Here is a 288,358-nt window from a genome sequence, read left to right on the forward strand (position 1 = left end):
GTGTGTCCATATATGTAGTGAGTGCATATATCAGTGTGTCCATGTATGTGGTGAGCACGTTTATGAGTGTGTCCATGTATGTGGCGAGCGCATGTATGAGTGCGTCCATGTATGTGGTGAGCACGTTTATGAGTGTGTCCATGTATGTGGTGAGTGCATGTATGAGTGCATCCATGTATGTGGTGAGCACGTTTGAGTGTGTCCATGTATGTGGTGAGCGCATGTATGAGTGCATCCATGTATGTAGTGAGCACGTTTATGAGTGTGTCCATGTATTTGGTGAGCGCATGTATGGTGTGAGCATATGTATGTGGTGAGCGCATGTATTAGTTTGTCCATGTATGTGGTGAGCGCATGTATTAGTTTGTCCATGTATGTAACTTTGCTGTGGAGAGCTGTCAGTTCTAGCTACGCTCCTGTTTACAACCTAGGTTCTATCCAATCTGTGGTAGTGTCTATACTCCAGGACTGTGCTCGGTAGACATACTGCATGCAGCTGTGTACATAAAAGCAGTTAATTCATGATGCTTGTGCCTCCTCTATATCTTTTGGATAATATTGTTGCAAACATAATTGTCTTTATTTTTTAGAAAAAGGGGACAATTGATGATATAATTTTTTTATTGTATACGATTGGCTATCACTGTTATGTTTTTTTTAGCCTGCCTTATAGAACAAATACAAGACTGGTCTGGTGCAGAACCCCAGGACACTGCTATAAATCATCACATACTCTGTTACATTGTCTAGTCTCTGGTTATTTTTTTCAATAGTCAAAAAAAAAAAAGTTGTGTTTAAAAAATAAAACACCAGCTCTCCATCTCAAATACTTGTATTCCACAGTTGATCCTCAATGTAGGAGAATGTGCTCTGAAATAGGGTCCCTATGCTACATATTGTAGAAACCTTTTCTGTGAACTACAGTATGAAGGGGCATTATATTGTGTGAGGCAAATAAAAAGGCGTCATACTGTGTGAGGGGCATATCAGAGGGCATCAAACTGTTTAAAGGGCACATAACAAGATTGGAAAGGACAGTACAAGTTGTGTAAAAATTGTTAATGTCTTTGATTAGGGCTCCCAGACCTCACTTACGTGGGGCCCCCGAAACTCCAAATCTGACCCTGCTGCTACCAATTATTGGTGAAGAAGAAAGAACAAAACTGTTCAGGAAAACAGTAAGAACAGAACAGAGAGACCAGAACCAGCCAAGGAAAACACTTTATTTCCCCAAAAATTTTTATATTTTGGGGGGGGAAGGGGCGTTGAGGGGCAGGGTGAGGACAGAGGGTAGGTCTCATGTAAGATGTTTTTCACACTGTGTTTATCTCCCGGGACATCGATATTGGTAATAGAGAGATTTCACAAACATTTTCATCGCTATGTTCCTCAGTCTTTTCCTCTTTTTCTTTTTATCCCTGTTTTTCTTCATGTTTCTGTGTAAATGTTTGAGGCCCATTTTTCTCATATAGCGCGATGGTAACTTTTCTATGGCTCCAGAATAAATTTCATGCTGCACGCGTTGGAACGTTTTTATAACCGCAGCTACAGCTGTTGGATCAAATAGAATGTAAAAAGTATCACAGAACAAAATTATAGACCCCTATTAAAACATAACCTTTAATACAAAACTCCCACAATAATGTCACCTAATATTTAGTGTACTAAAGGCACTACCGTATTGAGTATGGGTTATTTAGGTAGATAACAATTATGCTGTAGCCAGGACACTATATGTGTCCGGCCCTTCTGTACTCACGGTTCTACCAATTGGATTTTTTTTATCAGATGATTTCTTGATGAATGTGGTTCCACTGCATTAGGGCTTCTTTTGTAGAGAAGTGTGGTCCACAGTGAAGTTAGGTCTGCTGTCCCGATACATCCCTTCACTACTTCTGCCTACAAGCGGAGAACCCGACCCGAAAAGGGGGACCCCACTTCTCAGTGGCTAAACCCTTAATGCCCCTACAATAACCCTCATGTAATGCCCAACTTCCACAGGTTGGATCCCAGGATTTAAACGTCCCGATGCTTTTCTCCAGTGCCTAGGATATACTGGTTCTTCAATGGACCTTTGGTTAACTAGGCTATACAAACTCTATGTGAGAGCCAGTGGCCACCTCACATATATGTTAGTGTTTTTTGCACGCTAACATCTATGTGAGGTGGCCACTGGATCTCTAATACAGTATTGTCTGTATAGCCTAGTTAACCTAAGGTCCCTTGAAGAACCAATATATCCTAGCCCCCCCCCCCCCCCTTCCCGCCCCCAATATTTAGGACCAACAGTTATGAGAGGTAACCTTAAGTTCTGCCTGTACCCTGTGTATATGATCTTATAAAGCCATTCTTACCTGGTCGGTGCACCACCACCTCCATCAGCTGGTCACAGATGGCACACGGACACTTTTTTATACACCTATAGCTGTGGCACAGAGAAATGTCCTTACATAAACTGGTGCAGATGACAATATTTAATTACCCCCAGAATAATAAACCCCTGATCCCCTCCCCCACTACAGATAGTGATAGAAAGGTGCAGCATATACCAGGCAGGAAGGATATGGTATCCTATTGTAGATTATATCATAATACCAGGAGAGGAAGAGCAGCGGCTATCTGATTACAGCACCGCCTGATCCAGCCCCTGGGTTATAGCCTGGCTGCTCTAGTTATTGCGCCCCCTGTAGTTCAGGCAGCAAAGTGCAGCTCCATGTTATATAGCAGTTCCCTATGGAGAAAAATGTGATCTGTAGAGTAGAAGAAGATGGATACTCACCAGCATGCAATCATGCCTAGGACGACGGCAATCGATGAAATGGCAGATCCTGCCTTTACAGCGGAACTTGTGGCTGATAATAAATAAACAAGATGCCAGGTATTAATTCTTATTACAGATAGAATATTCTATAAGACATTGTCTAACATCTCTAGATCCTCCTGAGGCCAGCACTGTCCATTATGAAGACATCAGTGGGGAGGGACTGGCAGCATGGCTGGACTGTGGGTAATGGGCACATCATTATATCTTCTAGCAGCACATCATTAGATAGGAGAAATCCCCTAAAGAAGTGGTTGTTCTCCTCTACTACAGTCATAGCTTGGTAGAGGATAATGGGGGTAGTATTAGGGGAGGAAGGAACTAACTACTCACTGTTCTTGGCTCCTCCGCTGTTCGGTCGGGCAGTAGTCGTTGTCCCGAATCCTGGGAAAGTCACTGTCCATATAAAAATGAAGGGAAATAAATACATGCAATCCGTGATAGCAGCAAATGACCCTCAAGACTGTAACATGAGGAGGAGTTGGAAGACTCTACTATTAAGTGACCCCCAGAAAACCTGCATAGACCCTCCCCAGTGATAACGTGCATTACCTGATGGTCTTACTTGGACTTTCTCAGAATTGCATATGCTAATCGCAAATAAAATCAGAACAATTCTCAGTAGCTCCATCTCCTTCAGCTACAAACCCTCAAAATACTCCAGAGCCTCCAAAACATAGAACACTGGACACTGCATTGTGATGTCACCCAGCTTCAGAGCTGGGGGCGGGGCTTAAGATGTTGATGTCATCAGAGCTATGGCCTGAATCATAGGCAGTACAGAGGAGGATGATATTTGAAGTGAAACTCCACCTGTTTAGTTTTTGATAAAGTCATATAGACAATAAATATATTGTACCATCAGAATAAGGAGAATGTCCACCTAAAAGCATTTTTTGATGGTTCATCTAAACGGGTAAAAAAATTCAGCACTGATTCATGTTATTAAAGGGCTTTTGTCAGCCCACTAAACCGTTAATTTTTTTGGGTTTACTTATAATCCCTATAGTGCGATTTCTGCATACATAAGCTAAATAATCATTTCGGTTCAGTAGAATTTGTTAAAAACGTTTAAAAATATGCAAATTACCTTGCTACCAGCAAGTAGGGCGGCTACTTGCTGGTAGCAGCCGCATCCTCCGATCCTAAAAACGCCCCCTCCGCATGTTGATTGACAGGGCCAGGGAACGGGATCGTTCTCTGCTGGCCCTGTTTGAATTCAAAATCTCGCGCCTGCGCCGTACCTGTCTTCAATAGGCACAGGCGCACTGAGAGGCGGCTGCTCGCTCGGCTTCTCCATCCTCAATGCGCCTGCGCCGGGTGTAGATGTGACAAGGTAATTTGCATATTTTAAAATTACGTTTTTAACTAATTCTACTGAACCAAAATGATTATTTAGCTTATGTATGCAGAAATCGCACTATAGGGATTATAAGTAAACAAAAAAAAAAACGGTTTAGTGGGGTGACAGAAGCCCTTTAACCCCTTACCCATGTATGTATTTTTCTGTCGAGGTAGCTGTATGAGGACTTGTTTTTGCGTGACAAGTTGCAGTTTTTAATGCCACCATTTTGGGGTGCACAGATCTCATTGATTAATTTTTATTAACTCTTTCTGGGGGGAAGGGATGAGAAAAAAAACAGCAATACAGTCATGGAATCTTCACCTTGCAATTTTAGCGACATTTACATTGCGGCATAAATACCATGATAACTTTATGAACGCTTTTTATTCAAATTTTTTTGTGGCGACTACCAAAAACACAGCAATTCTGACATTGTTCTTTTTTTTTACTGCATGCAGGATAAATTAGGTGATAATTGTGTAGTGCTGGTTGTTATTAAATTGTGATAGCAATTATGAGAAGGGGTTTTTATTTTTGAAGCTTTTTCTCCATTAAAAAGCATATTTTTCAATGGAAAAATGTGTATTTTTAACTTTCTTATACTTTATTTCAGACTTTATTTAACTTTTACCACTTATTAGTCCCAGAAGGGGACTTTGACTAGCGATCCTTTGATTGCTCACATAGTACACTTTACTACTTATGTAGTACAGTATAATATATATTATCAGTACTATGCTGACGGGCACTATCACACTGCAACTACTCCCTCTATACCAGTTAAATGCCACGGTCAATAGTGACAGCGTCATCTAAGGGTTAAACGGCATCCAGGCCATTAGAGCCTGGCTCTCATGCAAGAGGTGAGCTCCTGCTTTGTGCTGCACGGAACATCTGTGCAGCACTTATTCTAGACCTCTGTAAATAGGTGGTGGCCTACAATAATGCCCATTAATGACTTCTGTATAAACACATATCGGTGGTCATTAAGGGATTAATATTATTATAGGTTTTGGAGCGGCATTTACTGTATTCTGATACAGAGTTGCTCTTCTGCCTGCCACCACTTGGGTGCTCTCCTGACTGACACATCTTTCCCACATGCTGATCTTGATTAGTACGGTAGAAAGCTGAAGCCTGCTCTCCCTGTATTCATTGGATGCCAGCTGGCACCAGGAAAAATCACACAGAGTGGGTTCAGTATATACGTGAAGCCTGCCTTCCCTAAATTAATTCGAAGTCGGTTGGCACCAAAAGTGGTAACATTTAGTGTAGGTTCCTGTTAAAAAGAGGTCACCTCCCCGTGGTGGACAGGCACAAATGATTTTGATGACGTGAGATATATATATTTATATATATATAACCCATTCACATTCCTTCTTGACGGACACCTGCTCATCAATAATGGAGACCTCTACATGTACATGTAGAAATCTCCTCCACAGTATAGGAACTAATGATTGCAGAATCATTGTTTGCCAGCAGCATAGTGCTGTTTAGACTTACGGAGACCGTACCAAAGATCCTATAAACTAATGGACGAGCATTTCGCTTGTTCATTGGGTAATCAGCGGCAACTTTACTTCGGCAGATTATCGCTAAACAGCGTTCGTACAAAAGTTTGTTAGTGGTAATCTGCCTGACCATCGTACAGTGTAAATCACACTTTAGACTATTCACACTTTAGACTATTCACTATTAACTGTAAGTCATAAATACAGCTCTAGAACCAAGATCAGTACATGTATACAGCACCTGAACAAATTTCACAATATAAATACATCAGAACCAGGGTCATAACAAAGCTACAATTCCTGAACAAAGTTGATAACATAAATACAACTCCAGAACCAACTCATTACAAAAAATACAGCCAAGCACAGAACATATATACAGCACCAGAACCTAGCTCAGGACATAAATTTGATTTTATGCTACTGGGGCAGTATACTGTGCTGCACTATGGTATTTGGTTCTGGTTGGACAGTTTTTGTCCTGCACTGTGGTATTTGGTTCTGCAGCAAAATCAAATACCACAGTACAGCGCAATATATTTCCCCAGCAGAACCAAATACTACAATGCAGAAGAAAATACTGGGGCAGCGTACAGTGCTGCGCTGTGGTATTTGGTTATGCTGGGGCAGTTTTTTGTGCTGCACTGTGGTATTCGGTTCTGCTGCAGAACTGAATACCAATGTGTAGCACAATATACTGCTATACTGCACCTCTATGGTGTTGCTTGTCCTATCTATGTGTTAGCCTGAATTACTTGAGTTAACCACACCTATTTGTGGTGGCCCCACCTTCTGTCAATTTGGGACCTGATAAGAAGTATGCAAAATTTTTGCCTGGGGCGGCACAAGCTATAAATACAGCCCTGCACATATTGTGTCAGAGGCCCATAAAGGGGCATCATACTGTGGGTGGGACTGTATACATAAAATCAAATTAGGATCCAGCCTTACTAAACATTTATATAACTTCTATCCAATTAACTCATAAATGGCCAGGGTACCATAGACTGCTGGTAATACAGGGAAGGGAGGGTTGACACCTTTTAAATCAGCTTGGCCCCTATGCTGACCTTAAACCCATAACAAAACACACTGCCACTTGTGTTAACTTTTATTGCTGGGTGGTGATCGGCCACAGCTTCTTTATTAAGACGGCAAACCTCAAGAACATTGTAATCATCCGAGTGGTATGCCAACTCCCGGCAGGCAAGTCCGCCAACAGCTACCACTATAGCTGTACCAAATGCTGCCATGGAGATGACCCATTTCCCTAAATGGGGCTCCAACCACCACCTATCAAGAACATGGCCTGCTTAATCCCATCCTGCAGGCCGGAATGAAATATGTCCAGACCGATATCCGAGAGATGGACACCATCCTGTCTCATTAAAGACCTGTTATCATCCTCCAGCTGATGGTGACGGACTACAATACCCCCTCGAGATCGTACGAAACGGAATATAGGGGAATTGACCGTCCTCCTACATTTTCCAACCGCCTCCGCGTCCCTAGCCCCATGCCAAACCACCCGAGGAATAACCTCTGACCACACTTACACCATCTCCCTGTAAAAAGATGGGAATCTTTCTATGTCTGAACGCATGAGGGTCATAAGCTCCGCTAAACATAGAAGGTAAAGGTCATTGCCACCCGCATGGATCACTAGTATAACAGGGTCCCTGGAGTGCAACCCTATATCGACTACCTCTGGGACAATTTGAGAACACCTGAGTCCTCGGATCCCTCTCCAAAAGACGTCCACCTCTCGAAAACCCAAGGTTCGCCCACCGGGCCTGCATTCTGCTCTCTGCGCTGCCCAGAAAATATATACGAATGGCTGACTATCCAAACCGCTGGACGCCCCGGACCTGAAAGAAAAAACGATTAGCCCAAGCCTAAAAACACAGAAAGGGTAGGCCAGAAAATCACGCCATTCGCATAACAAGACGTTAAATAATTTTTTTAAACCTGCCTGAAGACAAACTGGTGAGGATTAAAGAATTCTTCCACAAGTTCACAGTAGTGAGGGTGGCGACGAAGTTGTTATTGGGGATGTTAAACTTTGCTATGCTATGTATTATTCCACAGGGTAGGTCATTCATTTTACGTCTGTTGGCTCTTCTTCCCGCGGTACCACATCAGGATAGCGCAGTAAAGCTAGATGGCCAGGCAGTGGCAGATGTGGGACCAGTTCCTGAGTCAGTGGAACAGGATTTCTATTTTTATCCCCGCTGCTTCTAGGTGGTCTCCCATGGTCTTTTCTGATGCTTCCGCTGGCACTGGTTTTGCAGCCATTTTTGGCACCCACTGGATGGCCGGGACATGGCCCGCAGAAGTTAGACAGATCCCGGGTTTTCTACAGACTTCAGCCTTGTTTGAACTATACCCCATAGTGGCTGCCGCATACGTTTCGGGTAGCTCATGGGCCAATTCCACGGTTGTGTTCATTTCAGATAATTCGACTACAATGGACATTTTAACAAAAGGTAAATCTAAATCTCTACACGTTATGTCTTTCATGAGACGTTTAGTGCAGCTCTTGTTACAATACAACTTTCGCTACTGTTGTTCCCATGTCCGAGGTACACAGAATGTGTCGGCTGACGCGTTGTCACGGGCTAACTTCTCCCTCTTTTCACAGGTCATGCCAGAAGCGGACGTCATGGGGGCCTCGATTCCTTCTTACTCAGCGTTAGTTCTGGACTAGCAAACCATCTGGTAACTGCACACAGCCTGGTAGCCAGGTCACTGTCATCTAACATGGCTAGGAGTTACAACACAGGTTGGGATCTGTTCGCCAGGTTTCAGGAGAGAAACCCCCAGGGAAATACTAGCTTTATAGATTATATTTTGGCGCTCATAGGATACTGCCACTCGGAATTAAAGTTGTCCCACAACAGGTCCTACCTGGCTGGGGTACAACATTTCTCCGCCATTAGTCACCCGGAGCGGGGGTCCCTGCTCATGTTATCAAGGCCGCTTTGAGAGGTTTGGGTAAATGTAGTATGGAAGGCCAGCCTCGAAAACAGGCCATCACTGGTAAGATCTTTCGGGACCTGTCTGACATGTTGGATAGAGCCCCTTTTGGTGTACTCCCCAGTTTAGTGCTTAAAGCCGCCATCTACTTAGCATTCTACGGGTTCATGAGGCCGGGCGAGTTCACGTGCACTTCCACCAATAGCAGGTTTGTCAGCCTTAACCAGTTGAGCCTGAGCCCCGACGGTTACACGCTGTCCTTATCCATCACCAAGACATCTCAGACAGGACCCCCCACTCAGGTCATTTTCTTTCCGACGTCTCATTCATGGTGCCCAGTTTAGGTCTTTCAGTAGTTACTGTCAGCCTTAGCAGACCGAGACCCAGACAGTCCTCTTTTGCTGTTTCCCACAGCACCACTCACCACCTCTCAGTTTGTATGTCATGTCCGTATGTTGGTGTCCAATTTTTAGGGTTGAACCCGGCATCTGTGACGGGTCACTCTTTCAGGATAGGTGCAGCATCTGCTGCCTCCAGGAACAGAGTGCCGGCCCATATTATCTGCAAACTATGTCATTGGCGCTTTTCGTGTTTTAATAGGTATGTACCTCAGCCCAATCAAGAGATGTTGCTTGCATTTAAAGATTTGGTCATGTAGTGTTGGTTTGTAATAAAGTATTGCTAATCATTGAGTTGTGGTGTTTTGCCCTCTTTTAGACGTCCCTCCTACACAGCGGTTATGGTACAATTCAAGCCGCTTAGATCTAGTTAGTTAGGCTACTTTCACACTAGCGTTTTTCTTTTCCGCCGCTGAGTTCCGTCCTAGGGCTCAAATCCGGAAAAGAACTGATCAGTTTTATCCCCATGCATTCTAAATGGAGAGTAATCCGTTCAGGATGCATCAGGATGTCTTCAGTTCAGTCTTTTTGACTGATCAGGCTTTTCAGAAAACCGTAGCATGTCGTATTTTTACCTCCGGCCAAAAATCCGGAACACTTTGACTGAACGCCGGATCCGGCCTTTTTCCCATTGACTTGCATTAACGCCGGATCCCGTTGCATTACCGACGGCGCCGTGTGTTCTGTCAAACCGGATCCGGCTTTTGCATGTTAAACCGGAAAAATGTGAAAAAAAGTCCATAAATGACGGATCCATTTTGTTCCAATGCAATTTTTTATTGTGATCAAAATCTTGATCAGGATTCAAATGTAATCAGTTTTCACACGTTTGTCCGGATCCGGCAGGCAGTTCCGGTGACGGAATTGAACGCTGGATTCAAACAACGCTAGAGTGAAAGTAGCCTTAGGCAGATTGATGGTCGCGTCTCTAGTAGAGATGTCACGAACATAAAATTTTCCGGTGGCGGAGAATTCACGAAAGTCATCCGGTATGCAGACATTAAATACAGCAGCGTGGGGACCATTTTGAGGCCAAGGCATGTCATCAGGCCTTTTGTTAGTTAAACGTATCCCCTACTGTCAGTCCCTTCGGGATCCATGCCTCATTTATCTTAATGAAGGTGAGGTAATCAACACTTTTTTGACCGAGGCGACTTCTTTTGTCAGTGACAATGCCTCCTGCTGCACTGAAGGTCCTTTCTGACAGGACACTTGAAGCGGGCCAGGCCAGAAGTTCTATCGCAAACTGGGATAGCTCAGGCCACAGGTCAAGCCTGCACACCCAGTAGTCAAGGGGTTCATCGCTCCTTAGAGTGTCGATATCTGCAGTTAAGGCGAGGTAGTCTGCCACCTGTCGGTCGAGTCATTCTCTAAGGTTGGATCCCGAAGGGCTGTGGCGATGTGTAGGACTGAAAAAGCTCTGCATGTCCTCCATCAACAACACATCTGTAAAGCGTCCTGTCCTTGCCGCCGTGGTCGTGGTAGGAGGAGGATTACTTTGACCTCTTCCCCAGTTAGATTCCCGTTGTGCTGTGACATCCCCCTTATAAGCTGTGTAAAGCATATTTTTTAGTTTGGTTTTGAACTGCTGCATCCTTTCTGACTTCCGGTAATTTGTTAACATTTCCGCCACTTTCTGCTTATACCGGGGGTCTAGTAATGTGGCCACCCAGTACAGGTCGTTCTCCTTTATCTTTTTTATACGAGGGTCCCTCAACAGACATGACAGCATGAAAGACCCCATTTGCACAAGGTTGGATGCCGAGCTACTTTCCCGTTCCTCCTCCTCACTGATGTCATTGACGGTCTGTTCTTCCCCCCAGCCACGTACAAGACCACGGGTCCCAGATAGGTGACAACAACGAGCACCCTGGGATGCCTGCTGTGGTTGGTCTTCCTCCTCCTCAAACCACATTCCTCCTCTGACTCCTCTTCCTCATACTCCTCTTGCAGCGTTGCCGCAGGTCCGGCAAGCGATGATGACAAGGCTGTTTCTGGTGGTGATGGTGACCACAACTCTTCCTCTTCACGCTCATCTACAGCCTGATCCAGTCTTCGCAGGGCACGCTCCAGGAAGAAAACAAATGGGATGAGGTCGCTGATGGTGCCTTCGGTGCGACTGACTAGGTTTGTCACCTCCTCAAAAGGACGCATGAGCCTACAGGCATTGCGCATGAGCATCCAGTAACGTGGCAAAAAAAATCCCAGCTCCACAGAGGCTGTCCTAGCACCCCGGTCATACAAATACTCGATGACGGCTTTTTCTTGTTGGAGCAGGCGGTCGAACATTAGGAGTGTTGAATTCCAACGTGTCGGGCTGTCGCAAATCAAGCGCCTCACTGGCATGTTGTTTCGGCGCTGAATGTCTGCAAAGTGCGCCATGGCCATGTAGGAACGCCTGAAATGGCCACACACCTTCCTGGCCTGCTTGAGGACGTCCTGTAAGCCTGGGTACTTAGACACAAAGCGTTGTACGATAAGATTCAACACATGTGCCACGCACGGCACATGTGACAACTTGCCCAAATTCAATGGCGCCAACAAATTGCTTCCATTGTCACACACCACTTTGCCGATCTCCATTTGGTGCGGGGTCAGCCACTGATCCAACTGTGCGTTCAGGGCGGACAGGAGTGCTGGTCCAGTGTGGCTCTCTGCTTTCAGGCAAGTCAACCCCAAGACAGCGTGACACTGTCGTATCCGGGATGTGGAATAGCCCCTGGGGAGCTGGGGGGGTTCAGTTGATGTGCAGCCAGACGCAGCAGCAGAAGAGGACTCAGCCGAGGAGGTTATGGAAGAGGATGGAGTAGTAGGAGTAGAGGAGGTGGCAGTAGGCCTGCCTGCAAGTCGTGGCGGTGTCACCAACTCCGCTGCAGAGCCACTCATTCCATGCTTGGCAGCCGTCAGCAGGTTGACCCAATGCGCAGTGTAGGTGATATACCTGCCCTGACCGTGCTTTGCAGACCAGGTATCAGTGGTCAGATGGACTCTTGCCCCAACACTGTATGCCAGAGATGCCATGACTTCCTTTTCAATTACAGAGTAGAGGTTTGGGATTGCCTTAGTAGAAAAAAAAATTTGTCAGGGTACCTTCCACTGTGGTGTCCCAATAGCGACAAATTTTTTGAAGGCCTCAGACTCCACCAGCTGGTATGGTAAAAGCTGGCGGGCTAAGAGTTCCGTCAAGCCAGCTGTCAGACGCCGGGCAAGGGGGTGACTGTGACATTGGCTTCTTACGCTCAAACATTTCCTTTACAGACACCTGACTGTGGGCAGATGAGATGGAACTGCTCAAGGTGAGAGGCGGAGTGGCGGGTGGTTGAGAGGGGGCAAGGAGGACAGCAGTGGTTGGTGTGGCTGAAGATGCTGGACCAGGAGGAGGATGGTGGCTTTGAGCTTGTGTGCTGCTTCTACTCGTCATCATGTGTTGATCCCATTGGCATTTGTGATGTGAGATCATGTGCCTTTGCAAAGCAGTTGTACCGAGGTGGGTGTTGGACTTCCCACGACTCAGTTTCTTTTGGCACAGGTTGCAAATGGCATTGCTGTTATCAGAGGCAGACACACAAAAAAAATGCCACACTGCTGAGCTTTGCAATGACGGCATTCTGGTGGTGGCAACAGCATGCGTTGATTGGCGTGCTGTCTGGCTGACCCCGGGTGCCGAGACATGCTGTCTGACTGTGCCACTAGCTCCTTGCGACGACCTCCCCCTGCTTCCAACTCGTCTCCTCCTTCTCTCTGTCTCCCCTTCTGAACTTTCCCCCTCTTCTTCTTCTCTTAGATCAGGCACCCACATGGCATCCACGGACACATCGTCATCATCAACCACTTCACTTGTATCTGACACCTCAGCAAAGGAAGCAGCAGTGGGTACAACATCATCATCATCATCATCACACTGTACGTCCTTGTGTGTAATGCTGCCTGACTGAGACATATCCCTGTTATCTACATCCCCTGGCAATAATGGTTGTGCATCACTAATTTCATCCAACTGATGTGTAAATAACTCCTCTGAGGGATCAAGTGAAGCGGCTGTGGTGGTGGTAGTAGTGGTGGTGGTGGCGGCAGGCGGGAGAGTGGTGACCAAAGCTGAGCTGGAGGAGGATGGTGCGTCAAGGTTCTTAGCGGAAGCTGTTGTTGAAGATTGGGTGTCCTGTGTAAGCCAGTCAACTATTTTCTCTGAATTTTTTTGGGTTCAGGGTACGTGGCCTCTGAACACTGGGCATTATTCCAGGGCCAGTGGAAATCAGCACCACGAACACGACGGCCCCTGCGGCGTGGCCTGCCTCTGCCTGTCATTTTTTATTAGATAAGTGTTATATAGAGTGGCACAGTACCTTGCACGCATAGTAAGTGGTGGGCAGTGGGCACAGTACAGTCTGTGTGGGCCTGACACACACGGGCTTGCAAATGTGATTAGATCACAGTTAAATTTAAAATAGTTTTTTTTTTTTCTGAAAGGTATTTGGGTGAATGACACCCTGTAACGGTATGAGTGCAGGCCTAGCCACTAGCCAGTGGCCACAATACAGTATGTGTGGGCGCCTGACACACACGGGCTTGCAAATGTGATTAGATCACAGAAAAATATTAAATAGAATTTTTTTTTATCAGTCTATGACTGAGCCTGCAGCCTCTCACACACGGGCAGCCAGGCAACTGCAATATATATATATGAAAAAACAAACAAAAAACAGACTGATGTACCAGCCCTGAAAAGGGCTTTTTGGGGTGCTGTCTGGATGCTGTCCTTACAGCAGATGAGTCTGTGGACACAGAACAATGCCCTTAGCTAACGCTTTCCCTATTGAATCAGCAGCAGCTACACTCTCCGTCCTCTCTCTGTGAATGCAGATTCCGAATGAATCTAAAATGGATGCTGTCCTGGAGGTGGGAGGGTCTGGGAGGGAGGGTCTGCTGCTGATTGGCTGGAATGTGTCTGCTGACTGTGAGTGGAATGTGCCCGCACCCTGCGCCACCCCTTTAACGCCGCACCACCAAAAATTACTTTGTCACATCCGGCCACTGCCTACACTTAAACCCAAACGCCAGCCCGGCCATGCAACTATTCATTTTTGCCACCGACCAACCTTCCTCTGTACAGTGACCCACGAACAACAGCATTGGAACCTCCAACTCACCGTCACCAACCCCCAACTTACAGCACCAATCCTCCCAGTACTGCCACGCTTTCAAGTATGTCGCCCACGTCACGGGCGCCAGCGATGCCTGAATGAGACTTGCTACAGTTCTTCCAGTACCTCCCATAGACAACTCGGGCACTCCCTCCCCAACTCTTCCGCGTCTGGGGCCAACTGCCGGAAACGGTCCCACTGCGAACGAGAAAGAGCGTCAGCTATGCCGTTATCAACCCCAGGCACATGTACCGCCACCACCCACGCATTGATCAGCAGACACTCCAACACCAACCATTGCAGCAACCGCACCACTAAAACCGACGAAGCCGTCAACCCATTTATTGCCTGCACCACCCCCAAGTTATCACAATGGAACCACACCTTTCTGTCCCGGAAAACCTCCCCCCACAATAACACCGCCAATACTATGGGAAAAAGTTCCAACAAAGCCACATTCTTCACCCAACCTCTTTCAACCCAGCTATCCGGCCACTACCCCGCACACTATTGCCCCCCGCAATAAACCCCAAAACCCTTGCTCCCCGCCGCGTCTGAAAACAACTCAAAATCAAACGAATTCACAACCTCACCCATGAATAGAGAGCGACCGTTATAATTTTCCAGAAAAGAACGCCACACTTTCAAGTCTGCTCTCAATTCCCTCCCTAAACAAATGTAATGATGTGGTGAAACCGCTCCCGCCGTCACCGTTGCCAACCTTCTACAAAATACCCTCCCCATGGGCATAATCTGGCACGCGAAGTTGAGTTTACCAAGAAGTGACTGAAGCTCTCGCAACTGCAATTTTTTTAAACGACATCCCCTTGCTACCTCCCCCTTCAAATCCACAAACTTATCTAGGGGCAGTCTACATTCCATCCTGACCGTATCAATCACTATCCCTAAGAAACTCAACACTGTAACCGGCCCAACCGTCTTATCTTTAGCCAACGGGACTCCAAAACCCCCAAACAAAGACTAAGAAATCATCCAGGTAATGAATGATAGATTCACAACCCGACGAATCCGCCACCGCCCACTCCAAAAACGAGCTAAACGCCTCAAAGTAAGCGCACGACAGGGAACAGCCCATAGGCAAACACCTATCCACAAAAAATCTCCCCCCCCCCCCAAAAAAAACATCCCATCAAGTGTAAACAATCCGGATGTACCGACAGCAACCTAAACATTGCCTCAATGTCAGTCTTTGCTAACAGTGCCCCTCTCCCAAATTTCTTAACCCACTGCACTGCCGCGTCAAATGAGGTATAAACCACTGAACACAAGGCCGGGTCTATACCGTCATTGACCGACAAGCCCTTTGGAAAAGACAGATGATGAATAAGCAGAAAACGTATTTATCTCCTTCTTCGGAACCCCCGCTAACGGTGACACCCGCAAATTCGGCAATGGTGGGTCCAAAAATGGGCCCGCCATCCTGCCTAGACTGACCTCCTTCCTAAGCTTCTCTGCCACTACCTCCGGATGTTCCAACGCCGACCTCAAATTTTTTCTAACCAACACCGCCTCACTCTGAACAAACGGTATCCTAAACCCCACCGAAAACCCGTCCCTCAATAACGTTGCCACTTCCCTATCCGGATACCTGTCTAGAAATGGGCCCATCCTTCCCAGACGTACAGACATCTCCCCCTTTGCTATTGAAATCCCCCCCCCCTTTGCCTGTTGCCCCTAAAGCACCGCTCCGCACCATGTGACCCCCCACAGACCGAGCATTCGTGCTTAAATTTACACTTAGCTCCGAATTTACAGGTTCCGCCATTAAATGCAAAACAAAGGCCCTTCGCTGAGGCTGATGCAATGTTTGACTGCCCTCCGCCTACTGAATCCCCCCGAAAGGACTGGCCCTGTCTAACCAGCGCAGTAACCTTCAACCACAAGGCTATATCCTTATGATCCCACTTCATTTCAGGATGCACCGCCTTCTGCTGCCTGAACTGTTCGTCGTACCGCAACCATGCTATCCCCCCATACACCCTGTACGTCTTACCAACTGCATCCAAATAGCAAAACAACGCCGAACAGCACTCCGGCGCTTTCTCCCCTATCACGCTTGCCAATATCGCGAACGCCTGCAACCAGTAGGCAAATGTCCGCGGTATCAGGCGATACCTACGCTTCTCCTCTTCCTCCTTCTTACCCTCCTCCCTTCTTACCCTATCCAGGTTTCAACATACTCCCCCCTCCAAATCTTTTCCCTCACCTCCTGTTTTAAATGTGCCCCCAACGGGCATTCAAAACAAACGTAGACTTCCCCTCTTGCCCTATCGTCCAACCGAACCGTCTCCTCCTCAGCCGCGCCCCCCGCCTGCGTGTGCACCGACAATACTGCAGACCCGAGGGCCCCCCCATACCCCATCCTGCCAGCAAACCCGCCAGCCCCCCCAACAACTGCCCTAAACCCCTGCTAAGATCTAATGGGGGCCCCTGTTAAAGTAGCCCTAAATTAGAGCATTTGAGATACACTCTGGTGCTCCAAATCAATGTACCCCCAGGGGGTTAATATCCACGCGTGGTTGAGAGACTGGACACTGACACAGAAGCTGGTCAAAGCAATCTCTAACTTTTATTACACAGTGTAAGTGGTATATGTATCTTCAGAAAAGGGCAGTACTTTCTGAGGCCCAGGCATTATTTCATTGGCTCAAAAGGAGGAAGAGATAAGAGAGAGGAGATAACACCCTGGCATCTGCGCACTAGGCACTACTTTGGAATGTGAACTAATGTAAACATCTGGTTATCATTTTGTAATGGCGTTTATCCTAACAATAATACTGCATACGTCATATGTGACACTTCAAGGAGGTGCTTCTCTATAGGCAGTGTATACATATCATCAAGCCATATGATTGGCTTATGCATTCCTCCACAATCTATACACCTGTACAAAGATGAGAAAAGAGACCCTCCCACAGCACAGCTCTTCGCCCCCCCCCCCCCTCTCTTCTCCAGTCTTGAAACAAAGAGGGGGGTGGGAGGCACTTGAAGAAGAAAAAGTTAACTCATTACAGTCCTAGAGATAAAAAATATAGAATAAAATTCACACATCTTTAACACCCCCCCCCCCCCACCACTACCTGAGCTAACGTCCCCCATGATGCCTCACCTGGCTGCCTCGGTGCTGTGTCCCCACCAGCCGTAGATCCTGACTCTAGCAGACCGATCCTCTGCGACATCACCTCCTCATCCAGTCCCCTAGCCAGGCCTAGGCTAGAGACGTCGGTCCTGCCATCTTCCCAGGCTTGTACAGAGGGGGCGGAGCTTCTTCTTCCCTGCAGCACGGCTACTGAAGACAGGGGCCTGCTGCCGGATGCCATCAGAACTGCAGCAGCCCAGTTCCTCCTGATGTCCTGCACACACTGGGGGGCTGCAGCCTCCGATCCTGGGCTGGAGACCCCCGCGCCTGGTCCCGCTCCCACGCCGTCCATCTCTGAAGACCGAGGTGACCGGGCCCGGCCACCTCGCAGGCTCCGCCTACTAGTCGGATTCCTCCCTGGTGAGTGCATGTATGTGTCCATGTATGTGGTGAGCGCATGTATGAGTGTGTTCATGTATGTGGTGAGCGCATGTATGAGTGCGTCCATGTATGTGGTGAGTGCATGTATAAATGTGTCCATGTATTTGGTGAGCGCATGTATGGTGTGAGCGCATGTATAAGTGTGTCCATGTATGTGGTGAGCGCATGTATGAGTGTTTCCATGTATGTGGTGAGCGCATATAGGAGTGTGTCCATGTATGTGGTGTGCGCATGTATGAGTGTGTCCATGTATATGGTGAGCGCATGTATGAGTGTGTCCATGTATGTGGTGATTGCATTTATTAGTGTGTCCATTATGTTGGGGGGGGGCATACAAAACTTTGCTGTGGGGCCCAGTCAGTTCTAGCTACGCTCCTGTTTACAACCTAGGTTCTATCCAATCTGTGGTAGTGTCTATACTCCAGGACTGTGCTCGGTAGACATACTGCATGCAGCTGTGTACATAAAAGCAGTTATTTCATGATGCTTGTGCCTCCTCTATATCTTTTGGATAATATTGTTGCAAACATAATTGTCTTTATTTTTTAGAAAAGGGGCAATTGATGATATCATTTTTTTATTGTATACGATTGGCTATCACTGTTATGTTTTTTTAGCCTGCCTTATAGAACAAATACAAGACTGGTCTGGTGCAGAACCCCAGGACACTGCTATAAATTTTGGGGGGGGGGAAGGTGGGTTGAAGGGCAGGGTGAGGACAGGGGGTAGGTCTCATGTAAGATGTTTTTCACACTGTGCTTATCTCCTGGGTCATCGATATTGGTAATAGAGAGATTTCACAAACATTTTCATCGCTATGTTCCTCAGTCTTTTCCTCTTTTTCTTTTTATCCCTGTTTTTCTTCATGTTTCTGTGTAAATGTTTGAGGCCCATTTTTCTCATATAGCGCGATGGTAACTTTTCTATGGCTCCAGAATAAATTTCATGCTGCACGCGTTGGAACGTTTTTATAACCGCAGCTACAGCTGTTGGATCAAATAGAATGTAAAAAGTATCACAGAACAAAATTATAAACCCCTATTAAAACATAACCTTTAATACAAAACTCCCACAATAATGTCACTTAGTATTTAGTATACTAAAGGCACTACCGCATTGAGTATGGGTTATTTAGGTAGATAACAATTATGCTGTAGCCAGGACACTATATATGTCCGGCCCTTCTGTACTCACGGTTCTACCAATTGGATTTTTTTTGTCAGATGATGTAGAGAAGTGTGGTCCACAGTGAAGTTAGTTCTGCTGTCCCTATATATCCCTTCACTACTTCTGCCTACAAGCGGAGAACCCGACCCGAAAAGGGGGACCCCACTTCTCAGTGGCTAAACCCTTAATGCCCCTACAATAACCTTCATGTAATGCCCAACTTCCACAGGTTGGATCCCAGGATTTAAACGTCCCGATGCTTTTCTCCAGTGCCTAGGATATACTGGTTCTTCAAGGGACCTTGGGTTAACTAGGCTATACAGACTATGTGAGATCCAGTGGCCACCTCACATAGATATTAGTGTTTTTTGCACGCTAACATCTATGTGAGGTGGCCACTGGATCTCTAATACAGTATTGTCTGTATAGCCTAGTTAACCCAAGGTCCCTTGAAGAACCAATATATCCTAGGCCCCCCCGCCCCCAATGTTTAGGACCAACAGTTATGAGAGGTAACCTTAAGTTCTGCCTGTACCCTGTGTATATGATCTTATAAAGCCATTCTTACCTGGTCGGTGCACCACCACCTCCATCAGCTGGTCACAGATGGCACACGGACACTTTTTTATACACCTGTAGCTGTGGCACAGAGAAATGTCCTTACATAAACTGGTGCAGATGACAATATTTAATTACCCCCAGAATAATAAACCCCTGATCCCCTCCCCCACTACAGATAGTGATAGAAAGGTGCAGCATATACCAGGCAGGAAGGATATGGTATCCTATTGTAGATTATATCATAATACCAGGAGAGGAAGAGCAGCGGCTATCTGATTACAGCTCCGCCTGATCCAGCCCCTGGGTTATAGCCTGGCTGCTCTAGTTATTGCGCCCCCTGTAGTTCAGGCAGCAAAGTGCAGCTCCATGTTATATAGCAGTTCCCTATGGAGAATAATGTGATCTGTAGAGTAGAAGAAGATGGATACTCACCAGCATGCAATCATGCCTAGGACGACGGCAATCGATGAAATGGCAGATCCTGCCTTTACAGCGGGACTTGTGGCTGGTAATAAAGAAACAAGATGCCAGGTATTAATTCTTATTACAGATAGAATATTCTATAAGACATTGTCTAACATCTCTAGATCCTCCTGAGGCCAGCACTGTCCATTATGAAGACATCAGTGGGGAGGGACTGGCAGCATGGCTGGACTGTGGGTAATGGGCACATCATTATATCTTCTAGCAGCTCATCATTAGATAGGAGAAATCCCCTAAATAAGTGGTTGTTCTCCTCCACTACAGTCATAGCTTGGTAGAGGATAATGGGGGTAGTATTAGGGGAGGAAGGAACTAACTACTCACTGTTCTTGGCTCCTCCGCTGTCCGGTCGGGCAGTAGTCGTTGTCCCGAATCCTGGGAAAGTCACTGTCCATATAAAAATGAAAGGAAATAAATACATGCAATCCGTGATAGCAGCAAATGACCCTCAAGACTGTAACATGAGGAGGAGTTGGAAGACTCTACTATTAAGTGACCCCCAGAAAACCTGCACAGACCCTCCCCAGTGATAACGTGCATTACCTGATGGTCTTACTTGGACTTTCTCAGAATTGCATATGCTAATCGCAAATAAAATCAGAACAATTCTCAGTAGCTCCATCTCCTTCAGCTACAAACCCTCAAAATACTCCAGAGCCTCCAAAACATAGAACACTGGACACTGCATTGTGATGTCACCCAGCTTCAGAGCTGGGGGCGGGGCTTCAGATGTTGATGTCATCAGAGCTATGGCCTGAATTATAGGCAGTACAGAGGAGGATGATATTTGAAGTGAAACTCCACCTGTTTAATTTTTGAAAAAGTCATAGACATTAAATATATTGTACCATCAGAATAAGGAGAATGTCCACCTAAAAGCATTTTTTGATGGTTCATCTAAACGGGTAAAAAAAGTCTGCACTGATTATGGTTATGATTATGGTTATTAACCCCTTACCCATGTTTGTATTTTTCTGTCGAGGTAGCTGTATGAAGTCTTGTTTTGCAGTTTTTAATGCCACCATTTTGGGGTGCACAGATCTCATTGATTAACTTTTATTAACTGTTTCTGATGGAAAGGGATGAGAAAAAAAAAACAGCAATACAGTCATGGAATCTTCACCTTGCAAATTTAGCGACATTTACATTGCGGCATAAATAACATGATAACTTTATGAACGCTTTTTATTCAATTTTTTTGGGGCGGTTACCAAAAACACAGCAATTCTGGCATTGTTCTTTTTATTTTTTATTTTTTTTATTTTACTGCATGCAGGATAAATTAGGTGATAATTGTGTAGTGCTGGTTGTTATGGAATTGTGATAGCAATTATGTGAAGGGTTTTTAGTTTTTAAGTTTTTTTCTCCATTAAAAAGCATCTTTTTCAATGGAAAAATGTGTATTTTAAACTTTTTTATACTTTATTTCAGACTCTATTTAACTCTTACCACTTATTAGTCCCAGAAGGGGACTTTGACTAGCGATCCTTTGATTGCTCACATAGTACACTTTACTACTTATGTAGTACAGTATAATATATATTATCAGTACTATGCTGACAGGCACTATCACACTGCAACTGCTCCCTCTATACCAGTTAAATGCCACGGTCAATAGTGACAGCGTCATCTAAGGGTTAAACGGCATCCAGGCCATTAGAGCCTGGCCCTCATGCAAGAGGTGAGCTCCTGCTTTGTGCTGCACGGAACATCTGTGCAGCACTTATTCTAGACCTCTGTAAATAGGTGGCGGCCTACAATAATGCCCATTAATGACCTCTGTAGAAACACATATCGGTGGTCATTAAGGGATTAATATCATTATAGGTTTTGGAGCTGCATGTACTGTATTCTGATACAGAGTTGCTCTTCTGCCTGCCACCACTTGGGTGCTCTCCTGACTGACACATCTTTCCCACATGCTGATCTTGATTAGTACGGTAGAATGCTGAGGCATGCTCTCCCTGTATTTATTGGATGCCAGCTGGCACCAGGAAAAATCATACAGATTGGGTTCAGTATATACGTGAAGCCTGCCTTCCCTAAATTAATTCGAAGCCGGTTGGCACCAAAAGTGGTAACATTTAGTGTAGTTTCCTGTCCAAAAGAGGTCACCTCCCCGTGGTGGACAGGTGGTGACGTGAGATATATATATTTGTATATTTTTATATATAACCCATTCACTTAGGCTCCTTTACACTGCTCAATTGAGCAGACGATTGTCAGGAAGGAAACATTCCTTCTTGACAGACGCCTGCTCATCAATGAAGGAGACCTCTACATGTACATGTAGAAATCTCCTCCACAGTATAGGAACTAATGATTGCAGAATAATTGTTTGCCAGCAACACAGTGCTGATTACACAGCACAATCTGCTGCCAGCAAACGACTACTTACGGAGACCGTACCAAAGATCCTATAAACTCATGGACGAGCATTTTGCTTGTTCATTGGGTAATCTGCGGCAACTTTACATCAGCAGATTATCGCTAAACAGCGTTCATACAAAAGTTTGTTAGTGGTAATCTGCCTGACCATCGGACAGTGTAAAGCACCCTTTAGCCCATTGTTTCCCAACCAGTGTGCCTCCAGCTGTTGCAAAACTACAACTCCCAGCATGAAAAACTACAACTCCCATCATGCCCGCACAGATAAAGGCTGTCTGGGCATGCTGGGAGTTGTAGTTTTTCAACAGCTGGAGGAACATTGGTTGGGAAACACTGCTTTAGACTATTCACTGTGAGAAGGGGGAGAAATATACGATGTGCGTAGTATGATGTGCCTTTTTCATGCTCTTGCACAGCTCTACTGTTATATGTACAGATATAGTATCAGATCTATCTGTAAGTCATAAATACAGCTCTAGAACCAAGATCAGTACATGTATACAGCACCTGAACAAATTTCACAATATAAATACATCAGAACCAGGGTCATAACAAAGCTACAATTCCAGAACAAAGTTGATAACATAAATACAACTCCAGAACCAACTCATTACAAAAAATACAGCCAAGCACATAACATATATACACCACCAGAACCTAGCTCAGGACATAAATTTGATATTGTGCTGCATTATGGTATTTGGTTCTGGTTGGACAGTTTTTGTCCTGCACTGTGGTATTTGGTTCTGCAGCAAAATCAATACTACAATGCAGAAGAAAATACTACAGTTCTGCTGGGGCAGTGTACAGTGCTGAGCTATGGTATTTGGTTATGCTGGGGCAGTATTTTGTGCTGCACTGTGGTATTTGGTTCTGCTGCAGAACTGAATACCAATGTGTAGCACAATATACTGCACCTCTATGGTGTTGCTTGCCCTATCTATGTGTTAGCCTGAATTACTTAAAGAGGACCTTTCACCGATCCTGACATTGTGAACTAAGTATACAGACATGGAGAGCGGCGCCCCGGGATCTCACTGCACTTACTATTATCCCTGGGCGCCGCTCCGTTCTCCCGCTTTGCCCTTCAGTATCTTCGGTCACTAAGTTATGGTAGGCAGAGATTTTGGTCACTAAGTTATGGTAGGCGGAGTCTGCCCTTGTTCTGCTGTAGCGCTGGCCAATCGCATCGCAGAGCTCACAGCCTGGGAGAGGCCCATAAAGGGGCATCATACTGTGGGTGGGACTGTATACATAAAATCAAATTAGGATCCAGCCTTACTAAACATTCATATAACTTCAATCCATTTAACTCATAAATGGCCAGTGTACCATAGACTGCTGGTAATACAGGGAAGGGAGGGTTGACACCTTTTAAATCAGCTTGGCCCCTATGCTGACCTTAAACCCATAACAAAACACACTGACACCTGTGTTAACTTTTATTGCTGGGTGGTGATCGGCCACAGCTTCTTTATTAAGATGGCAAACCTCAAGAACATTGTAATCATCTGAGCGGTATGCCAACTCCCGACGGGCAAGTCCACCAACAGCTACCACTATAGCTGTACCAAATGCCACCAAGGAGGAGACCCGTTTCCCTAAATGGGGCTCCGACCACCACCTAGCAAGAACATGGCCTGCTTAATCCCATCCTGCAGGCCAGAATGAAATATGTCTAGACCAATATCCGAGAGATGGACACCATCCTGTCTCATTAACCACTTCAACCCCGCTAGCTAAAACCCCCTTCATGACCAGGCCACTTTTTACACTTCTGCACTACACTACTTTCACCGTTTATCGCTCGGTCATGCAACTTACCACCCAAATAAATTTTACCTCCTTTTCTTCTCACTACTAAAGCTTTCATTTGGTGGTATTTTATTGCTGCTGACATTTTTACTTTTTTTTGTTATTAATCGAAATTTAACTATTTTTTTGCAAAGAAATGTCATTTTTCACTTTCAGCTGTAAAATTTTGCAAAAAAAACATCCATATATAAATTTTTCGCTAAATTTATTGTTCTACATGTCTTTGATTAAAAAAAAATGTTTGGGCAAAAAAAAAAAATGGTTTGGGTAAAAGTTATAGCGTTTACAAACTATGGTACAAAAATGTGAATTTCCGCTTTTTGAAGCAGCTCTGACTTTCTGAGCACCTGTCATGTTTCCTGAGGTTCTACAATGCCCAGACAGTAGAAAACCCCCACAAATGACCCCATTTCGGAAAGTAGACACCCTAAGGTATTCGCTGATGGGCATAGTGAGTTCATAGAACTTTTTATTTTTTGTCACAAGTTAGCGGAAAATGATGATTTTTATTTTTATTTATTTTTTTCTTACAAAGTCTCATATTCCAATAACTTGCGACAAAAAATTCTAGGAACTCGCCATGCCCCTCACAGAATACCTTGGGGTGTCTTCTTTCCAAAATGGGGTCACTTGTGGGGTAGTTATACTGCCCTGGCAATTAAGGGGCCTAAATGTGTGAGAAGTACTTTGCAATCAAAATGTGTAAAAAATGGCCTGCGAAATCCGAAAGGTGCACTTTGGAATATGTACCCCTTCGCCCACCTTGTCTGCAAAAAAGTGTCACACATCTGGTATCGCCGTACTCAGGAGAAGTTGGGGAATGTGTTTTGGGGTGTCATTTTACATATACCCATGCTGGGTGAGAGAAATATCTTGGCAAAAGACAACTTTTCCAATTTTTTTATACAAAGTTGTCATTTGACCAAGATATTTTTCTCAGCCAGCATGGGAATATGTAAAATGACACCCCAAAACACATTCCCCAACTTCTCCTGAGTACAGCGATACCAGATGTGTGACACTTTTTTGCAGCCAAGTTGGGCAAACGGGCACATATTCCAAAGTGCACCTTTCGGATTTCGCAGGCCATTTTTTACACATTTTGATTGCAAAGTTCTTCTCACACATTTGGGCCCCTAAATTGCCAGGGCAGTATAACTACGCCACAAGTGACCCCATTTTGGAAAGAAGACACCCCAAGGTATTCCGTGAGGGGCATGGCGAGTTCCTAGAATTTTTTATTTTTTGTCGCAAGTTAGTGGAATATGAGACTTTGTAAGGAAAAAAGAAAAAAAAAGAAAAATCATCATTTTCCGCTAACTTGTGACAAAAAATAAAAAATTCTAGGAACTCGCCGTGCCCCTCACGGAATACCTTGGGGTGTCTTCTTTCCAAAATGGGGTCACTTGTGGCGTAGTTATACTGCCCTGGCAATTTAGGGGCCCAAATGTGTGAGAAGTACCTTGCAATCAAAATGTGTAAAAAATGGCCTGCGAAATCCGAAAGGTGCACTTTGGAATATGTGCCCCTTTGCCCTCCTTGGCTGCAAAAAAGTGTCACACATCTGGTATCGCCGTACTCAGGAGAAGTTGGGGAATGTGTTTTGGGGTGTCATTTTACATATACCCATGCTGAGTGAGAGAAATATCTTGGCAAAAGACAACTTTTCCCATTTTTTTATACAAAGTTTGCATTTGACCAAGATATTTTTCTCACCCAGCATGGGTATATGTAAAATGACACCCCAAAACACATTCCCCAACTTCTCCTGAGTACGGCGATACCAGATGTGTGACACTTTTTTGCAGCCTAGATGCGCAAAGGGGCCCAAATTCCTTTTAGGAGGGCATTTTTAGACATTTGGATCCCAGACTTCTTCTCACACTTTCGGGCCCCTAAAAAGCCAGGGCAGTATAAATACCCCACATGTGACCCCACTTTGGAAAGAAGACACCCCAAGGTATTCAATTAGGGGCCTGGCGAGTTCATAGAATTTTATTTTTTTTGCATAAGTTAGCGGAAATTGATTATTTTATTTTTTTTCTCACAAAGTCTCACTTTCCGCTAACTTAGGACAAAAATTTCAATCTTTCATGGACTCAATATGCCCCTCACGGAATACCTTGGGGTGTCTTCTTTCCGAAATGGGGTCACATGTGGGGTATTTATACTGCCCTGGCTTTTTAGGGGCCCTAAAGCGTGAGAAGAAGTCTGGAATATAAATGTCTAAAAATGTTTACGCATTTGGATTCCGTGAGGGGTATGGTGAGTTCATGTGAGATTTTATTTTTTGACACAAGTTAGTGAAATATGAGACTTAGTAAGAAAAAACTAACAAAAAAATATATATATTTCCGCTAACTTGGGCCAAAAAAATGTCTGAATGGAGCCTTACAGGGGGGGTGATCAATGACAGGGGGGTGATCAATGACAGGGGGGTGATCACCCATATAGACTCCCTGATCACCCCCCTGTCATTGATCACCCCCCTGGTAAGGCTCCATTCAGACGTCCGTATGATTTTTATGGATACATGGATCGGATCCGCAAAACACATGCGGACGTCTGAATGGAGCCTTACAGGGGGGTGATCAATGACAGGGGGTGATCAGGGAGTGTATATGGGTGATCACCCCCCTGTCATTGATCACCCCCCTGTAAGGCTCCATTCAGAAGTCCGTATGATTTTTACGGATCCATGGATACATGGATCGGATCCGCAAAACACATGCGGACGTCTGAATGGAGCCTTACAGGGGGGTGATCAATGACAGGGGGTGATCAGGGAGTGTATATGGGTGATCACCCCCCTGTAAGGCTCCATTCAGACGTCCGCATGTGTTTTGCGGATCCGTAAAAATCATACGGACGTCTGAATGGAGCCTTACAGGGGGGTGATCAATGACAGGGGGTGATCAGGGAGTGTATATGGGTGATCACCCCCCTGTCATTGATCACCCCCCTGTAAGGCTCCATTCAGACGTCCGAATGATTTTTACGGATCCATGGATCGGATCCGCAAAACACATGCGGACGTCTGAATGGAGCCTTACAGGGGGGTGATCAATGACAGGGGGTGATCAGGGAGTGTATATGGGTGATCACCCCTCTGTCATTGATCACCCCCCTGTAAGGCTCCATTCAGACGTCCGCATGTGTTTTGCGGATCCGATCCATGTATCCATGCATCCGTAAAAATCATACGGACGTCTAAATGGAGCCTTACAGGGGGGTGATAAATGACAGGGGGTGATCAGGGAGTGTATATGGGTGATCACGTCCCTGTCATTGATCACCCCCCTGTAAGGCTCCATTCAGACGTCCGAATGATTTTTACGGATCCATGGATCCATGGATCGGATCCGCAAAACACATGCGGACGTCTGAATGGAGCCTTACAGGGGGGTGATCAATGACAGGGGGTGATCAGGGAGTGTATATGGGTGATCACCCCTCTGTCATTGATCACCCCCCTGTAAGGCTCCATTCAGACGTCCGCATGTGTTTTGCGGATCCGATCCATGTATCCATGGATCCGTAAAAATCATACGGACGTCTGAATGGAGCCTTACAGGGGGGTGATCAATGACAGGGGGGTGATCAATGACAGGGGGTGATCAGGGAATCTATATGGGTGATCACCCGCCTGTCATTGATCACCCCCCTGTAAGGCTCCATTCAGACGTCCGTATGTGTTTTGCGGATCCGATCCATGTATCCGTGGATCCGTAAAAATCATACGGATGTCTGAATGGAGCCTGACAGGGGGGTGATCAATGACAGGGGGGTGATCAATGACAGGGGGGTGATCAGGGAGTTTATATGGGGTGATCATGGGTGATCAGGGGTTCATAAGGGGTTAATAAGTGACGGGGGGGGTGTAGTGTAGTGGTGTTTGGTGCGACTTTACTGAGCTACCTGTGTCCTCTGGTGGTCGATCCAAACAAAAGGGACCACCAGAGGACCAGGTAGCAGGTATGTTAGACGCTGTTATCAAAACAGCGTCTAATATACCTGTTAGGGGTTAAAAAAAATCACATCTCCAGCCTGCCAGCGAGCGATCGCCGCTGGCAGGCTGGATATCCACTCGCTTACCTTCTGTTCCTGTGAGCGCGCGCGCCTGTGTGCGCGCGTTCACAGGAAATCTCGGCCCTCGCGAGATGACGCGTATATGCGTCACTCTGCGCAGGGCTGCCGCCTCCGGACCGCACATCTGCGTTAGGCGGTCCGGAGGCGGTTAAAGACCTGTCATCACCCTCCAGCTGATGGTGACGGACTACAATACCCCCTCAAGATCGTACGAAACGGAATATAGGGGAATTGACCGTCCTCCTACATTTTCCAACCGCCTCCGCGTCCCTAGCCCCATGCCAAACCACCAAGGGAATAACCTCTGACCACACTAACACCATCTCCCTGTAAAAAGATGGGAATCTTTCTATGTCTGAACCCATGAGGGTCATAAGCTCTGTTAAACATAGAAGGTAAAGTTTATTTCCACCCGCATGGATCACCAGTATAACAGGGCCCCTGGAGTGCAACCCTATATCGACCACCTCTGGGAAAATTTGAGAACACCTGAGTCCTCGGATCCCTCTCCAAAAGACGTCCACCTCTCGAAAAACCCAAGGTTCGCCCACCAGGCCTGCATTCTGCTCTCTGCTCTGCCCAGAAAATATATACGAATGGCTGACTATCCAAACCGCTGGACGCCCCCGACCTAAAAGAAAAAACTATTAGCCCGAGCCTAAAAACACAGGAAGGGTTGGCCAGAAAATCACACCATTCGCATAACAAGACGTTAAACACCACCTTTATACAGACGTGGACAAAATTGTTGGTACCCTTTGGTCAATGAAAGAAAAAGTCACAATGGTCACAGAAATAACTTTAATCTGACAAAAGTAATAATAAATTAAAATTCTATAAATGTTAACCAATGAAAGTCAGACATTGTTTTTCAACCATGCTTCAACAGAATTATGTAAAAAAATAAACTCATGAAACAGGCATGGACAAAAATGATGGTACCCCTAACTTAATATTTTGTTGCGCAACCTTTTGAGGCAATCACTGCAATCAAACGCTTCCTGTAACTGTCAATGAGACATCTGCACCTCTCAGCAGGTATTTTGGCCCACTCCTCATGAGCAAACTGCTCCAGTTGTGTCCGGTTTGAAGGGTGCCTTTTCCAGACTGCATGTTTCAGCTCCTTCCAAAGATGCTCAATAGGATTGAGGTCAGGGCTCATAGAAGGCCACTTTAGAATAGTCCAATTTTTTCCTCTTAGCCATTCTTGGGTGTTTTTAGCGGTGTGTTTTGGGTCATTGTCCTGTTGCAAGACCCATGACCTGCGACTGAGACCAAGCTTTCTGACACTGGCTAGTACATTTCTCTCTAGAATTCCTTGATAGTCTTGAGATTTCATTGTACCCTGCACAGATTCAAGACACCCTGTGCCAGACGCAGCAAAGCAGCCCCAGAACATAACAGAGCCTCCTCCATGTTTCACAGTAGGGACAGTGTTCTTTTCTTGATATGCTTCATTTTTTCGTCTGTGAACATACAGCTGATGTGCCTTGGCAAAAACTTCGATTTTTGTCTCATCTGTCCACAGGACATTCTCCCAGAAGCTTTGTGGCTTGTCAACATGTAGTTTGGCATATTCCAGTCTTGCTTTTTTATGATTCGTTTTCAACAATGGTGTCCTCCTTGGTCGTCTCCCATGTAGTCCACTTTGGCTCAAACAACGACGGATGGTGCGATCTGACACTGATGTTCCTTGAGCATGAAGTTCACCTTGAATCTCTTTAGAAGTCTTTCTAGGCTCTTTTGTTACCATTCGGATTATCCGTCTCTTAGATTTGTCATCAATTTTCCTCCTGCGGCCACGTCCAGGGAGGTTGGCTACAGTCCCATGGATCTTAAACTTATGAATAATATGTGCAACTGTACTCACAGGAACATCTAGTTGCTTGGAGATGGTCTTATAGCCTTTACCTTTAACATGCTTGTCTATAATTTTCTTTCTGATCTCTTGAGACAGCTCTTTCCTTTGCTTCCTCTGGTCCATGTCGAGTGTGGTACACACCATATCACCAAACAACACAGTGATTACCTGGAGCCATATATATAGGCCCAATGGCTGATTACAAGGTTGTAGACACCTGTGATGCTAATTAGTGGACACACCTTGAATTAACATGTCCCTTTGGTCACATTATGTTCTGTGTTTTCTAGGGGTACCATCATTTTTGTCCATGCCTGTTTCATGAGTTTATTTTTTTACATAATTCTGTTGAAGCATGGTTGAAAAACAATGTCTGACTTTCATTGGTTAACATTTATAGAATTTTAATTTATTATTACTTTTGTCAGATTAAAGTTATTTCTGTGACCATTGTGACTTTTTCTTTCATTGACCAAAGGGTACCAACAATTTTGTCCACGTCTGTATATATGTATATTATTATTTTTTTACCTTGCAAAGCAAGCAGACTGCCATCTACCGATCCGCTTGTTCTCAGCCTCTGGCAGACCTGCCTTGGCCGCCTCCGTAGCGGCACCAATACAAATGAGTGGGTGCCGAAATCTTTTGCCTCAACCCCCTCTCTTGAATGGCAGGCATTAAAGACTGAGGTGAATTAAAACTTTGTCAAAGGGGAACCATTCTGATGAGAAAAGAAATTGGAGACCCTGAACGAATTGCGTTATATTCCGATACCAAACTATCTGGGCAGGTCGGTCCCGGAACTGGGTGAAGGGGGATCCATGTTCCCCTACCAAACTGGTCTGTCTTGGATCTACGCACCTGAATCCTGATGGAATTATTGCCAAATACCACATCCTGGCATAATAAACCACCCGGCTTGTGACTGGACAAGGCAAACAACTCACCCACCCGGAGGTCAGCAAAAAAGGCTAAACTAAAGCTGGAGGCAAAGAGTGCGGCCTGAAATGTGAGGCGTACACCAGGGGGCAAATATCGACTAGCCTGCGCAAAAGGCTGAAGGAGATGGGATGCTGGCTATCCCTGGCGACATACTCTTTGCGCCATCCCCGCACCACCTGCCGCACTATAAAGTGTTTTGTAACATCAGGCCAGCCGCATAACTGGAAATAAAAGGCTACCCCGGACAACCGGTGCTGAGCCACTGGCGCAGAAATGCCCAGGGAGCACAACTTAAGCATCCACTCGGCTGTTGCCTCCAACAGAAGATCGTCCTGAGTCACCACATCTCTCGAACCCACACCCGACCACCAGTCGACCCAGGCCTTGCCATGAGCTTGCCAAGTAGCTGGAGATACCGAAGAACTGATAAGTGACATCAGCTGCTGTCCACCAGCCGCCACAGGTGCTGCGTGCATTCCTTGTCATCCTGTTGTGGAATCAGAAATATGAATTGTATACTTGCTTGTATTATAATTAACAGTTTGCTTAATAAAATGGCCCCTGAAGCAGCAGCCAACACCCTTATTAATCCCTTACTAATCACTTTATGATATTGCTGACTTTTGCTAAGTATGATGTGATATGTGACCATTGTGACAATGAGATCAATTAGCTGAGTCTTAAAGTTCCCCTTTTCTGCTATAAAACCCATGTAACGCAAGTAATAAACGGAACATCTAGCATTGACTTCTCTGTGACAGTCTGTGTGTGATTTCTCTTGGCGTACGTATGCCTACCATTTGATACCATTCGGAGCAGTATATCAACCTAGCCTGACTATTGGGTCAGAACCAGAACCTTATCAGCTGGCGCCCAACGTGGGGCCCGAAGGATTGGACCTCCTGCTGGCGTACCCCCAGAGACTGGACCAGGAGAGACAAGCCAACGGACACCGGGACCGCGCGGCCCATAATAAGAGGTGAGAAAATATATTCATCTTACCTATTCTGTGTCCCTTGGCCTAGTCTATCCATATTTGTTCTAGGGAGGAGTGCACCGACAGTGAGGCATCCTCAGGGGCATGAGAGTAAGAACCCCATTGTATTGATAAAGCTTGATGTACTGTGTTTTATTATTTTATGTGTATGGTTGGTTTCTCTGAAAGGAGAGGCATAGACTGACAGAACAACAGAAGGAAGTCTCCCAAGGTAACAAAAACGATGGTCAAACAGGAGCAGGCAAAAATGGCTCCCTGAGTACTGCTCAAAAAGACAATCAGGAAAAAACTAGGAGGGGCAGTATACTAAATAAAATATCACTTTTATTAATTAGGGAGATAAAAACGGCCCCTACAGACAAACAACAAATACAGCATGCACACGAGAGTACACTATTAGAACGACGGGTACAAATACTGTACCAGTCAGGTCTGGGTGTACTGTAAGTAGTGGGCTGGACCACTAGCGGTAGGCCAGGCACGGCTGTGTCAGTGAAGGTCAACTAGCTCTGTTGCCTCCCTACTTGGCCTGGTCCGCCCTACTCAATAATCCACGGGACGGGGTCCAAAAACCCTGCAAGGGGTGGCCCCGACTGGAACTCTCTTCCTGTGTATGTGACCCTATCAAGGCCCTAGACACAGGAAAAACACAAGCTGCCCGAATGGACAGACAACATACACTATACAATCCCAACATACAGTATACACAATGTGAGAGAATAACCCCACCAACAAAAAAAACCCTGGTTGGGGGATAGAATGATGGTGATACTTATATGTCCCGACGCGTTTCCTCCCAGGAAGCCCCAGGATTCATCAGGGGACACTGCAGGCAGAATATGACTGAGTCTACGGATCACATAAAACATACAGAATGTACAGTAAATAACGTGACATGGCAAGGATGAGCCCCCATGATATCAATCCCCACAGGGTATGGGAGGCCAATCACTTACGTATACAGATGGCAACGGTCGGCGTATGGCTTCAAAGACCACCAACAGACTAAGACCCAGGGTGGTGGTATCCGCTGTGGTGGGGTGACCGGCAACTGTTGGGGCGAATATCGCCCCCTTATAAAGGCTGTAGGACCGACTGTGGTGCTCCAGACGCCATCCGGCGCCCCCGGATGACATCACGGGTAGAGTGAGTCATCCGGTCATGTGACCGGAGAGATCGCGCATGCGCAGAAGCGCATCGATGCGCTTCATGGGCCCAGGTGGAACGCACAAACGTGCTTCCGCATCGCAAGTGGAATGAGTCATCCGGTCATGTGATCGCGCATGCGCAGACGCGCTTCATTGCGCTACAAGGGCCCAGGTGGAATGCATAGACGTGCCTCCACCTCAAGTAACCACCGCGATGCGCCCAAGACAAGGCAATGTACCATCGCGGGGGCCACGTGACCGGAGCACTAAGCAAGCGGGCCATCCCCAGTAACGAAGTAGGCCAGATCAGGCCATTCGTCCAAAAGGCACGACATCGCACAGGGATAGGAGAGCATGAACAGCCACTCCCACGGGCTGCATGCTCCCTCCTCCCACCCGCCCCCTCACCAAGATCGGGGGGGGGGGGGGGGAAATAAGCTCCAGGTGATAAGGAGCATCAAGGTGCCTACATTGAGGGGTAACCCTGGTGTGTGACCCCAAGAAATAGTAGAAGGGAAGGAGACAGCTTGCTGATAACCCAGTGTGTGTTAATCTCAAGCTCAAGGTGTTTGTTTGTCAGTGTCTGTGCTAATCCAACTATCAGAGACAGTAAGTGAAGGCTCCAGAATGTGTTTTTGAAAAATGGGTAATCAAAATAGTGTCCCGAAGGGCTATTGTTCACCTGAACAGTACGTGGCGGACCGGAGAGGGAAAAGTTATGTTAAAGGATTGAGCAAGTTAGAAAAGAGTTATGATATTGCAAAAGGAGGTATATTGTGTTCCGCTACATGGCAGACATTGTTGACTGAGAAGAGAGGCAAATTGAAAGATGATAAGTTGATAGATACAGTTAGGGTATGGCTGGACTGTAGCAAAGAATTTGAACAAACAAAAGGAGATGCAATGTTTGATGAAAAGTCAGGACGCCATTACTATCGGCCTGGCCCAGTCTTCTCTGATATTTCCCTAAGTAGCCAGGGTGCAAGAGCAGCGAATGAGTCTTTTCAAAACCAAATTACACAGCTGCAAAGAGAAATCCATAACTTAGGACAAGGAAATCTTGAGGTCCTAAAGGAGGTATTTTTAAACACCCGCCCAGTCGGGCCACCTAAGTATGTGTCCTTCACCCCCCAGCAGTTGTTCACCATAGTGAACCTCATGCCTGACCCTGATACTCACCCTATGCCCTTTTACAGAAAATTGTCACAAGTATATCAAACATACGGGTGTACTTGGTCAGACTTGCAAAGTATTGTACAAAATAAGACTGGTGAATTTTCTTCACTTATAATGGATCACATACGCCAACCAGAGCCTCCTGGAGCGAACTTTGACGCTCGAAGCCCAGAATCTGGCGGCGAATTTATTCAACAATTGTACAAGTGGGCAAAAGACAGACTAGCAGAGCAGTCCACCACCCTGCAGGATATGGTGCAGGATAAAGCAGAGTCGGTAGAAAAGTTTGTTCAAAGAGTTAAACAAAGTTATAAAGATATGGGATTCAGTCCAAATGAACCTGTGCACCTGAGACTTCTGGCGCGGTCATTTGTAGATGGCCTTAGGCCAGACCTGAACAAAGCTCTTGTCACCTGCCGCCCAGAATGGAAATCATTAACTTTAGAAGTCTTAGAACAAGTTGCGAAAGGGCTGGAGAGCAGTACCAAGAAAACCCGCACAGCAGTTATGACAGTCATGACGGGAGAAGAAAGAGAGGAAAGACCCCCGCCCCGTGTCTGTTATGGGTGCGGCAAACCAGGGCACATAAAGAGAAACTGCCGCTCCAGACATCTGTGGCCAGCAAACCGGAGCCAAAGAGGAACTCCTCCTCCTCCATGGCCAGCTCCATCCCAATAGGACGTTGGCAAACCAGTGTTGCTGGGAGGGGACACCCCGTGTATGGCAGTCTCTGCCCCTCCTGCAGGCCCCGCCCCTCGAATCCCCCTCGATGTGGCAGGGAAGGAACTCTCATTCCTTGTAGACACTGGTGCAGCCCGCAGTGTGTTATGTGAGACCGCCATACTCCCTTCCTGGCTTACAGATATACATTTACCCTGCTCTGGTTTAGAAGGGGTCACCCAGCACAACCCTGTTACAAAGCCTCTCTTGATTACTCCCTCCACTAAGTCCCAAGGCCAATCTCCACAGTTGCATCTGCCCACTGGAGTAATGTCACAATTTGTTGTAAGCCAGACATGTCCTTTTAACTTATTAGGCTCAGATTTTCTTCAGAAAATACGGGCCAACATCCAATTCAAAGAAAATGGTACAGTTGTCCTAGGTACAGCACTGTGTCCTGAAGAAGTCTGCCTCCTGATGGCATTGACAGCCCAGCCCTCTGAATCACCCGAACAAGGAGGGGATACGTTGCAAAGTATTTTGCACCTCATCCCTGATACCCATTGGGCGTCTCAAGGTCCCACCAGTCACTGTAAACTTGAAGAATCCCAACTTATTACCATACAAAGCACAATACCCTCTCTCCATTTCCCAGAGAGATGCTATCACCCTCCAGATACAGGCTCTTCTAGCAAATGGGGCTATCAAAATTACCACCTCACCGTGTAACACTCCCCTATATCCGGTCAAAAAGAAAAGGGAAAAAGGACAGCCTCCTGTATATCGCATGGTTCAAGACCTCAGAGCAATCAATGAGGCTACGGTCTTTGAAACCCCCATTGTTCCAAATCCCCACACCTTGCTTGCTAGCATTCCTCCTACGGCCACTATCTTTACAGTCATTGATCTAGCAAATGCCTTTTTCTCTGTCCCATTACATGATGACTCCCAATTTCTCTTTGCTTTTACACATGATGGAAAACAATACACCTGGACGGTTTTGCCTCAAGGAGCTCAGAATAGTCCTTCCTGCTTTAGCAAAGCAATGGCATCCATCTTACAACCATGGCAAGCAGATCACCCAGAGGTGGAACTCTTACAATATGTGGATGATTTACTCCTCTGTGCTGACTCACACCCCGTCTGCCTGGACTCATCTACCTCACTTCTTACCTTCCTGGCAGATGCTGGGTGCAAAGTCTCACGTTCTAAATTACAGTTGTGTCTTCCAAAAGTTGTTTTCCTAGGTCACTGCATCTCACAAGGCAGTAAGCATCTTACGGATGCCAGAAAGAAAGCAGTCTCAGACATCCCACTGCCAGATACCCCTCACCAACTGCAAACCTTTCTGGGACTAATTTCATACTGTAGACCATGGATCCCTGATGCATCCGTTCTGATGCAGCCACTGTTTGATTGCATACCCCGTGTTGCTACTGTCCTTTTTCAAATGACTGCAGAAGCCGTAGCAGCATTCGAATCTCTAAAAAAGGCCATTGTCACTGCCCCAGCTCTTGGCATCCCTAACTATAAACTTCCCTTTCGCCTTTATGTCATGGAACGTCAGGGTCATGCTACAGGAATTCTCACCCAGAGCCATGGGGGTCGTAATAGACCTCTAGGCTACTTCTCAAAACGTCTAGACCCTGTAGCCAGAGCCACCCCTTCCTGTGTCAGGGCCGTTTATGCTGCTAGTTCCCTTCTGAACGCTACTGCTGACATCATCCTAGGACACCCCCTCACCATCATGGCTCCCCATGACATCTCGGCTATCCTTCAACAGACACAACCTAAACACCTCACTGCACAACGCCACCTCAGGCTCCAGTGTAGTCTGCTTCTGCCAGATAATGTCACCATCCAGAGATGCAACATCCTTAACCCGGCTGCACTCCTTCCTCTCCCAAGGGGGGAGTATACTGCAGATAGAGATTCTGTAGATTTTATTGATTTACAAGCAGAAGAAGAACTATGGACAGCTATTGACTCACCCACTGAGGAACCAGATCATGATTGCATTACAATGATGGAAGCTGAAGTAGGAACACCACCATCAATACAAGATACTCCTTTGCAAAACCCACACTGGACACTCTTTGTAGACGGTTCAAGGTATGCCGATGATAAAGGAAAATTCCATACAGGCATGGCAGTCACTAGTGAGTATGAAGTGCTGTGTGCAAGGCAATTGCGCCCAGACCAGTCAGCACAAGAGGCTGAACTCATAGCCCTTACTGAGGCCTGCCTCATAGCAAAAGACTCCACTGCCAACATCTACACAGACTCCAGATATGCCTTTGGAGTAGTTCATGATTTTGGAATAATATGGAAGGCCAGAGATTACATTACAGCAGCAGGAACCCCAATTAAACATGCTTTAGCAGTAGAGGCTTTAATGGCTGCAGTACTCCTGCCCACCAAAGTGGCAGTAATTAAAGTAAAGGCGCATACCCGTGCTGACATACCAGAAGCCAAAGGAAATGCTTTGGCTGGCCAAGCAGCCAAACAGGCAGCAATGGAAGAGGAAAGAGCACAGCCAGATAAAATCATGCTGGCACAAGAGGATCTCAAACAACAAGAAGTATCATGGGATCTACTGAAACAGATGCAGAAGCAAGCCACCCGCTCAGAAAAGTAAACCTGGCTAAAGGAGTCAGCCCTGGAAGAAGAATCCGGACTTTGGACACAAGGGAAGAAAGTGTGCTTGCCTAGAGCGCTCTATCCTATAATAGCCTCTGTGGCCCATGGACCCACTCATCAATCTAAGACAATAATGAAAGAGCTCATCGATAAAATATGGGTAGCCCCAGGAATCACTCCCGTTCTAGTGAAATATGTCCAATCATGTTTAATCTGTGCCCAATGCAATCCAGGTAGGACTGAGCCCACGCCCAAAAGATGTCTCCCAAAAGCCTTATACCCCTTCCAGAGGATCCAGATCGATCATATCCAGATGCCAATGTGCCAAGGGTTTCAATACGTATTAGTAGTGGTAGACATGTTCTCTGGGTGGCCAGAAGCCTACCCCATCAGGAATCAGACAGCAACAACTACTGCTAAGAAATTGATACAGGAAACTGTCTGTAGGTACGGGGTACCTGAGGTCATTGAGAGTGATCAGGGCCCAGCATTCACTGCTAACCTAACCCAAGAGGTCTGGAAGATGGTAGGGTCACACCTGGCATTCCACACCCCTTACAGACCCCAAAGTAGCGGCAAGGTCGAGAGACTGAATGGGGTATTAAAGTCAAAAATACTGAAAATAACTAGGGAGACAGGGCTCAACTGGGTTCAGTGTTTACCAATAGCACTCTTTGCAGTCAGGCACACTCCCAAACCTCCCCACAGCGGACCGCTGCCCAAACCCCTGAAGACGCCTGGTTGGCGAAACATGTCGGGGGGCAGTTAGTGAATTGAGTATTTTAGCCAGCGGTAGCCCAGCCTTATCTGTATATGAGAGAGATATAAGGATAGGCGAACAGTCCAAGAAGGTGGCAAGGTAGTTAGACGCTGTGGAAATAACAGCATACAGCACATAAGCAGAGAGACGTCTGCCTAATAAAGGTTGCTTGAAATAAGCCATGCTGTTGTATAGGGCCACCTAGTGGACAAATTCGCAAATCACTGAATATACTGTGAGAACATTACTAGGCAGGGAGGCTACACTGAGAATTTTAACTATAGGAAATATAGAGTTCTAAGTATATATTTTAAGAGTAAATATTAAAAGTTACTTTTTAGAATTAGTGACACATGTAAACCAAGGGACATTGATGGTCCGAGTGGCCAATTGAAAATAATATATTGAATCTAGTCCCAACATGTGTTAGGGAGAATTGTGTAAAATAACACATTGTTTGGGTCAGGACCCCGGATGGGGCTGTACTTCCCTCAACAATTGCAAATGCATTATGAATCTATTGCAAAGTATGTGATAGCTTTGAGCAAACAGTTGTCTAACATCCATGTACAAGTCTCTTCTTCCATTCCAGATCCTGACTCCCTAGAAGGCAGCCACACTCTGAAACCAGGAGAGTGGGTAGTGGTCAAGAAACACATCAGAAGTACCCTAGAACCACGCTTCGAAGGTCCTTACCAAGTACTACTGACCACTCCGACTTCTGTAAAGCTCGAAGGGAGATCCACCTGGATCCACGCCTCTCACTGCAAAAGGATAAGAAACCCGCCAGATCCAGAGATAATAAAATGATTTTCTTTTTTCTGATAGCACTATTGACACTCACCAGTGCATACACTCCTCCCCCAGGAATGGATGACGGGTGGGACAATAAGTTTGTCAAACATCATCAGGTGTTGTATAAGAGCCTGAAGGAAGGTGACTCTGACACCACCTCCTCACTAAAAGATTGTTGGATATGTACACATGGCCCAATAAATGCTAGAGCTATGCCTTATTTAGCTGTACCCCTAACCTTCCAAGAGTTAAAAGATTTGGCAGGATCAGCTGTTTTCCTTTCTAGTATAAATTAGGTTAATCCCAAAGATGGCAACAGGAAAGCTTCCCTAATGGTGGTAGCATGGGATGGGTCCCCATGGCTAATGATAAACAGAACCGGACCCTCAGCTGAGTATAGCAATATGCCCTGGAATGACTACATGTGGAGCAATGTATCCTGCTTTCCAAATTGGACCCACTGTCACTGCCTGCAGGTACAGACCCAAGGTATGGTTTTTAGTTCCCACAACAAATCAGGCTGTAATGATTCCAACCCGGACAGTCCAGTACAGTGCATTTGTATATATGCTGGAGCAAGTGGTGATCTAGCCTGCGCTCGCCGCAGCATAAGTGACCTGGTAACAGGAATAACTAGTAACACCACAGAGGGTCAAAAAGAGGGTCAAGAACTAGCAGAAGGTGTAGTATTAGCCCACTTAATCACTCGTTTGTTCAATAGTACAGTGGTCTCCGTCCCAGAAAATACATACCTGGTATGTGGACACAGGGCATATAAGTGGCTCCCTCCGGATTTCAATGGTTTATGTACAATTGCTAGGCTCACACCAGCCACTTTTACACTGCCCCATGGAAATTTAAATGTCAAACACACCTTATATAAAAGAGCTGCAGATAACACTCCTAGACCAAATGGAAAATCCCATATTGTGGAAATGAGTGGTGCCAACAAATTATTTAGTACTCTGTTTATCTATCCTATGCTTATGCAAACATATGACAAACTAGTAATGGCTACTGACTACTTAGATGATCATATTTGGGAGATTATGAAACTAATGAACACATCTAATATTGTCCAGAATCAGCTTATCATAGTCACTAATCAACACGCTTTAGTATTAGACTATTTGACTGCGAAGGATGGAGGTATGTGACAGATAGTAGGTACTGCATGCTGCCATTATATCGATCCACAAGGTAATCTACAAGTGAAAGCAGGTTTGGAAAAGATGAGTGAGATATGCGATAAATGGCTAGAGGCTCATAGTGCAGATAAATCAACATGGTGGTCTGACATTGGTCTCATTCCTTAATCCCAGTAACTGGTTCAAGGGAATTAGTGGATGGCTGATGGGAATAATTCAGGGGATATTACAAATAGCCCTAATATTGTTGATAAGCTACATATTGATCAAAGTTGTTGTTTCTTGCATTAACCGCATCACCAAGAGAAAGAAGACTGCTGAAGAACCCATACTACTTCTCTATGAACAAATGGCCAGTACCGCAATAAATGTGGATGTGATCCCTTCATACCCGACACCCCCGCCTTCTCCATCTCCAGCTGATGAAGCTCCTCCACCCAAGACTGAAGATCCAAGACATGAGAATTAGGGACAGATGAATCCCAGGGTATTACCAGAAGTCCGCTTAACCGGGAACTTATCCACAAGGGATAGGTTGTCGCCAATGTCGGTGAAGAGGATACGAATGGTATTCACTGTGGATTCGCTAGGTTTAGGGAAAGTCTACAATCAAGTCTACAAGGGGGGACTGTTGTGGAATCATATATATGAAATGTATACTTGCTTGTATTATAATTAACAGTTTGCTTAACAAAATGGCCCCTGAAGCAGCAGCCAACACCCTTATTAATCCCTTACTAATCACTTTATGATATTGCTGACTTTTGCTAAGTATGATGTGATACGTGACCATTGGACTTTAGTAATGTGACAATGAGATCAATTAGCTGAGTCATAAAGTTCCCCTTTTCTGCTATAAAACCCATGTAACGCAAGTAATAAACGGAACATCTAGCATTGACTTCTCTGTGACAGTCTGTGTGTGATTTCTCTCGGCGTACGTATGCCTACCATTTGATACCATTCGGAGCAGTACATCAACCTAGCCTGACTATTGGGTCAGAACCAGAACCAGAACCTTATCAATCCTGCTCTGCCTCCGGAAGCAGAGCCCAAAAATCCTGCCAATGGAAATGGGAAAGAGCATCAGCAATTCTGTTGTGAACTCGGGACATGGCGAGCCCTGAAATAAATATTACGCTCCAAGCAGCGCAAGACTACGGCAGCAACGCAATTACAGGAAGAGGACAAGCAATTTATACAGTGAATCACCCTAAGATTGTCCAACCAGAAGCATACGTACCGATTCCCCAACCTGTCTTTTCATATTTCCACCACGACCACAATCGGGAACAGCTCTAGTTAAGTTCTTACACAAACCCGATGAACTCCATGAGTCAGGCCAAGGGGAGGAACACCATTCACTCCCCAGGATAGTCCCTAACCCACAGGAGCCGGAGGGATCAGAAAATAGGGCCACTGTAGAGTTCGAACCTCCCTGGAGAAATAACATGTATGGCCGTTATATGAGTGAAGGAATGTCCTCCAGACCCCCAAATCAGCTTTAAATGACCTGATAAGCCGGATGTGGTCACGGGGGGATTTAGCACCGTGGGTAGCCAGCGATAGGCGCCTTGAGAAAACTCGCCCCATGGGCATAACTCGGCATGCGGAACATAGCAGGCCCAGCAAAGACTGTAAATGGTGGAGAGTAACCTTCCTAACTCCCAAAAAATCTTCAATGAAATTAAGGAGTTTTCAGAGTGTCTCAAGCAGCAGCCGAAAAAACCATGGCGACAGAGTTGATTTCGATACCCAAAAATGGCAGCCGCGTTACTGGGCCCTCTGTTTTCTCAGCTGAGATGGGAATCCCAAACTGGGCCATACACTCCAGAAATATGTTCAAAAGAGTTAGGCAACCGTCACATGAACCTGGGGCAACAAACAAAAAATCATCCAAGTAATATATGACGTACAAGGAAACAGCCTCTTATGGGAGGGCACTCCTGCCTGCCTCCCTAACTAAGGCCACTGTGCGGTCAAAGGAGACGTACGATACGAAGCGTCCTCGGGGAGAATGGCATCATTCACCGATGAACCCTTTGCGTGTGACAGGTGATGGATCAAACAAAACTTCCCCGGCTCCTTCTTGGGGACCACACCCAAAGGGGAGACCCTGACATTGGGTAAAGGGATGGACAGAAACGGGCCCTTAATTCTGCCTAAGGAAACTTCTTTACTTAACTTCTCTCTGAGAACATCAGGGTGCTCCCTAGCCGACCTAAGGTTATCGGAAAAACTGGGGAACCTGCATAGAACAAATGGTATAAAAATCCAAAAGTGAAGCCAAAACAGAACTGAGAGGCCGTCGGCTTTATGGGGGTACTTATCGAGCCAGGGGCCCATCTCGACTATGCTCAACAGGGTCCTTGGGTTCACCTGTGTTGGGCTGCTTAGAGGGTTTGAGGGGGGACGAGGGCATAGCTTTGCAGCGTGAGGGCCCCCGCAAGCCGAGCCTGCATACTTGCAGTGTCCCTCATTGAACAACCAGCATGCCCCTGGGCGGTGAATGGCCACTGGTCCCTGGGCTGGAGATGCCCCAGAACCAGTGGCCGCTCCATGAAAGGGGGGTTGCCTTTGTGACTTCATTATCCGGACCCACACATCAGTATCCTTCACCCCCCAACCAATTTCCGGGTGCAACGCTAAGCGTCGTTGGAACTCCTCGTCATACCGCCACCATGCGCTGCAGCCATGGGCCTTATTAGCGCTGTAGATAGTGTCCTGGTAGACAAACAATTACGAGCAACAGTCAAGGTGACGCTGACCCATAATACAACCTAAAACCGAGAAGGCTTGTAATCAATTATTCATAGTCTTGGCTACGTTGGGTCTACACTCATAAGGTTTGTCCAAAAAACACCTCTCCTTATCTACGGTGTGCTGAGCCAAAGATATCAAAGATCATTTGTCGACGTATTAATTGGACCAAATTTTTTCCCTAACTGCCTCTTCCAAATGGGCACCTAGAGGGCTAACGCCACAGGAAATGGAGTCCTTATGGATCACGCTAACACGGGCGCTGGTTTTTGAGGGGGGAGGGGAACCGAGAGGTGGGCAGGTTTCTGCAACTTTTCTAGTCATGCCCTTAACATCGACTCCATGCCTGTACTAGCACCGCCCGCCCCCTATGCCCCAGTATATTGGTACTCACCAGTTGCAGGAAATGTTGGCGTCGACAAAGGACCGGGTATAGGAACCTCGTCCAGGTGGGCCACTGCGGTGACCAGGCTGGGGACCCTTGGCGGATGCCTAGGCACCTACCTCTTGCATTTTGACGGCGATGTCAGACCAGACTCCTCAGATGCGCCCGACGACCCATCTAAAGATGACAGTGAGCGCCACCTGGAGGATCTGGAGCGCCTACTTCTCCCGGAAACCCTAGAACAGTGACGGGAACCACGTCGGTCACACCTCCTGCCCTCCTGGGAGGAGGTGGAAGAAACCGAGAGCTCCCTGCACCTGCATGACCTGGGAGGGGGCAGCAGGGGGGGGAAGGTAGAAGGGAGGTGGCAATAATGGGCTCCAACTGAGAACCAGATAGCCTTAAAGGTGGTGGAGGGGCACTAACCTCCAATGTGGGGGCAGTAGTAACTTCCCCTGGAGGCATCCCTAAATCAGTTGTGTGCACTGGAGGCTGGGATGGAGGGGAGGGTCTGGGGGTGCTCAGGGGTTGAAGACCTCTCCTGTGCTCCCATGATGTTGATGCACGCCGGGAAGTGCTGCTGGAGGAATGGACGGGGCAATGCGCAGCGCTGTGAGCCCTGGCTGCATGGATCGCAAGCCGCAGGCAGCCGGGGGACTATGACCGAGTCGGGCGGGGGGCGGGAACGCTGTGTGGACCGCCGGCCCCCCGCTGAAGCGCTGGAGCTGCCGTCAGACCGCAGCAGCTCCGCATTAGGCATATAAGCAGGCGCAGGGGAAGAGGAGGGCAGCGGGAGCTGAGACTGCTCAGGAATGAGTGCAGCCAGCCCTCACCCTCCTCATTAAACCTCGCCAGGAGGGCCTCCTTAAGAGAAGCGTCTCCCGCGGCCATTCTTGTAGTGGACAGAGCAAGTGGGGGTGGGGGGTACGTACCACTGCCCACTTTGCTTCCACAGGCAAGAGGAAGTGCCTGGGACAGAGATGAGGTATATATAACCTGCAGGGGTTTACTGCCCCCCCCCCCCCCATGTTGAAAGGAGGTTCCCCATGATTTTAACCCATGCTGGCCCTAAAACCGCCCCAAACCTCCAACACCACTACAATTATAGGGCCAGAGTCCCAAAACAACCTGAGTGGAAAAAAAGGGGGAGGGGGAGACCACCAGTCCAGTAAGCACCCTCCCTAACTAGTTGGGCGCTTGCCATATCGACAATACAAACTAGGTTCAATACAAACTTCCTCTAGCTACTTCCAAGTGATACAGATCTAAATACCTTTTAAATTGTAAATGTTGGCTGCATGGACATATTTCCTTTGATCATCTTTAATTGGAGTCCATGCAATCAAAAGCCAATCAATTACACAACTAATAAGTGCAAAATATGTTTTGCTGTTTGCTTGCTATTGTGATCGTTACTCATTTTTCCCTAAACATTTACAGTGCTAAAGACTGGCAGATTTCTGATTACACAAGGTGATGTGGTGGTGACTAAATCATTCAGTCAGGCAGATTTGTCCAACCCACAGAAAAAAAAAGATTTATCACTCATCATTTGACTGCTTCATGGACATATTTATTTTGATCATCTTTGAAATGTTTATATACCTTTATTGGAGTCCACCTGTGTTAAATTCAGTTGATTGGACATGATTTGGAAAGACATACCACTGCTTATATAAGGTATCACAGCTGACAATGCATATCAGAGTGAAAACCAAGCCATGAGGAGGAAAGAACTTCCTAAGAGCTAAGAGACAGGATTGCGTGGAGGCACAGATCTGGAGAAGGGTACAAAACATTCTGCTGCAAAATACTGCTGCTGAAAGTTCCCAAGAGCACAATGACCTCCATAATTCTTAAATAAAAAAAAATCTTGTAACAACCAGGACTCTTCCTATAGATGGTCACTTCAACAAATTAAGTAATCTGGGGAGAAGGCCCTTTGTAGGAGAGGTGATGAAAACTCAATGGTCACTCTGACTAAGCTCCAAACATCCTGTGTGCAGATGGAAGAAACTTCCAGAAGATCAACCATCACTGCAGCACTCCAACAATCTGTGCTTTCTGGCAGAGTGGCCAAAAAGAAGCCTCTCCTCAGTAAAAGACACACAAAAGCACCTCAAAGACTCTCAAACTGTGAGAAATAAGATTCTCTGGTCGGATAAAACCAAATTAAACTTTTTGATCTCATTTATGAAGGAAACCAGGAACTGCTCTTCACCTGCCCAATACCATCCCTACATTAATGCATGTTGGTAGCTGCATCATGCTGTGGGGGTGTTTTTCAGCAGCTGGGACAGGGAGACTGGTTTGGGTTGAGGGAAAGCCTAATGGAGCAATGTACTCAGATATTCTTATTAAAAACTTGATCCAGAGTGCTCTGGACCTCAGAATGGGTCAAAGGTTTACCTTCAAACAAAGACAGGGGCAAGCCACTTTGGAAAATTGGCAAAAAGCCTAAAAAAAAATCACAAATTATGGTGCACATATGAAGTATGCCATAATGTGCAATTATTTTACGCCACGATAGTGGCGTCATTAGCTTAATAATTGTCCCTCGATGACTCTCACACAGCAAAGACAACACAGGAGTGGCTTAGAAACAACTCTGTGAATGTCCTTGAGTGGCTCAGCCAAAACCCTGACTTGAACCCAGTCGTATAGAAATATAGAAAAAGAAAAGAAAAAAGGAGGATGAAGGGTTGCATTCAAATATTCTAGCACAGAGTTTTACCAAAATAAAAGTAAAACACAGGCGCCAATGGGAAGGATGTATCAAGATGGTAATCACTGATCAATAATGACAAACGGGTGAGTAAGTGTTCAAATGATATGTTCTCAAATTCTCAGGGGTATAGAGAGAGGCTGCTGAATATCATGGAGACTATGCCAGAAGCCTGACTAATAAAACTGGTGAACTGGAATTAGTGATGTGTGAGGAGGACTATGACATAGTGGGAATAACTGAGACATGGCTGGATGATAGCTATGACTGGGCAGTTAATGTACAGGGTTACAGCCTCTTTGAATCCAGAGGGGAGACAAACCAGGCTGGTGTAGTGAGCTGCATCTATATTTATTTATATAAGGAGATATACAGACGTGGACAAAATTGTTGGTACCCTTTGGTCAATGAAAGAAAAAGTCACAATGGTCACAGAAATAACTTTAATCTGACAAAAGTAATAATAAATTAAAATTCTATAAATGTTAACCAATGAAAGTCAGACATTGTTTTTCAACCATGCTTCAACAGAATTATGTAAAAAAATAAACTCATGAAACAGGCATGGACAAAAATGATGGTACCCCTAGAAAACACAGAACATAATGTGACCAAAGGGACATGTTAATTCAAGGTGTGTCCACTAATTAGCATCACAGGTGTCTACAACCTTGTAATCAGCCATTGGGCCTATATATATGGCTCCAGGTAATCACTGTGTTGTTTGGTGATATGGTGTGTACCACACTCGACATGGACCAGAGGAAGCAAAGGAAAGAGCTGTCTCAAGAGATCAGAAAGAAAATTATAGACAAGCATGTTAAAGGTAAAGGCTATAAGACCATCTCCAAGCAACTAGATGTTCCTGTGAGTACAGTTGCACATATTATTCATAAGTTTAAGATCCATGGGACTGTAGCCAACCTCCCTGGACGTGGCCGCAGGAGGAAAATTGATGACAAATCTAAGAGACGGATAATCCGAATGGTAACAAAAGAGCCTAGAAAGACTTCTAAAGAGATTCAAGGTGAACTTCATGCTCAAGGAACATCAGTGTCAGATCGCACCATCCGTCGTTGTTTGAGCCAAAGTGGACTACATGGGAGACGACCAAGGAGGACACCATTGTTGAAAACGAATCATAAAAAAGCAAGACTGGAATATGCCAAACTACATGTTGACAAGCCACAAAGCTTCTGGGAGAATGTCCTGTGGACAGATGAGACAAAAATCGAAGTTTTTGCCAAGGCACATCAGCTGTATGTTCACAGACGAAAAAATGAAGCATATCAAGAAAAGAACACTGTCCCTACTGTGAAACATGGAGGAGGCTCTGTTATGTTCTGGGGCTGCTTTGCTGCGTCTGGCACAGGGTGTCTTGAATCTGTGCAGGGTACAATGAAATCTCAAGACTATCAAGGAATTCTAGAGAGAAATGTACTAGCCAGTGTCAGAAAGCTTGGTCTCAGTCGCAGGTCATGGGTCTTGCAACAGGACAATGACCCAAAACACACCGCTAAAAACACCCAAGAATGGCTAAGAGGAAAAAATTGGACTATTCTAAAGTGGCCTTCTATGAGCCCTGACCTCAATCCTATTGAGCATCTTTGGAAGGAGCTGAAACATGCAGTCTGGAAAAGGCACCCTTCAAACCGGACACAACTGGAGCAGTTTGCTCATGAGGAGTGGGCCAAAATACCTGCTGAGAGGTGCAGATGTCTCATTGACAGTTACAGGAAGCGTTTGATTGCAGTGATTGCCTCAAAAGGTTGCGCAACAAAATATTAAGTTAGGGGTACCATCATTTTTGTCCATGCCTGTTTCATGAGTTTATTTTTTTACATAATTCTGTTGAAGCATGGTTGAAAAACAATGTCTGACTTTCATTGGTTAACATTTATAGAATTTTAATTTATTATTACTTTTGTCAGATTAAAGTTATTTCTGTGACCATTGTGACTTTTTCTTTCATTGACCAAAGGGTACCAACAATTTTGTCCACGTCTGTATAACGCGAGTTTGACCGCGACGCGTGGTTGATTAAGTGTGTGGTTGCATAAGTGTGTGACTTAAGAGTAAGTGACTTTAGATTCAGGGACTTCAGTGGGGGACTGTAATTAGCCAGTTTCTTAGTACTACATTATATTGTATTTTTTACTTTGCTGGTGTAATCCCCATTTAGTATGTGTTGCACAATTGACAACGCAGTCCAGTGCACATCTTGCATGATGTATGCAGTCCTGGAACAGGAGTTCAAGGGTGCATATCTTTGTTCAAGATGTGAGAAAATTACCCGTTTGGAATCGCTAATCGAGTCTCTAAATGGGCAAGTTGCAACACTGAGAGGCATTGACAATTTGCAAAAGAGTTTGCTTCTCACCGAGCAAGCACTCTTTGGGGTAGATGAGGAGGAGGCTGAGGAAAGTGAGGTAGCTAGCTGGGTAACAGTTAGAAAGCGGGGTAGAGGGAAGAGTGCCAGGGAGGCTAGCCCTGATCTGACACACCCCAACAAGTTTGCACGTTTGGCAGATGAGGGGGATGTCAGTCCAGGGATGGCACTGCCGCAGCCGGACACTTCCTCTGCCAGTCAGGGGAATGCCAGCACCGGTAAGCAGGGGACCAGGAGAGCAGGGCAGGCCAGACAGGTGCTGGTAGTGGGAGACTCAATTATTAGGGGAACAGATAGGGAAATCTGTCACAAAGACCGTGATCGCCGAACAGTGTGCTGTCTTCCTGGCGCTAGAGTTCGACACATCGCGGATCGGGTTGACAGATTACTGGGAGGGGCTGGAGAAGATCCAGCGGTCATGGTCCATATCGGAACCAATGACAAAGTTAGGGGTAGGTGGAGAGTCCTTAAAAATGATTTCAGGGATTTAGGTCAAAAGCTGAGGGCAAGGACCTCAAAGGTAGTATTTTCCGAAATACTACCTGTACCACGGGCCACACAAGAGAGGCAGCGGGAGATTAGGGAAATTAACAAGTGGCTCAAGAACTGGTGTAGGAAGGAGGGGTTTGGGTTCCTGGAGAACTGGGCCGATTTCTCTATCGGCTACAGGTTCTATCGTAGGGACGGGCTGCACCTCAATGGGGAAGGGGCAGCTGTGTTGGGGAAGAAGATGGCTAGAAGGTTGGAGGAGTGTTTAAACTAGGGACTGGGGGGGAGGGTAATTATGTTATAGAATGGGAAGATAGTGCAGATAGAGACCGGGGGCAAGGTAGTGAGACTGGGGGAGGAACGGAAGAAGGGACTAGAACAGTTCAGAAGGAAAGGTGTAGAGTAAAAAATATACATAAACCTCTCAAATGTATGTATACTAATGCCAGAAGCCTGACTAATAAAACTGGTGAACTGGAATTAGTGATGTGTGAGGAGGACTATGACATAGTGGGAATAACTGAGACATGGCTGGATGATAGCTATGAATGGGCAGTTAATGTACAGGGTTACAGCCTGTTTAGAAAGGATCGTCAAAACCGGAGAGGGGGAGGGGTCTGCCTTTATGTAAAGTCCTGTCTAAAGCCCACACTCCGGGAAGATATAAGTGAGGGACATGAACATGTGGAGTCACTGTGGGTAGAGATACATGGCGCTAAAAACAATAATAAATTACTAATAGGAGTTTACTATAAACCACCTAATATACCAGAGTCCACAGAAAATCTACTACTAAACGAGATAGACGAGGCGGCAAATCATAATGAGGTGGTTATTATGGGGGACTTCAACTACCCAGATATAGACTGGGAAACTGAAACTTGTATATCTCATAAAGGAAACGGGTTCTTGGCAATAACCAAAGACAATTACCTCTCCCAACTGGTTCAGGACCCGACTAGAGAGACGGCCATTCTGGACTTAGTATTAACCAATAGGCCTGACAGAACAACAGACGTGCAGGTTGGGGGACACCTGGGAAATAGTGACCACAAAGTAATAACCTTCCAATTATCATTCAAAAGAGCGTTTCTACAGGGAGGAACAAAAATACCAAACTTCAAAAAAGCTAAATTTAGCCAACTAAGAGAGGCCATAGGCCTAACTAAATGGGATAAAGTCCTCACAAATAAAAATACAGCCACAAAATGGGATATCTTTAAAAGCATCCTAAAATCTCATTGTGAGAGGTACATATCGTATGGGAATAAAAGGTTAAGGAACAAAAAGAAACCAATGTGGATAAACAGAACTGTAAAGAAAGCAATAAATGACAAAAAGAAAGCATATAAAACACTAAAACAGGAAGGTAGCACGGAAGCACTGAAAAACTATAAGGAAAAAAATAGAACATGTAAAAAACAAATAAAAGCGGCCAAACTAGAGACCGAGAGATTAGTTGCCAAAGAGAGTAAAACTAATCCTAAAATGTTCTTCAATTATATAAATGTTAAAAAGTATAAATCTGAAGGTGTCGGCCCGTTAAAGAGTAATGAGGGGGGAGTCGCAGAGAGCGACGAGGAGAAAGCAAAGCTGTTAAATATTTTTTTCTCCAATGTATTCACTGAGGAAAATAAACTGTCAGATGACATGATGAATGTTGAAATAAATTCCCCATTAAAAGTGTCCTGCCTGACCCAGGAAGAAGTGCAACAGCGACTTAAAAAGATTAAAATAGACAAATCGCCAGGACCGGATGGCATACACCCCCGTATCCTAAGGGAATTAAGTAATGTCATAGCCAGACCCTTATTTCTAATATTTGCAGATTCTATATTGACAGGGAATGTCCCACAGGATTGGCGCATGGCAAATGTGGTGCCAATATTCAAAAAGGGTCCAAAAACAGAGCCTGGAAACTATAGGCCGGTAAGTTTAACATCTGTTGTGGGTAAACTGTTTGAAGGTTTTCTGAGAGATGCTATGTTAGAGCATCTTAACGGAAATAAGCAAATAACGCCATATCAGCATGGCTTCGTGAGGGATCGGTCATGTCAAACAAATTTAATCAGTTTCTATGAGGAGGTAAGTTCTAGACTTGACAGCGGCGAATCAATGGATGTCGTGTATCTGGACTTCTCCAAAGCATTTGACACAGTACCACATAAAAGGTTAGTATATAAAATGAGAATGCTCGGACTGGGAGAAAATGTCTGTAAGTGGGTAAGCAACTGGCTCAATGATAGAAAACAGAGGGTGGTTATTAATGGTACATACTCAGATTGGGTCACTGTCACTATTGGAGTACCTCAGGGGTCAGTATTGGGCCCTATTCTCTTCAATATATTTATTAATGATCTTGTAGAAGGCTTGCATAGCAAAATATCAATTTTCGCAGATGACACTAAACTGTGTAAAGTAATTAACACTGATGAGGACAGTATACTACTACAGAGCGATCTGGATAGATTGGAGGCTTGGGCAGATAAGTGGCAGATGAGGTTTAACACTGACAAATGTAAAGTTATGCACATGGGAAGGAATAATGCAAGTCACCCGTACTTATTAAATGGTAAAACACTCGGTAACACTGACATGGAAAAAGATCTAGGAATTTTAATAAACAGCAAACTAAGCTGCAAAAAACAGTGTCAGGCAGCTGCTGCCAAGGCCAATAAGATAATGGGTTGCATCAAAAGGGGCATAGATGCCCGTGATGAGAACATAGTCCTACCACTTTACAAATCATTAGTCAGACCACACATGGAGTACTGTGTACAGTTCTGGGCTCCAGTGAACAAAGCAGACATAGCAGAGCTGGAGAGGGTCCAGAGGAGGGCAACTAAAGTAATAACTGGAATGGGGCAACTACAGTACCCTGAAAGATTATCAAAATTAGGGTTATTCACTTTAGAAAAAAGACGACTGAGAGGAGATCTAATTAATATGTATAAATATATCAGGGGTCAGTACAGAGATCTATCCCATCATCTATTCATTCCCAGGACGGTGACTGTGACGAGGGGACATCCTCTGCGTCTGGAGGAAAGAAGGTTTGTACACAAACATAGAAGAGGATTCTTTACGGTAAGAGCAGTGAGACTATGGAACTCTCTACCTGAGGAGGTGGTGATGGTGAGTACAATAAAGGAATTCAAGAGGGGCCTGGATGTATTTCTGGAGCGTAATAATATTACAGGCTATAGCTACTAGAGAGAGATCGTTGATCCAGGGATTTATTCTGATTGCCTGATTGGAGTCGGGAAGGAATTTTTATTCCCCTAAAGTGAGGAAAATTGGCTTCTACCTCACAGGGGTTTTTTGCCTTCCTCTGGATCAACTTGCAGGATGACAGGCCGAACTGGATGGACAAATGTCTTTTTTCGGCCTTATGTACTATGTTACTATGTTACTATGTCCATGCTGAATGAGCAACACAAACCATAAATATCTAAAAAATGTAGACCGATATTTCCAGGTATTTATGGGGTAAATATATATATACACTCACCTAAAGAATTATTAGGAACACCATACTAATACGGTGTTGGACCCCCTTTTGCCTTCAGAACTGCCTTAATTCTACGTGGCATTGATTCAACAAGGTGCTGATAGCATTCTTTAGAAATGTTGGCCCATATTGATAGGATAGCATCTTGCAATTGATGGAGATTTGAGGGATGCACATCCAGGGCACGAAGCTCCCGTTCCACCACATCCCAAAGATGCTCTATTGGGTTGAGATCTGGTGACTGGGGGCCATTTTAGTACAGTGAACTCATTGTCATGTTCAAGAAACCAATTTGAAATGATTCGAGCTTTGTGACATGGTGCATTATCCTGCTGGAAGTAGCCATCAGAGGATGGGTACATGGTGGTTATGAAGGGATGGACATGGTCAGAAACAATGCTCAGGTAGCCCGTGGCATTTAAACGATGGCCGATTGGCACTAAGGGGCCTAAAGTGTGCCCAGAAAACATCCCCCACACCATTATACCACCACCACCAGCCTGCACAGTGGTAACAAGGCATGATGGATACATGTTCTCATTTTGTTTACGCCAAATTCGGACTCTACCATTTGAATGTCTCAACAGAAATCGAGACTCATCAGACCGGGCAACATTTTTCCAGTCTTCAACAGTCCAATTTTGGTGAGCTCGTGCAAATGGTAGCCCCTTTTTCCTATTTGTAGTGGAGATGAGTGGTACCCGGTGGGGTTTTCTGCTGTTGTAGCCCACCTTTCTTTCCCATTCTGACATTCAGTTTGGAGTTCAGGAGATTGTCTTGACCAGGACCACAACCCTACATGCATTGAAGCAACTGCCATGTGATTGGTTGACTAGATAAACGCATTAATGAGAAATAGAACAGGTGTTCCTAATAATTCTTTAGGTGAGTGTATAGACCAAAAGTTTGGACACACCTTCTCATTCAAAGAGTTTTCTTTATTTTCATGACTATGAAATTTGTAGAGTCACACTGAAGGCATTAAAACTATGAATTAACACATGTGGAATTATATACATAACAAAAAAGTGTGAAACAACAGAAAATATGTCATATTCTAGGTTCTTCAAAGTAGCCACCTTTTGCTTTGATTACTGCTTTGCACACTCTTGGCATTCTCTTGATGAGCTTCAAGAGGTAGTCACCTGAAATGGTCTTCCAACAGTCTTGAAGGAGTTCCCAGAGATGCTTAGCACTTGTTGGCCCTTTTGCCTTCACTCTGCGGTCCAGCTCACCCCAAACCATCTCGATTGGGTTCAGGTCCGGTGACTGTGGAGGCCAGGTCATCTGGCGCAGCACCCCATCACTCTCCTTCATGGTCAAATAGCCCTTACACAGCCTGGAGGTGTGTGTTGGGGTCATTGTCCTGTTGAAAAATAAATGATGGTCCAACTAAACGCAAACCGGATGGAATAGCATGCTGCTGCAAGATGCTGTGGTAGCCATGCTGGTTCAGTATGCCTTTCATTTTGAATAGATCCCCAACAGTGTCACCAGCAAAGCACCCCCACACCATCACACCTCCTCCTCCATGCTACACGGTGGAAACCAGGCATGTAGAGTCCATCCGTTCACCTTTTCTGCGTCGCACAAAGACACGGTGGTTGGAACCAAAGATCTCAAATTTGGACTCATCAGACCAAAGCACAGATTTCCACTGGTCTAATGTCCATTCCTTGTGTTCTTTAGCCCAAACAAGTCTATTCTGCATGTTGCCTGTCCTTAGCAGTGGTTTCCTAGCAGATATTCTACCATGAAGGCCTGATTCACACAGTCTCCTCTTAACAGTTGTTCTAGAGATGTGTCTGCTGCTAGAACTCTGTGTGGCATTGACCTGGTCTCTAATCTGAGCTGCTGTTAACCTGCGATTTCTGAGGCTGGTGACTCAGATGAACTTATCCTCCGCAGCAGAGGTGACTCTTGGTCTTCCTTTCCTGGGGCGGTCCGCATGTGAGCCAGTTTCTTTGTAGCGCTTGATGGTTTTTGTGACTGCACTTGGGGACACTTTCAAAGTTTTCCCAATTTTTCGGACTGACTGACCTTCATTTCTTAAGTACTGATGGCCACTAGTTTTTCTTTACTTAGCTGCTTTTTTCTTGCCATAATACAAATTCTAACAGTCTATTCAGTAGGACTATCAGCTGTGTATCCACCTGACTTCTCCACAACGCAACTGATGGTCCCAAACCCATTTATAAGGCAAGAAATCCCACTTATTAAACCTGACAGGGCACACCTGTGAAGTGCAAACCATTTCAGGTGACTACCTCTTCAAGCTCATCAAGAGAATGCCAAGAGTGTGCAAAGCCGTAATCAAAGCAAAAGGTGGCTACTTTGAAGAACCTAGAATATGACATATTTTCAGTTGTTTCACACTTTTTTGTTATGTATATAATTCCACATGTACAAACGCAAAAGCACAAATGCAATCGCACTCTGCAAACCAGCACTCTGCCCTGCCTTTATGCTGGATGTTAAATAAGGCATTGGTGTACATTTTGGCCAAAGCAAAATAAGCCACTCACCACGTCAAGGTCGCCTTCATGAGTGGTCCCTAACACTAGTTCCTACCTGTTAAGGGCCACGACAGCCACACAAAGTCGAGGGAGCGCAGCTACAGCATGCACGCCAAGCACACTCTGCTTTTAACCCCGTCCGGTGCCATTACAGCTTTCATCGGATCCAGGGATGCAAGTACCAACATGCATGCTGAGCCCACTATATACTTCTCCTGGAGCCAAATGGCTACTGGTAGGTGCTATATAAGCAGACTCAGTTTTATACTGACTTTAAAACCAGCCTCCAGGACAGTTTAACTGGTCAGGTGTGCATGGCTGCATGGAGATCGCCACGCCTCCAATATATGCTACAAAGAAAAAAATGTGGGGGGGTCAGCCCGCACAACCTTGTTTGCAGGTGCTCATTGCTATGGCGAAATACAGATACAAACGCAAAAACACAAAATGCAATTGCACTCTGCAACCAGCACTCTGCCCTGCCTTTATGCTGGATGTTGAATAAAGCATTGGTGTACATTTTGGCCAAAGCGTAATAAATCACTCACCACGTGTGTTAATTCATAGTTTTGATGCCTTCAGTGTGAATCTACAATTTTCATAGTCATGAAAATAAAGAAAACTCTTTGAATGAGAAGGTGTGTCCAAACTTTTGGTCTGTACTGTATATGTACAGATAGAATATATTTTTATATATATATATATATATATATATATATATATAAGCGCCAATTCTCTATACTGGGTAAAGTAAGGACTCTATAATATTATCTATGCCAAGTGAATTAATTATCAGGATTATTGAACATACAATCCAAAGGTACAATGATATATTAGATAAGTAATACTAGATGTAAATTATAAAATAGAAATAAAAACAAAGATAGCAATAGTGACTCACTTCACTGGGCAGGCGGCCAGTAGGATAAACCCAAGACACCTACAAGTCCAAGCCTCCCCCACTGAGATCGCTTAAAGGGGTATTCCCATTTTGGACAATCGGGGCATATAGCTAGGATATGCCCCCACTGTCTGATAGGTGCGGGTCCTACCGCTGGGACCCGCACCTACAATGAGAACAGAGCCGGGAAATGAACGGAGGGCGCACTGCGCATGCACATCTGCCCTCCATTCATCTCTATGGGGCCGCCGAAAATAGCTGAGCGCTGGCTCGGTTATTGCCGTCTGCCCCATGCATGCGCGGTGCGCTCCCATTCCCTTTTATGGAAGCAGCGCTTGGTGGTGGATGGACTCCGGAAAATCCGGGGTCCTTCAGCCACAGCGCTCGCCACTTCGTTCTCGTTGTAGGGAGCATATCCTAGCGATATGCCCCCATTGTCTGAGATGGGAAAACCCCTTTAAGAGAGTGTCAGACGTTTGCTTCGGATCAATCACCTTTATTGTAGATACAGCTCAACGCGTTTCAGGGGTTCAAATATCTCCCCCTTCTTCAAGAGCAATATAGCTAAAAACTTGTACAGATATCAATAAACCTATGTGACCTTACCATCATATATAGTGCTTCAGGGATCAAAAGTAGAGGCTCATTCGCTCCACTGCATCCTTCTGGTCTGTGTGTGCCGTGGGTGGAACGCAACATGTGTTTCATATCTGAAGACTTCTTCCGGTCTATGCGCTCCCTGAGTGGAACGCAATGTGCGCCTTACATAGGAGCATCAGAGGAACATGGAGAGGGCTTTTCTTCTGTGTGTGAGTGCTCCTTGGTGGAACACATATGCGTTCCTTCTCGGAACTTCCAATTCAAGCGCCTCTATTAGATGAATGATCAGTTCCAACAAATGCATGTATTGGGGTGCTCAAATAGGTCACAAATATATATAGAAAATCACTGAAATTCATGAATGCTTGGTGGGATTACATGATATCATAATTAAAAAAAGGACATTATCAAATACACATGATCAAATGAATAATTTAGTGGATCTACTTAAAGATGTAAATTAATTGAATGAATATATATTATGGATACTGTAAAAATACACCTAATCAGTGAATAATTAAGTAGAAAATGTAGATTAATTAAATAAATTAATTAATACATATTAAGATCATTGTAATTATTTGCATGGATTCAATATAAATAATAATAACAAATAATAAAAATTATAATATTATACCCCACCAAGATTCAAAATCCCGTGTATTACAATAAATTATGATAAATTACCAATAAAAACAGTTAATTACCAATAATTTTACCATAAAAACTGTAAAAAGTGCCAAATCATATAGGAACTGTCGTAATATATGAGAATAAAACACAATAGGTATCTAATAAGAGTAAATCGAACAACAGATAAATAATAAAAAAAATATATTTATAAGAATTAAATTAAGTAACCAGGGCCATATGGTTGATCTTTGGGGTGTTTCATACAAATTAATTTATAATCTGACTGCATTCGGGCCCCAATATTGGAATTGTTTCCCTTCACTAATTCAAGGGACTCATTCAGTCCAAATGGTGAAAGAGTATTAAGCCAAAAGATCCAAAGCATCTCCTTATGACTAAGTTGTTGGACCGATTGGGGGCCCATGAGAGAGGTGTCATCTCCGTCATCTCAGGCTGTGTGCGATCTCCGTTGTGGGCTAGCGCAAAATGTCTGACACACTACGTGTCCCTACTTTAAGCGGTGTTCATTTATTTTCTCCCGTAATGCTTGTGTGGTTCAACCAATATAACTTAGATTTTAATCCAAGACACGGAGGCTCCTATTGCTATACTTTTCTTTACTGACCACCACATAGCAGCAAAGAAACAAAAGAACAAGGGCATTAGAATAACACCATGACAACAAGCCCCTCCCATATCTAACCTGCGTATATATAGTCCATATCTCCCTAAATCCTCCTCTTTCTTTGCTGCTGCCACAAAGATAAGTACCATACCAATACTTAAGATTTTTATTCGGATACTCTTATATATTGTCATTGGGATTATTAATTTCATTTTATAAGGGGTTTCCTTGTGGGTTTTTTTTCCTTGTGTTCCCCTTTTTCCATTGTATTTTCTCTTCCTATCCCTATCTCCAAGGGATTATTTACTATGTCTGCCTTAACTGCCCCCCCCCCCTCCCCACGCCAGTCCCCCTGTGAGCTGGCGTGGGTTTTTCCTATAGTTTTTCTTCTCTCTCCCCTATTACTGGTAGGCGTCCGCTCTCTCATCCTCTTCCTTCCGATCCCGCTTGCTGCACTTCGGCCGCCATGTTTCCTTTTCTCTGCCTTGTCGCCGTTAGCGTTTTCGCGCTGCCTCTCTCTTCAGGGCCAGCCTTCGAGTCCTCCCCTCCTGCCTAATAACGCCCCCCTTCTAGGTCTTTCATGTCTTTTTCTTCGGCGCTCGCACTTGGCCACGCCTCCTTGTCTCAGATATCAGTTTGGCTGCCATCTTCGCCACTGCAGTTTATCGTTCTCATAAGGTGCCTCATTAGCAATAGGTTTTTACCTTTTCTGCCCCATTCGTCCCTTTAGCTAGTCAGAAGTGACTTACTCTCACTAGCTGATAATAGCTGATAGGTCTATTTATATTTATATAGATTTATAGATTCCTTTGGTCCATTACTAATCGCCCCAGCATGTCTGAACAGGGTTCTCCCCTCAGTCCTCAAGTCCCTGAGGATTTGGATATGGGGATCCAATCCCACAGCCTGACTCCTGATCCTCCCACAGGGGATGACATCCTTTTGTTGGATGATGCCCAGGCAACGGCCATTCAGCGTTCGGTCTCGAACACGATCATAGTGCAATGAGCAGGACCGTGGTATGCACTCTGACGCCAAAATATGCAATGGCTGGGTCAGGTGTAAGTGATAGTCTGTATTTAGTTTGTGACGCCAATTGCAGCGTGTGCAGGGTACAGTCACAGGGCCCTTTAGGGTGTTGTAACTCAAGTACCAGGTAAGGAATGCCAGAGTGGTGTAATGTCTCTGTATGGTAGTAGTTATGGTGTCAACGGTGTCTCCTACCTGGGTACGGCTGGACTCCTGGATCATGGCTCACTTGCAATAAATTGAGGGTAGTGATAGTGGGAGTAATAGAGAAATTTGCAGCAGAAATTGAGATCCAGACCTTTGGTAAAGTTCAAACTTGTCTTACTGGTTGCAACTTTCATCCAAGCAAGATACAGCTTTGTCTTAAGTCCCAGCAGGTATTGGCAATGGTTGGCAGGAATTTATGCCTCTGCTCACTCATGTACCTGGAGCTTGCAGGAAAGGACGTCTGCTTTGTTAGCTCTAAACTGTGGCAGGAATTTTGCTTCTGCACTTTATATCTTCTGCTGTATGGGGACTGACTAGCTGGGGAGGAATGGCTTCTCCTAGGGTCTCTGGATTTTACTCACAGTTATCTTCACAGGGTATGTTTTCTTCCTGGAACTGGAGTTGTCTGCTTGCTTTCTGCTTTGTTTCATCCAGCTGAGTTGCAAAGCTCAGACTGGGAATTTGATCAAATCTCAGCATGAGACTTGGTCCTTGCTGTCTTCCCTATGCAGGGAGAGCTAGAACTCGATCTAACAGTTTTTTTTCCTCCCTTGCTGCAGGATGTGGGAAACTCCATTTCCCTTAACCACTTAAGGACCACAGGTTTATACCCCCTTAGTGACCAGGCCCTTTTTTACAAATCGGCACTCCACAACTTTAGCGGTTTATTGCTCGGTCATGCAACTTACCACCCAAATTAATTTTACCTCCTTTTCTTCTCACTAATAGAGCTTTCATTTGGTGGTATTTCATTGCTGCTGACATTTTTACTTTTTTTGTTATTAATCGAAATTTTACGATTTTTTTGCAAAAAAATGACATTTTTCACTTTCAGTTGTAAAATTTAGCAAAAAAAACGACATCCATATATAAATTTTTAGCTAAATTTATTGTTCTACATGTCTTTGATAAAAAAAAAATGTTTGGGTAAAAAAAAAATGGTTTGGGTAAAAGTTATAGCGTTTACAAACTATGGTACAAAAATGTGAATTTCCGCTTTTTTAAGCAGCTCTGACTTTCTGAGCACCTGTCATGTTTCCTGAGGTTCTACAATGCCCAGACAGTAGAAAACCCCCACAAATGACCCCATTTTGGAAAGTAGACACCCTAAGGTATTCGCTGATGGGCATAGTGAGTTCATAGAACTTTTTATTTTTTGTCACAAGTTAGCGGAAAATGATGATTTTTTATTTTATTATTTTTTTTCTTACAAAGTCTCATATTCCACTAACTGTGACAAAAAATAAAAACTTCCATGAACTCACTATGCCCATCACGAAATACCTTGGGGTGTCTCCTTTCCAAAATGGGGTCACTTGTGGGGTAGTTATACTGTCCTGGCATTCTAGGGGCCCTAATGTGTGGTAAGTAGTTTGAAATCAAAATGTGTAAAAAATGGCCTGTGAAATCCGAAAGGTGCTCTTTGGAATGTGTGCCCCTTTGCCCACCTAGGCGGCAAAAAAGTGACACACATCTGGTATCGCCGTACTCAGGAGAAGTTGGAGAATGTGTTTTGGGGTGTCATTTTACATATACCCATGCTGGGTGAGAGAAATATCTTGGCAAAAGACAACTTTTCCCATTTTTTTATACAAAGTTGGCATTTGACCAAGATATTTATCTCACCCAGCATGGGTATATGTAAAATGACACCCCAAAACACATTGCCCAACTTCTCCTGAGTACGGCGATACCAGATGTGTGACACTTTTTTGCAGCCAAGGTGGGCAAAGGGGCCCACATTCCAAAGAGCACCTTTATGATTTCACCGGCCATTTTTTACAGATTTTGATTTCAAACTACTTCGCACACATTAGGGCCCCTAAATTGCCAGGGCAGTATAACTACCCCACAAGTGACCCCATTTTGGAAAGAAGACACCCCAAGGTATTCCGTGAGGGGCATGGCGAGTTCCTGGAATTTTTTATTTTTTGTCACAAATTAGTGGAATATGAGACTTTGTAAGAAAAAAAAAATCATCATTTTCCGCTAACTTTGCCCCTTTGCCCACCTAGGCGGCAAAAAAGTGACACACATCTGGTATCGCCGTACTCAGGAGAAGTTGGGGAATGTGTTTTGGGGTGTCATTTTACATATACCCATGCTGGGTGAGAGAAATATCTTGGCAAAAGACAACTTTTCCCATTTTTTTATACAAAGTTGGCATTTGACCAAGATATTTATCTCACCCAGCATGGGTATATGTAAAATGACACCCCAAAACACATTGCCCAACTTCTCCTGAGTACGGCGATACCAGATGTGTGACACTTTTTTGCAGCCTAGATGCGCAGAGGGGCCCAAATTCCTTTTAGGGGGGCATTTTTAGACATTTGGATCCCAGACTTCTTCTCACGGTTTCGGGCCCCTAAAATGCCAGGGCAGTATAAATACCCCACATGTGACCCCATTTTGGAAAGAAGACACCCCAAGGTATTCAATGAGGGGCATGGCGAGTTCATAGAAATGTTTTTTTTTGGCACAAGTTAGCGGAAATTTTTATTTTTTTGTTTTTTCTCACAAAGTCTCCCTTTCCACTAACTTGGGACAAAAATGTCAATCTTTCATGGACTCAATATGCCCCTCACGGAATACCTTGGGGTGTCTTCTTTCCGAAATGGGGTCACATGTGGGGTATTTATACTGCCCTGGCATTTTAGAGGCCCTAAAGAGTGAGAAGAAGTCTGGAATATAAATGTCTAAAAAATGTTACGCATTTGGATTCCGTGAGGGGTATGGTGAGTTCATGTGAGATTTTATTTTTTGACACAAGTTAGTGGAATATGAGACTTTGTAAGAAAAAAAATAAAATAAAATATTTCCGCTAACTTCTGAATGGAGCCTTACAGGGGGGCGATCAATGACAGGGGGGTGATCAGGGAGTGTATATGGGGTGATCACCCCCCTGTCACTGATCACCCCTCTGTCATTGATCACCCCCCGTGTAAAGGCTCCATTCTGACGTCCATATGTTTTGTACGGATCCACGGATACATGGATCGGAACCGCAAAACACATACGGACGTCTGAATGGAGCCTTACATGGAGGTGATCAATGACAGGGGGGTGATCAATGACAGGGGGGTGATCAGGGAGTGTATATGGGGTGATCACCCCCCTGTCATTGATCACCCCCCTGTAAGGCTCCATTCAGACGTCCGTATGCGTTTTGCGGATCGGATCCATGGATGCGTGGATCCGTAAAACACATATGGGCGTCTGAATGGAGCCTTACAGGGGGGTGATCAATGACAGGGGGGTGATCAATGACAGGGGGTGATCAGGGAGTGTATATGAGGTGATCACCCCCCTGTCACTGATCACCCCCCTGTAAGGCTCCATTCAGACGTCCGTATGCGTTTTGCGGATCTGATCCATGGATGCGTGGATCCGTAAAACACATGCAGACGTCTGAATGGAGCCTTACAGGGGGGTGATCATCCCATATAGACTCCCTGATCACCCCCCTGTAAGGCTCCATTCAGACGTCCATATGTTTTGTACGGATCCACGGTTACATGGATCGGAACCGCAAAACACATACGGACGTCTGAATGGAGCCTTACATGGGGGTGATCAATGACAGGGGGGTGATCAATGACAGGGGGGTGATCAGGGAGTGTATATGGGGTGATCACCCCCCTGTCATTGATCACCCCCCTGTAAGGCTCCATTCAGACGTCCGTATGCGTTTTGCGGATCGGATCCATGGATGCGTGGATCCGTAAAACACATATGGGCGTCTGAATGGAGCCTTACAGGGGGGTGATCAATGACAGGGGGGTGATCAATGACAGGGGGTGATCAGGGAGTGTATATGAGGTGATCACCCCCCTGTCACTGATCACCCCCCTGTAAGGCTCCATTCAGACGTCCGTATGCGTTTTGCGGATCCGATCCATGGATGCGTGGATCCGTAAAACACATGCAGACGTCGGAATGGAGACTTACAGGGGGGTGATCATCCCATATAGACTCCCTGATCACCCCCCTGTAAGGATCCATTCAGACGTCCGTATGCGTTTTGCGGATCCGATCCATGGATGCGTGGATCCGTAAAACACATGCAGACGTCTGAATGGAGCCTTACAGGGGGGTGATCATCCCATATAGACTCCCTGATCACCCCCCTGTAAGGCTCCATTCAGACGTCCGTATGCGTTTTGCGGATCCGATCCATGGATGCGTGGATCCGTAAAACACATGCAGACGTCTGAATGGAGCCTTACAGGGGGGTGATCATCCCATATAGACTCCCTGATCACCCCCCTGTATGGCTCCATTCAGACGTCCGTATGCGTTTTGCGGATCCGATCCATAGATGCGTGGATCCGTAAAACACATGCAGACGTCTGAATGGAGCCTTACAGGGGGGTGATCATCCCATATAGACTCCCTAATAGAAAGTTTGGAACCGCGCTGCTTTAGACTAGATTCCCCGGTCACTGATGAATGGCATTGGGCTCCAAACCCTTTCCTTATCACCCCAACAAGGTCCGGTCTTCCACAGACAGTAGCCTCTATGAGGTTCAAAAGAATAGGCAAGATAGTGAAGCACCCTTTGTCAATTGGTTTTAAAACGTTTTAATCTACTCACAAGAGTTGTTCAACAAAAAGCATGTAACAGTATCGTTTTAAGATCGTCTTAAAACGATACTGTTACATGCTTTTTGTTGAACAACTCTTGTGAGTAGATTAAAACGTTTTAAAACCAATTGACAAAGGGTGCTTCACTATCTTGCCTATTCTTTTGAACCTCATAGAGGCTACTGTCTGTGGAAGACCGGACCTTGTTGGGGTGATAAGGAAAGGGTTTGGAGCCCAATGCCATTCATCAGTGACCGGGGAATCTAGTCTAAAGCAGCGAGGTTCCAAACTTTCTATTACTTGTACCAAGTGTGAACACCTACCACACTATCCCGGAGCCTGCAGCAGCACAAGTATTTGCCTTTATTGGGACACAGGACTGACTTGCATTGTGTGTTTTTTCCATATAGACTCCCTGATCACCCCCCTGTAAGGCTCCATTCAGACGTCCGTATGCGTTTTGCGGATCCGATCCATGGATGCGTGGATCCGTAAAACACATGCAGACGTCTGAATGGAGCCTTACAGGGGGGTGATCATCCCATATAGACTCCCTGATCACTCCCCTGTAAGGCTCCATTCAGACGTCCGTATGCGTTTTGCGGATCCGATCCATGGATGCGTGGATCCGTAAAACACATGCAGACGTCTGAATGGAGCCTTACAGGGGGGTGATCATCCCATATAGACTCCCTGATCACCCCCCTGTAAGGCTCCATTCAGACGTCCGTATGTGTTTTGCGGATCCGATCCATGTATCCGTGGATCCGTAAAAATCATACGGACGTCTGAATGGAGCCTTACAGGGGGGTGATTAATGACAGGGGGGTGATCAATGACAGGGGGTGATCAGGAAGTCTATATGGGTGATCACCCCCCAGTCATTGATCACCCCCTGTAAGGCTCCATTCAGACGTCCGCATGTGTTTTGCGGATCCGATCCATGTATCAGTGGATCCGTAAAAATCATACGGAAGTCTGAATGGAGCCTTACAGGGGGGTGATCAATGACAGGGGGGTGATCAATGACAGGGAAGTGATCAGGAAGTCTATATGAGTGATCACCCCCTTGTCATTGATCACCCCCCTGTAAGGCTACATTCAGACGTCCGTATGCGTTTTGCGGATCCGATCCATGTATCAGTGGATCCGTAAAAATCATACGGACCTCTGAATGGAGCCTTACAGGGGGGTGATCAATGACAGGGGGGTGATCAGGGAGTCATATGGGGTGATCAGTGGTTCATAAAGGGTTAATAAGTGACAGGGGGGGGGTGTAGTGTAGTGTAGTGGTGTTTGGTGCTACTTTACTGAGCTGCCTGTGTCCTCTGGTGGTCGATCCTAACAAAAGGGACTACCAGAGGACCAGGTAGCAGGTATATTAGACGCTGTTATCAAAACAGCGTCTAATATACCTGTTAGGGGTTAAAAAAATCACATCTCCAGCCTGCCAGCGAGCGATCGCCGCTGGCAGGCTGGAATCCATTCGCTTACCTTCCGTTCCTGTGAGCGCGCGCGCCTGTGTGCGCGCGTTCACAGGAAATTTCGGCTCACGCGAGATGACGCCTATTGGCGTTAGCGTAGCCTGGGAGAGCCGCCGCAATGACGCCTTTCGGCGTTAGCGTGGCGGCAAGCGGTTAAGCAGGGGGGCAGAACAGAACAGGATCGTTCCACTCTGAACGGCCAAAACATTAAAACTATCCCTACTATCCCATTTTTGATGATGCCACCTGCTGGTAGACCTGAAACATTACAAGGACATCACATTCATCGGTCATGATTGGGGCTGAGTTGCAATACCAAGCGCAGTGCTATCAAATGGAAAGTGCTGTGCTTGGTAAGGAGAAAAGAGGCTGCAGCGCTCACTGGAACATCTCTGTCTCCTCAAAACAGCTGATTGGTGGGGGTGCCAGGAGTCTAACCCCCACCATCTCATAACTTTCTGAGTACAGATGTCATAGATGTTACTGCAGTCCTATGTAACACCCCACATAACACAGTGAACTATTGTGTTATGTGGGGTGTTACATAGGACTGTATGGAACATGTACTACATTATCTGCACACAGAACGTTATCACTGTTATCTGGGCTGTTACATAGGACTGCAGGTGATAAATGAAAATTTTAGTTGCCAAATTTAAAATACATATGATTATAAAAAAAAAGACTTGGAGGAGAAGATGAGACGCAGGTCACAGTAGTGAGTTAGCTCTAGTGTACATATAGGGGAATACAGCACCACATACCTCTTACATCCAGTGACTTCTCCTGTCATGTAGATCTTCTCTTTCCTCTTCTCCATTTGACCCAGACTGCCATGACAAATTCTTTCAGCCGCATCTCGTCTCTACAGAGTTTGTTACACAGACACGTTATAGAGTTCTCATAATTGGGGTCATTTATCAAACTGGTGTAAAAAAGAACTGGCTTAGTTGCCCATAGCAACCAATCAGTTTCCACCTTTCATTTTCATTTTCCAGAGGAGCTGTCAAAAATAAAAGGTAGAATCTGGTTGCTATGGGCTACTAAGCCAGTTCTACTTTACACCAGTTTGATAAATTGTTCCAAAGGGCCTTATAATGTCTACAGTTATAATATAGAGCACTCCCAGTAATAATAGCACCCTATATTTTGCTCCAGGTAATAATGCCTGTATAGTGTCCCCAAAAATAATGTCCCCTAATAGCAACGCCCCTACACTACCCCCATATAATAATTTCCCCCACACTACCCCATATAATAATTTCCCCCACACTGCCCCCTATAGTAATTTCCCCCACACTGCCCCCTATAGTAATTTCCCCCACACTGCCCCCTATAGTAATTTCCCCCACACTGCCCCCTATAGTAATTTCCCCCACACTGCCCCCTATAGTAAGTTCCCCCACACTGCCCCCTATAGTAATTTCCCCCCACACTGCCCCCTACAGTAATTTCCCCCACACTGCCCCCTATAGTAATTTCCCCCACACTGCCCCTATAGTAATTTCCCCCACACTGCCCCTTTAGTAATTTCCCCCACACTGCCCCTTTAGTAATTTCCCCCACACTGCCCCTATAGTATTTCCCCCCACACTGCCCCCTATAGTAATGTACCCCACACTGCCCCTATAGTAATTTCCCCCACACTGCCCCATATAGTAATTTCCTCCACACTGCCCCATATAGGAATTTCCCCCACACTGACCCCATATAATAATTTCCCCCACACTGCCCCATATAGTAATTTCCCCCAAACTGCCCCATATAGTAATTTCCCCCAAACTGCCCCATATAGTAATTTCCCCCAAACTGCCCCATATAGTAATTTCCCCCAAACTGCCCCATATAGTAATTTCCCCCAAACTGCCCCATATAGGATTTTCCCCAAACTGCCCCATATAGTAATTTCCCTCACACTACCCCATATTAGTAATTTCCCCCACACCCCCCCCCATATAGTAATTTCCCCCACACTACCCCCATATAGTAATTTCCCCCACACTACCCCATATAGTAATTTCCCCCACACTGACCCCATATAATAATTTCCCCCACACTGCCCCATATAGTAATTTCCCCCACACTGCCCCATATAGTAATTTGCCACACACTACCTCATATAGTAATTTCCCCCACACTACCCCCTTATGGTAATTTCCCCCACACTACCTCATATAGTAATTTCCCCCACACTGCCCCATATAGTAATTTCCCCCACACTGCCCCATATAGTAATTTCCCCCACACTGCCCCATATAGTAATTTGCCACACACTACCTCATATAGTAATTTCCCCCACACTACCCCCTTATAGTAATTTCCCCCACACTACCTCATATAGTAATTTCCCCCACACTGCCCCATATAGTAATTTCCCCCACACTGTCCACATGTAGTAATTTCCCTTACATTCCCCCATATAGTAATTTCCCCCCACACTATTCCCCATGTAGTAGTTTGCCCCACAAAGTAATTTCCCCCCCCCCACACTGCCCCCATCAAGTAATAACCCACAAACTGCCCCATTAAGTAATTTCCCCCCCACACTGCCCCCATTAAGTAATTTGCCCCTACACTGCCATCCATTAAGTAATTTGCCCCCATACTGCCCCCAATTAAGTAATTATCCTCCATGGAAACATTTGCCCCCACTGTCCCTGCAGTAATATGTCCTCCTCTGCCCCCCAAAGTTGGCACACACACAAATAAAAGGCTAATATTATACTTGCCTGTGTCCAGAATGGTGAGGCAGGCGCGCATACTTCAAAGCCCTGCGCGCAAAACTATACAGGCAAGCACTATACACACTACCCCCATATAGTAATTTCCCCCACACTGACCCCATATAGTAATTTTCCCTACACTGCCCCATATAGTAATTTCCCCCAAACTGCCCCATATAGTAATTTCCCTCACACTACCCCCATATTGTAATTTCCCCCACACTACCCCATATAGTAATTTCCCCCACACTGACCCCATATAATAATTTCCCCCACACTACCCCATATAGTAATTTCCCCCACACTGTCCCATATAGTAATTTGCCACACACTACCTCATATAGTAATTTCCCCCACACTACCCCATATAGTAATTTCCCCCACACTACCTCATATAGTAATTTCCCCCACACTACCTCATATAGTAATTTCCCCCACACTGCCCCATATAGTAATTTCCCCCACACTGTCCACATGTAGTAATTTCCCTTACACTCCCCCATATAGTAATTTCCCCCCACACTATTCCCCATGTAGTAATTTGCCCCCCCCCCACACTGCCCCCATCAAGTAATAACCCAAAAACTGCCCCATTAAGTAATTTCCCCCCCACACTGCCCCCATTAAGTAATTTGCCCCTACACTGCCATCCATTAAGTAATTTGCCCCAACACTGCCCCCAATTAAGTAATTATCCTCCATGGAAACATTTGCCCCCACTGTTCCTGCAGTAATATGTCCTCCTCTGCCCCCCAAAGTTGGCACACACACAAATAAAAGGCTACTACTTGCCTGTGTCCAGAATGGTGAGGCAGGCGCGCATACTTCAAAGCCCTGCGCGCAAAACTATACAGGCAAGCACTATACACACTACCCCCATATAGCAATTTCCCCCACACTGACCCCATATAGTAATTTTGCCCACACTGCCCCATATAGTAATTTCCCCCACACTACCCCCATATAGTAATTTCCCCCACACTACCCCATATAGTAATTTCCCACACACTACCCCCATATAGTAATTTCCCACACACTACCCCCATATAGTAATTTCCCCCACACTGCCCCCTATAGTAATTTCCCCCACACTGCCCCCTATAGTAATTTCCCCCACACTGCCCCTATAGTAATTTCCCCCACACTGCCCCTATAGTAATTTCCCCCACACTGCCCCTATAGTAATTTTCCCCACACTGCCCCCTATAGTAATTTCCCCCACACTGCCCCATATAGTAATTTCCCCCAAACTGCCCCATATAGTAATTTCCCTCACACTACCCCCATATTAGTAATTTCCCCCACACTACCCCCATATTAGAAATTTCCCCCACACAACCCCATATAGTAATTTCCCCCACACTATCCCATATAGTAATTTCCCCCACACTCCCCCCATATAGTAATTTCCCCCACACTACCCCATATAGTAATTTCTCCCACACTGACCCCATATAGTAATTTCCCCCACACTGACCCCATATAGTAATTTTCCCCACACTGACCCCATATAGTAATTTTCCCCACACTGACCCCATATAGTAATTTCCCCCACACTGACCCCATATAGTAATTTCCCCCACACTGACCCCATATAGTAATTTCCCCCACACTGACCCCATATAGTAATTTCCCCCACACTGCCCCATATAGTAATTTCCCCCACACTGCCCCATATAGTAATTTCCACCACACTACCCCATGTAGTAATTTCCCCCACACAACCTCATATAGTAATTTCCCCCACACTGTCCACATGTAGTAATTTTCCCTCACACTCCCCCATATAGTAATTTCCCCCCCCATGTAGTAGTTTGCCCCACAAAGTAATTTGCCCCCACACTGCCCCCATCAAGTAATAACCCCCAAACTGCCCCATTAAGTAATTTGCCCCCCCCCCACACTGCCCCCATTAAGTAATTTGCTCCTACACTGCCATCCATTAAGTAATTTGCCCCCACACTGCCCCCAATTAAGTAATTATCCTCCATGGAAACATTTGCCCCCACTGTCCCTGCAGTAATATGTCCTCCTCTGCCCCCCAAAGTTGGCACACACACAAAAAAAAGGCTAATACTATACTTGCCTGTGTCCAGAATGGTGAGGCAGGTGCGCATACATCAAAGCCCTGCGCGCAAAACTATATAGGCAGGCACTATACACACTACCCCCATATAGTAATTTCCCCCACACTGACTCCATATAGTAATTTTCCCCACACTGCCCCATATAGTAATTTCCCACACACTGCCCCATATAGTAATTTCCCCCACACTACCCCATATAGTAATTTCCCCCACACTACCCCATATAGTAATTTCCCACACACTACCCCCATATAGTAATTTCCCACACACTACCCCCATATAGTAATTTCCCACACACTACCCCCATATAGTAATTTCCCACACACTGCCCCATTTAGTAATTTCCCACACACTACCCCATATAGTAATTTCTAACACACTACCCCCATATAGTAATTTCCCACACACTGCCCCATATAGTAATTTCCCACACACTGTCCGCATGTAGTAATTTCCCTCACACTCCCCCATATAGCAATTTCCCCCACACTGTTCCACATGTAGTAGTTCGCCCCACAAAGTAATTTGCCCCCCACACTGCCCCCATCAAGTCATAACCCCCCAAACTGCCATCCATTAAGTAATTTGCCCCCACACTGCCCCCAATTAAGTAATTATCCTCCATGGAAACATTTGCCCCCACTGTCCCTGCAGTAATATGTCCTCCTCTGCCCCCCAAAGTTGGCACACACGCACACACACACAAAAAAAAAGGCTAATACTATACTTGCCTGTGTCCGGAATGGTGAGGCAAGCGCGCATACATCAAAGCCCTGCGCTCGACACTATACAGGCAGGAGATGGCGTCATCATGCTCCCCACGCAATGACTTCACCACGCATGCCGCGCTTTTACCACCACATAGGCCTTAGGCATACTAGGCCTGAAGCCTATGGCGGTGATAGGCGGCAGGGCAGGGAACTATGTGCTCCTGTGCCCCGCCCCAAATATAATCCGCCACTGGTTTCACCCAGGATTGGATCTTTTTGTAGTATGGTCCAGTTGTCTTTTAGAATCTGTCTAATGAGCATGTGTTTAGAAATGTACCCTGTTGTAACATAGTAGTAGTAGTACATAAGGCCGAAAAAAGACATTTGTCCATCCAGTTCGGCCTGTCATCCTGCAAGTTGATCCAGAGGAAGGCAAAAAAACCCTGTGAGGTAGAAGCCAATTTTCCTCACTTTAGGGGAATAAAAATTCCTTCCCGACTCCAATCAGGCAATCAGAATAAATCCCTGGATCAACGACCCCTCTCTAGTAGCTATAGCCTGTAATATTATTACGCTCCAGAAATACATCCAGGCCCCTCTTGAATTCCTTTATTGTACTCACCATCACCACCTCCTCAGGCAGAGAGTTCCATAGTCTCACTGCTCTTACCGTAAAGAATCCTCTTCTATGTTTGTGTACAAACCTTCTTTCCTCCAGACGCATAGGATGTCCCCTCGTCACAGTCACCGTCCTGGGAATAAATAGATGACGGGATAGATCTCTGTACTGACCCCTGATATATTTATACATATTAATTAGATCTCCTCTCAGTCGTCTTTTTTCTAAAGTGAATAACCCTAATTTTGATAATCTTTCAGGGTACTGTAGTTGCCCCATTCCAGTTATTACTTTAGTTGCCCTCCTCTGGACCCTCTCCAGCTCTGCTATGTCTGCTTTGTTCACTGGAGCCCAGAACTGTACACAGTACTCCATGTGTGGTCTGACTAATGATTTGTAAAGTGGTAGGACTATGTTCTCATCCCGGGCATCTATGCCCCTTTTGATGCAACCCATTATCTTATTTGCCTTGGCAGCAGCTGCCTGACACTGTTTTTTGCAGCTTAGTTTGCTGTTTATTAAAATTCCTAGATCTTTTTCCATGTCAGTGTTACCGAGTGTTTTACCATTTAATAAGTACGGGTGACTTGCATTATTCCTTCCCATGTGCATAACTTTACATTTTTCAGTGTTAAACCTCATCTGCCACTTATCTGCCCAAGCCTCCAATCTATCCAGATCCCTCTGTAGTAGTATACTGTCCTCTTCAGTGTTAATTACTTTACACAGTTTAGTGTCATCTGCAAAATTTTTTATTTTACTATGCAAGCCTTCTACAAGATCATTAATAAATATATTGAAGCGAATAGGGCCCAATACTGACCCCTGGGGTACTCCACTAGTGACAGTGACCCAATCTGAGTATTTACCATTAATAACCACCCTCTGTTTTCTATCATTGAGCCAGTTACTTACCCACTTACAGACGTTTTCTCCCAGTCCGAGCATTCTCATTTTATATACTAACCTTTTATGTGGTACAGTGTCAAATGCTTTGGAGAAGTCCAGATACACGACATCCATTGATTCGCCGCTGTCAAGTCTAGAACTTACCTCCTCATAGAAACTGATTAAATTTGTTTGACATGATCGATCCCTCACGAAGCCATGCTGATATGGCGTTATTTGCTTATTTCCGTTAAGATGCTCTAACATAGCATCTCTCAGAAAACCTTCAAACAGTTTACCCACAACAGATGTTAAACTTACCGGCCTATAGTTTCTAGGCTCTGTTTTTGGACCCTTTTTGAATATTGGCACCACATTTGCCATGCGCCAATCCTGTGGGACATTCCCTGTCAATATAGAATCTGCAAATATCAGAAATAAGGGTCTGGCTATGACATTACTTAATTCCCTTAGGATACGAGGGTGTATGCCATCCGGTCCTGGCGATTTGTCTATTTTAATCTTTTTAAGTCGCTGTTGCACTTCTTCCTGGGTCAGACAGGACACTTTTAATGGGGAATTTATTTCAACATTCGGCATGTCATCTGACAGTTTATTTTCCTCAGTGAATACATTGGAGAAAAAAATATTTAACAGCTTTGCTTTCTCCTCGTCGCTCTCTGCGACTCCCCCCTCATTACTCTTTAACGGGCCGACACCTTCAGATTTATACTTTTTAACATTTATATAATTGAAGAACATTTTAGGGTTAGTTTTACTCTCTTTGGCAATTAATCTCTCAGTCTCTAGTTTGGCCGCTTTTATTTGTTTTTTACATGTTCTATTTTTTTCCTTATAGTTTTTCAGTGCTTCCGTGCTACCTTCCTGTTTTAGTGTTTTATATGCTTTCTTTTTGTCATTTATTGCTTTCTTCACAGTTCTGTTTATCCACATTGGTTTATTTTTGTTCCTTAACCTTTTATTCCCATACGGTATGTACCTCTCACAATGAGATTTTAGGATGCTTTTAAAGATATCCCATTTTGTGGCTGTATTTTTATTTGTGAGGACTTTATCCCATTTAGTTAGGCCTATGGCCTCTCTTAGTTGGCTAAATTTAGCTTTTTTGAAGTTTGGTATTTTTGTTCCTCCCTGTAGAAACGCTCTCTTGAATGATAATTGGAAGGTTATTACTTTGTGGTCACTATTTCCCAGGTGTCCCCCAACCTGCACATCTGTTGTTCTGTCAGGCCTATTGGTTAATACTAAGTCCAGTATGGCCATCCCTCTAGTCGGGTCCTGAACCAGTTGGGAGAGGTAATTGTCTTTGGTTATTGCCAAGAACCTGTTTCCTTTGTCATACTGAAATTGTATTATTTTCTTTAAATTCTTAGGTTTTTCCCGATGATTTCTTACAAAGAAGTTTTAGACTGTCTTTCTGGCTTTCGGTAAGGATTTTTTTTAGTAGAGTCCTCTACCAGTTTCCTGAGATATCCCTTTTCTAAAAACCGTGTGCTAATGGTCGAGCATCTCTAGAGACCTGAAAATGGCTGTCCACTGATAGTCCCCATCCAACCTTACAGAGCTTGAGAAGCCCTGCAGAGAAGAATGTTAGAAAATCCCCAAATCCAGGTGTGAAAACCTTGTGGCATCATAGCCAAGAAGACTGGAAGCTGAAATAGCTGTTAAAGGTGCTTCATTTTTCCTTTTCAGTAAAGTAGCAAATATTTCAAACTTTTGATTTCACTTTATCATTATGAGTGCAGATTGATGGGGGAAAATCTTGATTTATTTTTTTATTTTAACACAAGGCCGCAACATACCAAAATGTGAGAAAAGTGAAAGGATCTAAAGACTTCGCAAATGCAAAAAAAAAGAGAATTTTTTTATATATATATATATATATATATATACATACACTCACCTAAAGAATTATTAGGAACACCTGTTCTATTTCTCATTAATGCGATTATCTAGTCAACCAATCACATGGCAGTTGCTTCAATGCATGTAGGGTTGTGGTCCTGGTCAAGACAATCTCCTGAACTCCAAACTGAATGTCAGAATGGGAAAGAAAGGTAGGCTACAACAGCAGAAGACCCCACCGGGTACCACTCATCTGCACTACAAATAGGAAAAAGAGGCTACAATTTGCACTAGCTCACCAAAATTGGACTGTTGAAGACTGGAAAAATGTTGCCTGGTCTGATGAGTCTCGATTTCTGTTGAGACATTCAAATGGTAGAGTCCGAATTTGGCGTAAACAGAATGAGAATATGTATCCATCATGCCTTGTTAGCACTGTGCAGGCTGGTGGTGGTGGTGTAATGTCGTGGGGGATGTTTTCTGGGCACACTTTAGGCCCCTTAGTGCCAATTGGCCATCGTTTAAATGCCACGGGCTACCTGAGCATTGTTTCTGACCATGTCCATCCCTTCATGACCACCATGTACCCATCCTCTGATGGCTACTTCCAGCAGGATAATGCACCATGTCACATAGCTCGAATCATTTCAAATTGGTTTCTTGAACATGACAATGAGTTCACTGTACTAAAATGGCCCCCACAGTCACCACCAGATCTCAACCCAATAGAGCATCTTTGAGAAGTGGTGGAACGAGAGCTTTGTGCCCTGGATGTGCATCCCTCAAATCTCCATCAACTGCAAGATGCTATCCTATCAATATGGGCCAACATTTCTAAAGAATGTTATCAGCACCTTGTTGAATCAATGCCACGTAGAATTAAGGCAGTTCTGAAGGCAAAAAGGGGTCCAACACTGTATTAGTATGGTGTTCCTAATAATTCTTTAGGTGAGTGTATATATATATATATATATTGTGAGAAGGCACAAGGTGCCATAATAGATGATAGATACGTGTCACCGAGGTGCCTGGCCTCAGTGAAATGAACCGGTAATGTTTCGTCAGTAACCCTAGGTTACTGACAGTTGCTAGAGGTAGTTTAGCTGCTAGCTGCAGCTGATCCGGGCCGGGTTTTATTGGAGTAGTCAAAGAGCAGGGTGGGATGACTACTCCCACGTATCCAGGCCAGGTGTTGGCTGGCCTATTTAAGCCAGGAGAGCTGGGGGGTGTGGTTCCTAGTCTGGAAGTGTAACAGACTGGGAGTAAGGCCCCATGCACACGGCCGTGTTTCACAGCCGTGTGCGGGCCGTGGAACCGCAGCCTGGATCTCTCCTGAGAGCAGGAGCGCACGGCGTCACTGGTTGCTATGACGCCGTGCGCTCCCTGCTGCCGCCGCAATACAGTAATACACTGGTATGATCTATACCAGTGTATTACTGTACTGTGCCGGCAGCAGGGAGCGCACGGCGTCATAGCAACCAGTGACGCCGTGCGCTCCTGCTCTCAGGAGGGATCCAGGCCGCGGTTCCACGGCCCGCACACGGCTATGAAACACGGCCGTGTGCATGGGGCCTAAAGCTGTGTGGTGTGTTGCTGTGGATAAGCCTGCCGTGGCCTAATCTTTTTCCCCCCTCTCCAGCGAGTGGTGGAACTCTGGAGCTACAGAGGACTGTGAGTTAGACCATTTTCCTATGAACTGTGTTTCTTTGTGTTTACCCGCTGAAGTAAGCGAGCATTTGTTTAAAGCTGTGTTTGAACAAAATAAAAGACTATTGTTTAAATGACACCTGAAGTCACTGTTTGAGCTGATCCCCACAAGTGGTGTCGGATGCGGGCATAAACCCGCGGTCGAATTACATGTCCTGGGTCAAAGCTGCAACACAGAGCCAACCCACACCAGCTGCCATGGAGGAAGTGATTAAGCACCTGGTGCAGGCAAACTTGCAGCAACAGAAAGCACATACGGACGCCATGCAAGCCCAGCAAGAGACCAACAAGCTGCTCATCCAGCAGATGGCCGTTCTGACCGACGCCGTTCGCACCCGGGAGAGTTCAACTCCTCCCACTCCGAATGATGGTCACCGTGTCAGGAGGACTGTGTGGGAAGCTTTACAAAAGATGACCCTGGAGGATGACGTTGAGGCTTTCCTCACGGTGTTCGAGCGGGTGGCTGACCGGGAAAAGCTACCACCGGATCAGTGGGCTGAAGTCCTGGCCCCGTATTTAACTGGGGAGCCCCAAAAGGCCTATTATGATCTTGCCCTGCAGGACGCAAAAGAGTACCCCAAATTAAAAGCCGAGATCCTGGCACGGCTAGGTGTTACTTTGGCGGTGCGAGCCCAAAGGGTACAGTACTGGACCTATTGCCTGGACAAACCTCTGAGGTCCCAGCTATTTGACTTGCTACATCTGGTTCAAAAGTGGTTGCAGCCAGAGGTTTGCTCCCCTGCTGAAATGGTGGAGCGTGTAGTCATGGACCGGGCACATGCACTCCCTTCCTCACCCTATTCAGTGCTGGGTTACACAGGGTGACCCCCAGACAGCAGATGACCTGGTGGGACTAGTGGAGAGATTCCATGCCATGGAGAAGTCCCTGGGCGGTCCAGGGAACCTGAAATCAACATATTGGGGGGCCCGGAAGGACTCAGATAGTCAGAGACTAGGGGCGAAGCCTACTCGAGAGGGTCGTGTCAAGGCCAGGGGGATGCCTGAACCCATACCCAGAGGAATCTCTCGGGAAATCATTTGCTGGAGATGTCGGGCCCCAGGTCACATGGTAGCCCAGTGTCCCCTCACCACGGAGCCCATGGACTGTTCTATGGGCCGGCGCAGTTCCCTCTTTGCACAGCCAGCTTGCAGCGCCGTACCCACAGGGGGGAGGGACCCCAGATGTGTACACTAACCGTCAATGGAACTCTGGTCTCAGGACTATTGGACTCAGGAAGCTTGGTCACCCTGATCTCGGCCTCTCTTCCTCATGTGTTGGTCCCTGGGAAAAATCTGGGAGTCACATGTATTCATGGGGACACCAGAGTTTACCCGGTGGCCCAGGTTACTCTGGAGACAGAGTGGACTGCCCTGACCCACCATGTGGGAGTAGTGATATGCTTACTGCATGAGGTTATTATTGGCCGTGACTGCCCCCTGTTCTGGGACCTGTGGGCAAAGGTTGCTATGCCGAATCACCGTGCCGGCCCATGCAACCCTGTGGGTGGGAGTCCAGAGGCGACCCAGGAGTTTCCTCTGACTGTCCTGCTAGGAGACAATGAGGAAGAGGATACCCCAGAGGAAAATGTCCCCGACTTGGAGGTATCCCGGGGAAAGTTTGGTACGGCCCAACTTCGAGATTTGACCTTAAAAGGGGCACTAGAGAATGTGGAGGTCCTTAATGGGGTTCCGCAAGAGCCCGGGGTCGACCAACGGTTTCCACACTTTGCCCTGAATCAGGATCTATTATACCGGGTGACCAAGATACGGGACGAAGTGATAGAGCAGCTACTAGTCCCGGGACCGTATCGACGTATGGTTATGGACATGGCCCATTCCCATGTGTAAGGTGGTCACCTGGGTGCAGACAAAACACTTGAGAGGGCCCTACAACGATTTTATTGGCCGGGGTGTTACCGAGAGATTAGGGAATTCTGTCAATCATGTCCAGTTTGTCAGGTCACTTCCCCAGTAGCACACTTCCGTAGCCCTCTCGTTCCCTTACCAATCATTGAGGTCCCCTTTGAAAGGATAGCAATGGACTTGGTAGGCCCATTGGTGAAGTCCGCTAGGGGGCATCAGTACATCCTCGTAATCGCTGATTACGCTACCCCGAGGCTGTTCCCCTACGGAACCCCACGTCCAAAAATATTGCCCGTGAGTTGTTCCATGTCTTCTCCCGAACGGGTATTCCCAAAGAGATTCTTACAGATCAGGGGACCCCGTTTATGTCAAAAGTGATGAGGGAACTGTGCAAAGTTTTAAGAGTCACTCAGCTGCGAACCTCTATATACCATCCTCAGACGGATGGCCTTGTGGAGCGTTTTAATAAGACCCTAAAGGCCATGCTGAGGAAGGTGGTAGAGAAGGATGGGCGGGACTGGGATTGTCTGTTACCATACCTACTGTTCTCTATTAGAGAAGTGCCCCAGTCCTCCACAGGTTTTTCACCTTTTGAATTACTATATGGCAGACACCCCAGAGGTCTCTTGGATGTGGCAAAGGAAACGTGGGAAAGTGAGGCCACTCCCTACAAAAGTGTAGTAGAGCATGTAGCACAGATGCAAGAGAGGATGGCAAGGGTGATGCCCATTGTAAAGGAACATATGCTTCAGGCTCAGGAGGCACAGGCCCGGGTATATAATAGGTCCCCTTGTCTAAGACCGTTTAATCCGGGAGATAGGGTGTTAGTGTTAGTCCCTACTGTCGAAAGCAAATTCCTAGCCAAATGGCAGGGTCCCTACGAGATAGTGGAAAAAGTGGGAGAGGTCAATTATAGGGTACACTAGCCAGGGAAGAGAAAGCCCTACCAGATATACCATGTCAATCTGATCAAACTCTGGAGGGAGAGAGACCCACCTGAAGCTTCTTGCCTGGTGGCTCAACAGGGGTCCATTGAAGCTGTTAAAAGTTCAGAGACCCTATCCCCCTCCCAAAAACAACAGTTTAGGGAACTGCTGCAGAGGAATACGGATCTCTTCACAGAAACCCCTGGCCGTACCAATGTGATAGTACATGAGATCCTCACAGATCCCCAAGTGAGAGTGAACCTAAAACCCTATAGGATCCCTGAAGCCCGCCGGGACGTGATTTCCAAAGAGGTTAGGAGGATGATGGAGCTAGGGGTGATTGAAAGGTCTAAAAGTGGCTGGTCCAGCCCCATAGTGTTAGTGCCAAAACCAAACGGGGAGTGGAGATTCTGCAATGACTACCGCAAGCTTAATGAAGTGTCCACAGTTGATACTTACCCTATGCCCAGGGTAGATGAGCTGGTCGAACGGCTAGGCCCCGCAAGGTATATTAGCACCTTAGATCTCACTAAAGGATACTGGCAGATCCCACTGTCGCAAGAGGCTAAGGAGAAGACTGCGTTCTCTACACCTGAGGGGTCTTTTCAGTATGTAAGAATGCCGTTTGGCTTGCAGGGGGCCCCTGCCACCTTCCAAAGGGCTATGGACCAAGTACTACGGCCCCATAAGGAGTATGCCGCGGCGTACTTAGATGACATTGTCATTTTTAGTCGCGATTGGGAAAGCCATCTCAGAAAAGTTCAGGCCGTCCTTGATGCTCTAAGGAAGGCGGGGTTTACGATAAACCCAGCCAAATGTGCCCTAGGCATGGAGGAAACCAGATACCTGGGCTACGTAGTGGGGAGAGGGGAGATTAAACCCCAGCTTAACAAGGTAGAAGCCATTCAGAATTGGCCCCGTCCACTAACTAAGAAGCAGATCAAGGCATTTCTGGGTATTGTGGGCTACTATAGGCGGTTTGTCCCCAGGTTCGCAGAAATAGCGGTTCCCCTGACTGACCTGACAAAGGGCACAAAGTCTGCTATGGTGAAGTGGTCCCCAGAAGCGGAAAGGGCCTTTCAAGAGCTTAAACAGGCCCTGTGTAAGCAACCAGTGTTGATAGCCCCGGATTTCTCCCGTGAGTTTGTGGTCCAGACCGATGCCTCCGATGTGGGTCTGGGTGCAGTCATGTCTCAGGTAGTGAATGGAGAAGAGCACCCAGTGATGTACCTGAGTAGAAAACTGTCCCCAGCAGAAAGGAATTATGCCATCATTGAGAAGGAGTGTCTGGCCATAAAATGGGCACTAGACTCCCTGAGGTACTATTTACTAGGAAGGAGGTTTAGGTTAGTATCAGACCATGCTCCCCTAAGGAGGATGCGAGAGAAGAGGGGGAATAATGCCCGAGTTACCCGCTGGTTCTTTGCACTTCAAGATTTCTCCTTCTCAGTACAACACAGGCCAGGCAAGATGCAAGGGAATGCGGACGCCCTGTCAAGGGTACACAGTCTGGGGGCTAAAGATGTCCAAGCCCCCGGCTTTGGACAGAGGGGGGGGGATATGTGAGAAGGCACAAGGTGCCATAATAGATGATAGATACGTGTCACCGAGGTGCCTGGCCTCAGTGAAATGAACCGGTAATGTTTCGTCAGTAACCCTAGGTTACTGACAGTTGCTAGAGGTAGTTTAGCTGCTAGCTGCAGCTGATCCGGGCCGGGTTTCATTGGAGTAGTCAAAGAGCAGGGTGGGATGACTACTCCCACGTATCCAGGCCAGGTGTTGGCTGGCCTATTTAAGCCAGGAATCCCAGGAGAGCTGGGGGGTGTGGTTCCTAGTCTGGAAGTGTAACAGACTGGGAGTAAAGCTGTGTGGTGTGTTGCTGTGGATAAGCCTGCCGTGGCCTAATCTTTTTCCCCCCTCTCCAGCGGGTGGTGGAACTCTGGAGCTACAGAGGACTGTGAGTTAGACCATTTTCCTATGAATTGTGTTTCTTTGTGTTTACCCGCTGAAGTAAGCGAGCATTTGTTTAAAACTTTGTTTGAACAAAATAAAAGACTAATGTTTAAATGACACCTGAAGTCACTGTTTGAGCTGATCCCCACAATATATATATATATATATATATATATATATATATACTTATCACACTGTACAGTATTGAAATGTGCACTTTGTCCAATTTAGAATAAGTTGCTCACAGTTTATTATAAAATAAATACAATTACAAGTAATAACAATATAGCAGTACAAATAAATATATTAGAATTAAATTAGAATGTAATAAATAACTAAGCAACTTGTAGTGTACATGCTATTAGAAAGGACATTATTGGTCTGCCTGATACATTTGCTGTAGAAGTCTTATGAAATCTTCTAGGGCTTGGTTGGTGTTTCTCTGCTTCATTGAGTATTTGCATCCTTCATAGCATAGCCTCTGCAGATTAAAAACATGCACATCACTCACACTGTACACATTATTTCAAGCAAGCTTTTTCACAAGGCAGTTATGCATTTTTTTATGCTTTAAAATAAATTCTTTGTTCACCTGAAATCGTGGCAACACTATGAATATTTCATTGAATAAGTTCACTTCAGCAATTCTTATGCAGACACAGTAGATTTTCACCATAGTGACCTTAATAACCTCATGAAAGATCAAGAAGAGCTTAGCCTTGGAATGGATGTCTAAACTTGGAACATTTTTAAACTGCATATAATTTCCATGTGTTATTTCTGAATGGTCTGTATTCTTTAGATTGCACTAATTTGATTAAAAAAACAAAAAAAACAACCCTTATAGGGAATTGTTAGGTAGAAGCTCTGCTTCCATTCATAGTGCTAGGTCCAGCTTCAGAGGCTGGAACAGCTGATCAGTGCAGTACAGGGTGTCAGACCCTCAATAATCTGATAATGACCTATTCTAAGGATGAGTTATCAATATCTGGAACCTGGAAAAGCCCTTTAAGGCCTGTATCTTCAAGCAGGAACTTTATAAACTCATTTCTGGAGAAAGGCATATTACTAGTTTTATACAGATTATTTTAGGAAGACTTGACAATATATCCCACTGTTCATTCTCTTCTCTATGTATGGGGGTGATGCTCTGTAGCATGCACTTATACTAATGCCAGCACTCTGGGATAGAATTATTACTACTGGTGTGACTTTGGGGAGTGCTATTATTATCGGTGTGACTATCTGTATGGCACTATTATATCTGCAGTATAGTGTTTGTGGGCATTGTGGGCACAGTATTGTGGGATGTAGCAGGATAACAATGTTGGGGCACCAGAGCATGGAGGATGATGGAAAACTGAGGAACCTACGATGTCTGTGTGGAAAACTCTGCAGAGATGAAACATGGCTAAAATAAGTCATCACAGCGGTCTGGTCTGAATGGAGAACATGAGGAAAGAGAGTCTACATCAGAGGAGACATCACTGGATATAATAGGCATTTAATTTTGTATTCCTCTGTATGTTTCATAGCACTGTATGTAATGTCCATCCTAACATGTCTATAGCAGTTGGGCTGGGGGGAGTGGTTAGATTGAGAATTCGGGGTGGGGGCTGCTATTTAGTTGTCATCCAAGTCACACTGTGTACAAGTGAATGGCAACACAATGAAGTCTAAAGTAGCTGTACTATCTACTTGTGGGTTCAATGACTTATAATTATCACATTACTGGCATGCAAATACAAGAAAAATACGCCTCCATTAACCAGTGAAATGTTCTTGGAAAATACATATACTGGTAAATGATGGCCCTGTTTTTTTTTTTTGTTTGTTTTTTTAACAATAGTCGCTTAAAGAGGACCTGTTACCTCTCCTGGCATGTCTGTTTTAATAGCTACTAGCATTCCCCATGTAATACAGATTCTGGAGCATCTATTCCTACAACTACAAATTCCAACAGAGTGCTACTGTTCTTCTCGTAAAAGGGGTGTGTCCCTGCACAGTCTGCCACTGCCAGCACTAATTGAAGTGCTAGACTTTGTAGGGGCACGCCCCTCCCCCAACTGGTAACACCCGATTGTCAATTTGTTCATAAACATCTAGCAGGAATAATAGAGGGAGAGCACAACATAGAGTCATAAGAATAGATGCTCCAGAATTTTTACATGTGGGATATAATTATTTGAGTTTGGAAAAGTATAAATTTAAGACTTATTTGTCACCTCCCTTTTGGATCCCCTTCTGGTTTAGGCACAAACATGTGCATCAGAAAGAGCTTGTGAGATTCCAGGCTAAAGCTGGTTACTAGCAGCTGTAATTTGACCTTCATTTAATGTCCATATAATCCCCACAAGACCTGGACCCTATGGTTCTGCTGAACTGAACTTTACTGGTCATTTGATTAGAACCACTGGTGGATGGGTCTTGCATCCACAATATGGATACTAAAATGCATTTGGTCTTGTGAGCTCTCTGCACAAGGCATTATGGTTCAGTGTGGATCCTAAAGTAGCGGTATATCCATTTGTGAATGCAGTTGTGTAAAGACCCCAGAGCTATAAACATGTGGGGTCATTTATCAAACTGGTGTAAAGTAGAACTGGCTTAGATGCCCATAGCAACCAATTAGATTCCAACTTTCATTTTTGGCTGCGCCGTTGGAAAATGAAAAGCGGAATCTGATTGGTTGCAATGAGCAACTAAGTGTCACGACCCTTGGCTAGGTCGTGACTCTGTGTGAGGCACCCTTATTTATTATTTTGTTTACCGTGCGCTGTCTGTGTGTCCCCTCCGGTGTGTTTCTGTCACTCCTCCCCCCCCACCTGTTGTATGTAGTTATGGTGTGGGTCTTGCCTGGAGGTTTGATTGTGATGTGTGGCTCCGGAAGGGGCTTGATTTCCCGGACGGGTTTAAGCGAAGACAAGACTGTGGGTTTCCCAGCCTGGAGCCTCCTTCCATAATGGCTGTGGCAGGTAAGTGTGGATAACATTGTTATGTTGCTGTGTAACTTACCTGCTGTACTGTTTATCCCATGGTCTTGCATCCTGTCTGCTACTGGGCCTCTGGAGACACCATTCATCCGTGGTGAATGATGAATGGGTGGTCTCTGCTCTGTCATCAGGCCTAGGGCATAGCAGGGATAGCAGGGTCCTAGGTTGGTGAGCATGAGCCACCTTACCTTCTGAGGCGGTTCATGCGCTAGGAGTCTAGGGAGAGCTCAGGGTTACATTAGGAGGTGACCTGCTCCCTGTTCCCTGCTATCTGGCATTGCAGCTACTGACATTGCACGGTGGGGGGTTATCCCCATTCCCCGCCGTGACACTAAGCTACAGTAGTTCTACTTTATACCAGTTTGATAAATGACCCCATTGGTGTTTATATAAATCTTTGAGCCTTTAATGTATCTCCATGTGAGGCATACTGAGGTTTTTATATTTCATATATGTATGAAGGCAAGTGTGATGTGCACCACTGAATGTTGTACATGGATATGTTCTGAGGGCCTATTCACAGTATTGTGGTTTTTTGGTCAATATTTGACTGCATCATTTTACTCCAATGTGTGACTAGACCCTGAAGGAAATGCCACTGCTCCAGTAATCCCTGTTTATGTACCTAAAATGCATACATAGACTTTGTGATCAACCCGTCTTCTGTGACTGTAGCTCTAGCTAGTAATAAATATGCTTTTGTCATATTTACGGTAGGCATATATCATAAATACATTCAGTTTCATGTTTGCACCTAAATTGTAATTACCTTTTCCTTTCTCTCTTTTGAATCCATCCCCTTGAAAAAAAATGAAATAAATATGTCAGATGCAGGGTGTCATTATGTCACTGATAAAACCAAACATGTCATATAGGCTGTCCGTACATCTGCTGTGATGCTTAGCTTGCACATTTACCTCCCTCAGCAAATAAACGCGTTTACTTTTTCCTAAATTTTTTATGCATGTAAATGATTTTATACGGATATGTTCCAGTATCTATTTATGAAGACGGAGCACCAGCTTTTTGTATTATACTTAGACTATTACTGGTGTAGCCTTGAGGACAATTTAGAGACATTTCAGACATTTTAGCAGAAGAGTTTGTTTGGCCTGATTCATAATCATTCCTTCTTTTAAATATATTTAGGAGAACTTTATTCTTTTGATGATCAATACTTTTTCTGAGCAGATAGATTTTGAAACAATATGTGGAACAGAAAATTACTGTAAATAACTATCTATAAACAGAAAGATTAATTTTAAAGGGATTATCCAGTGGGACCCCAGTGATCCCCGATTCCGATTTCTGGGGTGGTAGTATGAATTTTTCTCCACTGCTTCCTTCAGTTCTACTGATGGAGCACTGTCTGTGTCAGTTCCATAGAAATGAATGGAGTGGCGGACATGCATTCGCACTAACACTCTTTTCACAGAAGGGGCCCCTCTTTCTTATGATCGCTAGCGGTCCTAACAGTGAGACCCCCCCATGATCCAATATTTATCACCAGCGGATACTTTTCATGAAAAAAATTAACCCCTTCAAACAATTCTGTCCCCTTAGTCACTCAATAATCATTGCAGCAATCAATGAGCACTGTGTATGATATTCAGGTGCACTAACAGTCAATGGCTGCCCTGTACGGTATGCCATAGAGCTGCACTTACAGTCAATGTCTGCTGTGTATGTTATACTGGTGAACTAACAATTTTTATGATGGATAGGTTTTTTCCATTTATCTGGAAATAATTCAAATATAGAAATAAAAGTGGAGGTTGGATTATCAGACCTGTGATTGTTTGAATTTTTCACCTTTTTTGGACATGTGGGGTTTCAGTGGCAATTTTTAAAAACATAACTCTTTAACTGATCTTCCTATTACTTTATATTGATTTTTGCTGGATTGCGAAAGAAACCAACACATCCCCCTTTTTTTGTTTTGCTGGATGAAATAGTGCAGAGATCTCTGCTTTTACCATCCAGTTAAAAAAAAAACGGGCAGAAATGAAAACTAGACAAAACATTGGGAAGTTAGTTCTTCTATAGAAACTGTTAAAGACATCTGTTTTTCTGATACTAATAAAAGCAGACGTTTAACAGAAGTGAAAAAAGAGGTCTAAGTGACCTCATAACAGATACAGTAGATTTTATCTCCTCCAGCCATATTTATGGACTAATATGTTTTTCTATTTATGGTGGAGGAGATTTGTCACAGTGGGTGTTACGGTACAGTAGAGCAACCAATGAGATTGACTTTTCAGACACATGCGCCAGATTGGTTGCTATGGGCAACTTCTCACTGATCTCTACTCCAAATTATTCTTTTTTTGTTTCAGTATGTAGGTGTTTCCAAAAATGAATATTCCACGTTTTTATTAAATTGTTTGGCAAAAATCACATTGAGGAATACAGGGAAAAGGGGGACAATATATTTCTACACTCGCCAGTGTGAATGATATTGTGTACTGCTAAATTTAAATTACATTTTCTTACCATGAATGCATCCAGATTCTTCATGGCGTTGCTGATAGTGTTTGCTACTGTGCCATTTTTACATTTTCTTTGTAATCCATCCAGAATGTAAGAAAAACAGTCAAGAGCGTTCACAGTACAACTATCCTAAAAGAGTCAAAAAGGATGGTCAATGTGTATTGTACAGAACAGACGGTGTACTTATTGCAATAATGTATATATTTTTATACTTATTGACTCGGCATTGCTAAACTCACCATGCAGTTATGTCTTAGACAGATATGGACATGATATAAATGATTACAGGTGTGGTCTGATTAGACACTGGGTTTTTCCACGAGAAGCCATAAAAGTACTTCCCTTCTGCACTATAGAAAAGGCTCTCAGAGACCACTTTAGCATAGTGTACCTCTTGGTGAGAGATTGTTGACTGCTAGACCTGCTTTCACGATGCACCACACCAGAAAACAAGGCTCTGGGCGGCCTAGACAGACAGAGATTTGTTTGATCCATTGACAAGCATGAGCAGCTCTCTTCCCGTACCATTTTCAGGCGCTTAGCAGAAGGAATTTTGGTGTTATGGCGCTGATTACATGACCTGCCATTTACAGCCAGACAAGGTCGCCACTATTTGTAGTGCTGTTGTTAATGAGAAACTTAGACTGTTAAGGACTGGAACCCTATTGTCTTTAGAGACAAATCCAGGTTGTGTTTGGGATCTAATGACATTCAGGTTTAGATATGGCAGCCTGGTGGTAAGCCCAAAAACTGCCCAAACTGTTGGTGTGATAATCTGAGAGCCATCATATGTAACAGTCGGTCATCCCTAGTGATACGAGGTCACTAACAGCTCAATGATATGTGCAGGATATTCTGCAGCCATCATGGCAGGGCTTCCCATTGACATTTTTCAGTAGGATAATGCTTGCTTACACACAGCAAGGGTTTCCCAGGAATGTCTTCGCCAGATTGCAACACTTCCTTGGCTGGCCTGGTTGCCAGATTATCACTAATTAAGTGTTTATTGGAACCACTAGGACACCCGTTATGGCAAACTATGAGTGTAATCATAGTAATACTGTAATCACCTAAATTTTTCATCATTACATTATTCACACAGCAACTCTTTTTTGGTGCTTATTTTATACATACATCCTGTTTTTATCACATTGTTTACTAAGAAAATTTGGTCTGATTATCTTCTTAAAGGGGTTTTGCCAATTTTAAAGTTATTTCCAATGCACAGGATAGGGGATAACTGACTGATCACTGAGGGACCCACATGATCCTGAGAATGGGGGATCACAGTTCCTGATGGAGTGTCAGGCCAAGCATGGGTTCTGGCGCTCCATTCATTCTCCACGGGACTGCCAGAGATAGCAGAGTACAGTGCTTGAACAATTATAGACAAAAACAATCTAAACTAGACACAAAAGATTATACTGTTCATGTCACTCACTGACCACATTGAATAAACATCCACAGTGCTGAGGAGAAAAGTAAATGTAATTATGACATCTGCAACAGCTTGATTGGCAAAATGGGTTTCAGTTAAGGAGATGAGGTTAGCAATGTGGGTTTCACTAGTGTTTTGCCCACCAGAAAAGGCAAAGCCTGGGTATGGACAAATCTGTGCTTCTCAAAAAAACAAAAACGTGTAAACCATGACGAAATGCAAATAAATCTCAGAAGACCTGAGTATATCTCAATCCAAGTTTGTTGCTAGTCTCCCTAGCTAGGAATAAATGTCCTGTTAAGATCACTCCAAGACCAAATCAGGCAATCCTGAAAGAGGTGAGAAAGAACCAAACAGTAACAGCAAAATGTCTACCGGAGACTCTACAAACTGAAAAAAATCTCTGTTCATATGTCTGTTATTAGAAAGGTCCTGAACAAAAATGATGTTCATGTAAGGGCAACACAAAGGAAGTCATTGCTGTAAAAAAAAGTCAGAGTCCCCCTAAATGTTCCACAATGCATCTTGGAATGTTCTATTGACAGATGAGATTAAAGTAGAACTTTTACATTACATGTTCCTCTACAAATCTTAAGGAAATTCCTTTACCAATATAACTGGGCAGGGTCAATCCCTCAAAAATAGTATGATCACAAAGTGTTTCTTGGCTGGGATATTAGTGATCAGCTGTAATCTGTGTAAGAACCTAGCAAGTGTTCAATTCCGCTGCAGTGCCACCTCATGAAGAATGAAAAATTGCAATTTGTGTCCTTCAGAGCAAGGAGAGATGCTGTTTGTAGCCTCTTTTCACCCTGAACTGAATGAGGCACTCCTCTAGTAATTCAGGATACCCTAATAGGACAACCCCATGAATATACCTTCCAGATAGTTTATAATATTCCTGGTCCAATTAGCAATATAAAACTTCAAAGCTGTAGATGAAACATTATTTCATAACTTCAAAGACAAAAAAAAAAACCCATTTCATAACTACTAATAGACATGTCAGGTATCAGAGAAAGTCACAAACTATGGGGGGGGATCTATCTTCCATAGCAAAATATGAAATATGAACAATACATCACATCCACATAGGCAGAGATAAGACACATAACAATAGTACAACAATAGTCAAAGCCAAGATAAAGTACCCAGGGGCGTAACTACCATAGCGGCAGACCATGCGACTGCTATGGGGCCCAGGGCAAGAGGGGGTCCGGTCTTAGTTGGGATTATCGCCTCTTCTACTAGAGGTGGAAACTTGGTCAGGACTCTACCCTCTAAAGGAACGACTTTTAGCAAATGAAGCAGTGACAAGTTGGCCCAAGGGTCATTGAAAAGGGTTTCGGCAGAAACCCTTCTGTCCTGTGTGGGGGCCTGGTTTGATCCTTGCTATCTCTTACTTCTCTATGTACTCCACTGAAAGAACCCCTGATCCTCATGGCCCCAAAGCATGTTTCAAATAAGTAATGTGTACCGTGTGACTCGGTTCTCTCAATAGACATTACATGTCCAGGCAGATATTTGTGTGGTAAATCCAGTACTAGAAAAGTAAATTCATAAACTGGGTAAAAAGAGCAGCATAAATTGATCTCCACTGCAAATATCATGCTTTGCAATGGAGAGGATGAAATCCACAGTCATTTCAGTGGCAAAAAAATGCATGTAAGGATGCGTTCACATTAACGGATACATTTAAAAAAAAATGCAAAAGCGTAGCAAAAACCATATACGTTAACGTATTCTTTTTTTTTTTTTTTTACAATGGAACTCTAGGGTATCGGATACTACTGTATGGCATCTGTCGGAGGCATCCGTTAACGTATACATTTTTTATATATGTTAAATGGATGGCAAGGACGTGATGTGAACCCAGCCTAATACATGCGATTTTGCCTTTTTTCTGTCATGTGTGGACAGAATGTGCACATCTGACTTCCTGATGTATTTTCCTTTGGTAAACCTTAAGATATAGAAAAGGAAGTGAAGAGTGTCAAGATAAGCATCTGAGTACAGATAGTAATTCCATGAAACCGAGCCTGTTGTACATTGTAATCTTAAATACTCTATGCACAAGATACAGTATATAATACCATCGTAAACATGTAAGAAATCATAAATGTTATATCAGCCGTGAATTACCTGAACATCTGTGGGTACGAGGAAGGTGATCCCTACCTTCAGTACCTGCAGAGCAGAAAGTGATAATGTGTTACTTTGTCGGATACCAGGACCATATTACAGTGCTCGCATTTTTTCATATAATTATCTCTGCAACTTACTTCATTCATATTTTTTAGTGACTCCACATCTTTTTTCACTGCTTGGAGAAAAGTCTTCTTTGAAGGAACTGGAGATGCTTGTGAAAAAGCCAAGAGTGTTAGGACCAGCACGCCGAATGCTTGAAGCTTATACATAGTAATTAACTCGCAAATCACCCCTCAGCTAATAAACGAATAATGCTAATGAGATATGCACAGATCCCTAACAAGCATTTATATTCTTATTTGTGGAAATAAAACATGAGGGTGGTATGTGAAAGTTTAGATATTACAAATAGCTGTACACTACAGTACCTGTGAGGCAAGAAATATTACTTTCTTTTCCTTCTTTGATGACTCTTTGGAATTTCTTTAGCAGTATATGGATGTAGGTAAAATCCGTCTTGGTTAATAATAACCCACACGCTGTATCTCAAACTTTTCTTTTCTAATGATGACGTTTTCTCAGTGAGCCTTTTTTTCCCCCTTGTTCCATGTGCCACCTCCAGGCATCGAAGTGTCGTGATTTAACAAATCATGAAGCATATTAGTTGCATTGCTAGTGTGGGCAATTTTTTTAATATATTTTTTTAATTAAAGAAGACTTGTTCCTATTACTGCTACGTGCACACAGAACATCTTTGAAGCAACTTTTTAAGAACAGCTTCTACAGGAAATGCTTATTTCCTGTTGAAAACTTATCTTTCCACTTCACCATGTAGTGTGGAGCAGCCGTTATTAGAGTGGGTCCTTCATAATAAATGTCTTGTTAATTAGTGAAAAGTCAGTTACCTTTCATCATAGATGTGACTTGTAATGTGGCTAGTAAAAAAATAAAAATAAATTGTCTTCCATTCAGTTATACATCGTTATACATGTACTTAATTGAAACTAATTCATATAACTGATATGAATGTGTGCAAAAATTCATGCATAAAATAATAGTTCATATTCAGAAGTAAAAAAACAAAAACACCCTCTCATTTAGCTAATTTTATTTTATTGGGCTTTTAACCCTTCTTTGCACCTTAACGTAATTGTATGACAGAGCTGGCAGTATTCAAAAATGGGCTGTCTTTCCCTTGTCTTTCCCTTTTGTAACACAGGTCTAGTGACAATAAGCCGATCTTCGGTTGGACCCTTGCTGGAGTCCACAACAACTGTCTGTAAGTGTTTAGTTTCCCTGCACCCCCACAACAGGACAATGAAATAGTACACCATGCCCATAGAAATGAATGGATTATTTGTAAAATGCATGGGGGTACCAGGTCCACCAAAAAGTAACATGCCTTTTGTAGGCTCTTTTTGCTGCAGTTAAGTGATTGGGCTTTGAATAAGGGACTGTTCTGTATTTAAAGTGGTCATTAGTGCGTGATCGGTGGGGGTCCGACCTCCATAAATATTTTTAATGGGATCACCCCTTTAAGTGAGCTCTGGGAATTTGAATTCAATCAAAACTTTCTTAACATACTATTTTTTTTTTCTTATTATCCTCAAAGTCAAATATTTATCTTTGATTAATAAGTAAAATGTGTGATTTTATGCAGCACTATTATTAATTACAGTTCCTTTTTCTATTGGTCTATTCAGGGTACACACAGTAGTTTTTTACAGTCAGTTTTCTTCACTTTTGTGTTTTTTGGTAATTGTTTCTGCACCTGAATTTTTGGCAGAAAAAACACCAGCATGTTAGCTGAAGGTCTATGGCAGGGATTTCCAACCTGCGGCCCTCCAGCTGTTGCAAAACTACAACCCCCAGCATGCCCGGACAGCCTACAGCAGGGCATGGTGGGAGTTGTAGTTTTACAACAGCCGGAGGGCCGTAGGTTGAGCATCCCTAGTCTACTGGTGTTATTGTTAGAGTTATGTTTCCATTTTTATTTTATTTTTTTGCTATCTTGCTTTTTCCAGAAATATAGCATGCTCTTAGCATTTTACAGGTGTTTTGAAATCACCTTCTCTATAGGACAAAAATGTCATGAAGAAAAAGCTAGAGGTAAGCCACACTGTAAAAACTGCCATAAAAACGCCACTAAAAGTGGCACAAATCGCAGGTGGCCAGAAAATGTAAGCGGTTACTCTGGCCTGTTGTAGTGGTAACAAAACACCAGAGTCAAATTCATGCATGTAGGGACCTTCAAGATCTAAATCAGAAGTTGAACATTTTGAGGTTGCCACATTGTTTCCTATAAAACAAAGGAAATAAGTATGATGCAATAATATGAAATATGCATGAGGAGAACTTAGGAGCGGAGTTCAACCTAATCAGTAATATCATGATGAACCCTTGCACTGGCTTGGTCTTCCTGTCTATTTTTAAACAAAAGATTGATCTGAACCTCAGACTGACTTTCCCTTATCTGATTTGCTAACACTGAGCTGCATCATGGATGGTGGAAATCTGCACAAGATCAGATTATCCAATAGTTGGGAGGTAACTATGGGAATGTACAGTAACTACGGGTTAAGCATAAGTTGAAGTCACACCTATTCTTTAGAGCCTAAAGGGGCTTCTTTAAACTACTGGGACCCTGTCATAGATTTTTTATCAATGCACTGCCTGTCTGTACACAGCAGCACTAAACAGAGCTGTGGCTCCTTTAGGGCCGTTTCACACGAGCGGATGCCGTGCGTGGCATCCGCTCCGTGAAAGAGTGCCAAGACCCGCTGCAGACTGCAGAGGCACGGAGTATTAACATGACTGTTAATGCTCCGTGCCTCTCTGTGATCTCTTTCCTACGAAATCACAGTGACTGCATCCGCTCGTGTGAAACGGCCCTTACTCTTGGGATCCAAGGGTGTCAGACCCCCACTGATAATAAAGTGATGAAATATCATAGCGATTTGATGGCAATAAACCATGTATAAACTATGTCAATACCTCACACTGTAGATGTATGCTCAATGACATATCTATATGTCCTTTGTTCTGCTAGTAGAAAAAACTGTAGGAGAATGGGGACGTGACAGCAGTGCTACCTCAATCCACAAAGCGGTACAGTGGATAATTTTATTGCCAATCAATGCGTTTCAGGTGAGCAGCCATTTGACTCTTTCCTCTCACTGCATGTATGGTCCTATCTATGATGTTCTCCTGCTGTATTACATGTGAATCTCTCTTCTGCTAGTGCCACAACAGTCACACCACCGAAAATAATCTGTTACTAAGATACCTTTGTCCTATTAATATCACTGGGACCTTATTCAATTCACTTACACGTATATATGTTCACTTTTTTCTTGTAGAAGTGGCTTATCCATTGCATAGTGCCCAGATAAATACACAGTCGTGTCGCATTATCATAACCCCTCTTTCTTTCAACGTCAGCAGCTCGTAGCTCTTGAAGGAAATCACGTGTTGTGAGCTGGCTTGGTGAGTATATAAGGTGTGCGATAGGCTGCACATATATCCCTTATTGCTGTTATGGGTAAAAAGGGCAATCTAGTTTGTGAACTGTTCACGTGCTGCTGTGGAGAAAATGTATCATGAGTGGACAGATGGCTCCAATGTGAATAAGCAACATGGAAACTGTGGAGCACCATGTGCCATTGATGAGTGAGCGTCGGCTATGAAGGTGCGCAAGGGTGGACCAGCACTCTACAGTGGAGAAGCTCACCTCCAAAATGAACCAGAAGGCTACGAGAGGTGTGTCCAAAACAACAGATCCACAAACCCCACTGCATACTTCGCTCTGAAGCAGATGGAAGGTCACTGCACCTCTGCAAACAAAGTTGCATTGGCAGAAGTTTTTTTGGCAGTAATGAAATTGGACCTCCTCCAATGGCAAAGGATCACGTTTTCTGCTCCTTCAAATAGATGGACATTGGTGTGCCAGGTGAGAAATAACAGAGAACAACCATTGCTGAAAGAACATGAGTTGGTGATGGCAGCATTAGGGGCTGTGGAATGTTTTCGTGGCATTCTCTGAATCCACTCATCCATTTGAAAAGTACTCTAAACTGATTTGGGTATGAATCCATTCTTGCAGATAATGTAAACCCATACATGCTTATTGTCTTCCCTGGGGCAGATGGGATTTTCCAGCAAGACAATGCGGCATGTCACACAGCTGGAAATTTTCATCATGCTTTGGTTTACATCTTAGACATAACGATCTCTATCTGTTATCTTCCATTCATCTAACATCTTTTCTCTGTGGTGGTTTTCTTATGAGGTGCTTATTTGACCTAGACCAACTATTCCTGAATGCAACAATTTTATTTTGTGTGTACCCAATTTTTTTTTTCCTTTCCCCTGTTGATTAGCATTTTATACTTTGTCTCATATGATCATACCTATGTGCATGTCTTTTTCCATACTTTAGAACATCCCTCATAAACTGTGACTGCTCAGTAGAGAAAGTACACAATGGAAAAGCTTAAAACATCATAATCTTCAGCAACTGACTCTCAGTCAGTATTAATCATAGGTGCAATTGCCATGATATCATCTCAGAAAATAAAATTGCATTTTTTAAATCCAATCCAAGTATCAATCAAATATGTCTGATCGATGTCTGATCAATGTATACTTGTGAAATAATAAAACAGAAAATACATCTACAATATGTATCTGGAGACGATGTCTATTCTTTTAACCAGGTTTTAATGGACCTCTCCAGATACCTCTACAGACCTCTATTCTATAGACACAAAGCAAACAACCTCTCTGATAAATAAAAATGAGTTTGATAAGGTTTACCATTAGATTCATTTATTAAGATACTGGCTTGTTTCACTTTCACTGTTTCCACAATGCATTTCATTTTAGCAAACATTTCTGTTGAGGAAATTTTAAGGTAACCCTACATCATCAGTTACAGAAATGACCATAAGTTGTCATTTGACAACAGTCCACTGTTGTCTACCTTTTCCCACATGTGCACTCTATGACTCGCTGCACACCATATTTGCCTTGTGTTTAACTATGGACAGTCCTAATCTGCAGGTTTGGTATGATATAGTGACCACTGACTCTGTATTACCGGAATATTTTCCCTGCGTTAACCAGCACAAAACAAGTATTACTAATAAGAAGACCAATGTCACGTTTTTACTGACCCTTAAAAAGCCTGAATTTTAGTGGTGAGACTAGGTAAGGTTTTAAGGACCAGATCATTTTAAATTTCAGGCATGTATTTTATTGCATTGATTTTAACAAATTGCATGATTTCTTTTGCGTTATAAAAAAGTATTCATAGTTATGTTTTTTAATTCTTAGTTTCTTAAAAAAAAAAAATGATTTTTCACTGTAATGAGGCACGTTTGTATTGGAGTATTTCACACAGATATTTTTAAATATGGCCAAAAGTTGCTAATCCACATAAAACCTCACCTAATCACTGAAGTTGAAGGCTGCACTACTGACCTACAGGACCAGTAGTCTGTGAGTAGTAGTGCAGAGTTGAACTGGCACACCAGAGAACCAGGGTATCCTCTGGTTTACCCAGGCTGTGACACAATAATAGTTCGCAAAAGTCCAGAGGAACATAACCTTGGAGGGGACTTTGGAGATCATCACTTGCCACTAAAGGTCTATTTCTTTCAAATGAAATAACCAACTACAGTATATCAAATGTATTTAACTTTTCACAAATAAACTCTTAGACCGTATTGATGACATGTCTTGTGTGTAATGACAATGGTTTACAATGTCATTAAAAGTAGATATTCACATGTTCTAGATATACTGTATAATGAGGCCTCAGAGTCAGAATAAGTTCCTCTCGTTTTCCAAGGTCCATCACTGAAGTAGGGTCATGATCTGCACTCTGTTAAACTGGTGTTCCCATCATGTACATGCACAGTAGTCCTGGAGCTGTTCAGTACTACGATGCTGAGGACTTCTGGTACAGGTCCATCTCAGCTGATACAGATGATTCTAAAACTTCTATTGGCTGCATAGGGAGCATGCTCATCCAGGCAACATTGTCTGTCTGTACTGTCAGTTAAAGTGGATGGCACTGTCCATAGAACAGACAAGAATGGTGGTGCAAAGAACGTGAGAAAGTACAACCTTTGATGCCTATTACACAATTCATCAAAACAATAATGCTTCTATACATTGTTTATATTATAATTTTAGATTTGTTAGTTGGTGAGTTACAGCTTAATGATTAACACAGGGTTTCAATTGCTGTCTTTGCAAGCAGTGTGAATGTGCTTATAAAGCATGGAAGCTGTAGGGAATGTCCTGGAAGCCCATCAAACCCAGACTCCCAGCTAGAGCAATGCTTTACACCTTTGCATTTCTTAATTTCTTTTACATGCCGAATGATATATTTTTTTAATATTCCCTTTTTTATATAGTCTCTAAATAAGGGTATTTCAGTATTACTGTAATCAATGAGACTGACTGCACTGCATGCAGCTATTGCTCATGGAGCCATCTCTGTTCTGGACGTGCAGCAAGTGCATAAAGCTGTCTAATAATGGGCTGGTTTTGAAAAACTCAAATTGATGTACGGAACTATTTTTGCTAATTAATGAGTGGTTATGTTTATGCAGGTCCCTTAATATAGACGTATATTCACCAAAGTTCCCAATGCGTCATCCCCCATATGTTTATACTCTTAGGTGTACCAGATATACAGTATAATGGCATTGAGGTCTAAATTAAATTGTCCCCTTCTTAGGCCTCATGCACCTCAAGATAGGTCATCAATATCAGATGAGCTGGGGTCTGACTCCTGGCACCCCGCCGATCAACTGTTTGAAGATAATGCAGGGCTCTTATGAGTGCTGCCTTCTCTTCACTGTTTACCTGATTGTTGTAGACAGGACACCGATGAGCAAGTTTAACTGCAGCTCCTTCATCCCCATTTTCTTCAACGGTCCGCGGCGTGTGCCGGCTCTCACGGGGGTGCAAGGCCCAAAAGCAATGAGTGCTTCCATCAATACAGATGGAAGCGCTCATTGCTGGAGCGCTGACGCCCACATACTGCGGCGGGGCATGGAAGTGCATTGTTCCCTGCCTGCCCCGCCGCCGATCACTGCCATAGGCTTCAGGCCTATGCGGTAGTGAAATCCCGACACGCGCCTGTGCAGGGACACAGCAGCACAGTGAAGTGTGCGAGCAAGTGCCCTGACATAGGTGAATATTTAGCTTTTATTTATTTTTTATTTTAATTTTATGTGCCAACTTTGGGGGGACACAGGAGGACATGTGGGGGGGAAATATTATCGTGGAATACTGTGTGGGGGCAAATTATTATGGGAGGGATTAGTATGTGTGGGCAATAATTATGGGAGGGATTACTATGTGGGCGAAAATTACTATATGGGGCAATGTGGGGGAAACTACTGTGTGGGGAAAATTACTATATGGGGCAGTGTGGGGGAAATTACTGTGTGGGGGACACTATTGTGTGGGGGCAGTGTGGGGGACACTACTGTATGGGGCAGTGTTGGGGACACTATTATATGGGGCAGTGTGAGGGAATTTACTGTGTGGGGGCAGTGTGGGGAAAATTACTATATAGGGCAGTGTGGGGAAAATTACTGTAGGGGGGCAGTGTGGGAGAAATTACTTTGTGGGGGCAGTGTGGAGGAAATTACTTTGTGGGGGCAGTGTGGGGGAAATTACTTTGTGGGGGAAATTACTTTGTGGGGAAATTACTGTGTGGGGGCAGTGTGGTAGAAATTATTGTGGGGGGGCAGGGTGGGGGAAATTACTGTGTGGATGCAGTGTGGGGGAAATTACTATATAGGGAAGTGTGGGGGAAATTACTGTGTGTGGGAAATTACTGTAAGGGGCAGCGTGGGGGGTGTTGCTATTGGGGAATTTGGGGCAATTTATCAAACCGGTGTAAAGTACAACTGGCTTAGTTGCCCATTACAGCCAGTCAGATTCCACCTTTCATTTTTGACAGCTCTTTTGGAAATACAGTTCTACTTTACGCCAGTTTGATAAATGACTCCAATTATGTCTACTGGGGTCACTTTTTTTTAGCAGTATAGTACCTAGGACATTGGGTGCCAAACACCCTAGGATCGCCACTGGCCATTATATAGCTCTGGCATTCCAGCAATTTGTTCTTGTTATTGGGGTGCAAGTGCTATGTTGAAAAGCCTTCAGTGGCTTATATCTGTGGAAAAAGAAAATATATACGCATTTCACTTCTGCATATATTTGTGTTGAAAGAGTTTAGTGGCCTATTTCAGTACAAAAAGAAAAAATATATACGCATTTCAGTTCTGCAGTTATGTTTCAAAGAACATTTATTGGATTTTTTGTATAAGTAAGCGAAAACTTACAGTAATGATTAACAGAATATGTTACATAGAACAATTACATCTCTTAGCATGGTTTACTTCCGAACTTGAGGAACAAGCACATTAATCCATCAGAGCCGTATTAGGTTATAACATTGATACAGGGCTTATAGAGAAATACTATAACGTAGATATGAGGAATGGGAGGAAGACAGCCAAGGTTCCCACACCCTTTCGAAAGTGGAGAATGTCAGTGCGAATAGCTGACATTTTTTCACATAGTAGAATTTTATTAATCCCATCTAATACTGCTTGGCGACAGAGCGAGTTTGAGCGCCATTTAAAAGCAATGTGGATTTTAGCTGCTAGTAGTATGAATTAGGAAAGTTTGAATCTGACATAGGTTAACCATTAAGGTTTATCACCCAAAAGGCATAAAGGTAATGTCAGTGGGTAGTTACAGTCTAGCACTGACGATAACAGGTTTGTTATTTGAACCCAAAAACGTTTAAACAACAGGGCAAGACCACCAAATGTATATCATTGACCCCTCTTCATTACAACCCCTAAAGCACATAGGGGATATCTCGGGATATAAACGGTGGAGTCGGGCAGGGACCATATATTTTCTGTGGAGAATTTTTATTGAGGTTTCCGCTAGTGTAACTTGCCACAAACCTTTCGTAAGGGTTTGGGAACGTTGATACCATCTGGAGGATGAGTATTCCTGTTGCAGATCCTCCTCCCAGGCTCTCATATAGGGCAACTTCTTTCCTTCAGGGATAGTGTTGAGTGCCCCATACATCCTTGACAACAAACCTTGCCTATAAAGTGAGTAAGTGATAGAACGTTCAAACAGTGTAAATTCTACCGTTTGGTTAGGTGTTTGTACAGCTCTTAAGTAAGAAAATATTTAGTTCATGTTAAAGTATTCCCTTATAGGAGGTGAGTACTTTTCTTTAAAATCCGCAAGGGAGATCAATTTGCCTCTAATTAAGAACCTGTGTAGCATACAAAGATGGTTAGTTAACCACCAATGAAGGTTGGGGTGCTGGAGACCCGGGGGGAATGCAGGATTTCCTATAAGATACACTAAAGGCAAGGGTTTGGATTGTAGTGCAAATTTGAATCTGACCGATCTCCAAAGTATCAGCGAATAGTATGACAGGAGAGAATTAGTGCGTATGGTAAACATTGCTTGTTCGCGTTTGCCGCGGCGGGCGAACATATTCGATGTTCGGTCCGCCCCCTGTACGTAATCATTGAGCAAACTTTGACCCTGTACCTCACAGTCAGCAGACACATTCCAGCCAATCAGCATACCCTCCCTCCCACCTCCTATCAAAAAGGAAGGACAGCATCCATCTTAGATTCATTCTAAAGCTGCAGTGTTAGATAGAGCAGGGAGAGTGCTGCTGCTGCTGAATTAATAGGGAAATCGTTAGTTAGGCCAGTGTTTCCCAAGCAGTGTGCCTCCAGCTGTTGCAAAACTACAACTCCCAGCATGCCTGCACAGCCAAAGGCTGTCTAGGCATGCTGGGAGTTGTAGTTTTGCAACAGCTGGAGGCACACTGGTTGGGAAACACTGATTAGGCCAGTGTTCTGTGTCCACTGCAGTCCTCAGACTCATCTGCTGTTAGGACAGCGTCCTGACAGCACCCCAAAAAGGAAGGAAGGAAGGAAAGAGAGAAAGAGAAAGAGAGAGAGATAAAAACGGAGGGCAGCAGATAAAAAAAAAAATAGAAAAATACTTTATTTACCCACAAAGGTCATGCGACGTTTCGGCTCTACACAGGAGCCTTTCTCAAGCAGTGTGTACAAGCCAAATGCTGAACATATATAGTGTAGTGCCAAATTACAATGTTCTGCACATCAGGTGAACTCATTTAATAGCAATTTAGTAAATTATCAAAAATAAACAATGCAATACAAATATAAAAAAAAACAGTGAAAAGGAAAAACATACATACGCATAGGAGGGAGCCCGGCCATCATCCACATGGGAGCGTGCGATCCGGCGTGCCTCTAGCTCAACTGCGCATGACCACATGACGTTTCTTTCGTATTTCCGGGTATCCCTGTCTTCGTCATGCGGCGCAAAGTTGGGGTTGGCTAGGCGTGTGGTTTGCCCTCTGCATGCACGACTTAATGTTGATCTGTCCTGTGTCTATTATGTGATTTGTGTGTACAAAACACAGATCCTTATTTATGTTATAAGTTCTTATGTTTTTTATTTTTCTAATTCCCCCCCCCCCCCTTCTTTTTTCTTTTTCTTTAGATGATGCGTTGCGGAAGTGGAGGAGAGGAGAACTGGTACTGCGTTCATATGGGGTTGTGCGGCCACGATGCGCATAAATTGTTTGTATTTGAAAAAATTGGTACATTGTTCTTTTCAGTTATGGTCTGTTAGATGCATGGCAGGTGGTCATGAGGAGAACCCTCACTCAAGGGTGGTGACAGGTGGGTCTTGTCCACTGATGCGGTACGACCCTGAATCTTTATGCAGTGACGTAGTCACTCTTTGGTCTGGAGACTCCGCTTCGTTCATGTTGCGGCAGCCTTCATCCGATCCCACTTAGCCACCGTTATAGATATAGGACATATATATATGTCATTCCCACCCTGATCCTGCAATATATCGGACCTCCCTGATACATTATGTACCTGCGCCTGGTAATGGGTTAACATCACCCTCATCCAAGATGGCCGAATCGACACTGTTGCTTGAAAACGCATGCGCCGCATGACGAAGACAGGGATACCTGGAAATACAAAAGAAACGTCATGTGGTCATGCGCAGTTGAGCTAGAGGCACGCCGGATCGCACTTTCCCATGTGGATGATGGCCGGGCTCCCTCCTTCATTATCCGTGCGCATCTCGTACATAGTAAGCACCTGACACTTTATTGAATTAACACTTCATTAAATGATCACAGTTGGTACAGCTGCTAATATCAATCATGTGTTATTGTATGTGATAGCTATATTTTGTAATCACAAATGTATTTTATGTGAAATTATGGGTATTTTGATTACACTATATTGCGTATGTATGTTTTTCCTTTTCACCGTTTTTTTATATTTGTATTGCATTGTTTATTTTTGATGATTTACTAAATTGCTATTGAATGAGTTCACCGGATATGCAAAACATTGTAATTTGGCACTACACTATATATGTTCAGCATTTGGCTTGTACACACTGCTTGAGAAAGGCTCCTGTGTAGAGCCGAAACGTCGCATGACCTTTAATAAAGTATTTTTCTATTTTTTATCTGCTGGAGTGCTGCCCGTTTTTACATTTCTGTATCCATTTGGATTTGCTTATATCCACAATAGGCTGGTGCACCCTTTATCTATTTTTAATCTAAGACTGTGCTGCCAATCTTTTTTCATATTCATAATATATATATATATATATATATATATATATATAGCAGTTGCCTGCCAGTGTGTGTCAGGCCCACAGACTGTACTGTGCCCACTGCCCACCACTCATATCTGGTGGCACAGTACCTTGCAGATAAAGTGATAGAATTTTTTTTCTCTCTAATATAATTAGTTGCCTGCCAGTGTGTGTCAGGCCCACAGACTGTACTATGCCCACTGGCAGTGCCCACCACTCATATCTGGTGCCCGTGGTGTTGTACATGGCTGGGGGGGAAGAACAGACCTTCAATGAGATCAGTGAGGAACGGGACATAAGTAGCTCGGCATCCAACCTTGTGCAAATGGGGTCCTTCATGCTGTCATGCCTGTTGAGGGACCCTCGTATAAAAAGGCTGAAGGAGAACAACCTGTACTGGGTGGCCACGCTACTAGACCCCCGGTATAATCAGAAAGTGGCTGAAATGTTACCAAATTACCGGAAGATGGAAAGGATGCAGAAGTTCCAAAACAAGTTCAAAAGTACGCTTTACACAGCGTATAAGGGTGATGTCACAGCACAACGGGAATCTAACAGGGAAAGAGGTGAAAGTAATCCTCCTCCTTCCATGACCATGCCGGCAAGGACAGGACGCTTTACAGACATGTTGTTGATGGAGGACATGCAGAGCTTTTTAAGTCCTACGCATCGCCACAGCCCTTCGGGGTCCACCCTCAGAGAACGACTCGACCGACAGGTAGCAGACTACCTTGCCTTAACTGCAGATATCGACACTGAGGAGCGATGAACCCCTTGACTACTGGGTGTGCAGGCTTGACCTGTGGCCTGAGCTATCCCAATTTGCAATAGAACTTCTGGCCTGCCCCGCTTCAAGTGTCCTGTCAAAAAGGACCTTCAGTGCAGCAGGAGGTATTGTCACTGAGAAGAGAATTCGCCTAGTAAAAAAAAGTCTAGATTACCTCACCTTTATTAAGATGAATGAGGCATGGATCCCAAAAGGGACTTACAGTGGGGGATGCATTTGACTAAAAAAGGCCTGATGAGATGCCTTGGGCTAAAAATGGTCCACACGCTGCTGAATTTAATCTCTGCATACCGGATGACTTGCGTGACTTCTCCGCCAACAACTAGGTTTCAAGCCGCAATGTTTTAGTGCACTTTCTGCCTGGAAAACATCACTGTTTCTGGCCTCTGGTGCTGCACTGTGGCTGCAAAAACAAAACAAAAAAAGGCACATACATGTGTCAATTCCCCTTCGTGATTGTTACCTTGTTGTGGTGAAGGGGCCCACACTGCAGAATCATTGTTTTCTGGGTCACTTAACTGTCACTGAACTACCTCAGCACGACCATAGGCTTTGAAAAACCGCCATCGCCTGCAATCTTCCAAACGTGCGCACGAGCACTGTCATCACTACACCAAGATTGATATAGAGAAGTAAAGTTGAGGCACACAATTTTCACGATTTGCAAAATAGAGCATTTATTCATTTGCATGTAATGCTGTCATCCATAGGCCCAATCTGTTTCAGATTATGCACATATTGGCAGAAACCGTACGTTTCGGTCGCGCAGGACCTTCATCTGCGGTATTATCTACAATACAATAGTTGACATGAGCTGGACTGTAGCATATATGGCAATAGAATTAGGTGCATATAATGATATAAATTAGAAAAAGTCATAGAAATAACAAGAAAGTTTTATACTTAATGAAAATCATACATTGCATTGGGGGTATGTGGAGCACATCAGGTATATCGATAGGACCGCTAGGTGAATGAAAGGCATATAATAGGCATATAATAACTAGATGGACCATGTCCATAGTGAAGTCAGTATCTCATCAAATTGATATCCATGTATCTCCATGTGTTCCCCTCACCCAGGCCTTGTGATGATGTAACATAAACAGAACTACCACCTGAAAAAAAAGAGACGAGAGGGTATCTACAATATCATTTAACCATATCCCCTCATGATATTAATCTAGCACATCTGATATAGTATGAGGGGATATGGTTAAATGATATTGTAGATACCCTCTCTTCTCTTTTTTTCAGGTGGTAGTTCTGTTATTTCTATGACCTTTTCTAATATATATCATTATATGCACCTAATTCTATTGCCATATATGCTACAGTCCAGCTCATGTCAACTATTGTATTGTAGATAATACCGCAGATGAAGGTCCTGCGCAACCGAAACGTACGGTTTCTGCCAATATGTGCATAATCTGAAACAGATTGGTCCTATGGATGACAGCATTACATGCAAATGAATAAATGCCCTATTTTGCAAATCGTGAAAATTGTGTGCCTCAACTTTACTTCTATATATATTGGCTATTTATAGCCCTTGGCTGGCACCAGAACGCTGAGCAACAGAGTGCGGTTCTCATATTTCTCCTAAATACACCAAGATTGACGCATAGAGGAATAAAATTTATGTCATGAGGACAGCCTCTGCGGAGCTGGGTATTTTTTGGCCGCGTTACTGAACGCACATGCACAATGGCTGTAGGCTCATGCGTCCTTTTGCGGAGGTGACAAACCTGGTCAGTCAAACCCAAGGCAACATCATAAACCTCATCCCATATGCGTTTTTTCTGGAGCGTGCCCTGCGAAGAGTGCTGGATCAGGCCGTAGATGAGCATGAAGAGGAAGAGTTGTGGTCACCATCACCACCAGAAGCAGCCTTGTAGTCGTCGATTGCTGGACCTGCGGCAACGCAGAGAGAGGAGTCTGAAGAGGAGTCAGAGGAGGAAGGTGACTTTGAGGAGGTGGAAGACCAACCACAGCAGGCGTCCCAGGGGGCTTGTTATCACCTTTCGGGGACCCTTGATGTTGTATGTGGCTGGGTGGAGGAAGAGACCTTCAATGACGTCAGTGAGGACAAGGAACGGGACATGGCTAGCTTGGTATCCAATCTGGTGCAAATGGGGAGTTTGCGGTTGTGCAAATGGACTGTTTGCGGTGCGTTAAACGGGGAGTTTGGTCTGTCAGAGTTTGGTCTGTCACTGTGAAGAATGCGTAACCCTTACACTACCTGATCGATACAACATCATACCTAATGTTTTAAATGCACGTCATTCCAAACAATTTAGCAATCTTAGGTGATTTATACCCTTTATGGATTAAAACCTGACTCTGCGCCAACTACGTAATTTTCCATGGGAGTTTTGCCATGGATCCCCCTCCGGCATGCCACAGTCCAGGTGTTAGTCCCCTTGGAACAACTTTTCCATCACTATTGTGGCCCTATTGAAGTCTATGGCGGTTCGCCCGTTCGCAAACTTTTGCGGAAATTCACGTTCGCGAACGGAAAATGTTATGTTCGCAACATCTCTAATGAGGAATAGGGCCAGTATTCCAAATCAGGGCATTCCAGGTATAGAGGTTAAAATTGGAGTGCTCTAATGCAATCCATAGAGGATGCTCTTGTGGGTCCAGATGAGTTAGGAACATTTGGGCCAATCTAGCTGCTTTATAGTATTTCACAAAATCCGCACATGGTTGTTTTGGAAATACGATGGCGCTTGTTTTCCCAAATGAACCTTAGTACATCTCTCTGGATAGATCTCAGATCCTTTATGGGAATTGGTATTGGTAGAGCACTAAATAAATAAAGGAGTCTTGGGAGGACTACCATTCTGATAATATTTATCCTTACCCACCCATGAGGTCTGCAATGCTTGCCAGGATACCAAATCTTGACGTATCTTTCGGTACATAGGTAAGTACAAACCGGATTCCCAAAAAGTTGGGACACTATACAAATCGTGAATAAAAACTGAATGCAATGATGTGGAGGTGCCAAATTCTAATATTTTATTCAGAATAGAACATAAATCACGGAACAAAAGTTTAAACTGAGAAAATGTACCATTTTAAAGGGAAAAATATGTTGAATCAGAATTTCATGGTGTCAACAAATCCCCAAAAAGTTGGGACAAGGCCATTTTCACCACTGTGTGGCATCTCCCCTTCTTCTTACAACACTCAGACGTCTGGGGATCGAGGAGACCAGTTTCTCAAGTTTAGAAATAGGAATGCTCTCCCATTCTTGTCTAATACAGGCCTCTAACTGTTCAATCGTCTTGGGCCTTCTTTGTTGCACCTTCCTCTTTACGATGCGCCAAATGTTCTCTATAGGTGAAAGATCTGGACTGCAGACAGGCCATTTCAGTACCCGGATCCTTCTCCTACGCAGCCATGATGTTGTGATTGATGCAGAATGTGGTCTGGCATTATCTTGTTGAAAAATGCAGGGTCTTCCCTGAAAGAGATGACGTCTGGATGGGAGCATATGTTGTTCTAGAACTTGAATATATTTTTCTGCATTGATGGTGCCTTTCCAGACATGCAAGCTGCCCATGCCACACGCACTCATGCAACCCCATACCATCAGAGATGCAGGCTTCTGAACTGAGCGTTGATAACAACTTGGGTTGTCCTTGTCCTCTTTGGTCCGGATGACATGGCGTCCCAGATTTCCAAAAATAACTTCGAATCGTGACTCGTCTGACCACAGAACAGTCTTCCATTTTGCCACACTCCATTTTAAATGATCCCTGGCCCAGTGAAAACGCCTGAGCTTGTGGATCTTGCTTAGAAATGGCTTCTTCTTTGCACTGTAGAGTTTCAGCTGGCAACGGCGGATGGCACGGTGGATTGTGTTCACTGACAATGGTTTCTGGAAGTATTCCTGAGCCCATTCTGCGATTTCCTTTACAGTAGCATTCCTGTTTGTGGTGCAGTGTCGTTTAGGGCCCGGAGATCACAGGCATCCAGTATGGTTTTACGGCCTTGACCCTTACGCACAGAGATTGTTCCAGATTCTCTGAATCTTCGGATGATGTTATGCACAGTTGATGATGATAGATGCAAAGTCTTTGAAATTTTTCGCTGGGTAACACCTTTCTGATATTGCTCCACTATCTTTCTGCGCAACATTGTGGGAATTGGTGATCCTCTACCCATCTTGGCTTCTGAGAGACACTGCCACTCTGAGAAGCTCTTTTTATACCCAATCATGTTGCCAATTGACCTAATTAGTGTTAATTGGTCTTCCAGCTCTTCGTTATGCTCAAATTTACTTTTTCCAGCCCCTTATTGGTACTTGTACCGGGCCCCATCCACCAGTGTAATTAGCCGTCTACACGAGCGACATTTCCCCAATGTCGTTGCTGGTACCTCAACCCAACCGTCACCCCGAAAAAGATGTTGTCACAAAAATGGCTTTTTTTTTTACACCGTTTTCATTTTTTTATGGTGTTTATCGGACAGGGTGGATAATGTGATATATTTATAGAGCCGGTCATTATGCACACGGCGATACCTAGTATATATATATTTTTTTATATAAAATAAGGGGAAAGGGGCGTTTTTTTATTTTTTACTTTATACATTTTTTTACTTTATTAAAAACACTTTTTTTTACTTTTTTTCTTTACTTTATTTCTGATGTTCACTTTTGGGGGTCTGATTCCCTCTGCAATGCATTACAATACATCTGTATTGTATTGCATTGCCTATTAGTTCATGACACTGAGTCATACACTAACAGGTTGCCTAGGAGACCCAGCCTGAGGCTGGATCTCCTTGGCTCCCTTAGAAGGCAGTTCCTGAAGCCGTGCAAGGCATTGAGGAGCCTCTGCATGGCATCGGGCTGCCTTGTGTCGCATCGGTTCCCCGCCACTACAGCGCTGGGACTCGATGCAATCGCTCACCCGACACACCTCTTCTATGTCGCGGTCAGCGCGGACCGTGGCATAGAAGGGGTTAATCCGCCGACATCGGCTTTTACAGTGATGCCGGCGGATACAGCAGGGGCCCAGCTACCACGGACTGCCGGGCCCCTACAGTGATCGCACGCACACCGCTCCGATGTACGCGTGATCACTATGACGTATTATTACGTCAAATTGCGGGAACGCAGTGGTTCCCATGACGTAGTAGTAAGTCATAGGTCAGGAAGGGGTTAAAGACACATGTAGCGTCCTCCAAAGTTTTCACCAATTTAGATGGCAAAGAGAATATATGTGGGTTACTGCCGATATTACTTCACTATATACCAACATTCCACACCATTTGGCAGTTTCAGCTTTAAAATGGTTTCTGGATATGTATAGCAATTACACCTTGGAACTCCGTAATTTTCTTTGCATTTGTATAGATTTTTTACTTAAACTTTTTTTTTTTTATGTTTAATGATTCATATTATTTACAATTATCCAGAGTTTCCATGGGTGCTAAATTCTCTCCTGTGGCCAATGTGTTTATGGCGTGGTGGGAGAGTTATTGTTTGCTTTCGGACAGTATCCCATATTCCCCATCTGTGAAATGGTATGGGCGTTTCATTATGACATGCTGTGGGTATGGCAGGGTGATGCAGAGGATTTGCTGTCATTTGTGGAGTATTTAACCCTTTCACGACCAAAGGTCATTGATGCCCCAGTGTCCAGGTCAAAATTTACAAATCTGACATGCGTCACTTTAAGTGGTAATAGCTTTGGAACACTTTTACTTATCCAAGCCATTCTGAGATTGTTTTCTCGTGACACATTGTACTTCATGACAGTCATAAATTTGAGTCAATATATATCACCTTTATTTATGAAAAAATCTCAAATTTACCCCAAAATTTAAAAAATTTGCAATTTTCTAAATTTCAATTTCTCTGCTTCTAAAACAGAGAGTGATACCTCATAAAATATTTATTACATAACATTCCCCATATGTCTACTTTATGTTGGCATCCTTTTGGAAATGTTATTTAATTTTTTTTAGGACGTTACAAGGCTTAGAAGTTTAGAAGCAATTCTTAAAATTTTTAAGAAAATTTCCAAAACCCACTTTTTAAAGGACTAGTTCAGGTCTGAAGTCACTTTGTGGGGCTTACATAGTGGAAACCCCCCATAAATGACCCCATTGTAGAAACTACACCCCTCAAGTTACTTAAAACCAATTTTACAAACGTTATTAACCCTTTATGTGTTCCACAAGAATTAAAGGAAAATGGAGATGAAATTTCTAAATTTCACTTTTTTAGCAGATTTTCTATTTTATAACATTTTTTTCTTTAACACATTAAGGGTTAACAGCCAAACAAAATTTTATATTTATTACTCTGATTCTGCGGTTTACAGAAACTCCCCACATGTGGTCGTAAACTGATGTAAGGGCGCTCGGCAGGGCGCAGAAGGAAAGGAACACCGTATGGTTTTTGGAAGGCAGATTTTGCTGGATTGGTTTTCTGAACGGCTTAGGTTATTTTTCTACCGATCGTCTTGTGCAGGGGCTCGTTTTTTGCAGAAAGAGTTGAGGTTTTTATTGGTACTATTTTTGGGTACATAGGATTTTTTGATCATTCATTATTACACTTTATGAGGCAAGGTGGCCAAAAAATTGGCTGTTTTGGAACATTTTATTTATTTATTTTTTTATTTTTTTCACAGCGCTCATCTGAGGGGTTAGGTCATGTGACAGTTTTATAGAGCAGATCGTTATGGACGTGGCAATACCCAATATGTATACTTTCTTATTTATTTAAGTTTTACACAATAATAGCATTTCTGAAACCAAAAAAATTATGTTTTAGTGTCTCCATAGTCTGAGAGCCATAGCTTTTTTATTTTTTGGGCGATTGTCTTAAATATGGGCTCATTTTTTGCGGGATGAGGTAACGGTTTGATTGGTCCTATTTTTGGGTAAATACGCCTTTTTTGATCGCTTGGTGTTGCACTTTTTGTGATGTAAGGTGACAAAAATGGCTTATTTTTTAATTTTTATTTTTTATGGTGTTTATTGGACGGGGTTGATGATGTGATATATTTATAGAGATGGTTGTTACGGACGTGGTGACACCTAATATGTGTGGTTTTTGTTTGTTTTTTTAATAGAAAAAGGAAATTTATATTTTACATTTTTATTTATTTATTTTTACTTTTATTATTTTCACTTTTTTTTATCAGTTCCCTCTTGGATCTTGAAGATCCAGTGGGGCTGATGGTTGTACTATACTTTGCAATGCTCTTGCATTGCAAAGTATAATACAATCAGATGCCCTGTAGGTGGCAGCACCGGACGCCTATGCCATGGCAACCGGGCGCCTTTGCAAAGCGTCTGGTTGCCATGGCAACCATCGGGCGCTGCGATCGCAGCAGCCCTGATGGTTGAGAGAGGGAGCCCCCTCCCTCTATTAACCTCATGGATGCCGCTACTGCGGCATCTATGGGGTTACAGCAGTGTCAGCATAGAGCTGACACACTCTGCTGATGGCGGCGGCTCAGAAATGGAGCCGCCGCCATCACACACAGAAGGGGGACCGCATCGGGGGCAGGGGGCAGCGCTGGAAACGGGGGAGGGGGGGCAGCATTATACAAAATTGCAGGAGGGGGCGGACCGCATCGGGGGGCAGGATAAGAAGGACAAGAAGGGGGCACAGATCGGGGCAGGAGGGGGCGGACCGCATCAGGGGCAGGATCGTAGACAGAAACTTTTTAGCAGGGAAACTTATTGGATGTTTAATCTTGGAACATGCATACCAAAGGGATTGAATAAAAAGCATGATTTAACCTTACAATACAAATAATATTTCTTATCTGTACTGAGTCTCCGGTCCACTTGGCTGGATTCTCCTCCCTCCTGTGTGGCTCTCCGGTGGTGTGGATTATTCAATCAAGTGGGTGTTTCATGCCAGCGTATAAAACCTGGGTTTTAAAGTCTGTTTGTTTGTCTTGATGAAGGGCTAAGATGTAACAGCCTGAAACGCGTCACAGCATTTTGTCCTATTTGAAGTCTGGATTTTATGGAAGTCGATTAAAAGCTTAGGCTTCATGCCAGGCAAGTCCGCTACTGATAACATTAGAGGGTCCAAGACAGGCAAGACATGTCCTTTCAAGGGATCACTGTAGATTCCAAAGTGGAAAAGATAGGCATGTATGCAGATCACATGATTCTCTTCCTGTCCAATCTCAGTGATTATAGGAGAGATTGCAAATGCTAGATAGATACTTTTGGGAGGTATTCAGGTCTACTAGTAAATTGGCAGAAGGTTCAACACGCCATTGTTTCTCATTTTAAGTAAACATATAGCTAGAGACCCACTTCTCCTTTATTGACATGTCTTAGAGACAAGTCTCGGATTTGTGGCTCTTTACCCCTGTCTGTGGGGGGAACCCTTAATTTTGTTAAAATTATAGCCTTACCTAAGTTCCTGTACTAGCTGGAGCATGGCAATGTGGCAATTCCAAATAGATTTTATCTTGCTGCGGACTCTCCTATGATGTCCTTTAGTTGGGACACGAATAGACCTAATTTGCGCTTTACCACACTTCAACGACTTTATTACATAGCGGGAAAGTTGAGATACATTAGATCTTGGTTACTGGGAGATCCCTTGCCATCCTTTGCATTACTTGTCAGATGCTTCCTTATGGGAGATCTTAGAGTATCCTTCATTTTATTTGGGTCCCCTGCTATGGGGTAATAGAAGTCTAAAACACAACCGCTAGCTTTCTGATTCAGGATTTTGGTCACGGTATGTTGTTACCTTCTTATCTTACCTCTATCAGCACAATATTCTCTAGTCATTCTTGCAATTTCAAACCATGTATTACATCCTATGATCAGGCGCCATGCTTTGACTGCACAATTTCCACCATTTGACTTATCTATTTCCTCATACCCCATAATAGGTATACTTCAGAAACTGGGACCTAGAGGACTAATTTTGGGCATCTATTCCTATTTGATCCAGACTCAGATGCTGGCTACACCCTTTCTGGTTGAAACCCGTTGGAAGCTGGTGATCCCAGACCTCACCCCTGGTGAGTAGTCATCTGTATTGTCAGACCCTCTCCAGTTATCTCCGGCAGTCAATAATAATACAGCTGTGTATACTGCATCAATGTTATCTCACTCTGATCCGCCTATCAGCTAATACTCATAGATATTTGACTCCAGATTCTGATTTTATCTATCTTTCTTGGGCCTGCTCTGAATAATAAGTGTTCTGGAGGTGAGTGACTGGACTTTGCTATCTGCTGTACTTGGATGCAAAGTTCCTAATAATTTAAAGACTCTCCTTTTGGGTCTCCTGGAGGAAGACTACTGGGAATACCACAGTCAAATGCTATTACATGAAATGTTTTAGACAGGGCCGGACTGGGACAAAAAATAGGCCCGGGCATTTTTGACTGAGCAGCCCAATCACATGACCCCCAACAGGCCCCACCCCCTTGCAGTCTAGGGGCGGAGCCAAAACCAGAAGCACAATTGAGAGGCAGGGCCAGCCACCAGTAAGATGGGAAGGCTTCAGCCAACACACAAGCTTCTTTGGGGGTCGCCAGGTGACATTAGGGGTCTTAGTACGATCCGGCCACCTAATCCGGCAGAAAATGCAAGGAATCGACTGGACACAAAGCACAGCATGCAGCGGTTTATGTCCCGCTGATTCTCTGCATTTTTCTCAGATTGTGGCCGGATCTCTGCCGTACCCCATTATAGTTAATGGGGATGGTGGGCATTCTGTCAGCATCCAGCAGTGCCAGATCCAGTAAATTCTCTGCTGGAACAGCCTGCCAGGATCACTATCGCAGATGTGAAAGTAGCCTCATACAGCGCCCCATACCTCTTATATCCAGTGACGTCTCCTTTGTGGTAGATGTTCTCTTTCTTCATCTTCTCCATTCAGACCAGACCGCCATGATCATTTCTTTCAGCCATCTCGTGTCTCTGCAGAGTTTGACACACATCTTAGTTTCCTACTTTTCCATCATCCTCCAATTAACATCCCATCATGCACCCCCAATACTGAGAAGCTGTGCTCCCCAAAACTATACTGCAAAAAGAACTGTGCTAAGCTGATGCTGTGCCAGGGTGCCCCCAAAGTAATGGTGCTCCCAAAGTCCCAACAATAGTAATTATTTCTTTGCCAGAGTGCATTTAGTAGTAATAGTGCTCCTACAGTGCCCCCAACAGTAATTGTGTCCCACAAGTAATAATGCTCCCATAGTCCCCCAGTTGTAATAAAGCCCACCATAATGCCCCAATAGTAATAATCTTTATAATGTGTGACAGTAGAACCCCCACCCCCTTATAATGTGCACCAGTACAAAAAATGCTCCGTCGTGTGGCAGTAAAAAAAGAAACACCTCCTCTTAGTGCCCCCAGTAGAGCCAATGTCCCCAGAGTGCCCATTATGTGTTCCAATGACCTGTACTGTGTGCCACTACAAAAAACACTTAGTGCCCAGTTGAGCTTAGGTGCCCATAGTGACCTTATAATTTGTGCCTGTATAAAATACTCCTATATAGTCCCCCCAGAAGATGCCCCCATAGTGCTCCTTCCCCGTCTCCATAGTGCCCTCCATAATGTGGCACTATAAAATGCCCCACCTAGATACCCCCATAATGCTCTTTTCCTCCCTTCCCCATAGTGGCCTCAAAATGGGTGCCAGTATTAAATGCCCCTATATAATGCCCTCATAGTGCTCTTGTCCCCCACTTCTCCATAGTGCCCACCTATAATGCGTGCCAGTATATAGGGCCCCCAGTAGATGCCCCCATAGTGCAGTCATACACGCACTCTCCACATACATGGACGCACTCTCCACATACATGGACGCACTCTCCACATACATGGACGCACTCTCCACATACATGGACGCACTCTCCACATACATGGACGCACTCTCCACATACATGGACGCACTCATACACGCGCTCACCATATACATAGATGCACTCATACACGCACTCTCCACATACATAGATGCACTCATACACGCACTCTCCACATACATAGACGCACTCATACACACACTCTCTCCACATACATGGACGCACTCATGCACACACTCTCCACATACATGGACGCACTCATGCACACACTCTCCACATACATGGACGCACTCATGCACACACTCTCCACATACATGGATGCACACATATACCATACACATATATAGACACCCAGCTTTCCTGCTGTGCCTCTCCCCCATACTCTAATGCCTCTGCACTTGTGCAGAGTCTGGGAAAGAACATGTGCACAGTCTGGGAAAGCTGAATATAACCGCAGTAGTTCCCCTGCTACTCACATCACTGGTGCAGTTGTGACAATCCAACTGATGTTCAGCTTGCTGCTGGGCAGGAAAGGTTCAGGCTGCAGGAATCGCTTCGCGGGTAGAAAAGCAGCTGCTTCCCTGATAGTTACGCCACTGGGAAACGTTCATCTCCACTCCTGCCCGGCTGCTGACTGCCACATTAATAAAAAAAATAAAAAAAACTCAGCCGGCAGCCCGGCTGATTGTGTTCGGCCCGGCCCACAGGTCAAATGCCTGGTCTGCCCGGTCCGGCCCTGGTTTTAGATGCCGGTCTTAATAACGCCATGCATTGGCGGTGGATCTGCCGAAGTTATGTAGAGTCACCAGCCACTACATAACTTCGGCGTATCCACAGCTGGTCTAAATCTATGCCAGCTTTCTTGCTGGCTAGATGTTGAACATTTTCTATGTCTAAAGAAGGCATAGAAAATGATAAATGAGATGGGCCTGGCAGCCTGCCCTCGTCCATGACACGCACCCATTTTTAGACATTGCGCTGCGCGGGAAAAGTTGCAGATTGCGGCAGGAATAACCTTTGTGCTGCAATCTGTGACAGATATACGCCAGTTGATGAATGAACCCCTCAGTTTCAAGCCCGGATAGCGATTGCGCTGAGATGAATAGCAAGATGCCCTCCTCTTGTCCCTCAGTGGAGCAATATTGTGAACACTATTGTATCATATGAGAGTATAGCTTATAAAAACAGGAAATGGCTGGAGATCTTCCACATAGTATGGGACGGTTAGTGTAACTCTTACTTAACAGTCTATACCCAACATGGCTCTCAACAATAATTATATTCCATTTGCCTCTCTCTATCCATAGGGTCTTATTGTCTGGAGCCATTTGTGAGAATGTATTGTATATTGATGTCTCTGATTGAATGTCTTGGGGAGATACATCCTTAGGCTTAGCCATTACTATATTGTTCAGTGGTGGTACCCTCAACTTTCTCTGATGGCTTCGGTATATACTCTCTCTTGCATTGCACTGTATTTGATTAGGATTGCATTTTTTTCTCCTTTGTGTTTGTTCTGCTGTGTTCTTGACAGGGCCATCTTTACCAAGGGGCAAAATGGGCAGCTGCCCTGGGCCCAGTTGCTCCTGGGGGGCCCAAGGCAGCTGCCTCTTGAGCCCTGTTAGCTACTGCCCCGGGTGTCAGGCTGTCGGCTACACAGGCATCATGATCGTACTGTGTTAATGATCTTAATTCTAGGACCTTAATGAGTTGTGATCTAGGACCTTAATGACATCATTATCATGTGACCAGTAACCTAGCAATTACTGGTCACATGGCTATGAGGTCATCACAGGTCCTACTGAGTGTTGCAGAAGTTAACTGTGGAGCTTTTTTGTGTAAAGATTACATCAGAAAAAGGTGACAGGGGCTGTTATGTTAATATACTGTAAACTACTGTATAGTGGGGTGCTGTATACTGTGTGGTGGGCTGTATACTGTGTGGTGGGCTGTATATTGTGTGGTGGGCTATATATTGTGTAATGGGCTGTATATTGTGTGGTGGGCTGTATACTGTGGGGGGGGGGGTGGCCTGTATACTGTGTGGGGGCCTGTATACTGTGTGGTGGGCTGTATACTGTGTGGTGGGCCTGTATAGTGTGGGGGAGTGCTATACTGCTGTACTGTATAGTGTGGGGGGCTGTATTGTGTATAGTTTGGGGTGCTGTATACAGTGAGGTGTTGTATACCGTGAGGTGCTGTATACTGTGGGCTGCTATACTGCTCTACTATATACTGTGGGGTACTGTATAGTGTGGGGTGCTAAACTGCATACTGTGTGGTGCTGTATACTATAGGGTGCTATACTGCATACTGTGGGGTGCTGGGGTGCACTGTAACACTAGGGTGAGCCGAGCCCTGGTCTCCTTCCTGCAGAGCGGTGCCCACTTCTAGAGCACTGATCCTGAGCCGCTGGAGTCTTCAGAACTGGAAGTATTTACAGTCATTCACTGGACTCTACCAGATGTGTGGATTTTTTGTGTGTGTGTTGTGGCGGAGGCGTGATTGCCTGCTAAGGTGTGGGAAGGTGGGATCCAGGGGGCCCCAAGTAAATTTTTGCCCAGGGTCCAATCAATATTAAAGACGGCCCTGGTTCTTGAATGGACATACATCTGATACCAGTACCTGTTTTTACTGCATTTCTAATGTTTACTTGTAAATGTAGAACATGACTGTTTTGTTGTTCAAGAAATCAAGTTTAAAAATAAATTGAAACAGGAAACAGAAAGTAGAGCATTTTCTAAACACTAGGTATCATCAAAAGCTTGAAAATTATTTTCTGAAAAAGAAACTAAGCTAGTGGCAAATGTTAATCTTTGGGAATTTATCATAAAATAGGGCCTTTGCAACTTTTCGACCTTACCTGTGCAAACTTTTTGCATTTTTATATCACTCACTCCAGTTTCTAAAAGTGGGTGGGAAAGTATGCGTGGTTAGCTATGTTAATTATTTTCACTCTTGATTTTTCTTTGGCAATTTTTAAAAAGTTGCTAAAAAGTTGCAACTTCACCCCAGTAGGGGATTACAAAACTGGCGTAGCATTTCTAGATAAATGTGTTAAAGATACTCCAAATTTAGGAAGCAATGTGATAAATTTGGCACAAAGGAGGCCAATGCAGACTCAGGCAAAACTGACTTAAAATATTATCCCCCTATCATGTTACACATGCATGGTTTCCCCTTTCATTATGTGTGTCCCTTCTCTCTTCCCCTAGCTTCTGCTCTCTCTCTTGTCTCCTCCCCTCTTCTTCATTCTGGCTTCACCCCTCATCTCAGCTACTTGCTCTGTTTGCTGCTCACAGCATGATTTTTTGACCTATCCTTTTGTTTATCGGTGTATGATCTGCACAGTTTGAAATAAACTTCTTCACGATCTACAAGGTGTCGTTTGGATCGAGTCACTGTCAGCCAATTCACCTAAGATTGATGGTTACCGCTATCTCAGCAGAACTTCTAAGCGCTCCACACGATCTTCCAAATCCTTAAGATCAGCATCTTCTACTCTCAGCCAACGACGAAGCCCGAGCTGATGCAGAAGCTTCGAAAATCCAGGCAGTTTTCGCCCAGAAGAAAGCGGAAATGGAAGCTGAGGCTGCACAGAGGGAAGCGGAAATGGAAGCCGAGGCTGCACAGAAGGAAGCGGAAATGGAAACTGAGGCTGCAAAGAAGAAAGCGGAAATGGAAACTGAGGCTGCAAAGAAGAAAGCGGAAATGGAAACTGAGGCTGCAAAGAAGAAAGCGGAAATGGAAACTGAGGCTGCAAAGAAGAAAGCGGAGAATTAAGCTGAGCCTGCAAAGAAAAGAGCAGAAATAGAAGTCTTAGAAAAACAATGTGAGCACGCCAAAGACATGGCAAGACTAAGAGTCTTAGAGCAGACTGTAAGTGACAATGAAAGAAGTATCAGTAGCCATCACTCTGTTATATCTTATGCATCAGTGTCATCACAGACCTCATCAAAACTCCATCACTCTGTCATAGCAGCCAAAGAACTCAACCAAGGTGTTGTCTCTACATCTATTACACCTTCTCCAGTGGCATAAATGGGTACGAATAGAAATGACCTACCACACTATCGCACTAACCTGCCACCCTCTAACCAATCCACTATTATGCTTCTACAAACCAAAACACCTTTGGACCGTACACCAGCTCCAGTGTTAAACGCCTCAGCACCATCTTATGTTCCCAAGTCACTTAACATCAATGTACCAGCTACTGCAACTAACCTTGTTCCACCTACAATTGTATACCCAAAGTCTGAAAACACAGACATGTCGCAGTTTACCAAGTACATCCTTCTCAGAGAACTCACTATGACGGGCCTCACCATGTTTGATGACAAACCTGAAAATTACCGAGGCTGGAAATTCACCTTTAAAGCAACAATCAGCTAATTAGATATCACTGTTGCAGAAGAATTGGATCTACTCATCAGGTGGCTAGGTCCTCAGTCAGCTGAACGTATTAAAGAGACTTAAAACCATTTACATTTCCAATCCTGCTGCAGGTCTCGACGCTGCTTGGGACAGACTTGATCATAGCTTTGGCAGCTCTGAGGCCATCGAAGATGCCTTACTCAAAAGGTTGCAAGGCTTCCCAAGGATCACAGCTAAAGACAATCTAAAGCTTTAAGAACTTAGTGATCTTCTACTAGAGCTTCAACTAGCTAAGGCTGATACCTACCTACTCGGTATTAGTTACCTTGACACCCCTCGTGGCATCAACCCTATTGTCCTTAAGCTACCATATGGCATCCAAGAAAAATGGGTTAGTCAAGGATCTACCCTTTTTCTACTTCTGTACCTTCATAAAGGAAATTGCGAAACTCTAAGAATGACCCAAGTTTCTTCTACGGTGACTGTAACCCTCTTAGTCCAGCTTCTCAAGGACTTGCAAACACACGCATAACGCACAGAGACAGTCCAGTGTCAGTGAAAAGGACTGATGTTCAACCTGCTACGGTTCTTCCGAAGACTGGACAAAACAAGAAACTTGAGGATCCGAATTGCCAATGTCCCATACATAACAAGCCACACCCACTTAAGAAGTGCATCGGCTTCAGAAAGAAACCTCCTCAGGATTGCAAGGAACTTTTAAAAGGAATTTGGAGTTTGTTTCAGATGCTGTGCTTCCACTGAACACCTGGAAAAAGACTGTAAGGCCATCATTAAGTGCATAGAATGCGGTAGTGACAACCACGTTCAAGCCCTTCATCTGTACCAACACAGCACTACTCCATCCACTGACATCCCCCCCAGGGCAAAGCTTGACGGGGAGCTGAACAAACAGCAACCTCCACCCCAGTGTTCTCAACATGCACTGAAGTCTGTGGGAAAGGACTTTGTGGGAAATCCTGCGCTAAGATATGCTTGGTTCGCGTATACGCAAAGGGCAAACCTGAAAGGGCCGTAAGACTGTATACCATTCTCGACGACCGGAGTAACCGATCTCTTGCAAGTACAAGGTTCTTTGATCTCTTAGGCATAACAGGAGGTGCTCTACCTTATACCCTAGGTACTTGTGCAGGGATTACAGAAGTCTGGGGTAGAGGAGTCAGTGACCTTGTAGTTACTCCTCTCAACGGCAACTTGAGAATACCCTTGCCTGCTATCATTGAGTGCAATCAGATCCCAACTAACAAGGGTGAGATTCCCACTCCTGAAGCTGCCTTGCACCATACTCACTTGAAAGACATAGCTGATCAAATACCAGCCTGTGATGAGAATGCTAATATCCTGTTGCTACTCGAGAGAGACATCCTAAGGGTGCACAAGGTGCGCCATCAAATCAACGGTCCACATGATGCACCTTACGCCCAGGGCCGGTTCTAGGCGAAATGGGGCCCTGGGGCGGAAAACAATAAGGGCCCCCCCCATGATGCCCGCCCCCGCCACGCCCCCGCCATGACGCTTGCTTACTTTGTGGGGCACAGTGTAGCGCTATACTGTACATTGTGGGGCACAGTGTAGCGCTATACTGTACATTGGAATGAATGGATGGATGGATGATGGATTCATTAACAACAACCAAACAAGGTACTTTCACACTTGCGGCAGGACGGATCCGGCAGGCTGGTCTCCCTGTCGGATCCGTCCTTCCGCTGTTTCGCCCCTATTGACTATAATGGGGACGGGGGCTGAGCCCCAGCGCAGCACGGCGAAAGCCGCCGGCCAAAAAATTTGGACATGCAGGACTTTTAGTCCGGCGGCTTTCGCTGTGCACCACCGTGCTGCGCCGGAGCTCAGCCCCCGTCCCCATTATAGTCAATGGGGACAGAGCAGTGATATGGCGATATAGCGGAAGGACGGATCCGCCAGGGAGAGCAGCCTGCCGGATCCGTCCTGCCGCAAGTGTGAAAGTACCCTAACCAATGAATTATGAACCTATCAGACTGGAACTTGGCTGGGGGCGGCGGGCCTTCCCTGGCGCTGCTTGATTGATTTTCTTTCTTTCCTTTTCTTTCCTTTCTTTCCTTTCTTTCTTTTCTTTCCTTTCCTTTCTTTTCTTTCTTTTCCTTGCCCTGCTCAGTGCACCTGTCCTTAAAGTGAACCTGTCACCGGGATTTTGTGTATAGAGCTGGGGACATGGGCTGCTAGATGGCCGCTAGCACATCCGCAATATCCAGTCCCCATAGCTCTGTGTGCTTTTTTTGTGTAAAAAAAACGATTTGATACATATGCAAATTAACCAGAGATGAGTCCTGTGCCTGACTCATCTCATGTACAGGACTCTTCTTAGGTTAATTTGCATATGTATCAAATCATTTTTTTGACACAATAAAAGCACACAGAGCTATGGGGACTGGGTATTGTAATTGTGCTAGCGGCCATCTAGCAACCCATGTCCTCAGCTCTATACGAAAAATCCAGGTGACAGGTTCCCTTTAAGTACTGCTCTGGGCGAGGGGGCGGAGCCTTGTGCCTGCCTGTGCCGTGCATGCCGCTGCTGCTCCAGCCTCCAGACAGTCTTCACTCTCTGAAAGAGACCGAATCAGCGGCAGCGGCGCAGGCACAGCAGCCACAGCAGCCACCTGCGCCCGGCGGGGGGCCCCCTCCAACACTTGACTCACCCAGAGTGAGTAACTTAGTTTAATGTATTGATTACATTACTGCTGGCTGCCGCGCGGCGCCGGCGGCAGCCCGCAGACTCCAGCAGCACTGTTGTGACAATAAGAATAGTAAGGCCGGGCCGGCGCTAGGGGCCCCCTAATGAGCAGGGGCCCGGGGGCAATTGCCCTCCCTGCCTCTATGGTAGCGCCGGCCCTGCTTACGCCCAGCATCTGGATCTAGACTAATTATTTGCTTCTATTCAGTGTAAAAATCTACGAATCATTTCTGTGGATATCAATGTGGAAAAAAGTGGTTTAATGCTTCATCATTTTTAAGAAATACATTTTTATATTTCACAGCTTTCTGAAGTTATTGTAATCTGCCCATCACTTTCTGAAATAGCCTTATATTGTTAAGTGTGTAGGCGGTTTTGACCAGGGTCTTGGTAAAGAAACACTGTAATGCATGCTGGAGTTAGCACACAATCTAGAAATGAATCATGTGAGTGACTATGGATTACTAGAAATAGAATCAGAATGGCTAATTTCACACTGCATTGGGGGGAGGGGAATATAATCAAGGCTTGAACTCCAGAATTCTGGCTTCAAAGATATCTCAACTCGGGGATTTTATGAATTTTTGGGCTTGCATTTTGCACTTTTACACCACTCACACCAGTTTTGAAAAGTGGGTGGGAAAGTGGGTGCAGTTAGCTGTGTTAATTAATTTTGATCCAGATTTATCAATGACTGTTTTATATTTCCAGAAAAGTTGCTAAGCAGTGTAAAAGAACTGAGGTAGTATTTGTAGGCAAAAGAGTTTGGTTTAAAGATGCAATAAATTTGTAAAACAACATGTAACCTTTGATACATTTGTTGCAGGCTCAAGCAAAAATATAAAAAATTACCCTCAATAGATTACCCCCATACTGTTCTGTATGCTATTTTGTACATAACTATATAAAAAAAGGCAGTCAGTCAACTAAAAATGTTTAACACCGTTTGTATTTTGGGTTCAACAATACTGACCAAATGTATTCCAAGCCACCTTGTTGCTAGTAGATGGGCCAACAAAATCCTGATAAAAAATGTGCACAAAGATTCTGATTTTCAAAAAGCAGGTATAGCAGTAGTAATTAAGACTTATTCATATTTCAGTGTTTGCATGTATTTTTGCGCATAGAACAGTTTGCCGCTGCATATATTGTTTGCTGGATATGTCAGGTGACTGCTGAGGCCAATCGCTGAGCCAATCAGGCCCTTAGCAGTCTACAGCTGTGGACAATGATTGGCTGCAGCAGTGAGGTGCCGAATCCAGGAACATCACTGTACATGTCACTGACTACTGTGACGTGCCTGGATTTGACAGCTCACAACTGCAGTGTCACGGAAGGTGTACAGGAAACAAGACAATGCAAAATGAACATATGACTCACTGGATCCAAAACTAAGGAACAAAAGGGAGACCCCTGCATAAGACCTGGCACTCTCCCTGACTGCTCAGCCTATGCGAACACCCCAATGGTGGATGATCGCATATCCTCGACTATATAACACCTGAACACCCTAAAATAGTGAGGGGACACGACCACCGGCTCCCTACACTAGACACGGAGGGAGTCAGGGTCACCTGGGATCCAGCAAACAGAAAATCACAAATGAATATACAACACTTATCTTGTAGAAGACTGGGAAATAGGCTCAGCATGCACACACACTCCAGGAAGTTGTATAAACCGCACACTAATGCATTATGGGGAGGAATTTAAAGGGATGCAATCAGTCCAACTACATGACAGCTGAGAGAGGCTAACGAGATGAGGAACTGAAAACCAAAACAATGAAAGCTCAAGGAGGAGGTTCTGAAAGGCATCTGTCAGTGCTTCTCAGATGTCTGGTTGTGACAGTACCCCTCCCTCTACGAGTGGACTCCGGACACTCAGAGCCCACCTTCTCAGGATGGGACCTCTGGAAAGCCCTGATGAGACGAGTGGCCTTAATGTCCGTCACTGGGACCCACATCCCCTCCTCAGGACCATAACCCTCCCAATGAACGAGGTACTGGAGAGAACCGCGGACAACACGTGAATCCACAATCCTAGAGACCTGAAATTCAAGATTCCCATCAACCATAATCGGAGGAAGAGGCAAAGGCGAGGGTACAATGGGTTGAACATAAGGTTTTAATAAGGAGTTATGAAAAACATTATGGATCTTCCAAGTCTGAGAAAGATCAAGATGGTAGGCAACAGGATTGATGACAGACAGGATCTTGTAAGGCCCAATAAACTTAGGACCCAACTTCCAGGAGGGAACCTTCAATTTGATATTCTTGGTAGACAACCACACCAGATCACCAACATTCAGGTCCGGACCAGGCACACGTCTCTTATCTGCCACACGCTTATATCTCTCACCCATGCTCTTTAGATTATCCTGAATCTTTTGCCAAATAGATGACAAAGACGAGGAGAATCTGTCCTCATCAGGTAAACCAGAAGACCCCTCTCCCGAGAAAGTCCCAAACTGCGGATGAAACCCATATGCACCAAAAAATGGTGACTTATCAGAGGACTCCTGACGACGGTTATTTAAAGCAAACTCAGCAAGGGACAAAAAAGAACACCAATCCTCCTGATTTTCTGCCACAAAACAGCGCAGATATGTCTCCAGATTCTGATTGACGCGCTCCGTCTGGCCATTCGACTGCGGGTGGAAAGCAGAAGAGAATGACAACCGAACCCCCAAGCGAGAACAGAAAGCCTTCCAGAATCTGGAAACAAACTGCATGCCCCTATCAGAGACTATGTCTGAAGGAATACCATGCAATTTGACAATGTGATCAATAAATGCCCGCTGCCGGTGCCTGCCCCCACCGGCAGCGAAAAGGCCCATGACTGAGCGTTACCCCTGAGCAGCGATATAATGATCCCCACCCTCCATTCCTCATATCCAGAGGAATGGGGAAGAAGGCGAAAATGGAGTTTGCAAGCCTCTCTGAAACGCACAAAATTCTCACTACCCCCGGAGAACGTATCCGGGAGCGAGATCTTTGGCTCAGAACAAACTCCATGAACGCAAGCTGAACCGGTCACTAGAAACTGAGAAAGAGTCTTACGGAGATCAGCTACCTCCAATGAAAGACCCTGGAAGCGTTCAGTCAAAAGTGAAACCGGATCCATGCTTGAGACGGTTTTGGCGGTTTATAATGTCACGGAAGGTGTACAGGAAACAAGACAATGCAAAATGAACATATGACTCACTGGATCCAAAACTAAGGAACAAAAGGGAGACCCCTGCATAAGACCTGGCACTCTCCCTGACTGCTCAGCCTATGCGAACACCCCAATGGTGGATGATCGCATATCCTCGACTATATAACACCTGAACACCTTACAATAGTGAGGGGACACGACCACCGGCTCCCTACACTAGACACGGAGGGAGTCAGGGTCACCTGGGATCCAGCAAACAGAAAATCACAAATGAATGTACAACACTTATCTTGTAGAAGACTGGGAAATAGGATCAGCATGCACACACACTCCAGGAAGTTGTATAAACCGCACATTAATGCATTATGGGGAGGAATTTAAAGGGATGCAATCAGTCCAACTACATGACAGCTGAGAGTGGCTAACGAGATGAGGAACTGAAAACCAAAACAAAGAAAGCTCAAGGAGGAGGTTCTGAAAGGCATCTGTCAGAGCTTCTCAGATGTCTGGTTGTGACATGCAGCCAATCACTATATTCAGCTATAGTATCCAGGCATGCCACTGCTGTTTTAGAATAAACAGCAGCAGGAGTGCCGGAGGAGTGCCACAGAGTACAGAGCTGGTATGAATATATGGTCTTTTTAATTTAAGACTTGTAGTGGTTGTCCAAGATTTTTAATTATCTCATACACCTTTAATCTGCAGTGGGAACACATGGCTGGTAGAGGATAAATGTGAAAAATTGCAGGCAAGGTGATTGAGTGTTAGCTGGAAAAAGCTGCAGATTCCTGTGTGCAGCTAGCTAGCAGTGGAGGCGAGTGGCATTACACATAAATCTGCACCATCCTAGTGCTTAGGGTAAAGATGCAGATGAGCTTCACAGAGGTGTGGATGCTAGAGCTGAGGGGATAACAAGAAGCTGTCTAGCCTGTGTATTCAGATAGCAGCTAAGGCCTAAATAATAGTCAGTCTGTAACCAAGACCAGCCAGTCTGCCACCAGTCAGAAAAATGGTGTGGAGGTAATATGCAATACTGTGTGTCACAAGGAAAGACATACTATTACTGAGAGTGTGTGCAGTGGGTTGCAAGGACAGAGATAATGTAACCAGGATACACCTGTTGAAGACTGGCCACATGGAGAGTAGAGATCGCCTTGCGGTACTCCTGGCGATTGTTTCACGGCGAACTTTACGTGTTTGCAATTCGCCAAACATGCGAACATATGCCGATGTCTGCCGGCGCCATATTCTTTTGCACTGCGACAAATTTTGACCCATGACACATCCATCAGGTGGGACAGGACAGCCAATTAAAAAGTTTCAGCACATGGACACACCCCGACCTTATAAAAGGACCCGATCTGGCAGCCATTTTACATTCTGTGTTTTGCCAGTGTAGGGAGAGGTTGCTTACCGATTAAGGGGTTTGATATACCTGCTTCCACAAAATATTGATTGAGGCCTGCGATATACCTGCTTCCTCAAGATACTGATTAAGGGGTTCGATATAACTGTTTCCACCAAATATCGATTAAGGGGTGCGATATACTTGCTTCCACAAAAATGTAATTAAGGGATTTATTATACGTGCTTCCACAAAATATTGATTGAGGCCTACGATATACCTGCTTCCACAAAATACTGAATAAGCGGTTCGATATACCCGTTTCCACCAAATATTGATTGATTGGGTGTGATATACATGTTTTAATGTTTCCATAGTCTGAGAGCCATAATTTTTACAGTTTTTGGGCGATTACCTTGGGTAGGGTATGATTTTTGCGGGATGAGATGACGGTTTTATTGGAATCTATTTTGGGGTTCATATGACTTTGATCGCTCGCTATTAAAATTTTGTGATGTAAGGTACCAAAAAAATTGTTTATTTAGCACAGTTTTTATTTTTTATTTTTTACGGTGTTTATCTAAGGAGTTAGGTCATGTGATATTGTTATAGAGCCGGTCGATACGGATGCGGTGATACCTAATATGTATACAATTTTTTTCCCCCTATTTTTTACCAATTTTTTTTAACTTTATTTGGGGAACATGAAGTTTTTGTTTATTTTTACTTAAAACGAAAAATTTTTGGGGGAAAACTTTATTTTTTCAACTTTTTTTACTTAATTTTTTGTCCCACTTTGGGATTTCAACTTTTGGGGGTGTAATCCCTTTTACAATGCATTCCAATACTTCTATATTGGAATGCATTGGCTGTATGAGCAATACACAGTGTATTACTCATACAGCTTCCTGCTTCCTCAGATATTGCGCTTCTTTCCATGCCATCGGGTCCCCCCTACAGCCGCATGGGGACCCGAAATCTTCCACAAAATACTGATTAAGGGGTTCGATATACCTTTTTCCACCAAATATTGATTGAGGTCTATGATATACCTGCTTCCACAAAATACTGATTAAGGGGATCAATATACCTTTTTCCACCAAATATTGATTGAGGTCTACGATATACCTGCTTCCACAAAATAATGATTAAGGAGTTCGATATACCTGCTTCCACAAAATACAGATTAAGGGGTTCGATATACCTGTTTCCACCAAATATTGATTAAGGGGTGCGATATACTTGCTTCCACAAAATAGTAATTAAGGGGTTTAATATACCCGCTTCCACAAAATATTGATTGAGGCCTATGATATACCTGCTTCCACAAAATACAGATTAAAAGGGTTCGATATACCTGTTTCTACCAAATATCGATTGAGGCCTACGATATTACTGCTTCTACAAAATACAGATTAAAGGGTTCGATATAACGGTTTCCACCAAATATTAATTGAGGGGTGCGATTGTCATGGAACCATGAACCAGACGTACACAAGAGATGAGTGGAAATAAGAAGGCTTTATTGAACATAAAGCTGTAAGGCAAAAGTCCAAACGGATGGCTAAACCGAAGCAGGGTCTTGCGAAACCAGAGATCAGGAACCAGAAGGGTAGTCAGACGAAGCCAGGATCAGTAACCAGCAGGGTAGTCAGACGAAGCCAGGATCAGGAACCAGCAGGGTAGTCAGACGAAGCCAGGATCAGGAACCAGCAGGGTAGTCAGACGAGGCCAGGATCAGGAACCAGAAGCAGCAGTCTTAGAAGCATGTGAGCACAGGAGGACCAAGCAAGGAACTGAAGCCACAGACCTCCTATATATATGAGCCAGGCATCCAGCTCCTCCCAGTGGGAAGGAGAAGCCGCAGGGTGGGAGGCTACAAGAAACCCAGAAACCAAGATGGCCGCCAGCACATGTCAAACGAAGGAGAACAGCAGGAAGGTGAGACCATGACAGTACCTCCCCCTCAAGGGCCCCTCCTCCGCGGAGTAAGGAACGGTTTCTGAGGGAAGCGTGCGTGGAAGGCTCGGAGCAAGGCAGGAGCATGGACATCTGCGGAGGGAACCCAGGAACGCTCCTCTGGACCATAACCACGCCAATGGACCAAAAACTGCACCCGGCCGCGGACCAGGCGTGAGTCCAGGATATTGCTCACCTCATACTCCTCACGATTGCCCACTTGGACCGGACGAGGCCGAGGAACCGAGGAAGTGAAACGATTACACACCAGTGGCTTCAACAGGGAGACATGAAACACGTTGGAGATCCGCATGCCAGGAGGAAGCGCAAGGGCATAGGCTACCGGGTTTACCCTGCGAAGCACTCGGAAGGGACCAACAAAGCGAGGCGCCAGCTTGGGAGTGGGCACTCGAAGGTTGAGGTTGCGGGTGGACAACCATACGCGGTCTCCGACCTGGTAGGAAGGAGCGGGCGCTCGTCTGCGATCAGCCTGGAGTCTCTGGCGCTGCGCAGAGACCTCAAGGGACCTCTGGATCTGTACCCAAGAAGCACGTAGGACGGAAAGGTGATCCTCCACAGCCGGAATATCCTGGGGAGAGAATACCTCCGGTAACACGGCAGGTTGGAACCCATAATTGGCCATGAAGGGAGACGTCCCAGAGGAAGAGTTCACCGCCGTGTTCCTGGCAAACTCAGCCCAAGGCAGGAGGTCAACCCAATTGTCTTGGTGATCGGAGACATAGCAACGAAGGAATTGCTCCAAGGCCTGATTGGATCGTTCTGCGGCCCCATTGGACTGAGGGTGGTAGGCCGAGGAGAAAGAGAGATGAATCCCCAACTGGGAGCAAAAGGCGCGCCAGAACCTGGACACAAACTGACTCCCCCGATCCGACACAATCTCCTTGGGCAAACCGTGCAACCGGAAGACCTCCTTGGCAAAAATCGAGGCCAACTCTTGTGCAGAGGGTAACTTCTTGAGAGGAACACCGTGGCACATTTTGGAAAACCGATCCACAATCATGAGAATGACCGTATGGCCTCGGGATGCAGGGAGGTCCACAATGAAATCCATCCCCAGGTGTGACCATGGACGCTCCCCGGTGGCTATGGGTTGCAAAAGGCCCAACGGAAGGTGCCGAGGGGACTTACTCTGGGCACAAACGGAGCATGCCGCTACATATGCGGCGATGTCGGAACGTAGAGAAGGCCACCAGAACAGACGTGAAACAGCCCAGGACAGCTGATTCTTTCCAGGATGCCCCGCGGCCTTGGAGTTATGGTAGGTTCGCAACAACCGGCACAAAACATCTGCCGTTGGGTCTCCCAGAAGGAGCACCAGATTGAGCCGCCAAAATCTGCTCACCCAGGGGAGAGGTCAGGCTGGTGCGAATGGCGGCCAGGATCTGATTCGGAGGTATGACCGAAGTCGGAATCGACTCCTCCCCGGACAGCTCGGAGTACTGCCGTGATAAGGCATCCGCTCTGATGTTCTTGGAACCGGGTAGGTAGGAGACCACGTAATTAAAACGTGACAAGAACAGAGCCCATCTGGCCTGACGTGGTGTCAATCTCTTGGCCTCAGAGAGGTAGGTCAGATTCTTGTGGTCGGTCAGGATGAGAACCGGAACCACCGAGCCCTCGAGCAAGTGCCTCCATTCTTTAAGGGCCTGCACGATGGCCAATAACTCCCTGTCACCAATCTGATAGTTGCACTCCGCGGAAGACAGTTTCCGGGAGTAAAACCCACAAGGAAGCAGAAGACCCTCTGGTGTTCTACGCTGAGACAGGAGGGCGCCTACTCCCGTCTCAGACGCGTCCACCTCGAGGACAAAAGGCAACCCAGGGTTGGGATGCGACAGAATCGGAGCCGACACAAAGGCGGACTTTAGAGCCTCAAAAGCTCGGATGGCCTCGAGCGACCAGACCTGTGGATTACTGCCCTTCCTGGTCAGATCCGTGAGAGGCTTAGCTAGCATGGAAAAGTCCCTGATGAACTTCCGATAATAATTGGCGAAGCCCAAAAAGCGCTGCAGGGCACGAAGACCACTGGGCTGGGGCCACTGTACGACAGCCGAAACCTTCTCAGGGTCCATGGAGAACCCCTCAGCGGAAATGATGTAACCTAAGAAGGTTACCTGGGATCGGTGAAATTCGCATTTCTCAAGCTTACCGAACAGCTTGTTCTCTCGTAACCGTTGCAACACTCGTCTGACATCCAGAATGTGGGCCTCCATGGATTCAGAATATACCAAGATGTCATCCAAATAGACCACCACACACTGCTGCAACAGGTCACGGAAAACATCGTTGATGAATTCCTGGAAGACTGCGGGCGCATTGCACAACCCAAAGGGCATAACCAAGGATTCATAATGACCGGTCCTGGTGTTAAACGCGGTCTTCCACTCATCGCCCGCCTTGATCCTTACCAGGTTATATGCCGCCCTCAGGTCGAGTTTGGTAAAGACCGTGGCCCCTTTGAGGCGATCGAACAGCTCGGAAATCAAGGGTATCGGGTAAGCGTTCTTGATCGTGATGCGATTGAGACCCCTGTAATCGATGCAAGGCCTCAACTCACCGCCCTTCTTTTTCACAAAGAAAAATCCAGCCCCTGCCGGGGACGAGGATTTGCGAATGTGTCCGCGTGAGAGCGCCTCCCTCACGTACTCCTCCATGGCCTCATTCTCCGCTACCGACAGTGGATAGACTTTGCCACGAGGAGGAACGGCACCAGATTGTGCCATAGAGTTACAATCGTATGGGCGGTGCGGAGGTAGGGCAACCGCACGCACCTTATCGAATACATCCCGGTACTCTTCGTATTCAGGAGGCAACAGAGAGTCCGAGGAAGTACACAGCAACTTGACAGGCCCATGGATGCAACTAGCCCCACACTGGGGTGACCACGAGAGGATCTCGGCCGATCTCCAATCGAAAGTCGGATTATGCTTCTGGAGCCAGGGGTACCCCAAGACCACCGAGTAGTGTGGAGACGAAATAACTTGGAGACAGACCGACTCTCTGTGAACGGCACCAATGGCCATCCCCACTGGAAGGGTCTCCTGAGTCACGTGTGGCGGCAAAAGGGGTCTGCCGTCTATTGCCTCAAGAGCCAGTGGGGAACCTCGAGGCTGCAGAGGAATGGAATTGGCGGCAGCGAACACACTATCAATGAACAAACCACCAGCACCAGAGTCCACCAACGCCTGGGTCGTCACCGAGCCCCCGACCCAGGAGAGGACAACAGTAATCAGTGGTTTGTCAACACGGGAAACCGGGGACGCGGAGACTCCACCCAAGATCTGCCCCCGACAGGATCTCAGGTGCGAGCGTTTCCCGGACGGTTCGGGCATGCCAACCGAAAATGCCCACCGAGACCACAGTACATGCATCGGCCCTCGCGTCTCCGGAGTACCCTCTCCCCCTCGGACAGGCGAGCAAACCCCAGCTGCATGGGTTCACCCCCAGACAAGTCATCCCCAGGAGGCGTGGGAGGAGAGGGAGGCACGGGTGGGACAGCAAACGTAGACGCCAATCTGTTAGAAGACCTCCGCAGGCTCTCCTTAAAGGAAGGTCTCTCCCTGAGTCTGGTGTCAATCAAAATCAGGAAAGAAATAAGGGACTCGAGCTCCACTGGTAGGTCCTTAGCTGCAACCTCATCCTTCAAGGCATCCGAGAGACCATGAGAGAAAGCAGCGACCAGAGCCTCATTATTCCAGCCCACCTCTGCTGCCAGGGTACGAAACTCAATGGCGTATTCAGCTACGGATCGTGAACCCTGTCTGATGGACATAAGGAGCTTCGCAGCAGAGGCAGCACGAGCCGGCACATCGAATACTTTCCGAAGAGAAGCAACAAAACCGGAAAACTCGGCAACCACCGGATTGTTGTTCTCCCATAAAGGGCTGGCCCAGGCCAAGGCCTTGTCCGAGAGCAGCGAGATCAAGAAGCCCACCTTTGATCTCTCAGTAGGAAAGGCATGTGGCAGCAACTCAAAATAAATGCCCACCTGGTTAAGGAAACCTCGGCACTGAGTTGGCTCTCCCCCAAAGCGCTGTGGAAGGGGGGCAGAACCGGTCATACCCCGAAACACCGCAGGCGCAGCAACAGGTGTCGGGGTAGACTCTGGCGCAACAACCGGAGCGGCAGTAGGAGCGGGCCCAGGAGCGACAACCGACCCATCGGCAACGGAAGCTAAATGAGCCGTGCGTTCAAGCAGGGTTTGCAACGCCACAGCGAACCGACTCAACAGGTGATCCAGCGTAGGTAGCGAGGATGGCCCTGTACCGTCAGAATTCATGGCTTGGTCCTAATGTCATGGAACCATGAACCAGACGTACACAAGAGATGAGTGGAAATAAGAAGGCTTTATTGAACATAAAGCTGTAAGGCAAAAGTCCAAACGGATGGCTAAACCGAAGCAGGGTCTTGCGAAACCAGAGATCAGGAACCAGAAGGGTAGTCAGACGAAGCCAGGATCAGGAACCAGCAGGGTAGTCAGACGAAGCCAGGATCAGGAACCAGCAGGGTAGTCAGACGAAGCCAGGATCAGGAACCAGCAGGGTAGTCAGACGAGGCCAGGATCAGGAACCAGAAGCAGCAGCAGTCTTAGAAGCATGTGAGCACAGGAGGACCAAGCAAGGAACTGAAGCCACAGACCTCCTATATATATGAGCCAGGCATCCAGCTCCTCCCAGTGGGAAGGAGAAGCCGCAGGGTGGGAGGCTACAAGAAACCCAGAAACCAAGATGGCCGCCAGCACATGTCAAACGAAGGAGAAAAGCAGGAAGGTGAGACCATGACAGCGATATACTTTGTTCCACAAAATAGTAATTAAGGGGTTTATTATACCTGCTTCCACAAAATATTGATTGAAGCCTACGATATACCCGCTTCCACAAAATACTGATTAAGGGGTTCGATATACCTGTTTACATTAAATATTGATTGGGGGGTGCGATATACCCGCTTCCACAAATTACCGATTAAGCAGTTCGATATACCTTTTTCTACCAAATATTAATTAAGGGGTTTGATATACCTGCTTCCACAAAATATTGATTGAGAGGTCTCCTGAAGGAAATATTTCTCCCATAATGGCATCCCAGAGCTATATGGCCACCTTCATCGGCAATTGAATATATCTCTGGCACACAGTGTTGGTGCCAAGATACATCTGACTACAGACACGTGGTCTAGCAAACCCGGGCAGGGAAGGTATATAACTTACTGCTCACTGGGCGATCCTTCTTACGGCCATCAAGCATGTAACCCGTGGCTCCCGTGTGGATTTGGTGTTACCGCCAAAGATTGCATGCGGGCCTGCCTCTTCTCCTCCTCCATCCTCAGTCTCCTCTTCCACTGCTACCGCCTCTTCCGCTGCACCCCCCAAGCTCCCCAGAACCTATTAGACGTCCCAGGTGAGATGTTGCCATGCTGTGCTGCGGCTGTTGTGCCTGGAAGCCAAGAGCCACACCGGTCCTGCACTTCTTTCAGCTCTGCTATCACTGGTCGATCAGTGGCTAACCTCGCTCAATTTGACCGTTGGTAAAGTGGTGTGTGACAACGGTGCCAATCTGCTGGTGCGTCCTTTGACATAATTGCACGCACCTTCTGCAACTTCCCACTTAGGCTCCGGCCTGGCGCACCAGCCCGAGCCCTACCACCGCTGAGGAATGGCCTGCCTCTTCCTCTGCCTGTCATTTTTTAAATGACCCTATGACAAAAGTCAATATAGAAGAGCAGTATTTGTGAAGAATGTATATAACACCTGTCTCAATCAATTTTTTTGGGGGACAACTGGAATATCACACCAGTAAAAAATGATTTGTTCCAATAGCGTTTGTCCCTCTGTGTAGCTGCGGTAATGCAGCAAAACCGCAAACAAATGCTGCACTACCTAAATGCACTATATAGAAAGTATATTATTGGTATATAACATCCCTGCTTCAATCAGTTTTTTTGGAGGGCAACTGGTATATCACACTATTTGAAATTATTTGTTCCAATAGCGTTTGTCACTCTGTGTAGCTGCACTATCGCAGCAGAAACGCACACAAATGCTGAACAATACAATTGCGCTATAATATACTTACTATGTTAAAAAGCATATTATAAGTATGTCACACCCCTCAGTAAGTCACACCTATCGATAGCACACCTATACCAGTCCTTAAAAGGACTTTTGTGGCCCTATTAGCTAACAGTCTGTCCCTGCTCCACACAGCAACCTCTCCCTACACTGTCAAAAGACTGAATATAAAATGGTGGCCAGATCGGGTTTATTTATAAGGTAGGGGGAATGTCTATGTGCTGAAACGTCTCAATTGGCTGTCCTGCACCACCTGATGGATGTGTAATGGGTCAAAGTTCTTCACAATGTAAAAGAATATGGCGCCGGCGGACTTCCCTATAAGTTAACCTGTTTGGTGAACCGCGAACGAGCAAAGTTCGCAGCGAAATGACCACCGGGCGAACCACAAGGCAATCTCTAGTCCCTGCTTTCCCACAGGAGGCTGCAAGATTGTCTTATTATATGGATTCCGTTATCATGTGTCTTGATGGATTTCAAGACACATCATCCTTGGACCAGATCTTGAAGAGATTTTGTCCTTCTATATCACAACAAAACCTTTAAATCACCATTATCCTTACATGACCATATTAATGCTGTGGTAACCATGTCTATCCCCGTCTCACAACATATCTGGATTTTAATCCAAGGATCGTGTTTTTTTGTTGTTCACCTCCCTGGCTTGCATGTCTTTTTTTTTTTTTTTCCTTTTGTAAATGATCCTTTTTTGAAAAAAATAAAATAAAATCCTGACCACATAGCAGTTGCACAGATTTAGCACACAGACATGTAAGAATTATATTGTTTTTATATCAATTGTTTTATATCTTGGAACATACTGATACCTAAAATAGGAACATGCAGTCCCTATGGCTATTTTCCACTTTTCATCTGCTATGGCTATATAAGAATAGAGCCCAGTACAAGGGCTCTAAAAGCAATAGGATCCAAAGGTTTGGTTATACTTTCTTTTATTCTTCCAAGAATTAGAAATTAAGACGGTAAACACACATTGGGGCCTCCTACCAGTAAAGTAAAATATCTACTATCAAGGTAACAGCTACTTACCTAAATATGTGATTGGAACACCAAGTTATGGATACATGCCTGGAACCTAAGCCTTCCCATTAAAACGCCAGAGCCTGGCTGGGTATGAAACAGTTGTTTAGATAATAGTAATAGGAGTACGTGACAATAATAATGCGCCTATTCAGACAAATGTAACTGAATCCCCAGTATTGTAATAGTAGAATTTAGCTGCCTGGGAAGCATCTAATCACTTGACAGGTATGGTACAAAATTTAACACCTGGTAGAATTTGTGCTCATTTATATAAACTCAATTTCACATGGCAGTATTTTGGTTCGCATTTTGCCTCATTATTAAGCCAAAACCAAGAATGGAACCTGCAGGAAAAAAGTAATGGACAGTAAGAAACTTTCCTTAATTCTTTCATTTATTATTTATAATTCTTTCATTTATTATTGAAAAAAAATGAAAGAAGAAATAAATTCACAAAATTGGTATCACTAAATCCATAATGGAACTACAAAAAAAAAATAAAAATCTCCTAGAAGAACACCACACAAAGTTCTAAAAATATAATCATCTTTATTAGTACATGACTAAAATTCCAAAAAAGTATAAAATAGACTTATACCCACATAAATGTGGGAGAATATGTGGAATCAGTTATCTAAATCACAATATACATTACAATTATGGCACTATGGAAACAAATCACATTATCCAAAGAGGTTATACTAAATCAGGATACCAAAGTTAATGCATAAATAAATAAATCAATATAGAACACGATGGCTCTGATAGCCCCAACGCCATTTCGCTGTCACTTCTTCCAGGGGCTAGATCCAACAGGATATAGCTCCACGGAAACTGCACAGCTGAAAATTTTCTGAGCATTTCCTATAAATGCTCCATGAAACACAGATTAAAACACGGATGGCGTCCGTGTTTTCCACGGACCCATAAACAATAATGGGCATGATTGATCTGTAAAAAAATAGGGCATGCACCTCAAACCCTATTACAGCTATTATACACTACTAGGAAAATTGAGGAGACTTGATCCTTTCAGGAGCAGACGTTGAGCTCTGGAAGACAAAAGAAAAATCCAGGTAGGAAATTCTTTATTCCTCGATAGAGTTGAGCGGACACCTGGATGTTCGGGTTCAGCAGGTTAGTCCGAACTTGAAAATAAAATAAAAATTCAAGTCAATGGGGACCCGAACTTTTGAGCACTAAAATAAATTTAAAAATGTCATGGAAAGAGTTAGAGGGCTGCAAAATGTGCTTAAGAGCATCGGAAATACTCTGCAAACAAATGTGGATAGGAAAATGAATACAAAAAAATAAAATAAAAATAAAAAACCTTAAAAAAATAAATAAATTAGGAATGATGGAGGAAGAGGTTGAGGAGGCAGTGAATGGGTGGATGTGGCCGTGTAGGCTCACGTGGCGGTCTAGGTGAAAACGGAATAGGTAGCCAACACAGATGTGTGTTATTTTGCATTTTTACATAGGGGTATCCCCAGGGCTGTTTTTAATATTGATTGGATCCTGGGCAAAAATTTACTTGGGCCCCCTGGATCCCACCTTCCCACACCTTAGCAGGCAATCACTAGTGTTGAGCGCGAATATTCGAAAAGCGATTTTTTTTCGAGAATATCGCAACTTCGCGATTTCGCATATAGTGCTATATATTCGTAAAAACGAATATTCGTTTTTGTTTGTTTTTTTCACAAAATTACAGTACACATATAATTGATTGTTTCCCAAAGGTCCAAAATCTCAGATCTTACTTACACTGCCTAGAAAGTGATTGAGGCGCGAATCTTTGTAAGGCGATTTTATTAGCGCACATGCGAATATCTACACTTGTCCCAGAACAGAGGCAAAGGGCTTTGCATTCATACATTAGTGATTGAATTGAGTTGCGAATCTTCGTAAGGCGATTTTATTAACGCACATGCGAATATCTACACTTGTCCCCAGAACAGAGAGGCAAAGGCCTGTGCATTCATATAGTATAGCACCATATTCGCGAATATTTCGAACTTCGTAAAATTCGATTTACGAATATTCGTATTTTTTATTTTAGTTTCCACCTTACAGATTACATTGATCTGTACTCTGTCAACTACTGTCATCACCCCCCACTGTATCTCGATTGATTCCCAAAAGTCCAAAAGCTCAGATCTTACTCACATTGCCTAGAAAGTGATTGAGGCGCGAATCTTCGTAAGGCGATTTTATTAGCGCACATGCGAATATCTACACTTGTCCCAGAACAGAGGCAAAGGGCTTTGCATTCATACATTAGTGATTGAATTGAGTTGCGAATCTTCGTAAGGAGATTTCATTAGCGCACATGCGAATTTTGCGTCACATAATATGTATTATGCAATGCGAAAATTCAAATTATCGCATATGCGAAATAACGAATTCGAATATTCGCGAATATTTTACGAATATTCTTTCGAATATTCGCGAAATTTCGCGAATTCGAATATGGGACATGCCGCTCAACACTAGCAATCACGCCTCCGCCACAACACACACACAAAAAATCCACACATCTGGTAGAGTCCAGTGAATGACTGTAAATACTTCCGGTTCTGAAGACTCCAGCGGCTCAGGATCAGTGCTCTGGAAGTGGGCACCGCTCTGCAGGAAGGAGACCAGGGCTCGGCTCACCCTAGTGTTACAGTGCACCCCAGCACCCCACAGTATGCAGTATAGCACCCTATAGTATACAGCACCACACAGTATGCAGTTTAGCACCACACACTATACAGTACCCCACAGTATATAGTAGAGCAGTATAGCAGCCCACAGTATACAGCACCTCACGGTATACAACACCTCACTGTATACAGCACCCCAAACTATACACGATACAGCCCCCCACACTATACAGTACAGCATTCTCCCACACTATACAGGCCCCCCCACAGTATACAGCCCACCACACAGTATACAGGCTCCCACCCCCACAGTATACAGCCCATTACACAATATACAGCCCACCACACAATATACAGCCCACTACTATACAGTAGTTTACAGTATATTAACATAACAGCCCCTGTCACCTTTTTCTGCTGATGTAATCTTTACACAAAAAAGCTCCACAGTTAACTTCTGCAACACTCAGTAGGACCTGTGATGACCTCATAGCCATGTGACCAGTAATTGCTAGGTTACTGGTCACATAATAATGATGTCATTAAGGTCCTAGATCACAACTCATTAAGGTCCTAGAATTAAGATCATTAACACAGTACGATCATGATGCCTGTGTAGCCGACAGCCTGACACCCGGGGCAGTAGCTAGCAGGGCTCAAGAGGCAGCTGCCTTGGGCCCCCCAGGAGCAACTGGGCCCAGGGCAGCTGCCCCTTTTGCCCCTTGGTAAAGACGGCCCTGGGTATCCCCCAAAATATTGGGACATATAAAAATAAAAATAAAGGAATAAGTGCACTTGAGTACAAGGATGGATGGTTGAGGCTGTTCGAACTGTCTATTCTGCACAAGGTACAGACAGGTCCTGAGGGATCCAAGCCTGGTTCATTTTAATGAACGTGAGCTTGTCCACATTGGCTGTGGACAGGCGGCTGCGTCTGTCTGTAATGGCGCCTCCTGCCATGCTAAATACACGTTCAGAGAGTACACTGGCTGCAGGGCAGGCCAGCACCTCCAAGGCATACAGGGCAAGCTCTGGCCATGTGGACAATTTGGAGACCCAGAAGTTGAATGGGGCAGAACCATCAGTCAGTACGTGTAGGCAAGTACTGTTCCACCATGTTGTTCAAATGCTGCCTCCTGCTAACACGCTCCATATCAGCAGTTTGGGCCGGTTGTTGCGGCAAGGTGACAAAGCTTTTCCACATGTCGGCCATGCTAACCCTGCCTTCTGAGGTGCTGGCGCTGACACAGCTGCATTGGCGACCTCTTCCTCCTCCCCTGCCTTCGCCTTGTGCTTCCACTTGTTCCCCGGCGTCAGTCGGGAATGCTCTCAGAAGCGTGTCTACCAGCGTGCTCCTGTAGTCACGCATCTTTCGATCACGCTCCAGTGAGGGAATTAAGGACGGCACATTGTCTTTGTAACCGGGATCCAGCAGGGTGGCCACCTAGTAGTCAGCACACATTAAAATGTGGGCAACTCTGCTTTCGTTGCGCAGGCACTGCAGCATGTAGTCGATCATGTGTGCCAGGCTGCCCAGAGGTAAGGACAAGCTGTCCTCTGTTGGAGGCGTATCGTCTGCGTCCTCCGTATCCCCCCAGCCACGCACCAGTGATGGGCCCCAGCTGCGTTGGATGCCACCCTGCTGTGAACATGCTTCATCCCCATCCTCATCCTCCAGTAGTAGGCCCTGGCTGGCCAAATTTGTACCTGGCCTCTGCTGTTGCAAAAATCCTCTTTCTGAGCCACTTCTAAAAGACTGGCCTGAAAGTGTTAGAGATGACCCCTCCTCGCCCTGGGCCACATCCTCTTCCAATCATCGCCCTAAGTGTTTTCTCAAGGAGACATAGAAGTGGCATTGTAACGCTGATAATGGCGTCATCACCACTGGCCATGTTGGTGGAGTACTCAAAACAGTGCAACAGGGTACACAGGTCTCGCATGGAGGCCCAGTCATTGGTGGTGAAGTGGTGCTGTTCCGCAGTGCGACTCACCTGTGTGTGCTGCAGCTGAAACTCCACTATGGCCTGCTGCTGCTCGCACAGCCTCTCCAGCATGTGCAAGGTGGAGTTCCACCTGGTGAGCACGTCGCATATGAGGCGGTGAGCGGGAAGGCCGAGCGGCCTGTAGAGCAGACAGCCGAGCGGCGGCAGGATGAGAACGCCGGAAGCGCGCACAGACGGCCCGCACTTTATGCAGCAGCTCTGACATGTCGGGGTAGTTGTGAATGAGTTTCTGCACCACCAAATTCAGCACATGCACCAGGCAAGGGATGTGAGTCAAACCTGCTAGTCCCAGAGCTGTAACGAGATTTCGCCCCTTTATCGCACACCACCAGGCCGGGCTTGAGGCTCACTGGCAGCAACCACTCATCAGTCTGTTGTTCTATACCTCGCCACAACTCCTGCGTGGTGTGGGGCCTGTCCCCCAAACACATCAGTTTCAGAACGTTTACCCCTGGCTGTGCTGAAGTTGGTGGTGAAGGTCTGTCGCTGACCGGATGAGGTGGTGGTAGAAGAGGAGGAGGAAGCCGAGTAGGAAGACAAGGCAACAGGAGGCAGAGAATGATGCCCTGCGATCCTTGGCGGTGGAAGGACGTTCGCCAAACAGCTCTCCACCTGGGGCCCAGCTACCACTACATTTACCCAGTGTGCAGTTAGGGAGATAAAGCGTCCCTGGCCGTGCTTACTGGTCCACGTATATGTGGTTAGGTGGACCTTGCCACAGATGGCGTTGCGTGGTGCACACTTGATTTTATCAGATACTTGGTTGTGCAGGGAGGGCATGGCTCTCCTGGAGAAGTAGTGGCGGCTGGGAACGACGTACTGTGGGACAGCAAGCGACATGAGCTGTTTGAAGCTGTCCGTCTCCACCAGCCTGAATGACAGCATTTCAAAGGCCAGTAGTTTAGAAATGCTAATCGAGGGTGGCTAGGTGGGAATTTATGCTTTCTCTCAAAGGTTTGTGAGATGGAGAGCTGAACGCTTCCGTGTGACATGGTGGAGAAGCTTGGTGACGGAGGTGGTGTTGTTGGTGGCACATCCTCTGTTTGCTGGGTGGAGGAAGAGGTTGAGGCAGTAGCAGAAGAGGGAGCAGGAGGGGCCTGAGCCCTTTCTTGGTTTTGAATTTGCTTACTCCACTGCAGCCCGTGTCTCGCATGTAGATGCCTGGTCATGCAGGTTGTGCTAAGGTTCAGAACGTTAATGCCTCGCTTCAGGCTCTGATGGCACAGCGTGCAAACCACTCGGGTCTTGTCGTCAGCACATTGTGTGAAGAAGTGCCATGCCAGGGAACTCCTTGAAGCTGCCTTTGGTGTGCTCGGTCCATGGTGACGGTGGCCAGTAGCAGGCGAACTGTTTTGGCGATGGCTGCTCTGCTTTTGCACCCTGCTACCGCTTTTGCTACGCTGTTGGCTCAGTCTCACTGCCTCTTCCTCCGAACTCTGAAAGTCAGTTGCACGACCTTCATTCCTTGTGGGGTCTAGGACCTAATCGTCCCCTGCATCGTCTTCCACCCAGTCTTCCTCCCTGACCTACTTTTTGGTCTGCACACTGCAGAAAGACGCAGCAGCTGGCACCTGTGTTTGTCATCAGACGTGCTGAGGTGGTATTCCCATGTCCTCATCAGTAAACATAAGTGGTTGTGCGTCAGTGCATTCTATGTATTCTACCCCTGGGAAAGGGCTAGGTGGATGCCCTTGGGAAACCCTGCCAGCAGAGTCTTCAAACAGCATAAGAGACTGCTGCATGACTTGAGGCTCAGACAGGTTCCCCGATATGCACGGGGGTGAGGTGACAGACTGATGGGCATGGGTTTCAGGCGCCCCCTGTGCGCTTTCTGCAGAAGACTGGGTGGGAGATAATGTGAACGTGCTGGATCCACTGTCGGCCACCCAATGGACTAGCGCCTGTACTTTCTCAGGCCTTACCATCCTTAGAACAGCATTAGGCCAGACCAAATATCACTGTAGATTCTGGCGGCTACTGGGACCTGAGGTAGTAGGTTCAGTAGGCCATGTAGCTGTGGCAGAATGGCCACGTCCTCTCCCTGCACCAGAGGCTCCACCAACACCAGCACCATGACCGCGTCCCTTATTAGATGTTTGCCTCATAGTTAGCGTTCACAAAGCAAAAAAGTGGTTAAGTTTGTTCAAAAATAATTAACCGCCAATAAAAACCCTGATGTAGGGTATTGCACTAAATTTTTTTTTTTTTTACTCTATATGACAGCGGTATTTGTGACCTAAATTTCACAGTAACTTATGCACGTCTAATCCCAGATGTGCAGTATATCAGAGGGTTTTTTCACCCCAGTAAGCACAAAGCCGTATTTCTGGCCTAAATTTAACACTCACTTATGCATGTCTAATCCCAGATGTGCAGTATATTAGAGGGTTTTTTCACCCCAGTAAGCACAAAGATATATTTCTGGTCTAAATGTGACACTCACTTACGCACGTCTAATCCTAGATGTGCACTATATGAAAAAAAGTTTTTTTTAACCCCAGTAAGCAAGAAGCTATATTTCTGGACTTGCAGATAGCCTGTGCTGGTGCACTATCGCTGCATAAATCGGCTGCCGATTATGTATTGATATTGACAAACTAAAGTATAAAATGTTTGTTTTCAGCAGTAGTTGGCTCAGGGCAGGCTTAAAAAAATTGTGCACTGCACCTACAAAACACATTTGCTGTCGATCGCTGAGTAAAAAAAGCAGTTCTTGAGCATAGTGACGGGCGGCGCTACGTGACTCCAGCTTAAATAGAGGCTGGGTCACATGCTGCAGTTGGCCAATCACAGCCATGCCAATAGTAGGCATGGCTGTGATGGCCTTTTGGGGCAAGTAGTATGACGCTTGTTGATTGGCTGCTGTGCAGCCTTTCAAAAAGTGCCAAGAAAGCGCCGAACACCGAACTTTTACGTAAATGTTCGGGTTCGGGTGCCGAAAAACCTAAAGTTCGGTACGAACCCGAACTTTACAGTTCGGGTTCGCTCAACTCTATTCCTCGATCTATCAAAAATAAATACATGGGTGATTTGCTATATGTAATTCAAATACATAAAATTGATGTATCTGTGCTCAAAAATCTCCACCATTTTTTTATTTACTTTTAGACTACATCACAAGGTCCCTTGATGATTTCATAAACAAGTAAACAGGTCTATATCTCACTACTAGGGATGAGCGATGCAATCTTTGGATGAAAGATCCGAAGTCACTGCGCTCCAAAATTTTGTTTCAATGCTGTACGGAGATCCGTCTCCTTAAAGCATTTAAATGTATGCATTCCGGCAAGGAGAATTGAGTTATCACAGAAGTCTCGAGGGACTTCGATGAATAACTTCAGGAACCTATCGGCCCAGCACACTTATTATTTATTCCAGAAACTAACATACATAATGACTGAATTCTATGGCAGCTCTGAGCTGCCGTAGATTTCTGTCTGGTGCACGGACCGCTGGATGAGGCATTTCATTTATAATGAGGCTTGCAACTCATCATAAATTAAATGCCTCCTCCGGTTGTGCAAGCACATGCTGTTCTTGATAAATCAGGGCCTATACGTGAATAAAACCTGTGGATAGTTTATATTAATCATGCATTCTACCTCATGTCCTGGCACTTTAATGCCCTTCTTTGTTTTGACTTTTAGCATGGCAAATTGTCTTGTTTGACTTTGTTTGTCAGACCAGTCACTCCGACCAGAGAGGGAAGGGGGATGAGTGACTCAATTAGTACATCACACAGATAAGTTTAGTGCTTTTCTTTTTGGCATCTTTATACTGTTACATCAGTTCTACATTTAGCTTTAGCTTGCAGATAACATCTTCCCCTGACAGCAGCAGTAAACTGACAACGCATTACCTATATAGAACTTTTATCTTCTTGTGCTGATCACTACAAAAGGCACTCAGAATTGAGAAAGCTCGTTGGAAGAACGAGTGAAACATTTTCAAGAAATCTACAGTAAGTCCAGTTGCCTTGATTTATTCTTTACAGATATACCATGACCTGGATAAATGAGAACCTTCACAGACAATACCGTTTAAAGAAAGTATGCCATTCTGATGGAAGTGTCCCTTTAAACCTTACATCACCACAGATATATCATTAATGTTCCAGCAAGAGTGGTCATACGCTGTATCTAGCCAAGGACATGACTATATTTTCATGGCTTAGAAATACTGTAGTAAGTCTAAAATCATGGCTAGGGCACAAATTATAGACTTATTTGAAAGGCGATGTAGGTTACAGCTCTGCTATTACTCATAGGGATTCCATGAGAATTAAAGTGAATGATTTGGTTCAGGGCATCTACAGGAAGAAGTTGACAATGACAGTAAACTTGTCTGTCAATGTTCTTAGTCAAGCACCTCTGTTCTTTCAAAGTTCTTTAAAACTCAGACTTACATAGTATTTGCTCTACAATATTTTTCTTTGTTCTAAATTTTGAGGTGTCATCACTGTTTTCTTTAAGCTGCGGTACATATACCCTGAGCATAGTTTGAAAACTCACCACTCAGAGAAAGTGTGCTACCATGCAGACTCGCTGAGATCTTCTCGCTGAAATTGGGCAGATAACTTGAATTGCTTGATCATAAAGAGAACTGTGTAGCTGCCCAGTTACACCTGCACAGTTATCTCTATTTCCTTCCTGCAATCATCTGTATGATCAATGTATAGAAAAAGCAAAAGCTAAACCAAGCTAAATCAGTGTTCAGCTTAATGCAGTGGATGGACTGGAAGTAAAAGAGAGGAACATAGGAGGCAGTCTACATGTCGTGTGAATCAGTCTGCGAGTAGGAAGGATCAGGTTGTGTGGAGGGAAGTAGTCTGTGAGAGGAGGCATAAGGATAAGCCTGTGTGGAGGGTCATGCAGAGCAGTCTGTGCGAGAGGAGGTCTATAGAAAGCAGTCTGCGAGAGAATGGGTTTAAGAGAGCAGTCTGTGAGAGAGAGGAAGAATTTGGAACAGTCTATGTAACAGAGTGAGAATGGGGAGCACTTTGTGTAACAGAGGGGAATGTGGAGCAGTCTGTGAGAAAGATGGGGGGGTGGAGAGAAATCTGTGAAAGAGTTATGGGTAACGGGGGGGGGGGGGGGCGGGGGGGATCAGTGGCGGATCCAGAGCCTGGTCTCGGGAGGGGCACTTTCAGATTATTTTCTGTCCGCTGCCACAAAACAATGGTGCTTATAGAACAGACTCCACAGTGTAGCGGTATACTGTATATTGTGTTGCACAGTGTACGCTATATGTGTATAACAAACATATTTCACATGAAAACTTAGTTACTTGGCTTGGCCCTTGGGGATCTCGGACGCCACTTCCACACTTTGGCCGGGGGCTCGTGGAGCTGATGATGTGTTTTATCCTAATTAGAAAGATTTCATAATAAGTATTTGGAGAAGGGGCAGAGGGATAGCAGAGCAGGGAGAGGCTGGTGCTGCTACTAGGGGGTCATACCATGAGGGAGTAATAAAGCCCACCATAATGCCCCCCCAGTAGTAATAATTCTCCTTATAATGTGACAGTGCAAAAAATACCCCCTTGTAATGCCCCCATTTGAGCTAATGTCCTCATAGTGCCTCCATAATGTGCCAGTATAAAATACCCCTATATAGTGCCCCTAGTAAATGGCCCCATAGTGCTCCACACCCTCCTTCCTCCTAGTGCCCCCCATAATGTACCAGTATAAAATGCTCCAGTAGATGCCCTCAGTGTCCCCCATAATTTGCAAGTATAAAATACCCCTTCTTAGTGCCCCCCGTAGATGACCCCATAGTACTCCTCTCCCCCCTTCCCCATAGTACCCACCATGTGTCCCAGTATAAAATTGTACTGTACAGAGAGCCCATATAAAATACCCCTTCTTTGTGGCCTCAGTAGATGCCCCTATAGTGCCCCCAATCATGATGCCCCTATAGTGCCCCCAGTAATAACAGCCCCCCTGTGCCAGTATTAACAGCCCCCAGTAATAACAGCCCATCTGTGCCAGTAATAACAGCCCCCAGGTGCCAGTAATAACAACCCCCAGGTGCCAGTAATAACAGCCCCCCCCCCATTTGCCAGTAATAACAGCCCCCCCCCATTTGCCAGTAATAACAGCCCCCCCCATTTGCCAGTAATAACAGCCCCCCCATTTGCCAGTAATAACAGCCCCCCCCATTTACCAGTAATAACAGCCCCCCCCCATTTACCAGTAATAACAGCCCCCCCTTTGCCAGTAATAACAGCCACCCCTTTGCCAGTAATAACAGCCCCCGCCAGTAAAAGTATTGTATATAATAATAAAAATAAAAAAAACACATACTTACCTCCATGTCAGTGATGCGATGCAGGCCTCTTCTGGCCTGTGTCCCACGCTGTATGGCTCAGGCGGCGCGATGACGTCATCGCGCCGGCCTCTGATAGGCTGCAGGCACTAGGCCGGCAGCCTATCAGAGGAAGGGAAAGGGACACGCCTCTCCCTCCCCTACCGCAGCACAGGCAGGCATCTGTATCGCTGTCCTGAGGACGGCGATACAGATGACTGGAGATGAGCGCTTCCACAATGGAAGCGCTCATCTCCCTGTGCCCAGCCGCCGCCGCCCGCCGCCAGCTCGGGGGTGGGGGGCAATTGCCCCGTTGCCCCCCCCCCCCTGGATCCGCCACTGCGGGGGATGTTAGTGAGAAAGAAAGCAGGCTTGGGAAGTAGTCTCTAACAGAGAGGGCCTCAGAGTGGAGCATGAGAAGATGTTTTTTAAAGGAAAGGGAGGATTAAGAGTAGTGTGCGTTTGTAATATGGGAGCCATGAGCATCAGTCTGTGTGACAGATTATACTGTGGGGGGCTGGTGAGGGGCGTAAGGAGATCTAGAAATGCAGTCCTCATGACCCCACAGTTATCCAGACTTTGTTGCTGCTGTATCTGCTGCTACTGTCATAACAGGTGCTGGTAGCACCGATATTCATAGAAATGTATTCTACAGTGGCAGTAATGATATACAGCAGGCATGCTCAACCTGCGGCCCTCCAGCCTTTGTAAAACTACAACTCCCATAATGCCTTGCGGTAGGCTGATAGCTGTAGGCTGTTTGGGCATGCTGGGAGTTGTAGTTTTGCAACAGCTGGAGGGCCGCAGGTTGAGCATGCCCGGATATACAGTATACCTACAAATGTAACCACACAGTATCCCAATATAGTAAAATATCAAACTTTATTTCATGATATATAAAATAATGATAGAGTTAAAAGGCAGCAGATGACATATCAAGAGGGACTCATATTACATACATCTTTATACATGTACAGTATATTGCAGTTAGAAATACAAAAATATATTATCTAATACAGATAGGTCCAGGCTAGAGTATTAATCACCAGTATAAATTTATAACCAGCTCTATTAATGCATTAAGTAGTTCATAGAAACTATATCCAGACAGCATATAAGAAAATAATAATCAGATAGCCATACAGACCAAAGATGGCGGGAACTCAAAGGAGAAGATCCCCAAAATTAGGAGATTAGTGATGATCGAGCACCAAAGTGCTCGGGTGCTCTGGCCGAACACATCGGGATGCTCGGGTGCTCTACCAAACACCCATGTATAATGGAAGTCTATGGGAGAACCCAAGCATTAAGCCAGGCACCCCCTGCTCTGAAGAGTGGAGGGTGCCTGGTTCATAGGAAAAGGTAAGAAATTGATGGAGACCCCACCGAAATGGTTCGGGAACAGCATGGGGAGGAGGTCTCGATGCATCTTGGACTCCCAGGTCGCTGCTGGGAACCATGTTGTCCGAGTAGTACATCACTTTTACAGACTGACAATAATACGCATAAAACGGGAAAAAAAAATATATCACTTTTAGAGGAAAAATTGTTAAGAAACATTCTTTCCTGTATATATATACTTGTATATAAAGTGCAAGTGCTGCCAAAAATTACAAGGAAGAGGTACTCCGATACAACCTGTATATCACATAATAGAGGGCCTCATTCACATTGTGGTACAATAGTTCAGGTAGTGGGACTCCTACACTCATAAAGCCTATGAACTAAGTGAAAGGACTGCCAAACATTACAAGGAACCGGCACTCCAAAACACCCTCTGTTACACATAAAGGATGACATCATACACACCCTTGAAAAATTATGATTGATGGCTTGCTGGTGAAGCTCAAAAACATTTGGAGCAAGGGCCTGCTGAGCTGACCATCTAAAACATTAGGGGCGAGGGCATGCTGCCACATTGGTGACTCTAGATAACCTCTGGGCTATTGGACGTCCCAGTGACGGCGACGATCCATTCAGATGTCTGACCTATTAACTTTCTATGTTCTTTTCTGCTCCTAGCATGGTGATCACGGGTAACGGGCAATCAGGGTTCGATGCCGGAGAGGGAGCCTGAGAAAGGGCTACCACATCCAAGGGGAGGTCAATGGCTGAAATCTGAATGGCTGTTGTTGCCTTGCCCTTTTTTTCCTAATTGTGAACCACCCGGAGAGGGTGGGTCAAGTTATTAAAGAACAAGCATCCAAGGAAGGCAGTAGGCACGTGGCAATTACCCACTCCTGACTCGGGAAGGTATCGACAATAAATAACAATACAGCACTCCTAAGCGGCCCTGTTATTGGAATGAGTACACTTTCCGTTAACAAGGATCAATTGAAGGGCAAGTCTGGTGCCAGCAGCCAACTTCCTCCTGACCTCCACAACGTTCACCCTGTGTGTCATCATGATGAGAATTGTGTTGACCAGACTCTTGGCTACTGAGACTGGACTTGTAGGTGAGGACTTTCTGCCGCTTTGTTGACTCTAGATAACTTCTAGGTGATAGCATGTCCCCGGGACGGCGACGATTTATTCGAATATCTGCCCTATAAACTTTGGAGCAATTTTTCAACAAGGACCTTTTGGTATAGCACCATTTTGCTTGTCCTCTCCACCAGAGGAATGAGAGATGAGAAGTTCTCTTTGTAGCGGGGGTCGAGAAGGGTGAACAACCAGTAATCCATGTTGTCTAAAATGTGCATAACACGCGGGTCGTGGGAAAGGCAGCCTAACATGAAGTCAGCCATGTGCACCAGAGTACCAACAGGCAAGACTTCGCTGTCGTAATCAGAAGGTGAGCTGACCCTGTAAAAAATTGTAGGTGAGAGCCTGCGCAGGTGACCTGACCCTGTAAAACATATGTGAGAGCCTGCAGTTGCACTGACCCTGTAAAAGATTGTAGCTGATGGCCTGCAATTGAGCTGACCCTGTAAAACATTTCATGCGAGGGCCTGCAGTTGAGCTGACCATGTAAAACATTATATGCAACGAATAAGCATGTTGATATGATGGAAGAGGAGGAGGAGGAGAATGAGAAAAGGAAGATTCAACCATATACCCCTTTTTTTGTGGTGGAAGGTGTGAATGGGAATACAGTGTATTCAGTACATTAAACACCACATTTAAAGTGCCTTTGTTCATCGGCTTTCCTCTGGTGGAGTCGAGAAGTCTGGGGCAATCCAGGCCTTGTTTATTCTTATAAGAGTCAATCTGTCAGCATTTTCAGTTGACAGGCGGATACGCTTATCTGTTATAATGCCACCAGCAGCACTAAATACCCGCTCAGACAAAACGCTGGCAGCAGGGCAGGCCAGCACCTCCAAGGCTTAGAGCACCAGTTCATGCCAGGTGTCCAGCTTGGACAGACCAATAGTTGTAAGGCACTGAAGGATCACTGAGGACGCTGACAAGGTCTGCTACGTACTTCTTCACCAACTTCCAAAACTTTTCCCTCCTTGTGACACTAGGCTGCGCATCAGGGTGAGGGTGCTGGCGGGGTGTCATGCAACTATCCCAGGCCTTGGAGAGTATTGCCCTGCCTCTGCAACTGCTGTGCGTTCCCCTTGCCTTCCCTCCTCAGTTGGCCAAGGAACTACGGACTCTGCCGCCAGCGTTGTCAGATGGAAAGTTTTGGAGCAATTTTTCAACAAGTACCTTCTGGTATTGCACCGTTTTGCTCGTCCTCTCCACCTGAGGAATGAGAAATGAGATGTTCTCTTTGTAGCGGGGGTCAAGAAGGGTGAACAACCAATAATCCATGTTGTCTAAAATGCATATAACACGCGGGTGTCACGACCATGTTATGGCCGTGACTCCTTGGGAGCCGCATACAGTTGCCCGCGGTTTGGGTTGTTGTGTCAACCGCAGCTGGAGGCATAATGTAGTTAGCCTCAGTGCGGTTGCTGCGGACAACAGCTATGTTTTCGGTTCCCTTGGAGTTGTGTGCGTGTTTGTAAGCACTTTTTGTATGCCTGTGTGCACTTTGTTTATGTTTGTTGTGCACCGATATCGTTCCTTCACTGTGGCTGTCCGTGGCAATGTTTGGTTATTAGTGTACATGTGGTGGCAGTGTCCCGGCCTTCGGGCTGACTCTCAGGACACGGTTGCCACCCATGTCATTGCTTGCGGCAACAGCCACAGTGCGTTCCTTGTTTGGACACTTCCCCTTTAACTTGTGTTTTCCCTTCCCTGGTGCTGGAAGGGTTAACTCCCTTCCCAGTGTGTGTGTTGTGTCACTGGGTGTGTCCGACTGTGGGGTGTGGCTTCTTGGCCTATAAAGCCTCACTGTTAGTTCAGGTCTGAGGGTTGCTTCAGTCATGCTTGGCTGGAGCAGCCTCCTGTCTATTCTACCTGCCAGTGAGAGCCACCCCTGTGATCATAAAGATATTGTCATTATGTTTATGTCTTCTTGTGTGTGATGTTGTATGTGATGTTCTGTTGGGACCTTCCTTGTGATTTTGTGCAGCTTACGGTTCTGGATTCCTGTTTGCACAGGGATCCAGTCAGCAAGGCTGTGGCAGGTTGGTGGAACTACTAGTTCACCTGCCATACCCGTAAGGCTGTATGTGTTCCCCTTTTCCCAGCAGCTTGGCCATTGAGACTCCCGCTCCTCCGTGCCTAGGAGGAGTAGGTCGTCTTACCCTGACTCCTAGCCCAGGGACCGGACGGAGGGTGAGTTAGGGAACCGAGGTTCCTGAGCATGGGTCCTCCTACCTTAAAGGTCGGCCCATGCAGCTAGGAGTTAGGGTCAGGTTAGGGACGCGTTAGGAGGTGACCTGCTCCCTAATCCTGTTTTCCTGGCCGAGCAGCCTAACATCATCTGGCATCGCACGGCTGAAGATTTTCCCCATCCTCAGTCGTGACAGCGGGTCGCAGGAAAGGCAGCCTAACATGAAGTCAGCCATGTGTGCTAGAGTACCAACAGGCAAGACTTCGCTGTCGTCATCAGGAGGATCACTCTCAATCTCCTCATCCTCCTTCTCTTCTGCCCACCAACGCTGAACAGATGGAATTAAACTTCCATGGGTACTACCCTCTGTAGCGTAGGCAACCGTCTCCTGCTCCTCCTCTTCATCGTCCAATTCGCGCTGAGAAGACGGACGGAGGGTGTTCTGGCTATCACTCTGTGTAATGTCTTCTTCCTCCATTTACACCTCTTCCACATGCAAACCGTCATCCTTAATTGTGAGCAACGAGTGTTTGAGTAGACATAGAAGTGGGATGGTGACTCTGATAATAGCGTTATCGCCGCTCACCATCTGTGTTGATTCCTCAAAGTTTCATAAAACCTCACAGAGGTCAGACATGCATGCCCACTCCTCGCTTCTGATTAGTGGATGCTGACTGGAAAGGCGACGACCATATTGCAGCTGGTATTCCACTACTGCCCTCTGCTGCTCACAAAGCCTGGCCAACATTTGGAACGTGGAGTTCCAGCGCGTGCTCACGTCGCACAACAGCCGGTGAGCTGGCAATTTCAAGAGCTGCTGCAGCGTTGACAGACCGTCTGAAGCTGTCAATGACTTGTGGAAATGTGCACACACACGTGGCGCACCTTCACCAGCAGCTCAGTCAAACTGTGGTGGGTTTTGAGAAACTGCTGAACCACAAAGTTTAAGACGTGGGCTAGGCATGGGATGTGTGTGAGCTTGCTGAGCTCCAAAGCCACCACCAAGTTAAGGCCATTATCACACACAACCATGCCTGGTTGTAGGTTGAGTGGCGAGAGCCACAGCTCAGTCTGTTCTCTTATCCCCTGCAACAGCTCTGCGGCGGTGTGCTGTTTGTCCCCTAAGCATATCAGCTTCAGCACGGCCTGTTGACGATTCCCCACTGCAGTGCTACACTGCTTCCAGCTACCTGCTGATGGCTGACTGGTGCCTCACAGGGGAAGTGGTTGAGGAGGCGAAGGAGGAGAAATGGGGGATGGAGCCACGAATGTAGGTGCTGGCGAAAACCGTGATGGAATTAGGGCCCGCAATCCTCCGCGTCAGTAGCACCTGTGCCATTCCAGGGTACGACTCGCTTCCGCCCTCCACAATGTTCACCCAGTGTACCGTCAGGGAAATGTAGCGTCCCTGGCCAAATGCACTTGTCCATGTGTCCGTGGTTAAGTGGACCTTCCCAGTAACTGCTTGGTCAGGGTTTTTGTGCTTGCGTTCAAATGCCTAGGGTAATGATATTTGGACACTGCGCCGGGACAGGGAAGTGGATGTGGTTGCTGATGGAGATTGCGAAGGTCCAGATGCAGGGCAGGAGACATCGTCGCCTGCGCCTTCGACAGACGATTAGCCAGCATGTACCATAGAGGAAGAGGAGGCAGTGGTGTGACTCACAGACACAGATTGTGGACCCAGGCATTCGTGCAACTTATTATAGTGCTTGGATGCCATGTGGCGGATCATGCTGGTGGTGGTGAGGTTGCTAGTGTTCACGCCCCCGGCTCATTTTGGTGTGGCACATGTTGCAAACTACTATTCTTTTTTCATCCGCACTTTCCTCAAAAAAGCACCATACGGTGGAACACCTACACCTTGGCAAGGGAGATTTACACAAGGGGTGCTCCATGGAACAGTTGTGGGCCTGTTTGGTGTTATCTTCTCCTTTTTGTCACCCCACTGCCTCTTCCAGCCTGTTGCGGTGCTGCAGATCCTTCCCCCTCTGTACTGCTGTCCTAGCTCGGCTTTCCACCTTCCCAGGTTGGGTCAGTGACCTCATCGTCCACCAACTCCTCTTCCACTTCCTCACTCTGATCATCCTCTTGATTTGTTGACCTAACCACAACCTCAGTGATTGACAACTGTGTCTCATCCTCTTCATCAACGTCTTGAGACGTAATTGCGGTTGACTAATTGGCAACGGTGTCTCATCATCATCCACCTCATTTAACACTAATTGCCATTCCCCACCACATGTTCTTGTGACTGTGGATGCTCAAGAGGTTGGAAATCAGGGCACAAGATCTCATGTCCCTCTTCAAGCGTGCTTAGCTAGAGGGCCAAATCAAGTAATGGCGATGAAGAGAGCTCCTCGGAATTTCCGAGTGTAGGGTCACTTATTTGGACAGACTCTCCATGGTGGGAGGAAGGAGGATCAGGGAGAGGATTCTGTTGACCAGACTCTTGGCTACTGAGACTGGGCTTGGTGCAAGACAGGGTGTGCTTAACCGACTGGAAGCATTATCTGCTGCAATACAACCGACCGCCTGGTTGCACTGGTCTGACTTCAAGAGTTTTGTCCTTTGACGCCCTGAAAACTGGGACATGAAGCTAGATATAGTGGCTGATTTTATTTATTGTGCTCTGGCAGCAGGCACAGTTTCAACGCGCCCAGGTCCACGGCCTCTGCGTGAACCATCAGTATCACGGCCACTTCCCGATCCCTTACTGCTCGCCTTGCGCACGCTTGACACACAAAAAGTGGCACGGATGTCACAGTTCACAGCAAGCACAGTATATGGAAAAAGGAAAATAGATTTCAGTTATTTTTCTCCAATCTCTGGCCCTGACACACAGAAGGTATTGCACAGATGTCTCTAGTCACTGCAGGCACCCTCTATATAAAAAAGAAAAAGAAAATGCTGGGAAAAAAAAAAAAAAATGTACTGTAGCTATAAAATACTGCCAGACTGCCACCACACACACACACACACACACACTAGTCCTTAAAAAATATTTCGGGTCTTTGAAACATTTTTCTACTGAATTTATTGCGATCAGACTCCCTACACTCTCTGTCCCTTTCAAAGTGCACCTCTCCCTGACTACAAATGAGCCGAACATGCGTCATTGGGTGCTATATAGCAAGCCAATCACCGTAATGCCAGTAGCCAACATGGCTACTGGCATTACAGTGAGGACAGTACTTACCTGCATGTTTATTGGCTGCATATTAGCCGCGAAACTTGCGAGGAGGAGACTCGAGCATGGCGCTCTAACACATGCGGTACTCGGCTGAGTACCGCCATGTGCCGAGCATAGCGATGCTCGAGGCGAACAGCAGTTCAGAAGAGCATGCTCGCTCAACACTAGAGGAGATCTATTATATCCAAGACAAGTAAATCCAAGACACGATTATAAGGTGATATTTATTTCGCCTTATAATTCTAGGTGGCAAGAGATCAGGGCAGCTCTATGCAAATATTGGAACATCCTATTAGCAGATGATACTTTTAAAAAGCATATACTCAACCATCAGCATTACATATAGACAGTTAAAAAATGTACAGGACACTTTCCTTCATTACAAAAGGAGGTAAGGAAGAGTTGAGATTCAGTTTAAAAGGCCAGAAATGTGGTATGTGGTGACTGTATTGCCTGCTCAAATGTAGAGTAAGCTGTCACATTCACTTACTTGATGAGATCGAAAGTGTATAAGATCACACATCCAATATCCTGCAGAACATGTGGGTGTCATCTATTTGGCGAGTTGCCCATGTTGACTATAATATATAGGACTGACATCACGAGAACGGAGACGCAGAGTGAGTGAACATGTACTTAGAATTGAGGTGGCAAAGGATAAGGATGATGTAATTAAATTAAAGACTCTACCTAGACATTTCAAACTGGTACATCAAGGAGATAGCTTTTTATTGAGAGTCAGAGGTATCAATCGGATCAGAGGTGTAGCTGGGATTTCCATCACCCGGGACAAGGATTCAGCATTGCACCTCCCCCCGCCACTCAAATGTACAGAAACAGGGAAAAGTGAAGCAGTAAATGTTTTTTTACACTAAGCCTCTCCTCTAACTCCGTCCAGTGCATAATTGTACTCACCAAGTCCCAACTAATAAAATCTATCATAGGGTACATGGCGGTATGGATATACCTTGCAATAAATTAAAGTACCAACTGGTCCTACCTCATTCAGGGTTTCGCTGTTATGTCAGTGTGATGTCTGCTGGATCTGGAACATGGTCCCTGTGGTGACAGAGCAAAAAGAATAATCAAATAAGGAAGGGATAGTAACTGTGACTTAAATACCTAGGAGGGGGTGCAGTGCTGGCCCTGTAAGACCGAGCCACCACAATGTATAACAGGGTGATCTAGGGCATTTCTCCTCTGACCCCTCCAAGAAAGGGGAGGATGGTAATGTAGTCTAAAAGTAGATGATGTAATAATGCAATTATGCTGGTCATGTTCCACAGTGGAACGCAGCACCGCCAACAGTAGTGACATCGCAAACCACTATGGAGAAATAACAGAGATAGAGAATAACTCACCTAGTACCTCCTAAAAGGAAGGGGAGGGGACTGGAGGGCAGCACAGTCCAGAACTTCCAATGGCATGCGGAATGTCACAATGCATTCCACAGTGTAACGCAACATAGAGGAACAATCCACAAGGAAACACATAGAAAACTGATGTGCATAAGGAAAACATAAATACATAACATCGAGGGACGTAAAGTGCAAAGTGCCCAGGTAAAAAGTGCATAGATGTCAAAAACATATGGAAATAGTGTTAAATATTAAACAGAATATGTTGTGTAATAAATTATAGTTATTATAAATAACCAATAAAAATTTATACATGTGCAAATCTAAATATAAGTGATTAACACTCTAACCTGAGCTAATAGTAACACATATTACAATATCTAATGTGTCAACAGTAATATAATTCATCCAATAAAATCATATATCATAAATTCATATCATAATAAAACATTCAATTTATTAGTGTACTGTATCAATAATAACCAATAAAAATGCGGATAAAAATTCACAACTGAATCCTCTTAATCAACATGATTGTATCTCCTCACAAAACAAACAAATTTAAAAAGTGTCAATAAGTAATTAAACATAAATTTAAAATCAATTGACACATAAGCATACAATAACAATGTATCACAAAAATGGAATCGTACAGGATCCGATCAGGCGCATAGCGAGGGTGGGCAGCCGAGGCACGTGCCCCAAGCGCAGAGGTGGGGGGGAAAGGGTGCACTGCCGGTTGCAGTTTATTTCCATGGTGAAGCAGGGAACCGACCGCCCCCTGCTTCACTGTTCTGCTGGTCTCCGTAGCTCCCCCTCAGGCCACACAACGCACTGTTGGCTGTGTGGGAGGAGCAGTGAAAGCCTGGGAATCAGCCTCCTGCACTTTATAAAGGCAACAGTATTTGTGCGTTTTATTTTTATGGAGGTGGAGAGGGCACCAGGGGCCAAAGAGGAGCACAAAGATGACATAACTACAGTGAAGGGACATAAAGGTGGGAATTACTATTGTGAAGGGGCACCAAGGTGGGCATAACTACTGTGAAGGTGTTACAAGGTGGGCATAGCGACTGATGGGGCACAAAGATGGGCATAACTACTGCGAAGAGGCACAAAGGTGGGCATACCTACTGTGAAGGGGCCATAACTACTGTGCCCCTTTACAGTAGTTATGCCCACCTTGTGACCCTTCACAATAGTTATGCCACCTTTGTTCCCCTTCATAGTAGTTATGCCTGCTTTTGTGCCCCATTAGAGTCATTATGCCCATCTTGGTGCCCCTTCACAGTAGTTATGCCCACTTTTGTGCCCCTTCAAAATAGTTATGCCCATGTTTGTGCCCTTTCACAGTATTTATACCCACTTTTGTGCCCCTTCACAATAGTAATACCCACCTTTATGTTCCCTCACTGTAGTTATGTTCTCTTTGTGCTCCCCTTTGACCCTTGGTGCTTTCTCCGCCTCCATAAAAAAAAAAAAAAAAAAAAAAAAAAGTACTTACCTGTTGCCTTGATGATTGGCACATCATCCATCCAGCATGACCAACACACATTGTGCTGCTGGCTGTGCAGGAGACTGATTCCTGGACTTTCACTGCCCCTCCCACACAGCCAGCAGCACGATGTACGGCCTGAGGGGGAGTGCCAGAGACCAGCAGAACAGTGAAGCAGGGAGCGGTAGGCTTCCTGATTCCCCATGGAAATAAACCTGTACGATTCCAGAGAGGGAAATTCTAGAACAAAGAGAGGTGGGGTGGATTTTCTTGATGGATACAGTTCTACCAAAATGCCTAAATGGGAACAGTTATGGGAATATCAGCTATGCTTAATTTTTGGTGATAATATTTTTTATTAGAAGTTTTTCAAAGTAAAGAGTGACCTACATCATTAGAATGTACAGTGAGATAATCTATAATCGAGCATTATAACAGTTACATCACTGCACTACTATAAAGGCCTGTATAATCTTGCTTCAAACCCAACCTTCTCCCCTCCGACCCAGACACAAATCTTAGACTTTTCAGGAAAACTAAATCTACCTAAGGTGAATGAGAATTAACTTAAAGGATAACTGTCACACTTAGACCCCAATTTCAATTTTCATATATGTAGTTACTAATAACATGATATTCCAGAATCAGTTACTATTACACTGACTTACCCCATATTTAATAAGATTCAGCCCTTAGCAACCAGCTGCATAAAACTGCAATTTCACTATTCAGTTAAGATGGCCGCCACTGCCCTCACCCTGAGGCTAATCCCGCCTGCCCTCACTAGCCAGTAACAATAGCCCCCCAAAAGTGTCAGTAACCACAGCCCTCCCCCTAAAGGGTTAATATCCTGCAGCACAAAGGGGTCCTCTTACCACATGTTGCTTTCATTTATACACTGAGCAGATGGCAGATCTCCCTACCCTGGTCTGCGCTGCTTCAACTCTACTTCTCCAGCTCTGCTGAGTGAGGGAGCGTCTGCCAAGCGCAGGGACAGGGAGAAGTGCACACAGCCCAGGCACTGTTATCAGCTGCTGGGGAGGACCTGGCTTTAATCATTTACTTACAGTCCCTGGCTGTCAGTAATGTGACCTTGCACGCAGCCTGCTTCTGCGTCCTCCGTCCTTCAACACATAGACGACCATGCCTAGCAACCCTATTTTAAGCACAGGTAAAAGTAGGCAGTACAGGGAACAAAACTGTGGAATTAAGGGGTAATTGAATACACAGTGAAAAGTTGAAATAGGGCCACCAAGGAGATATTAATCACCACAATCCAATACTCCCCCCCAAATTTTTTTTTTTTAAATACGACAGTTATACTTTAAGTCTCTAAAACTACCGATCACCACGAGTGAAATAATCAAAGCTATTATTATGACATCACCTAGCAAAGCTCCAGGACAAGACTGATTCACTACAGAATATTACAGAAAATTATCTCAGATATTACTCCCATATTTGCATAAAATATATAAGATAGCTTTTATCTCATGAGAATTCCCTAAAGATACGCTAACAGCTATGATAGTGACTATATGTAAACCAGGCAAATCTGAAACAGAAGTTAAAAATTACAGACCCATATCACTATTAAACGTAGATATCAAAATATACTCTAAAAAATTGGCTATTAGATTTTCATCTCTATTACTACAACTTATAGGAAGAGATCAGGTACATGTAGGCTTTCTGAGGGGTAGACAGGGCCCAGATAATACTAGAAGGATTATTTCCTTACTTCAACATTGTGAGTCTTCCGGTATCCGATCTGTCTTCTTGACAATTGACGCTGAAAAAGCGTTTGATCGAATAAATTGGAAATATGCGTTTTCAGTCTTGGAGGAATTTGGGACATTGGGAAATATCCATTCTGGGATCAGGGCACTATATCGTAACCCTTCAGCAAACGTATGTGTAAGTTGTTGCCTGTCAGATAACTTCTATATAACAAACCGTCAAGGATGTCTCTTCTCACCATTACTTTTCATACTATCTATAGAACCCCTAGCAGACATGATCTGCCAACAACAAAATATTAAGGGAATACAGGTTGGAACCCATGAATATAAATTGTCACTCTTTGCTGATAACATTATTCTCACCCTTACTGATCCCCAAAGCTCTCTCATGTCATTCTTTGAAACGGTATCGACTTTTGGCCATCTATCCTATACAAAGTCAACCAGGATAAATCTCAGGCATTACCCATTTGTATTGATACAGATCTCCTAAAAGAACAAAAAAAATGCACATACTTTAGACTGGCAACAAACAGAAATAACATATTTAGGTTGTAAGGGATCGCTCTAAAGCAAGGCGACGATGACAGATTTCTCCTTAGACAACGGTCTGAGAAGTCCAAATGGTGCTTTACTTTGGCACTTCAGTACCAGAACAAACAAAGATCACAAAATAAAAACTTGCCCGCCCAGGCACTACCTAATACATAGGTTGTCTCTACCTTAGGCCTCATGCACACGACCGTTGTGTGCACCCGTGGCCGTTGTGCCGTTTTCCGTTTTTTTTCTGCGGCTCCATTGACTTTCAATGGGGCCGTAGAAAACTCGGCTTGTGCACCGTTTTTACACCGCGCCCGTGACCCGTGTTTCGAGGCCGTGAAAAAAATATAACCTGTCCTATTTTTTTCACGGCCAACGGTTCACGGGCCCATTCAAGTCAATGGGTCCGTGAAAATCACGGATGCACACAAGATTGTCATCCGTGTCCGTGATCCGTGTCCGTGATCTGTGTCCGTTTTTTCCTATCATTTCAATGGCAAACTTGACTTAGATTTTTTTTTCATCTTTCATGTCCGTGGATCCTCCAAAAATCACGGCAGACCCACGGAAGAAAAAACGGGCACGGATCACGGTACAACGGAACCACGTTTTGCGGGACGTTAAAAAATACGTTCGTGTGCATGAGGCCTTACCTATAGAGCATAGTTCACACACATGGTACGATCTGGCTTTTCTCAGCCATGCAGTCCAGGAGCCTCCTGGCTGTGACCACACCAGTACCTTTGGGGGGATATGGTCCAGAAGTCCTCCCGACTATGACCGTGCAAACCTCTTTCCTCAGGTGTCGCTGGGCCCCCAAAACTCAAGCTTTCACACAGCCTTGTGGCTCCTCAGCCCCCCTGGCTGAGACTACACAGAGCCTCTGCAGGCTTCCATTTCCAAATTCTCTCTAGGGTCACTTCCTCTCCCTCCATCATGCACAGAGAGTTGTTTATCCCTCATTGATTACAGCCCAGCTGTTCTCACCTGTGATCTCCTCAGCTAAAGGGAATAACTGTAGTGGACTAAGGGTGTGGACTGAGAGACTCCCACTACCAACCTGCCCCAGTCCAAAGAAATCCAGCCCATACAACTTTAAACAAAATGATCTCCAGCAACTATGCCTTGCTGAAGCAGCACCATTTCTGGATTCCAGTTATCTCACCCAGCTAAACTGAAAACCTGGGTGAGATACACACCCTCAGCACACCTCTATCATGCACTTCACCACAAGGTATACAAGTAGCATATCCTTCCTCTAAACTATATTTCAGTCAAACTTTCCTAAACTAGGTACAGAAATAGCTAAAGACACAGCTGAAATATCTAAAAACATGATATCGGCAGGATTGTGACATATAAAATGTTGCTCTTCACGAAACTACTGTACCTCTTCAAATCTCTACCAGTAAAATTACTGAATACATTCTGTGCGACCATCAACTCAAATCTCAGATTCTTTATCTGGAATGGTAAGAAGCCCAGAACAGCATCTAGGGTAACAACTAAACATAGCAAGGGAGGGGGTCTGGGAGTACCAAATGTACAAGAATATTATTATGTCAGCTATACTTGACCAGATGTCACATTGGTGGTTTGAGTACCACAATAAGCTCTGGGTTCAAATAGAAAGAAACCTTTGTGGGCAATTATCTATGTGTTTGAGAATGCTAGCTATGCTCCATTTTTGTGATAGATTGTTATTGTATGCTTATGTGTCGATTGATTTTAATTTATGTTTTATTACTTGTTCACACTTTTTTTAAGTTTGTCTATGTTTGTTTTAGATTAGTGATGAGCGGCAGGGGTCATATTCGAATTCGTGATATTTCGCAAATATTTTGTAGAATAATCGAATATTCACGAATTTGAATATTAGTTATTGTCATGGAGCGCCGTGACTTTAAGACTTAGTATGTTGCCCTTTGCCCCCCCTATTGACTTTCCCTGAGTGCCCCTATGTGTCCCCCTGTCCCAGGACCATGTTACTTGTCCACCTAAAGGGAAATGTGTTGTATTTCTGTGTATTCCCCCCAGCGTCCTCACAGATCTAAGAGATAGATAAGAAAGTCAGAAATATGAAGCTTCCCTATCAGACTCAGAGGCACCTGGGAGTGGCTACAATATTTAATCTGTTTGTGCCCTGCTGTGTCCAGGGGTATATAAGATGTGTGTTTTTTAATAAAAAAGAGAGCATTCTGCTTGATTCAAAGAACAAAGGAAATTGTGTGCACTTATTTGAATCATTACAGCAGGGATCCAAACTGGCTCATCCTAAGAGAGCTAACCAAGGAAGAAGAAATACAGAGAGCCATCCAGGTTGGATGAGAATTTTTAAAGGCACAGTGCAAGCACTGTACCCAGACAAGTGAACCTGTTACAGTTATATTATAAATTCATTTATTTTTTTACTCGAAAATCGGCAAGGTAATGATCGCGTAATATGCGAATGTTACGCGATCAATACAGGCGTGTGTTAAAAATGAATATATAGCACTATAGAATATAGTGCTGTATATTCGTATTTTAGAATAGTCGCCATTTTGTCCATCTGAAGTGAACAGTTTGAAGCGCCAAAACAAACGGAGACCACAGCGGACGGGTCCTTTAAAAAAAAACAAAAAACGGAAAGACATCACTGGGGGCTGCACTGTAAGGTAATATAACTATTTCAATACATGTATCCTGGTGAAAGGTCCTCTTTAAGTTGCTTGTGGGCCAATGACTCATTGGCCCACAAGGAAGAAGCAAGGAGGAATCGTGTTCAGATGGAAAAAATGATGAATATTTGATATAACGATATAACAAATATATAGCATTATATTTGAAATATTCGCAAATTCTCGAAGTGGCGATATTCGAGATAAATTATTTTTTTCGAATATTCGTGCTCAACACTATTTTAGATGCTGAAATAGATCAAATGGGAAGAGCACCTTACAGTGTTTTATGAGGAGATACAATCATATTGATTAAGAGTTATGAATTTTTTGCTGCACTTTTATTGGTTATTATTGATACAGTACACTAATAAATTGAATGTTTTATTATTATATGAATTTATGATATATGATTTTATTTTACTGGATGAATTATATTACTGTTGATACATTAGATATTGTAATATGTGTTACTATTAGTTCAGGTTAGAGTATTAATAAATTATATTCATTGGCCCTCAAGCCCATTCATTGACTCATTGGCCCACAAGCAAGAAGCAAGGAGGAATTATGTGTTCAGATGGAAAGAATGATGAATATTTGATATAACGATATAACAAATATATAGCATTATATTTTAAAATATTCGCGAATTCTCAAAGTGGCGATATTCGAGATAATTTTTTTTTTCGAATATTCGTGCTCAACACTATTTTAGATGCTGAAATAGATCAAATGGGAAGAGCACCTTACAGTGTTTTATGAGGAGATACAATCATATTGATTAAGGCCTCTTCCACACGGGCGTCAGTTTTTTTGCCCGGATAAGAGACGGGTGCGTTGCGGGAAAATGCGCGATTTTTCCGCGCGAGTGCAAAACATTGTCATGCGTTGCACTCGCGTGAGAAAAATCGCGCATGTTTGGTACCCAAACCCGAACTTCTTCACAGAAGTTCGGGCTTGGGATTGATGTTCTGAAGATTGTATTATTTTCCCTTATAACATGGTTATAAGGGAAAATAATAGCATTCTGAATACAGAATGCATAGTAAAACAGCGCTAGAGGGGTTAAAAAATAAATAAAAAATATTTAACTCACCTTAGTCCACTTGATCGCGAAGCCCGGCATCTCCTTGTGTCTCCTCTGCTGCTGAACAGGACCTGGGGTGAGCTGCTGCATTAAATAGAGGTTAAGGACCTGTGATGACGTCACTCCGGTCATCACATGGTACGTCACATGATCTTTTACCATGGTGATTCACCATGGTAAAAGACCATGTGATGACCGGAGTGACGTCATCACAGGTAGTGTTGAGCGGCATGTCCCATATTCGAATTCGCGAAATTTCGCGAATATTCGAAAGAATATTCATAAAATATTCGTGAATATTCGAATTCGTTATTATTTCGCATATGCGATAATTCGAATTTTCGCATCGCATAATACATATTATGCGATGCAAAATTCGCATGTGCGCTAATGAAATCGCCTTACGAAGATTCGCAACTCAATTCAATCACTAATGTATGAATGCAAAGCCCTTTGCCTCTGTTCTGGGACAAGTGTAGATATTCGCATGTGCGCTAATAAAATCGCCTTACGAAGATTCGCGCCTCAATCACTTTCTAGGCAATGTGAGTAAGATCTGAGCTTTTGGACTTTTGGGAATCAATCGAGATACAGTGGGGGGTGATGACAGTAGTTGACATAGTACAGATCAATGTAATCTGTAAGGTGGAAACTAAAATAAAAAATACGAATATTCGTAAATCGAATTTTACGAAGTTCTAAGTATTCGCGAATATGGTGCTATACTATATGAATGCACAGGCCTTTGCCTCTCTGTTCTGGGGACAAGTGTAGATATTCGCATGTGCGCTAATATAATCGCCTTACGAAGATTCGCACCTCAATCACTTTCTAGGCAATGTGAGTAAGATCTGAGCTTTTGGACTTTTGGGAATCAATCGAGATACAGTGGGGGGTGATGACAGTAGTTGACAGAGTACAGATCAATGTAATCTGTAAGGTGGAAACTAAAATAAAAAATACGAATATTCGTAAATCGAATTTTACGAAGTTCGAAATATTCGCGAATGTGGTGCTATACTATATGAATGCACAGGCCTTTGCCTCTCTGTTCTGGGGACAAGTGTAGATATTCGCATGTGCGCTAATAAAATCGCCTTACGAAGATTCGCAACTCAATTCAATCACTAATGTATGAATGCAAAGCCCTTTGCCTCTGTTCTGGGACAAGTGCCGATATTCGCCTGTGCGCTAATATAATCGCCTTACGAAGATTCGCACCTCAATCACTTTCTAGGCAATGTGAGACTTTTGGGAATCAATCGAGATACAGTGGGGGGTGATGACAGTAGTTGACAGAGTACAGATCAATGTAATCTGTAAGGTGGAAAGTAAAATAAAAAATACAAATATTCGTAAATCGAATTTTACGAAGTTCTAAGTATTCGCGAATATGGTGCTATACTATATGAATGCACAGGCCTTTGCCTTCTCTGTTCTGGGGACAAGTGTAGATATTCGCATGTGCGCTAATAAAATCGCCTTACGAAGATTCGCAACTCAATTCACTAATGTATGAATGCAAAGCCCTTTGCCTCTGTTCTGGGACAAGTGCCGATATTCGCATGTGCGCTAATAAAATCGCATTACGAAGATTCGCGCCTCAATCACTTTCTAGGCAATGTGAGTAAGATCTGAGCTTTTGGACCTTTGGGAAACAATCAATGATATGTGTACTGTAATTTTGTGGGAAAAAAAACAAAAAACGAATATTCGTTTTTACGAATATATAGCACTATATTCGAAATATTCGCGAAATCGCGAAGTTGCGATATTCGCGAAAAAAATTCGCTTTTTGAATATTCGCGCTCAACACTAATCACAGGTCCTTAACCTCTATTTAATGCCGCAGCTCACCCCAGGTCCTGTTCAGCAGCAGAGGAGACACAAGGAGATGCCGGGCTTCGCGATCAAGTGGACTAAGGTGAGTTAATTTTTTTTAAAAAAATTTAACCCCTCTAGCGCTGTTTTACTATGCATTCTGTATTCAGAATGCTATTATTTTCCCTTATAACCATGTTATAAGGGAAAATAATAATGATCGGGTCTCCATCCCGATCGTCTCCTAGCAACCGTGAGTGAAAATCGCACCGCATCCGTACTTGCTTGCTAAATCACGGAACAAAAGTTTAAACTGAGAAAATGTACCATTTTAAGGGAAAAATATGTTGAATCAGAATTTCATGGTGTCAACAAATCCCAAAAAAGTTGGGACAAGGCCATTTTCACCACTGTGTGGCATCTCCCCTTCTTCTTACAACACTCAACAGACGTCTGGGGACCGAGGAGACCAGTTTCTCAAATTTAGAAATAGGAATGCTCTCCCATTCTTGTCTAATACAGGCCTCTAACTGTTCAATCGTCTTGGGCCTTCTTTGTTGCACCTTCCTCTTTATGATGCGCCAAATGTTCTCTATAGGTGAAAGATCTGTGGTCAGACGGATCCTTCTCCTACGCAGCCATGATGTTGTAATTGATACAGAATGTGGTCTGGTATTATCTTGTTAAAAAATGCAGGGTCTTCCCTGAAAGAGATGACGTCTGGATGGGAGCATATGTTGTTCTAGAACCTGAATATATTTTTCTGCATTGATGGTGCCTTTCCAGACATGCAAGCTGCCCATGCCACACACACTCATGCAACCCCATACCATCAGAGATGCAGGCTTCTGAACTGAGCGTTGATAACAACTTGGGTTGTCCTTGTCCTCTTTGGTCCGGATGACATGGCGTCCCAGATTTCCAAAAAGAACTTTGAATGGTGACTCGTCTGACCACAGAACAGTCTTCCATTTTGCCGCACTCCATTTTAAATGATCCCTGGCCCAGTGAAAACGCCTGAGCTTGTGGATCTTGCTTAGAAATGGCTTCTTCTTTGCACTGTAGAGTTTCAGCTGGCAACGGCGGATGGCACGGTGGATTGTGTTCACTGACAATGGTTTCTGGAAGTATTCCTGAGCCCATTCTGTGATTTCCTTTACAGTAGCATTCCTGTTTGTGGTGCAGTGTCGTTTAAGGGCCTGGAGATCACGGGCATGCAGTATGGTTTTACGGCCTTGACCCTTACGCACAGAGATTGTTCCAGATTCTCTGAAACTTCGGATGATGTTATGCACAGTTGATGATGATAGATGCAAAGTCTTTGCAATTTTTCGCTCGGTAACACCTTTCTGATATTGCTCCACTATCTTTCTGCGCAACATTGTGGGAATTGGTGATCCTCTACCCATCTTGGCTTCTGAGAGACACTGCCACTCTGAGAAGCTCTTTTTATACCCAATCATGTTGCCAATTGACCTAATTAGTGTTAATTGGTCTTCCAGCTCTTCGTTATGCTCAAATTTACTTTTTCCAGGCTCTTATTGCTACTTGTCCCAACTTTTTTGGGATTTGTTGACACCGTGAAAATTTGAATCAACGTATTTTTCCTTTAAAATGATACATTTACTCAGATTAAATGTTTGATCTGTCATCTACGTTCTCTTACTGTTTAGTGTCCCAACTTTTTTGGAATCCGGTTTGTATTTAGATTTGCACATGTATGCATTTTTTTATTTATTATTATTTATGATAACTGAATTCCTTAAAAATTCTATTCACTCGGTTAACCGAATTTTCTGAAAATTTATTTGTAGCGAATCGCGCTAAAAAACACCTATTACCTGGCTGCAGAGAGCCTGTATAGTGGTGTAGAACAATGTGCCTTGCAGTAACACGCATAGGGAGTCTGCTGTGGTAGTGAAACAATACTATGAGTTCGTATGACATGCAGATGACAGGCGTCGCTCTTAGAATCACTGCACACTTCACTTATTTGGGGAGTTATGGGCCCAAAACTGACCAAATAACTCAGGTGAGAACTCAACCTTACAGGTCAATGTTAGTGCCAGGTATAAAGAACGGTGCAGAGACCAAAGATCCTACTGTAGCGTGAAAGAGTGTACTCCTTTTACACCGTTGTCAGCTGATTCCACATAGATGTCTACAGAACCTGTTCTATTAAACGCTTATACAAGTAGAGCCCCCCCTGAGGGTCCATTTACACGTCCGTGTGTGTCTTGCGGATCCACAGATCCATGGACCTGCAAAACACGGACATTGGCGATGTGCGTTTCGCATTTTGCGGACCGCACATCGCCGACACTTAATAGAAAATGCCTATTCTTGTCCTCAATTGGGACATGTTCTATTTTTTTCAGGATCAGAATTGCTGACCCGGAAGTGCGGATCCATAATTCTGGATACGGGCAGCATATCGTGCTGCCCCATAGAAATAAATGGGTCTGCAATTCCGTTCTGCAAAATGCGGAACGAAATTGCAGACGTGTGAATGTACCCTGACAGAGTGGAGAGGGTGTCAGCAGTAACTTTGTGTTGACATTACAGGTTTTTTTCCCCTTCCTCTGATTTGTCAGAACAATAACCCCCAAAAAACAGGTCCTGTCTGTTGAGCATCCGCCTTCACTAGGTGCAGAACAGCGTGACACCGCCATTTCCTGCACATGTGGTATGCTGGAAGAGCACTGTGAATTGTTCCTGCAGTGGAGGCTGAGGACACAGTGGAGTGTCATGAGGAGGCAGAGGTGGACATTGTTGCAGGACCAACGGTGTTACCTGGCCAAGTTGCTGGGGTGGCTGGGCAGGAACCACATTTATCCACTGGACCGTAAAGAACATCTATTGTACTTGACCATAGTTACAGCTCCACTCATCAGTGCTGCCTTGCACTTTGGCAGACACCGACAGGCTCAAGGACTGGCCCACCTTTTGTTCTACATATGTGTGCAGGGCTGGTACTGCCTTTTTACAAAGAAATGACAGCTTGGGACTCTCCACCTCGGCTCTGCACAAGCCATCAGTTCTTTGAAAGGTGCAGAGTCTACCACTTGGAAAGAGAGGGCTACAGCACAAGTTGGCCACTTGGTCAGGAGCACATTCAACTTCTGTGCCGTTGGATAAGTGCACGCATACTGTTTCGGTGATCGATTGCTGATGGAATGACTGACAAGGAGTAAGAGGATGAGGAGCAGGAGCATCAGGACCAGTAGATGATGGGAAGGACAGACAGCTCCCTTCCACTGAGGTGGTGGAGCCTTGACTGCATGAAATTGGTTGCGTTCCACTGGGTAATGCAGCGGTTGCTGCGGCAGGCTGAACCACCACATCGGAGCCACGGTTTTCCCAGGCCACTTTATGTTGACGCTTGCCCACAAATTCTGCAAATGGCCATGTTCACCTCCTCAAGGCCTAACAAAAAATTGCCACACCTCGACCAGGAGCCTGACCACTTGCAAGGGAGGAAGGTTCAGGACAGATGGGGGCACAGAGCATGTTCCCGGCTCATGCCAACTAAGCGTCGTGTCAGATGACCCCACCGACTCATGGCTGGGGGTGTCTGATGTCACTTGCGATGAAGTCAAAAGACTGAGTCAACCATTCAAGCACCGCTGGGTTGCTGTTCAAGACACGACCGATAGATGACACTGGGAACTCAGGCCTCTCGCTGCAACTCCTGCTGCCACTGCCCCTTCTTCTGCTGCCCGCAAAAAAGGCTGTGATACAATGTAACCTCACTGCAGAATGGCAATTAAGACATATTATTTTTCCTATTACAACACCCCAAAAAAAAATATATATAACAATTACAATTCACCGCAGAACGGGTAATGGGTCGTACGTATATTTCCTTTTAATACACCACGTAACTGGCTGTAGTACAATGTAACTTCACTGCTGAACGGCAATTAAGACATATAAATATTTTTCTGATTAATAAACTCCCCCCTTCCCCCCCCAAAAAAAATAACAATCACAGTTCACCACAAAACGGATAATAGGAAGTAGGCTTATTTCTCTTCAATACACCCCGTAAATGGCTGTAGTACAATGTAACTTCACAGCTGAAAGGCAATTATGACATACAGTACAGACCAAAAGTTTGGACACACCTTCTCATTCAAAGAGTTTTCTTTATTTTCATGACAATGAAAATTGTAGATTCACACTGAAGGCATCAAAACTATGAATTAACACATGCGGAATTATATACATAACAAAAAAATGTGAAACAACTGAAAATATGTCATATTCTAGGTTCTTCAAAGTAGCCACCTTTTGCTTTGATTACTGCTTTGCACACTCTTGGCATTCTCTTGATGAGCTTCAAGAGGTAGTCACCTAAAATGGTTTTCACTTCACGTGTATGCCCTGTCAGGTTTAATAAGTGGGATTTCTTGCCTTATAAATGGGGTTGGGACCATCAGTTGCATTGTGGAGAAGTCAGGTGGATACACAGCTGATAGTCCTACTGAATAGACTGTTAGAATTTGTATTATGGCAAGAAAAAAGCAGCTAAGTAAAGAAAAACGAGTGCCCATCATTACTTTAAGAAATGAAGGTCAGTCAGTCCGAAAAATTGGGAAAACTTTGAAAGTGTCCCCAAGTGCAGTCACAAAAACCATCAAGCGCTACAAAGAAACTGGCTCACATGCGGACCGCCCCAGGAAAGGAAGACCAAGAGTCACCTCTGCTGCGGAGGATAAGTTCATCCGAGTCACCAGCCTCAGAAATCGCAGGTTAACAGCAGCTCAGATTAGAGACAGGTCAATGCCACACACAGTTCTAGCAGCAGACACATCTCTAGAACAACTGTTAAGAGGAGACTGTGTGAATCAGGCCTTCATGGTAGAATATCTGCTAGGAAACCACTGCTAAGAACAGGCAACAAGCAGAAGAGACTTGTTTGGGCTAAAGAACACAAGGAATGGACATTAGACCAGTGGAAATCTGTGCTTTGGTCTGATGAGTCTAAATTTGAGATCTTTGGTTCCAACCACAGTGTCTTTGTGCGACGCAGAAAAGGTGAACGGATGGACTCTACATGCCCGGTTCAAACCATGAAACATGGAGGAGGAGGTGTGATGGTGTGGGGGGTGCTTTGCTGGTGACACTGTTGGGGATTTATTCAAAATTGAAGGCATACTGAACCAGCATGGCTACCACAGCATCTTGCAGCGGCATGCTATTCCATCCGGTTTGCGTTTAGTTGGACCATCATTTATTTTTCAACAGGACAATGACCCCAAACACACCTACAGGCTGTGTAAGGGCTATTTGACCATGAAGTAGAGTGATGGGGTGCTGCACCAGATGACCTGGCCTCCACAGTCCCCGGACCTGAACCCAATCGAAATGGTTTGGGGTGAGCTGGACCGCAGAGTGAAGGCAAAAGGGCAAACAAGTGTTAAGCATCTCTGGGAACTCCTTCAAGACTGTTGGAAGACCATTTCAGGTGACTAGCTCTTGAAGCTCATCAAGAGAATGCCAAGAGTGTGCAAAGCAGTAATCAAAGCAAAAGGTGGCTACTTTGAAGAACCTAGAATATGACATATTTTCAGTTGTTTCACACTTTTTTGTTATGTATATAATTCCACATGTGTTAATTCATAGTTTTGATACCTTCAGTGTGAATCTACAATTTTCATAGTCATGAAAATAAAGAAAACTTTTTGAATGAGAAGGTGTGTCCAAACTTTTGGTCTGTACGGTAACTGCTTGAATACCCAGTCTAGAGTTAAGATACCTGTGCACTTCTTCCCAGAAGTCTGCAATAACCAGACATTCCCAAATCATGTGTATAAGCTTCCCCATACCCCCATCTCACCTGGTACAGATATCTGATTATGCGTACGTGCTAGACGTACAGGAGTCAAATACACTCTGTGTATCCACTTAGCCTGAATCAGTTGATCCCGTGCACAAATGACTGTAGACCTCCAAGAGGAAGCCAATTCTTTCTCATGTTGTGAGTCTAAAGTCTGAATATCACCTTTCCATTTAGTAAAAGCATTGGTTAGAGGAGAAGATTGGTAGGATATTAGCATCCCATAGAAGGAGGAAACCATTTTACCAGGGTCTGTGCGTCTGGCAATTTTTCCATTTCCCCATATTCTAGCCGCAGAGGGCCTGCCCCGAATTGTGTTACACATGCACGCTTCAATTGGAAAAACCTAAAGAGGGATGAGCGTGGTATGTTATATTCCGTCTGCAGAGCAGAGAAGGTCTTAAAACCCCCCTCCTCATACAGTTAGGTGAGGTATTTAATGCCCCTCTGCGGCCAGAATTCAAAGTCTGGCAAAGAAAATAATTCTGGGAGTTTAGGGTTTTTCCATAAAGGTATATCTGGCGACAAAAACCACGTTATGTGCCTTCTACCCTGCCATAAGGGAAGTGAAATATTTCACCGGGTATTTACCTGTTCTATGTGCCTATGATTCTATCAGACCCACCTCCAGTACCACCGCAGGATTATTTGAATCCGCTCTTATCCACCAGGACGCGTAATTCAGTTGTGTGGCTATATAGTAGAGATACATGGATACATGGTGGGGAGAGCTAAACCATCCATCCCATAAGGGGCCCGTAGAGTCTCCCTGGCAATGCCGGGCACCGATTGCCGCCACAGAAAAGGGTATTAGTAGGCAGCCAAGTGCTTGAAAGTGGGCCTTTGGCAACACCACTGGGCTGCCCTTTAGAGGTAGAGGAGCTTAGGGAGAATGACTAGGAGGGACAAGGGTAAGTTTTCCCAGGCTTTAAGCTTTTGTGAGACATAGATCATAACCATGCTCATATTAAGTGTAAAGAACTGGGTGAAATCCTTGTGAATAACTATTCCCAGGTACGTCAATTTAAACAATTTGCAGGGACGAATAGGAGAATATAGAGTGCTGACATCATCCACCAGGTACAATGCTGATTTACCCCCAATTGACCCTTATGCCCGAGTATGAACCATATTCGTTGACCGCCTCAAGTAAAGCCTCTAGCGAAGGGCCCACATGTCGTCTGCATATAGTTATATTTTCTCAGAAAGGCCAGCAATGTCCCAACCTTGTATTCTTATACTTTTCGCTATACAAGCAGACAATGGTTCTATTAACAGAGCGAATAGGAGGGTCGACAATTGGCAACCTTGCCTAGTACCCCTTCCCAATGAAAAAGATTTGGACAAGTATCCATTCACTCTCACCCTAGCTGTCGGCTGTAGATAAAGTAAGTGTAACCACTTGAGGAAGTTCTGGGGTTTACCTACTTTCTTTAGTACTTTCCACATAAAGCTTCACGAGTCAAAAGCCTTTTCATTATCTAGTGAGGCAATAGCTATGCTGTCCGCATTGTCATGGGAGACCTGTAGATTAGTAAAAAAAAAAAGTGTCAGGCTTATATTGGTGGTTTTCCAGATTGGTTGGAACCAACAATAGATAGAATGGCTGAAGACAAACGAAGTGCCAAGACCTTGGCTCGTAGCTTAACATCTGTGTTTATCAGAGAAATAGGGTGATAAGAACTACATTGGTCCGGTGGCTTCCCTGCTTTGTGGATCACAACTATCGTGGCTTCATAGAAAGACGCAGGTAGTGACCTGTGCTCCAATGAATATGCAAATAGCTTACTCAGCCTTTGACTAACTTCCTCCATCTGAAAATTATGCTACTCAACTAGAAAGCCATCCAGACCGGGGGTCTTCCCCCTCACATTGAAAGAATTGGATTTCAAGTAGAGTAATGGGAGCATACAAGACCTGTCCCTCCGACTGAGTTGTGGGAAGGGGAGTGTTCTCTAAGAAGCTCTGTAGTTCCTCCAATGGCCTCAACATCTTAGAGGAGTGAAGAGCTGAGTAGTAGTTTACAAATTGCTCACATATAGCTTCTGGAGTAGTAACCATCTCACCTAATTCAGTCCTGGGTGCTGCTACCACTGTCTGTGGAGTCTCTGTCCTTGCCAAGTATGCCAACGTCTTACCACTCTTGTTGCCCTCTGAAAAGATAGACTGTTTCTGTGCTAACAGTCGTTTCTGTTTGTATTCGGATAAGTGCAAGGTGTACAAACGCTAAGCTGAGTGCCATACTGCCTCATGTTCTGCTGTAGGATCGGCAATGAAAGCCTCTTCTGCAATTGCCAGCTTCTCTTCCAGCTTTTTACATGTGAAGAGTAGTTCAGCTGTATGTGTTGCTATTGCTGCTATCAGTACTCCCCTCATAACTGCCTTGTATGTATCCCATTCTATCAACGGATTGGAGGAACCTGTGTTAATATCCCAAAATTCCGATAGCCCTCCATTTCTGCTCCACTGGAAGCATTATTAACCAAGTAGGGTTCAGGCGCCAGTTAGTAAAAGGACGTGTTTTTACAGTTAACCGAACTCAGTAATCAGGTGGTGGATGAGGTATTACAAGTGCACTGACCTCAGGTCTATCATCATGGGTGCCAGTTCAGTCTGCACTAAACATTGCAGATTCTACCCTTTCTGCTGTCTGAGGCAGAAATTGAAATGGCTCCACTCCCCCTCTGTGCCAAATTCCAAAGCCCTACTGTTAAAGACATATGTAGGTGAACATTACATACATTGCTATCACACAAAATTACAGGGTAATACAGCACCACATACCTCATCCAGTGATGTCTCCTCTGATGTAGATTTTCTCTTATCTCATCATCTTCATTGGAAGCAGACGGCCATGATGACATCTTTTAGCCACATCTCGTCTCTGCAGAGTTTGCCACAACAACATCCTAGTTTTCTCACTTTTTAATTATCCCCCCCACCTCCTAGTGCCCCAACATTGTCATCATGCTGCTCAGAGGCTGCCCCCACACTACTTCCAATATGGCATTAAGACTATCCTGTAGTGGCCCCAGCACTGAAAAGTCCCTCTATAAGACACTTCTTTAGAGCTTCCAGTAGTAATAAAGCCTACATAGTATCCTCGGTAGATATAATGGCCCCTATAGTGTCCCCAGTATTTATAATGTCACCTGTAGTAGCCACAGTATTTACAAACCCCTGATGCAATGCCCCCTGTAGTTATAATGAACCCCTGTAGTGTAACCTGTATTATAATGCAACAGCAAAAACAATAGAAGTCACAGCCAGCAAGTAAAATAAAAATTTTGAGTCTTTATTGGAGCTTTTCAATATCTTAAGATGGACACACAAGAAAAGCACGTTTCAGGTGTTTGGTGCATCATCATAATGCATCATGAGGTTGAGGTTGTGTCTGTACAGAAAGTCCCAACACAAGTGAATTTGGCTCTGGTTTTTCTTATCGGTAAAAAAATGGCAGAATAAGCTCTTGTGTTTTTTTTTTTAGCCATCTGCAGTTTTTGTGGCAGTTTTTTCCACACAGTAACGGTGTATTCACAAAAAATATGGATGACGTCCATGTTGCTTCCGTTTTTTTTTTGCAGACCCATTGTAACAATGCCTATTCTTGTCTGCAAAATGGTCAGGAATAGGACATGGTCTATCTTTTTTTGCAGTACTGCAGAACGGACATACGGATGCTGACAAGACAGAAAAATGAAAGGTGGGATCTGATTGGTTACTAAGCCAGTTTTCCTTCACACCAGTTTTGATAAATCTCCCCTAATGCATCTCAAAAGTTCTATTTTAATCTTTTTAGTCCACCAAACAGTGTTTCATTTGCCTTCTGTGTCATCTCATGTGGACGCCATGCTCCCTGTAAGCTGATCTGCATGAGTTCCAGGTGATGTTGCTATGTCTCAAAGTCTTCTATGTTCTGGTCTGCCTATGAACGCCATGCTCCCTGTATCCTTATTTGTATGGGTTTCTGGTGATGTCTGATATGTCATTGGTTATTTTCTATCCTGACTGCGAACGCCATGCTCCCTGTATCCTGATCCACACGGGTTCCGGTTGACGATCCTGATTCCTGACCATGTGTCTTCGATCTGGTTTGTTCATGACCTTGATTTCTGTATTTTTGGTCTGCTTGGGTTATGGCTGTGTTAACAGGTCTTTGCAGTTCTAACTGTGGGTGCTTTGACTAGGTCCCTGCACTTAGCAAGCATAGGGACTGTCGACCAGTTGAAGGCTGCCGTTTAGGACAGATCATCCAAGTAGGTAAGGACTGTGGTTGGGTGAGACTAGGTCTACACTGTTCCCTACCTTTATGTCCAGTTTGATTCTGATGTTATGTCTTGTACCCTTTGTTTAATAAAGCGTTCGTTTATGCATATTCTGTTTCTGTATGTCTTGCTTGTGAACACTTGGGCTATGTTCAGTGGTTCTCCTAACCCCTGAACATGACAGTATGAACAATCAGGCTGACTGCAGGAGTCAGGCTTAAGTCACCAACACTCTGGTCTGGACAGCATGCAGCCTGCACACAGCTCTCCCAAAGACAGAAGACACACTGATCTCAGGCACGCAAGTCACATGTCTAAATAGCAGGGTGATTAAAGCACCTGACCACCTGATATTAAGACACACTGATCAGGGAAAAATTAAGGCTAGGGCTATATAGCGACACTGATTGCACGACAGCTGTTGCAGCCAGGATTAGTGAGTAGTGTTGATCGCGAATATTCTAATCGCAAATTTTTATCACGAATATTGGCACTTCGAGAATTCGCGAATATCTAGAATATAATTCTATATCTTCGTATTCATGAATATTCTAGATTTCTTTTCATCAGTACCCATGATCCCTCACTGCTTCTTGCTTGTGGGCCAATGAGAAGGCTGCAATATATTTGACTTTAGGAGTAGCGTAGATTGCAAATTTTTGTATCGCAAATTTTCGTATCAATAATTTTTATCGCAAATTTTCCCATTGCCGATTTTTGCAATCAAGAAAAAAATGACTAGAGATCACGAATTCTCGCATTCGTGAATATATGACGAATATTCGCCCAAATATTTGCGAACTATTGTGAATTCGAATATTGCCCCTGCCGCTCATCACTGTCGCTGAGTAGCGATGATCCCATAGAAATTAATGGGATCACCATGGCTGTCGCAAGACATCCCAGCCGTGTTGGATATCTTGCGAGTGTTTCAATGATCCCATGCATTTCTATGGGATCAGCGCTACTCAGCGATCATGGCTGCGACAGCTGTCCCGTGACCATACAAGTTACATTTCACATCGACTATAGATGGCCACAGCCAGCAACACACAAGCAACCAACACTCATGGAAAATGTCAACCGCAGCCAGTATGTAAGAACACAGTCAGTCAGCCTACACAGCAAGAGTGTCATGGTGAGCCGGATTTTAACAGTACCTCCCCCTTCAAGCCTCCCCTAATTTCAAGTGACGAACTTAAAATCAGAACATAGACTCATAACAAAATCAGGATCAAAATCAGAATCAGGATACCCTCTCTTACAAGTGACAAATCAGAAGAGAACAGAAAAGGGAAAGTAGTTTGAGTTCACAGTCACCCAGCTGCAGCCAGTACAAGCTACCAGCCTCATTAAGGATACGGTGAGAATATTAGAACCGCACAGTACAAAACAAATAGAGAAACGGAACAGAAATCAGATTCCAGAAATTAGCACAATCAGATCAATATTAGGCACCAGTTCAAACTCAACTGCCATCAGTACGCACGGATATTACAAGAACAGCTACCAGCCCACACGGAAGTGGAGAGAGTCAGGAGAACTGTACCACGGATACAAAATCAAGACACAGGATTAATTCAATCCCCTTTGATGCCTTCCCTCCGGAGAACAAAAATGTGGAAATCCAGAAACATGCTACACCCTCTTACTGAAGGCCACACAGAACACAAATCAGGACTGACCGTGTGGGCAAGATTATTCATAATGATATTTTCAGGGGGTTCTCCTAACCTAACCATTCAGCTTGTCCAGGTGATCTTTTGCAAAAAGCAGATGGGCAATGAATGTTCTTTTTGGAGAGCAGCAGGTTTCTCCTTGCAATCCTGCCATCCACGCCATTGTTGTTCCTCCTGATGGTGGATTCATGAAAATTAACATTAACTAATGTGAGAAAGGCCCTATATGATTAAAGATTACCTTGAGTGTGACTTTACGAGCTATTACATGCCTTGCACTTGATTTTGAATTTCCTCCATTTCTACACAATCTGTAGTCTGACTGTAGATTAGTGGAGTCCAAACTATTTATAGATGGTTTTGTAACCTTTTCCAGCCTGATGAGCATCAACAAATCTTCTTCTGAGGTCCTCAGAAATCTCCTTTGTTCATGCCATGATACACTTTCACAAACGTGTTGTGAAGATCAGACTTTGATAGATCTCTGTTCTTTAAATAACTGATTTACGGTAACTCACACCTAATTATCACTGCACTGACTTAAAACACCTGACACTAATTTCACTTTCAAATTATCTGATAAAAAATGAGAATATAATGAAATATATATGAAATCCAATCATAGAGTACAGTAGAGTAAATGATGAAATATCATAAGTGTAAATATAATGATATCATGAATCTGGCAATCCCCTTATATATCTTAATGTGTACTTTGTAAAAGAAAATGAATTGATAAAGATTGATAAAGATATCCAGTCTACCCTCAAGGCCCTCACAGTGCAGAAATTTATATGATAAATAAAATGGATAAAAAGGCTTTGCAGCACAGTAAATAAACCGATTATAATACGCGTAATTACTTATCCAGAAATGGTTTAAGGTGGTCAACATTTAGATATAACAATATCATCCATAGTCAAATTTTTCTGTTTCTATTGCAGTACAATTCAAAACAGCTGTGTGGAAAACTGTGTAGTACTCCACTTACTGCATAATACTCCACTTAGGGTGTATTTACATCACTGTTTAGCTTTCCGTTCTTCTGATCTGTTCTGCATGCAGTACTTTTGTTTTCGTCAAAAAAAACGGATCAGATGGAAATGGATCAAACGGGTGACATCTGATGCAACAGGATCTGTTTTTTACAGGATCCAGTTTTTTATCTTCTCTCTCTTCTTCTGACGTATCAGAAGAATGGAAAGCTAAACTGTGATGTAAATACACCCTTAGGCCTCTTTCACATGACTGTATGGCTTTTTCAGTGTTTTGCGGTTCGTTTTTAACAGATCCGTTGTTCCATTTTCTGTTTCCGTTGTGCTTCCGTTTCTGTTCCATTTTTCTGTATGGCATATACAGTATACAGTAATTACATAGAAAAAATTGGGCTTGGCATAACATTTTTTATAGATGGTGCCGCAAAAACAGAACGGATACGGAAGACATACGGATGCATTTCCGAATGTGTTCAGTTTTTTTTTGCTGACCTATTGACTTGAATGGAGCCATTGAACGTGATTTGCGGGCAATAATTGGACATGTTCTATCTTTCAACAGAAAGGAATGCGAAAATGAAATGCGTACGGAGTGCATTCCGTTTTTTTGTGGAACCACTGAATTGAATGGTTCGGTATACGGACCGTATACGGAATGCAAAAAACAGCCCGTAAATGGGGAAAAAAAACGGTAGTGTGAAAGAGGCCCTACTATAGAAAAATCATAGCATTCAGCATCCAGCTCTGATTTCCACTCAAGATTAACTCACTCAAATGAGTGGGTCTGCAAGAAAAACAGGATGAGGTCATCTGTAAGTGGTCTGTGTAAAAATGTATCCATGTTCACAGACCGGAACACATACTAGTTTAACATCACTTATCTGAATGAGCCCTAATCCTTGATAGGTGTATGGCTACCTTTACTCTGTGGCCACTGTGTTTTTTTTTTTTTTGTTTTTTTTTTTTGTTGTAATTAGAAGCTTTCCTTAGTGGATAATAGCTTGGTCTCTGCTACTTTACAACATACATACGAGTCATATATTGGTTTCACCTTTCTCCTCATTTAACTGCTCTGATGTCTCTTTATCACTTACTTTTGTTAATTGCAGCAACAAGCCAGGGGATTTAACCTTTACAATGCCTTCCTGAAGAGATTACTTTACATTAGCTGTAGGTAACACTGTAAGGGTTAAATCTAGCTTTAATAAACTAAAGTTATTGATAAGGAGACAGGAGAAGCAGCACTTAGGTGAATTAGTCAACATAAGGCCTCATGCACACGACCGCTGTTCGGGTCCGCATCCGAGCAGCAGTTTTTTGCGGCTCGGATGCGCACCCATTCACTTCAATGGGGCGGCAAAAGATGCGGACAGCACTCCGTGTGCTGTCCGCATCCGTTGCACCGTTCCGTGGCCCCGCAAATTTTTTAAGCATGTCCTATTCTTGAAAACAATGAAATGAGGGCAGCACTCCGGTCTTGTGAAAAAAGGTGGATTTTATTACTGCCAACAGCAATGCAGCATGTCAGCTCTCTCAATGAAGCCTTTGTCAAGCTAGTGAATCCAGTGCTCTCAACATATTTAAAAAGGTAGAGCTCATCAGTGATACATAATTGATCATCAATAAATAAATAAATATAAATATACTGTGAAAAACATGATTAAAAACATTACTTCCATATGATACATATGCACAAAATACAACATTGTTGCATAGTGACCATAATTGCAATAAATAATTCTTCTATATCCATAATTCAGTGTTACATCCATAATTACCGATAATTCATAAATAAAGTGCATCTGTGCTAGTCATATATCAATTAAAAAGAAGACAAACCAACGTCATGAATGCTCACATGTGTAACATAACTTCAGCGTCCCATGTTGAATACTGCGTAGGCGCCAGCATACATCCTAAGAACGCGAGACTTCCTCACGTCCCGCGCATGCACCCCATAAAAAGTATAAATCTGAAGGTGTCGGCCCTTTAAAGAGTAATAAGGGGGGAGTCGCAGAGAGCGACGAGGAGAAAGCAAAGCTGTTAAATATTTTTTTCTCCAATGTATTCACTGAGGAAAATAAACTGTCAGATGACATGCAGAATGTAAAAATAAATTCCCCATAAAAAGTGTCCTGTCTGACCCAGGAAGAAGTACAACAGCGACTTAAAAAGATTAACATAGACAAATCGCCAGGACCAGATGGCATACACCCCCGTATCCTAAAGGAATTAAGTAATGTCATAGCCAGACCCTTATTTCTGATATTTGCGGACTCTATACTGACAGGGAATGTCCCACAGGATTGGCGCATGGCAAATGTGGTGCCAATATTCAAAAAGGGTCCAAAAACAGAGACTAGAAACTATAGGCCGGTAAGTTTAACATCTGTTGTGGGTAAACTGTTTGAAGGTTTTCTGAGAGATGCTATCTTAGAGCATCTCAATGAAAATAAGCAAATAACACCACATCAGCATGGCTTCGTGAGGGATCGGTCATGCCAAACTAATTTAATCAGTTTCTTTGAGGAGGTAAGTTCTAGACTTGACAGCAGCGAATCAATGGATGTTGTATATCTGGACTTCTCCAAAGCATTTGACACTGTACCGCATAAAAGGTTAGTATATAAAATGAGAATGCTCGGACTGGGAGAAAACTCTGTATGTGGGTAAGTAACTGGCTCAGTGATAGAAAACAGAGGGTGGTTGTTAACAGTACACGCTCGGATTGGGTCACTGTCACTAGTGGAGTACCTCAGGGGTCAGTATTGGGCCCTATTCTCTTCAATATATTTATTAATGATCTTGTAGAAGGCTTGCATAGTAAAGTATCAATTTTCGCAGATGACACTAAACTATGTAAAGCAATTTACACTAAAGAGGACAGTATACTACTACAGAGGGATCTGGATAGATTGGAGGCTTGGGCAGATGAGGTTTAACACTGACAAATGTAAAGTTATGCACATGGGAAGGAATAATGCAAGTCACCCGTACATACTAAATGATAAAACACTCAGTAACACTGACATGGAAAAGGATCTAGGAATTTTAATAAACAGCAAGCTAAGCTGCAAAAACCAGTGTCAGGCAGCTGCTGCCAAGGCCAATAAGATAATGGGTTGCATCAGGGGCATAGATGCCTGTGATAAGAACATAGTCCTACCACTTTACAAATCGCTAGTCAGACCACACATGGAGTACTGTGTACAGTTCTGTGCTCCTGTAAACAAGGCAGACATAGCAGAGCTGGAGAAGGTCCAGATGAGGGCAACTAAAGTAATAACTGGAATTGGGCAACTACAGTACCCTGAAAGATTATCAAAATTAGGGTTATTCACTTTAGAAAAAAGACGACTAAGGGGAGATCTAATTACTATGTATAAATATATCAGGGGTCAGTACAGAGATCTATACCATCATCTATTTATCCCCAGGACTGTGACGAGGGGACATCCTCTGCGTCTGGAGGAAAGAAGGTTTGTACACAAACATAGAAGAGGATTCTTTACGCTAAGAGCAGTGAGACTACGGAACTCTCTGCCTGAGGAGCTGGTGATGGTGAGTACAATAAAGGAATTCAAGAGGGGCCTGGATGTATTTCTGGAGTGTAATGATATTACAGGTTATAGCTACTAGAGAGGGGTCGTTGATCCAGGGAGTTATTCTGATTGGAGTCGGGAAGGAATTTTTTATTCCCCTAAAATGAGGAAAATTGGCTTCTACCTCACAGGGTTTTTTTTTTTTGCCTTCCTCTGGATCAACTTGCAGGATAACAGGCCGAACTGGATGGACAGATGTCTTTTTTCGGCCTTATGTACTATGTTACTATATAACTTTATCTGCCCACACTAGATATGTCGGTTTGTGTGGTAAATAACCACAGCGCATGGCCAGCTGAACAGGACTTGACATTGTTGTCATCGATTGACCATGGTAACCATTATCGTATGTGGCAAAGAATAACAATAGTAACATGAGACCGGAGGATGTCTATAACGGAACCATTCAAGAATATTCCACTTCTTTGCTTTAATAAACTCTTGGGTTGCTTTGGCTTTATGTTTTGGGTCATTGTCCATCTGTATTATGAAATGCCAACGCAGTTTGGCTGCATTTGGCTGGATTTGAGCACACAGTATGTCTCTGAAAATCCCAGAATTTATCCAGCTGCTTTTGTCCTGTGTCACATTATCAATAAACACTAGGAACCCAGTGCCACTGGCAGCCATGCATGCCCAAGCCATCACACTGCCTCCTCCATGTTTTACAAATTATGTGGTATGCTTTGGATCATGAGCTGTACTATGCTTTTGCCATACTTTTTTCTTTCCATCATTCAGGTAGAGGTTGATCTTGGTTTCATCTGTCCAAAGAATGCTCTTCCAGAAGTGTGCTAACCGACTAAGGACATCTGTCCGAAACGCGTCAACAACCACTTTGTGCGAGGATCTGTTTGTACTTGGATTTACATTTAATAAAGAGGACTTTTTTTTACTAAATATCATTCCAGTGCCGGATATTTTTCCTTTCTTCATATTACCTGGATAACCTGTTCCATTCACCTTCAGTGCACGCGGAGTTTCCACACAAGGTGAGCTGGATATGTAACATTTTGGACATATCTATCTATTCTATTATCTATCTATATCTATTTATACTGTATAATCATACATTGCAAAAATGTTAAGAAAAATGTGATAAAATAAAGTTTTTACAGTTTCAAATAATTTTTATTTAGTGGTTAAAGAGTGACAGTACTTCTTACACTGTATGTAAGGGTTCTGGCACAAATTTTACCAGCATAGCCCTTTTCTCTGGAGTGTTTCCATTAATAATTTGCTGTGTCTGCCCATGACTCAGATGCCATTAAGGATTTGTAGCTCGGTAAGAGTACACAGTGATGTGCTAGTCATCAAGAATTTTATTTTCTGTGCAATGCGAATAGAAAGAAAAAGGGATTTTCTTGTGGTTTCTAGCATCATGATAGCAGATACCTGCCATAAACACAGTACAAGGGACTTACCCTTTCTGTGGTTGGATAGTAGTGGTGTAATGGGATTTCTCTTTAACCTTAGCTCACAATACAAATTCTAATTTTTCATTCACAATACATGAGTAAAACCTCTTAGAGATTATCAGTGTATGCAGGTGGATTTTTTCTTTAAAAAAAAAACAGCAATGCTGCCACTAAGTTTTTACATTATAAATTTTGCTGCATTAATTTTTCATCATAAGTATCATGATAACTTTATTCTCTGGGTCATTACACCGCCAGGACAAAAGCATCATGAACCATAATGGCCAGTTCCTAAGCAAACGGGTAGGCAGAGATAGTAATAACAATCTCTGCCTTCTGTATGAGAAGTCTATCTGTTACTGCAGACTCAGAAACGTCCTTGCAGAGTCATACGGAACAGCCATGCATTTTAAGTCATCTGAGTGTCTGCAAGTAGTAGTAATAGCAGTAGTAGTACAGTACTTACAGGTATATATATATATAATTTAGAATTATGAAGTAGTCATGTAGGTAGTTAAAGGGCTATTCCAGTCATAAATATTAATCTACCTAGCCACTGGATAATTATAGAGTTGCATTTTGTATGCTGGTCTTAATTAAAAATGCACTGACGGAAGCTGCCCCAAATGTATTAAGAGCCCCAGTCTTCTTAAAAAAATGTAATCATCCTCTGGCAGTCTGTGCAGTAGATAAGCAAATCTACTCCAATTTGTCACAAACTTGCCTGTCCGGGCTCCAGCAGCGAGATATCCAGCTTCGGCGTGACTGCACCAGGGAGACCCACTGCCCCCTAGTGGTGAGACAGCATCCTTAGAAACAGGATTCAATGCTCTTTCCCCCCACAGCGGGTCTGTGCTGGAGGAGACTAGCAGTGGGCTGATTGGTCAGCTTATTCTAGTATTCTGACTAATGGAGTGCCAAGTCATTACCTATCTGGTTCTGATCCTAGGACTCGTTGCTCTATTTAAACCCCTTCCAGGCCATATACCACTGATAGCCTCTGAATTACAAGCTGTGTTCCTGGTTGCATATTTTGGATTACTAGTGTTTTGTCCTTGGCTTGTCCTTTTGATCACTCTCTGTCTAATGTATTGGTACTCCTTTCTGGTTCTGATCTCGGCTTGGCTATTTGACTACTTTGTGTCTCTTAATTTGGTACGCTGTTGTCTTCCTTAGAGATGAGCGAATATCTAAAAAATCTGTTCCGGCTGGTTCGCCAAATTTTCCCAAATAAATTGCTTCGATCCGAATTTATTTGCGGTGAATCACGTTAAAAAATGGCTATTTCCGGGCTGCAGAGAGCCTTTATATGGATGTAGAACACTGTGCCTTGCAGTAACACACATAGGGAGTGTGCTGGGTTAATGAAATAATACTGTCAGTGAGGATGACATACAGATGACAGGCGTCGCTATTAGAATCACTGCACACTTATTTGGGCAGTCACGGGGTCAAAACTGACCAAATAACTCAAGTATTAACTCAGTCTTACTGGTCCATGTTAGCGTCAAGAAGACTACAGAGTGGCAAAATGACAGAGTCTGGAGGTGGCGGCAGCATGAGGAGGCCACAGAGTGGCACAATGACACAGTGTGAAGTTCGCAGCAGTATGAGAAGGACACAGTGGCACAATGACAGAGTCTGGAGTTGGTGACAGCATCAGGAGGCTACAGAGTGGCTCAATGACATAGATTCTAGAGGTGGCGGCAGCATGAGGAGGCCACAGAGTGGCACAATGAAAGAGTCTGTAGGTGGTAGAAGCATGAGGAGGTCACAGAGTAGCACAATGACAGAGTCTGGATAAAAGACTGAGGGCACTGGATGTTGAGAAAGATGCAGATGGAAAGTTATCTGTAGAGCTGCACGACGGTAACCTGCAGATTAATGCAGCCCTCAAAAGCAAGTTGGGTTTGTCGGTTCCAAAACCTAAATTAGATCGTGGGGCGGGTGATCCATCCAAGACCTTCAAGCAGCATGATAACACAGACCTTCAACACAGCATGATGATAAAAATGAGTAGCAAGGTCATATAGTGTGGAGATGGCAGCATAAGGAGGCCACATAGTGGCATGGTGACATAGTGTTGAGGTGGCAGCAACAGCAGCAGCAGCATGATACCACAGAGTAGCAAGGTGACTAAGTGTGGAGATGGCAGCAACAGCAGCAGCATGATACCACAGAGTAGCAAGGTGACAGAGTGTGGAGATGGCAGCAACAGCAGCAGCATGATACCACAGAGTGGCAAGGTGACATAGTGTTGAGATGGCAGCAACAGCAGCAGCATGATACCACAGAGTGGCATGGTGACATAGTGTGGAGATGGAAGCATCAGGAGGACACAGAGTGGCATTGTGACATGGTGTGGAGATGGATGATATAATCTGCTGCATCAGGTATCGGTGGGTGGAAATCCTTGTCGATTCATGCCTGATTCATCTTGACAAAAGTAAGTCTCTCCACATTTTGGGTGGACCGGCGAGTTCTTCTTGGGGTAACTATGGTTCCCGCCGCACTAAACACCCGCTCTGATGCCACACTACTGACCAGGCAGGACAGCTTTTCCAGGGCAAACTCTGCCACTTGCGACCACAAATCCATTTTGGCTGCCCAGTAGTCCAGCGGATCTTCAATGTGGGGTGGCAGGGTGCTGTCCAAGTATGCCACCACCTGCTGGTTCAGGTCCTGCTCCAGGTCTACCTGCTGCTGCTGGTGAGTAGTTTCTTCACTATGCGGGTGAAGAAAGCTGCTCATCATGGACTCTAGACTCAGGCTGATGCTGATGGAGCTGCTACTGTTCCTGCCACCACTCACCTCCCCAGCAGCCATGGCAGTGGAATGTGAGCGGAGGGCCCCCCCGGTCAGACCTGAAAGAGGATGGACGATGGCGCAGATAGGCAGAGGCCAACTGACTACATAGGATGTCTCTGTAGTACCTCAGTTTGTCCTCCCTCTCAGTGGGTCTAAAAAAGGCCCCCATTTTGGAACGGTAGCAAGGGTCCAACATGGTGGAGAGCCAGAAGTCGTCTCTCTGCCAAATGGTGACAGGGCCTGATCCCGGGCCATGCCAACTAAGGGTTGTGTCTGACGAACCCACCGACTGTTGGCTGGGGGTGTCCGATGTCACTTGGGATGAATTGAATGTCCGAGTTAACCAATCAATAACCGCTGGGTTGCTGGTCAAGACACGACCAGTAGATGACATTGGGAGCTCAGGCCTCTCGGTCTGACTCCTGCTGCCACGGCCCCTTCATCTGCTGCAACTTCTGCCTGCGCCAGAAACATTTATGCCTCTGCCACTCCTCTGTGCATGTCCTGGCACTTCTCTGTCTGACAGACTTTTCGCTGAAATAAAATAATTAAAGCAAATTAAAACAACCCTAAAAGCCTAGAATATATTTCTCTTTTTGGACAGAAATAGGCCACTAACCACTTATAGCACAAATACAAGTAAACGTGAACTGCCTATATATTTCTCATTTTGGACGGAAATAGGCAACAAAATTATTATAGCGGAAATAAAAAAAAAGCGACCTGGGTATATATTTCTCGTATTCGACTGAAAAAGGCCAATAAATGATTTTAGCGTAAATAACAGAAAAAGTTAACTGCGTATATTTTTCGCTTTTGTTTCTTACATATGGCAATAAACGCTTTTAGTGCAAATAACACCAAAATGTGGACTGCATATATTTTTCCCTTATTGTACTGAACTGGCAATAAATGGTTTGAACGCAAATAACACCAAATGTCTACTGTGTGTATGAAATAACTCCAGAAGTGACCTGAGTAAATATATTTCTTGTTGAACTGAAATAGGCCACTATACGCTTTCACCAGAAATTGCTGCAACAATGTAGTGGGTATATATTTTTCTTGTATTACTGAAATACTGCCCTAAACGATTTCAACAGAAATAACTGCAACAGTACAGTGGGTATATATTTTTCTTGTATTTCTGAAATATGACCTTATAAGTTATACTCTTTCACCAGAAATTACTGCAACAGTACAGTGGGTATATATTTTTCTTGTATTACTGAAATAAGGCCACCATACGCTTTTACCAGTATTTAATGCAACAGTGCAGTGGGTATATATTTTTCTTATATTACTGAAATACGGCCTTATACTCTTTCACCAGAAATTACTGCAACAGTGCAGTGGTTATATATTTTTCTTTTTTAACTGAAATACGTCCCTATACACTTTCAACAGTAATTACTGCAACAGTGCAGTGGGTATATATTTTTCTTCTATTACTGAAATATGGCCACTATACGCTTTCTCCAGAAATAACTGCAGAAGTGACCTGAGAAAATATATTTCTTGTTGGACTGAAATAGGCACTATACGCTTTCACCAGAAATAATTGCAACAGAGCAGTGTGTATCTATTTTTCTTTGTTTACTGAAATACGTCCCTATGCGCTTTCAACAGAAATATCTGCAGAAGTGACCTGAAAATGTATTTTTAGGGTTGGACTGAAATAGGCCACTATACACTTTCACCAGCAGTGCATATATATTTATATTTTTTTAATGAAATAAGCCTATACTCTTTCACCAGAAATGAATGCAACTGTGCAGTGCGTTCAAATGTTTTCTGTATTACTGAAATACCGCCCAATACTCTTTCACCAGAAATGACTGCAAATGAAAAGTGACCTGCGTATATATTTCTGGTATTGTATTGAAATAGGCCACTAAATGATATCAGCGCAGTTAACAGCAAAAGTGACCTGCGTATATATTTATCTTTTTCCACAGATAAAAGCCACTAAAGGCTTTTCAACATAGCACTTGCACCCCAATAACTAATTGCTGGAATAACAGAGAGGTATTATGAGTAGGGATGAGCGAACTCGAACTGTATAGTTCGGGTTCATACCGAATTTTGGGGTGTCCGTGACACGGACCCGAACCCGGACATTTTCGTAAAAGTCCGGGTTCGGGTTCGGTGTTCGTCGCTTTCTTCGCGCTTTTGTGACGCTTTCTTGGCGCTTTTTGAAAGGCTGCAAAGCAGCCAATCAACAAGCGTCATACTACTTGCCCCAAGAGGCCATCACAGCCATGCCTACTATTGGCATGGCTGTGATTGGCCAGAGCACCATGTGACCCAGCCTCTATTTAAGCTGGAGTCACATAGCGCCGCCCGTCACTCTGCTCTGATTAGCGTAGGGAGAGGTTGCGGCTGCGACAGTAGGGCGAGATTAGGCAGATTAACTCCTCCAAAGGACTTGATTAACTGATCGATCTGCAGCTGTGGATCATTGAGCTGCTGATCCTCAATTGCTCACTGTTTTTAGGCTGCCCAGACCGTTTGTCAGTCACATTTTTCTGGGGTGATCGGCGGCCATTTTGTGTCTTGTGGTGCGCCAGCACAAGCTGCGACCAAGTGCATTTAACCCTCAATGGTGTGGTTGTTTTTTGGCTAAAGCCTACATCAGGGTGAAGCTGTCACACCAAGTGCATTTAACCAGCAATAGTCTGTTCATTTTTTGGCCATATACAAAATCAGGGGCAAGCTGCGCCTGTCACCAAGTGCATTTAACCCTCAATGGTGTGGTTGTTTTTTGGCTAAAGCCTACATCAGGGTGAAGCTGTCACACCAAGTGCATTTAACCAGCAATAGTCTGTTCATTTTTTGGCCATATACTAAATCAGGGGCAAGCTGCGCCTGTCACCAAGTGCATTTAACCCTCAATGGTGTGGTTGTTTTTTGGCTAAAGCCTACATCAGGGTGAAGCTGTCACACCAAGTGCATTTAACCAGCAATAGTCTGTTTATTTTTTGGCCATATCCCAGTCTAATTCTGTCACTAAATCCATACCGGTCACCCAGCGCCTAAATACTAGGCCTCAAATTTATATCCCGCTAAATCTGTCCTTAGTGCTGTAGCTGGGCGAGTTATTTAGTGTCCGTTCAAGCACATTTCTTGTTCTGGGTTGAAATACAATTCCCAATTTAGCAATTTCATAATTTAGTGGTTTCTGCTATATCAGAGCTATTTGAAATCTATCCCTAAAAGGGTATATAATATTCAAGGTGCACATTGGGTCATTCAGAATAACTTCACACACACCCGCTACTGTGTATTTCCAAGTCTAATTCTGGCACTAAACCCATACCTGTCACCCAGCGCCTAAATACTAGGCCTCAAATTTATATCCCGCTAAATCTGTCCCTAGTGCTGTAGCTGGGGCGAGTTATTTAGTGTCCGTTCAAGCACATTTCTTGTTCTGGGTTGAAATACAATTCCCAATTTAGCAATTTCATAATTTAGTGGTTTCTGCTATATCAGAGCTATTTGAAATCTATCCCTAAAAGGGTATATAATATTCAAGGTGCACATTGGGTCATTCAGAATAACTTCACACACACCCGCTACTGTGTATTTCCAAGTCTAATTCTGGCACTAAACCCATACCTGTCACCCAGCGCCTAAATACTAGGCCTCAAATTTATATCCCGCTAAATCTGTCCTTAGTGCTGTAGCTGGGCGAGTTATTTAGTGTCCGTTCAAGCACATTTCTTGTTCTGGGTTGAAATACAATTCCCAATTTAGCAATTTCATAATTTAGTGGTTTCTGCTATATCAGAGCTATTTGAAATCTATCCCTAAAAGGGTATATAATATTCAAGGTGCACATTGGGTCATTCAGAATAACTTCACACACACCCGCTACTGTGTATTTCCAAGTCTAATTCTGGCACTAAACCCATACCTGTCACCCAGCGCCTAAATACTAGGCCTCAAATTTATATCCCGCTAAATCTGTCCTTAGTGCTGTAGCTGGGCGAGTTATTTAGTGTCCGTTCAAGCACATTTCTTGTTCTGGGTTGAAATACAATTCCCAATTTAGCAATTTCATAATTTAGTGGTTTCTGCTATATCAGAGCTATTTGAAATCTATCCCTAAAAGGGTATATAATATTCAAGGTGCACATTGGGTCATTCAGAATAACTTCACACACACCCGCTACTGTGTATTTCCAAGTCTAATTCTGGCACTAAACCCATACCTGTCACCCAGCGCCTAAATACTAGGCCTCAAATTTATATCCCGCTAAATCTGTCCTTAGTGCTGTAGCTGGGCGAGTTATTTAGTGTCCGTTCAAGCACATTTCTTGTTCTGGGTTGAAATACAATTCCCAATTTAGCAATTTCATAATTTAGTGGTTTCTGCTATATCAGAGCTATTTGAAATCTATCCCTAAAAGGGTATATAATATTCAAGGTGCACATTGGGTCATTCAGAATAACTTCACACACACCCGCTACTGTGTATTTCCAAGTCTAATTCTGGCACTAAACCCATACCTGTCACCCAGCGCCTAAATACTAGGCCTCAAATTTATATCCCGCTAAATCTGTCCTTAGTGCTGTAGCTGGGCGAGTTATTTAGTGTCCGTTCAAGCACATTTCTTGTTCTGGGTTGAAATACAATTCCCAATTTAGCAATTTCATAATTTAGTGGTTTCTGCTATATCAGAGCTATTTGAAATCTATCCCTAAAAGGGTATATAATATTCAAGGTGCACATTGGGTCATTCAGAATAACTTCACACACACCCGCTACTGTGTATTTCCAAGTCTAATTCTGGCACTAAACCCATACCTGTCACCCAGCGCCTAAATACTAGGCCTCAAATTTATATCCCGCTAAATCTGTCCTTAGTGCTGTAGCTGGGCGAGTTATTTAGTGTCCGTTCAAGCACATTTCTTGTTCTGGGTTGAAATACAATTCCCAATTTAGCAATTTCATAATTTAGTGGTTTCTGCTATATCAGAGCTATTTGAAATCTATCCCTAAAAGGGTATATAATATTCAAGGTGCACATTGGGTCATTCAGAATAACTTCACACACACCCGCTACTGTGTATTTCCAAGTCTAATTCTGGCACTAAACCCATACCTGTCACCCAGCGCCTAAATACTAGGCCTCAAATTTATATCCCGCTAAATCTGTCCTTAGTGCTGTAGCTGGGCGAGTTATTTAGTGTCCGTTCAAGCACATTTCTTGTTCTGGGTTGAAATACAATTCCCAATTTAGCAATTTCATAATTTAGTGGTTTCTGCTATATCAGAGCTATTTGAAATCTATCCCTAAAAGGGTATATAATATTCAAGGTGCACATTGGGTCATTCAGAATAACTTCACACACACCCGCTACTGTGTATTTCCAAGTCTAATTCTGGCACTAAACCCATACCTGTCACCCAGCGCCTAAATACTAGGCCTCAAATTTATATCCCGCTAAATCTGTCCTTAGTGCTGTAGCTGGGCGAGTTATTTAGTGTCCGTTCAAGCACATTTCTTGTTCTGGGTTGAAATACAATTCCCAATTTAGCAATTTCATAATTTAGTGGTTTCTGCTATATCAGAGCTATTTGAAATCTATCCCTAAAAGGGTATATAATATTCAAGGTGCACATTGGGTCATTCAGAATAACTTCACACACACCCGCTACTGTGTATTTCCAAGTCTAATTCTGGCACTAAACCCATACCTGTCACCCAGCGCCTAAATACTAGGCCTCAAATTTATATCCCGCTAAATCTGTCCCTAGTGCTGTAGCTGGGCGAGTTATTTAGTGTCCGTTCAAGCACATTTCTTGTTCTGGGTTGAAATACAATTCCCAATTTAGCAATTTCATAATTTAGTGGTTTCTGCTATATCAGAGCTATTTGAAATCTATCCCTAAAAGGGTATATAATATTCAAGGTGCACATAGGGTCATTCAGAATAACTTCACACACCCGCTACTGTGCATTTCCAAATCTAATTCTGTCACTAAACCCATACCTGTCACCCAGCGCCTAAATACTAGGCCTCAAATTTATATCCCGCTAAATCTCTCGTTACCGCTGTCCTGTTGTGGCTGGGAAAGTTATTTAGTGTCCGTCAAAGCACATTTTTTGTTCTGGGTTGAAATACAATTCCCAATTTAGCAATTTCATAATTTAGTCGTTTCTGCTATATCAGAGCTATTTGAAATCTATCCCTAAAAGGGTAGATCATATTGAAGGTGCACATAGGGTCATTCAGAATAACTTCACACACACGCTTCTGTGCATTTCCAAGTCTAATTCTGTCACTAAATCCATACCGGTCACCCAGCGCCTAAATACTAGGCCTCAAATTTATATCCCGCTGAATTTGAATACAATACATTGGGCCAAATAATATATTTGTTGTTGTGGTGAACCATAACAATGAGAAAAACATCTAGTAAGGGACGCGGACGTGGACATGGTCGTGGTGGTGTTAGTGGACCCTCTGGTGCTGGGAGAGGACGTGGCCGTTCTGCCACATCCACACGTCCTAGTGTACCAACTACCTCAGGTCCCAGTAGCCGCCAGAATTTACAGCGATATATGGTGGGGCCCAATGCCGTTCTAAGGATGGTAAGGCCTGAGCAGGTACAGGCATTAGTCAATTGGGTGGCCGACAGTGGATCCAGCACGTTCACATTATCTCCCACCCAGTCTTCTGCAGAAAGCGCACAGATGGCGCCTGAAAACCAACCCCATCAGTCTGTCACATCACCCCCATGCATACCAGGGAAACTGTCTCAGCCTCAAGTTATGCAGCAGTCTCTTATGCTGTTTGAAGACTCCGCTGGCAGGGTTTCCCAAGGGCATCCACCTAGCCCTTCCCCAGCGGTGAAAGACATAGAATGCACTGACGCACAACCACTTATGTTTCCTGATGATGAGGACATGGGAATACCACCTCAGCATGTCTCTGATGATGACGAAACACAGGTGCCAACTGCTGCGTCTTTCTGCAGTGTGCAGACTGAACAGGAGGTCAGGGATCAAGACTGGGTGGAAGACGATGCAGGGGACGATGAGGTCCTAGACCCCACATGGAATGAAGGTCGTGCCACTGACTTTCACAGTTCGGAGGAAGAGGCAGTGGTGAGACCGAGCCAACAGCGTAGCAAAAGAGGGAGCAGTGGGCAAAAGCAGAACACCCGCCGCCAAGAGACTCCGCCTGCTACTGACCGCCGCCATCTGGGACCGAGCACCCCAAAGGCAGCTTCAAGGAGTTCCCTGGCATGGCACTTCTTCAAACAATGTGCTGACGACAAGACCCGAGTGGTTTGCACGCTGTGCCATCAGAGCCTGAAGCGAGGCATTAACGTTCTGAACCTGAGCACAACCTGCATGACCAGGCACCTGCATGCAAAGCATGAACTGCAGTGGAGTAAACACCTTAAAACCAAGGAAGTCACTCAGGCTCCCCCTGCTACCTCTTCTGCTGCTGCCGCCTCGGCCTATTCTGCTGCTGCCGCCTCGGCCTCTTCCTCCGCCTCTGGAGGAACGTTGGCACCTGCCGCCCAGCAAACAGGGGATGTACCACCAACACCACCACCACCACCTCCGTCACCAAGCGTCTCAACCATGTCACACGCCAGCGTTCAGCTCTCCATCTCACAAACATTTGATAGAAAGCGTAAATTCCCACCTAGCCACCCTCGATCCCTGGCCCTGAATGCCAGCATTTCTAAACTACTGGCCTATGAAATGCTGTCATTTAGGCTGGTGGACACAGACAGCTTCAAACAGCTCATGTCGCTTGCTGTCCCACAGTATGTTGTTCCCAGCCGGCACTACTTCTCCAAGAGAGCCGTGCCTTCCCTGCACAACCAAGTATCCGATAAAATCAAGTGTGCACTGCGCAACGCCATCTGTGGCAAGGTCCACCTAACCACAGATACGTGGACCAGTAAGCACGGCCAGGGACGCTATATCTCCCTAACTGCACACTGGGTAAATGTAGTGGCAGCTGGGCCCCAGGCGGAGAGCTGTTTGGCGCACGTCCTTCCGCCGCCAAGGATCGCAGGGCAACATTCTTTGCCTCCTGTTGCCACCTCCTCCTTCTCGGCTTCCTCCTCCTCTTCTTCCACCTGCTCATCCAGTCAGCCACACACCTTCACCACCAACTTCAGCACAGCCCGGGGTAAACGTCAGCAGGCCATTCTGAAACTCATATGTTTGGGGGACAGGCCCCACACCGCACAGGAGTTGTGGCGGGGTATAGAACAACAGACCGACGAGTGGTTGCTGCCGGTGAGCCTCAAGCCCGGCCTGGTGGTGTGTGATAATGGGCGAAATCTCGTTGCAGCTCTGGGACTAGCCAATTTGACGCACATCCCTTGCTTGGCGCATGTGCTGAATTTGGTGGTGCAGAAGTTCATTCACAACTACCCCGACATGTCAGAGCTGCTGCATAAAGTGCGGGCCGTCTGTTCGCGCTTCCGGCGTTCACATCCTGCTGCTGCTCGCCTGTCTGCGCTACAGCGTAACTTCGGCCTTCCCGCTCACCGCCTCATATGCGACGTGCCCACCAGGTGGAACTCCACCTTGCACATGCTGGACAGACTGTGCGAGCAGCAGCAGGCCATAGTGGAGTTTCAGCTGCAGCACGCACGGGTCAGTCGCACTACAGAACAGCACCACTTCACCACCAATGACTGGGCCTCCATGCGAGACCTGTGTGCCCTGTTGCGCTGTTTCGAGTACTCCACCAACATGGCCAGTGGCGATGACACCGTTATCAGCGTTACAATACCACTTCTATGTCTCCTTGAGAAAACACTTAGGGCGATGATGGAAGAGGAGGTGGCCCAGGAGGAGGAGGAGGAGGAGGAGGAAGAGGGGTCATTTTTAGCACTTTCAGGCCAGTCTCTTCGAAGTGACTCAGAGGGAGGTTTTTGGCAACAGCAGAGGCCAGGTACAAATGTGGCCAGCCAGGGCCCACTACTGGAGGACGAGGAGGACGAGGATGAGGAGGAGGTGGAGGAGGATGAGGATGAAGCATGGTCACAGCGGGGTGGCACCCAACGCAGCTCGGGTCCATCACTGGTGCGTGGCTGGGGGGAAAGGCAGGACGATGACGATACGCCTCCCACAGAGGACAGCTTGTCCTTACCCCTGGGCAGCCTGGCACACATGAGCGACTACATGCTGCAGTGCCTGCGCAACGACAGCAGAGTTGCCCACATTTTAACCTGTGCGGACTACTGGGTTGCCACCCTGCTGGATCCACGCTACAAAGACAATGTGCCCACCTTACTTCCTGCACTGGAGCGTGATAGGAAGATGCGCGAGTACAAGCGCACGTTGGTAGACGCGCTACTGAGAGCATTCCCAAATGTCACAGGGGAACAAGTGGAAGCCCAAGGCCAAGGCAGAGGAGGAGCAAGAGGTCGCCAAGGCAGCTGTGTCACGGCCAGCTCCTCTGAGGGCAGGGTTAGCATGGCAGAGATGTGGAAAACTTTTGTCAACACGCCACAGCTAACTGCACCACCACCTGATACGCAACGTGTTAGCAGGAGGCAACATTTCACTAACATGGTGGAACAGTACGTGTGCACACCCCTCCACGTACTGACTGATGGTTCGGCCCCATTCAACTTCTGGGTCTCTAAATTGTCCACGTGGCCAGAGCTAGCCTTTTATGCCTTGGAGGTGCTGGCCTGCCCGGCAGCCAGCGTTTTGTCTGAACGTGTATTCAGCACGGCAGGGGGCGTCATTACAGACAAACGCAGCCGCCTGTCTACAGCCAATGTGGACAAGCTGACGTTCATAAAAATGAACCAGGCATGGATCCCACAGGACCTGTCCGTCCCTTGTCCAGATTAGACATTAACTACCTCCCCATAACCATATATTATTGGACTCCAGGGCACTTCCTCATTCAATCCTATTTTTATTTTCATTTTACCATTATATTGCGAGGCTACCCAAAGTTGAATGAACCTCTCCTCTGCCTGTGTGCTAGGCCTAAATATATGCCAATGGACTGTTGCAGTGGTGGCTGACGTGAAGCCTCATTCTCTGCTATGACATGCAGACTGATTCTCTGCTGACATGAAGACAGATTCTCTGTTACGGGACCTCTCTGCTCTGCCTGTGTGCTAGGCCTAAATATATGCCAATGGACTGTTGCAGTGGTGGCTGACGTGAAGCCTCATTCTCTGCTATGACATGCAGACTGATTCTCTGCTGACATGAAGCCAGATTGTCTGTTACGGGACCTCTCTGCTCTGCCTGTGTGCTAGGCCTAAATATATGCCAATGGACTGTTGCAGTGGTGGCTGACGTGAAGCCTGATTCTCTGCTATGACATGCAGACTGATTCTCTGCTGACATGAAGCCAGATTGTCTGTTACGGGACCTCTCTGCTCTGCCTGTGTGCTAGGCCTAAATATATGCCAATGGACTGTTGCAGTGGTGGGTGACGTGAAGCCTCATTCTCTGCTATGACATGCAGACTGATTCTCTGCTGACATGAAGACAGATTCTCTGTTACGGGACCTCCCTCCTCTGCCTGGGTGCTGGGCCTAAATATATGCCAATGGACTGTTGCAGTGGTGGCTGACATGAAGCCTGATTCTCTGCTATGACATGCAGACTAATTCTCTGCTGACATGAAGCCAGATTGTCTGTTACGGGACCTCTCTCCTCTGCCTGGGTGCTGGGCCTAAATTTATGACAATGGACTGTTGCAGTGGTGGCTGACGTGAAGCCTGATTCTCTGCTATGACATGCAGACTGATTCTCTGCTGACATGAAGCCAGATTGTCTGTTACGGGACCTCTCTGCTCTGCCTGTGTGCTAGGCCTAAATATATGCCAATGGACTGTTGCAGTGGTGGCTGACGTGAAGCCTCATTCTCTGCTATGACATGCAGACTGATTCTCTGCTGACATGAAGCCAGATTGTCTGTTACGGGACCTCTCTGCTCTGCCTGTGTGCTAGGCCTAAATATATGCCAATGGACTGTTGCAGTGGTGGGTGACGTGAAGCCTCATTCTCTGCTATGACATGCAGACTGATTCTCTGCTGACATGAAGACAGATTCTCTGTTACGGGACCTCCCTCCTCTGCCTGGGTGCTGGGCCTAAATATATGCCAATGGACTGTTGCAGTGGTGGCTGACATGAAGCCTGATTCTCTGCTATGACATGCAGACTAATTCTCTGCTGACATGAAGCCAGATTGTCTGTTACGGGACCTCTCTCCTCTGCCTGGGTGCTGGGCCTAAATTTATGACAATGGACTGTTGCAGTGGTGGCTGACGTGAAGCCTGATTCTCTGCTATGACATGCAGACTGATTCTCTGCTGACATGAAGCCAGATTGTCTGTTACGGGACCTCTCTGCTCTGCCTGTGTGCTAGGCCTAAATATATGCCAATGGACTGTTGCAGTGGTGGCTGACGTGAAGCCTCATTCTCTGCTATGACATGCAGACTGATTCTCTGCTGACATGAAGCCAGATTGTCTGTTACGGGACCTCTCTGCTCTGCCTGTGTGCTAGGCCTAAATATATGCCAATGGACTGTTGCAGTGGTGGGTGACGTGAAGCCTCATTCTCTGCTATGACATGCAGACTGATTCTTTGCTGACATGAAGCCAGATTCTCTGTTATGGGACCTCTCTCCTCTGCCTGTGTGTGTGCTGGGCCTAAATATATGCCAATGGACTGTTGCAGTGGTGGCTGACGTGACGCCTGATTCTCTGCTATGACATGCAGACTGATTCTCTGCTGACATGAAGCCAGATTGTCTGTTACGGGACCTCTCTCCTCTGCCTGTGTGTGTGCTGGGCCTAAATATATGCCAATGGACTGTTGCAGTGGTGGCTGACGTGAAGCCTCATTCTCTGCTATGACATGCAGACTAATTCTCTGCTGACATGAAGACAGATTCTCTGTTACGGGACCTCTCTCCTCTGCCTGGGTGCCGGGGCCTAAATATCTGAGAATGGACTGTTCCAGTGGTGGGTGACGGGAAGCCAGATTCTCTGCTATGGAACCTCTCTCCAATTGATTTTGGTTAATTTTTATTTATTTAATTTTTATTTTAATTCATTTCCCTATCCACATTTGTTTGCAGGGGATTTACCTACATGTTGCTGCCTTTTGCAGCCCTCTAGCTCTTTCCTGGGCTGTTTTACAGCCTTTTTAGTGCCGAAAAGTTCGGGTCCCCATTGACTTCAATGGGGTTCGGGTTCGGGACGAAGTTCGGATCGGGTTCGGATCCCGAACCCGAACATTTCCGGGATGTTCGGCCGAACTTCTCGAACCCGAACATCCAGGTGTTCGCTCAACTCTAATTATGAGACTATCTGGATCCCCATGTAATGTTTCCCTGCACTTGTAAATCGATTGTTTTCACAATGAGGATTTTACTATAACTCTCCCTAGCATCTGCACACGTCTCTCCCTGACTGTGAAATGATTCCTCTCACTGTCCTTTCCCTGCACTTGTAAATCGCTTTTTGTCACAATGAGGATTTTCCTATGACTCTCCCTAGCATCTGCACATGTCTCTCCCTGCCTATGAAATTATTCCTCTCACTATTCTTTCACTGCACTGGTAAATCGCTTCTTTCCTTTTTTTTTTTTAAACAATTAGTTTTTCTTTCACTCTCCCTAGCGCCTGCATACACGTCTGTCCTTGACCAATGTACGATGGTGAATGGCAGCATCTGCCGTATTTATAGGGCTGTGACATTACCAGGCTGGCTGGCTGGCTGCTGATTGGCTGCATGCATGGCATTATGGGTCATCCCGTCTTCCCAGAGTTCCTTTATCCATGTGACCATGTCCTCACACGTGTAGCCGCCATTTTAGACGCCCGCCATTGTAGGAAATAATGCGATTAGTTACCACGAAGTGTGAGGAAATTCGCATTCATTCAAAATCGAATTTTTCCTGAAATTCGGAACGAATTTGACATTGTCAGCTTTGATTCGCTCATCTCTAGTCTTCCTGGTTCTGACCCATTTCATTACGACTCTGTCTCTGTGTCTGTTTTTTGTCCATTGGTGTTGGTTGTTTCACACCTTAGCACAGTAGGGAACATCGACCAGTTGTGGACTTGCATGCCATATAGGCAGGGAAAACGGGTTGGGTTTTAATTAGGGCTCACTGTCCGTGTCCATCCCTACCTACCGACTATACACACTTACAGATGTGGGGGAAACGCGTTGTTTTTTTTGTTGCATTTATTGTATCTATTGTACTATCTTTTTAGGGTGTGTTTTTAATTCTAGACTCTTTGATGTACTTTGTACCTTTTGATCAGCGCTTGTATCATTAGGGCTGTATACAAAGTCCATCCTTATGTATGTGTGTGTATGTGTTTATCCTGTAGTCTACCACTAGGCGAGCACCTTATCTGTTATCACTACCCTAGGGTTGTAGTAGGAGTTTGTCAGCCGAGGTTCGAGGACAGGGAGTCCCCACCATCAGGGGCCGTCCCTGGGCTAAGGTTGAGATTAGGGTGTGAGTTTAGGGATTGCTTCCCCACCCATCAGTGGTTAGCCTAGTGATTGGTAGTTCTACTTTAGTGGATGTGTTTTGTACGTCATATATGTAAGATTATCATTAAAGTATACTTTGTGTAAGGGTTATTACTACTGCTGGAATTAGTGCTTTTCTACTTTTTGACCAAATATAAAAAATAAAATAAAAATCTTGATCTCGGAGGACGAGGTCCATATGGAGTAGGAGGTTGAGGATGCGGTGGATGTGGCGGTGTAGGTGGAAGCGGCAGTGGAGGATGAGGAGGCAGCCTACACTGCTTTTTGATTTTATTTTTTTATTTTTGTTTTGTTTAAATTGGGGTACACCCCAAAAATTGGGAAATATAACCTGTTATAACCCCCTCCAGCTGTGCTAAACAAACGTTCAGACAATACACTGGCTGCAGGGCAGGCCAGCACCTGCAAGGCGTAAAGGGCAAGCTCAGGCCATATGCCCAATTTGTAGACCCAGAAGTTGAAGGGGGCAGACCCATCAGTCAGTACGTGTAGGCGTGTGCACACATACTGCTCCACCATGTCGCACGTACCTGTGACGTCTACGATCCAATTGGATATCTGCTCTATCAAATTTCGATGTTCTTTTCTGCGCCTACCATGTTGATCACGGTTAGCGGCGAATCAGGGTTCCGCATCGGAGAAGGAGCGTGAGAAGGGAGGTCAATGGCTGCAAAGTGATCGAGCGGAAATGTGGGACAAGTTATTAAAGCAGAAGGATCGAATGAAAGGGCCAATTAAAGAAGAATTTTATAAATTTAAGTCCCTGTCACCTATGCAGAGCAGGGGTTTTTCATCGCCAGAAATGGGTTAATGTAACCCACCAATGGAACAGATGATTTTAAAAAATTTCGGTCCCTGTCACCTATACAGAGCAGGGGTTTATTCACAGCAAAAATGGTAAAGTGTTACCCAAGAATGTAAAATTAGTGAAATTTATTAACCTGTCTACTAGGTAGAGAAGGAGTATATCACAGCCAAAAAATTGTGAATTTCAACCGAAAATGTAACAGACAAATTAGTGAAATTTGTTTACCGGTCTACTAGGTAGAGCAGGGGTATATCACAGCCAAAAATTGGTGAATGTCACCCGAAAATGTAACAGACAAATTAGTGAAATTTGTTTACCTGTCTACTAGGTAGAGCAGGGGTATATCACAGCCCAAAATTTGTGAATTTCACCCGAAAATGTACATACAAATAAAAAAATAATAATCTTGATGTATGAGGTGGAGGTCCATATGGAGTTGGAGGTTGAGGATGTGGTGAATGTAGCGGTGTAGGTGGAAGCGTCGGTGGAGGACGAGGTAGCCAACACTGGTTTTTGGTTTTAATTTTAATTTTATTTTTTATCAAATCTTTATTTTCATTTTATGGCAATAATAGCACAATGTAGTATAATAAGTACAACAATAACTGCTCCATATGAAGAACAGAACATATCTGGCCACATGATTCATCATTTCAGTTACACACAAGGATACAATACATTAGGCAAACAAACAAAATGTATGAATAGGCTCCTGTGCTCAGACCTAAGGCCTAGTTCACACTTCAGTGTTTGGTCAGTGATTTCCATCAGTGATTTGTGAGCCAAAACCAGAAGTGGAGCCTCCATAGACATTAGGTAGAAGAGAAAGATCTGCTCCTGTTCTATGTTTAGAGCTGCACCTGGTTTTGGCTCACAAATCACTGATGGAAATCACTGACCAAACACTGAAGTGTGAACGAGGCCTAAGTCTATCTTTTTTGTCTACCTTAGTACATGGTAAAATGCTTCATTAGTGACAGTGTGTTCTCAAACCGTTCCTCAAAGAAAACTCTCTCTGTATGAGGTTGGGTTTTGCTAGCCCCCACCATCCTATAGGACTTCTAAGAAACTAAGCTAGGTACCTCCCAGACCAATGCCCATATGGGAGTGCCCCCTTTCTACTCTCCATCAGGGGCGGAATTATACCATTCCTTCCATTTTCCCCAAGTCAAAAGGAATTTGTCATGGGACAACGATTCCCAGCTCGTTAATTCCTCCAGTTGGTATAGTTCCTGTACCTTACACTTCCACTCCTGCATGTTAGGAGTTTCCCTAGCCAGCCAATACTTTGGGATCAACAATTTAGTTGCTGAAATCAGATGTGCCGATAAAGAGTGTGCTGTTAATTTGTAATTGCAATCCGGTACATTAAGAATGGCTACTAATGGTGTGATAGGAGCTCCTATCTTGCAAATACTCTGCACTCTACTGGACACCTTATCCCAAAAGACCTTTATTAATGGGCAAGACCACCATATGTGGAACATAGTACCTCTAGCCATGCCTCATCTCCAGCAATCCGCGGAGACGGTAGGAGAGATTCTATGTATCCTATCAGGAGTCTTGTACCATCTAGTTATAATCTTAAAGGAGTTCTCTTGTATTTTTATGCACCTTGAGAAACCGTGAGAATGGGCAAGTATTCTCTCTGATGTGTTGTCATCAATAGAAAATCCCATCTCCTTGGCCCATTGTTCCACAAAAAGCGGTTTGTTATCTGGACTAGATTCCAGGATTTTGTTATACAATCGGGAAATTGCACCTTTACTGCGCACTGACTGACTCCAAATGGCATCATACCATGTGGGGGTATAATTACCCTGTGTGTTGTCAAGATAACCCTTGCATATTTTGGAAAATTGTGAGACATGTGACAAGGACCAAGGCACCCTATTAAAGGATTCTCTTAAAGATAACACTGTGGGAATCTGACGGTGTGCTAATAGGTCACCTACTGCTACATCTCCCAGGGCCTTCCATAGTCCCATGTCATCCCTAAATCCAGCCTTAACTAAGTAAGGCAATAATCTAATGGGGGTCAGGGGAGATATAATATTGGTGGGATGTAAAGATGAGGATAATTTGATCCATGAGTCAACAACACCTACTAATGCTATGGGTATATTTTCTTTATATGGAATTTTTCCGCTAATATTCCATAACAGAGCTAGCCCTTTGGGTCCTAGCTGTTTCCTCGCTATCTGACACCCTAGCTTGTCATTTTTAGGATTTATTATTTCTGAGTGGAGTCTCATTTGTATTGCCCTATAATAGCCACTTACATCTGGCAAACCAAAACCACCCTTGTGTCTTGGTAGTACTAATCTTCGGTAAGCAATTCTGGGTTTGGCTCGATTCCATAGAAAACAGGAGAAAGTTCTCCTAATCTGTCCTAAGAACTGACGGGATAACGCTACTGGCAAGGCCTGCATTAGGTATAATAGTTTGGGTAGAACATATGTTTTGATACCATTTTTCCTCCCTAACTATGTTAAGAAAGGTATCTTAAGATCTATTAGTTGTTTTTTAATATCATCCAACAATTTTGGATAGTTCTGGGAGAAAAGTAGTTCTGGTTTCTTTGTTATCTGGACACCTAGGTAGGTAATATAATCTGTCTGCCATTGGAAGGGGTAATTAGTTTGTTTTGAGATGAGTTATGGTCGACTGCGGGGTATTAACACCCAGGGCTACACACTTGGCTAAATTTATTTTAAAGTTGGATAGCGACCCAAAGCGCTCCAATTGCTTAAGAAGTGCAGGGAAAGCCACCTTAGGATTGGAAAGCAATAAAAGCATATCGTCCGCAAATGCTGCTACAGTATGTACTTGGGAACCAACACTAAGTTCCTGAATGGCATCATCCTGTCTAATAGCTTGCAAAAAAGTTTCCAGACACAAAATGAAAAGAGTGGGAGATAACGGGCAGCCCTGCCGAGTCCCATTTCTGATATTAAAGGAGGAGGTGAGGTTCCCATTAACTCGAATCTTCGCTGTGGGGGAGGAATACAGGGATAGCACAGCAGCTATAAATTGAGGAGGAAAACCAAACTTGCCAAGAGTGGCTGCCATGAATTGCCAGTCCACCCTATCAAACGCCTTTTCAGCGTCAGTGCTTAATAAGGTAATATTGTTGCCATGGGATAAGGCGTATTGTTGAGCCAGAATAACTCGGAGTGTGCTATCGCTACCCCCCACAAAGCCAGACTGTTCCTGGGAGATCAAGCCCGCAAGGAAGGATGAAGTTCTGTGGGCTAAGATCTTCGCCCAAAGCTTGACGTCAGCATTGAGCAAGGAAATTAGACGGTAGCTGGAAGGTAAATTTGGGTCTTTGCCCGGCTTCGGAAGGATCGTAATGTGGGCCTCTAAGGACTGCTTGGGAAGCGGGGTGCCATTTAATAGGGAATTGAAAAGAGAAACCATTTGTGGGCCTAATATTGGGAGAAATTTCTTATAATAAGCTATGGTCAAACCATCGGGACCTGGGCTCTTCCCATTAGGGATTGACTTCAGTACCTTACGGATTTCTCCAAGGGATATCGGGGCGACTAAGCTCTCTTTCTCTACCTCCTCTTTAAGTCCTGCAAGTAAGAGGATATCTTGTCTAGTCCGTAGTTCTTCACTATTTTTGTCTTTCCGCAAGTTATACAGACCATGATAATACTCAGTGAATACCCTAGAGATCTCTGAGGTGTCAGTAGTTATCTGTCCCTCAGGAGTCATCATTTGCTTAATAAAGGTTTGCTCAATTCGCTTTTTAATCATAGCGGACATTACTTTGCTACCTCTATTTCCATAAATATAGTGCTTATGCTTCACTCTCAAGAACCCTTTAGCAGCCTTAATATTAAGCAAAGACTTGAGTTCCTGCCTAAGTTTTACTAACTGCTCATGATCCTTGAGTGCTAGGGATTGTTTGTGCGCTCTTTCAAGTAGGGAAATGCGGGTCAATAACTCCTGCATCTGTTTTGTTCTCTCCCTTTTAACGTGTGAGCCCAGGGCTATAAATTCTCCCCGAATGGCCGCCTTATGTGCCTCTCACGTAATTGCAGGCGTAGTTGCTGTATTCGCATTAACATCAAAGTACTCCTGCAACTTCTGTGAAATCGCATCTACCTGTGATTGGGTATCCAATAACGTATGGTTCAATCTCCATGACCACTCCCTTCCGCTCATACTAGGAAATTGTATGGCGCAGCGAACCATCGCGTGATCGGATACTGTTATGCAATCTATTGCAGCAGACTGTACCAAAGTGAGACAATTCTCCTGAATCATAAGGTAGTCTAACCTCTGGTAAGACCTGTGAGGATTGGAATAAAAAGTGTAATCTCTCCTATCCCCATGTATATATCTCCAAACATCTACAACATGGACATCCCTCATACGTGTGTGCAGTGCCTTCAGTGCCCTGAACGAGATAGCCGTCTTCCCAGTTGAGGAATCTAGTAAAGGGTTAAGGGTTAAATTTAAATCGCCTCCAATTAGCAGCCAGCCAAAGGCAAATGCAGCTATCCTGTCCAGGGTTTCAAGCAACCAGTGGACCGTTTTAACATTTGGTGCGTATAGATTGCATAAAGTGACTTTGGTATGACCTATTTCACAGTTCACCAATAAGTACCTGCCGTCTGGGTCCACCAGTTGTGAATTAAAAGTGAACGGGACCCTCTTCTTCAATCCAATACTGACCCCTCTCGCTGCAGATGTAGTGGAGCAGGAATGATGCCAGTAATGAAAAGCTGAATTGCCTAGGTTTGGTATATGGTGAGCTGCGAAATGTGTCTCCTGCAGCATAATGATATCTATTGACTCCTTTTTAATAGACCTAAAAATGCGACTCCTCTTGACAGGACCATTACAGCCATGTACATTGTAGGTGGCGACATTAAGTATTAACGGCGCCATTCATGTGCCATGAAATGATATAGCATCCTTGCAATTACTAGCGTGACCAGAAGGTGGAGCATAAACAAAAAACAATAGAACTCATTGCAAACTATGCATAAAAGGGGCATTACTAGAATCCCCCATGAAACTTTCTTTGTGGGGGGGGGGGGAACGTTTTCCATCAGTATTTCCTGATCGGCCTAGATTCCAACTACAGCCCAATGAACATACAGTCCTGCTAATGGACTACCCATATCTACGTATTCTCAATTGTTAGTGATTAGACCCTCCCAACTAAGCATGTACAGTGTGCTATAAAACATGAAAAAACATGAAAAACAATAATGTGAGCCTCACTGTTCGAATGGGCAGTGGATCATGTAAGCCCGGAAGGGGTCAACAACAAGCATAAAGATACCCTGTAGGTTGACGGATTACCCTGGATAATGCCTCCGACAATTAAGTGACTGTCAAAATCTCAGGCGTCTGTCCCTCTGCTTGCTGCTCTCCTGCTAAGTCCGTATCGCGGTTGCTTCGGTTTCAGCCATGTTGAGGCCTGCGGCAAAGGAGGTAAATCTTCTTCTGGAGAAACTGGTAGCCAGGATGAAACTTCCACTGGCGCAAGGTCCAGCATTTCCCAGACAGGTGGTAAATCAGTGGGTGCTCGAACTGTGAACCTGCGATTCCCCGCTGTAATCAGGATACCAAAAGGGAATAGCCACCTATATGGTATCTTAGAAGATCGGAGGAGATCCGTGAGCGGTTTCAGTATTCTTCTTTTCTGAAGCGTGGAAGCCGCAATATCTTGATATATTTGTACGTTTCTCCCCAGTAGGTGAATCTCTTTCTTCTCCCTTGCTTTCTGCAGCACTTCTTCAGTATCTCTATAGCTCAAAATGCCACAGATAATGTCCCTGGGATTCTCAGAGGGGCTAGGCTTGGGCCGTAGTGCTCTGTGCACTCTCTCCACAGTAACATCCTTAGCCCTCTCCGGACCAAGCAGAGAGGTAAATAGTAGGCCCATAACATTCATCAGATCTTCCTTCTTTTCCGCTTCTGGAAGCCCTCTGATTCGTATATTTCGCCGTCGGTTCCTATTTTCTTGATCCTCCATCTGTAAGAGTAGGCTATTCATGGCCCTGGTGTGAGCCCCTAATGAGTCTCTAACCGCTGTATTAAAGGTCAGCATGGCGTCCTGTACCGTCTCTAGGGATTCGACTCTGTCCCCAATATGGCGGACGTCTGCCTTGATAGTTGCTAGATCAGCCGCGATCGGGGCTAGCGCTCTGTGAAGTGCCTTCTTTAAAAAGTCGCGGGTAAGTGCTGTCGGTTCATCCCCGACTTGCGGTCCGCTCACCTTCTCTGAGTCAGCTTGCAGCGTGTCATGGCTCTGGTCTCCATGCGCTCCTTCCTCCCCATGCCGCTTCGGTGCCATCTTACTTGTACGCGCGGGTGTCTGGGGAGCTGGTTTCTGGAGGTATTTCTCCATGTCTGAATGTTGTGAAGAGTCTCTCTTCTGGTCAGCCGAGACTCTAGGAGGTTCTTTAGGCTGGATTTTCATCCCTGCTCTCGGGTAGTGCTTTTAAATAGGCTGTAGTGGAACCTAGTAGCGGGAGCTCCGCTCTCAAGCAGCCGCCATCAAGCTTGGTCAGGCCACGCCCCCTGGTTTTAATTTTTTATTTTATTTTTTAAATGAGGGTAAACCCTAAAACAGTGGGAAATATCAAAAATACAACAATGAGCAATTGCGCTGTAGTATAACAATGGCTGGATAAGGCCGGTATACATGTCCATTCTGCACAAGGCACAGACAAGTTCTGTGGGATCCATGACTGGTTCATTTTAATAAACGTGAGCTTGTCCACATTGGCTGTGGACAGGCGGCTGCGCTTGTCTGTGATAAAGTCCCCTGCCGTGCTAAACACAAGTTTAGATAATACACTGGCTGCAGGGCAGGCCAGCACCTCCAAGTCGTAAAGGGCAAGCTCAGGCCATGTGCCTAATTTGGAGACCCAGAAGTTGAATGTGCAGACCCGTCATTCAGTACGTGTAGGCGTGTGCACACATACTGCTCCACCATGTTGCTGAAATGCTGCCTCCTGCTAAGACGTTCCATATCAACTGGTGGTGCTGGTTGTTGGGGCGTGCTGACAAAGCTTTTCCACATTTAAGCCATGCTAACCCTGCTTTCTGAGGTGCTGGTGGTGCCCCAGCTGCGTTGGCGACCTCTTCCTCCTCCTCTGCCTTCGCCTTGTGCTTCCACTGTGCCCCCGCTGTAAGGTGGGAATGCCACCAGCAGTGCGTCTTCCAGTGACGGAATTAAGGATGGTACGTTGTCCTTGTAATGGGGATACAGCATAATGGCCACCCAGTAATCAGCACAAGTTAGAATGTGGACAACTCGGCGGTTGTTGCGGAGACACTGCAGCATGTAATCGCTCATGTGTGCCAGACTGCCCAGAGGCAACAACAAGCTGTCCTCTGTGGGAGGTGTATCGTCTGTGTCCTCTGTACTCCCCCCATGCACCAGTGATGGCCATGAGCTGGTTTGGGTGCCACCCTGCAGTGATCACGTTCCTCCTTCTCCATCTCATCCTCCACCTCATCATCCTCCAGAACTGTGCCCTGGCTGGACAATTGTGTACCTGGCGTTTGTAGGTGCAGGAACCCACCCTCGGAGCCACTTGTGAATGACTGACCGGAAACCCTATGAAATGATCCCTCTTTCTCCTCCATAGTAACGCTGAGAACGGCGTTGTCGGCACTGGCCATGTTGGTGGAGTACTCGAAACAGCGCAACAAGGAACACAGGTCTTGCATGGAGGCCCAGTCATTGGTAGTGAAGTGGTGCTGTTCTGCAGAGCGACTCACCCGTGCGTGCTGCAGCTGAAACTCCACTATCGCCTGCTGCTGCTCGCACAGTCTGGCCAGCATGTGCAAAGTGGAGCTCCACCTTGTGGGCACGTCGCATATGAGGCGGTGAGCGGGAAGGCCGAAATTACGCTACACGTGAGCAGCAGCAGGGTGAGAACGCTGAAAGCGCGCACAGACGGCCCGCACTTTCTGCAGCAGCTCTGACATATCGGGTTAATTTTTAAGGAACCTCTGCACCACCAAATTTAGCACATGCGCCAGGCAAGGGATGTGCGTCATACCGGGTAGTCCAAGAGCTGCTACAAGATTTCACCCATTATCGCACACCACCAGGCCGGGCTTGAGGCTCACTGGCACCAACCACTCATCGGTCTGTTGTTCAAGGCCCGTCCACAGCTCCTGCGCAGTGTGGGGTTTGTCCCCCAAACAGATAAGTTTTAAAACTGCCTGCTGTCGTTTACCCCTGGCTGTGCTCAAGTGTGTGGCAAACTGAAGCGCCCTGCAATCCTCGGTGGTGGAAGGACATGCGGCAAACTGCTATCCGCCTCAGGCCCAGCCGCCTCTGCATTTACCCAGTGTGCTGTTAGGGAGATATAACCAGGGGCGGACTAAGTGCATGATAAGCCCGGGGCTGTCTACTCAACTTGGGCCCCTCCCTCCATTTTAGTTTAGTTTTTTTGGGTATAAAGATGCTGCGGTGCTTCATGAGTGCTACAGTCTCTTCCTAGGCCATATGACATCTTCAGACTAAAAAAAAATACCCCAAATTGGGTCCTAAACTGAAAAATTTGGTCGCCAAATTTAAAATACATATAATTATAATAAAAAAGACATGGAGGAGAATACAGCACCACATACCTCTTACATCCAGTGACATCTCCTGTAATGTAGACCTTCTCTTTCCTCTTCTTCTCCATTTGACCCAGATCTCCATGACAAATTCTTTCAGCCACATCTCGTCTCTACAGACACGTTAGATTTCTCAATTTTTCCATCAACCTCCTCATCATGGTGTCCCCACAGTGTCATCCTGCTGCCACTCCCAATACTGTGCCCGTTTTGCTCCCCAATGTCCAAGGTACTATACTGCTGAAAAAATAGTGACCCTAATAGACATAATTGGGGTAATTTATCAAACTGGTGTAAAGTAGAACTGAATTTCCAAAAGAGCTGTCAAAAATGAATGGTGGAACCTGACTGGCTGCTATGGGCAACTAAGCCAGTTCTACTTTACACCAGTTTGATAAATTACCCCAAATGTTCCTATAGTGTCCACAGCAGCTAAAATGTCCCCTAGAGTTCCCCCAGTAATTTGCCCCTACACAGTAATTTCCCCTACATAGTAATTTGCCCACACTGCCCCTATATAGTAATTTGCACCACACTGCCCCCACATAGTAATTTGCCCCCACACTGCAATTTGTCCCTACATAGCAATTTCCCCACACTGTCTCCACATAGCAATTTCCCCACACTGTCCCCACATAGCAATTTCCCCACACTGTCCCCACACTGTCCCCACATAGCAATTTCCCCACACTGTCCCCACATAGCAATTTCTCCACACTGTCCCCACATAGTAATTACCCCACACTGTCCCCACATAGCAATTTCCCCCAAATTGCCCCCACACAATAGTTTCCCCCACACTGCCCCACATAGTCATTTGCCCCACATAGTCATTTGCCCCCACACTGCCCCCACATAGTAATTTGTCCCCACATAGCAATTACCCCACACTGTCCCCACATAGCAATTACTCCACACTGTCCCCACATAGCAATTTACCTCACACTGCCCCCACACAATAGCTTTCCCCACAGTGCCCCCACATAGTAATTTGCCCCACATACTAATTTCCCCCCACACTGCCCCCACATAGTAATTTGTCCCACATAGCAATTTCCCTACACTGTCCCCACATAGCAATTTCCCCACACTGTCCCCACATAGAAATTACCCCACACTGTCCCCACATAGCAATTACCCCACACTGTCCCCACATAGAAATTACCCCACACTGTCCCCACATAGCAATTTCCCCCACACTGCCCCCACACAATAGTTTCCCCCACACTGCCCCCACATAGTAATTTGCCCCACACTGCCCCACATAGTAATTTGCCCCCACATAGTAGTCCCTCCCATAATAATTTGCCCCACATAGTAATTTGCCCCCACACTGCCCCATATAGTAATTTGCCCCCACATAGTAGTCCCTTCCATAATAATTTGCCCCCACAGTGCCCCCACATAGTAATTTGCCCCCACACTGCCCCATATAGTAATTTTCCCCCACGTAGTAGTCCCTCCCATAATAATTTTCCCCCACACTGCCCCCACATAGTAATTTGCCCCCACACTGCCCCATATCGTTATTTGCCCCCACATAGTAGTCCCTTCCATAATTATTTGTCCCCACATAGTAATTTGTCCCCACATAGTAGTCCCTCCCATAATAAATTGGCACCACACAGCCCCCACATTCCCCCCATGTACTCAATGTCTCTTCCCTAATATGTCCTCCTGTGTGCCCCCCCCCCCACATGTCCCCCAAAGTAGGCACATGAAATAAAAAAAAAAAAAAAAAAAAAGCTAAATACTCACCTATGTCCAGGGCCAGACGCTTGCTCGCAGAGGAAGGCGGGATGAGGCAGACGTGCACACGCCACAGTGCTGCGTCCCGGCACAGGTGCGCGATGACATCATCACGCACGCATGCGCCAGGATTTCACTACCGCATAGGCCTCAGGCCTACTAGGCCTGAAGCCTATGGCGGTGATCGGCTATGCGCTCCCGTGCCCCGCCACAGTATGTGGGCGTTCGGGGCGGCGTTGGGCCCCCGAGCAGTGCTGGGCCCGGGGCTGCCGATCCGAATGTCCCTATTGTAATCCGCCACTGGATATAACGTCCCTGACCGTGCTTACTGGTCCACGTATCTGTAGTTAGGGGGACCTTGCTACAGATGGCGTTGCGCAGTGCACACCTGATTTTGTACCCCACTTGGTTGTGCAGTGAAGGGATGGCTCGCCTGGAAAAGTAGTAGCGGCTGGGCACAACGTACTGTGGGACAGCCACCGCCATAAGGCTTTTAAAACTCTCCGTCTCCACAAGATGGAATGACAGCATTTTGAAATGCTGGCATTTAGGGCCAGGGATCGCGGGTGGGTAGGGGGGTACTTCCTCTTCCGCTCCAGTGTTTGGGAGATAGAGAGCTGAATGCTTCTGTGGGACATTGTGGAGATGCTTGGTGACCCAGGTGGTGGTGTTGCTGGCAGATCCTCTGTTTGCGGGGTGGCAGGTGCCACTGTCACTTCAGAGGTAGATGAAGAGGCCGAGACTGTAGCAGAAGAGGAAGCAGGAGGAGCCAGACACCTTTCTTTGTTTTTGAGGTGTCTACTCTACTGCAGCTCGTGCTTTCCACTTAGATGCCTGGTCATGCAGGTTGTGCTCAGGTTGAGAATGTTTATGCCTCGCTTCAGGCTCTAATTGCACAGTGTGCAAACCACTCGTGTCTTGTCGTCAGCACATTGTCTGAAGAACTGCCACGCCAGGGAACTCCCTGGAGCTGGCTTTGGTGTGCTCAGTCCCTTGCTGCGTTGGGCAGTAGCAGGCGTACTGTCTAGGGGACGGCCGCTCCGCTTTTGCACCCCGCTCCCTCTTCTGCTGTGTTGGTGGCTCTGTGCGACACCGCCTCTTCCGCTGAACTACACAGGTCACTCGCTTGACCTTGATTCGTCCTTCACATCATCTTCCACCCAGTCTTCACCCCTACCCTCCTTGTCGGTCTGCACACTGCAGAAAGCCAGAGCAGTTGGCACCTGTGTTTCGTCATCATCCGAGACGTGCTGCGGTGGTCCTCTCATGTACTCATCTTGAAACATAAGTGGTTGGGCATCGGTGCACTCAATCTCTGCCACTTCTGGGGCAGGGCTATGTGGATGGCCATGGGAAACCCTGCTAGCAGAGTCATCAAAAAGCAGATGATACTGCTGCATGACTTGGGGCTCGGATTGCTTGGCTGATTTGCAAGGGGGTGAGGTAAAATACTGATGGACATCAGCTGCAGGTGCTAAATCTCATCTTTCAGCAGGAGACTGGGTGGGAGACAATGTGAAGGAACTGGAGGCACTGTCAGCAACCCAATCTACTATCGCCTGTACTTTTTCTGGCCTCTCCATTTGTAGAGCCGCATTATGCCCCACCAAATAACGCTGAAAGTTCTGTTGCCTACTCGCACCTGAGGAAGGTGTTTAACTTGTGCGTGTAGCTGGCACAAATCGACCACGTCCTCTCAATGCAACAGGAGCTCCATCAGCAGCACCACAACCGGGGCCACGTCCCTTATTTGACGCTCTTCTCATTCTCTGCAAATTTAGGATCTTGCCCAAAATGGGTGTTTTTTTTATAACAGAATATAACAGCAGTATCTAACACGTGTATTTCACACTGACAGGTGCAGCAAAGGCTGCTAATTTTGTATTTTTCCCAAAATGGGTGTTTTTTTAAATAACAGAATATAACAGCAGTATCTAACGCGTGTATTTCACACTGACAGATGCAGAAAAGGCTGCAAACTTAGTATTTTGCCCAAAATGGGTGTTTTTTTTAAATAACAGAAGATAACAGCAGAATCTAACGCATGTATTTCACACTGACAGATGCAGCAAGGGCTGTAAAATTTAGTATTTTGCCCAAAAAGGATGTTTTTTAAAACCCAGAAAATTGCAGTATTTCAAGCTTATATTTTACACTGACAAATGCTGCATAGGTCCCAGATGTAGGGTATTGCCAAAAATGGGTGCTTTTTTAAACCCAGAAAATTATTCCAGTCTTTTCAAGCTTGTATTTAACAATGACAAATTGTCACTGCCTTTGGTGTACGCTGTGACACTGTGCCTGCGGCAAAGTGTTGCTGTGAGAGCATGCAGTGGCAGTGTTTCGGCCTTCTGGGTGATTGCTGTGACATGTTTACTACACATGCTGTTGCCGGTGGTTACGTGTTTGGTATGCTTGTGTGTGCAGTTGCCCTTTTTTTTTTAGGGGGGGGGCTTTGAGGGGTGGGAGTGTAACGGCCTTTGGTGTACGCTGTGATACTGTTGCCACACTTGCCGTTGCCCGCGGCAACGTGTTGCTGTGAGAAAATGCAGTGGCAGTGTCTCGGCCTTCTGGGTGATTGCCGTGACATGGTTGCCACGCATGCTGTTGCCGGTGGTTATGTGTTTGGTATGCTTGTGTGTGCACTTCCCCTTTATGTGGCTTCCTTCCCCTGTCTGGTAATGTAAGGGTTAACTTCCTTGCTGGGTGTGGTCACTTGTGCTTCTTATACCTGTGGCTTTAGGTCAGGAGTCAGTTGTACTCCAGCCTTGGTGTGTGCTGGAGTTAAGCTCCATGTCTGGTTGTTCCATCTGTCCAGTGAGGGCCACCCTTGTGGTCATCAGTGTTATCCCGGTGTCTCCTTCCCTTCCTGTTCCTGTTTGTATGGAGTTGGTTATGTTAAGGGTGTTTGTATGTCTAGTTTGGTGTTACATGTCTGGTGGTGTTTGGTGTCCAGCTTGTTTACTAGACATTCCCCTGTCTCATGTTTATTGCAGCTATGGGTATCCTGGGTTCCTGTGTGGTTTGTGGTGTTTGCTGTGTCCTTTAATGTTGGTGTGGACAGCAGCACTAGTGCACGGGTTCCAGTCAGAGTGTCTGTGGCAGGTAAGTGTGTTATTGGTTTTGCTTACCTGCCATCTCCTTATACTGTATGTGTTCCCCTCTCCTTGAAGCCTGGCCTCAGATAGAGACTCTTGTTCCTCCATTACTGGGATGAACAGGTCGTCTCTTCCCTGCTCGTTGGTGAGGGATACCAGGGTGACTTAGGGTCTCTAGGAATCCTGAGTATGAGTTATCCTACCATCGGGGTCCGCTCATACGGTGAGGAGTCATGGAGAGGATTAGGGACACTGTAGGAGGTGACCTGCTCCCTTATTACTCCTTTTGGCCAGGCTGATTCCCTTTTACCCTTTGACACTGCACGTTGGGGGGTTTCCCCCACTCCCGACCGTGACACAGATGCAGCAAACGCCACAAAATTAGGAAACAGAATATGACAGCAGTATCTAACGCTTGTATTTCACACTGACAGATGCAGCAAGGGCTGTAAAATTTAGTATTTTGCCCAAAAAGGGTGTTTTTTAAAACCCAGAAAATTATTGCAGTATTTCAAGCTTAAATGTTACACTGACAAATGCTGCATAAGCCCCAGATGTAGGGTATTGCCAAAAAGGGGTGCTTTTTTTAAACCCAGAATATAATTGCAGTATTTCAAGCTTCTATTTGACTATCACAAATACATATATGCTGTGCTGGTGCACTGAACTTGCATAAAATGGCAGTTGCCGCCCACCTAACTAACAGACGGATAAAAGTTATTTTTCTGTATCACTGGGCTCAGGGCAGGGTAAAAAGATTGTGTACTGCACCCACATAACAAAATCTAGGTAGATCCCTGAGTTAACAAGCACTTCAGATTAAAGATTCTTTTCTATTCTCTCCCTCACAGCAGTCACTTCCTATCCCTAGAATAATTAGAGCAGAGTGACGTGCAGCGCTACATGACTCCAGCTTATATAGAGGCTGGGTCACATGCTGCACTGGCCAATCACAGCCATGCCATTAGTAGGCATGGCTGTGATGGCTTCTAAGGTCACACAGTTAAACGCTTGTTGATTGGCTGCTCTGCAGCCTTTCAAAAAGCGCCATTAACTCGCCGAACAAAGAACCGGTCCGGAGTCCAAAATTCTTAAAGTTCGATACGAACCCTAACTTTACAGTTTTGGTTCGCTCAACCCTACTCAGAAAGCATGAGTGTTAACTCTACTACATCGGTATTTGCTTTTCTGCGACACCATAATTTACACTATATTTGATCTATATTTACACCAGCATTAATTGCGTATGGCGTAAGAACCCAAAAAGTTGCGTACACAAACATTTTGAAGTTTATGTTCCCAGAAAACTGGTGCAAAAGTTGTGATAAATTCCAAACATTGTCTGTGTAATCATCATGTTCTGAATGTAGTTTGACCTAAGCAGGGTTTTACTCGGTGGGGACTAAAGAATGTGGTATCCTGTGTGATTTCATACAAGATTAGTCTGATACAAGAAACAGGCAGATATTAAAGCTCATATGAACTAATCCTGAAAATCTAGAGGAGGAGAAGAGCACAGGCAATGTGCAGAGCTGAAAACAGATTTTGGGGGGTACTCACCACCTGCAGTCGTGCTGACATTGACATGTAAAAGCAGTTAGAATCCCTGCTGCTGCTGTGCGCTGCCTCTCTAGGGGTGATGCACACCAGAGGTTGTAAAGGAATTCCTTGTGGTGAAGAAGAAAAAAGGCTCAAAACGGCAATTAAAAAATTCCTTAAGGTTGCCTTATTGAGGTGTACAGACACCTTAATAATGCAACCTTAAAGGGCTTCTGTCAGCCCACTAAACTGTTTTTTTGGGGGGGGGGTTAATAATAATCCCTACACTGCGAGCTCCCTATACATAAGCATAAGCTTCTGTCAGCCCACTAAACTGTTTTTTTTTTTTTCCCCCGTTAATATTAATCCCTACACTGCGAGCTCCCTATACATAAGCTAAATATTCATTTTTGTTCAGTAGATTTTGTTAAAAAGCAATTTTTATAATATGTAAATTACCTTGCTACCAGCAAGTAGGGCGGCTACTTGCTGGTAGCAGCCGCATCCTCCTCTCATAATGATGCCCCCTCCGCTGTGTGATTGACAGGGCCAGGGAACGGGGCCAGGGAAGCGCCTGCGCCGTACCTGTCTTTAATCGGCGCAGGCGCACTGAGAGGCGGCCGCTCTCTCGGCCGCTCCATCCTCAATGCGCCTGCGCAGGGTGTAGATGTGACGTCATCGGCGCAGGCTCATTGAGGATGGAGCGGCCGACAGAGCGGCAGCCTCTCAGTGCGCCTGCGCCGATTAAAGACAGGTACGGCGCAGGCGCGATATTTTGAATTCAAACAGGGCCAGCAGAGAACGATCCCGTTCCCTGGCCCTGTCAATCACACAGCGGAGGGGGCGTCATTATGAGAGGAGGATGCGGCTGCTACCAGCAAGTAGCTGCCCTACTTGCTGGTAGCAAGGTAATTTACATATTATAAAAATTGCTTTTTAACAAAATCTACTGAACAAAAATGAATATTTAGCTTATGTATAGGGAGCTCGCAGTGTAGGGATTATTATTAACCAAAAAAAAAAACGGTTTAGTGGGCTGACAGAACCCCCTTAAGAAATTTTCTAAGCTTTCCATCCTAGCCACTTTTTTTTTCTTCACCACGAGATATTCCATGAACTAATCCTGGAAACAGGTTTATAAACTGTATTCCACTATTAATAAAAAATAGAGCTATGTTCATCTTAGGAACAGAAGTAGAGAAGGGCATTACTATAAACATGAACATTTACCACAATTTTCCATGAATTTTTGGGTAACTGCTTGTTATCAAGATGGAAAATATGTAGGTTGAAAAGTAATAGGTTACAACTGGCTTCTGCAATGAGATGTTGGAAACCCACAGTTTCAATAAGCTTATATGACAGAGATTTTCCCTAATTTTAACACCATACTTTATCCCCCGCAGAAGATGTTTTCTTACAAATGTTCAATTAAGCAAAAAACCATTTTATTTGAATATTCTTTATAGAAATGCATTTCAGTCCATTCTGTTCCCTCAGCAAAAAAAAACAAAGTCATGGTAAAGTTCAATACAGGTCAATCTGATCAAATGTAGAAAAAGACAAAAACAACATGGGTGATGCTAGGGCCCCAGCGTAGCCTGCTAAACTAGGGCTTCAGTGCACTGAGGGGGGTGTGACTAAGCTGCTTAGTGCACTCCTCAGTTTTACAGTGCTTACCTCAGTTCACTGACGACTTCAATTGCCTAGAGAATAACTGTCTTCTTACTCAGGAATTCCGCAACAGATTTTTGCAAGACAGATATAATTTAAATAAGAATCAACCATACCAGCCAATATATCTGATTTAGTGGGGTTGATCCTGCTGACAGGTGCTGTTTAAGTACTTCCAAACTGCATCATTTACTTCCCTTACTGACCAAGTCTAATTTTGCAAATAAGACGTGTCACTTTATGTTGTAATAACTTTGGAATGCTTTTACTTATCCAAGCGATTTTGAGTAGTGTTGAGCGAGCATACTCGGCCGAATAGCAGCCAATAAACGTGCAGGTAAGTACTGCCATCACTGTAATGGCAGTAGCCATTACAGTGATTGGCTGGCCGGAACGCGTCATCGGGTGCTACATAGCACCCGATGATGCGGGTTCGGCTCATTGCGAGTCAGGGAGAGCTGCGGTTAGGAAGGGAAAGATAGTGTAGGGAGTTTGTGTTTGCAATTTATTCAATTTTAAAATGTTTCAAAGATGCAAAAGTCCTTTTAAGAACTATTGTGTGGGGTGGCAGCAATTTAATTTTGCAAAGTAGTCCGATTTTTTTTTTTTCATACTTTTCAATTCTTTTTCTATAGAGGGTGTCTGCAGTGACTTGTGGCATCTGTTCAGCAATACTTTCTGTGTGTCAGGGGCAGAGATAGGAAGAATATTATTGAAAACAATTATATTTTTTGCATAATTTATCAAAAACTTTCCTATAAACGGTCCCTGCAGTGAATTGTCACATCTGTGCTGCAATAGGGTGTGTGTGTCAGTGCCAGATATTGGGAAAAATATTAGCGAAAACAATTATATTTTTCCCATAATCTATCCACATTTTTCCCATAAACGGTCCCTGCAGTGAATACTTTCTGTGTGTCAGGGGCAGAGATAGGAAGAATATTATTAAAAACAATTATATTTTTCCATAATTTATCCACTGTTTTCCTATAAACGGTCCCTGCAGTGAATTGTCACATCTGTGCTGCAATAGCCCAGATATTGGGAAAAATATTAGCGAAAACAATTATATTTTTTACATAATTTATCCACATTTTTCCTATAAAAGGTTCCTGTAGTGAACTTTCTCCATTTATAGACTATTTGTCTTACCGTGGACTGATGAACAGCAAGGCTTTTGGAGATACTTTTATAACCCTTTCCAGCTTTAAGCAAGTCAACAATTCCTAATCGTATGTCTTCTGAGAGCTCTTTTGTGTGAGGCATCATTCACGTCAGGCAATGCTTCTTGTAAAAAGCAAACCCAGAACTGGTGTGTGTTTTTTATAGGGCAGGGCAGCTGTAACCAACACCTCCAATCTTATCTCATTGATTGGACTCCAGTTGGCTGACACCTCACTCCAATTAGCTCTTGGAGATGTCATTAGTCTAGGGGTTCACATACTTTTTCCACCTGCACTATGAATGTTTACATGGTGTGTTCAATAAAAACATGGTAACATTTAATTCTTTGTGTGTTATTAGTTTAAGCAGACTGTGATTGTCTATTGTTGTGACTTAGATGAAGATCTGATCACATTTTATGACCAATTTGTGCAGAAATCCATATCATTCCAAAGGGTTCACATACTTTTTCTTGCAACTGTAGATAAAAGAAGCAGAAAGAGTGAAGAGCAGCACACAAACAGCAAATATGGGTGCAAAAAAAATCCTGCAAAAGACCGACGACCAAGGTCCTATTATTTATCCTAGGTAAAAAGGAAGGCAGCACTCCAGAAGATCATGAAAAACCAGGTGATTTATTAACCCATGTGATAGCAACGTAGATAGACAGATAGATTTATACATAGTTTTCAAAATGTTTAATAAATAAAAATCTGAAAAGTGTGGAGTGCATTTGTATTCACCCCCTGTACTCTGATAGCCACAATCAAAATCAAGTGTGACCAATTGCCTTCAGAAGACACCTAATTAGTAAATAGAGTCCACCTGTGTGTAAGTTGTTCTTAGTATAACTACAGCTGTTCTTTGAAGGCCTCAGAGGTTTTTTAGTGAACCAGGGGCATAGCTATAGGGGAAGTGGCTGCTTTGGGGCCCCAACTCAGAAGGGGCCCACCCAGGAGAAGCACTGAAAGATTTTATTGTCAGTGCCCCCTCAACATTATTATACAGTGACATGACATACAGTATATACATGTAGGAAACAGACAGAGTGGCTGCTGGGTCTCGTCTGTAAGCACAATCTTGACTGGGGTTTACACGGGAGTTGGTGGTTGCAAACAAGTTGCCGGGGGGGGGGGGGGGGTTCAAAAATTTGCTGTAGGTCCCAGTCATTTTTAGTTACACCACTGTAGAGAACATTACAGGGAGTGCAGAATTATTAGGCAAATGAGTATTTTGACCACATCATCCTCTTTATGCATGTTGTCTTACTCCAAGCTGTATAGGCTCGAAAGCCTACTACCAATTAAAGGGGTTGTCCGGGTTCAGAGCTGAACCCGGACATACCCTTATTTTCACCCCAGCAGCCCTCCTGAGCCTGGCATCGGAGCATCTCATGCTCCGATGCGCTCCTGTGCCCTGCGCTAGATCGCACAGGGCACAGGCTCTTGTGTTTTCAATAACACACTGCCGGGCGGTAACTTCCGCCCAGCGGTGTGTTCGGTGACGTCACCGGCTCTGAGGGGCGGGCTTCAGCTCTGCCCTAGCCGTTTTACTGGCTAGGGCAGAGCCAAATCCCGCCCATCAGTGCCGGTGACGTCACCGGGCTGCCTGTCAGCCCCATAGAGAGCCCCGGTACGTCACCGGAACTCAGAAAAATGCCTTTGCCCTGCGCGATTTAGTGCAGGGCAAAGGAGAGCATTGGAGCATGAACTGCTCCGATGCTCATGTCAGGGGGGCTGCCGGGGTGAAAATGGAGGTATGTCCAGGTTCAGCTCTGAACCTGGACAACCCCTTTAAGCATATTAGGTGATGTGCATCTCTGTAATGAGAAGGGGTGTGGTCTAATGACATCAACACCCTATATCAGGTGTGCATAATTATTAGGCAACTTCCTTCCTTTGGCAAAATGGGTCAAAAGAAGGACTTGACAGGCTCAGAAAAGTCAAAAATAGTGAGATATCTTGCAGAGGGATGCAGCACTCTTAAAATCGCAAAGCTTCTGAAGCGTGATCATCGAACAATCAAGCGTTTCATTCAAAATAGTCAACAGGGTCGCAAGAAGCGTGTGGAAAAACCAAGGCGTAAAATAACTGCCCATGAACTGAGAAAAGTCAAGCGTGCAGCTGCCAAGATGCCACTTGCCACCAGTTTGGCCATATTTCAGAGCTGCAACATCACTGGAGTGCCCAAAAGCACAAGGTGTGCAATACTCAGAGACATGGCCAAGGTAAGAAAGGCTGAAAGACGACCACCACTGAACAAGACACACAAGCTGAAACGTCAAGACTGGGCCAAGAAATATCTCAAGACTGATTTTTCTAAGGTTTTATGGACTGATGAAATGAGAGTGAGTCTTGATGGGCCATATGGATGGGCCCGTGGCTGGATTGGTAAAGGGCAGAGAGCTCCAGTCCGACTCAGACGCCAGCAAGGTGGAGGTGGAGTATTGGTTTGGGCTGGTATCATCAAAGATGAGCTTGTGGGGCCTTTTCGGGTTGAGGATGGAGTCAAGCTCAACTCCCAGTCCTACTGCCAGTTTCTGTAAGACACCTTCTTCAAGCAGTGGTACAAGAAGAAGTCTGCATCCTTCAAGAAAAACATGATTTTCATGCAGGACAATGCTCCATCACACGCGTCCAAGTACTCCACAGCGTGGCTGGCAAGAAAGGGTATAAAAGAAGAAAATCTAATGACATGGCCTCCTTGTTCACCTGATCTGAACCCCATTGAGAAACTGTGGTCCATCATCAAATGTGAGATTTACAAGGAGGGAAAACAGTACACCTCTCTGAACAGTGTCTGGGAGGCTGTGGTTGCTGCTGCACGCAATGTTGATGGTGAACAGATCAAAACACTGACAGAATCCATGGATGGCAGGCTTTTGAGTGTCCTTGCAAAGAAAGGTGGCTATATTGGTCACTGATTTGTTTTTGTTTTGTTTTTGAATGTCAGAAATGTATATTTGTGAATGTTGAGATGTTATATTGGTTTCACTGGTAAAAATAAATAATTGAAATGGGTATATATTTGTTTTTTGCTAAGTTGCCTAATAATTATGCACAGTAATAGTCACCTGCACACACAGATATCCCCCTAAAATAGCTAAAACTAAAAACTACTTCCAAAAATATTCAGCTTTGATATTAATGAGTTTTTTGGATTCATTGAGAACATGGTTGTTGTTCAATAATAAAATTAATCCTCAAAAATACAACTTGCCTAATAATTCTGCACTCCCTGTAGTGATTAAACAGCATCATTAAAATACCAAGGAACCCACCAGACGGGTCAGGGATAAAGTTGTGGAGAAGTGTAAAGCAGGATTAGGTTATAAAAAAAATCTCAAGCTCTGAACATCTCATGGAGCACTGTTCAATTAATCATCCAAAAATGGAAGGAGTATGGCACAACTACAAACCTACCAAGACATGGCTGTCTACCTAAACTGACAGCCCAGACTAGGAGAGTGCTAACTACAGAAGCAGCCAGGAGGCCCATGGTCACTCTAGAGGAGCTGCTGACATCCACAGCTCAGGTGGAAGAATCTGTCCACAGGCCAACTATTAGTTGTATGTTCAACAAATCTAGACTTTATAGAAGAGGGACAAGAAGAAAGCCATTTTTGAAAGCAAGCCATAAGAAGTCCCATTTGCGGTTTGCCACAAGCCATATAGAGGACACAGAAAACATGTGGAAGAAGGTGATCTGGTCAGATGAGACCAAAGTTGAACTTTTTGGCCTAAATACAAAATGCTATGTGTGCCAGCAAATCAATACTGCTGAACATACTCTGACCACCGTAAACATGGTGTGTGGATGCTTTTTTTCTTCAGGGACAGGAAAGCTAGTCAGAGTTGATAGGACGATAGATGGAGCTAAATACAGGGCAATCCTGGAGTAAAATCTATTAGAGGCTGCAAAACACTTGAGACTAGGGACGAGGTTCACTTTCCAGCAGGACAACAACCCTAAAAATACAACCAGAGCATCAATGGAATTGTTTAGATCATATTCATGTGTTAGAATGGCCCAGTCAAAGTCCAGACCTAAATCCCATTGAGAATCTGTGTCAAAACTTGAAAACTGCTGTTCACACATGCTCTCCATCGAATCTGACTAAACTTGAGAGCAATTTTGCAAAGAGGAATGGGCAAAAATTTCAGCATGTAGATGTGCAAAGCTGGTAGAGACATACCCCAAAGACTTGCACCTGTAATTGTTGAAAAGGTGGTCCTACAAAGTATTGACATGGGGGCTGAATACAAATACACACCACACTTTCCAGGTTTGAATTTATATATATAACATTTTGAAAACCATGTATCATTTTCTTTTCACTTCACACTTGCTACTTTGTGTTGGTCTATAACATAAAATACCAATAAAATACATTCAAGTTTGTGGGTGTAACATGAAAAAATGTGGAAAGGTTCAAGGGGTATGAATACCTTTTCATGGCAGTGTACATAAATGCCCAAGCTATTTCTTTATGTGCCTGGTTATTCATGCAAAAATGTGTTTATGACACACAAAAATGTCAATTTCACATGTAACTCAGGAAAACATCTCTGCAAAAAAAGGTTTTGACATTGTGCGTTGCCTGTTCTAGCATTTGTCCATGTCTTAAGGGACAGCCCCATTTATCCAGTGTTCCATTCAGTCCACCTACATCATTAGGTTCCAAAACATTCTGTATTTCCAACTTCTTATGTGACTTGTATGGTATTGTACAAAGACAATCTGGTTTCCTGTTGGGAAATTTTACATTAAGTGGCAAAAAAGTGCATACATGCTGATTTGGAAAAGTTCTATTAGTCTGTGACCATGATAGTAGACTGCAATGTAAACCAAAAGGCTGAATTGAAATCAGACAGACCTGATTTAGATGTTCAGTACACCAGAATATCTTGCAAACTGTTCTTGTTATGTAACGTTATTTAACCCCTTAAGGACCCTGCCATTTTTCACCTTAAGGACCAGGCCATTTTTGCAAATCTGACATGTGTCACTTTATGTGGTGGATAACTTTAAAATGCTTTTACTTATCCAGACCATTCTGATATTGTTTTCCTCGTCACATATTGTACTTCATGACATTGGTAAAAATGAGTCAAAATAAATATTTATTTAATTAAAAATTTACCATAAATTTGAAAAAAAAAATCAAATTTCCATTTCTCTACTTTTACAATAGATAGTAATACCTCCAGAGATAGTTATTACTTTACATTCCCCATATGTCTACTTCATGTTTGGATCATTTTGTGAATGTCGTTTTATTTTTTGGGGACGTTACAAGGCTTAGAACAGGCATGCTCAACCTGCAGCCCTCCAGCTGTTGCAAAACTACAACTTCCAGCATGCCTGAACAGCCTAAAGCTATCAGCCTACAGTAGGGCATTGTGGGAGTTGTAGTTTTACAACAGCTGGCGTGCCGCAGGTTGAGCATGCCTGGCTTAGAAGTTTAGAAGCAAATCTTGAAATTTTTTAGAAAATTTCTAAAACCCACTTTTTCAGGACCAGTTCAGGTAGGAAGTCACTTTGTGAGGCTTACATAATAGAAACCACCCAAAATTGACCCCATTTTACAAACTACACCCCTCAAGGTATTCAAAACGGATTTTACAAACTAGAGCTAAAATTTAAAAATTTTCACTTTTTTGACAGATTTTCCATTTGAATTCATTTTTTTCCAGTTACAAAGCAAGGGTTAACAGCCAAACAAAACACAATATTTATGGCCCTGATTCTGTAGTTTACAGAAACACCCCATACGTATGTGGTCGTAAACTGCTGTACAAGCACGCGGCAGGGCGCAGAAGGAAAGGAACGCCATATAGTTTTTGGAAGGCAGATTTTGCTGGACTGTTTTTTTTACACCATGTCCTATTTGAAACCCCCCTGATGCACCCCTAGAGTAGAAACTACAAAAAAGTGACCCCATTTTGGAAACTACGGGATAAGGTGGCAGTTTTGTTGGTACTATTTTAGGGTACATATGATTTTTGGTTGCTCTATATTACACTTTTTGTGAGGCAAGGTAACAAGAAATAGCTGTTTTGGCACAGTTTTTTTTGTTATTTACAACAGATAGGTTAGATTATGTGGTATTTTTATAGAGCAGGTTGTCACGGATGCGACAATACCAAATATGACTACTTTTTTTGGTTGTCTGTTTTTAGTTTTACATAACAAAGCATTTTTGAAAAATAAATGATTTTTTTATGTTTTTGATCGCTTGCTATTACACTTTTTGTGATGTAAGGTGACCAAAAAATTGCTTTTTTACACCGTTTCTATTTTAAAAAAATTACGGTATTCACCTGAGGGGTTAGCTCATGTGATTTTTTATAGAGCAGGTTATTACGGACGCGGCGATTCCTAATATGTATACTTTTTATTTATTTATGTAAGTTTTACACAATGATTTCATTTTTGAAACAAAAAAAATCATGTTTTAGTGTCTCCATAGTCTGAAAGCCATAGTTTTTTCAGTTTTTGGGCGATTATCTTAGGTAAGGTATGATTTTTGCGGGATGAGATGATGGTTTGATTGGCACTATTTTGGGGTGCGTATGACTTTTTGATCTCTTGATATTACACTTTTTGTGATGTAAGGTGACAAAAAAATTGCTTTTTTACACCGTTTTTTTATTTATTTATTTTTTATGGTATTTATCGGACAGGGTTGATCATATGATACCTAATATCTGTGGGTTTTTGTCTTTTGTTCAGTTTTTTATTATAAAAGAAGGGGAAAGGGGTGTTTGTTTTTTCTTTTTTTACTTTATTAATTTTATTACTTTATTCATTTTATTAAAAACACTTTTTTTCTTTACTTTATTTCTGATGTTCACTTTTGGGGGTCTGATCCCCTCTGCAATGCATTACAATCACCGCCCGCTGGAAATACACAGGGCGTACAGGCACTGGCGGTGTTCGGAACTGGGTGTCTGCTGAAATCAATCAGCAGGCACCCTGGGACAATGTCGAGGGTGGTCCTGATACCCCCGCTGACCGCGGCATAGAAGGGTTTTGTGTTTGAGTGAGCCCATCGAGTCACCGCGCTGCCCTGTGTCCTTACGTACCAGGACATCAGGGTCCCCAAGAGGTTAATATTTTAATGCCTTATAATGCACCAGAATACTTCTGTATGGATTAGTCGAGGTTAATAATCCTGACTCTGCCCCTGTAGGACATTAAGTGTTGGACTTAGATCCACCCCTAGCTCAGAGAGTTCTGTGCTAGTGGAGAAAGTAAAGAAGCCATTTGTGCACACTACTTAGGGAGCTAGTCCTGATTTCCAGAGAATCTCTGTCTCTGAAGATATTTGCATCAAGTAAGCCATTGCTACTACACAGTACTCCAGAAAAAGAAAAAGGAAGAACCATGAAGGTCCAGAACCTGCATGGCCAAGAACTGGAGTCAGTCACTAAGGTATTTGTTGTTTGAGGCTGGCAGAGACTTTACTGCAGAGAGAGAGACATTGTTAAAACACCTTTTACTTTTGGGCATAGTCTGGCCCACCGTATCTTAATCCTGTATCTCCAAGCTGGCAATTAGAACCACTGTTGCAAGAATGATATTGCCAGCATTAGATTTTGCAGAATAAGTCTTTGGGGAGATAGAGGGAAGGACTACAATCCTCATCCTGGCTTATATTCATACATTGCTATATGGGAATTGTTTGGAAATGTGTTTTGATACCTTTGGAATTACTACAATTTCCATTCTGAACTTTGGTAAAGGGAGATGTTGATCTTCTACAACTGGTCTGGTTACTGACTCCAGAACCATTCACTGGCCACTGCTCCTATATCTCCTGCCTTGCTCCTGTACGACACTCAGAATAAGGGTGTGCAGGAGCCACAACATCAGGGTGTGCCCTGAGGGAAAAAAGGGTGTGCCTTCCTATAATTGCCCTGGAGCTAGACAGCATTGGTGGGAGGATTTCCACTGTGAATTATTATTGCAGCCAGAATCACTACGATTTTCATCCTCTGATCCTGCTCTTCCGGGGCTCTTGGCAGATAATTGCAATTACCATCTGCAAAAAAATACCATATGTCATCCCATGTGGATATATGTAGGCGTTCATGTATACTTGAATGCATATATAGCAAAATGGCAGAAAATACATTTTTCCCCATATAAGACGCACTGGCCCATAAGACGCACCTAGGTTTTAGAGGTGCGTCTTAAAAGAAAAAATATTTTTCATTAGACCTCAGATCAGACCAGCAATCAGACTCCAAATGTCAATCAGACCTTAGCTCACAGCCCCAATCAGACCCGCAATGTTAATAAGACCCCCAATCAGACCTCAGATCAGACCCCAATGTTAATAACACCCCAATAAGACCTCAAATCAGACCCACAATCAGACCTCAGCACAGACCCCAATGTGAATGACCCCAATCAGACCCCAGATCAGAGCCCAATATAAAGAAGACCCCCCATTTAGACCTCATATGAGACCCCATACATCATATTAGCCCCCATGCCTCATATCAGTCCCCAGCTATATTTCATTACCCCCAGCCATATTTTATCAGCCCCCAGGCTCAGATCACAAAATAAAAAATCCACATATCGCTCCTGCTCCAGACGACGACGCTCCTCACCTCCAGCATTTTTCTTCTTCCAGCTGTCGACTATGCTGTGACATGACGTGCACAACGTGAGGTCACAGGGTGCCCTCATGCTGTGCGCAGCCACAGCACAACCGACAGCCGAGGACCAGAAAGCGGTGAGTACAGAGCCTTCACCTCTTCCTGGTCCTCCAGTACTAATGAGCTCATTAGCATTTACCACATAAGACATGGTGCCGGTTTTTCCCCTACTTTGGGGGGAAAAAGTGTGTTTTATGGAGCGAAAAATATGGTACAATTTCAGGCCTTATTATATAAATTAGCTTTAGGCTGTCAGGGTATGCTGGAAGTTGTAGTTTTGCAACAGTTGGAGGGCCACAGGTTGGGCATCCCTGCTATAAATAATTAAAAAAAACAAATGATGTTGCGACCTTGTGCTAAAAGAAAATTTTAAATCTACTTTTCCCTATCAGTCTGCATTCAGTCTCCGTTAATGATAAAGTAAAAAATTTAAAAGGAAAAAATAACATTTTGCAAGGACACCAGCCCCCTGTTGATATAGGTCTCATAGCTGACATTGCATAGCAGAGCAAAAACCATGCTGTGAGGAGGAAAGATCTGCCTCTAGAGCTCAGAGACAGGATTGTGTGGAGGCACAGATCTGGAGAAGGGTACAAAAAAATGTCTGTTACACTGAAAGTTCCCAAGAGTACGGTAGCCTCCATAATTCTTAAATGGAAGAAGTTTGGAACAAATAGGACTCTTCCTAGAGCTGGCCCCCATCAAACAGTAATTAAGGGAGAAATGCTTGGTAAGAGAGGTGACCAAGAAGCCAATGGTCACTCTGGCTGAGCTCAAAAACTCCTGTGTGCAGATAGGAGAAACTTCCAGAAGGTCATCCATCATTGCAGAACATCCACCAAACTGGAGTTTATGACAGAGTGGCCAAAAAGAAGCCTCTCCTCAGTAAAATACACATTAAATCATGCCTGAAGTTTACAAAAAAGCACCTGAATGACTATCCAATTGTGAGAAACAAGGTCTGATTAAACCAAGATTGAATTTTTTGGCATCATGGTGGTGGCAGCATCATGCTGCAGGGGTGTTTTTCCGCAGCTAGGACGGGGAGACTGGTCAGGGCTAAAGGAAAGCTGAATGCAGCAAAGTACATAAATATTATTAATGAAAACCTGATCCAGAGTGCTCTGGACCTCAGGCTGGGTCAAAGGTTTACCTTCCAAAAAGACAATGACATTAAGCACACAGCCAAGACAACACAGAAGCAGGGGCGTAGCGTAGGGGGGCGTTGCCCTGGGCGCAAAATTGCAGGAGGCACTAGGCAGCTGAAATTTTAATGAGGGCCATGGGAGCCTATGGCTCCCGTTCCCTTTGTTCTTCCTCATAGGCTTTAGGCTAGTGGCCTGAAGCCTATCAGGCAGTATAGCAACTGTAGTGTCTACAATAGAGTTGATCCTAGGAGGTATGGTGTCAGGGGAAGAGGCGGAGTCTCATCATCCAGTGGGCGGGGCTTAAAGAGTCTACAGAGCAGGAGGAGAATAGTGACTGGTATGTTTACTTGGGGGGCTTTTTGCAGGGGCTGAAGGGAGAAGGACTAATCTTTGTACTGGAGACTGTATGTTAGAGGGGTCTGAAGAGAGGGTAGTGGGGGTGATATTATTTACATGGGACTGTATGCTGGAGAGGCTAAAGGCAGGGGGGTGATATTATCTTACATAAGATTGCATGCTGGAGGAGCTGAAGGCAGGAAGAGGGCTGAATTTTACATGGGACTGTATGCTGAAGACAGGGGCAGTTTTGTATTTTACATCGGAGTGTTTGTTGGAGGGGCTGAAGGCAGGGAATGAATGTATTTTACATGTGACTGTATGCTGGAGGGGTTGAAGGCAGGGGGGGTTGTATCTTGCATGGGACTAAATGCTGGAGGAGCTGAAGGCAGGGGGAGTGATGTATTTTACACTGGACTGTATGCTGGAGGAGCTGAAGGCAGGGGGAGTGATGTATTTTACACTGGACTGTATGCTGGAGGAGCTGAAGGCAGGGGAAGGGATGTATTTTACATTGGAATGTATGCTGGAGGAGCTGAAGGCAGGGGAAGTGATGTATTTTACATTGGAATGTATGCTGGAGGAGCTGAAGGCAGGGGGAGTGATGTATTTTACACTGGACTGTATGCTGGAGGAGCTGAAGGCAGGGGGAGTGATGTATTTTACACTGGACTGTATGCTGGAGGAGCTGAAGGCAGGGGGAGTGATGTATTTTACACTGGACTGTATGCTGGAGGAGCTGAAGGCAGGGGAAGTGATGTATTTTACATTGGAATGTATGCTGGAGGAGCTGAAGGCAGGGGAAGTGATGTATTTTACACTGGACTGTATGCTGGAGGAGCTGAAGGCAGGGGAAGTGATGTATTTTACATTGGAATGTATGCTGGAGGAGCTGAAGGCAGGGGAAGTGATGTATTTTACATTGGAATGTATGCTGGAGGAGCTGAAGGCAGGGGGAGTGATGTATTTTACACTGGACTGTATGCTGGAGGAGCTGAAGGCAGGGGGAGTGATGTATTTTACACTGGACTGTATGCTGGAGGAGCTGAAGGCAGGGGGAGTGATGTATTTTACACTGGACTGTATGCTGGAGGAGCTGAAGGCAGGGGAAGTGATGTATTTTACATTGGAATGTATGCTGGAGGAGCTGAAGGCAGGGGGAGTGATGTATTTTACATTGGACTGTATGCTCGAGGAGCTGAAGGCAGGACGAGTGATGCATTTTACATGGGACTGTTTGCAAGACTGTCTGGAAGGCAGGAGTGTGATGTATCTTACATGGGACTGTATGCTGGAGGAGCTGAAGGCAGGGGGAGTGATGTATTTTACATAGGACTGTATGCTGGAGGGGCTGAAGGCAGGACGAGTGATGCATTTTACATGGAACTGTTTGCAAGAAGGGCTGGAAGGCAGGGGTGTGATGTATCTTAAATGGGACTGTATGCTGGAGTGGCTGAAGGCAGAAGGCAAAGAGAGGAAGGATGATATTATTTACATAGGACTGTATGTTGGAGGGGCTGAAGGCGGGGAGTGATGTATTTTACATGAGACTGTATGCTGGGGGGGCTGAAAGCGGGGAGTGATGTATTTTACATGAGAATGTATGCTGGAGGGACTGAAGGCGGGGAGTGATGTATTTTACATGAGAATGTATGCTGGAGGGGCTGAAGGCGGGGAGTGATGTATTTTACATGAGAATGTATGCTGGAGGGGCTGAAGACAGGAGAGTGATGTATCTTACATGGGACTATATGCTGGAGGGGCTGAAGACAGGAGAGTGATCTACCTTACATGGGACTGTATGCTGGAGGGGCTAAAGGCAGGGAAGTGATGTGTCTTACATGGGACAGTATGCTGGAGGGGCTGAAGGCAGAGGGAAGGTTGTATCTTACATGGGACTGTATGCTGGAGGGGTTGAAGGCAGGGGGAAGGTTGTATCTTACATGGGACTGTATGCTGGAGGGGCTGAAGTGGGGGCATAATTATTACAATAATACTACAGAGGGGGTCATTATAATATTAATAATAATAATAATACAGAGGAGGAAATAATAATAATACAGAGGGGGCAGTATATATTATATTTATACAGAGGGCATTATAGTTATGGGCACTACGGGGGTGGGGAGGTCTGTTATCTGAGGATGATAATAAAGTGAGAAATCCAAAACATTTTCTGTGAAACTCTACAGAGACGAGACGCAGCTAAAAGAAGTTGTCATGGCGGTCCTATCTCCGAATGAAGATGCTGAGGAAAGTCTACATCACAGGAGATGTCATTGGATGTAACAGGTATGGTGCTGTATTCTCCTGTATAATTCATAGCAATGTATGTTATGTCCATCCAAATATCAGTTTTTTTTTTGGGGGGGGGGGGGATATATAATTTGGCCCACATCACCTCAGCCCGGCCCCAGACTTCAGGTCACACTGTGCATGTTCTGAATTCTGGGGCCTCACACCCATCTACTACATTATCTGTACTCAGAGATTTGTCACTGTGTTATCTGAGGTGTTACATAGGACTGCAGGTAACATCTACTACATTATCTGCACTCAGAGAGTTATCCCTGTGTTATCTGTAGTGTTACATAGGACTGCAGGTAACATCTACTGCATTATTGGTAAAAAAAAGGCGCGTGGTCACAGGTGGGGGGGGGGCGCAATACTTGGCTTGCCCCGGGTGCTGGCAGCCCACGCTACGGCACTGCACAGAAGTGGCTTAGGGACAACTCTTTGAATTTTCCTGAGTGGCCCAACCAGAGCCCTGACTTGAACCCAATTGAACATTTCTAGAGGGATCTGAAAATGGCTGTCCACCGATGGTCCCCCTCCAACCTGACAGAGCTTGAGAAGATCTTCAGAGAAGAATAGCAGAAAATCCCCAAATCCAGATGTGCAAACCATGTTGCATCATACCCATAAAGACATAGCAACAAAAAGGATTACAATGTGATTAAGAAAAAGTGTTATGTAACTCAAAATGATCCAAATAAAACAACTATTGGAATATGAAAAACTGTAAAAAATAATTGCTTGGTAACTAAGGCCCAAGGCCAGTCACTAAGGTGTTAAGTCTATGGAAGGTTAGAGCAGAGCCAGATAGCAATGACCATGTGCAGTGTCCCACTACGTAATTGTGGGCACTACAAACTTGTTTTATTGTATTTTAATGGCTTATATTATGCCTGTATGCTGTATTTCATCTCATGTCATATTCTCCCATGTCACAATGTGATTCTTCATGTAAGATCCTTTACACAGGCCTAGTTAGGGAGCACTACATTAGTTTTTCCATTAGAGTGTTACAGTGTACTGTATATATAGCTTAGCTCAGGCCCAAGTTAGGCAGCTCCAGTCTGGACAAGTTTTTAGTCAGAGAGCAGCTGGAGGGAGGCCTCCTGCCTCTCTGCTTTCTACCTGTTGGCTCCACAGCCCAGGGAAAAGCCACAAGATTCCACCCAGAGGTGAGAAGTCCACTTTTACAGCCCACTCCTCCGGGGTGACCAGTGTCCAGCTACTAAAGCAAGTATTCAAAGGATTTTTATATTGTCTTAAAGTCAAAGGATAGCACACGGCCATACTTAAAGTCTTCCCAGGCACCTCTGCAAGCAGGTGTAGGACACAGCTTCCGGCATCCACACCTTCCAGTTTAAACCCTGAAGACAAATAGGCCATCTGCCAGAAAAGCACTGGAAAGTAGAAGTTCAAGGATTCAGAAAACCACCTTCATTCAGGTTAGAATCAGGCGAGAGTTTTTACCAGCTTAAGGACTTTAAGTACTTCAAAGCCTAGTCTCAAGCAGTAGCTTTCACATACATATATAGGACAAAGAGAGTGTTTCTTCTGAGGACTTACATCACCCTACCCCTGTATGCATGAGACTGTATTCCATACATGGATGTACCAAAGACTGTTTAATACTTGGATGTTACAGTTACCAGGAGCCAGGGCCATCTTTAATATTGATTGGACCCTGGGCAAGAATTTCCTTGGGCCCCTGAAATGCTAAGGTCCATCTGTCTTCTTGAGTGATTATCGCAGGGAAGGCAGGTTAGTTAGTGTACCCGAGCATTCGATTTTAAGACGCCTGTGGCCACCGGGGGAGCACGGGAGGCAGAAGCACAGCTCCCGCACAGCCTGTCTCCCCTTTTCAAATAGAAGACGGGTGGCCCTTAGCAACGCTCATTTCAGAGAGCGCTGCTAGGGCCATTTCAGCCACAGTTTTCTACTAAAATTAAACGTTTTGGCTAAATAAACCATATTCTAAAAATGTTACCTATCACTTGCCCTACACTTTAGCAAAAAAAATAATTAAATGGCAGTTACACTTTAAGCTTTAAGGGGGATCTGTGAATGACACACTGTTATGGGGGATCTGTGGATGACACACTGTTATGGGGGATCTGTGGATAACAATGTTATGGGGGATCTGTGGATGACACACCGTTATGGGGATCTGTGGATGACACACCGTTATGGGGATCTGTGGATGACACTGTTATGGGAGATCTGTGGATGACACTGGTATGAGGGATCTGTGGATGACACTGTTATGGGGGATCTGTGGATGGCACTGTAATGGAGGGGGATCTGTGGAGGACACTGTTATGGAGGGGGATCTGTGGATGACACATACCGTATATAGCATCCTATGCTATGTGTCATCCACAGATCCCCCTCCATAAGTGTCATCCACAGATCCTCTTCCCCATAACAGTGCACAGATCCCCCTCCATAACAGTATCATCCACAGATCCCCCCATAAGTGTCATGCACAGACTCCCCCCATAACAGTGAAAAATAAAGGATAAGAGCGCCCCCCGGCCCAACTAATGCTCACACCGTGACCTCACGCATAATTCCCCTGTTGGTCTGGCATACCGCACATGGCTAACACTAAAGTTAGTAATACAAACAACAGCTGCCAGCCAAAAGCTTACTTGACTGGACAAATATTTCTTGCTCCTCCCCCATAAGCATGCACCTCATATTTTCTACATTGGCATAAGGCAGACTACTGCCAGACACTTCTAGCAGTGGTTTATCTCTCATAAAAACAAAGGATCGATAATTACCCAATCCAATTTTACCCCAACAACTTTGCATTTTGCTAATTTCGTTTAGTTTTTTAATGGAGTTCAGGTGTTACGTAAATGAATGAGACTTTTATTAATTTCATTCACATTTTGTGTTTGGAAACCATGTTACTTAGGGCTTGCTGTGTTTTTTTTTTAAACCAGCATGTCCTATATTTTTCAAATTGATTTCAATGTCCTCATTGACTTTAATCGAAAAAACACTGCATTGAAATTGCATGTAAAAATTGCAATGACGACATTTACATACAGTGATAAATCAATCTGAGGTCAACCATACCAAAACCACATGTACGGTTTGCACTCTACAAATGTAAACTGTTATTTTGCATATTACAAATATAAATTGGGAATTCCATATAGACTGCATTGTGCAGAAACATTACTTAACCCTTTCATGAGCATGGGTCATTGATGCCCCAGTGTCCAGGTCAAAATATACAAATCAGACATGTGTCACTTTATGTGGTAATAGCTTTGGAACACTTTTATTTATCCAAGCAATTCTGAGACTGTTTTCTCGTGACACATTGTACTTCATGATAGTCATAAATTTGAGTCAATATATTTCACCTTTATTTATGAAAAAATCCAAAATTTCTAAAAAAAAAATCAATTTCAATTTCAATTTCTCTGCTTCTAAAACAGAAAGTCATACCTAATAAAATATTTATTACCTAACATTTCCCATATGTCTACTTTATGTTGGCATAATTTTGGAAATATCATTTTATTTTTTTAGGACGTTAGAAGGCTTAGAAGTTTAGAAGCAATTCTTAAAATTTTTAAGGAAATTTCCAAATCCCACTTTTTAAGGGCCAGTTCAGGTCTGAAGTCACTTTGTGAGGCTTACATAGTGGAAACCGCCCATAAATGACCCCATTGTAGAAACTACACCCCTCAAGTTACTCAAAACTGATTTTACAAACTTTGTTAACCCTTTAGGTGTTCCACAAGAATTAAAGAACAATGGAGATGAAATTTCTAAATTTCACTTTTTTGGCAGATTTTCCATTTTATGAAATTTTCTCCTTTAACACATTGAGGGTTAACAGCCAAACAAAACTCATCATTTATTACCCAGATTCTGCGGATTACAGAAACACCCCACATGTGATCGTAAACTGATGTGAGGGTGCGCGGCAGGGCACAGAAGGAAAGGAACGCCATATGTTTTTTGGAAGGCAGATTTTGCTAAACTGGTTTTAAATGTCATCTCCCATTTAAAGCCCGCCTGATGCACCCATACAGTAGAAACTCCCAGAAAGTGACCCTATTTTGGAAACTAGGGGATGAGGTGCCAGTTTTATTGGTACTATTTTGGGGTACATATGATTTTTATTTGCTCTATATTAAGTTTTTTGTGAGGCAAGGTAACTGAAAAATGGCTGTTTTGGCAGTTTTTTTTTTTTTTTTTACAAGATTCATCTGACAGGGTAGATCATGTGCTATTTTTATAGAGCAGGTTGTTACGAATGCAATGATATCAAATATGTCTACTTTCTTTGTTTGTTTGTTTCAGTTTTACATAATAAAGCAATTTTAAAAAATAAATTGTTTTTGTGTGTCCATTTTCTGAACGCCATATGTTTTTTTATTTTTCTGCCGATCGTCTTGTGCAGGGGCTCGTTTTTTGCAGAAAGAGTTGAGGTTTTTATTGGTACAATTTTTGGGTACATAGGAATTTTTGATCATTCATTATTACACTTTATGGGGCAAGGTGACCAAAAAATTGGCTGTTTTGAAACAGTTTTTATTTATTTATTTTGACAGCGTTTATCTGAGGGGTTAGGTCATGTGACCATTTTATAGAGCAGATTGTTATGGACGTGGCAATACCTAATATGTATACTTTTTCTTATTTATTTAAGTTTTACACAATAATAGCATTTCTGAAACCAAAAAAATTATGTTTTAGTGTCTCCATAGTCTGAGAGCCATAGCTTTTTTATTTTTTCGGCGATTGTCTTAAATAGGGTATAATTTTTTGAGGGATGAGGTGACGGTTTGATTGGTACTATTTTGGGGGTCATACGCCTTTTTGATCGCTTGCTGTTGCACTTTTTGTGATGTAAGGTGACAAAAATGCCTTTTTTTTTACAGTTTTTTTTTTATGGTGTTTATCGGACGGGGTCTATCATGTGATATCTTTATAGAGACGGTCGTTACGGATGCGGTGATACCTAATATGTGTAGTTTTTTATTTTTTATTTTCTTATAGGAAAAGGCAATTTTTTTTTAATTTTACATTTTTATTTATTTATTTATTTTTACTTTTAAATTTTTTTTTTTATCAAGTCCCTCTTGGATTTTGAAGATCCAGTGGGGCTGATGGCTGTACTATACTTTGCAATGCTCTTGCAATGCAAAGTATAATACAATCAGATGCCCTGTAGGTGGCAACAGCGGACGCTTTTGCAAAGCACCCGATTGCCATGGCAACCATCAGGGCTGCCATCGCAGCGCGGCAGCCCCGATGGTGGAGAGAGGGAGCCCCCTCCTTCTATTAACCCCATGGATGCCGACGCTGCAGCATCTATGGGGTTACAGCAGAGTGCCAGCAAATCTTCCTATAGTGATAAAAAGTTATGTTCAGTATAACATAATGAACATTCGATGGTTCTCTAAAACTTCAATACATTTGCATAATATATCATCGATGATTATAACATATAACTAAATACACCTTTAAAGATTCATGGAGTGCCTTATACCAAAGGTCATCTATATCTATTCACAAGAGGTTCCTTGATGGTAAGTAATATAGGTGTCACTTCATTAGTTTGATTCCCATCAAAACTATGAATTAACACATGTGGAATTATATACATAACAAGAAAGTGTGAAACAACTGAAAATATGTCATATTCTAGGTTCTTCAAAGTAGCCACATTTTGCTTTGATTACTGCTTTGCACACTCTTGGCATTCTCTTGATGAGCTTCAAGAGGTAGTCACCTGAAATGGTCTTTCAACAGTCTTGAAGGAGTTCCGAGAGATGCTTAGCACTTGTTGGCCCTTTTGCCTTCACTCTGCTCGATTGAGTTCAGGTCAGGTGACTGTGGAGGCCAGGTCATCTGGCGCAGCACCCCATCACTCTCCTTCATGGTCAAATAGCCCTTACACAGCCTGATGGTGTGTTTGGGGTCATTGTCCTGTTGAAAAATAAATGATGGTTCAACTAAACGCAAACCGGATGGAATAGCATGTCGCTGCAAGATGCAACGCAACTGATGGTCCCAACCCCATTTATAAGGCAAGAAATGCCACTTATTAAACCTGACAGGGCACACCTGTGAAGTGAAAAGCATTTCAGATGACTACCTCTTGAAGCTCAACAAGAGAATGCCGAGTGTGCAAAGCAGTAATCAAAGCAAAAGGTGGCTACTTTGAAGAACCTAGAATATGACATATTTTCAGTTGTTTCACACTTTTTTGTTATGTATATAATTCCACATGTGTTAATTCATAGTTTTGATGCCTTCAGTGTGAATCTACAATTTGCATAGTCATGAAAATAAAGAAAACTCTTGGAATGAAAAGGTGTGTCCAAACTTTTGGTCTGTACTGTATATTTATGTGCAAAATGAGATGAAATAAGTTTACAAAACCGTTATGAAGATTAATCAATTCATTCCATATCGGGTTTTGGAACTGACCAGTTAAGGGTATAAAAACCCATAAGGCATATGGAAGGGTCATCACCACTGAAGAAGGGGAGAGCCGTCCCTGAAACGCGTATGGCATTGGAATATGACCCTTTTCTATGAAGAACGGACTTTATCATAGAAATTAGCACTGCACTGTAAGACTTTCACATTACCTTCGAGAGCATCGATCGTTGTAACGAAGATATTTACCAAGAAAGATCGAAAGCTCTGTCCTGTTTGCTGATCACGTAATTTCCGGAACTTTGAATTACTCTCCGGCTGTAATTTTCGAACACACGTGGGACGCCAACTGTGAGACAGCCGGGACGCCGGCACCCAGCGGATCCCGACAAATTAGACTGACCAGCCAGGAAAAAGTGAAAGAAAACAGATTATACTGAAAAGTAAAACTGATTATTCTCATTTTTCCAATACCACTGATATCAGTGCAGTGGTGGATAACAATCTGCCCGCACTTTTCTCTCTAAGGGACAAAACTAATGAAGTGACACCTATATTAGTTACCATCTAGGAACCTCTTGTGAATAGATATAGATGACCTTTGGTATAAGGCACTCCATGAATCTTTAAAGGTGTATTTAATTATATGTTATAATCATCGATGATATATTATGCGAATTTATTGAAGTTTTAGAGAACCATCGAATGTTCATTATGTTATACTGAACATACCTTTTTTTTATCAATATAGTAAGATTTTATCTGTTTAATTTTATTTGTATGTATAATAAATTCTGCTGTTTAAACTTAGCCATTTTTCTCCATATGTTGAGTGTGCCAGTCTTTTGGTATTTGATATAAATCTAGCAGAGCAATGAATGGGGAGATCTCTGGACCCATGTGAGGTGCAGGGCTGGTTCTAGCTTTGTTAGAAAGAGATTGCCATGTACTATATGATGTCTGATTTTCATTTTTTACATTAGTCATGGGATAACCCCTTTAAAAACTAGAAGGATACACACAGAAAAAAAGGTTTTGTTGTAAATTTACTGACCAAATTGTACAGATGAGTCAGCATTCACACTTGGGTTACAACATCTTATGGTTGACCACTGTGTAAAGTCAAGCTTGGAGACGAGCATAACTTACAAGAAATAGATAACTGTTATGAAGAATAATGTAATTTGGCTGTGACACATATTTAAATGATCATCTTTAAAGGGTTTCTCCGGGCTTTTTCATATTGATGACCTATCCTCAGGATAGAGATTGGAACCATGCACACTCAAATTAATGTGAAAAAAACATGTGTTAGTTGTATAAAAAAGTGGTGTCAAAAATCATCCAAATATATTCCAGCTAATTAATATGCATATACGTGATGTCCTAGAGAGACATGCATTATTTGTGATATCCAAGACAGACGTTTCGGTCTATTTCGACCTTTTTCAATGTATCGCAATATGTAAAAATAGTATGGAGCATGGGCGTTCCACGTTTGGATGCCAAGTGATGGAGCTGATATATTGGTGTGTGAAAAGGAGGCGTTCTAAATAGTGGTGTGGGGGCCGCACTTCCTGGGCGGATGGAGGCCTGCAGACATGCGCTCATCCTGTTCACTGCTGCTGTCCCATAGACATACAGCGGAGAGCAGGAAGAGAGAAGGGACGGCACGTGCGCTGTATCCGCAAACAACTGATTGTCTGGGGTGCCAAGTGTCGGACCACTGCCGATCTGATATTGATAAACTATCCTGAGGATGGGTCATCAATATGAAAAAGCCTGGAGAACCTCTTTAAATATCATTTTTATTGCAAAGGTAAATTTTACCAGATGCGTATTTTATCAATGTAACCTTCTTTTTTAGGCTTATTGCTATTTTCAGACTATTGCAGCACAAGCAATAAAACAATAGACAGACCAAGAGGTTGTACAAAAGATATTAAGGAGTCACGAGGTTCATGAGGATGGTAATACACACAAACCTACAAATATGGGAACACACCTTTCAGATTCTTATTACAAATTAAGTAAATAATATGACTAGAGAGAAGCGAATTCTTGAAGTTCATTTCAAGTCAAATTCTAACAAATTGGTCAAAAGATTCGATTCGAGTATGTCACCGCCAAATCTCTGAGAAGTTCTGACAGACGTTTTTCAGTACCTCCTGCATGATGTTCTTTTGTTTTGGTTTTGACATCTCTTCTCCCTCTTCCAGCTGTCATCTATTAGTAGTGATTGCCTCCCTTTATATCCCCTCCCATACTCCCCTCCCATACTGCCTCACTTTGCGGTTTATACTACTTCCTGGATTGTGCTCATTGCTAGAAGTTTGCTACTGCTGGTTTCTCAGAAAAGTTTATCCCTTTATTTGTGTTTTCCTGTTGACTTGATTCTAGGTTACCCTGACTCCCTCCGTATTAAGTGCAGGGAGCCGTTGGTCGTGTCCCCTCACTATTATAGGGTTTTTAGGTGTCACTCAGTCTAGGTACATGGACATGCAACTTTCTATCACAGAGATCTTTGCATGGCCTGAGCAGTCAGGGAGAGCTATAGGGCTTTAATAGGGCTCACCCTTTTGTTCCTTAGTTTGGGATCAAGTCAGTCGGATCTTTATTTGTTACTTCTTGTTTTCTGCAACACCATCTGTGACAGAGTATGAATAAATTCGACTACTGTGTATGGTACTCTGTGATCTCCTAGGACTCATATTTTTTTCTCTCTTGTCCTTCTTTTATTATATTTTCGATTCTTTTATTCTTTTCTCCCTCTACACATTTAAGCTCTTTAGCACAAAGACTGCATTTGTAATGTCACAGTAATAGTTTCATGTATATCTATGAGTAAACACATGGTTTACAGTGTTAACAAACAGCCTGTATCGGATTTGTTATGCTTTTTAAAATAAAAAAAGCATTCCAAAAATGTTCTCTTATTAGGGAAGATGCCTGCCTGTGTTTATACACACAGTACTATTGGAAAAAACTGTGGCTTGTTCTGAACAAACATCCAAACATTCTGAAATTTAATGGGACCAGCAGCAGTACAGTGGAATATGGAACCTACTGTAAAAGACAAGAGGTGTGCAGCTGTGTAGGGGTACTAGTAGCAGCAGTAGTAGCAGCACAGTATGAAACCTGACATACAAGGCAAGAGATGTGCAGCTATGTAGTAGTTGAGGCAGTAGCCGTACAGTGTTGAACCTGATGGATAGGATATGTGCGGTAGTAGTAGTGACTGTAGGGGGAGCAGCGGCTACAGCATAGCAGTAGCAAAACAGTATACAACATGATGTACAGGCAGATAGTGGCAGTGGCATTATAGGGCCGCCAATAAATAGCCATTCACAGCAATGGCAGATCTATTCAATTACGTAAATCAAATGTGTGTGGAAATCTTCACAGAGATATGCCTGATTTATTTTCACAAATATTATGTTTTCTACACTTGCAGAAGACAAGTTTGTCCACTTTAGAGTGTGACAATGCCACCTGCCGCTCTGAATACCCTCTCTAACAGTACACTGGAGACTGGCCAAGTACACCAGTAAACTGGGCCAGTTCCAGCCACTGTTCCAATCTGCCTAGCCAGAAGTCCATGGGGTCAGGCAACAGGGCATATGCCAGTTCTGAATTAACCTGGCTGTTCAGGAAGTACATGTCCATTTAATGATGTCTGTCAGGTTGGTGCGACAATTCTCAATACAACTCCTTCCCCCAGCCTACTGCTAAAAACATATTTGAATTGGACATCAAATACAGTATTACATTACATACAGCACTACGTACCTGTTATATGCATTGATGTCTCCTCTGATGTAGAGTTCTCTTTCCTCATCTTTTCCATTTGAACCAGACTACAATGACAAATTATTTCAGCCACGTGTCATCTCTGCACAGCGTTGAACACAGACAGGTTAGAATCCTCACTTTTGCATCATCCTCACCCTCCGGGTGCCCCAACGGTTTTATGCAGCTGCCTCCTACAATAGTGTGCCCATTATGTCCCCCAGCAGTGTCTCTGTATTTATAATTCCCCCCTCTGTATTACCTCTAGTAGTGCCCCCTGTATTATTAGAATGTCTCCCAGCAGTGCCCCCTGTAATTATAATGCCCCCCTGTACTGTCCCCTGTATTATTATAATGTCCTCGAGCTGTGTTCTCTGTATTATTATGTCCCCCAGCAGTGCCCCTGTATTATTATAATGCCCCCACAAGTGTCACAGGAGGCGCGTTTTTTCTGTGTACTATGTGTCGGGCATATCTGGATTTTATGACTATTTTTCAATGAAGGATTCCATTGTTTTATCCAGAGGCTGGAATTAACTTTCTCTTCAGTTTGCATTTGTTGGAGTGCCATGCTTTTCCGTGCCCGACCTCTGCATTGGAGCTGGCCGTGATTATCTTTTGCTTGTTCTGTGGAGTTGGCCGTGCACCTAGGAGGTATATCCATGGATCCTTCTAGTATAATGAATCCACAAGGCACCGTGTCTGAACATACTCTTATAATAATGATGGGCGATCATCATGAAAGGATTGCTAAAGCAGCAGAAATATTTAATGACACAATTGCCGACACTCTAGTAGACTTTAATGTGCGCATATCACAGTTTGAAAAACTACCCATATGTGAACTCCGCACATGGTGGGATCTCACCACTTTACAAAATTACCTTAAAAGTCCATTCACACATCCGCAGAATGGGTCTTCTATTATGACGGAATTAATAACGGAATGCCTCTAAAGCAGGGGTGCACAACCTGCGGCCCGGGGGCCACATGCGGCCCTTGATACCATTCTGTGCGGGGCCCCAACCATCTGGTAACAGACATGTATGCCTATGTCTTGTGGCTGCTTACATGTAATTTTCATGTATTTCTCCCATTAGATGGGAGTCCTGGAACTGTAACTAGACATTAATGGTATATAATGTGTGTTCAATATGCCATAAGTACAATATTTCAGTTGTTAATACACCTTAAAATTTTAATTTCGGCCCTCGTCATTGGTTCAGTCAGGCAATGTGGCCCCCAACCAGGAAACGTTGTGCACCCCTGCTCTAAAGGCATTCCGTTATGCATTACGTCATAGAATTGTGTTATGGTCCATGGTAACGGAATCCATAACACAATTCACCTTTTACCAACAAACAAAGTTTGAGCGAATTTCAAAATATGAAATTCGCTCATCTCTAGTGAACACGCCTGATGCACATGTTGTAGTGTGATCAAAATATCCAAGGACTTTGTTTTTTCAACCAATGGTGCCAAGCACAAAATAAAACAGTATATAAGCTGTAATACTAATAATGTAATATATCTTATAACATGTAATTCTTGCAGCCTACAGTACGTGGGCTGCACAGCGGGACCGCTGAAAATCAGAATCCGTAGACACTTATCAGATGGTACCAACTTGGAAAATAAGAACAAAGAAACATTAAAACATCTATCTGCTGTTTCCTACCATATTCTCCATGTGCATGAAAGTAACAGTTCACACTTGGAGGTGCAAGGCATTGAGAAGGTGACTCTGTCAGTCAGAGGTGGAGATGCATACCGCAGACTATTAAATGCTGAAGCTAGATGTATATTCAAATTGGATACCTGTGTACTTAATGAACTAAACTGCAAAAAAGATTTTATATAATATTATTGATTTTGACCAGTTTTTTTTTGTATATTGCTGGTTGTGTCTGCTGTATCTGAGGATCGTGGGGGTCATTTACTGTGAACTGTTGTCACACATGTATTATATTTTCAAATTAATTGAATTCAGCTCCGTCCCAACTTCAGATATAAGCAGCACCAGTATTCACACCCCCTTGCTACGGGGCTACTAAGGGCTCATGCACATGAGCGTATTTTCGTTCCGTGTCCGTTCCAATTTTTTTCGGACCATATGCAGAACCATTCATTTAAATGGGTTTGCAAAAAAAAAAAAGGAAGTTACTCTGTGTGAATTCCGTTTCCGTATGTCCGTTCCGCATTACGGACAAGAATAAGACTGTTCTATTGGGGGCCATCTGTTTCGTTCAGCAAAATACGTAATGCACACGGATATCATCCGTATTTTTTGCAGATCCGTGTTTTGCGGATCACAAAATACATACAGTCGTGTGCATGGGCCCTAAGGGTGTTATATACATCAGAAACGCGTCACAGTGCATTTTTCTGTGTACTATGTGTCTGGCATACCTGGATTGTATTACAATTTTTCAATAAAGGATTCCATTGTTTTATCCAGAGGTTGGAATTAACTTTTTCTTCAGTTTGCATTTGTTGGAGTGCCACGCTTTTCCGTGCCCCCGACCTCTGCATTTGAGCTGTCTGTGATTATTACTTTTGCCCCCACAAGTGTCCCATGTGTTATTATTATGTCCCCAAGCAGTTCCCCCTGTATTATGTCCCCCAGCAGTTCCCCCTGTATTATGTCCCCCAGCAGTGCCTCCTTTTATTATTATAATGCCCCCGATAGTTTGCCCTGTATTATTATAATGCCCCCAGTATTTCCACCTGTATCATTATAATGTCCCCAGTAGTGCCCCTACATTATTATAAAGTCCCCCAGCAGTGCCCCCTGTTTTATTAAATATGTTCCACAGCCGTGCCCCCTGTTTTATTATAGTCCCCCAGCGATGCCCCCTGCATTATTATAATGCCCCTCGTAGTGCCGGCTAGGAAAGAAAAAACAAAACAAAGTACTTACCTCACTAGTGCTCCATGTCACCTATCCTGTGGGCCTGAGTTGCCTGTGTCGGATGGGTCGACAAAACGCTACCTAAGACCAGGTGCAGGAGGTAGCAAAACGCAACGACTTATTCCAGTATACTGCCCCATGGGATTTAGGTCCCACATTTGTGTGATTTGCATGGTGGACTGCCACTATCACCAACTTGAGGATCCAGTTATTTTAGTCTCTGCCCCACACTGCGATGATTGGTCATAGCCAGTGTCATCATCATCATGCCTTAATAGGTGTCAGCCTCATCCCCTAGCTGTGCCTGAGCAAACTCAATTTCGTCAGAATCACCAACTCCTCTTGAGTCGTGTGGGTCCCCAACAGCTACAGGGCAGTGAGCAAGATATGGAAGCTGTTCTTCTTCCACCATTTCTTCTTGCATGAGTGTGAGTGTTTGCTGCAATATAAAGATAAGGGGGGGGGGGGGGGGGTGACATAATTGATGTCACTGTTGTCCCTACTAACAAATCTGATGGCCTCTTTGCCTGAGTACGTGATATGCATCCCTGATGAACTGCCACTGCCTGAGCTTAAAATAACACATGTTGCCTGCTGTGGTGGTCTGGGCATGGTCGAATCACTGTCCGCTTTACGCTACTTGTACAGACACTCCAGTATATGCAAGATAGAATTCCAGTGTGTAACATGGGTAAACATTTGTGTAGTATATATTGCAGCCTGTCCTATTATTTATATAACATGTATTCCACATTTCTACTGTGTTTGATATGTAATGGAGGTTGGTTTTCAGTTATGTGTCTATCTATGTAGAATGAATATATTACTATATGTGAGTGCACTTAGCATGCTCAGCCAGCCTGATTCAGACACTGTAGAAAGGGTTAGAGAGGAAATGGCAGAGCTTGGTGCTGACAGGGAGTAGGGCTTTGAGTAACTATTATGGAGACTTATGAGAGGAAAGTCTGGAACAATTGCAGAGAGGTCCATGTGAGGAGAGTTGTCAAGGAAAGCAGCTTCTAGAGAGAGAGAGAGAGAGAGACCTATTTCATTATTGACGTAAAGTTGTGTAAAATCTGCCTCCTACCTGGTTCCTGTGCTTATATACTACGCTGGTAATGCCACGCTTACAAGTGAGTTGAAATGCAGATCAAGTGGTACCAAGGCATACTGTTCTGTCACTGCATGTCAAGGTGAGCATTCTTAGCAACTGAAATGTGCAGACGCTCTCATGGTCATGGCCAGCACCATGTTGTTTTTTAAAGGGTTGCAACACCGAGTTTATCACATGCCGCAAATGCTGAGCAGTCGCAATGTTGCTGCTATTGTCAATGATCATGTTTCCCAGTGTTAGTTAGTGTGAAGACATCCAGCAGGAAATTTTATGCTTGATGCACATTACCAACTAATCCACTGTGTGGCTTCTCTCACTCAGGCTCATCAGTTTCAAGACTTCGGTGAATAATTTAGAATTCGATTTTTAAACTTAAAAACCATTTCAAAACAGGAATCCGAAGTCAGCTTCAGGACTGGCTGGTACCTCGGTACCGAAGCTAACTTCGGATCCAAGTTTTGAAATGGTTTTCAAGTTCTAAAATCGAAGTCTGAAGTTATTCACCAAAGTCCCGCGAGACTTTGGTGATTATGAATTTCCCTCACCAGAGCCCATACACTCGAATGCTGTACAGAGACAAAGCTCCGTACAGCATTTAAATGAAGTTTTCATCGACTTCAGATCTATGATCGATTTGCTCAACACTAAATATAATATATGGCAACTGTGATGAAGGCAAATATGTCAGGTTAGATAGAATGCTTGTAATAACATTTTTAACAGCTCTAGAAAAAAAAAAGAAAGCACAAAGTATGTGGCAAAGATATAGACTGCTGGTGATGATGGAAAATACATTTATTGTACACTTATTAATTTAAGTAGCTTTGCAGCAGGTTTTTAGAAAAAAGATGCAATTGTGCAAGGTCTGCAGGAAAATATATGCTGGCGCTGATGCAGGAAAATAAACTTATTTATTTTACTATAGTAGCTTTGCAACACGTTTTTGGAAAAAAAAGGTGCAATTGCGCCGTCTATGACAAAAACATATGCTACAAGTGGGTGATGCAGTAAAATGTGCTTATTGTACACTTTACAACTGTAGAAGCTTTGTAAAAGGTTTTTGGATAAAATGTCACTATTGCACAATAGTGACATTGAGGAAGGCTCCTGTGTAGAGCCGAAACGTCGCATGACCTTTGTGGGTAAATAAAGTATTTTTCTATTTTTTATCCGTTGGAGTGCTGCCCGTTTTTACTTATTTTTGTATTTATCTGGATTAGCTTATATCCATATTGGGCTGGTGCACCCTTTACCTATTTTTCATCTAAGACTGTGCTGCCAATCTTTTTCCTTTTTTTATATATATAAATATATATATATATATATATATATATATATATATATACAGTCAGGTCCATGAATATTGGGACATGGACACAATTCTAAAATTTTTGGCTCTATACACCACCAAAATGGATTTGAAATGAAATGAACAAGATGTGATTTAACTGCAGACTGTCAGCTTTAATTTGAGGTTATTTACATCCAAATCAGGTGAACGGTGTAGGAATTACAACAGTTTGCATATGTGCCTCCCACTTGTTAAGGGACCAAAAGTAATGGGACAATTGGCTTCTCAGCTGTTCCATGGCCAGGTGTGTTTTATTCCCTCATTATTTCAAATACAATGAGCAGATAAAAGGTCCAGAGTTCATTTCAAGTGTGCTATTTGCATTTGGAATCTGTTGCTGTCAACTCTCAAGATGGACCCACTGAGGAAGGGGCTAGGAAAAGACCCCGAAACGCGTCTGGTTTCAAAAGACCCGCACATCAGCTGATGGACGTCCTGAGTCTAATGACTCGAATTGAGGATTTTACCCTGATATACTTTTGGCATCTAGCGAATATTCTGACTCTTACATCGATAGAGGTACGATCAAAGCTCCTGCTACATCGGAGAATCTCTACACTGAGGGCTATCAACTCGCTCACACTGTTCCTGCGGAATCACCATTAACAGGTACCGCCGAATCTGACACCATTAGCCACGTGGGACGCCACTGTGTGCTCTAGTCAGACGGCAATTCGAAAAGCATAATCGAAAGAAAATATCGAATTTTAGTCCGGACATTTATTCGAACATTAGAATATCTATTCGATATTAACTAACCTTCGATTTTCATATCGTCGATCATCTAACATCGAACTGTTAGCGATTTTTTATCTAATCAGGACATATTCATTCACCTGAGTTGTATTAAGCACCCTTTGCATGTCATTATATATCCAGCTATTTACTTATGATGTTGTTCTTAATCTGAATATTTTTAACATTGAATATTTTATTACTTATTGTGTTTTTTGTGATATTGTGTTTTTTTTATTTACTTTTTGATCTACTAATTGGTGTAATAAATATTAACATTAGTAATTTTGAGTCAGTCCCTGTGTGGTCCATTTGGAGAGTGCTCAGCCTCTCTATATTTTACAATGACCCAAAGCATACTGCAAAAGCAACCAAAGAATTTTTAAGGGAAAGAAGTGGAATGTTATGCAATGGCCAAGTCAATCACCTGACCTGAATTCGATTGAGCGTGCATTTCACTTGCTGAAGACAAAACTAAAGTGAAAATGCCCCAAGAACCAGCAGGAACTGAAGACAGTTGCAGTAGAGGCCTGGAAGAGCATCACCAGGGATGAAACCCGGTGTCTGGTGATGTCTATGCGTTCCAGACTTTAGGTTATAATTGACTGCAAAGGATTTGCAACCAAGTATTAAAAAGTGAAGGTTTGATTTATGATCCTTATTGTGTCCCAATTGTTTTGGTTCCTTAACAAGTGAGAGGCACATATGCATATATTCCTACACCATTCACCTGATTTGGATTTAAATATCCTCAAATTAAAGCTGACAGTCTGCAGTTAAAGCACATCTTGTTCTTTTCATTTCAAATCCATTGTGCTGGTGTATAGAGCCAAAAATGTTAGAATTGTATCGATGTTCCAATATTTATGGACCTGACTGTATGTATATATATATATATATATATATATATATATATATGTTTATATATATATATATTCAAAAGATCAGGCAGCACTCCAGTAGATAAGGTGGAAAACGATGGATCCTTTATTGACCCCTCTGCAACGTTTCAATTGCTCAATGCAGTCTTAAGCATATAAAATGGTGTCTCACAGGGGTATATATACCCAGAGTACATAGCAACAAATTGTTACGGCCTTTGCTGTGTGCGCCGTAACACTGGTGCCATGCTTGCTGCTGCCAGTGGCAATGTGATGCTGTTATGGCATGTGGTGGCAGTGTCTCGGCTTTGGCTGTGTGCGCCTTGACATGGTTGCCACGCATGCTGTTGCCGGGGGCAACGTTGTGGCTGGTGTGTGCACTTCCCCTTTAAGTTGTAGCCTTCCCCTGTCTGGTGCAGTAAGGGTTAACTACCTTGCTGGGTGTGGTCACTAGCTGCTTCTTATACCTGTGGCTTAAGGTCAGGAGTCAGTTGTACTCCAGCCTTGGTGTGTGCTGGAGTTATGCTCCTTGTCTGGTTGTTCCATCTTCCAGTGTGAGGGCCACCTAGTAGGATATCGAAGTCTCCAGCGATGTCTTCCCATTCTATCCTCCATGTCCCCCTACCTTACCTGTGTAGATGTTTAGTGTGGGTTTATGTTCAGGGTTTGGTGTCTCGTCTTGTTGTTGTTACATGTCTGGTAAGTTGGTGTTTTATGTCCAGCATGTATGCAAGTCATACCCTGTTAGTTGTGCCTCCGGAAGGGGGCTCCATGGTTTCCCGGAGGGGTGAACCAGAAGCCAAGTCTGGGTGCTGTTGCTGGAATGCTGGTTCCTGTGTGTCAGTACGTACTGCATCCGCTTGGTGTTTGGATTGCAGTACGTTTGTATGGGTTCCAGTTTACCTTGGTGTGGTGTTTATCTGTCATTTCACTTGGCTTCCTTTCCCTGCTGCTAGGCCATTTGAGACTCCTGTTCATCTGTGTCTGAGAAGAACAGGTCGTCTCTCCCCTGCTCCTATGTGAGGGATTATCAGGGCGACTCAGGGCCAAAGGTATCCTGGGTATGAACCGTCCTACCATCTAGGTCCGCTTATACGGTGAGGAGTTAGGGTGAGGATTAGGGACGCTGTAGGAGGTGACCTGTTCCCTGATCCTGACATCCTGGCCTAGCTGCTTCCCTATTATACCTTATATTGTACGGTGGGGGGTTTCCCCCACTCCGCACCGTGACACAAATTAATTGACAATCAAATAATAAATAATACAATAATATAAAAAAGTATTAAAAATCCATAGGAAATAGTTATTTAATACTTTGTGTGGCAAAAATACAGTATCCATGATTATGTGCAAATGTGCAAAATATTGACATACATGATTCATACATACAGTCAGGTCCATAAATATTGGGACATCGACACAATTCTACGATTTTTGACTCTATACACCACCATAATAGATTTGAAATTAAACAAACTAGATGTGCTTTAACTGCAGACTGTCAGGTTTAATTTGAGGGTATTTACATCCAAATCAGGTGAACGGTGTAGGAATTACAACTGTTTGCATATGTGCCCCCCACTTGTTAAGAGACCAAAAGTAATGGGACATAATACTAATAATTATAAATCAAACTTTCACTTTTTAATACTTGGTTGCAAATCCTTTGCAGTCAATTACAGCCTGAAGTCTGGAACGCATAGACATCACCAGACGCTGAGTTTTATCCCTGGTGATGCTCTGCCAGGCCTCTACTGCAACTGTCTTCAGTTCCTGCTTGTTCTTGGGGCATTTTCCCTTCAGTTTTGTCTTCAGCAAGTGAAATGCATGCTCAATCGGATTCAGGTCAGGTGATTAACTTGGCCATTGCATAACATTCCACTTCTTTCCCTCCAAAAAATTATTTGGTTAATTTTGCAGTATGCTTTGGGTCGTTGTCCATCTGCACTGTGAAGCGCAGTCCAATGACTTCTGAAGCATTTGGCTGAATATGAGCAGACAATACTCATCACTCTGGTACAAGTTGATCTTGGTCTCATCTGTTCATAGGATGTTGTTCCAGAACTGTGAAGGCTTTTTTAGATGTTGTTTGGCAAACTCTAATCTGGCCTTCCTGTTTTTGAGGCTCACCAATTGTTTACATCTTGTGGTGAACCTTCTGTATTCCCTCTGGTGAAGCCTTCTCTTGATTGTTGACTTTGACACACATACACCTACCTCCTGGAGAGTGTTCTGGATCTGGCCAACTGTTGTGAAAGGTGTTTTCTTCACCAGGGAAAGAATTCTTTGGTCATCCACCACAGTTGTTTTCCATGATCTTCCTGATTGATCACATGACCAACCTCATGATTTGAACAACTATCGCAAGACTACGCAGAGAGGAGCGCTTGGAAACACCAAGCCAACGGGGAGGAGCAAGCGCACATAGGCCACCACCACTAGTAAAAGTAGCTTCGTCGCCATAGTAACAGCCGGCCGCCCACCGATGGCAAAGCGCCTACCAATTAGACAACCGGACACCGCTGTCACAACTATGGAGAGATGGGGAGACAGAAGGCACAAGAAAAATGGTCAGAAGACCAATGAGTATGAATAATACTACATGTCTCAATCTTATAAGTAAAGACATCCATATAACCACTGTACTCAGGAAATATACAGGAGTGATCATGGTTCCCTGGTTTATAAAAAAAAACTAAAAAGGGGGGAAGAACCCCTATAAGCTATAACACCAAGCATATTCTGGGTAAGCAGAGGGGGCCCAGTAGTTGTATCTTTATGCATGATCATCACTACAGGCCTATATTGGGATAGAGGCATAAGTCACGTCCATGCCAAATGCCCTATAAACCCAAGGTCACCCCCAAACCCAATTGATAGGTGAACTAGGACCACCACTCACTTAAAATCCATATACAAGTGGCCAAAATAATTAATAATAAACATAAATATATTTGTGCCCTATGAATCCCCATCTTCTTAATTTCCGTATGTAAATTGACCCAGGATCCTGAGGACGCCCTCTGTACACACCGCTGCGAAGATATTGATAATAATGATCTAAAAAAAGAAGAGAGAAAATAAATATAAATATATTTATCAAAATTAATAAATGCCATAAAATAGTGACACCATTCAGACAGATGGAATGTCCACAGCTACATCACATTCCATTTAAACTCAACGTTAAGACCAAATGGTCTCAGAGTGTGTAAGCGATGGATCCAATGTAGCTCTCTCTGTTTGAGAGCCAATGTCCGATCGCCCCCCCTCTTTGACAAGATGATCTGATCCAAAATCATAAATTTCAGGTCCTTCTCATTGTGGCCCGCCTCCACAAAATGTTTCGGAACGGGCAAATCTTTTCTTTTTTGTCTAATAGAGAACCGATGATTGTTTAACCATGTCTTCATGTCATATGTGGTCTCCCCAACATATAGGAGACCACATGGACACGAAAGCACATAAACAACATATGCACTATCACATGTCAAAAATTGACGAATGTCATATTGGGTCCCAGATGTAGGATGAATAAACCTGTCCCCCTTAATCATAAATGGACAATTTGCGCAGTTTAAACAAGGGAAACATCCCTTTCTGCAAGTTCAATATAGGTCTGAATCAAACCCTTAGTTGGAATATCAGCCCGAACCAATTTATCTCGCAAATTGGCAGGGCTCCTGTAAGATAAAAGAGGGGGTAAAGAGAAAGCTTCAATATGTGGCAAATTACTCTTCAGGATTGAATAATGTTTACGTATAATCTTAGCAACTGTCCACTCTGTTCAGAATAGGTTGATATAAAGGGAATCCAAACCACTTTATTAGATGTAACATCAGTACTAATCTGTTGTGGATACCTAACCTTGTCTAGATGTTTATGAATCACCCGAGAGAGAAATCCTCTCTGTCGAAATTTACACACCATCTGAGCATAACGGGTAGGTAATTTATCAGGATCCTGCACTATCCTTTGAACCGCTGGCTATATGGTAATGAATCAATAGTAGATCTAGGGTGACAACTATTGTAGTGTAACACAGTGTTACAATCCGTTGGTTTAGTGAAAATATCAGTAGATAATTTGTTGCCCACCACTGAAACCATAGTATCCAAAATTTGTACTTGTGTGTCATAATGTGTCAGAGTGAATGAAATATCAGAATCCATTATATTAAAAAAAAAAAGTGGAATAACTCGAAAGAGCAATAATCACCTTGCCAGATCAGGAAGACATCGTCTATGTACCGTCACCACCCCAGTACATGACTGAAGTGGTGGCATACATAGACAAGGTCCTCCACGAGGGCCGCCATGAAGACATTAGCGTACGTGGCGCCACATTTGACCCCTTGGCGGTCCCTCGTAACTGTAGAAAAAAACTGTCCATAAACAAGAAATAATTGTTCCTCAGTACCAGATCCAAAAGTTGGATAATAAAATCCTGACATTCCACAGAGTATTGGCTATCCACCAAACTCCTCCGGACAGCCGACACTCCCCTGGATTGATCAATAGAAGTATAAAGACTCGTGAAGTCAAAGGAAGCCACAAAACAACCATCAGGTAGTGTGATACCGGAGATCTTCTCAAGAAAATCACCTTTATCCCTAATATAGGACCTAGCACTGATAGCATATGTTCGGAATAAACTATCCAAAAAGATGGAAATATTAGAAAAAATGGATCCAGTACCGGCAACATTAGGTCAACCTGGAGGGTCAACTACAAACTCTGGAAAAAAGTATATTGGGTATGCGTCCTAATGCACAATTGAACAAATATAAGTGGAGGTAGGACGCTAAAACAAAATAATAAATATTTATTAACTTATTTTGTTAGAATAAGGGGTCAATACTGAATCACTGCAGCCGCAGCAATGTAAATCTACATACAATAGTGGGACCTCACCTAGACCGACCGCACAGGCGGCACAACAGCCACTAAAAGAGAGATACAAGTGACAGCACGGTCAGGATCATCGGCACGTATGATAGTGCCCATGAGGCTGTACGTCAAGTACTCGTTGAACACTGGGATATATTCAAATCGGATCCCGACATTGGGAGCATGATTCCATCTAGACCCTCAGTCACCTACCGGCGTAGCAACAATCTACGGGATATGTTGACGCACAGTTTATATGTAGGTCTCAAATCGCAGTCTTGGTTGCGGAGTTCGCTCACAGGGACTTTTCCCTGTGGATCATGCAAATTCTGTAGATTTATAGACAAGACCAAGAGTTTTGCCAGCAGCACCCTAGAAAGGACCTTTTTTATCAGGTCATTTTACAACTGTAAGTCGGTTGGGGTTATTTACCTTATGACATGTGGTTGCGGTATTAAATACGTTGGCAAAACCATCAGAGAGCTCAGGCGTCGCATTGGGGAACATATCTTGGACATTACGAACTTAAAAGACACCCCGATTGCACGCCATGTATTAGAATTTCATAATGGCAATGCATCATCGGTTAAATTTCAGGTGATTGACTCTGTGAAGATGTTGTCCAGAGGTGGTGATTGTGACCGTATTTTGCTACAAAAAGAGGCAAGATGGATTTTTCTCTTGAAAACCATCAAACCATCTGGCCTCAATGATGCCATTTCATATGTCCCCTTTATATGAATGTACATCAGAAGTGTGGGATACTTTCTATATATACATGAGCCTCTGTCTACATATGTTACTGTGTGTCGGCGCTCCTTAGGAGGATCCTCGCCTGTGGTTCACTCTACTGTATACTCATTGTTAGGTTTTGTAACTGCAGTGACAATACATATCGAACCGCTATGAATTTTCCTGGTTATTATGCGGCGCATCGCGCTTTCCCTGAGACTAACATAATCCCTCCCGCTGCTTTGCCATTGGTGTTTCCTGTACCAAGCCTCCTGGCCGGATTGGCTGGCAGGCGGGGGGTGTGTCTTGCAGGGCGGGGTTTACCCTGTAAATGTCGGCGTTCCGGCTAGTCTGCACACCAGCACGCTGCGCCTCAATCTAGAGGTTGTCAGCCTAGGCAGGACAACAGATTACAAGTGATACATCATACCTCACACTAGAGAAAGTTTGGTGCTAGCGAAATCACTCTGTTGCTGCCTACTGTCTTACATCACTGATGGTGGATGCCCATAGCCTCGGTTAAATATACAACCTAGAGGTCTGGGTCTGCACTGCCTGTGGTGTTTAGGTTCACAGCCTCTGTCAGACACTCATGTCAGAGGTTTTTGGGCTATATCATTTACAGTATATACTTATAGCCTCGGTTAAATATACAACTGAGAGGTGGTGGCATGTACTATCCATGGTGCATTTGCTCCTGATGAAATGCATACTTAATGCATAGAAACGCGTAGAGCTTAGACCATCTAGGACAGGGGAGGGCTATCACAGCTCCAGATATACCCAGTGGAGCTATCTGTGTTTGCCTGCACCTTATCCTGCACCAGTACTATATTAGTGCAGTGAATGTCTGCGCGCTGACATTCACTGTTAGGTAAGATACCTGGTGTTTCCGTACCAGGCATTTACCTTGTTAGTACTTGGTACCCAGGTTTAACATCTTACACCTGTGGTATCTTAGCCCCCTTAGTGTTGGTGGGTTTTACTGTGGGATCCACCGGTCGCCACACAGTGGCTGTTGTGCCGCCTGTGCGGTCGGTCTAGGTGAGGCCCCACTATTGTATGTAGATTTACATTGCTGCGGCTGCAGTGATTCAGTATTGACCCCTTATTCTAACAAAATAAGTTAATAAATATTTATTATTTTTTTTTAGCGTCCTACCTCCACTTATATTTGTTCAATTGTGCATTAGGACGCATACCCAATATACTTTTTTCCAGAGTTTGTAGTTGATCCATTTAGGTTTATTACAGGGAATGGCAGGTTTTTTATCTAGCAGTATCAATACCGCTCAGTGGATGGGAGACCCTAGCGAGGTTTTCTCTGAACGAGATATATCTTTTTCTTCCCAGACCGCTACCATCTCGTCTGCCTTCAAACAGGTGACTAGGATATACAAAAATTTTGTAAGATCGTAGTGGGAGGTACAGTCCTTGGACATGTACATTGTGAATAAAATTGTTCCTCGGGGCTTACGTAATCCCATCACACCAGCAGCTCGACTCAGATCCACGGATTTTCTCAAAAAGTGGGAGAAATAATCCGTGGATTCCTCTCTGAGATTAATGAAACTCCTATTAGAGGAGGAAAGGAGTGTTTTGACGTCTGTGGAGACTGAGTTGAAGGAAGCAATTGAGTCAACTAAAAAATTCAGTAGCTACGCTGATTTTAATAAAAAAGAATTGCTCCTTCAATCCTCCATAGAAAGATATACAGCTCAACTCAAAGAAAAGAAACACTCATTGTTCAATAGGGATATCAGAGATTTCAAGGAGGGTAAAATCTTTCATTACAGTACCAAACACTCTTATGCCCTTGAACTAGATACAGAGGTTTCATCTTCAGAGGGTGAACCGGAATCGGAGGGGGCTGGTGTGAAACAAAAAAGAACAGGGCCTCAATCAACCAACAGATCGTATGGTGGTAAAAATAGGGGTCAAGGTAGAAAGGGGCGAGGTGGTAGAGGTTATGGTAGCAAAGTTTTTTTTTTAGACAATACGCCTCCAGTATCCCAATACATGCTACGGAACAAACAATGATAACTCACCAATCTTCCCGAAGCTTACCTAACATCGCAGCATTTCCTAAGAAAGACGAGCTACAAATTATTAACCTATCCATCTGTACTCTGACCATTATGGAAACTCAGGTCCTACGGAAGGGCCTTTCGCTTGCCCCCATGCGAAGGTTTGACTGTTTTGGATGGGTGAAAGATCTTAATTTGTTTGCGCGAAAATTAAAATGGCGCAAGTTTTTTGTCACTCATGATCGTAGGAAATGCGAGGAATTAGGGATCGAGTTGACAGATCTGCCAGACGTTCAAATTCTGGCTGACCTGTTTGCCGAGGCACAACGGGTCCCAGGGGATGGCCCCTTCATTAATCTTAGATTACCATCTACAAATATGCCCCCCCATTAGTGACTGCACCCCTATTGACACATTTTTGTCTGTGGTTTCGAAGAAGCTCAGTCAGATTGATTCTCAAGTTATGAGTATAGACAATCTGAATGAACAGGAGAGAGAAGCTCTCCGGACGCTCCAACAGGACAAGGATTTAGTGATTAAATCTTCAGATAAATGCGGGAACATTGTGATCCTTGGGCACGAACAATACCAGAATATGTGTATGAGAGTGCTCAGGGATAAGTCCATATATGAACAACTCCCGTCGGATCCCACACCAACTTATAGGTTGGAATTGTCCTGTATTTTGAATAGAGCTCCAGAACAGAAGCTCATTGACAAGACTGAATTAGCGTTTCTTCTTCCAGCGCACCAAGTCACAGCGGCCTTTTATTGTCTGCCCAAAGTTCACAAGGGCTACGAGCCTTTGAAGGGTAGGCCTATTGTGTCTGGGACCAACTGCTTGACGGCCAACATTAGCACGTATGTGGATACGATTTTACGCCCATTTGTCAATAGTTTGCCCTCATATGTTAGGGACACAATTAGGGCTGCAGCTAACGATTATTTGAATAATCGATTAGTTGCCGATTAATTTCTACGATTAATCGATTAATCGGGAAAAACGACAAACTTACAAAACAGAGAGGTTTATATGATCTTACTTGAAAAATTATGTTCAAAGGCCATATTAAAACAAATTGTGGACGACACTATTATGGGGGATCTGTGGACGACACTATTATGGGGGATCTGTGGACGACACTATTATGGGGGATCTGTGGACGACACTATTATGGGGGATCTGTGGACGACACTATTATGGGGGATCTGTGGACGACACTATTATGGGGGATCTGTGGACGACACTATTATGGGGGATCTGTGGACGACACTATTATGGGGGATCTGTGGACGACACTTATGGGGGATCTGTGGACGACACTTATGGGGGATCTGTGGACGACACTTATGGGGGATCTGTGGACGACACTTATGGGGGATCTGTGGACGACACTATTATGGGGGATCTGTGGACGACACTATTATGGGGGATCTGTGGACGGCGCAGTTATGGAGAGGGGGATCTGTGGACGGCGTAGTTATGGAGAGGGGGATCTGTGGATGGCGTAGTTATGGAGAGGGGGATCTGTGGACGGCGTAGTTATGGAGAGGGGGGTCTGTGGACAGCGTAGTTATGGAGAGGGGGATCTGTGGACGGCGTAGTTATGGAGAGGGGGATCTGTGGACGGCATAGTTATGGAGAGGGGGATCTGTGGACGGCGTAGTTATGGAGAGGGGGATCTGTGGGTGGCGCAGTCATGGAGAGGGGGATCTGTGGACGGCGTAGTTATGGAGAGGGGGATCTGTGGACGGCGTAGTTATGGAGAGGGGGATCTGTGGACGGCGTAGTTATGGAGAGGGGGATCTGTGGACGGCGTAGTTATGGAGAGGGGGATCTGTGGACGGCGTAGTTATGGAGAGGGGGATCTGTGGACAGCGTAGTTATGGAGAGGGGGATCTGTGGGTGGCGCAGTTATGGAGAGGGGGATCTGTGGGTGGCGCAGTTATGGAGAGGGGGATCTGTGGGTGGCGCAGTTATGGAGAGGGGGATCTGTGGGTGGCGCAGTTATGGAGAGGGGGATCTGTGGGTGGCGCAGTTATGGAGAGGGGGATCTGTGGGTGGCGCAGTTATGGAGAGGGGGATCTGTGGGCGGCGCTGTTATGGAGAGGGGGATATGTGCACTGTTATGGGCATAACAGTGCACAGATCCCCCTTCCCATAGCAGTGCCATACACAGACCCCCCCCCTCCTCCCCATAGCAGTGCTATACACAGACCCCCCCTCCTCCCCATAGCAGTGCTATACACAGACCCCCCTCCCCATAGCAGTGCCATAGACAGATCCTTCCCCCTCCCCATAGCAGTGCTATACACAGACCTCCCTCCCCATAGCAGTGCCATAGACAGATCCTCCCCCCTCCCCATAACAACCCCGGCCCCGATGCTTATAAGTCGGACTAATCACTGCATCTTTATTTTACCTTTTTACAATGACGCTCCTGTAACAGCCAGGCAGAGCGGACGGCGGCGTAACGTCACTCAATCACGTGACGCACCTGCTCCGCCCACTTCATGAATGAAGGAGGCGGAGCAGGCGTGTCACGTGAGTGAGTGACGTTACGCCGCCATCCGCTCTGCCTGTTACAGGAGCGTCATTGTAAAAAGGTAAAATAAAGATGCAGTGACCGCCCGCCCGCCCGCATAGCAACGAATCGGCGATTATTCGATAAGTGGATTCGTCGACAACGAATCCAGTTATCGAATATAATCGATTACATCGATTAATCGTTGCAGCCCTAGACACAATGGAGGTATTAGGGCGTTTAAATGGTGTCCATTGTGATAAGAACACTTGGTTGGCCAGCCTGGACGTGGAGGCGCTCTACAGCTCAATTCCTCATGAGTTGGGCTGTAGAGCAGTCCTCACGTTCCTCCAACAAAGAGGCGAGGAGTGCAAGAACCACGACATCTTTGTTATGGAACTTCTTAGTTTCATTCTCAAGCACAATGTGTTTCTGTTTGATGGCCGAATTTTCCACTAGCTCAGGGGGGTCGCGATGGGCAGTCCCTGTGTCCCGACTTTTGAGAACCTCTACCTGGGCTGGTGGGAGAGAGAGGTGGTGTTCTGTGAGGAGATGGAGCACTTTACCTCTGTCATCCCCCTCTGGATCAGCTATATCGATGATGTGCTGATCCTGTGGGGGGGTGACAGAGATTTGTTTCAGGAATTTGTTGCAGTCCTGAATATTAATACACTGGGGCTATTTTTTACGTCGGAGATTGACTCCACTGTCATTTCCTTCTTAGACCTCACCATTTCACTCAGTGCTGATGGGCACATCAGCACCAATGTGTTCAGGAAGCCGACGGCTACCAATAATCTGTTGAAATGGGAGAGTGGCCACCCGTTGGCCCTAAAAAGAGGGATCCCAAAAGGCCAATACTTAAGGGTGAGGAAGAATTGTTCAGATCTGGGAGACTTTAAGGTGGCTGCAAAAGAATCTTCAACACAGGTTTCAATGTCGCGGGTATCCTCAGCGATATCTGAAACAGGCATACCAACATTCATTGAGTACAAACAGGGACCTTCTGTTATCCCCTAAAAAGAGAGATACGAGTGACAGCACGGTCAGGATCATCGGCACGTATGATAGTGCCCATGAGGCTGTACGTCAAGTACTCGTTGAACACTGGGATATATTCAAATCGGATCCCGACATTGGGAGCATGATTCCATCTAGACCCTCAGTCACCTACCGGCATAGCAACAATCTACGGGATATGTTGACGCACAGTTTATATGTAGGTCCCAAATCGCAGTCTTGGTTGCGGAGTTCGCTCACAGGGACTTATCCCTGTGGATCATGCAAATTCTGTAGATTTATAGACAAGACCAAGAGTTTTGCCAGCAGCACCCTAGAAAGGACCTTTTTTATCAGGTCATTTTACAACTGTAAGTCGGTTGGGGTTATTTACCTTATGACATGTGGTTGCGGTATTAAATACGTTGGCAAAACCATCAGAGAGCTCAGGCGTCGCATTGGGGAACATATCTTGGACATTACGAACTTAAAAGACACCCCGTTTGCACGCCATGTATTAGAATTTCATAATGGCAATGCATCATCGGTTAAATTTCAGGTGATTGACTCTGTGAAGATGTCGTCCAGAGGTGGTGATTGTGACCGTATTTTGCTACAAAAAGAGGCAAGATGGATTTTTCTCTTGAAAACCATTAAACCATCTGGCCTCGATGATGCCATTTCATATGTCCCCTTTATATGAATGTACATCAGAAGTGTGGGATACTTTCTATATATACATGAGCCTCTGTCTACATATGTTACTGTGTGTCGGCGCTCCTTAGGAGGATCCTCGCCTGTGGTTCACTCCACTGTATACTCATTATTAGGTTTTTATAACTGCAGTGACAATACATATCGAACCGCTATGAATTTCCCTGGTTATTATGCGGCGCATCGCTCTTTCCCTGAGACTAACATAATCCCTCCCGCTGCTTTGCCATTGGTGTTTCCTGTAACGAGCCTCCTGGCCGGATTGGCTGGCAGGCGGGGGGTGTGTCTAGAAGGGCAGGGTTTACCTTGTAAATGTCGGCGTTCCGAGGGCCGCTTCGCGGCCATTACAACGCCGGCTAGTCTGCACACCAGCATGCTGCGCCTCAATCTAGAGGTTGTCAGCCTAGGCAGGACAACAGATTACAAGTGATACATCATACCTCACACTAGAGAAAGTTTGGTGCTAGCGAAATCACTCTGTTGCTGCCTACTGTCTTACATCACTGATGGTGCGCGCTGACATTCACTGTTAGGTAAGATACCTGGTGTTTCCGTACCAGGCATTTACCTTGTTAGTACTTGGTACCCAGGTTTAACATCTTACACCTGTGGTAACTTAGCCCCCTTAGTGTTGGTGGGTTTTACTGTGGGATCCACCGGTCGCCACACAGTGGCTGTTGTGCCGCCTGTGCGGTCGGTCTAGGTGAGGCCCTACTATTGTATGTAGATTAACATTGCTGCGGCTGCAGTGATTCAGTATTGACCCCTTATTCTAACAAAATAAGTTAATAAATATTTATTATTTTGTTTTAGCGTCCTACCTCCACTTATATTTGTTCAACCTGGAGGGTCAACCATAGATTTATGACTCTTTGGCCACACGTAAATGACAGGTGTATGTGGATGTTGTATAACCAAAAAGGTATATAGTTCCTCATCAATAATGTCCCAACTTAAAGCAAAATCAAGGACCTTCTTGATATGTCGAGCAATGTCAAATCTAGGATCACCCATAGGTTCTCTATACACATTTTGATCACTGAGTTGTCTCTTGATCTCATGGATATACTTGGAGGTGACCTGGTGGAATCTTATTACCAGTCAGGTCTGATTGATGATAAACTATGGGAGTTTTTGTTAATACAATATCCAATTACTCCCCTATTTTATCTATTGCCTAAAATTCACAAAGATATGCTATGCCCTCCGGGCAGACCTATTGTCTCTAGCAGAGGATATATACAAAATAATGTACTACATTAAGTACAGTGAAGAGATATTGCAGGAGATAGTCAGGAGGTAGGCTGGAAGGTGGAAACAATACAAAAAAAGGTAAGATTTGTTTGATTTAAATTGACAAATTTTTATTCATTTTTCATTTTTTTTCTCCTCTTTAAAATGGCAGACTTGGTTCAGTGCAGGAATTGTTGTGCATTTATTTCATGTTCCACTCTTTGGAGATTCGGATGCTGTCAGATCTGTAGACAGTTCTCCTTACTGCAGCAGGAAATTGCATTTTTAAAATCTGAGATATTTAAATTATCTGTTAAACAAACTCCAGCTAGGACTGCTGCAATGCCACTGCCACAGAGGACCCCCAGAAATGGCAGATGGGTTACTGTAGGTTCTGGAAGACTTGGAGTGGTGGATAGAAGACATGTCCCACAGTCGGTGATTCTCCAAAATTCATTTGCAGCACTCTCAGAATGTAAGGACAACATGGTTATGGACTCAAGCGTAGAGGGTGAGAAACCATCGACTCCTATGACTAATGTAGGCAAGACTGCAGCCAAGGACAAAAAAGATAAAGTGAAGTCTCAAAGGAAGCAGCTGTTGCTGGGTGATTCAATCATAAGAAGTGTGGAGCTTAAAGAAAATGGTTTTGTGAGATGTCTCCCTGGGGCTACTGCTAGAAGAGATAGAAGACGTATTATTAATATTGTTAAGCAAGCAAAGCAGGAAGGGGACGTGGATGTTCTTGTCCATCTAGGGACAAATGACCTGGCTTGCAATGAAGTGTCAGAGGTGAAAAAATCTTTTATCACACTTGGTAATGACGTACAGGATTTTGCATCCACCATTTCATTTTCTGAAGTTCTGCCTGTGCATAATGTTCAGAATGATAGGCAGAGGCGCATAAAGGAGTTTAACATATGGCTTGGTAAATGGTGTCAAGAGCAAGGATTTGGCTTTGTTTCTCATAATAGCTCTACTTGGAACAGAAAGGAACTGTACAAAAAAGATGGTTTGCATCTTTCTCTCAAAGGAACAAATGTACTTAGTGAACAACTCCAAGAATTTGCGAAAGAGTATTTAAACTAGGAAGGGGGGGCAAAAGAGTGAAAATAAAAGAGTCCAATTGCCCCCCGAAACAATGCCAGAACAGGTCAGATGCACAGAGGTTAAGAAATGATAAGCTCAGAGTCCTCTCTACAAATGCTCGCAGTTTAGGTAAAAAAATCAATGAACTTGGGTCAATAATGGCATCTGAGAATGTAGATTTAGTGGCTGTTACGGAGACATGGTTTAATGAAAGAAATGACTGGGACATAACCATACCAGGGTACTCTTTATACAGAAGAGACAGAGAAGGCAAGAAAGGAGGAGGAGTGGCCCTGTATGTGAAAGATAGCATTAAATCTAACCTAATACAAGTTGGTGAGGCCAACATAGAGTCAGTTTGGGTTACGTTGCAGTTTGCTAATCATGCAGTAACTCGTGTAGGTGTGATATATAGACCACCTGATCAAGTTAAAGAACTAGATGATCTACTAGTTGAAGAAATAGCTAAAATGACAATGAAAGGAGAAGTTATCATTATGGGAGATTTCAATCTTCCAGATATAAACTGGAAAACCAAAATAGCAAATTCTACCAGGAGTACAGATATTCTAAATTCCCTACTGGGGTTATCCCTACAACAAATGGTTGAGGAGCCAACCCGGAGGGAGGCCATTTTGGATTTGATATTCACAAATGGGGATTCGGTATATGATGTCATTGTAGGCGAAACCTTGGGATCTAGTGATCACCAGTCAGTGTGGTTTAATATAAGAACTGTGAAAGAGTCCCACCACACAAAAACAAAAGTTTTAGATTTTAGAAAAACAGACTTTTCAAAAATGAAATTAGTCATAAATGAGTCCTTATCAGACTGGAACGGATTACATGGAGTCCAGGAGAAATGGGACTACTTAAAAGGTGCATTATTGAAGGCAACAGAAAATTCAATTAGACTTGTCAGTAAAAGCAAAAAAAGGAAGAGACCACTGTGGTACTCGGCAGAAGTGGCCCAAATCATTAAAAATAAAAAGCTAGCATTTTGTAATTATAAAAAACCCCAGAGCAATGAAGATAAGGAAATCTACAAGATTAGGCAGAAAGAGGCCAAGCAAGTTATAAGAACTTCTAAAGCGCAGGCAGAAGAAAAACTAGCTCAGTCTATGAAAAAAGGGGATAAGACATTCTTCAGATATATAAATGAAAAAAGGAAATTAAAACAAGGAATAACTAAATTAAAAACAAAGGACGGAAGGTATGTAGAAGAGAATAAAGGGCTAGCCGACTGCCTTAATGAATACTTCTGTTCAGTTTTTACAAAAGAAAAAGAAGGAGAAGGACCTCCACTAGAAAGGATGACTAATAAATCGTTTGATGCATGTGTCTTTACAGAGGAAGATGTTCTAAGTTTGCTGTCTAAAGTGAAGACAAATAAATCACAGGGGCCTGATGAGATACACCCAAAATTATTAAAAGAGCTTAGTGGTGAGCTGGCAAAACCGTTAACAGATTTATTTAACCAATCATTAGTAACAGGAGTCATCCCGGAAGATTGGAAATTGGCAAATGTCGTGCCCATTCACAAGAAAGGTAGTAGGGAGGAATCGAGCAACTATAGACCAGTGAGTCTGACATCAATAGTAGGCAAATTAATGGAAACCCTATTAAAGGATAGGATTGTGGAACATCTAAAATCCCATGGATTGCAAGATGAAAAACAGCATGGGTTTACTTCAGGGAGATCATGTCAAACAAATCTTATAGATTTTTTTGACTGGGTGACTAAAATAATAGACGGTGGAGGTGCAGTAGACATCGCATATCTAGATTTTAGTAAGGCTTTTGACACTGTCCCACATAGAAGACTTATCAATAAACTGCAGTCATTGAGCATGGACTCCCATATTGTTGAGTGGATTAGGCAGTGGCTGAGTGACAGGCAACAGAGGGTTGTAGTCAATGGAGAACATTCAAAACAAGGTCATGTTACCAGTGGGGTTCCACAGGGATCTGTACTGGGACCAATTTTGTTTAATATCTTCATAAGTGATATTGCAAAAGGCCTCGATGGTAAGGTTTGTCTTTTTGCTGATGACACAAAGATATGTAACAGGGTTGATGTTCCTGGAGGGAAACGCCAAATGGAAAAGGACTTAGGAAAACTAGAAGAATGGTCAGAACTCTGGCAACTGAAATTTAATGTGGATAAGTGCAAGATAATGCACCTGGGGCGTAAAAACCCAAGGGCAGAATATAGAATATTCGACACAGTCCTGACCTCAGTATCTGAGGAAAGGGATTTAGGAGTAATTATTTCAGAAGACTTAAAGGTGGGAAGACAATGTAATAAAGCAGCACGAAATGCAAGCAGAATGCTTGGATGTATAGGGAGAGGTATAAGCAGTAGAAAGAGTGAAGTGCTTATGCCGCTGTACAGAACACTGGTGAGACCTCACTTGGAGTATTGTGCGCAGTACTGGAGGCCATATCTCCAGAAGGATATAGATACTCTAGAGAGAGTTCAGAGAAGAGCTACTAAACTGGTCCATGGATTGCAGGATAAAACTTACCAGGAAAGGTTAAAAGACCTTAATATGTATAGCTTGGAAGAAAGAAGAGACCGAGGGGATATGATAGAAACTTTTAAATACATAAAGGGAATCAACTCGGTAAAGGAGGAGAGCATATTTAAAAGAAGAAAAACTACCACAAGAGGACACAGTTTTAAATTAGAGGGGCAAAGGTTTAAAAGTAATATAAGGAAGTATTACTTTACTGAGAGGGTAGTGGATGCATGGAATAGCCTTCCTGCAGAAGTGGTAGCTGCAAATACAGTGAAGGAGTTTAAGCATGCATGGGATAGGCATAAGGCCATCCTTCATATAAGATAGGGCCGGGGCTATTCATAGGATTCAGATATATTGGGCAGACTAGATGGGCCAAATGGTTCTTATCTGCCGACACATTCTATGTTTCTATGTTTCTATGTTTCTATATTACTGGATAAATTGTTGAATAAATTTGCCAAGCAAGCTAAATCCTATGTACAAGACACCACTGATTTTTTGAGCAAATTAAATACTCTAACTGTACCGGAGAGGGCCATTTTAGCCTCCTTTAATATAGTTAGTTTATTTACTTCTAACATAACATAGGTGTGGCAGCAGTTGGACAGACTTTGAATACTTCCGATTTTTCATTCGGAGATGATTATTATATGCAAATTAGGGGGCCATGAAGACGAATGTGGCGCCTACTTACGCCAACATGGCTGTCGCCCATATGGAAGAACAGCTCGTCTATGTGTCCCACCACTTCAGCCATGTGCTGAGGTGGTAGAGATACATAGATGATATTTTTTTTATTTGGACCGTCACTGTTGCGGAACTCAGGCTGTTCCATTCCTTCTTGAACAGCTTGATTCCCGATATACAGTTTACATTGGAATTTTCACAAGAAGCTATTCATTTTTTGTATGTAAATGTATATATTCATGGCACAAGGTTGAGTACCAATTTATATGTGAAACCCACTGATAGAAATGGGCCAGTCCTTGCCGTATAGTCAGTTTACTAGGGCAAAGAGGATCATTAGCGGACAACAAACATTGGAGGAAACATTAAATACTCTGACACGGTCATTCCAATCAAGATGTTATCCATCTGCTGTATTGCGAGAACAAAGAGCTTGCATACACCAGAGGGATAGACATCAACTTTTACATAAAGTTGATAGAGACAATATTTCTATAATACCCTTTGTTTCTACATACAGTGAGGCAAGCACACATATTAGTAAGATCATTAACAAACACTGGCCCATTTTATCCAGTGGACATAAAGATATAGGGGAGTAGAGATGGCCTTGCGATTCGCCCGGCGGTCGTTTTGCAGTGAACTTTGCGCGTTCGCGATTTGCCGAACATGTGAACATATGGAGATATTTGCGCCCACCATATTCTTTTACATTGTGAAGAACTTTGACCCATGACACATCCATCAGGTGGTACAGGACAGCAAATTGAGACATTTCAGCACGTGGACATACCCCCTACCTTATAAATAAACCTGATCTGGCCGCCATTTTACATTCAGTGTTTTGCCAGTGTAGGGAGAGGTTGCTGTGTGGAGCAGGGACAGGCTGTTAGAGACACCAAACGCTAGCTAATAGGGCCACAATAGTCCTTTTAAGGACTGGTATAGGTGTGCTATCGATAGGTGTGATACACAGAGGGGTGCGATATACTTATAATATACTTTTATAATGAGTCAAAAACACATAGATCTATATAGTGATCACCTGGAAGTCAGGGGCCTAGAGGCTAGGGGCTTACTCGGGCCATTTTTATATAGGGTAAGGTTCCGGACGGGGTCGCTCTTATTAGAGAGGGTGGTCTGTGGTTAGGCTATCAGGGCCAGAATAGCACCTCCCTGTAGAGCAATATCAGGGACAGTTCTTTGCCCACCCTGTCCTTCAATGCCACATCATCATCTAGCCCAGGGATAGATGTTTTTTTTCTTTCCCTCCGGGATTAATGGATGTGCACTGGAACCCCCCCCGGATTGTGGTAGGACATATGGTTTCTGATTTGGTGCCGCCGAGCACCTGATTTAGTGGCACCGAGCACTTGTTATTGCCTACCACATCTATGCTTTTTGCTTAACTTTAATCATTTAATTTATTTTCATTTTGAGGGATATCTTTTTCAGGTGGCAATCTTGTTAAATTGCTAAGAAAAAAGTGAATATGGATATTCCAATTTAAAACATTGAAACTGAAGGGATTAAATGTGGATTATAGGCCTTGGTTGTTCATATAATTTGTCAATATGTTTGCTACAGATTCCTTTTCTGTTATGTACAGCTTCTGATTTAAGATTTTTTATTAACTTTTTCTTCAATTTTTTTAGATCGCCTGGATGGGGGGATGATGTTTTGCCTTGTGATGCTCGGGATGAATTAGTTGCTTTAATAATTGTGGCGGACCGTGGACATATAATTTCTAACACTTGAATGCGGAGAAAGCCATTATAACTATGGAGTTATTTAGTCTATAATACTGTTCACATGGTGCTGTTAATGCCACGTCTTTTTCTCTTTTTGAGATTTTATTTGACTTAAATATATGGGCTGCTTCTTAATAGACACAAAAAACTGTATGTTCGGGTGACGGTATACAGAGGGGGTCGCGAACTTGCTAACCTCCCTGTTGTTCACTGCGATTTCGAACAGGGGTGATTGCGCTCGAAGGCAGCACCTCCCCTGCTCTACAGCTCTGTTGTCTTTTGTGGCTCTTTGACTATATTGCTGATATACTTAGTGTCTATGGTTACTACGCTACGTTTACTTTCCTGAATAGGAAGGTGTTTCCTGATCCAATCATGTGAGTTGCTTCTCATGCCGGCTGATTTCCATGCTGAGTGTCCCACAGGTGAATCTTTTTCTCCTTTCCTCCCCTTCTCGTCCCCCCTCCAGGTTTGCACTATTTTGCACAACTGAAAAAAAATTAATTATGATTATCTATTATGAATTATGCTGCTTTTATTATATATGATGCATGGTGGAAGTTAATTTTATATAGATTATGACACACTACACTAGGGGATAACAATTTTATCATGTATTATGGATAGATTATATACGCAATCATGAATTTTAGATTTTTATAATTAAGTGGTACTTATTTATGTAACGTTGCATGGGTGAATAAAGGACCACACATTTTTCAGCATTTGGATGTACTGCGGTTTTTCTTATTTTATGCTTATACTGTGGTCAAGTTTGTACTGCTGGTACTCCTTCCTTGAATTGAGAAACACGGTGTGCTGCCCTGACTTTTGCTTTTTTGGATATATGTATATATATATATATATATATATATATATATAACAGCATCCCAGGGTCATGGGATGCTCCATCTTCACATTACCTGCCCTGTTTCTCTCACTACTGTACTTCATTTGTCATGTAAAATGGCTTCAAAACTTTGGCTCCATTTGGCAGTAGACTTTTTAGGAAATTTGTATCGAATATGATTCATTTAGAATCAATTCACTCATCTCTAATTATCACTATACTGTGTACCCATGTAATGCTGTCATACTGTACTTGCACTGCCATTAACAAAAAACAGATCCCTTTATAATGAGCTCATAGAATATTGTTCTGGCTTGCGTGGTGGTATGGTTCTTGTGCACACGGCAGCCATGCCCTGACCCCCCATTCGTAGTGATATTGGCAATCTTTAACTGTAATACACTATTCAGGCTCTACTGGTGACTGCCAGACAGATCTGATGGTGTAACTAATTTACCGGTAAAGGGGATGTCTCACTTCAGCAAGTGGCATTTATCATGTAAATTAAGTTAATACAAGACACTTACTAATGTATTGTTATTACCCATATTGCCTTCTTTGCTGGCTGGATAAATTTTTACATTGCATTAAACACTGCTCGTTTCAATGGTTACGACCACCCTACAAGCCTCTCTCGTGGCCGGAACCATGGGAGCGCACATAGGATGGTGCTTTTTTCTATAGTATGTAAACAGTAACACGGCCACGAGCACTGTATAATGTGATGAAAAAATTGATCCAGCAAGCAAAGGAAGCAATATGGACAATCATAATACATTAGTAAGTGCCTTGTATTAACATTCTCTACATAATAAATTATATTTGCTGAAGTTAAACAACCCATTTAACCCCTTCAGGACCAGGCCATTTTTTGCAAATCTGACAGGTGTCACTTTATGTGGTGATAACTTTAAAACACTTTTACTTAGGCTACTTTCACACTAGCGTTCATAGGTCCGTTCGTGAGCTCCGTTTGAAGGAGCTCACGAGCGGACCCGAACGCCTCCGTCCAGCCCTGATGCAGTCTGAATGGAGCGGATCCGCTCAGACTGCATCAGTCTGGCGGCGTTCAGCCTCCGCTCCGCTCGCCTCCGCACGGACAGGCGGACAGCTGAACGCTGCTTGCAGCGTTCAGCTGTCCGCCTGGCCGTGCGGAGACGAGCGGATCCGTTCAGACTTACAATGTAAGTCAATGGGAACGGATCCGCTTGAAGATGTCACCATATGGCTCAATCTTCAAGCGGATCCGTCCCCCATTGACTTTACATTGAAAGTCTGAACGGATCCGCTCAGGCTACTTTCGCACTTAGAATTTTTTCTAAGTTGTTAATGCAGACGGATCCGTACTGAACGGAGCCTCCGTCTGCATTAATATGATCGGATCCGTTCAGAACGGATCCGATCGAACGCTAGTGTGAAAGTAGCCTTATCCAGGCCATTCTGAGATTGTTTTCTCGTCACATATTTTACTTCATGACAGTGGTAAATTTGAGTGAAAATGTCTCTGCTTTTAAAACAGATAGTGATACTTCATAAAATAGTTATTACTTTAAATTTCCCATATGTCTACTTCATGTTTGGATCATTTTGTACATTTTCATTTTTTGGGACATTAGAAGGCCTAGAAGTTTAGAAGCAAATCTTGACATTTTTCAGAAAATTTCCAAAACCCACTTTTTAAAGACCAGTTCAGGTCTGAAGTCATTTTGTGAGGCTTACATAATAGAAACAACGCATAAATGGCCCCATTTTAGAAACAAAACCCTTCAAGGTATTCATAACTGATTTTACAAGCTTTCTTAACCCTTTAGGTGTTCCACAAGAATTAAAGGAAAATGTAGATGAAATTTCAGAATTTCACTTTTTTGCAGATTTAAATTTTTTTTTAGGGTTAACAGCCAAACAAAAATCTAGATTTATTGCCCTGATTCTGTAGTTTATAGAAACACCCCATATGTCATAAACTGCTGTACGGGCACACAGCAGGGCACAGAAGGAAAGGAATGCCATATGGTTTTTGGAGGGCAGATGCACCCCTAGAGTAGAAACTCCAAAAATGTGACCCCATTTTGGAAACTACGGGATAAAGTGGCAGTTTGTTTGGTACTATTTTAGGGTACATGTGATTTTTGGTTGCTCTATGTTACACTTTTTGTGACGCAAGGTAACAAAAAATTGCTGTTTTGGCACCGTTTTTATTTTTTGTTATTTACAATATTCATCTGACAGGTTAGATCATGTGGTAATTTTTATAGAGCAGGTTTTTACGGATGTGAAAATACTAAATATGACTACTTGAAAATGATTTTTTTGTGTCTCCATATTCTGAAAGCCATAGTTTTTTATATTTTTGGGCGACTGTCTTATGTAGGGGCTAATTTTTTTTTAGTATGAGATGACGGTTTGATTGGTACTATTTTAGGGTGCATATGACTTTTTGATCGCTTGGCATTACACTTTTTGTGATGTAAGGTGACAAAAAAATTGCTTTTTTGACACAGTTTTTTTTTTTTTTTACGGTATTCACCTGAGGAGTTAGTTCATGTGACATTTTTATAGATAAGGTTCTTATGAATGCAGTGATACCTAATATGTATACTTTTTTTTTATTTTTTAGGTCTCCATATTCTGAGAGCCAAATTTTTTTATATTTTTTTGGCGATTGTCTTAGGTAGGGTCTAATTTTTTGCAGGATAAGATGACGGTTTGATTGGTATGATTTTGGGGTGCGTATGACTTTTTTATCGCTTGCTATTACGCTTTTTGTGATGTAAGTTGATGTGATATTTTTATATAGCAGGTCATTACGGACGTGGCAATACCTAATATGTATACTTTTTATTATTTATTTAAGTTTTACACAATAATATCATTTTTGAAACAAAGAAAAATCATGTTTTAGTGTCGCCATAGTTTTTTATTTTTTGGTCAATTGTCTTAGGTAGGGTATAATTTTTGCGGGATAAGATGACGGTTTGATTGGCATTATTTTGGGCTGCATATGGCTTTTTGATCGCTTGCTATTACACTTTTTGTGATGTAAGGTGACAAAAAAATAGCTTTTTTGACACAGTTTTTTTTTTTACGGTGTTCACCTGAGGGGTTAGGTCATGTGATATTTTTATAGAGCAGGTTCTTATGGACATGGCAATACCTAATATTTTCCGGGCGATTGTCTTAGGTAGGGTAGCATTTTTGCAGGATGAGATGATGGTTTGATTGGCACTATTTTAGGGTGCATATGAATTTTTGATCCCTTGCTATTACACTTTTTGTGATGTAAGGTGACAAAAATGGCTTTTTTTACACCGTTTTTTTTTTTATTTATAAATTTTTTGCGGTGTTCACCTGAGCGGTTAGGTCATGTGATATTTTTTATAGAGAAGGTCGTTACGGACGTGGCAATACCTAATATGTCTACTTTTTTATTTATTTAAGTCTTACATAATAATATCATTTTTTAAACAAAAAAAAATCATGTTTTAGTGTCACCATAGTTTGAGAGCCATAGTTTTTTTTTTTGGGGGGGGGGGCAATTGTCTTAGGAAGGGTATCATTTTTGTGGGATGAGATGACGGTTTGGTTGGCACTATTTTGAGGTTCATATGACTTTTTGATCGCTTGGTGTTGCACTTTTAGTGATGTAAGGTGACAACAAAATGATTTTTTTTTAGCACAGTTTATTTTTTATTTTTTTGACAATGTTCACCTGAGGGGTTAGGTTATGTGATATTTGTATAGAGCCAGTCAATACTGACACGGCAATATCTAATATGTCTACTTTTCTTTTTTTCCTTATTTAAAAAAAAAATTTACTTTATTTTAAGAAAAGGATGCTTTTTTTTACTTGAAACTTAAAAAAATTGTTGTAAAACTTTGTTGTTAACTTTTTTAACTTTATTTTTTGTCCGGTATTGTGATGCATTGGCTGTAAGTGTATTACAGACTGTAATACACTTACAGCTTCCTGCCTGTGAGATCCAGGGTGCTGGATCTTACAGGCTGTCACGGAAGGCAGCCACGATGGAACAGGCTGCCTTTCCTGCCATCGGGTCCCCGTCATAGCAGCACGGGGATCCGATGAAAGCTCCCTCACCCTACAGACATCACGTGTGCCGCGGTTAACGCTGACCGCGGCACATCAAGGGTTATTGTGCCAGCATTGGTGTTTTCACTGACGGACCCATGCCGCTGATCGGGCAGGCGCAGCTCCTGCACCCGCCCGATCAGCCCCTCGTACATGTACGACGCTGGTCCTTAAGTTACGTCCACCAGCGCCGTACATGTACGGCGGAGGTACTTATGGGGTAATAACTATCTAATATTGATTTCATTTTTATCATCTCAATTGTATTCCCGTTACAAGTGCCTCCTTTATTACTCTAGGTAATTTTCCTATTAATCCATTTTATTTTATCTTCCCCTCTCTATTTGGCAAACTAACAAATTATAACTTCTTCTTAATCTAGATTATTTTAACATCTTCCTGTGTGGTATTTTCTAAACATACTGGCAGAACTCCAATCTGATAAGCACATGCAGTTAGAGCTATAATTTCGTTCCTCTTAATCTGTATATTCATTTTAATGATCTAAAATGGTCACATACAATACATTTGGAAAGCGTTCAGACCATTTCACTTTTTCACAGCAACACAGTCTATATACTAGTGCATCTCAATAAATTAGAATATCATTAAAAAGTTTATTTATTTATGAATTCTATCCAAAAAATGAAACTAATATATTATATAGATTCATCCCTAACACTGTCCAAGTAAGACCAATAACTGACTTGTGTGTCTAATTGCTGTGTCTGTGACAGACATGCCCTATTACATCAGTGGCTGAACTCAGAATAGTGTCTCTGCTTGGAACCTTACAGAGTCATTATTCTCCCTCCTGATTGGCTGTGATTCTGACTGCAGGGCATTACGGCCCGGGCAAACCCACTGGCCAGGGCCTTGTCCATGGTCATGTGACTCTGTCTTTATGTTCCCTTTCCCTCACTAATGTACCAAATTTGATATGTAAAATGGTGGACACCTTTTTTGTATTTGTCAAATAAAATGGCCACAATTTTGGTTTTATTTGGGCTGTAGAATTTTTGGGAAATTTGTAAAAGAAATTTGATTAATTTAGAATTGATTTACTAATCTCTTAATATCACCATACTGTGTACCCAGGTAATGCTGTCATACTGTACTGTGTTGCCATTAATAACGAACTCTGAATAAGCAATCCCTTTATAATGAGCTCATAGAATACTGTTGTGCCTTGCATGGGCGCGTGGTTCTCGTGCACAAGGCAGCCATGTTCCGTTCACTCTTTCGAAGTGATACTGGCAGAAAGCTGGACATCCTAATCTTTAATATATTCAGGCTCTACTGCTAACTGCTATACCGGTCTGTTAGTGTAACTAATAGTGCTTCCATTTTTATAACCTCAAAAATATTAACACAAACTTTGTACTGTAATTGCATTCTTTCTAAAACCTTTATTACAATTGTAATGCCCCTTTTGATCCATTTTATTTTGCCTTCCCCTCTGCATTTGGCCAACTAACAAATTCTATCTTCTTCTTAATCTAGATTATCTTACTATCTTCCTGTGTGGTCTTTTTCTAAACATACTGGCAGAACTCCAATCTGATATGCACACGCAGCTAGATGTATACTTTATTTACACTTAATCCACTTTTATTGTAAAATATTTTTATATAAAACTGGCAATTTTGAAACACTTCAGACCCATTCACTTTCTTTCACAATTTGTGATATTGTGGACTTGCTAAAATAAAAAATAAAAATTCTAGTTTTCCCGCATAATTCTGCAAGTATACAAACCATTTATACAGTACTTAGTTGTTGAAGTACCTATGGAAGTGATTACGGCCTTCAGTCTTCTTAGATATGATACCACTAGGTTTGCACACTTGGATTTGGGGATTTTCTGCCGTCTTCTCTGCACATCATCTCAAACTCTGTCAGGTTGGATGTGGACCATCGATGGGCAGCCATTTTCAGGTCTCTCCAGGGATGTTTGATTGGTTTCAAGTCAGGGCTTTGGCTGGGCCATTCAAGGAAGGGGAACACACAGGGGAAGAAGCAACTGAGAAATGGTGTTGGGGTTTCAAGAGCCATAGTGGTTCGGTATTTTACTTATACACTTTCTTGGTATATGTGCATATGGTTTCATAAAATGTAGCCTTTTTTAGGGTTGTTACAATGGTTTGCTGTGTGTGATCATTGCCTGTGTGTGAATATTCATTATTGTACATGCTGAGATACTGCATTTTGGTTTTATGCTTTAGTGTGGATATGGGTCTCATTTTAATTTAATAATTTTTTTGTGATATTTTAAATATGCTGTAATAAAGATGATTGATATTTTATCCTTTAATATATTGTGTGGTGTTGTAGTTTTTGGAGGTCTTTACTATATACATATACAGCACCCTGCTATTTTGATTTGTGTATTGAGCCAGCTTTGTATTGGTGTAGACGGAGGCACAAATACAATTCTTCATACATGCTCTGGTGACATCATTAATGTTTAGTTAACTTCAGTATGTAAAATGTTTTCAACAAAAAATGGTCAGTTAGACAGAGTCCACTATGACACACAAACAATATGCCTGGCGGCAGACACAGTCTGTCCCACTGTAATTGGGAAAAATATAACTATGAAGCCGAACCTAGTAAAATTGCTGGCAGCCTCTCTCAGGCCTTATGCACATGAACATATTTTATTCATGTGTCTTACGTTTTTTTTGCGGACCGTATGCGGAACCATTCATTTCAATGGGTCCGCAAAAAAAAAAATGCAAGGCACTCTGTGCGCATTCCGTTTCCATATGTCTGTATTTACGTTCATCAAAAAAATAGAACATATCCTATTATTGTCCACATTAAGGACAAGGATAGTACTGTTCTATCAGGGGCCAGCTTTTCCGTTCCGCAAAATATAGAATGCACATGGACGTCATCCATATTTTTTGCAGATCCCTGTTTTGCGGACCACAAAATACATACGGTCGTGTGCATGAGGCCTCAGGCAGTCTGATTGACTATGATTCCGAATAAGAAGATTTGGGTGTTGGGGTGATTCTAATTAATAATAACTTGAGTACAGTATCTTTAAAGGGATTCTGCAGTTTGTTTTAATCATCAGCTTCTGATCGGCACAGCTTAGCCCCGCACACGCTAGTTGATAAAAGTTGTGACGTCAGTGGGCCGTCGGTAAACAGTGAGAAGGCCGCGCTGCTACTGGAGCGCCGCTGCCTTCTTAAACAGCTTATCGGCGGGGGTCCTGGGTGTCGGACCCCAGCCGATTAGAAGCTGATGATCTATCCAGAGAATAGATCATCAGTTAAAACAAAGTGCAGAACCCCTTTAAATGCCACAGCTTTAAAAAAAAAAAATGGCTGCTACCCTGCCCGAAGCAGCCTAAGTTATACAATGACACACTGACTCTAGTCCAGTGTCTAAAAGTAATTTCTGTCAATGAATTATACTGTCTAACTAGCGTGGCTATGACACCAAAAGCTTCTTACTGTATCTTTCCTGTAATCCTCTACTCCATTCCTTTAGAATAAGGACTTTGTGGAGGCTTACAGGAAATATTCATAGCCTTACTGCACTGGCGCTGGTGAGGACACTAGAATAATATCTTACTTCTTGTAGGACAACTGGTTAAATAACTCTTTTATAAAAAGGCATGTGATATTACTAAAGAGGTTGTTCAGTCTTATATAAGTGAAGCTATAAGGATTGTCACCACAAATATCCCTCAAATGTTAGCTTGGTGGGGCTCACACCTCACCAGGATAGGAGATAAGTTGAGTTGTGGCACAATCTCTTGAAAGGAATTGTATCACTTCAGCAAATGGCATTTATCATGTTGACAAAGTTAATACAAGGCCCCTACTAATGTATTGTTATTATTAGTGTTGGGTGAGCATGCTCAGCCGAACAGTAGTTCGGCTTGAGCATCGCGATGCTCAGCACGTCGCGGTTTTCGGGCCGAATACCACGTGTGCTCGAGCGCGATGCTCGAGTCTCCTCCCTGCACGTTTGTTGGCTGCTACACAGCCAATAAACGTGCAGATAAGTACTGCCATTCACTGTAATGCCGTAGCCATGTTGGTTACTGGCATTACAATGATTGGTTGGCCGGAACGCATCTCGCAGCTATATAGCACCCTATGACACGTGTTCGGCTCAGTAATAGTCAGGGAGAGCTGTAGAGCAGAAGGGAGTGATAGTGAAGGGATTGTAATAGCAATATTTTAGCTATTATACTTGTTATAGACCCAAAAGTCCTTTTAAGGACTATTGTGTGTGGCAGCAATATATATTTTCAGTGCAACCTGCACAACATTGCTAAAACTTGCTACATCTCCAGTATAACGTTAGCGCATCCGAAATATCAGTGACATTCAGTGTAATTTGGTCACAGCGACATTATCTGCGCTACATTTCCTGTGTAACGTGTACACAGCCTAAAAATATCTGTGACATCCAGTGTACTTTTTCTGTAGATGGTGTCCGCTGCGGACAGTTACATTACCTGCTCTACATCTCCTGTATAACGTTTGCGTATCTGAAATATAAGTGACATTCAGTCAATTTTTTTTGCTGCTGATGGCAGCAACATTACCTGCGCTACATCTCCTGTATAAGGTTTTCCCATCCCAAATATCAGTGACATGTGGGAGGGAGTGATGACGTGATGACGTAGGCAGAGTACGTCATGCTCTCCGCCTCCCCGTGGCTCGGCTGACCTGCTGCCCGGAATCTCCTGGCGTCTCATGAATCTTTTGGCGTCTGTGTGCTGTTCTTCGGCCGTGTCCCCTCTATGGTTGTGGGGCATGTGCCGCTGCCCCGACTGCTGAACCTGTGAGGAGTTCGTCTGCAGCTCTCAGCTTCTCGGCTTCTGTCGATCCTCTCCCCCTCCTCTCCGTCCTGCTGTGATTAGTCCTGTGCTGCCTGGATCGTTGAATCTATCTGGAGTTTCGTCCTGTGCTCCCTGGATCGCTGTATGTATGTGGAGTTCGTCTCCAGTCCCTGCTGACCCTCCCTCCTCCTCCCTGTGCCGTTGTGTCTTTCTCGGCTGAAAAGACCCAGGACTCAGGACGGGCTGCTGAAATTCATTTGGGACCTTTTTCCTGATCGTCCGACATATATCCGACCTCTCCCTCGTGTCATTAGTTCTAACTGATTTGTTTCCCCTTCTCCCTGTTACTGCCGTGATTAACCTCCCTGTGACTGTGACTGTGAACTAATCCTGTGGGGGGATTGACGGGCTGCTGGTGGATTTTCAGGGGGCTTGTATGACTTAATCTAACCTCCATGTGATCGGGACTAACCCTGTGTTGAGATTGACGGGTTGCTGTAGGATTCTCCAGGGGGCTTTGTATGATCTCCTTGCTAGATCCGAATTCCTCCTCGTGTCTCTAGATTTTGTTGACCATCCCCCCTTCTCTCTCTGCACTACTGGGACCAACCTTATAAATTTTATTTTTGATAGGTTGCTGGAGATTCGGTTTCTTCGTTTTTGCTGCTGGTGTGTCTTAGGACTTTCCAATCCTGGGGAAGGTTGAAAACCGGTGAGATTGTTCCTTTTTTCTTTTGTCCCCCCTCTTTTTGTCTTCCATATGTCCTCTCCCTTGGATGATACCTACTAACTAAAACTACTTTACCATCTTAAAACATATCTGGTGGCTACAAACATAAAAAGTAGTAAACCATAAAGTATAAGGTGGAAAGAGGAAGAACGGAAAGAGTATAAAGGGAAAAGGAAGGAAAAAAAAAGAAGAGAAAGGGGGGGACAGGGGGAAAGGGGGAAAAAAAAAAAGGAGGGAGAAGGAGTAAAGAAGGAAAAGAAAAGGAGAACAAAGAAAAAAAGGAGGAAAAAAAAATAAAAAAAAAATAAAGGAAGAGATATAAAAATAAAAGGAGAGAAAGAAAAACAAGGAAAAAAAAAAAAAAAAAAGGGGAGGAGAAGAAAAAGAAGAGTAAAGAAAAGGAGGGGAGACGGGAAGAGAGAAGGGAGAAAAGAGGAAAAGAAAAGAAGAAGGGAGGAAAAAAAAAAGAAAAAGAACATAGGAACAGACTATGGCTCCAAAAGCTAGCAGGCGCTCGGCTGACCTCTCAAGTCAGAAATCGGGGGGTAAAAAACCTTTGAAACAACAAAAATAGACCAGTTCTTGAGATCTCCGAGGGTTAATACGAGGGGCGGACAAAAGGAACTTGTCACAAAAAAAAATGATGACTCAGAGGTGACTGCAATAGAATCACAAAAACCTGTCAGATACCCCGAAGAGGAAGACGGTATAATGGGGGAAGTTATCCCTAATGACAACTCCTCTCCGCTAGAAGAAATACTGCTAGCGGTTAAACAAAATGGGGATTTAATACAGGCTGTCACAACCCAACTTGGGTTTATCCAAGTCGATGTGGGACTAATAAAAGACGACCTGTCCAAAATGCGAGACAGAGTTAATAACCTCGAGAGCTCCGTTGCCCTGATACAGAATGAATCCAAAAAAATAAACACTGAAGTCTCCGCACTTAAATTAGAGTGTAATCTTCTGAAGAAAAAGGTGGTGGACCTGGAGGATAGGTCACGAAGATACAAGGTGAGAATAATAGGGATTCCAGAGGGTGCGGAAGAGAAGAACCCAACCCAATTCATACAGAAGCTAATTTTTGAGAACTTTGGGAAAGATTCTTTTTCCGCTTTTTTTATGATAGAAAGAGCTCATCGGGTCCCAGGGGGTAAGCCAATTCCAGGGAGACAACCTCGGACACTTCTCGTCAAGCTATTGGCCACAGGGGACAAAGATATCCTTTTGAGAAGGGCGAGGGAATGTTCACCTGTTGTATATAATGGTAATAGATTGGCCTTTTTTCCAGATTTTTCAAAAGACATACAAGAAAAGAGACGCTTATTTATGACTGTCAAAAAGAGGCTAAGAGAAAGGGATATTAAATATTCTCTTATGTTCCCAGCAAAATTGCGGATTATTTTCAATGACAAAATCTTATTTTTTGACACCTCGGAAGAGGCTGCGGACTGGCTTGAACGAAATAATCTATGATTTAATTGTTTTAGGATGTGGTGGGAACAATAATGGTTATTAGGGGCCTACACCCCTAAATTTCTTTCTCTTCGCTTCCTAATAGGGGTGGCTGAGCGGGGGGGAGTGTGGGAGGGATGGTCATAGGAGAGAAATCTACCACAATGTGGTGGATTATCTGTATGGGGGGTTGGGGGGTGGGGATTGGGGTTGGGCTGTGGTGCGTCAAAAATATATACAAACTTTTTTTTTTTTTTTTTTTTTTTTTTTTTTCTTTATCCCACTTAACCGCTGTCAATAATGTTGACTAGAATTGTTGCCTGGAATATACGTGGTTTGGGGGATAGAGGCAAAAGACAAGCGGTTTTTGACTTGACTCAGGTCCACTTGCCAGCAATAGTATGCTTATTAGAGACCCACCTCACTGAAGAGACCTCTAGGGTGGTCGACAGGGGATGGGCTGCGCACACGTATCATTCTACTTTCTCCAACTACTCAAGAGGTGTTACTGTTTTGATACATAGACTTATTGATTTCGTTTGCGAGGCATCCTTTGTCGACCATCAGGGGAGATTTATTTTTCTATATTGTAGGTTAAGGGGGAAGATATGCATTTTGGCCTTTGTCTATATTCCACCGCCATTTTCCTTTTCAGTTCTTAATTCTTTGGTACTATTTATGGATAAATGGCCAGAGTGTCCAACACTGATTATTGGTGATTTCAACTGTGTCATTGACCCTCTACGTGATAGGGTTTCTATGAGTGTCAGGAGTGATAGTCTGGTTCAGGGGTCTCCCCTGGCACGGTTTTGTCTGGAGGCTGGTTTTGAAGATGTTTGGGAATATCTAGGACAGGGGAAAAGGGCTTTTTCATGTTTTAGTAAAGCAGGTAAATCGATGTCTAGAATAGATCTTGCACTGATAAGTAGTAAACATGTGAAACTGGTAAAGCGAATGAAATATGAAACGAGGTCAATATCGGATCATTCTCCGCTACTACTTGAACTCTGCTTATCCCAGGAAAGATACATACAAAAACCTCCTTTTAGACTAAATCCTTATTGGCTATCAGTTATAAAGACACATGAAACAATCCAAAATGAAATTAGCCGATTTTGGGATAATAACTATGGCTCAGCAAAAATTCAAGTGGTGTGGGACACTTTCAAGGCGTATATGAGGGGATTGATGGTTAGTAACATCGCGAACCTTAGAAAGGAGTATGGGAAAAAACAGAAAAATCTAGAAGAACGTGTATCATTGGCGACAGAATCCTTTTACATGAATAGGACGGAGGAGAATAGGGAAAATATGCAAAGAGCAACACAAATATACTTTAATTTTCTATTGGACAAGGCCCAACAGAGCCTTTTTTTTAAAGGGCAAAAATACTTCACGGAGGCAGGTCGACCCGGTAGGTTTTTGTCCAGAGTAATCTCAAACCAACAATCCAAAAAATATATAGATAAGATTCGACTGACTGATGCTAGGACGGTCACTAGACAGGGTCCGGTAGAGAAGGCCTTTGTTGACTATTTCCTTGATTTATATAAAGCCGAATCTAAGATTACAGATGATAAGATAGATTTCTACCTTGATGGGATCGTCTTTCCAACTATTACTGAGGCGCAAAAGAAAACACTTGAATTGGAGATCTCAATTCAGGAGCTTGAGGGAGCTATTAAATTATGCTCAGCCAACTCCACTCCTGGTTCAGATGGACTCCCATATGAATTTTATAGGAAATATGGGGACTGTATTCTCCCTAGATTGTTGGAAGTCTTTTCTGAATCAATGGAGGAAGGGAAGCTGCCAGATTCAATGATGGAAGCTGTAATAACATTAATTCCAAAAAAAGGCAAGGACCCTTTAGATCTAGAATCCTATAGACCAATTTCACTGCTTAATGCAGATGTAAAGCTTTTTGCGAGGGTCCTGGCTACAAGGCTTTCTAGGGTCATTTCCTCTATTGTCCATCCGGATCAGAGTGGCTTTATTCAAAACAAGGGCACACACCATAATCTACATCGACTTTTTTCTAATATTCAGGCCCCTGGGGGGACCGCTCGCTCCATCCTGTCATTGGATGCCTCCAAGGCATTTGACAGGGTGGAGTGGCGCTTCCTCTGGAAGGTCCTCGCAAGGATGGGCTTTGGGGAAAAGTTTATAGGTACTCTCGGGCTGTTGTATAGATCTCCAAGGGCAAAATTGAGTCTTAATGGAATCCTGAGTAGTAGTATTGATTTATATAGAGGCACGCGGCAGGGCTGTCCATTATCTCCCCTGTTATTCGATATTTATATCGAACCCCTTGCGATGGCTATCAGGCAGGATGATCAGGTTAAAGGATTTGGTACGCTAGGATCACAAGACCGTATCTCCTTATATGCGGATGATGTTCTTTTTTTTATAGACCATACGGAAACTACTCTTCCTAGGATTATTCAAATAGTTAAAGCATTTGGTGAGGTTTCCGGTCTTCTTATAAATTGGGCAAAGACCAGTCTGATGCCAATAGACCCCCTGCCACAGAAAGAGGTTCCTGTGACACAGTTGGACATTGTTGACACCTTTCAATACTTGGGTTTGACTATATCACCTCGGGTTGAAAATGTTGTACAACTCAACTTGATTCCCATAATGGTAAGGAGTAGAGCTAAAATAGGGATTTGGCTGAGACTTCCCCTATCCAGAGCTGACCGAGTTTCACTGGTTAAAATGGTGATACTACCACAATTTCTTTATGTGCTCAGGAATACACCTATTTGGATACAAGATAAGTACTTTAAACTCATGGAAAGAATAATTAATGATTTGATATGGGGAAGAAAGCGAGTTTGAATAAAGTTGGAATATTTGTACAAATCAGTGGAGTGCGGGGGCCTAAATCTCCCTTACTTCAAAGGGTATTTTATTGCAGCCCAGTTATTGAGGTGTTATGAATCAGAGAACAGCGCACTGCTGGGGAAGTTGGTATCTAGTCACGCCCATAATAATATTTTTACCCTGTTGGAATCTGGGCTATTGAAGAGCTATGAGCGAGGCTATAGAGAGACCATAAAATTACTCCTGAAAGCGTGGGCCACAACTAGGACATGGGTGAAGGTTAAGGGTTCACTTACATTTACGCCTCTTTGGCATAATGTGCATCTACAAAGGCTAGATGATATTGCAGCCGACACATTTTGGCAGAAGAATAAAATTCTGTATATTTCACAGGTAGTTAAGGATAGAGATATTAAACCATTTATAGAGATGACACATAATATAGAAAACCTTTCCTGGTTTAGGTATTTTCAATTGCGCTCAGTACTATCCAGTCTGGACGATAAACTGGTGTTGGATATAGATAATTCATCTTTTTTGAATGATTGGGTAGGGGGGCACACTGTCTAGAATAAAAATTTCAAATATATATAAGTTATTACTTAAGGCACGGTTTAGTGATACACAGTCACCAGGACAAAGAACGTGGGAGGCGGATTGTCCGAATTTACAATTAGAAGGGTGGGAGAATATTTTTGGGAACTTAGCTTCACTATCCCAGAACTTTAACCATGTCTTAGTACAATTCTATATCTGCCATAGATTATATATCACTCCTTTATGGATGAATAAGTGTGGATTAAGAGACACGTCTAACTGCCCTAAATGTGACACTGCAGGAGCGGATTTTCTTCATATGATATGGACTTGTCCAGAACTCATAAAATATTGGAATGCTATAAATAATTGTATTATGTATAAACTAAAAATTTGAATCCCCTTTGAATTACAAGTACTTGTGCTTAATGATCTTTCCAAACTAAATAATCATAACTATCAAAAGATCCTCCTGAGTAGGATACTGATGTTGGCCAGAGTGCTGATCAGTCGGACCTGGTTTGCTCAATATACTCCAGATATAAATACATGGATAAATTTAATTAATAAGGTAAAAAACTATGAGAAAATCATGTATAGACAGAGGGAAGCTGAGGAGAAGTGGATTAAGATATGGGCTGGTTGGAGGACCTGACTAGCTGCGATATTTTTTTTTTTTTTTTTTTGACGCATCACAGGTAGGAGGGGAGGGGTTAGGGAATCGGGGTTGGGGGGGAATTGCATCCTTTTTTTCTATTTCTATCTGTAGTGTTTTTGATATATTAATTAATAAAGATAATCAATTTAAAAAAAAAATATCAGTGACATTAATTCAGTGTAATTTTTCATTAGGCGGTGGTGACAGCAACATTACTTGCGCTATACCTCCTGTTTAACGTGTGCACATCCTAAATATCAGTGACATTCATTCAGTGAAATTTTATATTAGGTGGTGGTGACAGCGACATTACCTGCGCTACATCTCCTGTATAAGGTTTGCCCATCCCAAATATCAGTGACATTAATTCAGTGTAATTTTTCATTAGGCGGTGGTGACAGCAACATTACTTGCGCTATACTTCCTGTTTAACGTGTGCACATCCTAAATATCAGTGACATTAATTCAGTGTAATTTTTTATTAGGTGGTGGTGACAGCGACATTACTTGCGCTATACCTGCTGTTTAATCTGTGCGCATCCTAAAAATATCTGACATTCTGTGTACTTTTGCGCATACACTTACAAAACCTGTGCTATATATACCATTTAATATGTGCAAGGTGAGCAGTATGGGACGGGGAAGTGGCTGTGATGCTGATGGTGCACACAGAGGCCATGGCCGTGGGCGTGGTAAAACTGTGCCTCCTGCCAGAGCACAAGAAACACACTCATCCACAATACCTAGCTTCATGTCCCAGTTTGCAGGGCGGCGCAGGACACAACTCTCGAAGTCAGACCAGTGTGACCAGGTGGTCGGTTGGATTGCAGCAGATAATGCTTCCAGTCGGTTAAGCACCACTCTGTCTTCCACAAAGTTCAGTCTCAGTAGCCAAGAGTCTGGTCAACAGAATCCTCACCCTGATACTCCTTCCGGGTCACAACACTGCCTCCTCTTCCCCTGTGTTACGTGCTAGCCAATCCCCTGTCCAAGATGCAGGCCCGGATGTCTCCCGCCATGCACCTGGATCTTTGCAAGCACCATCAGCTAGCACATCCACTTCTGTGTCCTAGCGCAGCGTACAGATGTCTATACCCCAGGCCTTTGAACGAAAGCGCAACTACCCAGCCACCCACCCACAGACCATAGCACTAAATGCGCACCTTTACAAATTGCTGGCCCTGGAAATGTTGCCATTTAGGTTTGTGGACACTGAGGCTTTCCGCAGCCTGATAGCGGCGGCTGTCCCGTGGTACTCTATCCCCAGCCGCCAACATTTTTCACAGTGTGCAGTCCCAGCCTTACACCAGCATGTGTCCCGTAACATCACCCGTGCCCTGACCAATGCAATTATTGAGAAGGTCCACTTAACGACTGACACATGGACAAGTGCTCTTGGCCAGGGACGCTACATTTTCCTGATGGCACACTGGGTGAACATTGTGGAGGCCGGGAACGAGTCATACCCTGGGATTGTACAGGTGCTACCAACGCCAAAGATTGCGGGCCTCTGAATTATTATCTTGCAGCACCAGTCAGACATCAGTCAGTAGCTGGAAGCAGTGTAGCACTGCACTGGGGAAGCGGCAACAGGCCGTGCTTAAACTGATCTGCTTGGGTGACAAACAGCACACCGCCACAGAGCTGTGGCATGGCTGTGTCTGATAATGGCCGTAACTAGGTGGCGGCTTTGGAGCTCGGCAAGCTCACACACATACCATGCCTAGCTCATGTGTTCAACCTAGTGGTTCAACGGTTTCTCAAAACCTACCCCAATTTGCCTGAGCTACTGGTGAAAGTGCGCCATGTGTGTGCCCATTTACGCAAGTCATCGACAGCTTCCGCCTGTCTGGCAACGCTGCAGCAGTGCTTGCAATTGCCAGCTTACCGACTGTTGTGCGACGTGAGCACGCGTTGGAACTCCACGTTCCACATGTTGGCCAGGCTTTGTGAGCAGCATAGGGCAGTAGTGGAATACCAGCTGCAACATGGTCTTCGCCTTTCCAGTCAGCTTTTACTCTTCACAAGCAACGAGTGGGCATGGATATCTGACCTCTGGGAGGTTTTACGCAACTTTGAGGAATAAACACAGATGGTGAGCGGGGATAACGCTATTATTAGCGTAACCATCCCACTTCTGTGTCTACTCAAACACTCGCTGCTCACAATTAAGACGGACGCTTTGCATGTGGAAGAGGTAGAAATGGGGGAAGACAGTACACAGGGTGATAGCCAGACCACCCTCAGTTCGTCTTCTCAGCGCAAATTGGATGATGAGGAGGAGGAGCTAGAGATGGTTGCCTCCGCTACAGAGGGTAGTACACATGCAAGTTTTATTCCATCTGTTCAGCGTGGATGGGTAGAAGAAGAGGATGAGGAGATTGAGTATCATCCTTATGATGAAACAGCGAAATCTTGTCTGTTGGGACTCTAGCACACATGGCTGACTTTATGTTATGCTGCCTTTCCCGTGACGCTCGCGTTATACGCATTTTGGCCAACACCGATTATTGGTTGTTTACCCTTCTTGACCCCCGCTACAAAGAGAACTTCTCATCTCTCATTCCTGTGGTGGAGAGGACTTCCAAAAGAAGGTCTTTTGGAAAAATTGCTACAAAAATTTCCAGCTGACAACGCTGGCTGCAGAGTAGGTAGTTCCTTGGCCAATCGAGGAGGGGAGATGAGGGGAACACACATCAGTTCCAACAGAGGCAGGGCAACACTCTCCAAGGCCTGGGATAGTTTTTATGACACCTCGCCAGCACCCTCAACCTGATGCGCGGCTTAGTTTCACAAGGAGGTAAACATTTTGGAAGATGGTGAAGGAGTACGTAGCAGACGGTGTCAGTGTCCTCAGTGATCTAAATGTGGCTTTTATGATTTAATCGACCGCAAACATTTTTAGATTGTCAGCTCGGCAGCAGGCCCTCTCCCATAATGTTTTAAATGGTAAGCTCGGCAGCAGGCCCTCGTCCACAATTTTTTTTAGATGGTCAGCTCAGCAGCAGGTCCTCACCCCTAATGTTTTAGAGGGTCACCAGCAGGCCCTTGCTCCTAATATTTTTGAGGGTCCCCAGCAGGCCAGCAATCATCATTTTTCAAGGGTATGTATGATGCCCTCCTTTATGTTTAATAAAGGGTGTATTGGAGTGCTGGTTCCTTGTAATTTTGGCAGCCTTTTCCCTTAGTGCATAGGCTTTGTAGGAGTCCCACTACCTGAACAATTGTACCACAATTTGAATGAGGCCCGCCTTTATGTGATATACAGGTTGTATCGGAGTGCCTCTTCCTTGTAATTTTTGGCAGCACTTGCACTTTAAATATACAGAAAAGAATGTTTCCTAACAATTTTTTCTCTAAAATCGATCTTATCTTCGGTTTTGTGCGTATTATTGTCAGTCTGTAAAAGTGCCGTACTACTCGGACAACATCGTTCCCAGCAGCGACCTGGGGGACCAAGATGCATCCAGACATCCAACCCATGTTGTTTCTGAACCATTTTAGCGGTGTTTCCATCAATTTCTGACCTTTTCCTGTGAACCAGACACCCTCCCCTCTTCAGGGGGTGCTCGATCAACACTAGTTATTATCCATATTGCCTTCTTTGCTGGATTGATTAATTTTTCTGTCACATTATACACTGCTTGTATCCAAGGGTTATGACCACCCTCCAATCCAGAAGCGGTGGCCAAGCTTGCACACTATTGGAAAAAGCACTGGAGACTCTGGTGGCTGGGACCGCAGGTATGTGCATAGGCATGTGTTTTTTCCTGGATTGCAATGGTGGCAACCCTTCATAGCAAACTGAATAAATGTCTTGGTAGAAAGAAAGAAAGAAAAAAAAGCGTATTCATCAAGTAAACTATTTATCAAACATTTTATCATAATTGTAGCAAAAGATCTTGACATTGTGGAATAAACATGTGGTCTTGTGAACTATAGTTTGTGTCTTTTCTTTTAGGAATTTTTGGTCTGTTCTGGGGTTGTTTTTTTACTTGAATGTTGAAGAAATGTTTTCACTAAGACACTTGAGACATGGTTTTCTTGATGATTCATCCTGACACATATTTGTATTGCTGCTGTCCACGTTAAACAAAGGTTATGCTTCCTTCATTCAAACTCATTTTAGCAGTCAGTAATGGTATGATGCATGCAGTAGCTATGGATTCCAGATATATGTAAAAGAGGGATTTTTTTAATGGTTGACTATTTCAATTTCGCTGTCTACCTGTTGGTAGAAATTTGTGTGCACCAAAGACTACAGCCCCCCATACACATAAGATAAACTTTGTCTCATCCCCCCAGGATTGCCAATGATTTTATATGTACTGAGACTCCTGACTCTCCATATCAGCAGATGTCGGGGAAAGAAGGATTGGCATATTTGATTTCCTGCTTACTCCCCAATCCTCACTGAGAAAGACATGCACGCTGCATCGCCAGGAATGGTTGTCGGACAAATGAGCCCACTGCTGTTATCTATCTTTTATATAGCTGGAAATGTTAGATTCCATAGAGAAATCACAGAAAAATAATGCAGGATAAGTATTAGACATTGTATTCTATAGACAAACAAAGGATCTACAGTCGTGGCCAAAAGTTTGAGAATGACACAAATATTAGTTTTCACAAAGTTTGCTGCTAAACTGCTTTTAGATCTTTGTTTCAGTTGTTCCTGTGATGTAGTGAAATATAATTACACGCACTTCATACGTTTCAAAGGCTTTTATCGACAATTACATGACATTTATGCAAAGAGTCAGTATTTGCATTGTTGGCCCTTCTTTTTCAGGACCTCTGCAATTTGACTGGGCATGCTCTCAATCAACTTCTGGGCCAATTCCTGACTGATAGCAACCCATTCTTTCATAATCACTTCTTGGAGTTTGGCAGAATTAGTGGGTTTTTGTTTGTCCACCCGCCTCTTGAGGATTGACCACAAGTTCTCAATGGGATTAAGATCTGGGGAGTTTCCAGGCCATGGACCCAAAATGTCAACGTTTTGGTCCCCGAGCCACTTAGTTATCACTTTTGACTTATGGCACGGTGCTCCATCGTGCTGGAAAATGCATTGTTCTTCACCAAACTGTTGTTGGATTGTTGGAAGAAGTTGCTGTTGGAGGGTGTTTTGGTACCATTCTTTATTCATGGCTGTGTTTTTGGGCAAAATTGTGAGTGAGCCCACTCCCTTGGATGAGAAGCAACCCCACACATGAATGTTCTTAGGATGCTTTACTGTTGGCATGACACAGGACTGATGGTACCGCTCACCTTTTCTTCTCCGGACAAGCCTTTTTCCTGATGCCCCAAACAATCGGAAAGAGGCTTCATCTGAGAATATGACTTTGCCCCAGTCCTCAGCAGTCCATTCACCATATTTTCTGCAGAAGATCAATCTGTCCCTGATGGTTTTTTTTTTTAGAGAAGTGGCTTCTTTGCTGCCCTTCTTGACACCAGGCCATCTTCCAAAAGTCTTCGCCTCACTGTGCGTGCAGATGCGCTCACACCTGCCTGCTGCCATTCCTGAGCAAGCTCTGCACTGGTGGCACTCCGATCCCGCAGCTGAATCCTCTTTAGGAGACGATCCTGGCGCTTGCTGGACTTTCTTGGATGCCCTGAAGCCTTCTAAACAAGAATTGAACCTCTTTCCTTGAAGTTCATGATGATACTATAAATTGTTGATTGAGGTGCAATCTTAGTAGCCACAATATCCTTGCCTGTGAAGCCATTTTCATGCAACGCAATGATGGCTGCACGCGTTTCTTTGCAGGTCACCATGGTTAACAATGGAAGAACAATGATTTCAAGCATCACCCTCCTTTTAACAGGTCAAATCTGCCATTTTAACCCAATCAGCCTGACATAATGATCTCCAGCCTTGTGCTCGTCAACATTCTCACCTGAGTTAACAAGACGATTACTGAAATGATCTCAGCAGGTCCTTTCATGACAGCAATAAAATGCAGTGGAAAGTTTTTTGGGGGATTAAGTTAATTTTCATGGCAAAGAAGGACTATGCAATTCATCTGATCACTCTTTATAACATTCTGGAGTATATGCAAATTGCTATTTTAAAAACTTAAGCAGCAACTTTTCCAATTTCCAATATTTATGTAATTCTCAAAACTTTTGGCCACGACTGTACTCTCAAAATGACCAGAAACCTAAATGGAACCTGTCACCCAAAAATGCAGTGTAATCTGCAGACAGTATGTTATAGAGTAGGAGGAGCTGAGAAGTTGGATATACAGTTTTATGGGGAAAGATTCAGTAAAACTTTAGCCCTGTGAAGATCTATCAGAACAGTGACTGATAGCATTGTGTGTATAAGTGTACATACAGAGAGAGCTGTCAGTCACTGATAACCCCTCCCTCCTGTACCATACCATATCTGTTCACAGGGCTGCAAATGTAAAAATTACAAGTTTTACTGAATCTTTTCTCATAAATCCATACGTCAATCTACTCAGCTCCTCCTGCTCTATAACATGCTGCCTGCAGATTGCATGGCATTTTTTGGTGACAGGTCCTGTTTAAAAAGAACCTGCTATCATGAAATGCAGAGCAGTCTGTAGTTTGCATGTTATTTAGCAGGAGGAGCAGAGCAGATTAATATTATATAATAATATAGTATTGTAGGAAAAAATTCAGCAAAATTTGAAATGTATACATTTAACCCTTTTCTTGTAATTTTTTTTTATTTTCAATAGCAAATCAAAGGCTATTATATTTTTTCTAAAACAACGAGATGTTTTTCTCTACATCTTATAATCACAGCCAAAGTAAGAAAATTTAATTACCAAACAATTGTATACAGTATATGTTTGAAGTTCATTCACCTCAAAGCAATAACCATCGATTACAAGAAATAAGAGGATTTCAATATTAAAACAAGAGAGAAACATTGACATTGAAAAATAAAAAGAGAGACGTAGACAGGGGGTAGTGTTGAAAAAGAGAAGGGAAGGGTAAAGGGGGAAAAACGGTACAAACAGAAAACAAGGGAAAACGTGAAAACAATACCAGTCATCTAATTGAATAGCATAGATAAATGTCATATAACAAAGGAGTATTATCAATAATCATTCTTCCAGAATCATAAATTTGAACTAGAATACAATCGTAAGTACTTTTCTGGGGTCAAATAGTTATCCCAAGAGTCCCAAATATCATTATATTTCAATAGATTCTGTGCCAAAGTCCATTTGAGCTTCTCAAAATCACGTATCTTTAGCACTTCTGCTATCCAGTCCTTTATCGACGGTGAGTCCTGTTGAAGCCAATACTTAGGGACCAATATTTTGGCAGCGTTGAGGAGATGCAAACAAAGTTCAGATTTAACAAATACCTGATTTACGTCAAACAAGTAAAACAGAACTAACTCTGCAGAAATTTTGACCCTAGTCTTAAAAACCTCATTGATAACATCATTAAAACTATCCCAAAAGGGAACAATCTTAGGGCATGTATACCAGATGTGAGTATAATCTCCTATTCCTTCTTTACATCTCCAACATAAATTAGAAAATTCTGGATTAATCCTATGTAGCAAGGTAGGAATCCTATACCAGCGTGTAACTAATTTATATTGCATTTCTTGGTATTTATAGGATTGACAGAAA

At 44.0% G+C, this 288,358-nt stretch overlaps 1 protein-coding gene across 1 annotated transcript; it reads right to left on the bottom strand.

Annotated features, from left to right (window-relative positions):
- Positions 1-80,861: 80,861 nt before the first annotated feature.
- On the bottom strand, positions 80,862-89,887 carry LOC122926094 (interleukin-15-like). Its single transcript, XM_044277482.1, has 5 exons — positions 89,753-89,887; positions 89,613-89,657; positions 86,036-86,161; positions 84,312-84,341; positions 80,862-81,030 (listed from the first exon to the last, which is right to left on the bottom strand). Exons 1-5 carry the CDS (start codon positions 89,885-89,887, stop codon positions 80,923-80,925), a joined length of 444 nt encoding a protein of 147 aa, XP_044133417.1. The 3' UTR covers positions 80,862-80,922.
- Positions 89,888-288,358: the final 198,471 nt, after the last annotated feature.

Source organism: Bufo gargarizans, chromosome 1 (genome assembly GCF_014858855.1).
Source record: "Bufo gargarizans isolate SCDJY-AF-19 chromosome 1, ASM1485885v1, whole genome shotgun sequence".
NCBI lineage: Eukaryota > Metazoa > Chordata > Amphibia > Anura > Bufonidae > Bufo > Bufo gargarizans.

What these genes read in the sequence shown, in the direction of transcription:
- LOC122926094 (XM_044277482.1), bottom strand. Translation starts at nt 89,887, where the DNA reads ATGTATAAGCTTCAAGCATTCGGCGTGCTGGTCCTAACACTCTTGGCT. An exon ending in CACTAAAAAATATGAATGAA is followed by an intron (nt 89,658 to 89,752) that starts GTAAGTTGCAGA and finishes TCTGCTCTGCAG; the next exon opens with GTACTGAAGGTAGGGATCAC. An exon ending in CAAAAGAGAGAAAGGAAAAG is followed by an intron (nt 81,031 to 84,311) that starts GTAATTACAATT and finishes TTTAATCTGCAG; the next exon opens with AGGCTATGCTATGAAGGATG.